This window comes from Embiotoca jacksoni, unplaced genomic scaffold, assembly GCF_022577435.1.
Source record: "Embiotoca jacksoni isolate LCO1_2020_lvr unplaced genomic scaffold, fEmbJac1.0.p SCAF_12, whole genome shotgun sequence".
NCBI lineage: Eukaryota > Metazoa > Chordata > Actinopteri > Embiotocidae > Embiotoca > Embiotoca jacksoni.
In genome coordinates this window covers 17,580,927-17,829,139 of record NW_027185252.1, presented here as the reverse complement: position 1 = coordinate 17,829,139, position 248,213 = coordinate 17,580,927, and the positions used below count along the sequence as shown (strand labels likewise).

Below are 248,213 nucleotides of genomic sequence, written 5' to 3'. Positions count from 1 at the left end.
CAGATAAGAGGCCGAGCAGAGCTGTCTATTTTATCGGCGATCTGTCGCTGTGGAGGCAGGAGTCCATTTAGTCTTTTGGGGCTCTTTATCTCCGACGCTTTGAAGATGCGCCCTGATCCCGTTAGATAACAATTTGGAAGGAAAAAAAAAAAAAAAAAACGCCCGGGACGTCGCTTGCACACTGAGACTATTTCCTCAGCTCTGCCTCCATGAGCTCTGCCCCTGTCTGTCCCAGAGGAAGAGCTGCTCTGATTTATTTCACTCCTTTACTGGGAGGCCGTTCTGGATCAAATAAATCATGTATTGGGTGTAAGTGGATGAAGTCTTTACTCATATTTACAGTCCCGGAGAACCTGGATCGTCCTGGATATACCATATAAAATACTCAATTACATGCAAAAGTACTGCAAAAGAACACGAGTATTATTTAAACATTAAGTTTGGGTAGAATGGCCCCTGTCAGCATTGTGTGATAAGATTATCATTACGAGTAAACAGGCTGAAGTTTTTCATTTTATGTAAAGCACTGGTCAGAGACTCGGCTGCACTCACATTTCCCGGACCACAGCGCGGCCGTACCCGGCTTCGGGACCGTTCGGGCGGACAGAGACGTTGTGCAGAGCGGCGAGAAGAAAGGTGGAGGGATTGCAGTCTACGTGAACGAGAGGTGGTGCAATCCCGTCCATGTGCGTGTGTGAAGGACCGTTTCTGCAGCCCGGACATTGAACTTCTAGCCGTGGGGATGCGCCCTTATTATTTGCGGAGGGAGTTCCCCTCCGCCATCGTCATCGCTGTGTACGTTCCTCCCTCAGCTGACTCAGAGGCAGCAGTGGACACCATCCACGCCACTGTGTCCAAACTGCAGACTAAGCATACCGGTGCATTTTTGGCAGTTACTGGAGACTTTAACCAGTCTGGATAAAGTACTGCCAACTTTGCACCAGTATGTTAACTGCCTCACCCGGAACAATAAAAACCCTGTATGCTAATGCCATGGATGCATACAGTGCTACTGCCCTTCCCCCCTTTGGTAGGTATAATCGCAAATTGGTCCTGCTGACACCATGTTCCTCCGGTACAGAGGCAGCCTGTAACAACCAGGACACAGGAGGCTAAAGACGTCCTGCAGAACTGCTTTGAGCATATCCATATTACATGTACAAATTGCCACGAGGACCGTGGCCCTATAAAATCAAACCGTGGATGACAGCTGCTACAACACACATTTGGTGGATTTACAGTTCACCAAGCAGCCCTGCAAACATAATGAAATACTTTTCTGCGGACTGGCTGGCCCAGAGCTACGACAACACCGCCAGGACTGAGGAGCACGGAGCTGGCATGGATACTGCGCCGACCTACAGACCTCACATTCCCTGCATGGTGCAGCCGAGCCCGCCGACTTTTGCCAAAGGTTACCTGCAGCTAAAACCCAAACCTTCAAAGGCTGTTAAACACATGGAGCCAGAGGAGAGAGACACGCCATGGGACCGGAGCCTGTGCTCACCTTTGCATTCAGCAAGATGCGCGTCACCAAGTAAGTGGGCTACAACTCCCTAAACTTTAAACCATAGATTCAGTGCTGACAGAATCGCAGAAGCAGCGTTTGTAACAACACTTATCCTTCCTTTCTTTTCAGAAATCTGCAGATATTCCTCCAGATATGACACCGAAACGGCTTCGGACGAAGGCAGCGAGGTGGAGAAAGACGGATCGCAGCGCCGGACGCGCACAAAGTTCACCCCTGAGCAGATCAGCAAACTGGAAAAGATCTTCAACAAGAATAAATACCTGGACGCAGGAGAGAAAGTGAACATGGCGCAGAAGCTGACACTCACAGAAACTCAGGTGGGAAGCCGTTTCGGTAACATTGAATGAAGAAGACGTATCCAAATTACGGTACACTAACGTTATTATCGCCCTCTCAGGTGGGGACCTGGTTTCAGAACAGGAGGATGAAGCTGAAACGGGAGATGCCGGTGACGCTCTCCCCAGTTCAGTACCACACACATGGTCCGCACTGTGCCGCGACCGGCCGGACTTTTTACCCGCTGGCCATCTGTCATCTGATGAGCCATCACCCCTATTTCTACTAAAGAACTGTCACCTACAGACTTACGACTGAGTACAATCCAGAGTTGTTATATTTTAAGTGTTATTGTTGTTATATTTGAAATGTTATTGTTGTTATATTTGAAATGTTATTATGTTATTGTTATGATATTTTATATTAATGTTTACATAGAAGTCTATTTATCAATGAATAAAGTTTATTCTTTATACTGCAACGATGGACTCTGCATTGTTTTTTGGTTTACACCGATCATTCTTAATATACAGCTGATGATGTAATCTGTATTGGAGGATTAGTTGCACATGAATGGATCACCCTGCCTTTCAGAGGGTTGGAAAAAAAAGAATGATAAAGGTTCGTATCACTGTATGGATCTGCTGATTTGATTCTCTCAGAATATCAACATGAGCCACCCCCAACCTGGCTCCAGAGAGTCTGGGGTTTTGTATGGCCAACGGATCTGAGCTCTGATGTGAAGTCTGAAGCCTGAGGTCAAAAACCTGATTGTGATGACGTGGAGATAAAGAACAATTTTGACATTTCAATTCAAACAGACAACAAATGTTCTCAATTTCGAAATGAAGTCTGATTTAAAAACAACAGATTACCTGGTGTGTGAGCGGTTCCGAGGCAAATGTCTCAAATAGCTCAACAAAGATCAAACGGAACTTTCACACTTTCTGTGGATGTTTTCTGATCGCGGTCACCCCACCCGACCCCACAATAACAAAGGCCTCATCACCAGGCTGCTTGATGGGCAGACATCTGGGCGCTTTTGTTTGCGACTCCCATTCCTGAGAGCTTAGAAATATCTCCAGCATTACTGTCCGGATACTCCGTGATATCTTTTCACCACGGACCACACCTCTTAGACAGGCTCTTTAATTGGGCCACATTGTACACTTACAATACTTAGAGACGGATGTGTCCCTGAATCCATTTAAACAGATTATTCAGTCTGATATGCCAGGAAGCTGATTCTTAGACTCGGTGGCGCCGGAGCATCTCTGCCCCCACATGAACGTGTGAAAACCTACAACTCTGCCTCTATTAACCTCAATTACAACCACCAACAGGTTTCTATCGTTCCGTCGAGAGCCCTTTGCATATGCAAATATAGAAGTGTGCCCCTCCTATATAAGGGCCGGGAATCCCCCACGCGTAATCTCACACACACACAACTTCAGACCGCTGCTTGGGAGCATCATGGAAAACTTCTCTGTGGAGTGGCTTTCTACAAGTTATCATGAGATGACGCTGCAGAACAGGGAGGCTGTGTGAAGGACCGTTTCTGCAGCCCGGACATTGAACTTCTAGCCGTGGGGATGCGCCCTTATTATTTGCCGAGGGAGTTCTCCTCCGCCATCGTCATCGCTGTGTACGTTCCTCCATCAGCTGACGCAGAGGCAGCAGTGGACACCATCCACGCCACTGTGTCCAAACTGCAGACTAAGCATACCGGTGCATTTTTGGCAGTTACTGGAGACTTTAACCAGTCTGGATAAAGTACTGCCAACTTTGCACCAGTACGTTAACTGCTCCACCCGGAACAATAAAACCCTGGACCTACAGGATGCTAAAGCCATGGATGCATACAGTGCTACTGCCCTTCCCCCCTTCGTAGGTATGATCACAACCTGGTCCTGCTGACACCAAAGAATGTTCCTCTGGTGCAGAGGCAGCCTGTAACCACCAGGACTGAGGAGGTGGACACAGGAGGCTAAAGACGCCCAGTAGGACTGCTTTGAACATATGCAAATTGCAAGAGGGCCGTTCCCCTATAAAATCAAACCGTGGATGACAGCTGCTACAACACACATTTGGTGGATTTACAGTTCACCAAGCAGCCCTGCAAACATAATAAAATACTTTTCTATGGACTGGCTGGCCCAGAGCTACGACAACACCGCCAGGACTGAGGAGCACGGAGCTGGCATGGATACTGCGCCGACCTACAGACCTCACATTCCCTGCATGGTGCAGCCGAGCCCGCCGACTTTTGCCAAAGGTTACCTGCAGCTAAAACCCAAACCTTCAAAGGCTGTTAAACACATGGAGCCAGAGGAGAGAGACACGCCATGGGACCGGAGCCTGTGCTCACCTTTGCATTCAGCAAGATGCGCGTCACCAAGTAAGTGGGCTACAACTCCCTAAACTTTAAACCATAGATTCAGTGCTGACAGAATCGCAGAAGCAGCGTTTGTAACAACACTTATCCTTCTTTTCGTTTCAGAAATCTGCAGATATTCCTCCAGATATGACACCGAAACGGCTTCGGACGAAGGCAGCGAGGTGGAGAAAGACGGATCGCAGCGCCGTACGCGCACAAAGTTCACCCCTGAGCAGATCAGCAAACTGGAAAAGATCTTCAACGAGAATAAAGACCTGGACGCAGGAGAGAAAGTGAACATGGCGCAGAAGCTGACACTCACAGAAACTCAGGTGGGAAGCCGTTTCGGTAACATTGAATGAAGAAGACGTATCCAAATTACGGTACACTAACGTTATTATCGCCCTCTCAGGTGGGGACCTGGTTTCAGAACAGGAGGATGAAGCTGAAACGGGAGATGCCGGTGACGCTCTCCCCAGTTCAGTACCACACACATGGTCCGCACTGTGCCGCGACCGGCCGGACTTTTTACCCGCTGGCCATCTGTCATCTGATGAGCCATCACCCCTATTTCTACTAAAGAACTGTCACCTACAGACTTACGACTGAGTACAATCCAGAGTTGTTATATTTTAAGTGTTATTTTTATTATATTTGAAATGTTATTGTTATTATATTCGAAATGTTATTGTTATGATATTTTAAATAATATTGTTATGATATTTTAACTGTTATTATGATATTTTAAATGTTATTGTTATTATATTTTATATCAATATTTACAGAGACGTCTATTTATCAGTGAATAAAGTTTATTCTTTATACTGCAACGATGGACTCTGCATTGTTTTTTGGTTTACACAGATCATTCTTAATATACAGCTGATGATGCAATCTGTATTGCACATGAATGGATCACCCTGCCTTTCAGAGAGTTGGGAAAAAAAAAGAATGATAAAGGTTCGTATCACTGTATGGATCTGCTGATTTGATTCTCTCAGAATATCAACATGAGCCACCCCCAACCTGGCTCCAGAGAGTCTGGGGTTTTGTATGGCCAACGGATCTGAGCTCTGATGTGAAGTCTGAAGCCTGAGGTCAAAAACCTGATTGTGATGACGTGGAGATAAAGAACAATTTTGACATTTCAATTCAAACAGACAACAAATGTTCTCAATTTCGAAATGAAGTCTGATTTAAAAACAACAGATTACCTGGTGTGTGAGCGGTTCCGAGGCAAATGTCTCAAATAGCTCAACAAAGATCAAACGGAACTTTCACACTTTCTGTGGATGTTTTCTGATCGCGGTCACCCCACCCGACCCCACAATAACAAAGGCCTCATCACCAGGCTGCTTGATGGGCAGACATCTGGGCGCTTTTGTTTGCGACTCCCATTCCTGAGAGCTTAGAAATATCTCCAGCATTACTGTCCAGATACTCCGTGATATCTCTTCACCACGGACCACACCTCTTAGACAGGCTCTTTAATTGGGCCACATTGTACACTTACAATACTTAGAGACGGATGTGTCCCTGAATCCATTTAAACAGATTATTCAGTCTGATATGCCAGGAAGCTGATTCTTAGACTCGGTGGCGCCGGAGCATCTCTGCCCCCACATGAACGTGTGAAAACCTACAACTCTGCCTCTATTAACCTCAATTACAACCACCAACAGGTTTCTATCGTTCCGTTGAGAGCCCTTTGCATATGCAAATATAGAAGTGTCCCCCCCTCCTATATAAGGGCCGGGAAGCCCCCATGCGTAATCTCACACAAACAAATAAACACACACACACAACTTTAGAACGCTGCTTGGGAGCATCATGGCAAACTTCTCTGTGGAGTGGCTTTCTACAAGTTATCATGAGGTGACGCTGCAAAACAGGGAGGCTGCGATTCATTTTAAAGTCCATCAAAAAACGGATGAATTTATAAAGGAACCAGGAGGCCAGTACAGTCCGACCTCACCAAACGGTAAGTTCTCAGATAAACTTTCTCTCAAGAGATGAAATCGACAGGCTCTTTGTTTGCGTGTTGATTTTGACTGTTAATTTATTCATTTGCTTTATGTTTCCCTTCCAGGCAGTTCCGTCTGCACTTCTGAGTCTGAGAGCGAGGTAGATGATAGCGAGGGGGAGACGACGCAGCAACGGAGGATGAGGACAAAGTTCACCTCCGAGCAGATCGGCAAACTGGAAAATATCTTCCGCCAGCGCAGATACCTGAGGGCCCCGCAGAGGAGGAAAATAGCAAAGAAGCTGACCCTGTCTGAAACTCAAGTAGGTTTACATGTCTGCGTTCCTCAGGCCAGAAAGTGGCCTCATGTCCTTAGAAAGTTGCCTGATCATATAAAGCAACCTCAGTGGTGGGGCTCATCTCCAATTAAATCAATATAATTCCCATTTAAAATTACATTACATTTCATTTAGCTGACGCTTTTATCCAAAGCGCCTTACAACATACCGATGGTACACCACCGGAAGCAGTTTAGGGTTTAGTGTCTTGCTCAAAGACACTTAGGCACGTGGACAGGAGGAGCTGGGGAGGTGCATGTTTTGGATGTTGGGAGGAAGCCGGAGCACATGCAAACTCCGCGCAGAAAGGCCGAGGACCGGTTTCGAACTCTGAACCTTTTCGCTGTGAGGCGACAATGCTAACCACTGCACCACTGTTCCGGCGAAAATGTGTATTTGACGGATGTATTTAATCTCCCAGGTGAAAACGTGGTTCCAGAACCGGAGGATGAAGCTGAAACGGAATGCCTATGACCTGCTACCCGGGCTTCTGGCAGTACCGGCCGCTCTGCTGCCGCCAACGCTGATTCAGCACCCCTTCATGTGCGGACAGCTCCCAGCCAGCAGCGGCCTCTACCCGCAGCTGCAGCCCCTCCCCGCTGCTGTGCTCCACACCGCCCCCTGTCAGCTGACCTGGCACTGCCAGATCACCCAACCCGTCTATAATCTAGATAGGTTTGTCTTTTAGTGATTTCAAATTTGTTTGCATGTCTGTCACACTTAAATGTTTCAGATCATCAAACAAATTTAAATATTTGTCAAAAGATAACACACGTAAACACAATGCAGTTTTTAAATGAAGGTTTTTATTATTAAGGGAGAAAAAAAAAAAAAATCCAAACCTACATGGCCCTGTATCTCTATGTTGTCCTTTTAGGTTAGGTAGTTACTTTATTAATCCCCAAGGGGAAATCTTCTTTTTTTTTTTTCTTTTTTAATAAAAAAAACCCCCCCTTCTCTCTCTGCTCTCCCATCACCCCAACAGGTCGAGGCAGATTGCCGTCCACCTCTGAGCCTGGTTCTGTCGGAGGTTTCTTCCTGTTAAGAGGGAGTTGTTTTTTTCTCCCTTAAAGAGGAGTTTTTTTTTTTTCCCCTCCTAGCTTTATGTAGGAATTGTTGAATTGTTGGGTTTCTCTGTATATAATTGCACGGGTTCTCTCCGGGTGCTCCGGCTTCCTCCCAACATCCAAAAACATGCACCTCAGGTTAATTGGTGGTAGAAATTGCTCTTAGGTGTGAATGAGAGTGTGAATGGTCTTTTGTTTCCGTCAGTCTCCCTGTGGCCCTGGGAGGGAGGCTGTAGCCTAGTCTGTAGACTGGGTTGCACACTAATTGGAAGGTTGGTGGCTCAGTCCCCAGCTCCTCCTGTCCACATGCCAAAGCGTCCTTGAGCAAGACACTGAACCCTAAATTGCTCCCGATGGTGTACCATCGGTGTGTTGTCAGTCGCTTTGGATAAAAGCGTCAGCTAAATTAAATGAAATAAAATGTAATTTTGGTCGGCCGGCCGGCCACTCCTGGGAAGGTTTACCACTGTTCCATGTTTTCTCCATTTGTGGAGAAGGTCCTATTTAAGTGATTTCTTGATTGAGAACAGGTGTGGCACTAATCAGGCCTGGGTGTGGCCAGAGAAATTGAACTCAGGTGATGTAAAGTTTTGTTGTAAGGACTTTAATGTGTTAAGTGCCATAAAATAACCTATGTTGTGACTTGGTGCTATATAAATAAAGTTGAATTGAATTGGAATTCTGTGAAACCTATGTTGTGACTTGGTGCTATATAAATAAAGTTGAATTGAATTCTGTGAAACCACAGTTATGTTTTAACGGGAGGGTGCAAACACTTTTTCACATGTTGTTTTGTTTCTACCTTAATAATAAAAAAAAAAACTGCATTTGATGTTTACTTGTGTTATCTTTGATTAATATTTAAATTTGTTTGATGATCTGAGACATTTAAGTGTGACAGACATGTAAAAAAAAAAATTGAAATCAGGAAGGGGGCAAACACTTTTTCACACCACTGTATAGTATACTTGTTTTTAATATATCTGTAGCACTACACCTATCATTGTATGTATAATTAATGTAATGAAATGTAAATTTATTTTTGTACATTTTCTATGTTTTATAATAAATAAAACCGAATTAAAGACTTTAAAATAACTTAAAAAAATTATTGGACTTTCAACCAAAATAATGTGGATTATTGATGATATACTCATAGTATTATAGCTCATGTCAAATGCACTTTTGAAGAAGCATAACACTGAAAACTCCTTGAAACAAACAAACGTACAGTAAATATAGTTTTACAAATGAAAATACTGAAATTAAAAATGTGTCCAGATCTTGATTAATAGGCTAAATAGGAATGGGACTGAAACAAATTCATCATACAAAAGCTATGATGTTCATTTAGTTGTAAAAAGACACAATCGCAGTGAGAAAGAACTCTTAGCAAGTTCACGTGATCACATCAAAAACATCAAGTCTGCTGCCATCTGTTGTTGCATCGATGTTAACTGTAGCAAAAACAAAAACAAAAAAATGCCGCAGTCTAGTTCCTGGTTTCACTGTTGTTGCTTTTTAATCTTTCTCTTTTCGTCTCTCCCTGCTTCTTTTTCTTTGGAGGAACTTCCTGGTGGAGAAACGAGTGACCAGTTCCTTCACATTTTGGTCGCTTCAGAACGTCTATTGACACGTATCATACAAGGAAAGAAGCACCTGGTGATGATGCACCATAACAGACCCCGGCCTGCCTGCCTGCCTGTCTTCGGCTGCAGGCGAATATTTTCTCCTGGCGTCCGTTGGCATCACTCCAGTGCTCGTCCTCCGCTCTCTGTAGATTTGCATCTTCAAAGGAACATCAAAGCGGAGGTAACCTGCTCGATCATTGAGATCCATTGAGCTCTATTGTGCGACGATTGAACAATTCGCAATTACTTGAAAGACGCAGATGGACGGCGCCCTCGACTCTGCCCGAGGTGTCTATTGCCTCACTTTAAAATCATTAGGTGCCAGCGGCTTAACAGAGGACTGATGGGGACTGATGGGGTCACTCTCCAATTAGAATTTTCAATTCAAATTGCAGAAATCAATACCGGCTGGTGGACTGACTACAACCAATGCAGGTTGTCAAATGTGCTGTGTCATTTTATGTGGCAGATTTTATGCTCAGAAGCCACGAGATTCACATGATGTCTGGGGCTGTTCAGTAACTACTATAATGAGAGGAGCATTATTCATTAAAAGGCTCACTGGACCATATATCCATTTATGCAGCACCTGTATACAAACCTCCAGACACTGAGGGGCCTCGGTCTCCAGCATTAACCGGGATGGTTCCTGCTACTAATGGAGACATGAGCATCAATAAATGATCCATTGTGAGAGGCCACAGAATCTGTGAGTTGAATGACAATGAGTGTTTGACTGATACTTTTTGGCTCAGGTGAGTGTGTAGGTGAAGAGGTGCCACGAGTCTCGCTGAAGCTGTAGCTGCAGACAGACTGGAGTGGAGGCTGCTTCATGGCTGGAAAATAACTAAGACACAAGTAGTGTAATTTACATTTTGCTTTGACCCCAATTTGGAAGAAATAGCTCACTATTTTACCCAACTAAATGTATTTTACAGCTGTCTGCAGATTAAACTTGTACATTAAAACATAGGTTAATATGATACCGTACAATTATAAAGATAAAACCAGTGGCTCTCAAACTGTATGGCTTGTGACCCTTTAAATAAATGCTGTATCTGGTCGAGGCCCCTCGTTGAGTTTTTTTTATCAGTTTCACCAAAAGAGCAATTTCACCTTTAAACTGATCAGACGGTTTCATTTAAATAATAGATTCAGGGCAAAAGGAGGTAAAACCTATGATTATTATAGAGGTTAATACATTTGAAAATAAAAGCAGAACATTTCAAACATAATAAGTAACGCAAACGTTGTTTTTTTCTTTGTTTTCGTGTTAATCATCTCATGGCCCAAGATTTGGATCCCTTGGAGAAGTTTTAACTCCACTGAACTCCACAGCTACCAATGACTTTTCTTGTACAATGTTGTTTGTAAAAACGACAACACTCTTCTAAAGAGTAAAACAGTGTATTCCAACCTTTTTGGGTTGTGACCTCTTACAAAAGACAACAAACAAACAAAAGTGTTAACTAGGGGCCCCATGTCACGTTTCAGATGTTTATGAGCTCCATTTTTTTCTACCAAATTCTGACCTCCCATCTACATTTTTCAGAAGATTTCATCTATATAACTAAGTCTAAGGACCAGGGAGATCAAAGTATCCAACATTTCACCAAAAAGAAAAAAATGCAGACCAAAGTTATCTTACTTGGATTTTTTTTGTGCACTTTTTTATGCACTAAACTAAACTGCTACTCAAACACTAATGCATTAGCGACCTAATAAGGATCTATATGATAATGTACCAGTCACAGATGTCAGTACTTTCACATTTTTCTAATACTTTGTACGTTTACATAAGTAAGATTTTAAATAGATTTTAATATTTTGTAATTGTTGTACTGGCAGTTTTAAATTTTCTGAGTAGCTTTTCAACCGCTTCCTTTTTTGACATGTTAATTAAAAGAGAAATAGTAATTTATAAATAACAATGAGGATGTTTTTATTAAAGCAGCAATACTGAGGCAATTTCCTGGGCACTGTTGCCCATCAGAGTCGCCCAAAAAAATTGCCTAGTGTATCACCACTCTAAGTCTTTAAAAGTCTCTCTGGTATGAGTCAGCCTCTTCAGATTAAACACAAAAACGTCACGTTGAAAAACAGAATGTGTACATGTCAAATCCAGAATTTAATTTCACAATGTATTTATTAACAAAAAACAGCACCAAAGAGACATTTAAAATGAACAATAATGCATAAAAAAAAATGTAATATTACATCACTCATCCAGGCAAACGTTATCATGAATACATATAATGAAATTTGAGTTCTGGTATTTCCTAAAAAAAAAATCACATGAAAATCACCTGCGGCCAGTATGTCCAAATCTATGCCCTGCATGTCTTCCTCTGTCAGTCCAAGGCAGCCTGTAGCCCAGTGTGTGTGTGTGTGTGTGTGTGTGTGTGTGTGTGTGTGTGTGTGTGTGTATGCAGTTTGAGGTCAGCAGTCATGCGGGGAGGATGACGAAATGGCTGTCTGCCTGGTGGAATACCTCTGCAGCCCCATTTTCCCATGCCTTATGCCTCTTTAAAGTTACATCTCAAAGAAGTATATGCATAGGAAAAAGGAACAGCGAGTGTAACGAGCCCTGCTGCCCCGGCGCTGTCCGCTGGAGACCTGGAGGGCAGGGATGACAAAAGGCACAAAATTGCATGACTGCATGCACAACAGAAGAAATTACTCACATATTCTTTGGCAGTCTGACTGGGTGAGACTGCTTGACATCTAGAGACAGCAAGCTTTAGTTACTGACTTTAAAAAAAAAGAAGAATAAACCCATCTTTAAAACATGCAACGCTCAAGTTTAGCTTTTCTAGTTTCCAACATTTTGTTTGAATATTGAGCATAATGCACAACGCATGAAGAGGACTTACCTCCTAAGGGTCCAGATGAGTGTCTCCTGGCAAAGCACCTCCTGTGGGCCATTTATCTCTCCACAGGGACCTTGAAGATGTTTAACAAAGACAGAGTAGCTGTTGTCTGCTCACTCAGCACTTATCCTCCCTTCCTTGGTTTCAAGCCACACACCTGTGAAGATGCCTCCAGAGAGGAAAAAAAAAGAAAAGAAAAAAAAATTCTGTTTGCTACGCTGCAGTGATACACAGCTCGGATTCCTTTCCGCAATTCATTGTCTGTTGTGCCCAAATCCTTCTTGTTAACAGTGAACTTGTTACAGTTATTATCTCCTATCTGACACATGCTGCAGATGTCAGAGGCAGCGCACAGAAAGAAGGGAAACATTCAGGACGGCTTGTTCCTGCCCGTGGAAAAGTTTCTTATCTGTTCAGGGTTTTTTGTATTTTTTTGCTCCCTTTCCCTCGCCCAGAAGAGGCCCCCCCTCATGCTTTTTAGCACTCAAGGTCTCCAGACAAGGACTCTCAGGGTGTGCTGAAGTGAGACACTGACACACACATACTCTCAGGCTGTGTAGTGTGTAGCCGAGGGAGTGTTATGGCATGCCAAGGCCAGTGCAACCGGCTGAAGATGAAACTGCTCTTTTCCCGGAACCTCTGTGTTTGAGAGCAGCAGTCGTATATCACAGAGGTTTGGTAAAGCGAGATCTGTCTTAGATGAGCGAGCTGGCCCAGCGGAGGTCATCCTCACACCCCGATGTAGCAGTAAGAATCTTTGGCATAAAGCTGCTAATGAGCACTGCAATTTTTTTTTTTTTTTTTTTTTTTTTTTTATTAACATCTTTAGAGGCATCTTCTAGATCTGTGTGTCGAGGTTTGGCTGGCACCCACAGATGCATGTGTTACATCCCATTTTAACACGGCACGTGTTGGTCCAACTCGCTTTATGAGGAAGCTTATGTGCTTGATATACACAGGAATATTTTTTTTTTGTATTGTAACGTTAATTCCATTCACAGGAAGGTTTTTATCAAGTTTAAAGGGAAAATGGTATAAAAATATATTGTCAAAACCAAACATAAGGACATACCTTACAGAAAAAATATGAGTTTCCCATGTTTTTCACGTGATCAGTTGTATGACAGATGTTTACCACATGCTGCAACATACAATAACATGAGGAAAACATGTGAATCTACATGGGCTTCACACATTACACCATGAAAATGTTTCAAATGTTTCACGTGCACAACCACATGTGTATGTGGTCACATAGGTTTTTGCACATATGGAATTCATGTTTTTGTTGTAAGGGTACCATCATAAATCATATTCTGTTGATAAGAAATAAAATAGTAGCTGTATTTCAAAGTGTCCAAGTTGCTTTAACTTTCTATCTAAAGCACTAAAAAGAAGGCAAGACAAACCACTGCTGTGTTGTTCTGAGATTTATACATTGTGCTGAGACAGAGAAAAACACATTAACTGGTTTCATTGTCGCAAACTGCTGCAATGAAAGCTGCAAAATATATAGAGGGGTCTTGCAAAGCTGTTCATGAATGACACAATAGAAAATATTACATTAAATGATTGACTTAATTTGACTTGATTCATCTATTACCTGTGTTTACAGCAATAAAGATATGTTTCCTTGACAAGAGGACACGATGGTTTTACTTGTAGGGTGCAGACTTATTTCTACACTTAATATGTATTTTTGCTACATTAAAGCTCAGAAACCTTTTCCAGCCAGTCAGACGTAAGTCAAGTCTTCCAAATCACCACTTGGTGGCAGCAGTCTCAAACCGTGACTGGCAGAAGGTCAAACACTATTTGTATACGGTGCAATAGTACATATTTGTTTTAATGCACTCAGAATAACATTAAAGTAAAGTTTACAGCTGTATGACAAGACAATGAGTTACAGTGAAGTGAAGCCAAATGGCCATCTGAGCGATGCACTGAGTCCTGTGTACTCTTCTGGGGAGATAAACCCAAAACTATTTGATCAAGGTCTGATGAACAGTGGCATATTTGTGTGCTCACTGTGGAATGCAGAAGAGCCGGCGCTCTCTTATCAATATGTGCTTTACTTATACAGTAAATCTGAAGTTCAGGATCCTCTGTACTTTACTTGTTTGGACACATTTGTGCAAAACAAATGGCTTTAAAAAAAAAAAAAGAAGACAAGTGTACTCTAAAGCAGCAGTTCCGCCTACATCAACACGTCAGACTCATTTCCAATACGTCTCATGAGGACCTGCTTTTAATTGGGTACACTTTAACATGTAGCTTTTCAAATCCACTCTTCTTGGTTTGTTTATTTTATTTTTTTTGCAGAGTTTCATTTGAGCGAGGTAAATCTGCAGAGTTAAGCAGAAATGTCTCACTCTGCAGGAAAAAAGGGAACACAAGCTGCTTATTCATCTAAACACATCTGCCACAGAGCCAGGAGCGGGTTCAGTCAGCGCAACATTTCAGAGGCACAACTTGGTTTAAGAATGTGACACTTTGACAGGATGGGTGTGCGATATTTCCTGCAAACACCTGTAGTTGTTTTGGGGCTTAAATTGGCAATTTACAGGATGTGTCATATTCATTAGCAGCTAATGGAGGTCGGGTGCTCTCTGTAAACACAGATTTTGACTCCAGAATCTGCTCTGCAAATTTGTATGTTTGGAGGAAAGAATACAAATGATCTACTAATGCAAGTCAGTAAGTGAAGTGTTTTATTATCAGCTCTGCTTTAGTCAAATATCTCTAGTTAACAATTATTTGTAACGACTGTTTGATTGGTTACCATGGTCTTCAGAGGATGCAGCCTGTGGCCTGGAGTGAACACCAGCTTTTCCACCTTGAGATTGACATTTTAGTTTTTTTGTAAAATGTCTCAACTATTTAAACAGGGATAGTAAACTTGTCCCCCAGAAGATTTCTCCCGTTGGCTTTTGGTGAACCCTTGAATTTTGATCTAGCACCATCACTAGGTCAAAAACGAGCATCATCACTAGCAATCAGTTTCACAAAGATAAATTTGGACGAGAGCTTTACTCTGAAAAAAGGTGTGTAGTTCTGGATCACCTTAAGCAGGACAAATCTGCAATCAGTTCTGTTCTGGGTAAAATAGGCTTTTTTATCAGCAGATGTTGGCCTTCTGGAAGAATTCCACACTTATAGAGACATTTCACTTAGAAAAGGCAACGAAAAGTATAACAATAAAAAAATAAAGAAAAGTCCACCAGCATGACATCTTAGTGTAGACCTGTATCAGAGCAGGTCAATGTGCTCTCTAAAAACTCCCTTCTCATGCAGTTCATAGTATTATCGTCATGATGCCACTGGGAAGTTCTTAGTTTGCCTCTGGGTAGGCCATTTTCTTTTATATTAATACTCTTTATTTTTCAAAAAAATTGCGATGTAATTCGGCAAAGTCTGCATACATGCAGGAGGAGAAGATAGATAAGAAACAATGCATACATAACAAATACTGTACATTTATCTATTAAACAAATAAATCATACATATTTGTATTGGAAGAGGTCCCAGTACTACTTATCAATTTATATTTGAATATAATGAACAAAAGTTTTGCTTATACACCGCAGACCATTTGAAAATATCTTTGTGATTTCAGTTTATTAAATATTTAGTTTTTTGACCAAATATCTGCAAACAATTACATTCCCATCACCCTCAGCTGTACTGTAAGGGGCCTTGTTTTTGTGTTAAAATAATAACGTTAGTTACGTAATCTAAATAATATATCATAATATCTTTAGACATTCATAATCTGGGTGAATGATATCTTCATTAAATACATAACATTAAGTTCAAATAAGTCAATGTTAAATTTTGGTTTCACATCAAACACTAACAGCGATGTGGGTGAAAGTTCTGTTTGATCCCTCCATACCTCTATATAAACGCAATAAATGTAAATACAGTTTACTTTAACACTGTTCAACAGTAAGACCAGTGTTGTTATGTTCTGTTTAAGGATGGGTTGGAACTACACTCGTACATAGCTAGGCCTGTGCGAGCACTGCTGTTCCTGGAATGTTTTTTTGAGTCTGAAAATGTTGTTTCATTGCTGTGATTCTGTCTTTCTCTTCCTTCGCAGCCCCCAGCAGTTAGTGAGTTTTAACTTCCCCTCCCTCCGGTTCCCTCGTTGTGCCGCGCTTTGGTGCAAGATGCTGGAGGTGCAGTAAAACAGATGGAGACAGGGAGAGGTTCCCTGAGCCTCTATAGTGCGGGCCAATCTGCATCAGGCAGAGCGGGTGACAGAATAAGGCCACGGGGTGGTGAGACAAGCACCTCAACCGGGTCCTCTGGGGAGTCGGGCCACCACGACGCCACCTGGTTCCCAATAGGAGTCTCATGAGTTCAGGCATACATGGGCTAAAAGCCCCCCAACCCAGAGTCACATGGCTCTTTACATTTGTTCTGTAGGTGTGTCTATGTCTGAACAAGCTGGGGGGGAGCGAGCGGGGATCTGACTCGATCAGAATGGAAATACTACATCCCGACCAATGATGGCCGAACCAGAGTGCAGGACGGGCCTGTCGATCAAACTGACACGACCCCAAAAACACGGCTTTTTTTTAAAAGATTATTTAATAATTAATGACGGGATTATTTTCTGATGGACCGCCAGAAAACGAATAGGCAGGAGTGACTTTAGCGAGCGAAACCGAGATAACTCGTGGAAACATTTTATTGACTGAGAAGTTTATTGAATTAGTTGAATGGGAGTCTGTGGAGCCAAAAGCTTTTTGGAGCCAACCTCTAGTGACACTCGGTGGTATTGCAGCTTAAGGCACTTCTGCACCTGCCTCATTTATCAGAGACGGAAGCTACGTCCAATGTAGTCGATGCGTCTGATTGACGCTCTTTAAATGATGTCATCTCGTTGCGCCCTCTTTTTCATCTATGGTTTAATGCACATGAGTGGAGAATTAGCGCATCCATGGTACATTGTTTATTCTGAATATTGGTACCTTTCATTGTCGGTAATTTCTTTGAATATTTCAGTAGTTATTTATGTCATGCCTGCTCTGTGCATTTAAAAGTAAACAGAAACTTATTTTTGTATTTATCTGTTCCAATATTCAGCGCAAGAGCTTATAAGAGTGTCATAAAATGACCAAAAAGATCATTTAATTGTTAATCGCCATTATTTTAAGACAAATAATCTTCAACAAAGATTCCACCAGCCCTATACCTATTTTGGCGTACCACTTCTCCGCACCATGAACATTTTGAGGGAAAAATCTCCTTTTAATTTGAGTGAATGTCTGTGACAGTAAATGCTCTTTCTTTTCTCCCTGCGATGCACAGGAAAGTATAGAACAGTCAGACATGGGTAATGGAGGGCTCAGGCTTTCTCATCAATCTAATGCATGTGCTGATACATTCCAAGGCTGCAACCATCTTTTCTCCTTTTCTCTTGCTATTTGGTGTTCACCTGATCTGACACAGAGTTACTGACAAAGCGAGCAGCAGCGGCAGCAGGAGCTTTGGTTCCATGATTGCAAGCTTCTTTTCTTTTTCAGTAGAAATAGATATGCCGTTCATTCCCATTTATTCTGGAGACTTCACTTTTCAAGGCCAGACGCTAAAAATGTGTGAAATAATATACCATTAAAAGACTTGATAAGAAGTCAAATCTATGACAGACGGATAACTGATATGGGTTTTTCACGTCACCTCCGTGCTACCTTTAGTTCAGTGATTCCAATGAAATTATTAAAAAAAAAATCCGGTGAAATGATGACCCTTTTCTGTCCTTGTAACTCACACTTTCTCCGTCTGCTTCCCAGCCTCTTCCTGCCTTTCTCCCTCCCTCTCTCTGTCCCTGAGGGTGGCTCAATCAGACGACAACAGTGGCTGTCTGTCGTTGTCAAAAGACATTTCAATTTGGCGGCCCTCCCTGGAGTCCGGGCAAATTACCACTTCAAAAGGCTGCGAGTCCCCAGGTCGCTCCCAGTGGGACCAGCCCAGCACGCTCTACACCCCCCTCCGCCCCCCACACACACACCACCACCCACCCCCCGCGCGCTCTCCCTCGCCCGCCTGCTCAGCAATGCTGATGAGGGCCCGGTACCCCTTGAGTACGCTTGTCTCTTCATACTAAACAAAACTCTCTGCTGGAGAGTAGGAAGGATGCTTCATTATTCTTCTGAGTAGTCTAATGTCTTTAATTTGTGTTAGGTGGAAGGTGTTTGTTGGTTTTTGACCACTGGGAAAAGGAACATCAACTTTCTTTTTGTTTTGCAAAGCGGAGCAGTGACCACAACCACCGCTGTCCTGGGAGACATTGACTTTCAGAGCGGTCCTGTTGTCTCTCTGCCTCTGGATCCATCTCCCATCAAACTGAAATGACTGACTCTCGTCCTTGTAATGGACCATGGGTTGATCTGCTATTGCATTTAGCTGTTGAGTTTCCAGAAAGTCAACCTCACACTTGCTAACAACCACCGGTTAATGGGGATGCATATGCAGGTGTAAGGTGAGACGACAAGTGTCCCCAGATTGAAATCCCGAATACAGTTTCTGTGAATGCTGCTGTAGCGAAAAAATTTCCCCTTGTGGGATTAATAAAGTATCTATCTATCTATCTATCTATCTATCTATCTATCTATCTATCTATCTATCTATCTATCTATCTATCTATCTATCTATCTATCTATCTATCTATCTATCTATCTATCTATCTACCTACCTACCTACCTACCTACCTACCTACCTACCTACCTACCTACCTACCTACCTATCTATCTATCTATCTATCTATCTATCTATCTATCTATCTATCTATCTATCTATCTATCTATCTATCTATCTATCTATCTATCTTATACTTATGTCACCCATTGGTTTATGAAGTGACATTTTGAATCCTTGATTCTGGCATTTTGACCATCACCATTTTGCTGACCATATTTGGACAGCTTGGGGAGGAGTGAGAGGCGGATCTGACAGAGAACCTGAAGACACTTTGCCCCGCCCACCTATACAGGAAACCTGACTGCATTGAAATCATGTCAGTCAAACCAGCCACACCCCCAAACATACCTCTATTTGAGGCCCAATATCTAATTAAAAATGATCACCACGCCACTGGTCAGAAAGAGTGACTTTAGCTAATGACATAACAATGACTTGTACAGAAAATCCATTGACTTTGTATTTTATGAGAGAAGTCAAGTCTTTTTGAATAGAAGTCCATTGGAGCCTTTTGGAATTTATATCTGAGCCAGCCTCTAGGGGTCCTCAGCGGTATTGCACTCTACGGCACTTTAAGGAGCTTCCACATTGGCTTAACACTTCAGACAGTCCATTTTTATATACAGTCTATGGTGGGTCAGACTCACAAACAAACATTTGAAATTATTCAGGTGTTTTAGAAAGCTGCAGAAAGCTTTTTGACCCAACATATGCTTAGTACAACTTCTTGATTGCAAAGTTACCATGCGCAGCATGTAAATATATAAAAAATATAAATGTAAATATTAATGAGGGAAAACTAGAAGTATCCTTTAACCCCTTCTACTCTGGAGGTTCCTGGACCTGTATGGATCAAACTGTATATGTTATAAAACTACAACCAGAGCTATTATTCAACATTTTAGTGGTAACACATTTGTGTTTGAGGATTTTTGTGAATTGTGTCTCTCAAAGAGAAACCTGCAGGCCATATCACTCCCAGCATTAAATCCCTACCTGCTCTCTCATTGTGAGTCACCGTACGATAAAGACATTAGCTGAGACCTTAAAGTGTTACATAAAATATAACTGAATGAAGGTTTTAACAGCAGTACAAAGACCTGAACTTCCTGCTGATGAGACTCGTGTTAACCCAGATTTGAGTAATGCCTCTACCGTTCCACTCTGTATCTTTTTGTTTTGCCGGGTAAATGAATGATGACATCCCTTCTTTCAGCACACATGCAGCTTCTCTTGTACTATCGCAGGGACTGTAATAAGCCTGGCAGTGACTAAAGCAGACATTACAGAACTTGGCAGGGAGCTGACAGAAGTGAGGGCACACTATTGTCTGAGTTGACTGACACTCTCGGCGTTGCCATGCATCACCACCACTTTAATGTGGCATGCTGCTGTTGAACGGCTCTGTTTGGTTTGATCGGGGCTAATGGTGCACTAATATGGCAATTAAAGATCAAACGCTACTGAATTAAATATTTAGTGTTCACACATCGATCAACCGTGCCCCTCTGGGCCTTTGACGTGGCTGATGCACAGAGGTTTACAAGTCCTTTCCTGGGAAATCACTGCTTGGATTGTGTCTGAGGTCTTGAATGGGGCCTTCAAGGTGATGTACTTATAGGGGGACTGCGACGAAATATAAGATAACACAAAAAAAAGCAAAACTTTGACTAGTTGTTCATTAAGTTATTGGTGTAAAAAAAAAAATCATGCTTTCAAAATAAATGCATTAAAATGTGCTTCAAGTCAGGACCAGACTGACCCGCTGGAAGGCCTCGTGGTAAAATTAATCTGCGGGACCATATTGAGGAACAATAATGCCTTTGCAGCAAATTTGCAGCTGATGTAATTCCCACATGTAATTCTGGAAGGTGAGGCCCTCATGAGTTTGTGGCCTCTGGGCAGTTGCCCTCTTTCAGGAACTCTTTTTTTCCCCCAAAAAACACATCTACACCACAACACCAGAGTCATCCTTCAAACATAATGTAATATTGTGATATCTCACAGTCTTATTTCTCACTTGTCAGACATGTTGACAGCTTTCCTTTTCACCATACAACATACATTAACGTTGGTGCTCGCCAACATCAAAATATGATGGATGTACTGTATATTTGCTGAGCTTCAGAATTACATTTTCTCTTTTTGTGTTGTGTGTAACTCTATGTTTGACTGACAACTGCATTTGTACGAGCACTATTTTGAATGTCATTTTCCACTAATGTCAGGTTTGATTTGTGGTAATAATTTTTAACAGTCTGGCCTGACAAAGATCTGAAATTTTGCATATGTATATAAAATATTTGCAGTTATTTTATCATCAGACATTAAAACATACTGCGTTTAGATTTTTTCATGCACTTTTAATAGGATATGTTTTAAATAGGGAATGTTGTTAGTTGGAATAATTTAATTCACAACAATATGTTCTCAATTGAATTGAATGTTTCAAAACAATTTATATTGCAAATTAAGATTGCAAACTAACTGCAAAACTTCAAGTTAAATTTGGAAGGAGAAAAATTATTGTCTCATTTAGATCTATAAAGATGTCCACATTTGATAGACATAGCAGACATGTGAATGATGGAAACAGTGATAAGAGGTCAAAAGTTCAATCACGTCATTACTTAAACTGAGGCAGAAAAATTCCAACATTACTGCTGATGATCGCTGAATATCCCAACTTCAACATTACTTCTTTTGTGTCGTAATGATCTTATCTTCTCTCCATTCAAATCTTGTTTCAAGTCATTTTACATGCTGATATATAGCCCACTGTATACACACACACTCACACAAAAAAGTATTCCGTCTAATGCTCGATCTAACACCCTCCCCCCCCCCCCCCCCCCCCCCCCCCCCCCCTTCCAGTCTAGTGATATCAATGCTTAACAGCATCTAAATGTGCTCACTTTTGGTGTGCGTAAAGGTATGAACTGAGCCAGACACAAATAGTAGCACATGAGAACTGTTGCTAGAAATGGAAATGTGGCGCTCCGGCTCTGCCTCTCTCTATATCTAACCTAATGCGGCGCCGAGGCAGCAGAGGGGAGATGTGAGGGTCGTCAGAGTTTCTGACATTTCTCCTGCCTCGTCTGTCTCTCTCTCTCTCTCCCTCACTGACACTGTCTCACCGACAGTGAGCTGCCGTCTCTCTCTCTTTGTACACTGCACCCCGGTGGGACTGATGATCAGACGTGGGATGGGAAAGAAGGGCTGCGGCCTTGCGCCATGGGGGTTCTCGCCCCTCCTCCTCCTCCTCTCCCTCCCACCTCCTTCTCTAGTGATAAGAGTCGTATGAAAGACCTTCCTTTTCCACCGGTGGTGGGAATTCGGAGATAAGGTGGGCGGTGTGGCGGCTGCTGGGCCTTCTCCAGGGAACAGGGAGTTCTCAGACTCCTCTGATACTGCTGTACAGAGGGGATGAAGGTTGCAGGGTATTTGCATGTGTTCAATTGGGGTATTTGTGTTCGTCTTCTTCCACCCATTAATACGGGTGGCATTTTTTTTTTCATGCAACATTGTCACAGCATGTCAAAAAAGCAAAATGTAGCACCCGAAATAAAAGCCTCAAAAACCTAATATCTGATGAAGGTAAACCCAAACACAGGTCAGGATGACCCTTCTTGGAGCAAACTGCTTCGACCTTGACTTGCTGTCTCAGCTCTCAGTCTTTCTGGGAAAAGCACTGAAATCTACTGTGGAGGAAAAGAGAACTGCCCCTTCGCATACATTTTTCTCAAGTCATAGGAACAGTCAAAGTAATTACCCAAGTCAAAGTGAGTGATAAATCATTTTAAAAAAAGATTTGCCCTTGAATAACTGAGTGGCTGTTAGAGCTAAAAACGTTGGCAATCATCCCCTTTATGGTCTTATTAACAAAAATATAGACTCTGTCATGGGAGGCTGCTCATTAATCTGATCTCTTATCTCAAGAAAATTAAAGTTACAGAAGATAAAAGTTGGCACAATAACTCAAGAAGTGAAAGCACGCCGATATTTTCCACCTCTGTGCTCATGTCCCTTCTTTTCTCAGCCTCGGCTTGAAAATACCAGAACTCCACCAGTTTTGCCTCTATTTTCCAAGGTTGTTGCCTGTGTTAAGGGGAGGGTAATGAGCTGTCAATCAAATGACCAAGGTTTGATTCATGGGTAGCTTCCAGGGAGGACGGAGTTATTTCTCCAGTGAAACCTGAGCTGCGATGACAGCTGATGCTTGCAGAAAAAGAAACAAACAGGCAGATTTGCATCGCTGTAGTTATTTATTTATTTTTTTCTCGAGCTGCCATCACCTGTTCAGTTTGACAGAAAATGTGATTATCTCTACCCCTCGTGGTTTACGATAGGAAAAAGGTAGACAGCGTGCGTGTGTGCGTGCGTGTGTGTGTGTGTGTGTGTGTGTGTGTGTGTGTGTGTGTGTGTGTGTGTGTGTGTGTGTGTGTGTGTGTGTGTGCGTGCGTGCGTGCGTGTGCGTGTGTGTGTGCGTGTGTGTGCGGTTAGGTTGCAGCTCGAGTAAGGAGACTGTGGTCGTCTTTATACACTTCTCTGTTGGATACATCTTGTGTGTCCCTGGCACTTTCTCTCATTATTAGATACATCGCTTCCTGCTGGGGAGGCCAGGTGTTGCTGCGGCTGTCATACATACACCTCCAATCAAGGTGCCTCATGCACACGGACATGGACGCACAAACACCCCCACACACACATAAAGGTGGTTGTAGAAGAGGACAGATGTGATATATTTATCAGCTCATCACTGCGACACAGAGGAGGTGCGAGATTGTAGTCCAGAGGGGTGGAAGGAAAACTTCAGGACCCACTTCTCAGATAATAGCTGTCCAGTCTGTGTGAAATATCAAGATGATGAGGGCAGGTGTAAAGAGGCTGTTCACGTGTCCTCCACCAGCACTTCACAGAGAGCAGCACAAAGAAAAAAAATCCTCAACAACACGGTCTAATATTCCTTTCTTAACCAGAAAAGTGTGTGCTTATCCTCAGAAATATAAGAAACAGATGGGTTCAATTACATTAAATGTTTTAACACATTAATCCATTAAAGTGAGATTTCTTAATGGTGGAATGTAACTAGGTAGATTTACTCAAGTACTGGACAAATTTGAGGTACTTGTAGTTTACTTGAGTATTTCCATTTGATGCAACTTTATACTTCTACTCAGAGGCAAATCGTGTACTTTTTAGTCCACTACATTTGTCCGACAGTTACTTTTCAGATTAGTTTTTCATATCCTTCCTGTCCAGTAAAAGCCATGTATCTCCAAATGTGATGATTTTGAATGAGAGTTTTTCTAATAAATTGAGGGATTCCTTCGGTTCCTTTGTGGGATGAAGAATGTCCATACTTTTGAAGATAAATAAACAAATTGTATTGTAAAACCCACTTGGATTCGTGAAAACACATTGTTTTTTTGTGGTTGTTGACTTTTTAAAGATACGTGATTCTGACAGAAGAGAAACTATATAGACATATGATGATCTTATGGAATATGATGCATTACTGTAGATTAAATGAACCAACACAACATAAATAGTTAAAATAAGCACAACCTTATAGCAATAAAGTCTACAGAAATATTAATCCCAAAACATCACTTATCATAATAACAATAAAACACTGATATTGTGTACTTTTACGTTTCATACTCTGAGTCCATTTTGATGATAATACTTACATAATTTTACTTAAGAACATTTTTGAATGCAGTAATTTAAATCTTAGTATATTTACTGTGTGGCATTCGTTAAAATAGGTTAGTAGCACTATAATAATTTATAATCCACAGTACAACAGCAGTATAAAAGAGAACTTCTGGCTGTGCATAGTGTTACATTCATGTTGAGTGCATACTGTTGTTATCTGTTAACACAAACACTCAGGAACATCTCCACTGATGATGTTGTACATATGATGCAGAGTCTGTTGTTCTACCCTGAGCTGTGGAAGCCCCAGTCAGACTCCTCTGAATTAATCATCACCAACCTGAGTTTGAGGAGGTGCAGTCAGTATATTCCAAATATTGTTTGTCTGTAGCTGCAGTTAGTTTAGCTGTCAAAACCCTGCATGTTAAACCAAACAGGCATCATCAAAATCATATATATTATTCTGAATAACTTCAGTGTACTGGCTTTCCTAGATAGTAAAAGCACAGTCACGGCAACATTACTGGTTCTGTAATATTCTTAAATATGTAATAAATGTCAGTTTCTGTTACAAATTTACCTTTGTTACAAATAGAATTGAATACGTTTTACCATATGAATTAACAGCTTATTATCTACGAGCCACTCTTACAAAGCTACATCCTACATATGAGTGATCACAATATTTGTTGATATTTTCACAGATACTAGCAACACGCAATGATCAGCATACAGCAGCAGTTTGCTTCTCACAGTAGCTGCCTTTCATGCTCAGCTCGTTCAGAAAATAACAAATAATAAGTCAAACAGAGATCAAACATAAATCAAGTAAGAACTACAAGTGCCACAAGCAAACGATAAAAGTAACACAATGAAACCCAATTTAGCAAGTTGGGAGGGAGAGAGCCATTTTGGGATGAAACCGGTTTATATAGACTCCTCCACAGGTGGAAACAGTCCTTCCACGAAGTAGGAGGGGCCAAGGATTCAGACCAGAGGGAAGCATAAGGAAGACAAAACAACCAATACCATGTCTGTGTTGCCAATAACTTACTCCCCTTAGTACACTTACACATAATCACCGTAGCATTTTAATGTATCACCCGCCAACACATTTTCCAGCTTTACCGAGATGAGAACAAGTGTTTATGCCCTCTGTTTAATGCACACAATAAACATACTGATAGCTTTTACTCAACAGCAGTGTGGTGATATTTAGTGAAAAATAAACACTTTTGCAGCTTCCTCAAACGCTGCAGTTTAAAAATACCTCCAGTCGGCCGTCCCTCCCTTTCAGCTACGTAGCCATAATGGGGACCGTTTCACAATTCAATTTTGGACCGTTTTATGTACATCGTAAGGTGACTTATAATGCACTGCATGTTTCCATACATTGCAGTGTGAAAGCACTCAGAATAGTGAGTGTTAGTATGTAAGTACGCCATTTGCCGTATTTTTAACATGGCATTTACAAAAAATGAGAGGCCTCAATACGGAGCCTCGGAGCACCCCACATACTCGGAGGCTTGAGTTGAAGACTTAACTTCTTCCTGTAAGAGAAGAGATAAACCATTTTACATTAGGTTGTCTAAGTAAAGCCCATGGACACCATCTTTGTGCTCTCAAATCTAAGGCTGACACACGGATACGAAAACCATGAAAATGGCTTGTGTCATGCACATTTAGTTCAGATTATGATTGTTATTTGGTTGCTTTGTAAACAGATACACGAAAAGATACTCTTCACATTGTACTTCTATAGGTTGCATATCTCACAAAGTCGCCACTTGGCTTTTTCATGTAAAACCACATTTGCCACAATATCCCAGGTATTGACTAAATCAACCAGGGCTGAAATCTTAAAGATGTCAACTTTAAATACATTTTGGCTGCCTCAAGATAAAACCAGGATCATAAATAAATCTGCTGTAAGGATATTCAAATATTTCAATATCTACTTGTTCCTTCTTTGCCATATGAGTTGAAAGAGATATGGAGTTGTTTTATTGCCTCATAGATTCATATTTCACTAAAACCTAAGAAGAAAAAGTGTGTTGCATAAGCCTGACCCTCTGGGATGCTCTTCACTGAGGAGACATTGTAGATGAATTTGCATGATTTATAAATAGTGTAACAGCACTGGAAAAGTCTGGATCATAATAACCTGCTTGAAGAAAGAGAGCTTTGTCAGCGTCCAACCATTTATCCAAACCACTTCATTAGATGAGTTCAAATATCTCCAGTGGTCCCAGTAGAGAGAAATAGAAGAGCCGGTACCTCACTCTTTCCATCGGTGTAGCTCCCTGTGACATGATCAGTATTACACATTATACACTAAAGAAAGTGCATCATCTTATCTTCAGAACTGATTCTCTACCCGTCCTCATTAAATTCCTTTTCAAGTGGTTTTCCACCCAGATCGGGGATAATTCTTAATCTATTCAATTAATTCTAATTGTGGGCCGAAATCTGAGTTTGCAATTATAGGACATTAATTATCTCGTATTCATTAATAGATTGAATAGTACTGCTCCCTCATGCCAAAAAGCCTTTTTAATGTTAACATTTTGGAGTAAATCCGCTTCATGACCCTCGATTAATTGAAAAAAGGCAAAAGATGTGCGATATTGTCAGCTGGGGTCATCTTTAGAATGAGCCTTCAAGTGGGCACAACTAGATATACTTTTTTTTTTAATGAAAATAGCTTTTTGGCTTCAGAATGACTATTAAATGATGGATTTCTGATAAACTTACTCCTGTGAAATGCAGCTTGGTTATATTGTATGATAAAAAAAAATTTATTATATATATATATAAAAAAAAAAGCTACGCAAACAACAATCCTCAAGTCACAGATCTTGTTAAGTCTTGCCAAGAACTTGCAAGCACCTGAGTGGGAAAATATGTCATCCCAGGTTACACAAGTGTTGTTACAAAATCTGACCACCTGTGCCGTGTCTGGTGAAGCTCCGGGTCATCTGGTTAACTTTGCTAAGTATACGCTATATGTTTACAGCTCTTTTTACTGAGCAAACCTTTCCAGGTAACTCAGTGAGCTACTGTTGTAAATCAGATGCAGGATGGCAACTGAACTGCAGCTGAAACGTGGTTGAACGTTTCAGCTTGCTGCAGTGATGCAGAAGTGTACTCCACGGTCAGCCAGTACACCTTGACATCATGGTTACAGGTGCCGTAGGATGGCAGTAAAACACTGCTGTTCAGCCTTTAATGTTCACCAGAAATATTAGTATTAACACTGTCTAAAATGATCAAATACGATATGATTCAATAAATCTTTAGCCAGATTTAAGATACCAATGTCAACTAGTTGGTGACCACTTTGGTCCAGACTGAAATATCTCAACAAGTGGATGAATATTTTTGGAATTCCATCCAGTTATCATTCCAAAGACATCAAATGATGTTGTTTTGACACGGCCGTTGACGTCACAGAGATACACACAAGCTTGGCTACCTTATGTCTTATCCACTGTGATGAGGCCGTTCAAAGAAGGTCATGTGACGAGGACAAAGACGGGTTAAAAACTACGCAGGAGGGAGGTCGGGGTTGGTTGAATGGACCAAACCCAGGGTTGTATTTTCTGAACCCTACCCAGGCAGTCTTTGGCCCTAATCCTAACCAAGTCGATTTGTTACCTAAACCTAACCAAACAGTGACCGTGTCACAATAAACCCAGACCATGATCTTTTCCCACTCCTAACAATGTGGTTTTTGGTGCCTAATTTTAAGGCACTTGGTGCATCTAAACAGCCGTTTTGTCTAAATGGCCATGTTTGATGCCGTTGGATTTAGAATGTGTTACATATTCTGTTCACATTCATGATGACTTATAAATACTTTGGTAATCGCTTGACTTTTCCGCTAGTGCCACCATGAGGATGAAATTTGTGGTTCAGGATGAATAGTAATAACTCTGGTAATCACCATACTTCATCATGGCCAAAGATTCTTGACTAAATAGCTACAAAACTAGCTGTACTTTATGTGTTGATCTAAATATCATATGATGGCATGCTAACATAATAAACTCAGATAGTAAACATATTAAAGGTAAAAATATATTTCTTTGCTTTGTCATTGTATGCTAGCATGCTGACATTTGAAAAAGACCAAATTAAAAACAAATTGCATTGTCACAGGTATTAACACAATGCTATAAAAGCCACATTTACATGTACAGTTTAAAAGCTAAAGAAGTAAAAACAGAAAGGTCTCACTTGTTAAAGCTCTATAAACAACATTGCATGGGCACAGACGGCAGCCATCTTAAAAGATTCCAGTTTGCATTCTTGACAATTGGGTGTCGTGAGATTACATTCATCCGTGTCATAAAAAAAGGTCAGATCAAGAAATAAACTTGGCTTTAAAAGTTTGATCCTTAACAGCAATTGTTTATGGCCTGCTGGACTGAAACTGGGTCGGCATGAGATGATGCCTCAGACATCTAATCAGAACATCAAAGCAGAATAAGTTAGAGGCTCTCATTGAGGACAGGGCACATAGCAGTGGTGTGATAAACAAAAGTGCCTTGCCAGTGCCCTCTGTGCTCATAAAGAGGAGCAGCCTCCCTGTGCACATCCACAGGCCAGCAATTACAGCTGACTCTTCGCTGCTCCTCTTTTTCTGCTCTGTCGACAGACAGCCGAACTCTGAAAGGACCGAAGATGAAAGAACAGGCAGAGGACAGCTGGCAGAAGGAAACAGCAGCAGAGTTGGGATGAATTCACTTTTGTTTCGGTCACGCGGGACACACATTTTCTGCACAGTTCAAATATTGATGTTTTTTTTGGAGACAGAAATGTCCATCCTAGCCAACATATTAGTAAATAATTGAAAATTATTGCCACATTGTTAGAAATAAATGTTTGAAAGATTTCTTATGGGGCCGAAACCCGTTTACCTCTCACAGGCCGCTTGTATCTACTGACGGAAGAAGACAGATTTATCATTACTTGACAGATTTATGTCCAAGTTGCCCTTTCGGCTATCGGCCCTGTCCCTGAAAGTGTCTGTGGATGCCTCTGGTTGATTGACTTTAAAGTGCAGCATGCACAGCTTCATCATCCAAAGTGTATGTTTGTTTTAGATTATCTCCACAGCCATGCATTGTACAAACCTGCCACAGCTCGTCAATTCTGAGACACTTATAAACTCTTTTCTTGTAAGGACTGGAGAAGATTGGAGCGCAAGTGTGAAATTGTACGTTGCGACAACTGGGTTTGATGTCGAAATACACAGAAAGGAAAGTCATAATCTCGGACTCAGACTTCTTTCCCTTCAGAGAGCCGGGCTTTGCCTATAAATAATCCTTGCACTCATTCGCTGAGGCTGCTCGCTGCCTTGCAAGTGAAAACAGATGTGAAGAGAAACAATTCTTTACCCCCGCTCCTTCTTTGTTTCTCTTTAATTGACTTTTTAACAAGGCTGTGTTCAAGTTGACCAGCTACAAGCCTTCATTCCCAACTTCCACTCACACACATACACTCTTCTCATATTGGCTGAGGTGGGAAACTCATTAAAACTGTGTGTGTGTGTGTGTGTGTGTGTGTGTGTGTGTGTGTGTGTGTGTGTGTGTGTGTGTGTGTGTGTGCGCGCGCAAAATGCTCCCAATTTCTGAATCAACGAGCTATGTGCAAAGGAGCATAAATGAACAACACGTTTATATGCATGATAATGCTGACCCCTCGGTTTCCGTCAGGGAAGGTCAAACTGAATAATACATTCTGACTGAAATGAAAACGCCCTCTTGGGTGGATTTGGAGCAAATTATTTCAAGCCATTGTAGATAAATCCTAGTGAGAACCTGCACCAGGAACATAATTTGGAACAGTAATCAACCAAACACAGTCGGTGGTCGGAACAGTAAATGTGAAGGCTTTCACTTACTGAGTCTAGGCTGAATTGCTACTTCACTACAAGGACAGTACAAAATACTTAAAATAAAAATAACCCACTGACATTTAAGTGGCTCAGATTATTATCTGGAAAAATTTACCATGTTGATCATCTGAGGGCAGACAAAAGCAAATAACCCACACATGTACGGCAATATTAACATCTCTAATCGAGTTGTTTTTGACTGTGAGTTTTATTTTCTTAAAAAATAAATAAATAGTAGATCTGTTTCTAAAGCAAATTATTCAAGTTAATTTATGACCTTGGAACAGAAAAGTCAACAAAAGATGACAAGATTGTCGTAGAAGGTTATAGAACTCAAAATACAAATAGTTAAATATCAAAAAGGAAGAACTTAAAATTGTTTTAAATAGAGTGACAACGTTTAAACTCGACAGAAAATAACAGTCCCTCATGCTCGGGATAAGCTGCCGGCGTGGCGTTTGCGAAACATCTAGGTTTTCATTTCAGCGCCCATGTTAACAGGTTGGAGCAGCTCCACAGCCTCGCTGTCACATATCACACATGACGTCTCACAGCTAAAACAGACATTGAAAAGATTATATAATCATGTTTAAAACTAATATGAATTATAAAAGGTATAAAAGCTCTTTAAATTTAAGTACCCCTGAAATCCTACCAACATCAGCAAACCGCTCAACCTGGCTGCTCTGATGATGCCAAAGGAAATGAAAGGAAAAACATTGGAGTCCAGCTTTCTGTAGGTTACTCGCTCACTGCTGTTAAGAAGACACATTTATAATTTTTCACAGCGGGCAGAGAAGATTTCACACCAATCACCGACAGCAGAATTGAAGTTTCGGCAAACATCGTAAATGTGCACCACCCACAGAGGGATGATGGGAGTCTCTTCGCTGCTGAGGTTCCACTTTGTGGCATCACCTGATAAGTCGAGAGTAAGTATCCTGCCTCCTGCGGGTTTCATTAAGTGGCAATTTCAACATATTGCATTTGAATATTTGTTTGCTAAATTTGCATGTCATTCTGGATTTCTCTGATAATATTTTTACTTATTGCATCCTGAGTAAGCAGTGGATCAATTCCAAAAGTATCTGAAATACATTAATGTAAAACTTTCTGACCAGTCTGCACCTCTCTGTGCCGCACACACACACACACACACACACACACACACACACACACACACACACACACACACACACACACTGCTTAGATAGTGCTGATGGACTAAATATGGAATATTAGTGTTTCTAATAAGTCTGATGCCAATGTAAGAAATACAATTGTTTTCAATATGTGACGCTGAGAAGTTGTTTATTTGCTCTTAGCTTCACTAACTCTCCCTCCGTTTGGCTTGTTTACCTGTTTGAACTGCCATAAGGATGCTGGATTAGCCGCCACCCAAAGGAGTTGGTTGTTCACTTTATAGAGGACTTCAGGGGGACTGAGCTGATGTTATAGTTTCCTCTCAAGTCTGCGCTACCCCTTTGAACGCGCTTTATCTTCACATCTCTGTACTTGCCTGCAAATGGAGCAACGCACAGGGGCTGCTTTGAAATGAATTAGCAATAGGAAGGTGCCCGAGTCACTTGTGAAGCATACTTAATTTGTATAACATAAATTAATGTTCTAAAAATAACCACCTCATTCACCCTTTTGAGTGAGCTCGCTTGAAACAATGAAATGCAGACAGTGATGAGGGACGACATTGAAAAATGTCACCTTCCCCTCTGAAGTGCTGCAGCCAAGCAGCCACGAAAAAAGTCCAGAAAAAAAAGCGCTAAGCATCCAATGCTAGGTGGAATCCCAGCTGACGGAGTAACCAGGCAAAAAAAAAAAAAGACTGACAGACTTCAAGGGAACTCAGACAGACCTTCTCGCTTTGCTTGGGTCCCTCTTGCCCCTTTCTGCTGCGGCTGGAAATAGCTATTGTGTGACACTTGGCTCCTGTGGGCCCCTGCCGCTGTAAGTCAAGCAGTGAAATGAGATGCTTCCTGCCATGGCTGTGCACTGTTGTTGTTGTTTGGCTGTGCAGGAATCAAAGCAGGGACTCAGGGTTCCACTATACACCCAAAGGAGAGTAGATTTCATATTCCAGAGTGAAATGCCTTCTGGCACTGTTCCGCCAACCTTTGATATGAATAGACAAGAGCTGCTGGGGAGGACTGAGGGATAAAAGAGGCTGAGGGAGAAAAGTGACTGGAGCCTCCAGAACAGACACAAAGTCTATATGCTGTATCAGCACTCAGACATATGGAGGAATGGAGCAGTGAGTGTGAGGTGACACTAAAAAAGAAGGATCCATGTCTTGTCAGGTTAGCTAGAAAACACCACAAATATATTGTTTGTGGAGTTTGTTTATGCCTTTATGCCGTATATAGCTGCCGTTCACAATCTTTTTAGTTTGTGACCCCTTTTGAAGTTGTAAAGTGGGAGGACTTGCTGCTCCCTGGAGTGTCTTCTATTGGCTATATAATACTAATTTATAGTGGATTATTTAGCAATATTGTAGGTTTATGTTATGGCAACCAATTTTATTTATAAAAAAAAAGTCCTTCTGGCATGGTACTCATCTCTAGTTACTACAATTCCCATGATCCTTAGTTGTCATTGCTATGGAGAAGAAGCCGGGAACATTTCACGTCAATCCAAGGAATAGAGCTGCTCCAACTGTTGGTCATCCTTCCTTGAGAACGGAGAAAATGACATGTGAGGTTAATAATCAGAACCGCTTTCCCCATTTGGTTACTCTTTTGACCTTATGCTTACATTTTTCTTTCTTTGTTCCATTTCGTGTTTTGCCTTTTAGTTTCCAGTTCTTCTACATGGCTACCACAAATGCAAATAAACCTATACATGTAGAGAATCTAAGCTTTCGTTGTTGAGCAGTGTTAGCTAGCTAACCTTCCATTACCTTGAGAATAAATATTTTGTACTGACATTTTCCAACGCAGTAAAACTCGTAATACTCCCGTCAGTCCACTAAATAACACCAAGGTGTGAAAAGTAAGGTGCCTTAGGTTTGGGCTCCAAAACCACAAGGTAAGTTTTAGAAAAAGATCATGGTTTGCGTTAAAATACGTTACGTAAGTAGCTTACTTCTAAGAAATCCTCGTTAATTTTTGCTTTGTCACAGACACTAACAACGCTTTCCCAGGTGAAGGTCCGGTCTTTATCCTGCCACCCCGACGTTCTCCTTTGCGGACTTCAGCATTCTTTGTACTTCATCACATGACCTCTGTAGTTATTACACCTAGACGAGGCACTTAACATGGTATCCCTTAGTGGACATACAGGTGTATTGCACATTTTATGGGTGCATACCGTGTTGTTCAATATTTCTACAAAAAGGAATAGTGAAGAGTAAATACAAAAGTGTTCATAAGATATGCAGAACCCTTTAGGATCACCAGTAACAGATTATTTTTCATTGGAGGCTAAATACAATGACTATTCTGGATCTGAAGTACATTTGTCTGCTTGATTTAAAGTTTTCATGACCATGACACTGTGCTCCCTCAAAAAAACATAATGCACGAGTTCCCTGGTTCTGATTCTTGAGGTAGGAACTGATGGTAAAGGATCCCAGAATAAATATAACTGTGTTTAGTGTTTGCAGGAGCATTCACTCACACAGAGAGTGTGTTTTTTAACAATAAATGTGAAGGTCACAGTCAGAAAACTGGTTAAAAGGTATTAGTTAAGAGGAGCAGTGAAACACTGCACCAGTGAGTCTCTATTGACATCCTGTCTCCTGCAGAACAGCAAGAGGTCAACTATCAGAGCGCTGGAAGGATGATCAGCATGTGGAAGTTGTGCTTCCTTTTGACCCCTTTCACACATGCCTGCACTGAAAGTTTTTTACAATGAGCTCTGCATTGGTAGCCTTGAGCTCACATTAGTTTGTTTTTATATCCTTTTTTTTTCATCACCTCAAAGGATTAATCAGAGGCTTTTATAATGCAGCAGCAAATAAGCAGACATGTCTCTTTCTCCTCCCTTTGACCTGAATGCAGCAGCAGCCTTCCTCCCCCTTTAGTAAAGACTGCCATGGGAGCACATCAAACACATGCCCTCTGCACCTAAGGCAATGAAAAATAAATCAACAAACAAATGAATAAGTAATCACAAAGGGAAAAAAAACAACATAAGGAGCCTTTAAAATATGTGTACGAAACACACTTATCTGCACACTTCTTGTGTTTCTGAGCCTTTTGTGTTTTTGATAATCCAATGTGTATTTTGGGCAACATGTCGGAGTCCCTGATCTCATTAGATTTATGTTCATTGTTCTTTTTCTGATCGAGCGAGATGTAAAAAGGCTTCAGTGGCTTGGTTTTGTCGTAATTATTGTGTGCATCATTCCCCACAGGCCTTTTGCAGTTGAGCCAGCAATATAAAACAAAACAAAAAAAAAAACCTCATTGCTGCTGGTTGATGTCTTTTCTGGTAGAGTTGGATGAAGTGGTGATGTTTTTTTTTATCCTGCAAATGAGGCACTATGATGTTTTAGAAATAGCTTCACAGTGATGAGAGCTGTCAGGCGTCGTCCAGATGGTCACACCTGTGTGCACAGCTGTGTGGAATAGCTGTGAATTTAATAGAGAAATAAGCACAAAGTCACTCATTCAATTGGCAATAAGGTTATTTTTGAAATCCTATAAAAGGGCCGTATCATCATCAAAACAGTGAACCATTCAGTGTGTAATGAATTACTGCTAGACACTCTGCATATGCTGCAGTGTTCACCATTCAAAAAAAAAAGAAAAGAAAAATCGACTCCTGCATTTTATTGAGCCGCAGCCCAACTCACTGACCCATGCTGTTTGTGGCTTATGCATATCTGCTGAGCTATGTCAATCAACTCTTAATGTGCATTAGGTTCTGCTTCTAATGTTGACATGGAGGTCATTAATTCAAATCAAGGACACCTTTGTAATAGACTTGTATCAAGCAAATACAGTGGCTGTTAGTTTGCAAACAGCTTAGCAAGCAGCGAGCGTTCCTCCTGCTTTGATTCGATGCTAAGTGCTTCATCAATCACAATCCCAGACAGATCATTAGAGGCTTCTAGGATGACAAGACCAGCCAAAACATCTACAGCAGATTGCTCCCGACCACCCCTCAAACCTTTAATTACGCCAGAGGTTGGCAGTTATCAAAGACATGCCGTGATAAGTGACTCACTCAATAGTAGCCGTTACTTAAAGAAAGTTGTTAGTGTCAGGGTTTTAAATGACTTGCATTACAGCATGTCACAACCAAAGCAGCTTTTTTTTTTTTTTTTTTTTTTTTTTTTTTTTTTTTTTTTTTAATCATTGTACAGAAAAGGTGATACTCAACATAGTGCATTGGGCAGATCATTTGTATTTCATAACAAAGGATTTAACACAATTATTTTTTTAAGTGGTACACTTTGTAGCCAGATGTTGTCTTACCATGACATTCGGTACAAATATTACATTTTCCTTAGCGCCACCATCAGGTCAAAATTTCAACTGTATTTCGTGTTTAGTGCTGATAAGCAAATCTTTGCTTGCTATAAATAATATACTTAACACAGATGGGTATAATAGTGTCCATTTTAAGTACATAATTGGCATGTTAGCATAGTGACAATAGCTAGTATGTCTGGAACTAGTGTGCTGTAAGTCAAACAGTCCCTCCAGAGGATCAAGATCTCTCGGTCGCAATTATTAACACAAATTCAAGTAATCTCCGCAACATTTGCCAGAGCTTGCAGTTTTGCAACATTCACATGATTTTTCCGCTAAAATATACTCGATAGAAGCTTTGCTGAAAGTATTACGGCATAAAGTAGCCTCTCCACAAAAAAACCTCACGAACAAAAATAACTCCTCATTTGCAATCAGCTTAGCTCTTTTTTTTAGGAGCATATATACAGTAGGCCTATGTGCTGAAATAATATTACATTTCATTTTCATTAATATGAAGTAAACAGCATCCAAAGCTCTTATTTTGACTGCAGATGAAGCCTTTGTATTCTGTTATGAGTCACAGACTGCCTGTTCTGGTTAGAAGGTTAGAACTAAAATATTTCTGTGATGTGCAGCGTGCTTATTGTCAAAGAAAGTGAACATATTACTCTTTATCAGGTAGTTTCTAAAAATAATCTATGGTTTTTCCTCAATTTACAACTTTTTGTAATACCCACAATTCTATTGCAAAAAACTCTGTTATTTTTGAGAAAATCCACTGCGAAATCAAACATTTTTGATTGCAGCAATCACAAAAATACTCTACAACTCCCTGAGGGACAAGCAGAGCTGCTGCTGGCAGAGCTGGTAGCCTGCTTGTAGACTCTTTTTAGAGAATAACACAATAAGGAACCATCATTTCCACAGTAGTTTTGCTCTATATGCAGTAAGAGTAATACATAAATACATTTGGAATGGCAGTATTATTTGCCAACAAACCAAAACCAACACTGGATTATCCTCCAAAAAAGTCAGTGTGGGCACAGCTTAACATCCTGCATTTAAACGCTAATTCCTACACAACTCCAAAAAAGAGTCACGTCATTGCATTTGTTGTAATGACGTGAACTTAAGGGGATTTACTGATAAGAATATCCTTATCCTCGAACAACCTGTTGCTCAACTGCAGCTCCTCTGAGCCCAAGATTAGACCGTTGCAGATGCACTGTGCAGGTCCCAGCAAGCACACTCATCTCTGTCTCAAATAAATAAAGGCTGTAAATGGGAATTTGTTCAGCGTGTTCTCATATTGTAAGCAAACCTGCCCTTTTGTCCTTCCTGCCCACCTGCTTAATGGAAACAATGTGCTGCGCCAATGTAGCACCTTGGGAATGATGGGTAATGTGCGCGCTTATGTGTCTCTGTGCAAGGCTGATTGTGCCGCAGGATGGTTCGTTATCTTCCAGATGAGCGGCCGTGTGATACATACCAGAGCAGACAGGGTCGCAGGGTGACTGTCGCAGGCCCTTCACCTGTGTGTGCACCGACAGAGGGGATCCTAGAGAGAGCATGTCTAGACATGCAGGTCCCTCATGAGTTACTCTGGAGTCCAAGTGCCCCCTGGTGAGCAGAGGGGAGAAAAGTCCCTGAGAGATGAGTTCAGGGTAATTTCACTTTCCACTGACTTTGTCAACATTCAAAAATTGTCTACACACCCAATTTTCCAGTCTAATTATAATTCAAAATCCCAGATCACCCGTGAACCATACTACACAAATAAATATTCAGCATATTTCGATATAGCCCCCAGCTTTATCCCCCCCTCCCGTGTTCAGTTCAGGATATAGATCCAGTGTAGCATCAATGACTGTTTGCCTTGGGAGAGTTGTAGTGCTTATTCCAGCAGACAGAGGGGGGAGATCACATGAATATCATATCCCAGTGGAGCTGTAGCTTTGGCTGCTGTTTAAAGCCTAATCAATGAAAGAAACATGACCCATGTCTATCTGTTGTGCATAAGACGACAAGCTGTTTCTGGGAAAAACTGCATGCTGTGTATGATTCAGGAAAGAGATGGTATGTAGAAAGGCTATCTACGCAGATACGGTATCATTTGTGAAGGATTTACAGCACTGTTAGGCATATCATTTAATGACTACATTTAACACCTGGGCAAATTGTTGAACAGCGCAGCAGCAAAATGCAACAGAAGCTCCGTGGATTTGAGCTTGCTGACTATGGAGATTTGAGTGATTTAGCTGCAGGCACTGGCTACCTTCAATGTCCAAAGCTATTAGTGATTCCTGTACGACTAAAGCGCTGCTCCAGGGTACCCATTTCCTTGCATTAATGTCTACCTTCCACCACAGCAAATCAAAGGCTCATTTCAATGCCTCTGCCTACCTCAGTATACTCCCTAAATAACACAGGTTAGAGGGCTCAGGGGCTTTCGATGGCCTGAATGAAATGAAGACAGATACAAACATGCCGCTTCTCTTGTACATTTGAAAGCAGAACAATTTATTATCAAGAACAAGAATATCAAACAAGAGAGAGGGGGGAAAAAAAGTTCATCAGTTTCATAAATTTGTTTTCACTGCAGTTTGACCACTTAAACGCTTCCAGCACAGAGAATGACTTATTAAGCTTGGAGGTTCTTCCTTTTAATCTTATGCCTCTAGTTACAGTTTTTCATTATTTATTTTTTTGCCTTATCGTGTAAATATAGAACTGCTTTGCTGAAACCAGAGATCACAACAGTAGTTATAAAGAGGCTATTCAAAGGGCTTTTTAAATGTCTGTAAAGTGCTCTATACCCCTCTTTTTTGCCCACGTCACAGGCAAGGTACTGGCTCTGTTGAGTTCGGTTCAGAATCTGAGTTTCCTTATTGCCAGTCAAAAGTGCGCTTCACCAGCCTGAAGAAGGTTCGGTTGTGTTCCTGTAGGTAGGAGCGGAGCTGCTGGAGGACGGTGCTGTTAACGGCAGGATGAGGACGTCCCTTAGACTCGTGCAGACAGCGTTCCCGACCGTCACTCCGGATGCAGTAAAACCCCTTGGTCTGGTTGAAGTAGAAGTTAGAGGATACTATCCTGGGCGGCAAGTTGAGGAAGCGCTCCACCTTCTGAAGCTCCGGCAGGGGGTCGCGGATCAGAGCATCCCCGTCCACTATGTGTATCTGTTCCAAGGGGAAGTGGCGCAGCCAGTTACGCATGTGGATGTCGTACAGGCTCCTCTGAATGGCCTTGTACCGGATATTTAGGCCTCCGTTGCGCACTAGCAGGTTCTCGATGGCTTGCACCGGCTTGTGGTTCTCCAGCCGGTTGAAGTACACCTGGGTGTAGTCGGAGATGACCCGCTCGGCCGGGTCTCGCAAGATCAGAAGCAGCTTTATAGACGAGTTCATGGCACAGATGCGTTCCGGTGCGAGGGCCGAGGTGAAGTAACCCGGAGTTTTTTCTACTGTGATCTGGTGTGGGTAAGAGTAGGGCATCAGCTCACGGTACCACTCGAAGCCCTTGGCATAGTTCTCATCCCAGTCAAAGAAGTGCACCTCGGTGGCGGCAGCAGCAACCTCAGGGTGTATGTCCAGCATCTCCAGCAGCGCTCTCGTGCCTCCTTTGCGTACCCCGATAATGATACTATGTGGGGCTCGTTTGCTAGTTCCTGGCGGTGGAGAAGATGTCACATCTCCAGTGAAGTTGGCTGGTAGACCAGGATCAAAGTCCATGGGGTCCAGTGTTATGCCAAATCCTGCCTGGACAAGCTCAGGTGGGGCTGCATATGTCTGGAGAACCAGGAGAAAGGCTGATGCCAGCAAACAAGCCATGGTGATGGACTCAAGAGTGGAGACTGGCAAAGAGAGAGAAGCAAGATAGGAGACAGTGGTTTAGCTGCACACCAGATCTGTCTTTCTGAGCTCAGTGGTAACAAGAGCAGTGAGAAATGCAGTCTTTGTCTGCCATTGAATCTGAACTGGAGGAGGAGGAAAAATCATTGGCAGTCCACAGCACATCTGTAGGGGAGAACAAAGACAAAAAAAAAAAGAAAAGGCTTTTAGATTTCGGGCATATAAAGCAGAATGAATGTCTGTATTATACTGAAATGGCACTTTCCTCATTCCCCTGAAAAAGCAATCCTGCCATAAATACAATCCATGTCTGTTATAAGTGTATCATCTCAAAAGGATAATCTCAATTCATCTTTCTTTGAGTCTCTTTTCATCTCACCTCTTTCCATCTGCTTTCTCACTCTATAAAGTCACTTTCAATTGATACTGTAATTTTTCCAGCTGAAAAACATTTAGTCAGACAGCTCATCACACGTGTCTGAGGTATGCATGTGTGGCTGAAGGCCAGAAGACAAGTCCGAAGCGCTTTGTCTTCCTTTACCAGGTCAAAATCCACACCTGAATCGATACACTTCTCACACACACGCACACACGCGCACACACACACACACACACACACACACACACACACACACACACACACACACACACACACACACACACACACACACACACACACCACCTCCCCAGGGCAATCAAAATCAAGGTATCTGGAGACATCTAAGGAACAAATGTATTGCAGGAAATCAGATAAGTTCCCACTTCTAGGTGGCTTTGATTTCCTATACATGCCAAGAAAATCAATAGCAGAGCAATGGATTTCAGCAAACAACGAGGAGGAGGAGTTCGAGTGTTGAATTTGACTTATAACAGTGCAGAGGAGCCCTTCATTCAAAACAATGGGAAAATCCTAATCTGCTGCCTCATCTTTTTAAACTTTGAACATGTTGCTGTTAAATATTTAAATATTTGCCTTGTTTTTGTGCTTTCAATTGACACTGATCAAATGGTTTACCTTCACTTCATTTATTTCACAAGAAATTCCATATAAAAATGATCCATTACTCTGTAGCAAGCAGCCATGAGTTGAAATAGCAGAAGGAACATTTTCAAATGTCATGGACTTAATTTAAAAAGCAAGCAAGTCTTCAGATGCCCTCACGAGGAAAACCGGCCGAGAGAGCTGTTGCTTACACAGTGCTAGTCAAAACAACAGGGCCCGGCTATGCAAACATCCAGCTTCAACAGCAAAGGTCACGGGAAGGTAATCTAAACACATGCAGATACTCTCAGCCTGGGAACACACCGCCACAAACACGAGGATGCACACAGACGGACAGAGTGTTCACTACAACTTACTTAGTCACATCAAGACATTTCTGAAGTCCTCCCTCACTTTCTGCATCTACTGTAATTGCATCTGTTGGGGTTTAGAGTAGAAACAGTATATTGTTAAATGCATCTTTTCTTTGATAGCAGCAGGGAGGCTGCACATTTAAGCAGTTATTTTCTTAGCAGCCTTTTTATGTCCATATTTACCAATAATTATCAGAAAAAAAAAATACGGAAAGCACTCTATGTAACGAAGAGCTGAGGACGTCCATCTCAATTTGTGTTGGATGATGCCAAAATAACACTTTAAAAAACAGTTTTAGTCTAAAATGATCCACCATTATAATTAAAAAGAGACTGTTTTTTAAACACACTTTTTTTTATAAATTGATCTGAAAGTGTGATCTGTAGGAATTATCAAATTAAATAAAATGTGTTATTATTATAATTAAATTATAAGATAATCACTGATTAAATGAGCAGTGTGTAGGATTTAGGGGGCATGTATATTTCTTTATTTTGTTTTTAATGAGTACAATCACCAAACATAAGAATTGTTGTGTTGTGGTTACCTTACAATGAGCCCTTTATATCTTCATAGGGAGCGGATCCTCTTCCACAGAGTGCCCACGTTTCTACAGTAACGGACAAACCAAACATTGGCTCTAGAGAGGGCATTTCATATTTTATACGAGTTTCATCGCCACCACAGATTCTCTGACACACTTCAAAGGGGAGAACGAGGCTGGTTGTAATATTAAAACAGTTAAATCCAACACTGCTCCTTTAAATCTGTGCACTTTGGTTGTTTTAGTGACCAGCTGTAATTAATAATTCTCTTCTTGCAGAAATACATTTTAAATCACTTTGTCTTTTAAAGCAAATGTGAAGAGTCGAACTACCAATGTGCACAGATGCACTTCTGTGATGTCACTAGTGGCCTTTATCTCACCTTACAGAGTTTTTCAACCATATAAAGGCTATGACACATGCCCCCACTTCACACTACAATCTGTGCCTGGACTGTGGCACCAGGCCTGTGTGCTGAGCGCAGGAGAGCTGACCTGCCCTAGAGGGCCCGTGGTTGTGCAAGGAGGCACTTATGTGCTGTGACAGGCGCGCCTGCCTGTCAGCGTTTCGCTGGCAGAGAGCTGCCAAGTCCAATGCTAACAGCCAGGCAGCCAGACGAGCTTTCTGTCTCATCCAATTCCCCCCACTTCTCTCACAGCGCACCGCCACCTGGAAGGAGCCCTTGTTTCACATTCCGCTGGGCCTTATTGCGTTATTCAGCACTTGATGCATATCTTTCCAGCTCTTCATTCGGCACATGGGGGCCACGTCATCTGGCAGACCACTTAACCAGGAATATTTCCACTGAACACAGTGTGGCCAGTGGCACAGGGTGGCAGGGAGAAGATTAAAAAGAGCAGGATATACATATCACCTGTGTGTGGTTGCTCACTACTGATTCACAACAAGAGAGTCTATATTCAGATCTCTGCTCTGGGCACTTTTTTTTTGTATTTTTTTATTTGCTTATAGAGTTTGCATGTTCTACTTGTACTCATTTCCCTCTGGAGCCCTGGAGGTGCACCAGCTTAATCCTCCACAGGCAAACGCACCAAGGTGTGGTTAGGCCAGAAGTGGCGACGTGAAATTCAGCTGTGGTGAGATGCGGGTTGAAGTGGAAGTGCTACAGGGTGTACACGGCTTTATCAAACACGCACTGCAGTGCCGCATTTCCCCTCTTCTGTTGCTAACAATATTTTCACTATACAGTGATATAAACCAGATTGGAAACTAGTGATGCACTGATCCGTTGCGCTGAATAGATTTAGGCACCAACTCAAAGCACCAATTGGCCATGATGTAATCAATAGTTTTTTGCTTTGGGGGACACAGCAGCGCCAGGCTGAATGTTACATAAAAAAATACCCCAGTGAGGTATTTTAAATTTCAAGAGAAGACTAATGTTGGTTACTTATTAAAAGCAGATCGTGGTATCAGTGCATCCCTAATATGAACACTTAATACCGCTTCAGTTACAGTTAAGTCCCTCCCTGTCTTTTAAAATGGCTCGACTTTTTTAATTAGACTGGGAGTGAGGGGCGACCAGTTCGGGACAGGAAGTAGAGAAGACACTTTGACTGCATTAGTTTTACATGCATTAGCTCTGTGAGTGTCCTATCAGGCTGAAGATGTCTCCCTGCCCTGCATACTGGGATACTCTCCATCCCCTATTTGACCCTGATTATAAGTAAGTGGGTACAGAAGTTGAACTGAGTGCAGGCAGTGGCACGGTTGCTGAGATAACAAAATCAAACCTATACCGAATTCCCACTTGAACCCACGATACAGAGCCCCCCACACGCACACTTGCCGACTATTATCTCGGCTTCAAAACTCATCTGGCACCGGAGCAAAAGTGCTGCCTATACTGCCTGAGCACACAGCAGTGCTAACAGAGCTGCACTATTCATTATATCCCACTAAGGCTAAGAGGAGGGCTCCACAGGTTCCCGGTGCCACAGGAAGCCAGGTTCCCACAAATTAACCCAAACAGCTGCCTCTATACATCTTCAGAACAAACCCTCATTCATATGTAGCAGCCACCCCCCCCCCCCCCGCCATTAACTGTGGCGGGCAGCAGGTATTGTACAGGGCAGCTTTGTTATTTTTTTTTAATGGCTGCTCATTAGAGACGTTAGTACAAAATAATTTGTACGACGATAAAGCCTGATTACAAAGGGCGGCACTTACTGTTAAATGGATTCAAGTGAGCAAGTTATAAGGATAAATCATTGTTCCTATGCATTTTTTCTGGTGTGGTCACACATTTGAAATAATTCACGCAGCTGTGATAGAATACCGTTTTGTTTCCAGCACGGGCAAAGACCAAAAAAAAAAAAATACAATCTGAAGCAGACCTGAGCGTAGAAATCTCTTCTGATCTCCTGACTGTGTCTTTGCCTTGCTTCCATCTCAGCCTCTTGTATCTCTTTATCAGTGGCTCACAGCGTTGTTAGATGATCTCGTGCAAGATGCCTCTGACCCTTCCACCCCCCCTCAAAACAAAACATCACTTGGGACACAGAAAGGCACCTTCAGCCTGCTTTCTGTTGCACTTTCCCCTTTGCTCCTACCTTTTTTTCCCTCAGCCCTTCTCTGCAGCAGGCCCTCAAAAAAAACAGTACAATGTATTTCCCACCCACACACATCCAACTGTAACTCTGAAACCTCACTCCCACATACAAGACCGGTTTTGAATTATGGATGCATTTTGGTTCACAGTGGGATTCCTGGCTCACTTTATTAATTTCTGTTACAAGTTAAGACTTCAGCTGCTCACAGAGGAGAGAGATGATCTTTTTTTCCCCTTCTTAACCTTACCCTTATAGATACAGTGATATGTGTCATGCACAGAGACAGTACAGAAGCCAGCATAGTTATAAAAAGCTGCTCACATATTTAATTTCTGGGGGGGATATGAGGTATAATCCAGAACAGAACAAGTAAAAATCCCCAATTTTTGTCAACTATCCAAACGCTCTGCATAACAATGCAAAGGGATTTCAAGTGGACGCCTTGAGCACTGCTGAGCATTTCAATCTTCCCACAAAGCTAGCTTGATCATAATGTGAGGAATCATGTGTGCACGAGTTGTCCCAATCTATTTTCATTGTTGGTATATTACAGCCACTTATGGGGGTATATGTAGGTTGGAGGCTGTTGTAAGCTTGAGTCGCCACTCTCAGTAAGCAGGCGGGTCAGGGGAAGGCGGTCGGGGAATGAGCAATGCTCTCCCTCCGCTAGAAAACTACAACAGAGGTGGCCTTGACTGAGGTGTCCTCTGAACCCTCTGAAGGTGGAAGATTTTTTAGTATGAGACAACTGTCCTGACGAGTCGGGTGCTCTTTTGCCAACTTTACTTTATAGCGACAATATATTTCTCATCAATTTAGTGACTAAAAGAAAAAAAACAACTAGAGGAAAATTTGTCACCAACAAAACAATGTTGCAATGAGTGAGATCCAAGGTATTACAGCTCAAAATAATACTCAGTTGTCAGTTTATTAGGTACACCTGGCTAAAACAAATGCAGAGAGATGCTGAATCAACTTTGCGATGGTGTCGTTTGTAGAGGTATTGAACTGCATTGTATTACACAGAGAGCTGCAGTACCTGCCTTCATTGATATTAAATGGGGTAGACAAAATAATATAAACTCCTGTCAGTGTAATACAGTGAAACTCAGCAGCAAAGTACATGCTCCACAATTACCACACAGTTGAATTAACATCAAGCTTCATAAAAAAGGATTCATTGCAGGACCGTTATATTAGACTGGATTCTTTTTAACTAGGTGTACCTAATAAATTGGCAACTGCAATGCCACTGGAACCAGCATCACAGTAATACTCTCCTCTGGGGCCACCTGGTGGATATGTGTCTTGAGCCAATATCATTGAACTTGGGCGCTTCCTGGGTTCACCAGTGCATCACTGTTGGCAATAATGACATGACTGATAAAAACAGACACGGTTGGTGTCCTCCCATCAAATTACAACAATGCTCTGTTTTCCCTGGAAAGTATTAAACTTAATTCAATTGAAATTAACACTCAATGTTCTGAAATGGCCTGCACAAATATTGATACGTCTTAAGAGTGGTGATAAATAAGTGGATTATGTCGTCAGGTTTATAATCAGATATTCAGCCTATTAAAAGGAAGAAAAGTACTCATGAGGAAAAAGAGAAGAAAGATGTCTGAGGAGATGAGACAGAAAATAATTGCCAAGCATGGGTAAACATACAGGGCCATCTCCAAGCAGCTTGATGTCCCTGTGACCACGGCTGATAATATTTATAGGAACTTTAATGCCCATGAGACCGTAGCCAACCTCCTTGAAAAACGAATACTATTGCAAAGAGGACTAGTTCGAACGGTGGAGAGGGAACCAAGTAAAACTTCAAAACAGATACAAGCTAACCTCCAAGATCGAGTTTTCGGAATTAAAGTGAGAACACCCAGGACGACCACATGATTGAAGGAGAAACATAAGAAGCTTTGTACATCGGATTATGAGGGTGCTCTTTGGTTTATGTTTGCCTTTGCTACAGTCTCTCTTCAGGTCCGGGAACAAAGACCACGCTGTGCTCTAATTTGGTTTCCTGTTCTTACCCATGTAGGTGTTTTTAAGCCCTTTCTCTCTCATTTATCGCACAAATCCAAACTCATTTTCTGCTTCCTCTTATCCTTTTCTTTCATTACAGGAACCACAGGAGGCCGAGGGGGACCGAAACGTGGCCCTATCCCGACTCACTGACTACCTGGTCCATTGTGGATGAAGACAACTTGAATACCTAAATTCAATTCAGCTTCAAATTTCATTAGCAAAATGTATTATATGAAGAGATATTTGACTCTTTTTAGCGACATCAATGGCAGCAATGGAACTCTACATTGAACTGATAGGTCTGGTACGACGTGTTCGACGGATAATGGAGAATTTGAATAGACTTTCAACCTCGAGTCTCAGCAGTCTGAGAAAAGGCCAGAACTAGGACAGATCTAATATTGATACGGACACCTCAGCAGCGTTTCACATGTTGAAACTGACAACGAAGAAACGTTTCATTGTTTTGAGAAGAAATCAGACTGCTCAGATAGAAAGCGATATTTGGCTATTTCTGGAGCGTATGAGTAAGACAATGACCTAATCCACACCCACATGTCAGCACACGCATTCATTAACAAACTTGAACAGACTTGAAGAGGGTGTAATCTGTCATTGAGACACATATAGCCTCGGACACTAATTACAGTGTTTTAATTGTGATCTTTACGTCGAATTAAACTTCCTCGGTATAGTGATCTCTTCAGCTTGTGTTTTTTTTTCCCCTGCAGAGTGGTTCAGTGTGCAAAGCAGGCTCTTCCAATTACCAATCTTTCTGCCCACTGCCATCTGTGCATACGTAGAACATGAGCCATCCAACATGATGACGGCCTGTGCTACATAAATAAGTATATGTTTAGGCTCTATTGGCAGATTTCGAATGAAGATCTGTATGAACAAGCAACACCTCAAAGCATCTTGAAAATGCTCTTGGTTTTCCTGATCTCAGCAGAAATTACAGGAGTCAAACAATGCTGCAGAGCCACAAACTGTCATTTTGCCATGGCAACCGCCCCTCCAGTTACCCGGCCTAAAATGCACCATTGTTCAACTACCACGGGATTGCTTTCACAGCCTCCGTTACCCCGCTGCATACTCTGGCCCGGGCCTCTTCCAGCTTAGCTCTGACATTTGTCAATGCGCTGAGATGTATTTCAAGCATCAGCTGACATTGTCTGGATTCCCAGGAGGCATTTTCGCCGATAAAATAGGCTGACTTGCTATCACCCTTGGATGAGTGGAGGCAACCAATCCCAGGGACGCTGACTCACTCAGGAAAGTGTTCCGCGGTCCGTCAGAAACAACAACAGACTATGAGAAGGAATTCAATCAGAGAGTGGCCTGATGATCCTCATTCAGCCTGCCACTTCTGATAAAGCACCCATGCTTCCCACCACATCAAGATCGCCTCGCTGCAATAGCCTCTTCATCACCCACACTAAGATAAAACTAATTTTGCTCTACCAATTTGCTGCTACTGTAATTCTTATCATGCTTTTCCCATCACACCTTCCCCGGTTCTCACAATGAGTCTGATCTTCTCCGTGTACAGTAATTGCTCTGCGGTTCATAGCTGAGGGAAGGCACGTTTTTTTTGACTTAATCAAAACAAATGCACTGACTTTATTCGCCCTTTTTTGGGGTTTAAGTCTTTGGAATGCCGATGCTGTTCTCCAGTTTCGCAGGCATCCTGAAAACGGCAATATACACATGTATTATGGATGAATTACTCCATCAAATAAAAAGCAAGGCATCTTGTAATGAACTGTGAGGATACTCTTAATCTTTGATGAGGCCGATGTGATGAATAGTTAAGTGCAAAAACTATGCGAAGAGTTGCCGGGTGCTGACAAAGATATCACTGATGAAAAGTGCAGAGAAATGCACAATGTTTGGAGAATTTTACGATCTTGTACAGTTGTATATTAAATGGCATCAATCTAACAGCTCATAAACAGCATTAAGTAATACATCAAGCGTAATCCCACTTTAGCCTGGGCTGGAGTTATGCACAGAGCAAGCTGCACTCCATGGAGCAGCACGTAATACATGTTAACTAAGGTATATGCACACTAGGGGCGTGCTATTTTCTTCAAGGAGGTCAACTTATAACTTGTGTTTATTTCCCCAAACTACAGCTGGTGTGTGCAGTTCTCCAGGACTTGGAAAACCTTTCACGCTCTGGCACAGCAGCATCCTATTGGAAGGCACACGCCGCAGATCTGCCAGTGTTTTCCCGCCATCACAAATATGTATTCAGCACTGCAGAACTCGAGGTTTAGTATTTGGACCTTCTGTGATGTGCTGTTGGCTGCCAAGCGCTGAAGCGATTCAACGCCAGGCGGCAGTTAGAGAGCTGATAATAATGCATTCAACTTAAAAACGTTTTCCCACGGAGGAAGGGGGGTGGTCCTGGGTTTGTTCGCATCAGAGGTTGAAGCATTGTATAGTTAGATTTGTCAGTTCTGGTTCTGGTGCTTCCTGCTGCAACAGCAGGATATCACTGGCATACACAGCAAATAAACAAGAGGGAGCACTCTGCGTAGTCAGCCTGAGTACACGGTGTGCAGAAACAAAGAATGCCAGGGTAGAAATACCTCGAGCAGCCGCCGCATACCTCAAGTTTCTTTCTTGACAGTCAGAAAAGTGCGATCAAGTTGAAGAAAGTCAGGGAGCAGCAGTCGGTTGACCATCGGCGTACATGACTTGACTATGACATCAGCGCAAAGCCTTGGATTGGCTTCATTTGTTTGTGGCGTACGTGTGAATGACAAATCAGTGGAGCGTAACTGTGAGATATGCAGATGAGAAATGGAAAGAGCATCAGACTGACAGCGACAGCCGCGCATTTCTGGGATATCATTTAGCCACAGCCAATAACCTTGAACTTGAACTTTCACAGTATCGAGCTACCTCATCTGCATAAGTAATTCAAGTTGTCGCTTCACATGCCGGTCATCGATTGTAACATAATCAGAGGGATCAGACCGTGTGGGCCGAGGTGGCTCGGTCGTTTATCAGTGCTAAGTTTAAAACTCGCCAAGTCATTCTTTTAATGAACATGTCTGTTTCAGACAGACAACATTTCATTAAAGGAGAGGTTCATGATTTTCAAGTCTGTCCTCGGGCAATATGAACCCACATCAATATGCAGACAGGTTAACTTTCTGAAGCCCAATTCTAGTCTGTCTTCGGGGGACAAAATCCAGTCTTCTTTCTGTGTAAAAATGTATAATGTGAGTTAGACAAAATCAAGCAGATATCTTCCAAAGTTAAAGCCTTTTTAGAACAAAATATTCCTGCTTTTATCCCCCATCACTTACACGACATTGGGAATGCATTAGGATGGAATCTCTTAATATCTGGTATGAACAAAAGGAATGATTAAAGCAAGTTAAGCTAGCGAGTGACAAGTGTTTTTAGACAGGCTACAGTAATTGGGAAAGTATCATAATAGCACAAATAATTCATAGTGTAAATTTGAAAAAAAAAAAAAAATCCTGATTCAGGCAATACTTTGCTTTTGAATTAAAAACATTCGAGCCTTTTAGAATTAAATTCAACAAATGTATAAGGTTCCAACAAACCATCATCTTCTATATCAAATTGATCTGCCCGATTACTTTACACCAAAACTCTGAGAACCAAAGGAAACATGGACAAATTGTCTCATGTCCTAAACCAAAAAAATATTCAGTTTAAAAGAACAGACAATAAAAGGAAAACAAATCTTAATATTGGAGCACCACAAAAATAATTATCATAAAAACTGTTTCTGAATAATACTGTCAACCCCCTCTCATACAAGTCGACAAATTCAAACCTGTAAATGGTCAAAAGGACGACCAGTTGTAAACACACTGCTCAGCACGGTTTGTGACACTGGCACCTCGAAGGCAAATAAAATCAGTCGCCTCTGTGCTCAACTTTGAGCAGCATCCTTGTAATTTCCTACTTGCAGGGCAAACTAGATCGTAAGAGAAGTGTTTATCTATAATAACAATCTCCAGCTCCATTTCCTCGTGCCGGGAGTGCTTCAGAGGGCTGACTGGGCAGAGACGGGGGGAGGATTTAAAGCTTCGGCGCGCCACGCGGCTGTCCCACACTCTACCATTACATTGTTTACAGCGTTTGCATTCGCTCTGCCCCACACTATAGCCTATGTAGCGCCGGAGCTGCCTTTCGGCCTTACCTCGGTGCAGAATTTCTGCCTCTGCCTGAGAGCAGATGAAAATGCCGGTGCCAGCTGGGCTTCACATCCGCTTTCAAAGCGAGACTCCACAACCAGCAAAGCTCTGTTTACAGACATTTTCAAGGAAGGCTAACCACAAGTATTGGCACTCTCTGATACTTTATACTTTCTCCTCTTGTTCTGTCTGGCGAACATAACACTAGCAGCGGTTTGAATGCAATCCTGTCATACACTTCTTGTGTTCAGCCTCCATAGCCAGGTGGGATTTGCCATCAGTTTAAATCACTGGAGCATGCACAAACTGAGATGAGGTGTGGGTAAAAACTGAATTGAATTCAAGTGAAAAGCAAAACAAAAGCAGTTAGGTGACTCACATGTGAAGAAATGCACATGTCCATTTTAACAGCTCAAAAAAAAAAAAAAAAAAACCCTGTCTGCGACTTAATTACAATATCTGTGCATGTGCAATTCTGGCCTTGACAGAATCAGGTTAAGAAGATAGAGGGAATAAAACATCATGTCATTTGAGCAGGGAGACTTTCATAGTAGAGTCGAGCTTTGTCTCTGCGATGCTAAAACAGTAAGCTCATGTTCGAACTCTGGTAAAAGCTAATGAGCTAATAATTAGTCCTTCCTCCAAAGGAGCTCGAGCACTCTGTGTTTTATCATTTCAAAAATGACCATGGTGCATAGTGAAACGGGGCCCGGCCCAAACATTAATCAACTACAAGTAAGAGACAAGTCTTATCAGAACTACATAACAACTTATAGTACTTCTCACTGTCAGTTTCATCTGTGCCCTGTTGTTGCGCCATTCTTCATGAATAAGTCATCAGTCCCCCTCACTATTCCCCTTTGGCTTAATGCTCGTTCCGCCGCCTCCATGGCCCTGTAAAACCAACTGAAGTGTTTATGGGAGATAAGAGGCAAAGGAGGTCGCAGGCCCAATAACTTCTTTTATCACCCCACGTTCTGCAGCAAGGGCTGTTTTATGGGTAAATTTGCTAAAGACGAATTCTTAATTAGAGAAGTTTGTGGACCCAGCATCGGGGGCCTAATGGGGGAATAAAAGGAGTGAGAGAAAGGGCATCCTCAGGATTACCTATACGACTCGCTTTGTTGCTGTATCTTGTAGCAAAGATGGGAAAACAGCCTCGGTGGGTTCTCAAAGCAATATCAATGAAAAAGGTATTTTTAAAAATGTTTGGTTCGGTGTGAATGCTGTGTTTGTCTAGACAAGCCTGAGTCCTCTTGAAATTAGTTCAGCTTATTGATTTTCTTGGGGGGCTTATCTTTATTAAAGGAGTCTACCTTGTCAGTGGAATTACTGCCTCTGCCATTAAGGTGAGCTGATTCTATTTCCCATTATTGTAAATTCCTGCCCGAGAGACTTGAAATGGCTCAGGTTAATGGGAAATGCAATGTTTTGTCCTGACCTTAACTTATTAGTCAAAAAGTTTGACAAAAATAATATAAAACTTTTATCTCCTACTTTTTTAAAACCGGTGCCTCAGAGGGATGTCATGAATATTTTACCTTCATAATTTACCCCGATTCCTTTTAAATTGTGTCTACTTGAATTCCCCCAACACCAGCATCAAAATAATGATCTGTCCAAGTGTTGTTTTTTTTTTTACAATACGAACATACAACACATACATATTTGAAAAAGTAAGAGATAATTTGTGATTGCCCCGTGACTGTGTCTATGATTCTTTCAGACATTCTGTGCATTCCGATACTTGTACTATCAGCATCCAGGAAAAAAAGATTTATTATGTCCCAAAACATAGCATGTAAAATGCCAAACACATCCGGATGTCCAAGTGCATTCATTCGTATTTTGCAGTATGCAGGCCAGCATGGTACTCTGGCTGTTCTGATCTATGTATGCAACAAAACATACGTACGTTACATCGACTGATCTGCCGAGAGAGTTGGCGGCGCTCATGCTCTGCTGGGCTGCAATTCGCAAAAGGAAGAAGTAGAAGAGACATTAAAAAGAAAAGTAAAATGTCTCAAACCACATTCTTTTTCCTTTTAATTCAAATGTTGCGCTACTGATTGTGACAGATATGACCAAGAGGGTCAAAGTTCAATGCATTTTTATTTTATTTTTATTTTTTTTCTCGATGAAGTACATCCTAATTGTTTGTGTACTAAAGCAACAGTTCATACTTTGTACTTTTCACACCTAGATGAGGCAAAATGTGACACTGACACGGTATCCTCCAGTGGACTGATGGGTGTATTATATTAGCATGACAGCAAGCTGGATAACGAATGTTCTCTTGATCGTGCAAGAAGTCTGATCATGAATTGTGGATGTAACGAAATCAGCATGATGTAATCCATCTGGTCCCCACAGGCCTGGGCTGGATGAAGCCCTGCTAGTGTCATGTGCGAACGCTCTACTTTTTCATATTTACTACAACTCTACATATCTGCATGAGAGGATTATTTCCCTTTAGCTTCTATATGTCTTCTAAAATGTTTGCTCTGATATCATGAAGTGTCACCTTTGACAAATATGAAGAGGGCGGAATAAAAGGGAACTATAGCTCAAACTTTAATTAGCCAACTTGGCAGCCCTGTTTCACCAGACCAGACAATGAGTAGGATCCTGTGTTCCCAGTCGCCCCCATATTAGCTGAGAAAAAAGGAGAAAATGAAGTGCTCATTTTCCCAGTCTGGGTTACAGGGATCTTGTCCTTGATTGCGTAATTTTAAAACTCCATAATTATCTCAACTCCATGGCAACAATGAAGGTAGGGTAAATACATGTGAATATTTCCAGCAGACTCCTCACAGCTGAAGCAGGATGGGAGTGAAATTGCTTTGCTGCAGCAAAGAAAAATTGGGTGTGCTTTGTTGGTGATTAATCTAATTCGGCTTAAAAGCATGGGGAGAAGTGGTACGGGTTCTGAGGTTAGCCCCATAGAACCGACAACTAAATTTGGCAAACTGTGTAACATTCGTTGAGAAGTGTGATGCAATCCTCCTCCTTCTTTGCTCTCCAACTCTAGCTGTAAAGCCTAGATTAACCATCTTTCACTTCATTTAGATAGAGGATTGTTTTGGGGTTTGCCTGATTACATCTTTCTCGAGCACAGACCATGCTTCTATTGGTATTTAACAAAGATTAGCTTTAAATTGATGATTAACCTTTGTAATCCTGCACGCATTTTGAAAATGGCTTGCTTGTCTTTACCACAGCCACACAAAAGAGATGCCGCATTATCGCTCAGGGAAAATTGAGGCTCGGAAAGCAAATGAGGCAGTGTTATCTGCCTGGTGCTTGGCTGGATAATGAAGACAAATCTTCAGAATAGATCCATCTCATAATGAATCCCAACAGATGAATTCTTTTGACTTCTTAGCATGCATCTTTTAATAAAACTTCACTGTGCCCCTGACAAGCAATTGCAGCCCTTATCTTGCAAAGAAGCAGAATTTACTTGCAGGATTGAGTGGCTGCCGTTATTTAGACGGCTGTATTACATAGTAATCACACATTGAATGAGTCAATTCTCCATATTTAACTCCAACTGGGGAGGTAATGGTTTAATTTGCTGGCCAATGAGTTTTCCCAAGTGGAGTGCTCCTTGCATTAAATCACAGACCAATGCAACTACATCTGTTGCTCCAGAAAGCATCAGTGCACAGATACAGAGGAAACTTCTCAGAGCCACAGTACGAATCCTCTCTCTAGTGACTTCAACCATCTGAGGGATTTAAAAAAATGTAATAATAAAAGCTCACTTTCAATGGTCGGAAACACCTTTTTTGTACTTTAACATAAAGTGATTAAATGAGGATGTTACAGTATTCTTTGGAACCTTAAAACCTGACATCAAATGCCACTGTTAATCCTTACTGTACTCCAGAACTGTGGAGCAGAACAGCCCGCACATTGTAATCATGCTGCAGTTCACAGAGGGGGTATGATGTAAAGAGGAAGCCGTGTGATGGAAAGTCAGGCTGAAGGTGAGGGCCAAATTCTGTCCGGTTTTTATCGGGTCAAGCTAGCCTCGAGACATCCTGTGAAATGGGACCGTTTTTTTTGGTTTGTTTTTTATCAGACACTCACTCTTCAAACCAAAGAGAGCATCAGATATATATTGAAAAAAAAAAGTACAAAATAACCTTTAATAAATCCGCATTAACACATTTTAAAATCCTATAGAAGGATAAATACTATAAAACACAAATCTGTGTCAGCTCTCTGATGCTAAAATGTGAACGACTACGCAGCAAAATGCCTGCAGCATAAATATTTCCAATAATGGAATATGCATACGCACACAAAACAAACACATGTTTCACATACATGCCATTAAATATTTACCTGACACTAAAGCGAAGCACTGTAAATGGGTTAATTTAGAGTGGGTATGGATTTAAAATAACATGATTTGGAGGAGATGTATTTCAAGTTGAACATACTGGTAACAAAAATGAAAACTGAAGCTGTTTCGAGTGTCAGCGTTTTATTTTCTTAAATCCCGTTTATGTCATCCTTTAGGCTCGTTTTCCTTGATGATAAAAATAATCATCACTATCCTCTTAAATCCCAAATTATCCCCTCTCATACTTATTAACTGATCAAACAATAAACAATAATAAATACTGAACATCTGCTACACACATTGTGGATTTGTGGAAACAATAATTGATGTAATTACAAGATTAGAACGAGTGTACAAATGTGGTATCAAGTGAAATTAAAACATTAAAAAAAACTTGAAAAAGGATGTGGTTAAATGAAAATGTAGCTAATCTGAATGTCTCCAATATCTGAGAGAACTTCAAATTATCCATGCTGATTATATCTTTATATCCACAGATAATGATACTGCACTCTGTCACAGTCATTTCTGTTCAGTTTTACTAGTGTGTGTGGAATTTCAACAAGTTATTCACTCTCTAATTTACAGCTACAACTAGACAGAAGCAAAATGTTTTTCATCCTTTATTTTTTTTTTATATATCTGGCCTGGTGATTCAGATAATAAGACTTATTGCATTTCAAAATTCCAAGTGATCCATACATCAAGGTTGTATATTTTGGCCTCAGTTGTGGAACTGACTGAATTTAAAGATGTTTGTTCAGGGAATAAAAAATAAATAATAATAAAAAAAATGCCTATAGGGCTGAGGTGAAAAGAGAGGTTCGGAATCTACTACATTCAATTATAAAGCTAGAATTAGTTGTCCTGAAATGCATTACAGCATATTTGGGCTGCAGCAGTGGTCAATTCATCTACTGATTATTGATCACTGTTATTTCTTATTATTATTCACCTGTTAGTAGATAAACTATTATTTGATCATTTTATAATGAATTAGTTTATTTTTTAAGATACATGATAGTGAAAAAAAAATAGTGAAAAAAATGCCAACCACCAATGACATCAGAACCCCAAAATATATATTTTACTATCATGTGTGACAAATAAACAAAAATCATCACACCAGAAATGCTGGAATCAAAGAAGGTGATTTTTGTTTTGCTTGTAAAGCCATGTAAACTAATCAAGTAAAATAGCTGAATAGCTGTTGAGTAGTTTCAGGTGATCAACTCATCCTGTTCTTTTAGCTCTACATTACAGTATTATTATCGTGTGTCCAATTTTTTTGGTGGACAAAACACCTTCAAAATTAATTGTATTCTACTAGTTACTCACGACATAGTGTCAAGTATAGTAGCTTTGCATTGCATAATATTCTTGGACCAACAGTCCAAAGTCCCACAATATGCAATCAACCATCATATACAGGAAAAAAAAAGTCAAAAATTCTGATAATTAAAAAAATTGGAGAAACATTTGTTTGGCTGGAACATATTATTTAAATGATTAATTAATTAACTAAATGAATAAATCCTCACACATTGTTTCAAATATTCTTCACCTACAAATCTACACATGTAAATGAACTGGAAAATATATGAGAAACATACTTCCAATACAAATACATGCAGTTGTATCCTCAACAAAGATAATGGAGTTCAGTGAACACATCTCTGAAACACTATCAATATTATCAAAGGTATTATGACTGGATTGTCCGAGTTCAGAGTCTCTGGAAGGATTCACCATTTTTATTCTATTCAGGAAGGTGTCACAAAGGTGCAGGGAAGGGCTCATGAGCAGCAACATCCTCTTCATGGGAGGAGGCAACAATGTTTACGTGAAACGAGGTCACCAACAATAAGCCTACTAATGACATTACATGATTATTTATTTCCTAAATGCATTGTGTGCCACTGAATCCTTGCTTTTGAGTGCTGTCATAATGCTGACTATTTTTAGATCCAGACATACATATAGTTCTGCTACAATGCTTTGTGTCACCTCTCTGCCTTTAAGGCAAAAAAAGAAAAAAAAAAAAAAAAAGAAGAAAGAAAGAGAGGAAATCTAAGGCAGAGGAATGGCATATTTTACAGTTCAATTTCAAGTTTGAGATGAGCGGTATTCCCCTTGGAGGCAGGGCGAAGAGAGGTGCTCATCAGGGCATTCTGCCTCCCAAAAAGCAAGATGAACGGTGTCATTCAGCACCACGGACAGCTCCCTGCACAGCCTCAGGATATTGCTGCTAAACCCTTCGTCAGTAAGCACGAGGGCGACATCATTAATAGTGGTCGGACAACTTTGTGCCTCATCTTAATGCATTTGTGTGAGTCCAGTTAAATACTTACTGTTAACAGTATATTTACTTGTAAAATACTTTTTGGACCTTTTGGCAATCAGTTTACTCCTTCAACAATAGTTTAGCTCTGTCCAGCTTAACAAGGACTGAAGGCTTTTTGATCTGAGGACACGGCCAGTCATTATTTTCACCTTCTTTTGCGCCTAACTTGGAAATCAAAGAAGAGTTTGTCTGCGCTGCCTTTGTTAGGTATCTGACCTTCCCACAACAAAACCTAAATCAATGTGTCTTAGGATCAAATTTCATATTTAAACAAACCCAGATCGCCGCCTTTGGAACAAATGTCAAGTGTTGCTTGTGGCAGTTGCAAGAGTGCAAGTCAGGAGGACCAACCGATGCTTGACATTTTGTTCTCATGAGTATTCATCTGCTCCTTTAATATTATGTGCAGAGACCAGGAAACAGACAAAAGAGGGGAATGTCTTTAACTAAGTAAAGATAATTTAACAGACAGACTGCTACTTTTTTTTTCTAAATGGGGAACAAACAGTGATTTGACTCCTTTAAAAATGCAAAACATAAACCCACCTCGACATGAAGTCCCTCTTTAGCTCCCCTGATCACCTTAAAAATCACTAAATTAATGGCAAAATGCTGAGGTGCAGACAAATCATATCATTAAAATGTTAAATAGTCTGTTCTTGGGGCCCCCCTGACACATGCGGAACATATTTCACAAATAGAAAATCTCATAACACTATCTGTTACTTTCCCTTTTCACGGTCGCACAAAACCGCACACACCCACACAAAATAAATTGATACATATGGCGGAGCAGAGGCATCTGAATCAAAACAAATCTCAATTCACATGACGGGGTCGTGCTCTCCAAAGCAACAGATATACCATTAATCTGACAAATATGACAAGACATCGGTGTGATATAAATATATATATACACATGAAAATAAAAAGGGATGTATGACACACGAGCACCAATAATGAGGGACGGGCCTGGCATGTGTTCCTCCGATGCAGGCAGAGAACAAAGGTAATGAATAAATAACTTTGCCCATCATCAAGTGGAATGATACATCTACTACTTGGCGATGATGGCGGCGTCAGGCTTTTCTCGAACCTCTTGATGGAAAAAGTGACTCGTGAAATCTGTTCGCTACAAGGTGTCACTGCTCCTAGTCTGTCTTTTTATTTCAGGATGGTCGGAAGAAGCCCGTTGTCTGATTCTGACATCAGACCGTGCGCCTCCTTAACAAGGCTTTCCCAAAGGCAGGAGTTCAGACTCCGGCTTTTGATGAGGAGGACGCGGCTGCCGAGCGCCTGGCAAAAGACGGCTTCTGTGCTGCCTTTTCAACTAGATGCGGTCGGTGCAGGTGGTGGGTATCGGCCCCTCACATATGATGCGCATCATATGGACCGAGGTGACTCTTCGCGTTGTGGATCGCTGCCTGCCACGAACTCATGAATAATGGAATTCGGCACAAATATGCAAATCTGGGCATTAGCCTAGTTATGCCCTGTACTGTAAGTTACAGTGACTTATCTATTATGTATGAACCAAGGAGTGGAGTGAAGAGGTCCTAGCAGCCAGCTCCGCGGCCCTCGCTCAGTTGCTCACTTCCACATTATGAAAGAACACGAATAGCAGGAGAGGTAGCTCCAAAACAAAACGCTAGCTCTCTGCCGCTCCAAAGACTTGGGAGAATTAGAGCTTGCTTCCACGCTCAATTGCCAAGCTACTTAAAATAACAATGGCTTGCACAGGATTTGGAAGCCTGGAAGATACGTAGGGAATAAGCATGAAGTTGTTGCTAATCCTCTAATTTCCCCCCACAAGGCTGATATGAAATGCTAGTCTGATCAGTAATCAGTCCACGGGGGAGGCACACAGGGGATCCAGTCAACTCTACAGGCACACAAAAAAATCAGCCTCTGTACGACATTAACAACACAATGCTGGAAGAATGATTGTACTCGGGTGACCTAATCACAGCGGTTTAAATATCCAAAATCAAGAAGGCAGCAGAACAGAGAATCTGATCGGTCAAACGGCTCAGTTTAGAAACTGAGAGCGGCTGCGAACATGATGAATGAGTCCTGAGGCTCCGGGATGAAGAGAGCGATCATTAGCTCAGATCAAAGTCAATCAACAAGCACATGACAGCTGACAACTCCGATTAAACTGAGTGCACAGGAAATAATGATACCTGGTCCCTGTGAACGCAGTCACATGGGAACAAGGGGAAGCCACTCCTTCAAACTGACCCTTGGACTTTAACATTTATTAACTGATATTAACACTTTCCTCACTTTCACCAGCTTGTTGGTTTTTTTCGGGGGATTTCCTTTTGGCCAAACGTGACCATATTTGGATGACCGGTTGGAGCTGGAGAGAAGTGAGGGGTGGATTGGACCCAGCTGCACAATACACACCGACCTATCCCACTAACCTGACTGCACTCAAGGCATGTGAATCAAACAAGCTACGCCCCCAAACATACCTCTAAAAGGCCAGATGTATTATTAATTGTAGAATTATTTTCAGAAGAAAAATGTATTATTTCATGAGAGAAGTTTATGCTTTTTGAATGCGAGTCTACTGGAGCCAGAGGTTTTTTTGGAGCCAGCCCTTAGTGGTCTTCAGTGGTATTGCACCGGAGATTACGTCCATTTCTATTTACAGTCTATGGGTGAAAGTGTTGTGTTTAATCCGTCCAACCAACCACCCTCAACCTTCTCTCTACGTGGACATTTTCACTATTTAAAATGTCACCTGACTACCTCCTTTTTCGTTGTAATTACTATGGCCACTAGAGGTCACAACCAACGTAAATATGAGCAGCTTGCACGATCTACGTATATGTCTGTGTTTTTTGAGAGGATGGTTTGTGTCACAGTGCCGCGCTCTGTTTACATGTAACGGTAACAGTTTTGAAACTCGTTGATTATATGAAATGTTTTTCTGTGTACCAGTAATAGCATGAATGCTGCTCTTCCCAGACATGTATAAGACACAAACTGAAATTGAATTTCATGAATTAAATTTGAATTGTGAGAACTGAATGCAGAAGTACACAGGGGTGGGTCACGGATTTTATTTGAAGAAAAATAGAATAGTGCAGAGCGAATTTGGAATGGTAGTTTTGCTTGAAATTGCCATCCTTAGACCAAATACAGTTTCGGAGCAAATTAATTAAATTTCATAATTCAACACTTGGTTTCAAGTTTTTTGCAAATCAGTCTCATGTGATTCAAATTCTTTTTTTTTTTTTCAATACAATTGTAGATGAGTAATTTTAAATTCAAATGATTCCAATTCAGTTTAGAGTGACACCCATTTCTGCCCATAGGACAGCCTGCTGAGTGCATACTTCACTCTGAAAGTGGACGCCATCAACCTGGAGAGACTAGCTTGTTATTGTTAGCTCCGCTTGTTAACATAAGCTCTGATTCTCTCCGGACGATACTTTTTTCACTTTAGTTCAACACCTGCTAAGCATTAGCAGCTCCACCACACTCAATGATGTTTATCTTGCATAAGAAAGAAAGCTTGTTGGTAGCCTACCAGACTGTCAAAGCTCTGCAACAGAAAGCTCTGTAACCTCAGAAGAGAGCATGTAACGCCACAATTCAAAACACAAATGCAGTGGCCAACATGCAAATTCATTCGGTATGGTAGGGAGAGCTCAAATTACAGGTCGAACAGCAAACAACAGCCTCGAGCTGGTTACCTGCCTGGGTGACCAGTGACGTTACAAACTACTTTTAGTGTCTGCCAATACAGACATTGAACCAATCAAATTAAAGTACGTTACCATGCCTCAAATACAGAGGGTGCTACCACTACAGTAAAATAAATGTACATAAAAAGGTTTAATGTCTCGTTTTGAGCAATTACAGTTTTCACCACAAACAGCACTGACATACAGTTAATTATGTATTTTCATTTCAGTAGGACTTCCATACAGAATGCACGGCCTTGGGGGTGCATTGTGCACAATGTACAGCAGAAAATTATTTCATGACAGCTTTTCTTTTTATCTCTTGAGAGAAAATCAACCCCCACAACCATAGAAAAGAGGAAATCTCTGGACTTCATTTGCATTTTTAACAAATATCCCAGCTAAAAGTTTTCATCCTTTAATTCAGCAAACATAACCTCATCAAATATTAATCCCATTCTCTTGTTACGTTCTATCGCTCTTGATTAGGAAAACTTGAGGAAAAGAAGAGGCAATTTTGTTCGGTTGTTTTTCTCTTCCACCCCCCTCTTTGCTCAAGTGGAGCCAACTGGATAAACTCCATCATGCAAAAACCTAATAACAGGAAATTGTACACAAGGAGCTGCTTCTCTGCCCCATCTCCTCCTCCTCCTCCTTCATATTCCATCCATCCCACATGAAAGTCTCCCGTAACATACACTGACCCCGGTGTGTGTCCACTCATAAATCACAGAGACACCTCGAGCTTTCTCCGAGGGATTTAGAAATCATAACACCGCCCCAATCCACCATCGTCTTTAACCACCCAACTCGTAAACAGTTACTGTCGGGCTGATCTCATAGAGCGTCCAGCCCTGCTGTCTTCTCTCGCTGACCTCGCCTTTACTTTAGCATTCGGTTTCAGGACCGAGACAAAGCAAACAAAGTATCTGTTCCGGTTTAGCTGGAGACTCACAGTTGCCCCATTCATGTTGATTAGTCGTGTATGAAAATAATGAGGGTGACCCCTCTTTCAAGTTGCTCTTTTGCCCTTTGTTGTGTGTCTGTATCCCACTTTTCTGGCCAATTTATATTTCTCACTGAAGGAATGGCCTTTGAGTTATGAATTTCTGCATGTAACGCGTTGCATTTATAATTTTTTACCACTTTGAGTTTTTGATTGAAAGATGTGTCACTAATTAACTTTTAGCACAAATTCTTACAATATTTCCTGTTCTCTACATCCAAATTAAATAAATAAAAAAGGACCAAAAGCCTGCTGTAGGAAGATTAAAAAAAAAAAAAAAAAAAAAAAAGACTAATATACATATGCAGCACCTCTCCGTGTAATGAGCAGTCTAAACCTATAAAGTAGTTGTCAGAACATTAACACCCCCACACAGAGACTCTGCTGTGCAGCTCAGGCTGTAAAAGATTGTACTTATTTTAAAACAGAGACCAATTAAAGCCCACTTTTAGCCACGGGATAGGACGGAGCTGCAGCTGAAAAACAATACATTTCATTTCAGTTTCATCAGAGAACGTATTCCAGTCAAACACCGGCTTCATGCCTTGATAAATCCTGCAGCTACAAGCACAAGCTCACATAAGGCAACACCCACATGCTCATAATCAAAAGGTGAATTGCTCAGCCCGTGGCAATTTGCATCCTGTGACTGGTAATATGTGGCTGCTGGAATTTCACTTGGGTAGGGTCTGATGGCAGATAGACATGGCACTGAGGAGAAAACAATACTACATCAAGGGCTACATTTCAGCAGGAACAGGAGAATGGCAATTATCATTAGCAGTTCTTGTCTGTTTGAGTCTGTGACTTGAGCTCATGCTTCAACATCTGCATAGAGACTTTGGTTTGCACCTAGTCTCCAGCACTTAAGGCAGAACTTCTGTGAATGTGTGTTTTATCTATTTCTAATACACTAACTTTATGAAATGCAGACAAAACTTTTAATAGGAAGCTGATTTTATATGTCACAGCCCACAGGATATATACAGAAGAGTGTGCTCTTGGGACCTTGTAAAGCTAATTTATTGGATGTGGCATTTTAATTAGTTTGATCAATACTCTATTACAGACGATTTAAATGTGAACTGCAAGGAAAAAGACAAGGCATTTTTTTCACGAGTTAAATGATAATTCTCCAGAATGTCAGAGATTCAGCTCGCTGCCAGGCGACTTATTCTGTCTTAATAATTGATAAATTAGTCGCCCGTGAATTCAAAAGAATAAAACATCATTTTGTCAAACGCTGGAGCAGTGCTGCATAAAAAAATAAAAAAATAAATTAAAAAAAAAAAAAAGCACGTACGTGAGCCGCCGTGTCGCTCAGGAGCAATGTGTTTCACAAAGTGGAGGAACATCTTTAGAGGAAAATCTTTAGAGGAAAATCTTTAGAGGAAAATCTGGTTACCTCGCACGAGGGGGTTCAGTGAGGATCTCCGCGCGCCTCTGGGGTTCGGGTTGATCTCAGGAGCGGAGGATGAAGATGATGCTGAACCACGGAGCGCACTTTTGCACGCCGCCGGTCCACACAGAAGAAACGCGTCCGTCGCTCCTCTCGGCCACTCTCATCACTGATTCATTGGAAAGCAGACACCGGGAGGGAACGGAGTCCTTGTTTATTCAGAGTGGAAGAACTCGACTCCGGCTCCGGCTCCGGCTCACGCAGACGAGCCTGTGTAGAGAAACGCGGGCAGAGTTGTGGCCAAGCCGCTGCTTTTGCGTAGCAGGCAGGAGGGAGCGGGGAGGAGCCGTCTGCCGTCAGATGATCAGGGTAAGGTGCTCTCCTCTCTGACAACTCTGCAATCTTCAGCCTGAGCAGGGCAGCAGTTCAGACTTCAGCACAATAACCACATCTGATCATGTTCTTACAGCGGGAGATTCTACTTACGTTCATTTATCATCATCATATCCTGTTAGGTTAAATAGTGTTTGAACATGTGTTCTGCCAGGATATTTGTGGCCAGGTTTTTATGTTAATACAAAATCGTATGGGTGGTCATATATACTGCAGTAATCGTATTAAAGTCGCTGTGTACGAGACAATGATATTAAACTGTTAAAATATGATATGTGACTGCATATTATTACCATGGAGAAAAACGACATATAGCCACAGTAAACTCATTCCCATGTCTTTAATGCCAGCAGAAAAAAAGCCTGCCAAGGCCATCATAACACCAACAGTAAATACCACACCATTATAAGTTCCTATAGCAATATCACAGCATCAAAACAAACAATCAGAGGAGATTAAAGGGGCATTCAATTCTACATGGTGAGACAACCCTAGTGATGTCATCAGGGTAATCTCAGCTGGAGAGCAGACATTTTTAACAATAAGTCTAAAATGCAATCTGTACATGAGGTTTCTTTGAAAAGAAAGGCAATGTGATGTTTGACCCAAATCAAACATGTTTATAGCTACTCTGAAAGGCTCCTGTGGCAGAGTGAGAAGCCAGCTGCCATTGATCGTTTAAATGTTGAAATATAAGGGCACACATTTTCAGACAGTCTCTCCTGGAAGATGTTCGGTAGAAGACAAGTTTGTTCACATGGAAAGTGGCACAAATAGTTGTGTAACTCATGAAAAACAATAGTAGAGAGAGAAGTTCAAACACAGCATACTTCCTCGCTAAAGCACAGCTGGCCAGGGAGTGACTTAAGATGTTCTGAAAGTTACAAGAATGCTCGGACCAAACGGCAAACAGCAATGACATCACCCATTGATTTGTGAACTGCCGTTCTAAAGTCTTGAGTTCTGTATTGTGGCCGTCACCATCTTGCCATTTTTTAGACAGAAGTGACCATATTTGGACGAGCTGGGGGGGAGTGGAGGGGTGGATCGAACTCAGTCTGATTGGGAACCTGGAGAGGGGGGAGGGGGAGCTCACTAGCCCCTAGGTAACTCACTAGCCCCTAGGTATCTATCATTAAAGGACTTTCAAAATGAGTCATGGTGGACTTATGCTTCTCCAAGGATGGACATTAACATTTCCTCAGAGAGGAAGGTTGCAGAGACGAACAAAGGAGCTGAAGGACATATCTCCCCAAAATTCCAAATCTCAACAATGTTTCATGTAGAGTAAACTACAGTATCTGACAAGCAGATGACAGGCAATCAGGACAACTCAGCTGGTGTTCTGATGATGTCGCTTGAAAGCTGTTTAACACGTCACTCCAAAATCTCTTACTGTTCAAATGGTATGAGACTCGAGTCATTTTCAAACTTGTCAAAACATTCAGTGACCCCTTCTTCTCCTATGGGTATTGTCATTCAGAAAGCACTCCCATCACTATGAAATGTAGATGCCTAAATCAGTCACCAATGATACCGCACTTAGGAAACGTGCTGCAACCACGCAGGAATGGGTTGATCCAGGAGCAAATGTGATCAAATAGTTGCATCTAGATGCCCTTACTTATGCCAGGAAATGCTTCTAATTCTATTAAAACAGCAGCATTTTCCAGAAATGTATTCATGTTTTTCCTGTAATATGTCCTTTACAGCATGAGAAGAATACAGAACATTATAAAGGCGGTGGTTGGTGCTTTTCGTTTGCCCGTAACACATATCCCTACATGTTACGGATGTCTCAGATATTATTGATTTTGCTCGGTACCCGATGAACAAGAAACATTTAACTCCACCTTAAAGCGGCATGCGTCCAAAATTAACCCACACTCATTTACATAAATACACTGCCAAAGTGCAGTCCTTCTCTCTCCCTCTGTTTCTATCTGCACAAGTCTATAAACAGACTCATCATCTCACAGGTGGGAAATAATGTCTGAAAAAGACAAAGCTCTCTTACGAAGAAAGGGTCAGATATGCCTGGGAGCGACATGCGAATCCAAAATCCCCATTCATAATGGAAGCGTGTGTGTGTGTGTGTGTGTGTGTGTGTGTGTGTATGTGTGTGTGTGTGTGTGTGTGTGTGTGTGTGTGTGTGTGTGTGTGTGTGTGTGTGTGTGTGTGTGTGTGTGTCCAACATCCCCATTGACTCCGCTTCCTACTCCTACAGGAGGCTGTCTCGGAATCCTAGCTGTTGGAGCTGGATGCCTAAAATGAGAGCCAATGAGAGGGCAAGCGAAGGGCGCATTTATATTTCAGCAGCTGAGTCCACCTTGAGAGACAGGGAAAGACAGAGATCATATTTGATTGCTTAAAAATGTATGGTGTTTGTAGGACAAAAGATGGCAGCCGTATGTAGATTTTCTTTCGGAGAAATGGGGACGCTGAACAAGTCGAAGCCGAGTCAGCAGCAGCCAAGCTGACATAGGAATCTGACTCTGAATAAAAAAAAGCTAGTTTTAGCTTTAATTGAGCACAAAAGAGCACTTTCTCGTGATGGGGTAACAGTTTGGGGAGTGGAAACTAAAATTCTGTCCTTCTTATTAAAATATGGTGCTGTGCTAGATAAAAAAAAATTTAAAAAAAAGTTGGGGAAATGGGAAATATAGGACCCAAAGGGTTTCTGACCCTTCTTTGAGGAGTACTGCGATGTAAGAGATGGGAGTGGTTGCAGGCTGTACTTTGTGGTGCGCTGATGTATTTGATAATTTATCAGGCGCCTGCTCTCAGAGCAGCAGTGATAACCTACAGCCCACAGCTGGCAAGACACCTTGAGTCACGAGGTCTGGAGCATAAAAAGAACTTTCCATGCTGACTCAATGAGATTTTAGTCGATACAGGAAACATTTAAAACTCATATATTTAGTATTGTTAACTTTGCAAAGCAGAATCGCACATTGAATCTGCAGTGGAAACTATTATTTATTCAAAGGGGATTTTATAACTCACTGATATTTTAGCTGTTTTCCCACATTGGATCATTGTAAAATGGATTATGTGTGACACTGACCCCTACATGCATTAAATCATTCACCAGTGGCTCCTCATTTGAAAGTGTTTATCGTTGCTGGATGTTGTGTAATCAGTTGCAGAGTACTGCATTAGTGCTGTGCAGACCCCGTCCCATCCCAGCCTAGAAAAAAAAAACACAAAAAAAAGACTCCTGCTGATGAAATTTTCATTCAGCAGATGAAGCTGAGCGTAGTTTCATAATTCCCCTGCGAGTTGCATCAGCTTGTACTGATACCGTTCTATCAAGAGCCACTAAAAGCAGATTTGATGTCTTGATAGCCGAGGGAACCGGTTCTGTTTGAGGGCGATCATTCCCGAGGTATTCTGTGTGTTTGGATTACATGCATCGTTATTGAGATGTTGTTTGGAGCGGAAGTGGCACGTTCTCCTTCAGAGAATTTCATCGTCCCTTAACTGTCAATACGATGGTGCTTTGTGCCTGATGACCAACTTTGAAGAAATGCAGCAGGGACTCTGCTGCCATGTCTTTTGTGAATGCAGATATATCAACAAGGGTTGCTTTAAAAGAGTGTAATCGTGGGATGCATCTTTTAATGATACAGCAGTATCCCCACTGCTTCCTGATGTGTAGTATTTACTCGTAAAATCCTGCAGAATGATGTTTAAAATTGAATGCCGATTCAAAGCTGCAGAGATGCTTGTTTATATTTTGTTCAGGCAGTGATTTTGGTCAGTAATAAATTAGAGTTAACAGTGACTCTATTTGCCACATTTCTTTTTTCAGTGCTTTTCAAAAGTAGAAGACATCGTTTTATCGCCTCAAACATATTCAAATACGTTCACGGTGGAATCAAAACAAGGAAAGGTTTCTATTGCTCTTGATATTGTGCGTCTTGCCAAACTGGTGAGACTGTGACATATGCCTCATGTTTAATTAAACATTTGGAAATGAGAGGAGACTCTTGGTTGTCACTGAGCCAATCATATTTTCTGCTGCATTCAGGTCTATAGAAGCAGGACTGCTATTCGTCCACAGTATTTCCATGAAAGACGCTTAAACTCTTTAATCCCATTGCTGGGACATCTGATCCGAGCGACCTCCCATTACAGGATGTTTTGTCACAAATTTCATGGCATGAAAAGTATTTTATATTTCATGATAATTGAAGTTTTGAATGGTATTCCCCCCCTAACATGAGATTTCCATTAGGATGATGTATCCCTATTTAAAAATGTACCAACAGTCCAACAGTGTGCCAATGAAGTTGTTGTGCTTATTTGCTCCAAGCAAACACTGTTCCAACTGTACGGAAGTTAGATGTCACTAGCAAAGATGTCTCAGCATATTGTCAATATTACAAAAGGGGGGAAGGTATAGCTGATGCCAGAAAGTGTTCTGTTTTCAATCCTCCAGTTATTAATTCATTGGTATCCTCTTCTGAAAATAAGAAACACATTAACAAGTCCAGAACAACGGCGCCGGGTTAGTTTTAAGATGTTCGCAGCAGAGCAGCATTACTGAAATGTACGAAAACTCTCCTGGTTCTCTGTAGAAGTTAAACACAATTTACTCAGGTTTATAAAGGAAAGCAATTTCACCAGGAACACTTCATTAATTCTCTGACCAACTGCAATGTTCAGATTAAGAACGCAATCATCCCACATCTCTTAACTGCAATTCAGGACTTTCTCCCCAGAAATTTAATTTTAAAAAGGAATTCTGTTACTTCAGAACATCACAATGGAAAAAAAAACAGCCTCACACAATTACACAATAACCATGCAGCATCCACACCCTTTAAGAAATTACTGTTGTTTCCTGGTTTGTTGTGTGTAAAATGGCAAAACTTGTATATGTGCATATATATAAGCATTTATGGTGTATTTTTAGGTTTTGAACCCCAGGAGGACAAATACACACAGCAGCCATGTGTGTGTTTTTGCGCAAGACTACTCAGTATGATACCATAAATTCTTAATAACTCAGCAGGAACTCCAGTTTTTTCTGTAATATTCCTCTAGTTTCTTTGCTTTTTTCTTGTGTCTTTGTTCATTTATGAGGTCGAAACCTCCTTAGCAGCTCAGGTTCAAAGAGTTGTTGAATGCATCCTCACCTTGAAGCTGCATTCATAATGTTGGTCTCTTGGCAGCAGCAGATATATTATTACACTGTAAAGTTCATGTGGCTAACTGACAAAAATTCTAAAGATATGAAGCAAGATTAGTATTTATTTTAAGGCTGTTGTTGTCTCCACCTCTCTTCTCTTTCGTACAATATCTGTTTGCTAAGTTTGTCTGACCCTCAGCCTCCCCAGGACCTTTGCCAAGGCCAACATTTCATTCTCCTACATGCAAAGCTGCGGCTGTAACCACTCTGTACAATATGCCTGGATGTATTTCCAAAACTATTGATGTCAAAATATGCTTGTGCCTCCTCACATCTGTTAGCCATTTTATGTTTGGGCAAGTACAGTGTATCCCAGACTTGAACCAATCGATGTGGATTGAGATATGGGGTCATTGTATTCTAAAAATTCCCTAAATGTTGTCGCTATTGAACTTAACTACCCTCTACTGGATTTTAAGATAAATAGGATCTAGCATGCTAAGTGCTGCTAAGCTAATGCTAAGCACATGCTTTGTGTTATGTCGCAATTTTAATGAAAGTGAAAAATATTTGGAGAATCCGCTCTGTATTTTGGATCTGATTCAAAATTGAATGAGATCATCCTTGATTTATGCTACACCCTTCCACTATGAGTTGCATGAAAATTGGGGTAGGAGTTTTTCTGTAATCCCATTGAAATACAAACAAACAAACCGCATCGAAAACACAACCTCTTTGGCAAAGGTTCCTGATTCCTTGAGCAAATCGCCGATTGCCTCGACATACAAATGAACTAAAAAAATGAACCACTGCTAAAATATGTTTAATTATCAGTCTCAACCTTATAAAACCAGAACACATCAAAAGGTAGTATGTGGCCTATAATTTAAAACAATGGCTTTTACTTTGAAATGGGTACAGGAAGTTGCTGCATTCGATAATGACTTCATCAGTTACTCACCTCGCATTTGGCCAACCAATGGTGTAACTTTATCCCTCAGTCATAGTTACAGCGCCTCTTCAAGGCAGGAATGTTGGGCCATTATTCAGCCTCGCTGTTCTGTGTAAAAGGGCTGAAAACTGAACGGGGAGGCGTTGCAGTTCCACCATTAAACTGGCAGCCATGGTAGTCACCGAGCAACACCTGTGTAAAAGGAAGAGCATAGCGTGGGACTGGAAAGCCAGAAAAGCAGCATGCCATCTAAAAATCACACATGGGGGCGACTTTGTTTGGTTCAGTGTACATTTTGTTTTAATGTGTGCAGGGTTTCATTCACTCGCTCTCTCACTCAGGTGTTTGACCTTTTTCAAATGACTCGCCTCCACTGTGACTTCGGCGCTCGGCTCGGTTCGTACTACGACTTTCTACAAGGCAGAAGGTCAACGCTCCGGGTCAGCCATTGTGATCGGCCGCTACTGCTTACCGAGTACGAAGTGAACAACTCTGTGAGCGGGAAACGCCACCCGGCGTGAGGTGACTCAGTCGCCATGGTGACGCGGGAGGCCGCACCGCCAATTCCCGGCGCGGCGATGAAATGGGCGACTTTATTTGGCTGTCAAACAGGACCGAGAGGCGCGAGTTCCCACTCGACTGCTCGTTGACCTGCTGCCGCCGATTCAAAACGCAGAGGGCTCCGATTATCCTGCCAACAAAAGCCAAATCACGGAGGAGAGTCGAGTGTTGACCCGATACGTTTGAAGCCGGTGTTGCGCGTCTCGTTGGGGGAGCTAAAGGAGCGTTAAAACAAGATTAGAGCGTGTGAACTGACTCGAAATTAAAATAATATTATTGGGTTTGAAGTGTTTAGTACCACTTGAAAGAAAGGTTTGGGGGGGAAAACACTCAGCTGCAGGAGTCCACGCTTTGCACGTCACAGCAGCGTGAAGAAAACGGGTTTTATCTGAATTTAACCTTCGAAGTATAACATGTTAATTCGGGAGCTTTTAAGTTGCCGACAGGTTGGTTTAAGTGAACCGAGGCTAGCTGGCTCTGTTTTCGGCTTTAATGCTATGCTAAGCTAAGCTGATGAGCTACTCGTGGTGAGAGTGGTGAAAGTATAAACTGCGAAACGAACGTCAATTTCCCGAGTTGGTTTTGTTGTTTGAAAGGTCAAGCTTTGCAATTTTGACATGCCATTATAAACCGATGTTCAGGCTTTTGCTATAAATGGCCTAACAGACAAATCTCTGTTTTGGAAGAAGAAGAAGTGTCTGGTTTGAAATGATTCACTTTTTGTGTGACAGAAAGCATTTCCAAGCTGTCATCTCGTCTCTGCATCCGGCGCCCGTGAATCCGAGGATCAGCCGAGCTAATTTGGAGCAGGTGATGTGGGAAAGTTATAATTGTGCTTTTGTTCACACATTCACAGCTGACAATGCACCACCTGCCACTGTGTGAATCGTGGGCAGATAATATGCCGCCTGTACTTGCCATGCAGTTTTCACCCACAATCTGTGTTACACATTACATCTACCTCTGTTATAATTCAGAGATGCTTTGCAAATAGGCTCATCAGTGATTCAGAACATAATCCTCTCTGCTAGTGAAATATTCAAAGTCTTCAGAATAAGCATATTTCTGCGTTACTGCACATTTAAACATTATTAAATTACCACAGCTCCCGTTTAAGCGAGCTGTTTGACATGTGAAATTGGAGGTTTTACTGTGGAACTGATTCATTTCACTGCAATGTGAAATACGGCCCGGCTGCTGCAGTTCATTATGCTGCTCTCGGCCTGCAAACCTCTGGGAAGGCTTCACAGTCCATTTAGATCAGCCGTGAACTTCCCTCACAATGGCAGATGACCACACGTCTCGGAGTTTAACTAAATCTCACTGGCATACGGAGCCTCTCAACGTGAGCCGCAAAGTGTGATAGGTATTTTTAGACATGCTATTTGGAAGAAACTGAGGTGACTGGCTTTCCTGTCAATCTTTTTTGTTGTTGTTTAATCATGAAATTGAAATTGGCGAGGTCTACTACTTGAATCAAAGAGTGCTGCACGTTCCTGAACTTACTACCTATGTTGCCACTTGACAAAAGCAGCGCTGCCAAAAAACATTTTGTTTCTCTTCTGGAAAACATACATCCTTCAGCATATTTCTGTTTTAGACGGCTTCAAATCCTCTACACACCCTTAACGCCCTGAAAAAAAAAAAAAAACAGCCTTCATCAACAATAAAGAGGCTGACAGGGGTGTGATGTCGGCCCAGTGTGAGCAAATCCGACAGGGCTACACCAAACGTCTCCTTCCTGACTTATTAGCATCCTGAAAAGTAGGTCAATCAAAGGAGGAGGGGAGAGGCATGTTTAAAAAAAAAAAAAAAAAAAACAGTGTTGGGAATACGACTGCGAAAATAAAACTGAAATTACCAAAAAAATAAATAAATACATGTTTGTATTTCATGCTAATAATGACACTGATTTCAAAAATACTAGAATTGTTTTGTAGACTGTGTAACAATTTGATATGAAAACAAGTTGTCAGGGCATTTGAGAGCCATCTTTACACAAGTAATCGTTTCTCATTAGCACTATATCATCTTTGCTTTCAACTCACTGCGGTTTCTTAAATGCTAATTGCCAATTAATTAATGTAAGAGCCTTCCAGAAGATTCACTCCCTCCAGAGCCTATAATACTTTTCTTTGTTTTTTGCAGTTTTCCATTGTCGTTGCCAAGCGCTATGCAGGGCGGGGTGCATCCGTCTTCAAGTCAACCAGCCTTATTGCTCAAATCCATTTCACCACATGATTACATTTAACAGCTATTATTGCAATCAGGAAAAGTAAAAAAAAAAAAAAAAATCCCTTTGCACATGACAGCGTATATTTACAGAACGATTCCTATATCAGGATGAGCAAATTAATAATAAATGAGTCAAATTAAAAATAAATGAAATATGTGATAAGTTTACAGTATAAGAAAAGCAGAAGGAAGTGGGGAGTTTTTTTGGTTTTTTTTAAAAGGGAAGATCGTCATTAAAGAGAGCTAATACGGTACATCGTGTCATTTTGAGAATGATGACAGTGGTGTAGTTTTCGTTTGATTTGAAAGTTAGTTTGATGTTTGACACCCATAAATTTGTGCGGTATTAATAATGATGATGACGATGTCAGATGAGAAATGGCACAGATGAATAGGAAGTAGACAGGTAAGTGTATGTCAGGCCTAAATACAAGTACAAAAGACCTGGTGATTTAATTTAACGCACGGAACAGGGAATGAGACTATAGTGTCTGTGTGTGTGTGTGTGTGTGTGTGTGTGTGTGTGTGTGTGTCGGCATCCATTGTTTACATGGACTATAACTATTTTATGCAGAGCATCTAAATATTTAATGGCATGTAAAGGCGTTTTTGTGGATATGCTGTGTTTGCATATTTATTTGCTTTCAAGACTCAGCAAACAACTGTGTTAATGGCTCGCTGTGGATTAAATAAAGTTATGATTATGGGGAAGTATCGGCTTTTGCAAATGGACTACCCTACCTGTACATTTATCACTCATTTCACTGGGCCTATAATTCACTCTCTGGACTGTAATTTAAAAACACAATGCACAGCACATAATGCAAATGCTCACATACAGAGCAGAGGTCTTTGAGGGATTTGTGTTATTATATGCAGGCAACATTCTAATTATTCTGGCTGCTGGAAGGCCGGGATTGCCAGGAAAAAAGGCAAAACCAAGTCGTTTTGATAGCACAGCTACACTTTGCCCCAGGTAAACTTTCTTCTTCTTGTCTTTTGCAGTGGAATTGTTCTCATGGTGGAGCTGGAAGCTGTCCGCACTAACTTTGATCACTTCTATAATCGTGACTGTGAATCACCACATATGATAGCTTTGTCCCTCATTCAGCTCTGCCCTCATCCCTGGAAATAAAAGAAGCAGAAAAAGAGGTAGGGTAGAACTTTTAGGGGAAAATCTTTTTTTTTCTTTTTTTTCTCCACACTTAGCTTTTTCTCCGACAGATCTTTGAAGTTATTTGTATCCAAAGGCAAAGCAAAAGTATAGAGTGTGATAGCTTTTTATTCGCTGTAAGATTTATTTTTTGTTTTGTTTCTTTTCTCGACTTTTTTTTTTTAATGCAGCGCAGCATATTTTAGACACACTGATGGCGGCTGAGCCTAAGGGTGTCACAGCTTGTCAGCATGCAGAGCGTACTTGTGAGGGTCTCTAGGTTATAGTGGTGAAGATCAAAATAACGCATTAACAGAAAGTTGGCAGATTGCTGTAGGAATATGGCAAAGACTTATGATGGTCCTGCTGACAAACTCTTTTTGTTCTCTAAAGTCTAAAACTTGTAAATGTTCACTTATAGTTCACTGACAGTGGAGCCATACCAGCTGCAGTACACACCGTCCATATTATGCAAAAAAAGTAGGACTTCTGCTATAAGCTGGTAAGTTTGACAAGTCCATTAGTGTAAATATGATCATATATTCTGGGTATCCCTCAAATAGTAGTTGATATATTGCAGTTTGGGCCAAAGCGGTGCGCTGAGGACAAACCAACAACTGACCAGTTAGTTCTATTGCAAGGCGGAGTGGATTGGACTGGTTTGAACTTGCGTCCCACAGACGCTCAATGCGTTTGAGATTTGGGGGATTTGTAAACCAGCTCAACACATTTCACTTTCTGTTGTTTTCCTTAAACTATTCCTGAGCAATTTTTTGAAGTGTTGAAGATTGTTATATCCTGCTGAAAGAGGCCACTGCCATCAGGGAATGTCATTCAGTTTATAATCTATTGTATTCCAAGTAAGACTACTAAAGTAACTCGTATGTAGTTTGTCAAACAATCACACTGTATCTGGATGGTGTTCTGTGATGATGGAGTGGATATTGTAAAAAGGTTAAAGGGTTTTCTTAATCTATGCTTGATAACCTGCAGTATTTTGAATATGTAGATCCAGTGGGAGCAACTTGGCAAGACATCAGAGGTCATTTTCAATAGACTCCTCATCTGTGTGTCAGCTTTGAACTGTTGAGTGAGTCATTCTTGTACTGCAGAGACAGGCAGCCAATAAGTCTACTGTTCAGATGGATAGATGAAGTATTAGACTGAATGTACACGTCAGTTTACTTTAAGGTTTTGAAACAATTTATTTTGCATTTTGCTTTGAAAGGTTTGCACTGCACAATCACAATGAAAACATCAGGATTTTTTAATAAATGGTTTCATAATTATCTTGACATGTTTTGGTTACAATGTCAAATCCGAATCCAGTTTTAGTGAGTTTAGCTGTATCGAAGCGAGATGAATGATCCGCACGCTATGCCATAATTGAACCCATCCTGTGTTAATTACTTCAGAGATGCCTTTATACCATGCAAGCCATTCAACATAGGTTCTTTCCAGCGGTTTGATCAGCTATTTTCCCAATCTAAGAAAAAAAAAACAATAGCGAACCAACAAATATAAAAACCCATTTTTTACATCTGTCTAAACACCTTGCAACAGAAAGAAAAAAAAAAGAATATCCCACATATACAAAAACATAATAATAGACAAACCAGATAGGATTCTACATGGAAAGTGTAGCTGAATACAATAGTGGATGATGACGCCTGAAAAAACATGCAACCCAGTATCATGCCAAAGCATGTATTACACTCGTCAGTCCTCTACAGCGTACTTTGTCGATGTGTCTCGCCTATAGGCTTGACAAAACTTGTCGTTAGGTTTAGGGGAAAAAACAACAACTACGTCCCTACTCTGACTTCTTTTGTCCATCGTCAAAGAACCTCCTTGTTCTACCCTGGTTATATGCACATGTACTTTTCGCATCAAGGCGAGGATAACACAACACTGACACAGTATCCTGCAGTGGACTTATGCGTGTATTACATGCTTCCGCACGATACTGGGCTGAAACGTGTTCTAAACATCACATTTGGGTTGAGAGTCAATTACGGACAGAATTTGATTGGAACGTAAAAGTGACAACTCGTGTCTTTTAAAAAAAAAAAATTCAAATAAATGCTAGAGAAACCATGGTACAATACTGATACTCAAATACAGATTTTTGGAAAAATGGCAAAGTGGAACTTGAGATATTTCTGAAAACACACAATCCCCTGGAACCTCTTACTGAAGATATCACCTAAACACATGTTTACCACAGATTACAGTTACACAGTGTCCTGCATATTTCTTTAGTGGTTTCAAGAAAAAGAATCACTGTTATTTGGATGAAAACTAACCCTCCCACGTTTGTTCACTGGTTACAGAGTCAAATATGTTTACATGATGGAAGACATGAGTGGACCCATCGACAACTAAAAATGCCTGTCAATGTGTCAATGTCAGTAAAGTTCATAGAAAAAACAGTTTTCATAAAAGAAGGATGAGACTTTAGTTTTCATGGGGCTCAGTGGGGTTTTCGGTGCTCTTACTTTTACTGCATTTTCTGAACATGTTTTTTTTTGTGTAGGTCTTATCAGCCCTGAGAGCGGAGAGGAGATCATTCTTGGATGGCTTCTAGAGGATACTGCAGGATGTGTGTTAAATATGTCAGCTTGTGATAGACACAGTCTCCCAGCCCTTCATCTTACAACCAAGCAGGGATTACTGAAAAAGCCTCCACAGAACTGATCTACTGATGGGACTGTTAGCAGGTAGAAAGTCACAGAGCTCAATTAAAAGCAGAGACTTTACTCGCTCCTGATCTTCATCAGTCTTTAATTTAGTGGACCAGCCTGTTTGAGTTCTTCACATTAAAACTGCACTGCACACTGAGGCTACATTAACATGTACCTAATATAAAACCACAGAAGCAGCGCAGCTCTGCTGTCAGACAATAAAACCTGCATGTCGGGCTTTGATTGCTTAATTTTCTATACCTACACATGCATATATATATATATATATATATATATATATATATATACACATACATATGCTGTGAGATGGCCTCTCTTCATATCCAGGGTGAAAAAAATACTGAAGTTCATGTGCATTTTTTGAATCAAGAGAGCATGGTTCATGTGAAAAATGTCACTGAAGGCGAAGCAAAATGAGGAGACATGAAATTACTTCAAAGTGACACAAAAGATCCCAAAAAGAGACACAAAAAAATGAAAATAAAACTAAAAAAATGGACTGCAAAAACAAACGAAACAAACTAAAAAGGCACCTAAACAAACTGTATGCCAAACAAACAAAATGCCAACAAAGAGATGCTGAATGACTACAATGATATGCAAAAGTGACCCAAAAGAGACAAAACACAGCTGCAAAGACACAAAATAACTGCAGAGACACAAACAACTACAACAAGATGCCAAACAGCTACACAGGAACAGGAAATGCTTAAAAGGACTAGAAACAAATGTAAAGTGGCCAAAAATTGATGCGAAACAATTACAAAGAAAAAGACGCAAATCCAAAGTCACAACCAACCGGAGATGGAAAAAATACGAAAAAGAACAAATACTACGAAATAGAGTGTCAAATACTGCCATTTTGTTATAGCCATTGGAGTCGTAAAAATACATAAGGTACCTTACATCTGCACCATGATGAGACAGGTCAAAAAAGGTCTTGTGACAAAGTACAAAGGAGCTAAGTCCCATAGTGAACCCAAGGACACTCATTCAGTAGACCGAAGTTTGAGTTCATGGTAAGGCAGAAGCTAACGTAGACTCCTTTTAAGTAACCCAAAGCCTGATCTTTTGCTGAACATAACCACAACATGTTTGGTGGCTAAATTTAAGGAACACGTCTCCTTATGAGTTTCATGTGAGACACAAACAGCTTTGATAAAGCATCAGTATTTGATGCCTTGAGAATGAGAATGTGTTTAAAAGGCTCAAAAAACTACAAACAACATGGCTGCAATTTGTAGGTCTTTTAGTCTGGAAGAGTTGTTTCCATAAACAATAAGGGGAGTTGAGGTCTTTTTACATGTTTGTGCCTTGGAGCCCATTTTTTGGTGGTGGTACGATCAGTGACCGTATACTCATCCATGCAACTGAAGCAAACTTCAGAGAATCACTGAATAAATTCATATTTGCTTTATATTCTAATATATTTGCACACTAATTAAACCACTAACTCCCAAGTTGGCAGACACCATATTCAGTGCAGCTTTTTTTATGTTAATTTCTTGTCACACGTGATTAAACCATTAAGTCTGTATACGACGTACATTTTTTAAGAAGCCATCTGGAACTGTGTGGCTTTTATTTTTACTTGATTTCAACTGCAACTTTAGAAAGCTTTGTACGTGTTAGTCATTCACAGTTGTGTAACATCTGTAGGGCCACACAGCTTTGTAAGGGTTGTCAGGTGCGCTGACATTCAAGCAACTGGCTTGATTCTAAAGAGGAAAAGAAGCACAGAGCTGGATACAAAACGTGGAAACGTGCTTATAACAATTGAAGTATTGCAGCTCATAAAGTTCCAGTCATTGTTTTTCACTACTTGTGAAATGGTGTTAGGGAAAGCATACATGGGCTGTGGTAAATCAGGTTGAAAGGAGGACTGGATTCTTGCAGTTGGTTTGTGCCTGCTTAGTCATGTGGATCTCGTTTCCCCTGAAACTGACTCCCACAGATTATAATCCACTTCATTGGAGGGTGATTGTTCCCTCAACTACAAAACAAATCAAAACAACAATCTGAAGTGCCACTCCGGTTGTATAACTACAACAACTACTAAGTGCTGTTGTCTACACGAAACCATCTGTGTGTTCAATACTAAAATCAGGCTCAAAAAGATGCTTTTCTGCTCCTTAGCAGTCTATCCTTTTGTGATGATACAGTTCTTCACACAACATACATTCCTATTCCGTTTTTTAAAAATGTATTATTATTATCAGTACTTGGCTATGTCAGAGTTTAAAAAAGATCATAAAGTTCAAATAAAAAAAATTAAAAAATCATGTTCAACTTCCCTGGGCTTACCAATTCAATAATTAATGGGGAAGTTAAAACAGAAACACTGTAATAAAGGGTACAGAATATAATTAGTTCCTGTTTCATTCATTTTTAGCTGTTATAATTTTTTTTTTATTAAAAACCTGTGTGGGTTGTCATTCACTCTGCAAAGGAGAAGTTGGGCTATTCAATTTTTTTTCTTTTTATGTTTAGGTGTTATTATGGTGCAAGTGTCAAATAAAGTGAAGACTTTATTATTAACAATATTATTGTTGTTGTTGCTTCCTTTTCATAAAAATACCTCTAATACAGAAACATGAAGCATAAGGAAAAACATCAAAGAGGATGCAGCAATAAATGTCGGGAGGATGGAAACATGTTTCAAGCTCAGGCCCCAGGGGGGATGGAAAAGTATCCTATGAATATGAAAAGAAGAAGAAAAAGAGAGAACGTGGCAAAGCAATGACGAGGACCAGATGGCATAGACATATTGTATAAAATGCTACAGTATAGTCCCATTATTTGCAATATTTTAAATAATGTTAGTGAGAATCTGCCATAGGAGGAGGTTGATAATGAAACAATAACAGAACAAAAAGTTGAAGGAAAGAGACAAAAGAGAACAAGACAGAAGTTCCTTTTTCAGTCTGTCGGGCATTTTTGTTCCCAACATCAAAAATCTATTCATCTTCAGCCTGAAGCAGAACATAACATAGTTAGCATCAACTCGCAGTGGTGGTGGAGGTGGTGGGGCTACGATCAATGTATGTTGCAGAAATTTAAGTCTGAATCGCTCATAGGTCAATGTTCTAGGAGGTAGTTAAGAATCACTTGTAAATTGATTAAAGTTCATTTTTAATCCTTATGATTTCAGCCTGTGACAGTGGTGAATATATTGGATTTCCTGTGACTGTTTCCACAATAAAAGCCACTTAATTTGCATGCTTTTAATGCAAAGTAGTGGCAGTAATATTCAGTTTGAATTAACGGTAACACAGATTGCAGACATATATATATATCGTTGAATCTCTTATGTGTATGAAAACAATCTGGATCCTGTAAGGTAATGGCAGACATCTGATATACAGTAGAAATGTAATTTAAAAAATTTAAGTACATTGAAATATATATTTATTTACTTTTATTTGACAGTGTAAAAGCTCATGTGTGTGTCCCTTTAAAAAATTCGGGTTATTAGACTCGGGTTTCTAAAGAGAAATTCAAGCAAATACTGCTGATCACTGCATATTGTCCGAGGTACTCTGAAACAAGATGCTAATTTAAAAAAAAAAAACACACTGAAACGCTTGTGCACGCTGACCAAAAACAATTTGATGCTGCTCATGCAAACACCCACACAGTCCAATTCAAATTAACAGGTGCCAATAACCCTTCGGGCTATCTGCGGGGGCTTCAGAGTCCACCTGTGCAGAGCAGCTAGGTTGTGAACTCTACGTGACACCGACGTGTGAATGCGCCTCGGTAGCCAAACCTGAATAATTTGTGGGCTGCCAGCTCAACCAGGCTAAATGGTCTCCTAGCCCTTCAGAGATGCACTCTGCTCTGCAATCTCAACTGGTCCACATTTCATGTGTCTGGGGGCCATCCCTGTGAGAGAAAAACAAGGTCATGAATGGGGGGCTGCAGTGCACATTTTTCAAATATTTATGCGTTTAATAAATTATACACCACTCTATGGATGTTTTCCGAATCATTCAGTTTGACTGACGTGTACATATAGTCTGTACAGTTTTAAATTATTTCTTTTAATATTGTAGGTGTTACAGACATGGACCGAAAGGAATATATTTGTCTTTTACCGCCATGGAAAGAAAGATATAGGACGAGTACTATTAACTGTATAGACTGTGCTTTATTTGTAAACAATCCCTCTTATCATCATTCAGCATTATACATCAAATGATACACCTGTGCAAAACCTTGTCTTCACATATTGTATTTAGTAAAATACAGTAACCATAACATCCAACCATAGAGACGACTGCACATGCAAGAAAAGTCAGAAAAGTACGATGAGAAAGAGAATGGTTTGAGATAGAAATCAAAGACAAATGTCAGCAAGCAACGGAGGTAAAATCGGTGCAGTAGATGGGTGTATATCATTAACCTGGATCTCTAGTTTCAAACCAATTTATTAGCTCCCCCTTAACTCCGCCAAACATGTCCTTAACTTCCATCCAAAACTTATCGAAAGTTGTTTAATTGCCACAACTTTAAGCAGAGTGAATTGAGAGGACTGTTAGCATTCTTTTGGAGTTGCAAATTTAAACACAATCTCACTCTCCTTTTTGGCTCTGTTTTGTTCTCCACCAACTCCTAGTCAGGATATTCAAATATTCATTACAATATAAAAAGATCAATACGCAACTATCATCCTTCCTTATTTCCCGTTTTTAGCGGCGCTTGTTGTAATGCATTAGTAGTGTCAGAAGGTGGCGGTAATGCACCTAAAAGCTGTCTACCAGCCTCCATTAAACAACATAAGGAGAAGAAGAACACGTTACTACCAAGCTCTGGAGCTTTGCAGGTGAAACTGTGAGATTACACCACAATGTGAACATGAGAAACATGCAAAGATGACTACAGATGTCAAAAAGGTCTGTGCAGAACTCCTTTGAAACATAAATGATTTAGTGCAAACTCTGCAGGTATAGCAGGCAGACAGGTCTACCACATCTATGTAGTCATTAGAGTAAAACACAGAGCAGATGGTGAATCCACTGATCAATAATCAACGGCCAGACAAAGTGAGTTTGATGTTGGACGTTCAGCACAAACAACAGCCCTAATCTCAAAGAGATCTAAAGAGATGCTGCTCATCAGATTTGTCCCAGGCGATGGTTTTAGAAGTTGGATGGCAGTTTTTGAGCTCGAGTTTACAGCGCAACTGAGTCTCTCCTTCTCTTTACATACGTGTTCATGCAATTTGCAGGGGACAGGATTAATAGTGGAATAAGAGTCGATTAGTTCCAAGCAATTATCAGATAGTATCTTTGCTTAAAATGCCCATCCATAACTCCGAGGGGAAATATCTTTTTTTTTTTTTTTTTTTTTTTTTTTTTTTTTTAGCTGTTAAACGCTCCCCTGCAGTATGGTGCTGCATGAGCAGGTGTTTTTTATTTATTTATTTTTTTTTATTTTTATTTTTTATTGGTTGTTTGTTTGTAGGAAAAAGCTACTTGATGTGGCTAAAACAACAATGATAAGGGCTGAAACCAAAGTTACAGTCTGAAAGGTGCTAAAAGCTCCTTTATTTGAAGGCACGTGCAAAATTAGGTGATAATTTCTTCTCGGTTTGGACATACAAGCAACACCTTTCATGTTACACACATTGTTTTGATCTATTGTTGATACACAAATATTAATCAATGTATCTTTAAAATGTCGTTGTTAGAGGAAGGTGAAATGGTGCATTAAAGTCCCGATATGTTGAGGTGAGTTGATTCGACATGCAGCCATTCTGAGTACACTGAAACCTGAATTTTAGAGTTCATGTACATGTGCAATGTTTTAGGCCAATAAAGTGAATCTCAATTATACACGCATTACGTTATCGCAGTAATCCTATGAGACAATAACAGAGCAAAGAGAGCAGTTTACAGTTCCATTAGGGAGCTGTGGACACAAAATTATTGATGCATAAAATGAATCATTGTCAGATGATTTAGGTGCCCAATGAGATATTACTCCACAGTAGATTATAATCAGAGTCAAGTTCATCTGTGCTGAGTATACATCACAAAGACGTAAGGTGCTTTTATGCTTTGTGAATTGTAGCGTGTTCGTTTGTGAGGGCTTTCTACCGATCCATGCTCGACCAAGTGGGAACAATGGGGATATCAATTAAAAGAGGGGCACACCCACCTGTCTGGGTGCCTGATCAGCCGGGGCCATCTGCAGGCTTACGCAGTCGCACACATAGATCTTCAAATGAGCCAAAGCTTCGGGGGATATGCTGGATTCACAGCCCATTTAGCCCAATATTAACATAAATCATTTCGGGGATAAACACCTCTACTCGCCAGAGCTGCTCTGGAGCTCTATGGTTTTTCACTTTACTACTTCCATATGGTTAGTCCATTTTTTTTTTCCTTATTAATGATGCTTTTTGTAATTATAAGGAACATTTTCAGTTTGTTATTTTTTCACGAGCAACAAGGGATCTGAAAGCTATAGTTCCTCCACAAGGTTCATGTAAAATGTATTATCCAGTAGAATCCTGTCTTTCTCTACTTTGAGGAGTGAACTACTTTATAAACCGAAGCAGTACTTTTTCCACTCAATCTCATGTCATTTAAGGCAACATAGAATATTCCAGATCCCTTTGGCACACACACACAGTTGTAACTGGAGCTTGAACACCAGTTTAATTGGCCTGAACATTGCAATCATAATTCACTATGAATGCATTTGGCAAAAAAAAAAAGAGACATTTCTCATTTATTTAAGAAAACAGACTCCTCATGCTGATAACATCCAGAGGCCCCAATTAACCAGACCTAACACATTGTATGAGCTCAAGGAATGCTATAGATACATTTTACAAACATGTTATGCAAATTATTTAGTTTTCATTTCAATGATCAGAAAATGATTTTCACAAAGTCAACCCATTTTTTCCACAGAAGTCCTTAAGGTGTCATTGGCTTTAGTCACTCCTTCTTATTAGTTTTCTGGACATCTATCTGAAAATAATTCAATCATTAATGCTCCCCCCACTGTTCAAACACAAAAGTTGCATGTGTATGCGTTACGATCACCTGTGTGTTATATAAACATGAAACAAAACCAACAAAAACTGCATTATGGCTCTGTCAGGCATTTAAAAGCGGCATATTTGGGGACATGCCTCTTTGATTGACAGGTCTACGGTGCAGTCAGTCCCACCCATCGCTTCTTTATAGCTCTTCCAAATATGGACACTTCTGGCTCAAAAATAACAAGATGGTGATGACCAAAATATTGAACTGGGAGTTTCAGACTGTTCGTTCATAAACCAATGGATAACATGACAGTGTGTTCAGGCTTGACTTTAAACCTTTGCATTTTTACGCAAGTTTTGACTGCTATCATTACAATATTTATTAAAAAATGCACTGTCTGCCATAAAAAATAATAATCACCAAACATTTGGTAAACAAAGCTTATAGTAAAGCTATAGTGGCTTAGGTGCTGTGAAAAAACACTTGGGAGTTGCACAAGCGAAATGATATTAAGGAAAACCTCGTATTATAAAATGTAAAAAAAAACCTTAAAAGTGTGTTTATGATCTCCTCTTTGTGGGAGTTTTTTCTTTCTTTCTCCAGATCCTCCCACATCTAATGAGCTCAGATCTGTCCAACTTGATATGACAGTGGATCTAAAGTCTCTGAAAGACACGGCGGGCATAACTTTTCTGAATTTGGTTATCATTCAGACATTCGTTAATGTTCCTTTTACAGACATTTCAGGACTACATTGTGATATTTGGTAGCTTGTGTGCGAGAGGGAGCAGAAAGAAGAACTATTTTGGTTCTCTCTCGGGCTGCATCACTGACTGGTCTTAAAACAGGAAATAAAAAGGAAAAGACACTTCTCGGTGGTTTCCCTGAGCAGCCTGTGGGATGTTGAAGTTTTCAGCTAATGTTTCCATAGTGCAACAGTTCATTGTGTACTCATGTTAGATTTCTTTGGAAAAGTTAAGAGTCTCTGGTATAAACCATTTCAAGATACAATCATCACAGCAGGTGCAGTAAAACAGCATTGTCAGACCAACACCAAACAAAAAAACCAATTACATTATTGACTTAACTCACCAATAAAGCCTTGTGGTCCAGCACAGATCCAAAAAAAAGTCAGACAAAAATAGTCTGGTTAAGTCCGCAAAGGTCCACTAAATCCAATCAAGGAAAGTATTTAGTCCAAAACACATTATTACACACATCATCCGCTGTTGCATTGAAATGTCCCGGCAGGAATTCCTAAGTTTCCACAGTCAAAACTAGAGTCAGCAGTAAATAATGGCTTCACGCCAGCTTTCAAACAGTGTCTGCACACTGTACACTGCTTGATTGGCACCTCACTTGAGCCAATAGGAGCTTCTATATCTTGTCGCCAGCCTAAGATAGCCCACCAGTGCCTGTGTTGAACGGATGTGAATGCCTCACTTCTATTCCAGCAAATCAGAGGTGACATGATTGCTGATTGGCGCTTTGTATTGCCAATGAGGTTCTTAATACGACTTCAGTGGGCGGGTTTATAACACAAATAAAGAGTATCACTCCAAAAGAGAAATCCCTGCCAGTATATAGGGAGATATAGGTTATCATTTCGGGTTGTGAGAGTTTTATCATTGAAACTATGTCTGAAAGGTATGATGCTAATCTGTATTTTTGTAAATAGATTGATGTGTTCTCTTTTTAATATATGGCATTTTCCACCAAATATCTTCAAATGGTGTTTTTTTGTAAACACCTGGACATACCTTCAGAAAAAAAACGTGCAAAATATAATTTTTTGTGGCATTATTATCAGATTTGAATCTGGTCTGGGTCAGACTTCATGCTGTGGTCCCATTGTTTTTTTTTCTGCATAATAAGTCCCAGCTATAGTCATCTACAGGCAATTGTTTGTTAAAAAAAGAAGAAGTTCAAGCTGAAATAAAAACCCTCTAATTCAGTGTGTTCAATCTTGTATAGCTCGATGCCAGTATCACCTACTGTGGTTCTGTTAGGGATACAACTTCTTCACATTACCTTTAAAAAAAGACCAAACTTGTGCATGTACTACAAACTGTTCAAGAGCAGATTTCAGTTTACTTCAGGTTTGCCTTAATGAGGCGTTTTAGATGGATTTTACTGGAGTGTTAAGGGTTAACGTTATTAGTGACACACTGCCTGTATGAGTCACCATTGTCAATAAAAGAAATATCCGTTATCATATTGAGTTCAAATGAAATTGATTTATTGTTATCAATCAAACTGATGTCAATGTTTTATTGCAAAACACATTTAGAGAGTATATAGGCTTTTTTAGAGGGAGTCAGTGTTATCAACAACAGGCGAGATTTAAGTTGTCATAATTATCGCCTTTAAAACACCCTCTGTGGAGCACGCATATTGTTAAAGTCTCAGAGCTTTTCAATGTTGTGGGTCAAACACTCTCATTGTCCAACATAATACAGCTCATTCTGCTCATCACAAGCATATTTCCTCACATTTTCCTTTGGACCCAGCACCTGGCCCTCAATCGCTCTGTGCATCTGCTGGTCCTGCTCCAATACACAGAAGGCTTCAATGCATAAACACTCGTCTTATTGCTGCACTAATCCAATCCTGCAGCTAATTTATTCATATTCTCCATTTCTCCCTGGCCTGGCTTTGAAAAATGAGAAGAGGGGAAGACAGAAAAGGCTTCTTTTTTTTTTCTTTTTGAAGGTCCTCCATTAAAAATGAATAGTCCTCTGGTTCGATGAAAGGATGGCTGGGATTGGGATCATCTCCCAGATGCAGACGGGCAGAGTGAAGCCATAATGGGTCCAAGTTAAATATCTTCTCCTCTCCTTTTCTTTCTATTTCAGGCATTTGTGGATAAGAGCATGTGCACTCTGCAAACCCTCGCCGGTTAAAGGTTTAAAAATGTAGTTGCTTAGTGATGACTGAGGCTGAGATGTAACAGAGAAGACTACAGCAGCTTGATTTTTTTTTTTCTTTGTGCCTCTTCTGATGGTAAAAATGTCCCACAGCCAAGTTAACTTAACGTCAGTCAGTTTAAAACTAAACAGTCTAAAACAGTTTTTCATTTCTGTACTGCCAGCGACACACCAGTAGATCAGTGAGCGAGAATTGTCACAACATTGTGCTTTGATTAATTGTTTTGTTGTACAAGTCAGATAAAAGAGTTTACACTCCTCCCAAACAGAGTTTTATCTCTGGGGTAGAGGAGGAAATGCTGATTACAGTCAAAAGAATAACCACACACTAAAACCCAACCTGAGTGAGTCAGTTTTATTTGTGCAATGTGTCGATTTGGCTGTGGGACTCTGGCGATGTCTCACCTGGAGAAGATCAGCGCTGAGTTCAAGTAGTGCAATACTAAAGTTTTCCAAAGCAGGAGGAGTTTAAAGTAACAACTAACTTGCTTCAAGCAGATTTTCATCACTAAATTTATTTTCCTGTGCTCTGGTTGACCTTTGCCTGGTGTAATCTGAGCTGAGACCTACAGCAGACTGAGACGTAGCACAAGTTACGGATACTGAGTGTGAAAGATTCTGTATTTTCTTCTTTAAATCTAAATCTATCTTTAAATTAAAATTTCCATCTCAAATCAGATTTGCATGGTCAAGAGAAACCCGTGACTATTACTGAAACAATTCATGTTATGTTTTCTGATCTGATCACGTCTACGATGTTAGTTTGGTTAATTAAGGGCAAGTAGAACCACTTAAGGAAGCATAAGGATGGTGATATCAACAAATTGTCTGTGTTTGATGATTGTTTTTCAGTAAAATAATGCTATGTAAATTAGTAACTTTTATCACCTCATTAAATGTATTGCAGCCACAGCTGTCTGGGTTTTGTCTTTAATCCTGTTCCTCAAAAGCATTTGATATCATTAAATCTACTTAAGAAACACACTTACTGTCTGGATGAAGCACTAATTTGGGCTCTCTTTTTAGGAAAACTCACTGTTATTGCAGATAGTGCTGAGTTTTATCATCGATAACGGTGTACCACAAGGATCTATTCTTGCTCCATTACTGTTTATATGAGATGTGAATAATTTGATGATTGATGATGATTTCCCAAGTCAGTACTTTGTTCATTCCAATGCAGATGATGCAATTTATTATGTTCCCTGTTCCACTCCAGCTCAAGCTCTTGACTATTCATTCACCTTATACACTTTCCAGATATCTCTTTGTAACCATAGACTTGTCAGTACACATTAAACCAGGAGCATACAAATTTAGCATCTCAAAATCAGGCTTATACCACCTTTGATTAAAAAAAGAGCAGTCATTATCTACACGGCCCCTTGTAAGAAAACCTGAAATACATCATATTTAAAGTCTTGAAATCCTATTTTCTTCATCAGATTTCTATTTTATTTTCTCTATCAGCTTCTTCCTTTGAGCAAAAGGAAACTTTATGTTTATCTCTGTGTTCCTCTGTGGTTTGCAACATTTAGCTCCATGTGAAACAAAATCAGATGATGCTTTTGTAGATAAACTATTGTCAGTCAAAAGTAATCCAACTAAACCGCACCCCCACTAACAAAATAGATTAGATGAGGTTCACAACGCTCTTATAAATATTATGTAGGGTTTCTTTCAAAACTATATCTTTTCTGATTATTTAGTCATGAAGGCATCAATGTCTAGTGCTTTATGTACATAAATCCCTCCAGTATTATTATGAATTCATAAGTGCGCTGTAGACCATGACCATGTGTGATCACAAAAGCAGACACACACGCACACAGCATATAAATACACATAATGACAATGACATGCTGCTGAAGCTGTAGCTGTGAATAATTCATATATTTTGAAGATTTAATGATGTGTGCATCGTAGTGGATGGAGTATTCCTGGTCAGTCAAGGTCCCGAGCCTTGCCTGCATAAGAACTGCAGCAGAATGCCAAACAAGATTGGCAGACTGGGAATACTAGTGTTTTGATGTGTGTTAGTGTGTGTAGGGAGTGGTCCTAATATCACAGGCCGAAGGATGCAAGCAAAATGCAACTTTAATCCCGACGTTGTTTATCTTTCCTCCTTTCAGAAGTGCAAAATTTCTATAAGATGTAGAAAGCCTCAGCAATAATTACACTCGATTTCAGTCGATGCGCAGAGGATATAGCTCTCAGTACATCTTAAAAACAATCTTCAGCACCCTCAGAGAAGGCTGTTTACATCAAAGAGGCCTCAGTAAATCCTCGCTGAGACTAATTTCCTACAGGTTAAACTTGTGTTTGTCCTTGACAAGCTTAATAAAGATGGGCACAAAGATAAATCTCAGAGAAGTAAACCGTGTCAGTGTGGTTTAGATAATAGGTGATTTTTGTAATCTATTTATCTTAAGCTCTCATGCAGGGAAACATACAATGCAGCAGCAAAGTATGCATTAAATGCCTGTTCGCTGTGTTACAAAGGCAGCAGTAAGTAGGGAAGGAGAGGGTTGAAGCCACTGTGCCTGTAACTGGATTTACACTGCATTTGCATGAGCCTTTTCCACACTACATTAGGCAGAAAGTGGAGATAGGCCTAATAATGTGAGCCCCCTCTTTTACTACAGTGATGAGCTAATTTCAGCCATTACCCTTGAGAAATCTTTTTTATTACCTTAAGGGAGAGTTTGCTGAGCAGGCATGCTCTTTTTCACGTTCAATGTTCTGCCACAGGATTCGAACACTCACTCTTGGCAACTAACCAGTGAAAGCACAATGGCACTGTGGTAACTAACAGAGGGGAGGGATGAATATTTTCTTATGATTTTAAAATGATAAGCTTATTATTTTTCTCCCATGACGATTTTAAACACAGAACTACAAATATTACAACTTGGTCTATTGTAAAATTCATTATTTTTAGATTTAGCAGAACAATTTCAACCACACATTGAGTTCATGTTTGATTTTGAAACATATTCTTACAAGTTTTAAAATGTCAGAAGACTGACCATCTTTCTGGCATGCTGCCTTTTGATGAGTTATATCAGGGCATCTTCTACACATAATGCTTCAACTATTGATTCCCTTTCTGCACTTTAAGTCTTACTGCAACAGCACAAAAAAATACATTGTTAAAAAAACCTATTTGAAAAATAGCTTTAAGGCACTTTTTAAACGGTCTATTTTCAGTTTCTGTTGACTCAGTGACTGAAGAAAAGGGCTAAAGCCAAAAGTAGACACAGTTAATGCCATGATCATAATATTTGTGTGGTCAATGAGTCAATGAGGTTTTGAGAAACTTCTTTTGTTTCAGGACACAAGCACACACATGCTAAACAACAAGTTCCTGAATTCCTGTGGGTGGTTTTCTTGGGGAAATGGGAAATGGAAGTCCTAACTTACAAAGCTCTGTTTTATTGCAAAGAGATGATAGTATCAGATCATCCTAACAGTGCACTCCGCTTTCAGAGAGCCAGTCTGCTTGTGGTTCCCAGAGTTTACAAAAGTAGACACAGGAGAGGGTCAAGTCTCCAGACCCCTCTCCTGTGGAACCAGCTGCCTGCTTCAGTTCGGGAGGCAGACAACCTCCCTACGTTTAGGGTTAGACTTCAAACTTTTAGATCTGACAAAACTTAGAAGTTAGAACTGGCTCAGGTGACCTTTAGCCAACTCTTAGTTATGTTGCTATAGGCCTTGGTTGCCAGGAGACCTCCCATGATGCACTGAGCTCCTCTCCTCTCTCGCTTTCTCTCCCATAGTTGTGTTGTCCCCTTGTGCAGTTCTCCTCGCTCGTGTAGTTTTGGTCTCTTTTTTTTTTTCAGGTATCTCTAGCTCTGGAGCGGCATGTCTCTGGTCTGTGATTACTGGCCGCACCAGCAGTTTATTGTGTTAGATTACTATGCTATTCTTCTCCCACTGCTCTCACCTAACCCAAAACAGTCAAGTGAAATGGCTGCCCACCTCTGTGCCGGGTTCTGTCTGAGGTTTCTTCCTGTCAAAAGAAAGTTTTTCTGTCCTATTGTCAGGTGTTTTCCTTTCCTGTTAAAGGGGACTTATTTTATCCCAACTGTAGCTAAAATGAACATTGTTGAATTCTTGGGTTTCTTTCAATAATGTTGTAAGGGTCTGATAGAAGAACTTTACTATGTTGCCTTGAAATAACTTCTTTAAATTAAATTAAATTGAATTGGATTTGATGAGATTTTATGATAAATATAGAGAACTGGAATTCAACCTAGTTACAATGACGACTAACACAGATAGAAGTGGATTTTTATGAGTCAGTAATTCAGCCTGTGAGGCTTATTGGTTCCAAAAAAATTCCAGAAATAATGATTGGCTGCTGTATACACATTTGCCCCAAGACAAGTGCTGAGCAGTAAGTAACCTAGAAATGAACCTGATTAGTGATATTCAGTTCAAATTAAAAGTTTGCTGAGACAAATTATATGGCAACCCCAACAACACGTGAGCGGTAGCATTATTTACCAGTTCACTGTTCACTTATGTTGGTCACATTCTTCTGCAGATGTGATTTATGTTCTCACTGGTCTTAAACTGTTCTGTCTTCATCAGGCGAGTCAACATGGAGTTGAACCTGAATGGAATAAAACTCAAATCACTGCTTGATTAGTGAAATCAGTTCTCATAACCAACTGTGCTCTTCATGAAATTGACAGATTAAACTAATCTTAACAGTTGATTGAGGGGAATGGGGAGTAATGAGACCCAGAGATGTACTTATCTTTATTCACTGTGTGCAACGTTAACACTAATGTTTAATAATTGTATCATTATATACCATCTGTTATTGCTAATGGAAATCAAGCGGGTTTATTTAAATTCAAAGTTGAAATCACTCCCACTATAACTAACTACCTTGTAATTCCCCAAAAGCCTTCACTTGACACAGCTCTATTCGGACAGGATTAGTTTCGCAAGTAGAGGTGGGGTGATGTAATCATTACCAGAGCATGTCTGCAATTTCAGTCCTGTCTGAATCTGCCACGGCAGTAATTTTTATAGACTGCTCATGCCCACACCGGTAAAATTTCTGTCCGCTTTAACCTGCTTTATGATTTCCTGTGAAAATAACCCAAGGAAATATGAGTCCGGTTCAACATGACATCCCTGAGATTGTTGCCAAATATTGGGTCATTTCCATTGGGAGAGCACTCCTTCTGAATGGTAGTGGACCATCTGCTCAGACTGCAATTGGCAGCAGGGTTCAGGCAAAAGAGGGAGATGACCCAAAGTCTCAACTCTGGTCTGGCTGTGACTTTTCTCTGATTGTCTTTCTGTGCAAATTGGACATTTGCTAGCTTAGCAGCTATTGTCCCGCAAACCATGAACAGATTTTAGGCTTGTAATATCTTTAAACAGTTGACAGAATTGCATATCTGAAGTCGTATGTGCTCAGTGGTGTTTGCAGTTGTGCAATAAAGCACATAAAAGTGGAATTGAATAGTCCTGAGGCCTGTTATTTTTTTTTTCCTATTTCTGCTTTTCATGTACCCATTTTGACGAGGAAGTCAACTCTGAAGAAATAGAATTACTTGAGGGACTTTAATGACTCTAGACAGCAATTTGATCAAGATTAAGTCAAAGCAAGCAGGGGACTTATAATAGGTTTAAAGCTATTTAATCTCACAATGCTCTGCTGCACTGTGTACTGGATGTTCAATAAACAGATATGCTTGTTACTGAGAGTACCATTACTTTCCATCTTCTCACCTTAATATGAAGTGTCACCGAGAGGCCCAGAAGAGGCCTGACAAATGGCTATGGACAGCTTAATGCCTGTCAAATTGAGAGCCAAATATGTAATTATTCCACTTAAGTAGCATACTGCTGTTGAATTAAAATCATAACAGACAATGACTGTTGGAGAGGCCTTCCCGTCACACATTAATATCAGATAAATACGTGTGAGACAGTCCTGAAGAGGCTGTTGTGCTGTTCATTAGTATTTCTTCTGGGAGGTTGTGTGTCTGCAGCAATGAAATTACAATTTATTATTTTTATTTTAGGCAATAGAACAGGTTCACTTTGTGATTAGGTTTATCAAAAATCTATTAAGGTGCCAGCAGGAATTCATGTTTATGATAAGGTTTCCATCTTTTGTGTGGACCTCTTCATCATTGGGAACATTTTCCTTTATCCAGTGAGCAATTTTATATTTTCTTGTTTTGTACACGTGACTTACTAATGATGCAGGAAGCACAATAATAAGCTTGTAATAAATAATGTTGTGTACATCTATCTTAATATAATTCAGATTGTTTCCTGTAGGTTAGTTTGGGGAAAAAAATAAAATTCATCGCTAAACGTGCAAAGCGTGTAATACACCCGTCAGTCCACTAGATGATACTGTGTCAGTGTCATGGTTAGCCTCACCTGGACATGAAATTAATGTGGCTTGCATTTAAGGCACCCAAAAATTCTTGGTTAGGTTTCAGAAAAGCTCATGGCTAACTGGGTTATAACTCTTTGTACTTCTTCACGTGACCTCCCTCACATGGTCACCTTCATCAGCACAACAGAAAACATGAAAATTACTTTTGTCAGTCATTTCAAAAAGGGCTTAAATTGTCAGAGTTTCTCATTTGTTGGAAAAATCCTACTCAACATATCAGTTTCTAAAAAAGACCAACAATCCCACATGATTTGTGATAATATCTTTCCTGGGACAGGGGACAGTGTGTTCTTGCAAAGGCAGCTTTATCCTAATATTTTTTGAATTGCAATGCTTTGTTGACATTTAAAATTAACTTCCCCATTAATGTTATTGTGGTTGTTTGGATCTTGCTAACTTTGCACTCTCCCCCTCCGCTGTAGATATTTGAGGAAATGACGAGTCGAGCAAGACAATGTTGATTGTAGCAAAAAAACACGAGCTCCCTGCAGCTTTCCAAAAGACCTGATTTTTACATGAATCAATTTAAACATTTGTTTTTAAGTCTGATGGAAAATAAACACATAATTTAGCTGCTGACTGTATTGGGGCTCTCCATCCAGGGACACCTTACCTCTGACATAACCCCCCCTCTACATTCATATGTGTATGCTTTAAATATGTTCAGCGTAACACCGGGATGACGGGGACTGGACTGGATCTAATGCAGGACTCATGGCATACAGTAACAGTTCAGGCTCTCTACTCAACGTTGTACATAGTACAAAACAGAGTAACGGTAATACGCAGGGATGAGGCAGAGACAAATTCCCCAAAAATGGGCCATGGTCAAGAACAGGGTTGACAAGAAATCAGGGAGAGGTGCAAAAGGGGCCAGAGGAGAAGCACGAGTCAAAAACACAGATCAAGATCAAACCGGGAAAGCTCAAGAGAACACTGGGAAACTGCTGGAGAATAATGACCGTCACATAGAGCACAATGGACAACAACGAACTAGCACAGACAGAAACACACCGAGTGTTGCTGCGTTCAAATGGGGTTGTACTTACCGTGTATATCAGAAGAGTCCATGTAAATGGCCCTCTCGTGGTATTCACAACGTCGGAACTCAAAATTTTCTATAGGCTTTGAGTTCACGGATTGTAACATGTTTGCTGACGTTGAAATGGCAAATGCCAAGGAAGTTCATTTTTTGTTAGATGCTAGACGTAGCTAATATATTGTAATTTTAGTCATGTACAGTTTGTGGTCATTACTTAGATAATAGCCTACGTCTGAGGAAAATGTTGATCTTCCCAAAGGTCTCATCTTTTCTCTTTGTGCCTTTGCATTTCCTGCATTATTTTATCAGCCGGTTAATTTGCTAAATTGTTAGCCTTTGCGGCTTCTAGACGCTGTCCACGTTGCTGTTACCTAGCAGCGGGAAGACAATTAAACACAGGTGGAAACAATCAGGCGGGAGGTAGATAATCACACACGAGGGCAGGAAGTCAAGACATCTGATATGACAAGAGAGTGGGACATGGAAATAAAACAGTAAATTAAGTAAATTAAAACAGAAAACATGACTTAGAGTCAGGTGCAGGTTGTGGCATATAGTCATAGTGGAGCTAAAATGTATTTTATGTGTTTCTTAAATTCTGAATTTGCCAAATTATGTGAGGCAGATTTTGCCCTTCTGATGATGCTTTCTAAATAACAACATTTTTGAAAAATAATTCTCTCTGGGTCTAAATTTCAGTTTACGAAAGAAACATGTTGGTTGAGTGTGTTACTGATCTGGACGTTGGTTAGAGTTTGAATGGGATGTACCTGATAAGGAAGCTATTTTTTAGAAATGTGAGTAAATCCCCTAAGCAGGAGACTAAGACAGTCTCTTGTACATTTCAGTGATACTAGTGTGGACATAATTAACACTAATCTGGTGGTCTTGTTCTGGAAGTCCTTTAAGGTCCCTCTTATGAGCAGCTGTCCACATTACTGAACAACACTGGTGAAGCATTTTCTGGCAGAAGCTATGCTTTGTCTCATTGTCTTAATGATGCTACCAACATGATGAGAGCATAAAAAATAGCGGTCCAGCTCAATTCCCAGTAACTTGATCTGATTATAGTTTTGAGTCCTTCACAGCAGGATGCAGCTGGGTACTCATAGCTAACCGGTGCCTCCTCTCCAGCAGTAATTACATCTCTCTCAAAACTCACCAGACAAAACAAAATAACAGTACAACTGTAAGACATGGTAGCAGTATGAGATGACTACATGATGTCCTTTTCTTGGAGCTTTTCGCAGAAGATGCTGTACTCTACGTGTGAATGTATTTTGCACGGGAAAACCTTTATTCTTTGGTTATTTTCTAGATTAGTTTTAGAGGTGTCTGCAAATCATCTGACAGTCCAAATTGTATTGTTGGCACACCGCTGAGCCAGAGGCGTTCTCCACATATGAAAGCTGTCCAGTCATGTTTACATGACAAAGTCAGAGACAGTTTTGGATCATGCCTGAGTTTCCACATTATGAGTGTTGCAGTTTGATTTAGAAACTGAGATGAGCCTCTTGTGTTTTCATCAGCTGACATTTGGCTCAGAAATAAAGTCATTTTCTGTCATTTCTTATTTACAGTGGTTTGAATATAAAAAATTAAATGCACGGGTGGAATGGAGGTTTAGGATGGCAAGCAAATGCAACTCATGGGTTGGCTGTGTGCAGAGGACAGAACACCTTGCTGCATGTCAACAGGACGAGACAAAACATGATCATATCAGCAGATTAATTAAATTGAACTCCATTCTCTACTGAGCATTACAACTCAAAAACTCAATCATAGTTATCCTGAGATATTAGGATAAAAAAAGGGTCATTTCATACTGTTATCCTGTCTTGTGTTTTAGGGGTTTTATAGGGGAGGTAGATGGTTATTAGATCCAGTTTATGAAGTGACACTTGTGTTATTAAACTCTCCAGGTAATATAAGAGCTTATTTATCCACAGCGGCATGCTCTACAGGAGGACCGGAGGTGTGGTGGGTATTAGGGATAAATATTTCACATTCTGGGTTTACACTGCTTATTGAGGATTATGAGTTTGAGAGACCAAACACTCCATGTGCAGGGTCTTGTCATCCCCCACCCGCCTGATCCACCTATCCATCATTTCCCCTGCCAATCCATCAGTGGTTCCAACCCCTCTATAAATGCAAGCGTGTAAAAACACCCCTGAAATTCCTGCGACATTTTCACTCTATAGGAAGTGGTCTATTTTCAAAATGTGTCACTGCAGGGGAGTGGGTGTGCACGGATAAGCCAGCGAGGGTGGCGGCGGATTGATTAATACGCGAGGAGCAGAAATTTGTCATTCATTAGCACAGACGCTACAGCAGAATTAACTGGATACATGGAATCCCAAAGGAATCAGACTGCAGCAGCTCAAATGATGTAAATTGATTTTCACACTGTTGAAAATAAATCTTGAGTGTTTGAACCCCGTAAGTTGCAGGCGCAATTCATCTGTGCCACTTATGTTGCCGCCAAGTTACAGATATGATTATCTCTGCTGCTTAGATTGCCAATACAATCTTTTCTCAGTTCAGGTACGGTATACGTGATGAGAATTTAACTATTACAGGCTTCCAGGAAAGAAATTCATTTTTACACCTGTTCTCTTATTTTAAAGGTGTTCCAGTATGTTTGTTTTCTTGTATATTGCAAGTAAACCTATATTTTCACTTCTTGGAGTCTAAAATATATAATTAACATATTATCTCTACATTCAAGCAGTTATTTCTATTCCATATTTGCAGCCAGAATGCAGAGTAAAAATTCTTTATAACTCACAAACTGCCAAAAATTTACCTAAGTGGCCCATTGGGGTCAGAGGTCATATTCATTTGTGAATATTTAAACTACTCAGTTTGAGAGAACTCAACAGAGAAATATTGTGTCATAATTACTTTGGCATTTCTGGCCTCATTTTAATTTTATGGGGCATTTTGTGAACCTGCCCTCGCTGCCCATTAACGTCTGACCTCGGTCATCACTCATGTTATATCATTAATTTTCCAATATTTCAAAGACAGTTATCAAGCAGCCAGCAGGATAACCTTTTAAAGAGTCAGAACAACATATCTGAAAATTTCTCATCAGGATTTTTATAAGCATCAGTTGCAACGAGACAGGCTTAAAGCTGTTATATATATATTAGAATTGCAATTATGTCACTATCATTCAATTTTGATATTTAGATACCATTTTGAAGTGTTCCACTCATTCATCATCAAATAATCCATTCTTTCATCTAATGCAGTGATTTTTGAGGCACCCTGTCATCTCAGAAGCTGTGATTTTAAGATTACCGGTCAGTCAATGTTGGTCATCATCCCAGGAAAAACAGTTTTAGCTCAACAAGCCCTTTGGTAATTTGCCAAATCATTGAATCTACGATCACCTAAAATATATCTAAATCAACCAGAAAAACGAGACCTGTCCTTCTGACTAAACTCAATCCCAAATCCATTGATTTCCAACCTACTAGCATGCATCTATAGTGATTAGTCATCTTGCATCAATAATCACTCCATAGTGTATCTTATGACATGCCTATAAACACCTATGACTATGTATAATCTCAAACCCTAAAGAATGAGGAAGTCTGGCTGGTTTCAGCATCTTACACTTTTCCTGGTAAAGACACTGATTAGGAGAAGTTTAAGAGAGAAGAAATGTCTTTCTACTATTTAGATCACAACTTGCGTTAGCTGTAGAAGTTGGAGGAGTAGAACGGAATTGCAGAGAATAATTGCAAGGGTATCGGAAAAGCTGAATGCACATATATTAGTGAATATATGGAAATAAAAGCAGTTTTGCTTTGTGGGATTGTCCTTTGATAACAAGATAATTAATCATTTTTAAATGAATGAATTCAAATAGTGAAAAGTTATGAATGTCAATCCCAGTAAAGTGTCCCAGTATAAGAACACTAACAAGTTCCAAAATAAAGCTTTGAAATTGATGAAACTTCAGTAGAACTGGCAGAAAAGTCTCTGCATCTTTTATTTTATTGGCCTGATATGATGGACTTGATGCAAGCTACTCAACAAATCTTTAGTCTGCGATCATTTTTTGATGACACTGTTTGAGTTTTATAGCATAATGCCCAAGTAGCATGAGACCGATCCAGTTTCCTGTTAGATTTGTTCAAGGGGCACGGCTATGATTTGTGAAAAGATATTTGCAGAAATGTGTGATATATATATAACATATAATCCAATACCTGATATTACTATAAACCATGTATATTTTACACACAGGAGTCATCAAAATACAAATAAAAAAGTATGTGTGCTGTGCTCCATATTCTGCAGCTATCAAATGTCCAAATGTAGCTGTATCCAGATGTGGACACACAGGATGACTGAAGATGATGCTGCATCTCAGTCCCACAGCAAAGAGGACAATGATGTCATCAGCTCGCATTAAGTGACTGTAGACTGATGGATACTATTAATCTAGTGGACTGATTTCTTCATTCTTTCCTTCATTCATTTGTTGTCATCCAGTGGCATGCTTACCTCTGAGTGTCTCTCCAATGGTGGAATCAGCAGAAGAAGGCAGCACCTGTCGCCTGCGTCCTTACTGATGAAGAGACACATAATGGTGCTCCAGCTGCTGGAGGTTCATTTGACGGAGCTTCAGCCACTGAAAGCTCACCTGCTGTTCAAATAAATGAGTCTGATGGAGTCTCAGGGTTATGAGTCACTGAAGTCCATCAATCAAACCTCTTCAAGAACCTGACACCTACATAAAGTGGATTTTGACTTTTAATGCAGAGTCCACATTTTAAGAGTGTGTCGAGGAGATTGATTAATTAATAGTCGCTGTGGAATCGGAAACACCGGAGACCGCTGACAGTTACTGTAATGACAACAGTGACAAACATTGCTGTCATGTCATTGGACCTCATTTTACAAAACCTGTCCCCCATCTTTGTGCTTTGCTGTTACAACACTGTAATCAAGCCTATCTGTAAAGAAGAGTGGTTGGCGAATACAACACAGGTTCAGGAAAATAAAGCCCTGATTGCAGATCTGAGATTGCAGAGGCTAAACTGTACACAAGAAGGTTTTAAGACCTTGAAATTATTATTTTCCGGCAGCTTTTGTCATTCATACTGGTTCTTGACATTAACACATGGAAAACACTTGATGAGCAAAGTATCACAAAATAAATAGTTTAAGATTATGTTAAATGTTTGACACATATGTTGACAGTGATATAGCGATTAAGATAAAAAAAACATCATGTTTAGAAATAAATTTGATGCCATTAAAAATATCTAAAGAATCCGCTGATCAAACTGCAAAATTAATCTATTTATTTATTCGTATCAGCATTCAGTACACCTCATACAGTTTATACATTTTATACACCTTTTGTCATCAACAGTTTTCACTGAGAAATATAGATGTTAAACATTTTATAAACCATCCCTTGTATAATAGGATTAGAAGCGGGGCAGCTGTGGTACAGGTGGTAGAGCAGGTTGTCCACTGATCACAAGCTGTGTCCTCGGGCAAGAACATAGACTGTATATGAAAGTGGACGTGGTGTCAGGGTCTGAAAGTGATGCCATTGTCGAAGTGCCTTAAACTGCAATACCACTGAGGGTTGCCTCTAAAAGGCCTGTGGCTCCGTAGATTCCCTTTCAACTTGTCTCATGAAAAACAAAGTCAATACATTTTTTCCACACATCATAAAGGTGGCATTCCTTAAAGTCACTTCTTCCTATTAGTTTTCTGGTCATCCATCTGAAAATAATCCTATAATGAATTCAATATTAGGACTCAAATAGGGCAGTATATTTGGGGGCATGTCTGTTTGAATGACAGACCTGTGGTCCAGTCAGGTTTCTGCTGCAGGAGGACGGCCTGGAGTCCTCAGAGATCAAGTCAGATCCGCTGCTCGCTCTTTCCCAGCTTGACCAAATATGGTCACTTCCAGCTCCAGAATGGCAAGATTGCCACGTCTAAAACATCGAACTCGAGGTTTTAGAACGACAGTTCAAAACCAACTGGATGAAGTCAGGGTTGGTTGCTGCTTGGGCAAGACACCGAACACCAAATAGTTCCCGCTGGTGAGGCCAGCACCTGTTCAGTGCTACTGGTGTGTGAGTGTGTGTGAATGGAAGACAGAGAGTGCGTGCTTTAGATAAACGCACTATATATAGTAAATGCAATTCATTTAGAAACTTAGGATCGACATATCAGATTAGAATAAAATAATAAAGTTGCCAAACACATGCAGGTAAAAGCAACAGCACCTCAAACTTGAGTAAACATACTTTGTTACTCTCAATCTGTTTACAACTGATAAAAGGGGCAAACAGAAGTTGAACAGACTGCGAAGAAAGACCCCTTTTCTCCGCAGGATGCAGTCATAAGAAAAAGGGCCATGTTTCATTGGCTGTGGGTATTGACTGGGTCGGCCTGTTTTCAAACATGATCAATAGCAATGTATGTTGTCTGCTCTCCGTCTCTCTTAATAATGAGCCTCGAATGCAGCCAAATTCTCATCTTGTTTGGCTTTCAAAAAATAACAAGGTTGTTAGTTCCAAAGGTTACATTGATTAATATCCCCTCTCGCCCATCGATGGATGAGTAATTCTTGGTAATGGAACATGCTTTGCTCGAAGGATCGATCGGGTGTTCATGGAAGTGGTGAAAAACTATCAGGCCGATATCAGAGAAATGAAATAGAGGACTTTCACGAGGGTAGCAACGAGCGCTTCACTGGAGTAGAAACAGGGTGGAGAAAAAAATAAACAAAACTCATGCATTAACAGTTTCTATTTTCTGCAAAACCTGCAGGAAATCTACACCTCCCATAGAGCTGGATGTGCAAAAATCTCCTCTGTGGGCAGCTTGCTTCCAGCCCACATCCTGCTTGTGGACAGATTTATAATGAGTCATTTGATTTGTAGCCAGAAGTGATTATACATATGGCAGATAATGCACGCTGTGCCTTCAGATAGACCCTCCACCACACATCAAATTCACCCGAACGAGGCACATCTCGATGCATTTAAAAAAAAAAAAAAAAAATTGCACTTTTTGTGTTGTTTCTACGAAAAAAAAAAAAAATTCCTGGCATCCTTCTCGAGGTGAGGGTGAGATGCCATCCTGATCATCTCCTCCCCACCTGCTCCTCCCACTCGTCGCCGTTCCTGCCTATCTCTGTGACTGAGGCAGACACAGGCAGAGGGCCAGATGGTGCGTGTTACACTTGTTTTGCTGTCTTGCGGCTGTTATTTATACGCCACAAAGGCAGCATGCAGCGGTGTCCCCTTGACGGAAGCTTTTGTTTTTCGGAGCTTGAAGAGGAGACAGGAGAGGGAGAGAGGAAGGTAGGCGAGGAGCGAGCCGGAGACAAAAACAAATGTCCCTATTAGATTATCACCTCAGCCCCTGTGGAAGAACTCTCCTACTGCTCTGCTGGTGTGAGCGTGTGCCCCCCCGCCCTGACAGGAACAGAAAACAGTGGCCTGATATCTCAATATCACTGGTATTAGCCCGGGAAAGAGGCCATGGATCATTTTAATGCCACACCGTGTACAGGAAGCCCCGAGTAGCAGATCGATGATACATGTCCCCTGGCCACCCATGACACCAACCAGACACACACACACACACACACACACACACACACACACACACACACACACACACACACACACACACACACACACACACACACACACACACACACACACTCGCACACCTCCCCTACCCTCTCAATAAACGGAGAAAAAGCAATATCTCTCTTGAAGGCAGAGGAATATGATTAAAGCTCCTGCACTGCCGTTATCATCCCATGAGCTGTTAACAGCGAGCCAAACGAAGCAAAGTGAATTACCTCCAGCTGTCACCGTGTCGTCTGCAGGCCCACAGTCGAGGGCCTGTAATGTTCAAAGCATTGTTGACGCTTATAATGACGGATAGAAGTCAGAGAAAGCGCATTGTTAAAGAGAGCATGCTATTGTGGTGAAAAGTTAGAGGTTACAGAGAAAACATGAAGAGAAGCTTTCATTGTCACCGCCTATAGAGTGAGCGAGTGGCCTTCATTTTGCCTTTTAGTTGTTAATCCTGGTAAGCTTTTAATTTGCGGCATCTGCCGGAACAACTTCAAAATACAACAGAATGGAAGCAATTGAATTTAATTAATTAAAGAAAACTGTATTTCTGTTTAAAAAAAAAAACACTCGTGCTGATAGAATTAGTGCCGTGGAAATGCATATTATGCTGAATTTTAATGCTACTCTCCCCCAGTGTTTTTTTTTTGTTTTTTGTTTTTTCTGCTGTGCCTTTGATAACAACCAGCCTTTATTTGTTCATGCTGGCTGGATTTCATTTAAATATCAGCTTTTGGAATTATGAATAATAAGAATTAGCTGCAGTGTGTGAATCTATATTTGTATAGATTCACACACTGCAGCTAATTCTTATTATATATAATATTCATGTGTGTCCTATAACATTAAATCATGTGAAATTCTGTTTGGAAATGTGTTCATCCCTTTGAAGTTAAAGCCTCTTAGAAATTCTAATAAAAATCAATCATCCACATCATAAAATAATTACTATATACATATTATATATTAATAATACAGGTCTTTGTTTTTTTTGCTGAGTGTCCTAAAGTTTTTGTTTTTTAAAACTTTTATATGTGAACAGCATTTCATTACTTTAAACTACATCTAAAAGGAGAAGATTTATAGTATATCTCAAGCTGATTGTAAAAACGGCACATAACGCATTCAATTCAAGGTAGGTAATGTTTTGATGAGAATTAAATGTTTACTTTTTCAAACATATAAAAAAGTTTCCATGTACGTATATTTTCACCCAGTTTATGACCCAGTTTGATTGAACTATAACCCGACAAGGCAATGGCAAGGCAAGTATTACAAATATATTTAATTACTAATAAATTCAGAGTGCTAGAAATATCAAATAGATAAAAAGCAAGAATGTGTTTCAGGAACACACAAAAATTAAAAACAGACAGAAACTGGTGATTCTAAGTTTTAAATGTGGAAACACTTGTGGTGAATCGTAGGTCGAGAGTTTGTTCCGATAGGACCAAAGTAGCTAAAAGGTACAACAGAATATTAGGGCCACGTTAAGGAAACAAATAATAAGACAAGCCTTTTTTTTAATGGAAATGTTGGGAAGAGAATATATATCAAATTTAATTTGCCCAGGATTGGTCGCAAATTCAACCACAGAACAGACTTTTTGATGCAAAAAATAAGTCTCAGAGAACCCTTATCCTTATCTGTAGGTAACTCATGTAGCTGTTAGTGTCAAAGTGCATACATTTGCAATCAAATTCCCTCTTCTGTCTCCTCTTCAAACAAAAAAGAAAAACAGGCATTTTTGATAACTCATTGATGTTCATTGTCTTTGCTTTGAGAGAAAGAGTTGCTCCTGCCTCTTGCCTCCTGTGGTGTGTTAAACTCCATATGGCTGAGAAAGGCAGCAACATACGCAGAAACATTTAGTGATTCCCAACATGCCATTTACTTTGGTAATCCTGTCTTGAGTGCACTTAATGTTTTGGGGTGGAAACACTGCAGAGAGAAACACTGTCATTAGAAAATGTCCTCTCTGTCCTCTTGAAAAGCTAAGGAGTTTGCAATCCTTCAAAGATACCATCAAAGCTCACCATCAAGCAAAATATCATCTGTTCTGGCTGCTGCACTAATCAGAAGCAGCAATGAGATGAGAGGAGACTCAGACAAGAAGAAAGAAATGAGGAAGGAGAAGAGTAAGTAAGTAGGAGACTGATTGGAGGCGGCTGTCTGATCTCTGTCGGTCTCCCTGCTTGATTGCACTCTCGTCAGCGTGCCTTGGATTTGCTTTTTGGAAATTGATGGACAATATAATGGTTTACTCTGTGATCCATACTGAATGTTGGAGATGGCACAGCGAGAGACGTTTAGTCAAACATCAGGAAACACTGGCATTAAAAGCAGTGTGTAAGTAGAGGCCGACGCAACGGCTGCGAGCTCCCATGCGGCTGGAAAGGCAGCATGTTGATAAATTAAGTCACATAAATTAGGACAGGGACTCATTTTGTGCCAGACTGACAATTAAAGATGCCTTGGGATTCACCCAGTGATAACATCCTTCTCCTCCTTTACATCCATTAAACAGGCAGCAATCAGCGAGATTGACACAATGAGTGCTTATGAAAAAAGGAGATCTCATAACATGTCTGCTTGAACTAATGTACAATAATCTAGTTTTCTAAGTCTCTGGAACTTTCACAGTATCTTCTCTTATATCCCCAGAGTTGCATAAAAAGATTGATACTACTCTTATGCCAAAGGGCCTGTATCCACCAAATATTTTTTTTCCAGAGCACAGTGTATTTTTTAAATGGTTGTTAATGGGAGAGGTGCGTTTTTTCAAATGGCAACAGCATGGCAAGGCGCTGAGTTTAGATAGATAGATAGATAGATAGATAGATAGATAGATAGATAGATAGATAGATAGATAGATAGATAGATAGATAGATAGATAGATAGATAGATAGATAGATAGATAGATAGATAGATAGATAGATAGATAGATAGATAGATAGATAGATAGATAGATAGATAGATAGATAGATAGATTATTAATCCCTCAGAGGGAAATTTTGTGGTTGTTTTTTGCGCTAAGGGCTGGACATTCTGCGATTTTTTTTTTTTTGCCAGTCGCAGAGAGTAGAAAACACTACACTACACTTGGGTAAAACACTACACTTTTTACCCAACCATACATTCACAGTTTAGGAGGGTTGGGGCAAATGCAACAAAGCACTAAGTTAATATCTTATTCACCTCTGCACACATCTCAGACAAATGGAGAGATGTCCCTCCATGCTGATGGCCTCTCGGTAATTTGTGTCTTTCCTCAAAATCAAAGGTCTAATTTTCTGGTGCATCACTTCAAACTGTGTCCTGTTCATAGAAAACTACGGCTTGAACCGGGCTCAGTCCAACTTCAGCTCTTGAACCAAACGATGTTTCCTCACTCACAACATCTCATGAACCCACATAGGTCGGCGGGTCCGTCCTCTCTCCCTACGAGCTTCAGTCTTCCATTCATCCAGAGCAACTCTGTGCTGACATCTTGACACTCAGTATTTGTTGATAACACAAACTTTCTGCAAAATGAGGTACTTTCAAATCATCGATCAATCATTCTTTGGATATTCGGTATCATAGCAACCAAGGCGTGTCTGCTGAAAAAACACTGCATTTTAAAAGTGCTCACAAGTGCTCCCATCTGGGTGTTTTCAGCTGGAAAAAAATGCTTTGGTAGATACACGGCCTAAGACCACTTTTTAAAGCTCAGTAATTAACACATTATAAAATATATTGTTTGTTTAATACCTGGAAAGGTTTCCTGGAGTCTTTCTGATTTTGTTGAAAACATGCTACCTTTGAACAAAACCACGAGCCTGTCTCACAAAAGTGATTCAAGAGCACTTCTTACGCTGATCGCAAATGATGCAAACAATCTGCTTCAAGAATTATCGTCACTTGCAGTTTGCAGATAAATGTTCAGTTCTGCAGTCCTCTCCTGCTCATATACATGGCTTGTAAGGAAAGCGATTCTTTTGATTCATTAAAAGTGCTAAAATTAACATGTAAAGAAATATGAAACTGCACAGTCAGAATCTGGTTCACTTAGCTTTGCAAGAAGCCTGGAAATACGAGATAACAGTGAGCCTTTGCCCTGTTTCACTAAAGTTGCAGCACACATCTTGTGACCTTCAGTATTAGATTTAATGGACAATTATGAAAGGAGCTTCCAAATTCTCATTTAACTCTCAGAATAATCCAAAATGTTGAACTACAAATAAAGACAAAGTTAGTGTGGCTCAACTGACCATTGATTCGTCCACCTGATCTCAGTTAGCTGTGGCAGACATAAAATAGACTTCAAAACAGCATCTGGAATCAAATTCAGCATGCATGTATGAGGGTGCAAGATTGGTAAGAAAATGATACCAATCAGCTTCTCTTCTTAGCAGTTGATTGCTCATATATATATATCCCCCCACACTGAGAGCCTTTCAACAATCTTTTCAATTTCCACTAAACTACAAAACAAATTCTTATTGTGAGTACATCAGTGCCTTCCAAAATGTGTATGGCAGTTGCAGAAATTAATTTTTATGGCATGTTTCAGAAGTGGTTAAAATAAACCAATGCTGACTGTTGGAGGGGATGAGAACAGTGGTTTTGAACACCTTAGACATCAAAACACCCTCTCCAACCTGAGGCTTTGGACTGTTATTACAATGCTACTTCCACCTTTTGCCTCTCATAAACAACAAAGTTGCTGAAGAAATCTTGTAAGCGGACCTTGACTTGAGAATTGTTGTTCAAACTATTGATGTTTTTCCAAAATCAAGAATTAACCTGAAATGTAGAAATATGTTTTATTAAAGGGGACCTCCGCCAGTTTTACACATCAAAGTATGTCTCCTGCTGTTGGGGTACTTCATGTGGGGGAAAAAAAGTCGTATAAAGCCTTTTGAAATTCCAGAGGGAGCTGCATGAAGTCTGATAAATATCCTCAAGCCATGCCACTTGAGTCAGTGTCGGTTGGGTTGGGAGACACATTTTAAAATGGAAAAGATCAGGGGGTGAGGAGTCAGAAAGAAGAGAGCTTACCAGAGATCGGCAGCCCGGTCCTCATCTCTGCTCAAGGCTAGAAGGCCCGAGGCTACATGAGTCGCTAATAGCCCAACACACCCAGATCTTTGACCAAACTGTCTGTAGTCATGTGGGTAACATAGGCTTCAGGTTTTGACAAGGAAGAGGAGAGAGAGGAATACAAAAAATATACTATGTACTATTGCTTTTCTGGTGAGGATAGTGTCAGTCTTTAATTTACTCTGTGGAGAAACGATGGGAGTTTATCATGATCAATATGCAATTTTAAGCTCACGTCAAATGAAAATGATGCAATTCCAAACTGTGGAAATGAAACAGGGTTTTATATGAATTGTAAAAATCAAAGCTGTTTGCCAGTTTGTAATGCACCACATTTCCCACCTACTCTCCGTCCATGGAGCAAAATGTAAAATGAACTACAGAGAGGATGCCAATCATCTTGACAATGATCTCGGTTTACAATAATTACCCTAAAAATCATGATTCACTAAAGTTAAAGTTGTTTCTACACCACCGCCCTTAACAACAAAGACATTTAAGAAGAAAATAGTAAAGTCAGCTGTGGTACTTTTTCACCTTTGTGAAAAGTGTGTTCTTATCCGAAAAGGCCTTTACCATAAGACGAGCTGTCGCACAAAGCTTCCTGTTTTCATTTTTTGCTCAATCTAGCAGGAAGGCATGTGGCTCGGCCCTTGAGGGTGGCCAGACGAAGGTGTTTATTCAGCATGAAATGAGGTGAAGCCTAAAAATACACGGGGGTCAGTGAGGGGTGCGGGGCGGGGTTAAACGGTTGGCCCTCCATTCAAAGAGCTCCAGAATGAAGAGTGCCGCCTCATTAGCAGCCTCATATGGAAGCAGGTCCATCTGGAATAGCAAGGGGAGCAACTGGAGAGACTGGGAGAGAGAGAGAGGTCAGAAATAGCTAAAAGATGAACAGTCACAGGGCACACACACAAAAGCACAGACAAGAAGACAAAGAGTTGGATAAAAAGAAGCACAAACACTCACAGAAACAATGTAAAAGTCAGACGGATTACGTACAAATACACACGTCTCGATTCATGAACAGTGATGGACTATATTTCAAGTTCCACCTCCACATCCTGAAAATGTTAATTATGATCACCTCTGTTCAATCAATAACAATATACAAGCTGTGTGACATTACAAGACGAGCAATACCATTTAGGTGGAGTGGTCTTTAGGATGCTGCCGGGGTGTCTGCCAACTGTGAGCAGGTAGACTTTGTTTAATCTTTTAAATTGTTGATCAGGAGCCTGAGTAGATTCCCATATTTTTCAGTGCTTGTGCATAATTTGATACAGCGTGGTGAGTGAGTCTTCTCACAAAAGACAGCTTGTGCTGGACTCAAGATGATTGTTTACACAGATATACTTCAGTTCAATTTGTATGAGAGCATGTATATTTCAAATCCCCACAGGATAATGCAGAAAGTATGAATAGTGTATATGCAGTGTGTGTATATATGCTTTAGACACGTTTGTCTCCGAGTGGTCATGCTTGCATTGTGTTTCTCCAGCAGTTGAATATTGCACTTCAGTGATTTGGGCTACCCATAGGGGACTGATTTTTGTAAAAGGACTAGTCAAATCTGAAGCAGCAGAGGCTGAGATACTTATACTTTTACTTCTAAGTAAGCATTAAGCTTAAAAAAATCCTGGATTCTACTTTTCTATTAATGTGTTTACGAGGTGCAATCTAAAATTTTGAGATTGCTCTTGTTCTGCATGAACAGAGCACAGCACGATGTTGTGCATGGAACAGTGGAAAGCCATAACTTCCATGATTATGTATTCCGAGTTACTTTGTTGATCATCATCATCACCTGTGTTACACACGTTTCTGTGACCACTGTGCATTTGCGATTTAACCATGGGCACAAATTTTGTGTCAAACTTGGGAAATCGGCTGCCGAGACCCTTGAAATGCTTCAGAAAGTCTACGGTACTGAAGCAATGACGAGGTGCTTTGAGTGGCATTTATGTTTCAAGAGGGGCAGAATTAGCCTGGTGTTCTTTGACATTTGCGGATTTGTGCACCATGAATTCATCCCCCAGGGTTAGACTGTCAACACCGAGTTCTACTGTGGAAAAACATCAAGTGCAAACAACCTGAACTGTGGCACAAGGGCACTTGGGTTCTGTAACGTGACAATGTACTGTCCACAGCTTGTTAAAAATGTGCGAGTTTCTCACCTGCAATAACACAATCGTCTCTCCTCCTACTCACCGGATTTATCTCCCTGCGACTTATTTCTGTTCCCCAAAACATTTGCCACAAAACTTGATGTGCACTTTCTGCTGAAGTTTCAGGTCCATGGTAACATTGCAAATGAGCACATACTGGGGGTCACAAAAATGTTCCTGATAAAGTGACATAACATAAAAATTCCTACTCACAAAAGTTATTACTTTTCCCTACTGTGTGCACACTATTGTGCTGTTTGTGGGCAAAAAGAAGCATCTGAGAACTTTTTGATTGCACCTCCTATATTATCTTTAAAGGCCCTCATTAACAGCTTGGAACAAAGGCTTGCTAAAATACATTTATGGTCTCCAGGCACAAAACCACCCTTCATTATTGAACACATGGAAATATTTGTAGCAACAGGGTGAGGGTTAACAGTGAGGTTACAGGAACTACAATTTAATAGAACACAACATCTCTACTGGAAACACTGACTCTGCTTCTGAAGTTTTTTTTAATTCTATTGTGGATATATTATAGACAGTTATAGTGTTTTTGTTTGGGGGAATATGATGTGAATGTGTTAATTAGTTTTATCAAACTCGGATGGTGCCCTTAGTAAAAGACAGGGACAGAAGCAAACCTGCACATATTTAGAACCAAATATTTCTACAGCACAGACAAAAACACAGAGCATACAGTATACTATATAAAGAGACAAAGTGACACATGGACAGAGTTATGTATGCATGCACAAACACATGCAACCTCAAACAAACATTAAAACAGACTTTCAGTCACTGTCAGGGAAGCTGTGCACACACAGTCTCATACAAAGACAAACAGATCCGATTCTCTCACCCCTGCCTGTTTGCCACAAAGTAGAAAGTGCAGGAAGGAATGGAGCGCGGTGACATGTTGCAGCAGATGGCTCATCTTCTCTTCCTCATCCTCCTCCTCTCTTCCTCCTATTCCCTACCACCTGTGGATGAGGACACACACTGTCCAAAACCGTCCACGCTCCCCCGAAATCAAGGATGTAGGTCATTTATCATGAAAGGAGCAGGTCACCTCAAATTAAAGTTTGTTGTGAGAGGGCATGATGAATCTAATCTGGTAGATGGAGTGAGTCTGAAAGTCACTCTGGCATCAATGGGTGTTTGTCTTTGCCAGCAAATTGTCCCATAGATCCATTTCAAACATCACACATTAAATTTGAGATTTAATTTGTTTTATCAAGGCAAATTAAAATGGCAATTTTTTTTTCAGAATCTCCAGATCTAACTTGTCTTTTTAAATGCTACCTTGGTATTCACTCATTACTGACTTGTTTATCACAATGAGAATCTTTCTTAGAAGGCTTTATGTCTATTTACTGCAGACGTCTGAGTGCTCTTCCCTTCTTCTTTTGTTTTAGTGCTGGCCGCGGCCATGCATCGGCTTCACTCCTCTCCGGCTGAGTTGACGTTGTGACAGGCCTTGAGAGGCAAGGATACGCAGTGTCCTTATTCTGTCACCTTCCCCCATTGGCTTTGACTGGCCCCAACACTTGCATTCAAGCCCCTACAGCACAGCCAATAAATCACTGTCTTCTGATACAATACAAGAGAAAGTTTGCTGAAGGAGCTCGGCGCAGACATTATCAGTGTTTGGTCCCCATCTATTTTGGTCCTCTCCTTTTCAGTTGCTGGTTGTGTGACATGAAAGGATAGATATGCCAGTGGCTCAAACTGGGATGAAAACGGATGTTCTTTGCTGCATTAACGGTTTGGATATTAATCAAACCGATCCTGATCTTCTTTTTTAGTCATTTCAGTCACAGATGCTCGCTCTCACCTCTGAGGAACATGTCAAATGATTATTCACATTACAAACACACTCACTCATTGTTCATCACAACCTTTTGTCACGTGACTTTGAGAGGAAAGTGGCAGTTCATATTCTATCTCCAGACCGTCTCTGGGGAAGCTTTATGGCTGATGCATGTTCCCCCGGGTACATGTGTCCTCCTCAAAGAGTCACCCATTAATCTTTGAGCACTCCCTATCAATGCAAGCTGTCCCCATATAATCAGCTCTCTCACTCAGTGACAAATTGACAGAGCTATAGAATGACCTTAAGTCAGTTTACATAGTGATGTATCCATGGACGAATTATGAGACATGAACGAGCAAAGGAATCTCCTTCAAAGAGGCAAAACACACAGACTGAAAAACAGGCAAAAGTTGCATCAGTTTGTAGTTATTGTTTGTGTCTTTGAGGCCAGTTTCTCCTGAGTCTTTGGTCTCATTTTTCAGCATTGTCGAGCGTCAGGCAATAAAATAAATACCCTTTTTGCATCAGATTGGAGGATGGTGATTGGCTGAATTTTAGACATTTATCATGGTTGATCATTTAATTCTTTTAAATGGTTTTAAGAACCAGGTTGGCATCAAGGGCACTGGTCTTAAGTGGTCTATGTAACATGTGGGTCTTTCTAGTTAATGTTGGGAGACCCTCTTCCTCTACTGCCCCAATTACTTATGGAGTTCCTCAAGGATCAACTGCAGGGCCCAATTTCTTTGCTTTGTATCTCCTCCTTTTTGGCTTCTTTTCTGCTCTATCTTCCGCAGGGGAAATGTCTTCCTACACTGTTACGCTGATGACGCGCAAATATACCTGCACTGAATCCAGGGTATTGCATTTCTTTCACAACCATCCTTTTTTTAATTTTTTTTATTTCACTTTATTAATCCCCGAGGGGAAATTTCTTTGCTACAGCAGGGGGGCTCTCAGGGGGGAGCTGCTGCAACAGGCTGCCACTGGCGCGGCGCCAGGTAACCTGACCTGAGATGCATGTTTTTGGATGATGGGAGGAAGCCGGAGAACCCGGAGAGAACCCACACAAGCACAGGGAGAACATGCAAACTCCGCACAGAAAGGCCCAGGACCGGATTCGAACCCGGAACCTTTTTGCTGTGAGGCGACAATGCTAACCACTGCACCACCGTGCCGCCCTTAATTTCTTCCAGGAAGTGAAATGCTAGATGGCAAAAATGGTAGTTAAATGACAATAAGACAGAAGTGATTGTTTTAGGCCCCCCAACACCTCTGAAACAAAAGAGTATAGCTCAGGCGATTGGCATCATGCCCATGCCATGACAATTTCTTTAATCTTTTACTCTCCACTGATATTCGAAGAGAGGTTGCTATTTTTTGCTGAGGAACATTGCTAAACTGAAATTGATTCTCCCTTTTAATAATATAAAGACAATCACCTTATCAATCTCTTTAGGGGTGGATTACTGTAAATCTCTTACAGTAAGAGAAAGCATCACACCAGTACTAGCATAAATGCACTGGTCACCTGCCAAAAACCAGGATGGAATCCAAGATTCTTTTACTCTTTATTAATGCTGTGGTTGGCACCTGTGTAAATTTTAGAACTGCTCTGCCTTAGATACGCAGGATGTGGTCTTTGCAATTACTTTGTTAAAGTCTCTTTCTAAACCCTTTTCTAACCCCGTTGGGCCCCAAGCCTGTGAAGGTTTTGTGTCTTTTTTATGGAAGCATAAAAAACTGTTTTGATGGCAAATTTCTCGCACTGCAATTGAATACAAGTTTCTCAGTTTTCTTGCTTTTGCTCATTGACTTGAGAAATTTGCTTGTGTCACAAAAAGTTTTGGTTGCGAGTTGAGTTAGACGTATTGGGCAGGGCCTACGCTACTGGAGGAGACATAAAAAAGACACAAAAATGACCTTCACACAAGCCTGTGTCCGACAGGTCCATTCAATAATCTGTCTATGAGGTTAAAAAGTACGGACTGAGGCTACAATGCTCAAATGAGTGAAACCTGACTGGCACATGCCATCAAGATGTCAATATAAAGCTGCTGTGTGATGATGGATCTGCCCGAGTTAAAAGAATGGGTGTCAGATGGCGATGACTGAAGGCTTTTGGCACTCAAATGCCACTGAGAGAAAACTGGGGAATGGAAAAGATTGCATAGGTAGAAATGAACACTGATTGGATAGCAAAAGACATTTTTGTCAGCAAATTGGGCACTTTTATGCAAATTCTTGCATCCAATTTTTCATTTATTCACACATCTGTCATCTTAGTCAGACCTCAGACATCAACCATGCAAAAAAAAGGGCAGTGTCTGCCAGACAGCAAGGAGCCAAAGGGGATGATTTGCATAGAAAATGGCCACATGTGATTGGCTCAAAGTGATGAATAAACAAATTAGTCAGATCTGAGGGCATGAAGTTGGACCTCTGCAAAACAGTCTCTCCCTGTAAAGCAGAAATTTGGACACAATAAGTTAATTTAATTTCTTAAGTAATTTTTCCCACCAAATGTTAAGTCTGCGCAACAACAACAACAAGCACTGAAGAGCACTGCTTGGTTACTTTGTGGCCTTGTCAGTTTGTTAATTGTAAAAATACAACTTAATAGTTTCCTGTAGTTAATTAAATGAAGCTTCAACTACTCTAAATCATTCTAAAACCTCCACATGTATGTATTTTATCAACTCATGACACATACTCATGTGATGGCCAGATATTTCCCTATGAAGTGAAAACCTGCGGCTCACCTGCCTGATCTCATTCTGCGGTGTTCCAGCAGCAGCTGCCAGGATGTTCCTGATAAAATGATGCATGACATTCACAAACAAACTGGACAAGCTAGACAAGCTGTCGCTAATTTACCATGCAAATAATGTCCATGTTATAATAAGCCATAAAACAATAACTCCAGTCATGATCTGCACATGGAGGCAGGGATCAGGAGTTACTTTAAAATCATTGATGCTACACACAACAGTACATCGGTGTCAAAGATGATATTGCTATTTTGATGACAGAATTCATATGAGTGAACCTGAGTGACCAAAACAATACATGTTATTATACAGAAATGAGCAAAGATCACAAATTATCACACACTTTTTTTATTTCAAATTCGAATATACACTGCAGTGCATCCAAATAATGTCCATTTCAGGTATTTGTGCTTTGGGTATTTTCATTTTATGCAACTTAAACCACATTTCAAAAGCAAATGTATTACTTTGTACATGTATCTGAAATTACCTAGGGTTAAGCCCATTACAGTTTTATACACTAAACATTCATCCACTATCCATATCCTCTTTAACCTGAACAGGGTCACAAATGCTGGAGCTTGTCCCAGCTAAGTGAAGTGGAGATACACCCCAGACATGTGGCCAGTCCATCACAGAGCCATCATAGAAGGACTTGCAATCATTCACACTCCCATTCACTTCTACAGCCAATTTAAAATAAATGTAATTAACCTCGCATGCATGTCTTTGGACTGTGGGAAGAAGCCGGAGCACCCATGATTCCACTGTGTCACAGTTACACGAGTAAACTGTTTATTTTTTTAGGTGCCGTATCTATATAATTAATACTATTGGATGCAGCTCTGTTACCTTGAGCCCAACAATGAGGGGAAACCTGCTATAAAGCTTTGTAAAGCAAAGTGGAGCTGCAGATTGATGTCATAGTTCTTTGTGGGTTTATCACTAAGTACAAACCTGTAAGATTTTCACATTCTTTTAACATTGTCATTTGATACATTCTTGTTATAACATATTCATTATAGCTTCTTTAAGTAGATGTATTTGATTAATAATCCTTCTGTAGTTTTACTTAATTAACATGACTTAAGTCTCTGAATACATCTTCCTTTAATGTCACGAATTCATGTCACAACTTGCAATGTTTTGCAGCTCAACAATGCGTAGTGCAGCTTGGTGGTCATCATCAAGTCAAGTGGGATACTTGACCTGATGATGACCATGTATTTGTATCTATATCTCTGCACCAAACACATAAACTCTGCACTGACCTTAACAGCAACAAGATGTCAATAAACTGCTAAGATTTTTAGGGACAATTCAGCAGCCATTTTACCCAAACCCAAATCTTCATCACAAAAAGTACAAATCTATCTGTGTAAAGTCCATCCATATGTGTTCCAAGTTCATTTCCACCATTATAATGGGTAATAATCAGAGTTCACTGAGGTCAAGTGTTGTATTGTTGGGCACTCATAGCTACAGGATCTTTACCCAGATAAAGTAACAAACAACAGACAGTCTCACTCAATAATCAGTGACAACATACAAATGTATTGCTCACTGGGGAATGAACTGGAGTACTGAGGAGAAGATAGAGTTACCCAGCTGTGCTTCAATCTTTCAGCTTTCTGCAAACACTTTAAAGCTTTCCAAGACCAAAAAAACAATGTGTGAATTTTTAGATTGAGTGCTACAGCCTTTTAATCCCTTTGCACTCGTGAATATTTAATGTGAAGATAGAAAGAGATCCCATTTGCACTTTAAAAAACAATTACAAAAAGAGAGCAGGACAAATGTAAATTCATTGAGGTCAGTTTGATTTGATTTTACTCTGGAGAGAGCTTTTAGTTTTTGTTAAAAAAGAAATCCTGTATTAAAGTGAAAATATTCGATAACCCAGAGAACAGGGTGCTGGCGCATGTTCCATTTGGTTAACGCCGCAACTCAGAATCTTTAAAGTTTGTTTTGTGTCAGTAAGAGAAAAAAGAGGCCCGGGTCGAGTCCTCAAAGTGCCGGACTGTTCTACTTAAAGATCTTTAAATAGGGTGATTCACTAGAATGCCTGGCTCTCATCGGTCTCTGCTCTGGTTGAGGCACCGTGGGATAAACCGCGGGCTGAGCATCATGGGAAAGTGGGTTGTTGTGTGGACAGCGGGGGGGCAGGTCGTGTCATCACTGGAGGAGCAAATCAGACTTACCCATTTTACCCGCAGGGATCTTTGATGTTTTTTCATTAGTGGATCAGTGTCCTGAAAAATAAGGACACAAATCTCGATAAACAACCATCATACATAAAACAGAAGCAAAGTCAAAGCAACTGGAGGCAGAGTGGCTTCGAATGCCAAAATCCGTCCATGTGGTTAGTGGACTCATTTACCTTACGTCAAGATTCTTGATGATTCCCCGGTGGAGCTGATTGCCTCTAATTTCAGCCGAGCTTCTGGGGGAGGGGATTCATTGTGGAACAAAGCGGACACTGTGACTCTTTGGATTGGGGAACGCCAGCTAAATGATCTCCAGTGGACGCAGGCTTAAATGGAGGCTAAATGGCGACACGGAACGCTCCTCTATCTGAAGCTCATTACCCGCCTCTCAATACCCAGAGGCCTGGCTCAACGTCACGCTGAGCACTTTCCTGCCAGGAGGAGGGTGATTACAACATTTTGCTCGACACAAAGCGCCCTCCCTCCTCACTTTTCTCGTCGCTTCCTGTCTTCTCCCTCGCCCTCCCTGTCTCTCAGTGGTCACCCCCCTTCACCGCTGCGTTTCTTTCAGACTCCTGCGCTTTCGCAGGCACCCCAGGCAAATCGCACTCTGACTGATTCGTCTTTTTGTCCTGCCTATGATTACAACACTTAGAGACAGCCGAGACCTGAATGGTATGGGAGAATATTTATTCGCTTGCAGACAATAGTGAATAAGCAGAATTATGAATCATGCATCAGCATGTGATCCAGACACAGACGACAACAACAATATTGGCAACAGCTACGCAAAAGTGTATGGAAATAAAAAGCTGTTTGAAAGTGAATCACAGGAGGACCGGAGAACAGCAAGCAGATGGGATAAGTACTGATGTACGCGCAGGGTATCATCCAGCCAGAGTGGAGTGGAGGCCTACGCATTTCTCTGCCAAGGCTCGATGTACTCGAGACCCAGATGGGCAAAGATGTCCTTTTCAGTCGTGGCTGCCAGGAACTCTTTCTGGAGAGAGGACAAGCAAACAGAGAATTAGTGACTTGTGCAGAATTTGCTTCTGTGACACCAGTGCAGATCCACAGATTCGAAAACTTCAGGCTTCACTGTTCCGGAGGATGTTTGTACGCATGTATTTGGACTCTTATCTCTATAGCAAGCTGTCAATTTTAATTTAAGATTTTATTCCTCTGGATTGTGCCCAGGCTCAGACATGCTGTGACTGCGCAGATTTAAATTTGACCGTCCAACCTCCCATCCAACCCATAAACACTCTAACCTTGCTCAAAGTGTTTGCTCTCTTCAGCAGATGAGTATTTTCCCTGACAAATCACGACAGGGCTATTAACTGCTGGCCGTCTACCAGCGCCATGTGATGGGTTATGTCTCCACAGGAGCGGTGACGAGGCCTGACTCACCTTGGGAGCGAGACAGCCCGGAGAGAGAGGCGAGCCGCGGTTCAGACACGTCCTGCCTTCAAGTGCTAAACCGGACCTGACACGTTGCGAAGAGATGGCAGAAAAATCAAGAGCGTGTCAGCTCCCACTGCCAGCTAAAGGCAGAAATAACTGAGAGCAACTAGTAGGCAGCCAGGAGTTGGGGGAAAAACACTATAAGGCATGTCTGCCTCTATACTGGCTTGTTATTTATAATGTAAATGACAGGTTAGCCGAGCGGCGGAGAGGTTTGGGTGCACACTGCATGAAGCTCTGTTCATATCACACCTCTTTAAACCGCCTTCAAGATAAATTTGGGTTCAAGTTAAAAGTCTAGTTTATACAGCTTGTAGTTTTGGTCACCATTTCTGTCATTTATGGTGACAAAGTAACTGAGATCTATGAATGTGGTGACATTGTTGCAACAAAGTCCGACAAGGAAGGAAACAAGCCAACATATTAACCAGATCATTTTAACCACTACAGAGGCACAGCAACCCTTTCCTGCACATTGCATAGTACTGCAATAAATCAAGCTGTATAATCCTTAACTTGACGTGATGGCTGAGTAAGGCTGAGGAAGAGGTGTAGATTATCTTCAGTTGGCTGAGTGTTTTTCAAGTACACTAGTGCTGAATAAACAAAAAGCCTCACAGAGGGAGGCTGATGTGAATGGGAGAAGTGTTTTGTTAATGCCGGGTCACTTAGGACATTTTAAGAAATGAAGTTCTGGACCCACGTCCCAACTAAGGTTCATGTTTTTGTTACTTTATATAGGTTTGTTAGTGTTGCTTTTAAATTGCAATTTTGCGGGCACACAAAACGACTTTGCTGAGATACCTACATCCTGTCATCATCACGTATGTGCCCGCGTCTCCCTGTACTTGACATTGATTGGTTAGTAAACAGGCGTGTATCTGTCTATGACATATTGTTAATTTGGACTGTAGCCTTTTCTGTTTGAATGAAGAAAAACGAATCAACTAACTCACTTTGTTGCCACTATCTTATTGTCTCCCAATGTACAAGCATCAACTTCCTATAATTTGTCCAAAAGTCTGAACCATCCTTAAAGTGTTTTTACATTGCAAATAAACTGATATATTGTTCAGTTTGATCCGGACTAAGACCAACTCTTTTGGTCAAATTTTGATTCTTTGGTCTGGACTTTGGTCCGGGGTACCATCAAAACAAAACTGAAAAGTTTGAATGGTTCAGACCAAGCATGGTAGATGTGAGAGCACCCTTCTTCCTCAATATTTACTTTGCACTGATATTAAAATTCAACCAGTGAATTGTGCGTGATCCTCGGTTTTAGAGCCATAACAGTTGTGCCATCAGACAATGAGTCCTTAAATTAAACTGGCATTACTGTCAATGGATTTCTAATCCACTGCTCTGTACCAGACATCGTCTGCTTTTCAGAGAAATACTCTGCATGTTCATCCCACTGAGTAAACCCTCACAACGACCCACAAGTCGACTTTTGACATATTGTTCTCTCAGTGAAACTCATCAAGTACTGGAAAAGAATCAGATTCATCACTGCCCAGACCAGGAAACTTCGAGGTTTTTTTTAGTTTTTTTTTAAGAAATGAAGAGCAATGCATTTTTCTCATTGAAGTCTTTATAATATTAAGTCAGCTGAACATGTCAGCTAGTTATAGGATGGTAGGGTGAACATTTCTTCAAATGTTGCTGTTAGCATCTAGTTTGATAAACTGTTCCTCTTGAAAGCCACCAGACTTTGCTTTGGTATAGCAGATGCTGGTAGTTGTGGATCCTCACTGTTCATTTCTTTAGATTTTTTTTTCTCTGCTGGCAGCATCTTGTGATTTGGTGTTTTGAGAAATTGCTCCATGTCTGTGTAGTCTAACTGTAAATCAGAGTTCATCTCACGGGTCAATGTTTTTATCGAGTCCTCTATAAGTGGTGCCAATATTTAAGTATTTTTTTTTTGTGTTCATTCCAAAGAAAAACTAAAAAAAGAATATTTTCTGTGCTTTTCTTTAACAATAACTTACTTAAGCAGCCTTCCCATTGTATCCCTTCCACCTTTGGCCCATATATGACAAAGAGTTGAGCCAAGGAGTGAATGGACAAAAGGAGATGTCGATGTGTCCTTGTACTTAAAACACCTCCGTCTGAAGTGGAGATGGAGGTTAAGTATAACTGAAACGAGCATAAAGTAGCTTATGAGAGGGGGAAAAAAAGTCAGTTTCACAGCTGAATATTATTAAAACTACCAATACAATACTTTTAATTCCTAAGAAAACATCTAAACACAATAACTATTGGGTGAGAGAGGTACAATGAGTACTTTTTTAAATGATTTTTATTGTGATGGAAATCTGATTTATATCAGAACATCTAAAAGGATTCTGTGTGTTGGTCTGTGATATCCGTGTGAACACAAAGATTGGCGGTTTTGATATAAACTGCATGTGTCAGTGAGGTTCAGAGGCTAAAACCTGTATTGTCTTCTGACTACTGATGTTCCTTGCCCTGTTGGACTCGATATTGCCGTGCTTTGTGGATTAAAGAATGGTCAAAACAAACAAAAAAAGATACAAGACACAGCTGTAATAATCAATCACATGCTCACGAATATCTGAGGGGAGTTTTCTCTGTTGCTCTCATTTCTTTCCTGCACAAAACGAATCATTTAATTCAGCGCTGTACAGAGAAATATCATCTCTCGCTCGCAAAGAATAGTGTGTTGTTGGTGAGACAGTATTATGTTTGAGTGAAACCATCCTGAGGCTCATTTAGTGGTTCACCGCTGCCTGTATTTTCACCGTTCTCATAACCCTGAGCCCATTTATTGCTCTAACCACTGAAAACACATGAAATGCGGACGCATATAGCTGCAGTTTATGATGTGGTGACCTATACTGTATTAAACATACAGGTGATAAAAAAAATAAAATAAAATAAAAAAAAATAAAAAACTGGAGGCAGGGGGTGTAGGAGGAAGGAAGGAGAGTGCTAGACAAAGCTGATGTGATTTGGAGGAAATCCATATTTCTAACAGCACATGGTTGCCGCTCATTGTGCAGAGGAAACTCACGACAACTCAGGAGATCCAACTAAAGGAGGAAACACAGGGCACAGATGAGATTCTCAGCATTACCAATTTAGCCATTGTCCTGGATCAGAGCGAAAGCCCTCTGTCCGCAGCACTGTCCACTTTCCTCAATCCTTACATGCCCTCAGGGAGACGCTGCTTTATTTACTTACCGCAACACAGCTCTGTGAGAGATAAATCCACAAACCTTATGTACCTCTGAGTTCTCCCCTTTAGGCATACACAGGAAACACTCCACTGGAAAATGGCAAAAGCGGATTTTATTTTAGTGCTTTTCGGTGTATCAAAAGAAGCTCAGAGATAGAGAACAGAGAGGCGTTTAATTAAAAAGAGAGGTTATCTGTCTGAGACACGCGTGTTGTCAGTGACTGGCAAGTCATCAGCAGCACAAAGCCAGAATGGCCGCGGTGTGTGTTACAGCGAGCCAGTGTCCTTGACTTAATAAGGCTCTAATCAGCTACATGTTTTTCTGTCCGCCACGTAATGACATCCCTCGTGGACGGGAACACATATCAGTTCCCGCAAAAACATCTGCCCCTTCTCTGCTGCCCGTCATCCTCTCTCTGCCACCCGGCCCATCGCTTGATGGATGAAGCTGATGGACATGGCTGCCTGCCCAACTCTGGCGTGACTCAACTGACACATCAAAGAGACAGAGAGAGAGAGAGAGAGAGAGAGAGAGAGAGAAAGAGAGAGAGAGAGAGAGAGATATGAGGAGAGAGAGATAAAACCTGGAGAGCTCTTCAGCACTACTCTGCCAGCAAGCATTTGAAGGACAGAAAGGAGGAAGCTCAATACCGGCCCAAATAAGCAAAACAGTCTCACCAATGAAAATGAAAGAGACATTAAACCATATTGGCCTGAGGACTGAAATTGTACACCATAAAACATTGCGCTCAAATTTGGTAAAATTCTACTGATTTTATGTCATCTTAATTCAAATGCTTACGCTGGAAATATTTTAAGTTGTTAGCTTAAAACCATTTGCATTGCCATTTAAGAAAATAGAATCACTTCTGATTTAAGATCTTGGAGGGAATTAATGAGATGAATTGAATAAAAGTTCTGCTGAGCTTAGCTGAAACGTGCACAGAAAATTTGCAAATTTCATCATCTGCGTAAAGGGGTTAAAACTCTCAGCAAAGTCTTCTTTCTCCTGTAGTTACAGAAAACGTTCAATGATGCACACGTGCCTCAGTCATGGCTGCGATGCAGAAGATGCTGTAAATATTGTTTCACTTTGACACAATGCAGTGGAACTGGATATCAGGCCAAAGCGTGTAATACACCCAACAGTCCACTACAGGGTACCATGTCAGTGTCACGTTTTGCCTCACATTCGTGTGTAAAGTAACATGCCTTAGATTTAGGCACCAAAAAACAAGAGGTTAGGTTGAGGAAAACTTAACATTGGGTTTAACATTACATACATGCTTAAGTTAAATACATTACGTTATGTACAAAACTCACAAACATTTCTTCAAAGAAATTCACATTGACTTTTGCTTGCATGGATTCAAAAACCGGTCGTCCAGGTGAAAGTCCTTTTTGTTCTGTTCAACCACTCCCGACCTCTCTGTAGGTCAGGTTCCCTCTCTTTTCCCTGTGTTTTTTCCCTCTCTGTGTTTCCCTGCTCGTTGTCCTTTGTCCTCCTGTTTGTCCTTATTTGGTCTTTGTCCTGTCTGTCTGTGTGGACTTGGCTAGGGTGTCACCTTCTGCAGGCTCCTCCCTGGCTCACTCCCCTGGATGGCTGGTGCAGCTGATCATCATTCAACTAATCACCCAGTGTAGTATATCAACCCTGGCTCTCCACACCATCTTGTCAGATCATTCAGTCTGCTACGCGGTACTACGACTCAGACCACCTTGCTCGACGAAAGTAAGTCTTTGTTACATGAACTCGGTCCTAATTCCTGTCTGTCTGAGTCGTCTTCAGTTGGTGACCTGCCAGCCATCCTACGGGAGTCTGCCTTCCCGCTCCGGAGGATTTCCTGCCTGCCTACCTGTCTAAACCTGCCGACTCCTACGGCTGCCTGAAGCTGAGCCCGCAGCTCCTCACTCACCTGGGTACCTACCTTCACCCGCTAGCCTCCAAGGGCTTCAGCACTCACCTGAAACCCGCCGCTCCAGCATGCCGAGACTGCACTCACCTCATCGATAAAAGCGATAAACTGCTGAATGTTAGTGATGGAAGCAGCAGAATTTCAAGCTCAGTGTTTGAATTTGTATTTCCTCATTGCACCTTGGGAGGTGTTGATTTCTGTTTTTGGTTTTTAAGCACACGTTGACCTTTTATCGACAAACACAGCTGCTCATCTTTGCTAACTCTCGTTTGTTGCTAATACACGAGTTGTATTTCCATGCAGAGCTTCATCAAAGCAGCCAGCAGCCAGTCACTTGGCATTGTCCATGAAGAGGATGAATGGGATTGGAAATGAAGTAATAAACGATAAATGTTGTAACTCTGCGTGTATCTATCAAGCTCAGGAGATGTCACACATCCTTATCCGAAAGAACTATCTGGATGAACTATTCTTATTTTACTAATTCATCACACTAGTGTTGAGGATCATAACTGTCCAATTCCCCTCAACTTTACGAGGCATTTTGGCCCCTCTGAGCTAATTGTTTCAGTTTTACAGCCTGCCAAAATGTACTGCTGTGGTTTCGTCTTACTACTGTCATCGACTTAATTTAGTACCGCAGCAAGCAGCTTCTAGACAATAACTGTGTGCAACATCGAACATCTAAAAGACAAAGTTAAGGCCGAGCTGGCGAACACAGAGGGGCTTTAGCAGCCAAAGAAAGGAAAAACAAATTGCCCAGAAGGTGGTGGGAAAACAGGGTTAAAAGGAGAGGTAGTGTTGGACTCGCCTTCACCAGGTGGCCAGAAATATAACTCAATGAATGCTAATGTTGTTGCATGTTAGCTGAATGTGTAAACAGGCAACGGCTTGTAAAGCATAACAGCTTTTTGAGGCAATAATATGTCAGTGTTTTACAGCTTGTTGTGCTGCTCCCAGCTGGCCAAAAATCAATTGATGCAGGCATAAACTGTTTTCTACTGTAGTGCAGGTCCTGATGGTCAAACCCAAAGGCTAAGGTCAACCACGGATGGCTGTTCGACTTTTATATTTACTTGAATTTTGTGTGATATCCACTTCTGCTATATTTTATTTCAGTGTTGGCTTGGCAATGTTAACTGTGAAAGAGCTTCAACCATAGGTAAATATATATGTGAAAAATTCATTTCCACGCTGCAAAGTCTTCGACAGAGCTATCTTTAGAAAGGCAGCGAGACCAAAAAAAAAGCAGAAGTCGGCTGAGAGAAGCGAGCTAAAGGTCACCCAAGATAAGCATGCAAACAAAACCTGAAATCTATGCAAATTAACTTATATAAGCTCTCTAGTAGAGAAAATGTATCTGAACAAACACTTCACTGAGAGTGCTATCATCTCATTTTCAGTGTTGACTGTCTGCTTGGCCGCAGAAGCAACAACCGAGCATTAAGAACCAGAGTGTGGAGGTCAGTCTGAATGACAGACGCACATAAAGCTTTCAAAAGCATAACGTTCACTGTGTTGTATTTTCATGGCTCCAATGGTAAAAAGTGAAGTATTTTATGTTGAGGACAGCCACTTTTATATCAAGATTAAAAAGTACACCTCCATCAGAGAGGGCGCTCGAAGGCAGAAAGCAATGTTATGTTTTGTTCTTTTTTTTCACGTAAATTAAAGGTTATCACATCAGCTGGTGTTCTCAGTCTACTTTTTTTTATTTCTTCCTACTGACAGTTAGAAATAGATTACTTTATTGCCAAGAGATCACAAAAAAAAAAATCCTTTGATTGCCTCTAAGTTAATTTGTCTTTATTGCAGCACACGGGAAAGGGCTGACAGGGACAGAAAAAGTGGGAAGTCGATTATGCCCCTGCGTCTTCCTCCTGCAACGATCTGCCGCACACCCACACTTCCCCCGCGCTCTGGTCTACAAGAGCTTGGTTCACAGGACAGCCTGAGCAACCAGAGAGGGCACAGACACCTCACTAATCACACCAGCAATTAGCGCAAGCATCATAAAGCACCGCTGCCTATAAAACAGCTATTGAGTTTAGTGTTATCGTCATTACCTATCCTTCCCCGGCTAGCTAATCAGCCCATGCACTGGGCAGAGAGGCAGACGGGTAGAAAATAATGAATTCCTAATCAGAAACAATGGGATCCTCACTCGATGTCCCTGGTGTTATGGCTCTCTGCTCCCGTGGAGGAGTAAACATTTGCAAATCAAAGTTATCTAGTTGATTAGGTTGCCCAAAGGCAATGAACAGACACATCAAAGAGTCTGATAGAAGTGTAATAAAAGCTCCATGTTTCTCTGCGTCCTGATAATGTTGCCGTAGTTTGACACCTCGAAATACATATTTCCATTAAAATACAGTATATTGTCATTGAGTAAAGGAGCTGGAATGCAGCAAGAGACGCATCTCTACTGATGGTACCGACTCTACTCCACTCTGCTCTACTCGACTTCCTTGTTTTTGGTATCAAGTACTTTTCTAGATTTCATTGTCCACGGCAGGTAGTACCTCCTCAGGGCAGCAGTGTTACTATTGCAACTCTGAATTAAAACTGCTGTGACGTCATTTTCAAAATCACCTCAACAAAATTGCCTTTCATATCTACAACAGAACATTCCACAGGCAAATAGAGCGAATAGAGTTCAGAGCTGGCTTTGTGTCACTCCTTAGGACTTTAGTTGTGTGGGCACATCTCCTTGGGGCGAGTGCTTGTGTGAAGATTGTGGTCTGCAGTATTTTCAAGTCATTTTTTGGTTATCGTCTCAGCTTGCTAGGAACCCTGACGGAGGCTAAACTAAAAAAAAAAAATAGCAGTGATAACATCCACAGACAATGGAAAAACCCCAAAAGTATATACGTTGAGCTGAGCCAGTACTTTCAGTGGAGGAGCCCCGGAGGACAATTTATGACAATTTTTCAGTATGTTACACTGTAGGACATTCGCTTCTTGCTCACCATAAGTCATTTGTTAGCACATTAAAAGTTGAGACATTGTAATTTAGGAATTATTATAACTTCAGCTGTTAAAAACAACCTTCAAATCTTCTCAAGTATGTAGAGAAACTCCACATGAACAACGCTAATGAATGTATAAACGTACTATGTAATCATGTTGCACATTTTAAGATGAATAAGGGCTTCTCCACTCTGAGGACTGGCTATGTGGTCATTTGCAGCTTTATTCCTCTCATAACGTTTAAGTATTTTCCACTTCGACTGCATGACTTCACCCAGCTGATTGAAAACTGCAGGAAAAATGGCAAAGAATTGCATGCTTTTGTAACCATTTTCTTTGGCATGCAGGGGAAATGTCACTGAATGCATTTGTAATGTGATTACAGGTGTACTGTTTACTGAGATAATTAAAACATTGGCATTTTTGACCAGACCAGTTGAACCCGAAAAACACAATCAACATTTTGTAGTACAGAGAAGAAAAAAAAAAAAAATCATGTTTTTTCATACAGATAGATTCAATGATGATATATTGATCAAAAATGAAAGAATATGTAACTTTTAAAAAATCATAACACGCTGGTTAAGGTAAGGATATCCCAATAGCACACTATAAAGTAACTAAGTATATTTACTTAAGTACTGTAGTTAAGACCTATTTTGAGGTTCTTGTACTGTACATGAGTATTTCCATTTGATGCTATACTTTGTACAGATTTGTAAAGATTTTCAAAATGAAACTGCAAATTTTAAAGTGGCCTTTTATTGTGAACAGCTTCTCAAAAATCATGCTGTTTATTCAGCATCTTAATGTGCCACATCAAGAGTTAGGTGGATGGATCAGCTTGGCAAAGGTGAAGTGCTCACTGACACGGATTTTAAGTAATTTGTGAACAGCTAAGGCACTGCCTTCTCTCCGTAATGAAATCTGGTCCAGACCCAAATACAGAAATTCAAAAGATATTCAGAGGAGGCGCATACATTTTTTATGACCTAATCAGAGATACCAATATACCTAAATTAGATGGGCTCAAATTGGCATGAAAGAGAAATTGGGTAAAATATTGATAAACAACAATGGAATGAAATCATATTGGGCTGGCACAACTCAGCACAAGAGGTCCAGACACAATTCACCAACAATAAGATACTCAATCGATGTTATTGGACCCCAAGCAGAATGTCTAGGCTCAAACTGAGAGATGATGACCTACAGTATGTTGGCGCTGTCATAAAGAAATTGAAACCATGGTACACATGTTAGACGACTGCAACATGGTCCAAGATCTATGGAGGAAAATCATATCTCTTATGAACAGAATTATTAGCCTGTGCTTGATTCAAACCCCTGCTATATGTATGTTGGGTATGATCCCTTAAAATGTTCAAATAAGTTCTCATTTTAAACTGTGGTGTAAACTAGCTTTGTTAAAACGGATGCAGAATTATTGTGAAACAGTGGAAATCTGACACACCTTCGTCATTTGAGCATTGGATTGGACTAATGCTAAATGTAGCAGGTTATGAATGAGTTATATTCAGATGCTCAGGACGAGGGGACCCATTTTTTTTAAAACGTGAAGGCCATTCCTGGACCATATTAAGTCAGAAGCTATGACCTGATCACATACCACATCCATTATGTAGTACAAACACCATGATAAATGGAATAAATGGATATTTTTAGTTTTTTCTGTTTATATACTTAATTTTTTTTTCAAATACCATGTACCATGGGAAATTGTTTATAAAAAATATAAATAAAAAAAAAAAAAGTAATTTGTGAACAAAATCTAAGATACATTTTATGTTCACATAAGACAAAGATCTTTTACCTCAACTTGCAAAAAATGGGAGAGAAAACTAAAGTGGAACGTTTATATTTTTGTTGAGTGGAGTTAAGTATACTTCAACAACACTGTTGGCTGTGTTTATAGGTATAATAGAGATAAAGTATGTTTAAACACATCCAGCAGTGATGTTAGGTGTTTCCTCTTTCAACAAGAGAAAGCAGTGAAATACTGTTTTACAGCATGATGCTATGTTAATATACTTACTAAGACTATGCAACTGATTTAGGGATATGTTTGTACTGACTAAACTATATTTTATTTTGTCAGTATTACTTTCTGCCCTTGACTTTTCTTTCTGACGCAGTATTTGACTGTCTGGTTTGTGCCACTGTTTGCCCTCTTCTTTATACACTGAAAATGTCATGAACTTACTTTGTTATTGGATCGCAAATCCATTTGCTAAAGCAATGAATTTAGATGACAATGGCATTTTTATCAAGAGCAGTTAAAACCAACAAACCCAATCCACAATTCTAAACAGTGTGTATGTCAAAGAGTTGCCAAATCCACCATTACTAGTTTTTTTTTCCCAAACTCCACAATACAAACGAATGTTTTCCACAGCCACGCAAAGTTCTCTGTAATCTGCCGAGCCTGTAACTGTAATTCCACTCTTCCTCATATGGACCCAAACAGAACACTCTTCTAATGATAACAATAAATTAACTTTCTCTGCTCCACTGAAGCCCATAAATAATTAATTGGTTTGTTGAAGAGTGGCTAGTTTTGCATGACCAATTTGCTTCCTGCTCCAGACAATGTGATCAGATGATGCTGCCTCAGCACTCCTCTTATTCTGCTTAATGAAAATGGCACATTGGCAAAATATGAGCTTTGTTTGGGAATTTTCACAACACATTTCCATACTGATGAGCCAGGACCTTCTGAATCATTTCATCGGTCACACCATCATCATCACTGCACTTCACTTTTACACCTATGTGACAAGGTTGGTATTTCCAGTGATTCCAGTGATTGTAGTCTGGAAACTGTCTTCACATTAAAGTTTTCTCAGCCACCCCAAACAGCAGACCAATCAGAGGCCAGTAGGAATGACTAAATGTGATAACCTTGAGGTCAAGCGTTTGTTTCAAAATGTAGGTCCAACAATGGCAACGGTGGTAGAACTCAAAGAAGAGATACCAACAGTCTTAGCAACTCTAACAAATATCAAGGAATTGAGGCCATAGCCTGAACAATGCTCCTTCTATCCTTAAATTGACTTTGCATAGTCTGTAGTGGTCACTTACCGACATCACGTTGCACTCTGCTTGCATTGATAAAGGTTCTCTGCTGTTTACATCGCACAGCATACATTATATAAGGGTCAATGGCGATTGGTTAAAGACAATAGTTTTAATTTTCCAATAGATTTAAATTAATTAGAGGTTTAAGCTCATTAGGGTGCAATGACTGGAAACAATCCTCAGTGGAGCGTGGCCAGACTATCTATCTGTTCACGCAGCGATGTTGGGTCTGGTAATAACAGGCCAGTAAATTCTGGGAAGTGTGTAGGTCTGTTGTTTGACAGGTAATATAAGTAAACAATACGACAGCAAACCTCAGTGAAACTAAACATGATTTTAAGATTTTGTATTTTGTATTTCTTCTATTCTTATTTTTGATTCTATAGCCTCCCCTTGTGCAGCAATACACAATACTCCTGTAGGTCCCATTCTGTAAGCTTTTGAAGCACCATCAGTGATAAGCGCTGCATCTCCTCCACAGCATCGAAGACCTTCAGCTTTAAATTTATTTTATAGGAAAAAGAAAAAGAGAGGTAAGCCAAATCAACGTGCATTTACTAATTGGCAGCGAACAAACAGTTTATATCTACAGACTGTATTTAAAAAATTAAAAAGCCTCTGCGATGTCAATTATGGCTTTCCTGAGATGCTGAAACGGGCTGATTGCTGAAACCAGTGCCTAGAACCTGTATGGTTCTGACTGACACTTGAAGGCAACAATCGAACTGAGATGTTACCCACTTGTCACTCAAATTCACCCCGCCTTTATCTATCCGTAAATAATTCAAACAGGTGACTTATACAAACATGCCCTGCCTCCAACAGTTGTCATGAAAGGAGAAATCTGTTTTTTAGTTCAAAACTGCTTTTCGGAGCAGGCTGTAAACATGTTTATTTATGCTGTAAAGTTGGGCATTTTTACATCTATAGGGGTCTATGGGGATTGACTTGCTTTTGGAGCCAGCTTCATGTGGCCCTCCAAAGAACTGCAGTTTTTGGTCCTTCCGCTATGGCCTATTTTTTAGTCCCGGAGGTTGCTGCTTGTGCAGGTCATGTGCTCTCTGCTCGAGTTTCAGGTCCATGGTGAAAAAGGAAATGTGCACACACAGCTTAGAATATTTTCTCATAAAAGTTATTGCTTCCCCCTACACCATGTGTATTACTGTGCTGTTCTCCATTCGTGTAAAACAGGAAGAGTCTTATAATTTTCTGATTGCACCTTTTATGTTGTTTTATCATAAGCTACTGTTAGCTCAGTTTAATTACCAAACAGAACTTTCACATCCAGCCTCTAATGGTTGAAAAACACATGAATGTTTTCTAATGAAAAACTTGGGTTTTGAAACTGAAAAAACAAATCAAAGAGAGGTGAGTGGTGACTTTAATCAACTGGAATATCTGCGCAGTTTAATTCTGCACTGTACTGTATGTGGTGAGAGTACAACACATAAATTAGGCATAAGAGCACTCTGGGATCTACCGAGAGGGGGAGGGGTGGGGCGGGGGGTAAGTGCATTTTTGCCAGATGCACAGAGCTGTATTTTCTTGATAGCACTTGTTTTGTTGTTTAGTGACTGAAAGTGATGGTTAATGTACGATTGGGAAGTCAGAGTTGTGCTCTATTGTGTGCCAGTAATAATTGAGCGGGGCAGGGTGATTTTGATGTCAGGTTCTTACAAAGACTTGGAGAGTTTCATGGAAAAGAAAGCCATGACTTTTGGTTATTTTGGTGGTTTTACCGAGCAGAGATCCTACAACGTAAAAATAGATAACACTTCTCATTCTACAGTGTTTTATTATTGCTCGCTGCGTTTTTCATGATCATCATCCAGACAGAACTGCCACTATGTGTCATGACGCCCACAGTTAATAACCTGACAAATACTTCATGCTTCTTCTGTATCATCCAATAGTTTCCTACATTGAACAATGGCTCTCTTGGGATCCATGAAGATGTTGCTGAATCTGCCATCTCCTCCGACACCACTTTGCGTCAAAGCACCATGTACAATATGTTCTAGAGTCCCATTGGGAGAGGTTTTTATTGCAGAGAATGCTCTGAACTGTTCTTCCTATCACAATATTATCCAGAGTGCAATTGCTCAAAGCAGACGATTTTAAAAGCAACTACAATTGTAAGCAATTACAAAGGGGTCCAAGTACCCCTACGCAACTCAAACCAGAAGCCATATCGACCCCAAGCGTCTACCCACAAATCAGACCTGATGCTACACCCACCCAAGGGAAGCACCCCAGGGTCTTTTGAAACTCCAACTCCACGAAACAGTGCAAAAAGGCCAAGAGCATCTTCTGGTATTTTAACCAGTTGATTAATACATGGTGCCATGATGGGCTGAGTCTAGAAAGAACCTGGAGCCAAAGCTCTTTAGGGAACTCCAGGGATGTGTATATTCACCCGAAATTGTTTATAGACTCTCAAACTTATACTTGATGTTTAAAATCTTATTCAATTTGGGGGATTGTCTGGGGGAAGCTACAGTCTTTTATCCAATGTCAAATGTCACTCCTGGTCAAATTCAAAAAATTTTCAGAGAATCTTTTGACACCGATTTTGTTACTCTGAGTGAAACAAGCACAGACTACTTCAAAAAAAGGGGGTTTTGCATATATTGTAATTTTTAATCTAGTGAAAGTGGGCGTATAATTAATAAGCAGATGCAGCTCAATAAAATGAACACGAGCATATATCATACTTGAGAGGGATGTGTGCAGTTAATAAGTTATTTGACAAAAGCAATTTGTATTTACTATATCGTCCCCTTCTCTGTGCCACCATGTGGCCGATTTGCATCATATTTGATATTCAGGTTCTGAAACATACATGGTATTAGAATAGCAAAAATGGTGAAATTTCATAAAGGCTATATATATTTTTTTTTTTTTTTTTTAAATATGTATTTAGAGAGGTGTATGTCACACCAAAGGTTTTTATGCTGAATCATAAACTCAACTTTAAAAGTGTGTTCGATCCCATTCAATGTAAAGTTCATCTTGAAAAAAATAGTTTCTTTCCAAAAATTTCAATTTCTTTTTTATTTTACCACCATCGTTGATGCTTGGACCCCAAATAAAAGGAAGTGATCTTATTCGTCATGACACATGTGAAAGCCTGTGTTTCTTCTAATCACACCCTGCTTCCAATAAGTGTTATTGTTGCCAGAATGTGATGAAAAGAAAACCATCAGTTGTTACATCCTGTGTGACTGTATCATTACAAAAATAGAGCCCTGGATGAAGTGCAGCTTCTTCTATTTGCTTTGTCCTCCCATGTATCATCCAAACAAACCACAACTGTTGGTTCTGCAAACAGAAAATGCATCACCTCTGTGCAGTAGTGCTCTGCTCAATAAACAGCGCTTGGAATTGCTCCTAACCTTTTATGAACCGGGTAAAGGCTAAATCATTCCTACACGACAACAACTGAAGACAGGGTGGCTAGACAGACATTTTTATGTGAAATGTTTACATTGTTTTAAAACCTAGGCCATTTCACAGTGTGCTATTGGTCTCAGCCAAATTATATGAGTGTATGTGGTTTACAATACTTTGCCCCAACAATGCCGAACATGCTTACAACTAGAGGGAAGGATTACAATTCACTTTCCTGATTTAAATCTTTTGATCCAGTCCAGTTCAAAATGTTCTCGTCATTCACTATTGGTCACTTTTTTTACAGCTCTTTCACAATTCAATGCCCTTTGTTAGTTTTGAGTTTGCTGATCTGGGAATTTGCTTGGATCAAAATCTCAACGTCAAGCATCACATTAAGAATCAAACCAAGAAGCTCAAGTTTACACCGTGTTTCTTATGTAGAATTAGTCATTGTTCTGTCCTTCATCTCATAATCATCTAGTCGTAGGTCTCAGCTAGACTATGGTGGTACCATTTACAGAATTGCTTTTTCTTCTACTCGGCACTTACTTGACCGACTTTATCATGCTGCTTTGAGATATATATTAAACTCACACTACAGGACTCATCACTGCACATTTTAGATGATGTTCAAGATGGTCTTCACTTGTTATGTGCAGGCTGAAGCACTGGTATTTGTAATTATACGAAGCTATTCCAGGCAGATTACCCATGTAAGTATGCTCGAGGTTCATAATTGCTCAAAATACCAACAATATGAGATCCAACAATAGTCTCGGCTCAAAGGTATCATCTGTGCAGACAGAGACTGGAAAAAGGAGTCTATTTTAATAAAGCCCTTGGTCTTGCAATGACCTCCAGGCTAGACTCACTCGAGCCTCTCTCATTTCTCTAACAGGTTTAAACAACAGCAGTTTTTACTGAAGCAATGTTACACTTGAGGTTGGATTTTCATGTCATTATTCGGACGACAGTGATGCGGTCAGTAAGCATTATACAAGTTACCATCTAAATAAAATATGTAATCAAAATGTATTCATATTGTGGGGCAATTCACTCTCAAAATAAGTGCTCTCCGTTTCCATGGCAATACATAGGGTATAATTAACAACCGGAAAACAATCAGTCGCATCAGTAGAAGCGCATGTAATGTATGCAATGTTTACCGCTCCAGGAAGTAGGCCGACCCTTAGTAATGACCTAGCAACAGAGATGAGATTTAGTCCGTTTTATTGCGTTCTAGAAATTGTTTCTCAAACTGAATAAATACAGCACATAGAAACACAACACTGCTTAGCTCACTCTATCTTGTTGTAAGTAAGATATCCACTGAAAAAAAATATCGATGGATTTTGAACATTTTAGCGCAGTGCCATGTGTTAAAACATAACCGGATGCAAAATGTTCTTGCAACAATGTGTCATTCATTTGGTTACACATTCTCTGTGTACATTTAACGTCTTCTATGATGTGTGGACATTAGTTATTACACTGTACTACGTGTAATGTCTTGTTTTGTATTTTATTGTATATATATAATTAACGTGCACTTGACGTGTAACTCTACAGCCTTCAGGGCCAGGTCACCACTGGAAAAGAGATTTCATCTCAACTGTTTTTACCTGGTAAAATAAAGGTAAAATAGATCAAGTACATCGGTACACAAATGCCTCAGCACTCATCATCCCCATCTTTGACTGACCCTTCTGTCAGATGCTTAAGGGGTCAGCTAAATCAGATTTATCAGACATTGAAGGTTAACCAGAAAAATAAGACCAACCAGTTGGTCTTCATCCCTGAAGCCTTTCCTCTACTGGTTGAAAACACTGTATGAAGCATAGATCTAATATTTATATGGCTTGGCCTAGTTTGTTTGCAAGTGAGGAATCATTGCTGCTTCTTGGGGCTGACGGGGGAAAAACATCACATCTGCAGTTCCCACCAAAAGTAGTGGCTGGAAATGTCTCTTGCTTCTCCACAGCAACAGGCGTTTCTTGGTGTACCAGGATGAGGTGAAGACATCACACTCAAAGTGTAAATGCTTCATTTAAATCATTTTCTAATGTTTCTACCTCATTCACATTATTGTAGAAACTCTTTGCTGTTCCAGTTTGCTCATGCTGTAGGGATAGTTCATGGTCACATTTTACAATTGTACATTATTTTTGTAACAAGCTCGCATCCCATTTGTCCTCTTGTTCATTGCAAAATCAGCAGAAGCTTTCAGCCAATGGCTATGCTCACAAAGGTCAACACAGTTTAGGTCAAAGTAAGTTAGCTACAACTATGCATGCACTGTCTATAATGTTAATAGCTCAGCAGCCACCTGGTGTTATTGCTTCTGTGACGGTTTGCAGAAAGTTAGTAATCACATTGTAATTGACGATAGTACTTATGAACTGTTGAGGCGTAAGAATAGTGATTGAGTTTGGCCAATTTTGTGTTAAAACTCTGTTCACACATGTATTACAAACAATAACATGTCTCCCTACTTTTCCAGGTATTCAACAGTGAATCCATTTGTGCTTTTTAGAGGGCAAGAAGAGCCTGAGCCACCCCAAGGACTATTCAGTCGAGTGTCTCTGTAAATAAATCATGGGGCAAACTGAAACGGGAGCCCCGGATGGATGGGTGCCTGTGCCACCGCAAGGGCCGTGTCAATTAATGTTACATGACAAGCAGACACGGCCCAACACCGAGCCTTCCTGAAACCCTCTGCCATTCACTTTCATCAATAATGGAGGAAGATCTGTCTCCTGAGTGAGCTGGTTAAGCCCAATGTTCACCGCCCCTCCACCATCAGCATCCCCATTATGTTCCCTTGTTTGTCCTCTCCTTCCAATCCCCCAAGTTCACAGAACCAACTCATTTCTTCTCTTTACAGTGTTGCAGAGAAATAGATTGCAGTATTGGAGGGATAATAGCCTGCTATTGAATTATATTTTTTAAGTGATGCAAAACACAGGCTCAATAGAATCTATAAATACTTCCCATCCCTTTTTTCACCCATTACGCGCTGCTAACACTGTGTGGGTGGATGGGAGGCTGGAGGAGTGGAGGAAGAGGTGCAGTGGTGAGGTGGTGGTGGTGAAAAGGGTGACAGGGGGAAAGAGAGTGGTAAAATTCAAGTACAGTTAGTGAATGGATAATATTCATGCAATTATCCTGAATGTGTTTCTCTTACTTTTGAAATTCCCTTTCCTCTAAAAGTGTCCATCATTCTTCTTCAACCCCCTAACTCCCTTTAATTTCAATCTATTTTTCAACAGTTCCACATTCCCTCCTCTATCATTACCCCCCTTCTGTCAGGCAATAGCTGTCAATATGATTTATCATTGATGCTAACTGATGTAGTTGTCCCACTGTGAAGGCTGATTAGATGACCATCCTGCTGATATCGCCTTGTTGGGGGACTACAGTCTGCGGGAATGGCGACAACGCCATCCTGTCTCTTTCCTTCTCTTCACGTGTCGTTCTTTCACTTGTTTTACTGTCATTGTTGTTTGCCTTCCCTTTAGCACATTCCCACATTGAATGTTGTGGCATGAAATGCCAGCCTCTTAAAGCTCCACTCGGCAACTATTGAAAATACACTTGTACTGTCAACATGAATCTAAAAAAATGCAGCTCATTTTTAAAAAATGTGTTCTATTCCCTGAGATGCTGTAGATTTGCCCTATCTGCCCCAGAAAAACTGCAGTGTTACAGACATAAACAAAATCTTCTCTGTTGACAGAAAGTGATGAATTGATACACAAGAATGGAGCAAAAACTGACAAACAGCAGTGAGAAGCCATCCATTCACAGAAAATAGAAGTCAGCACTGTATGTTGCTTGTTTTATTCTTTGCTATCATTTGAAGAGTCATAAGCTGTGGTGTTCAGTGGTTACTTCTTACATGAAAGTCTAACTGCATCAGTTTGAAACATGAACTGTTGACAAAAATGGACATAGCCTCTGGGTATGAAAATTGCAGCCAATTTGAAAGTACTTTAAAGTGCAACACCGCTGCAGGCCACTAGGGGCTGGCTCCAAAAACCTCAAGAACCAATAGACTCCCATTCAGAAAGCATCAACTCCTTTCATGAAATACAAAGTCAATACAATTTATCTACAAGTCATTATACTGTCATTTGCTAAATTCACTCCTTCTAAAAACAATTACATAATTAATTAGATATTAGGCCTCAAAGACGGGGATGTATGAGGTGGATATTTATTAATTTGGACAGAAATATCACAACAGCTATTTGCCTCTTTAAAATATATATTCTTTTAAATGGGAATCCTGATATCTCGTGCCTTCATTTCTAATATTCCTAATACTTATTTGTCCCATGATTTCATTCATGTAGAAATCTAATGATATTTCCATCAGCTTCAGTTATGTTTTGTGTCTAGTACAAACAAGCTAATGTGAGCTTGCTATACTAAGCTGAAGAAATAGGTAATTATTTGACCTGCTAAATGTCAGCATATTAGCATTGTGAGGGTGAACATGTTAGAATGCTAACATTTACATTTAGCTTAAAGCTTTGCTGTGTCTAAGCGTCAGACCAATGAGCCACTAGCTTTTCAACTGAGTCTTGTTGCATCTATCTGCTCTCTGTATGTTATGTGTTACGGCTATGTGTGTGAACAGCATGATTCTTAATCACAGTTTCAATCAAATGTCCAATTTTACTCCTAAAATGATAACAAAATACATACGAAACACTGTGCAACAATATCATCAGTCATAAATCGGTATGAAGGCAGTAAAGATGAAATCACAACCTGGTGGACTATTTCACCTGGCTCTGCAACACCAGGCTGAATCTGTCACTGCGCACCATTATTACAGTAGCCCTCCCACTTCACACTCCCCAATCATTCCCATTAAAGTCCCTTAATTGTTTCTCTGACCTCTATGTGGAACAAAAGATCCAATCACATGGCAACTGTTTCCTGAAATGAATGGCCATATTTGCATTGTTCACCTGTCATTGGGGTGTCATTACTTGGGTGGCTGGAACGAACAGGTGTTTTGTTCAAGGGAAAGGGGTACAAAAGAAGGTTTCTCACAATGACTATAGCACCACAGACAACTGATTTTAGTTTTCCAGCTCCTCCAAGCACAGCTAAATCCCAACAATTCAAGAAACTCAGCATTTATACATTCTACATATGGCCTTCTAAAAAAAAAAACAAGCAAAAGTCAAATACATTGCCAGAATCTCATCCTGCATTGAGCTTAGTGTAACATTTTCACCCAAAAAGTCCCCAAAGCATGACAAAGGATTGGTCAGAAAATATTTTGAAATAGACGTCCCTGCAGAAAACACCTTCTTATTACACTAAGTGTATGCTGCCGCCGTATAATCCAACCTGGATCCATGCTGATTTACCTGTCTGCAATCATTCCCCTCAGCTTCTGTCTTACTGTCAGAGCCTTTCAAGACCAACTCGGGGACATACCAGAGAAAACATCCAAACTGGCATGATAAAAGCAAATCCCTGAAATGAAAAATTCCTTGAACCCTTCTTTGACTGGCAGAGAGGAAAAAATAGTAACGCTTGCCGAGCTTTTATGGCAAACCAGCAACTCCAGTCTTTGTAATGCTGAGTGGCAGTTCTGTTAGAGGAGAAAGGGGTTTTTAGTCAGAATAAATGCAGGTAGACAGTCGGACCTGTTGCGTGGCCATGGCATTCATGTGGACAGAGGATCGACAGAAACATTCTGGCCTCAAAGAGGTGATCCTAATTACAGTGTCGGAATACATCCTGGAGCCCAACGAGTATCAATCAAAGATAAGAAGTCCAAAGTGCTGCAATAAATGATCACAGTAAGGAGTTTCTGATGTGTTAAAGGATTCTATGGCAACAAATGAGAGTCTCTCTTTTACCAACTACTGCTAAAGTGCCTCTGAACAAAGCACTCATTTAGCAAGTACACAAATGCCGTGGATCTTGGATCAGATTATATTATCCTGATAATTAATGATCTGATGGTATTTGCTGTTAATTGTAGTATGTCTGAATTGATTAGGTTCTGTTTTGGATGTTTACTGTTTAAGGCAGATGAAGAGTTGAGAAACATGGTACCATTAAGGCAAGGCAGGTTTATTTACATAGCACCATTCAGACACAAGGCCATACAAAGTGCTTTGTACAATACAGCAAAAGTAAGCCACTCAAATGTTCAAATTGCATTTAAGATACAATCTGAACTATAAACATGTTTTATTTACCAAGGAAATGAGAAGTTTGTTTAACACTGACTAACCCATAATAAAAAGGAAATATTCTCTTAGTTGTAACTTTCACGTTTGATTGTACCATAATCAGAAATCAGAAATACTTTATTAATCCCCACAGGGAAATTGTAAGGCTACACTCACTCATGTCTCGTCTGCTCCAGGACAGAAAAAACAGAAGAATTTAAGAAGAAACAAGATAATAAACATACTAAATATACAGTCAATAGTGTATATAATACCATATGGTATGGTAAGTGTTTTTGTCATGGTGACGTGGTTGAAGTCTCCAGAGATTATGATGAGAGCGTTCGGGTATTTGGTCGGTAGTCTGGCTGTTACGCTGTGATGTCACGTGCCGACGTTGGGTTAGCAAAGGGGGGAATGTAAACAGCCACAACAATAACATGCGGTATTTCCCTGTGTAAGTAGTATGGAAACCCTCGGCAGTTCAATATTCGGGGAGACTCGTTCTTTAATTATAACACGACCTGGGATTACACCACCCGCTGTTGACTGGAACGGCAAGCCCTCCTCCTTTCCGTACACCGCTCTCGGTGCAATCTCTGTCGGCCCGAATTGTCAGAAAGCCGCTGATGGAAACATTTTGGCCTGGGATGTCCAGGTGCAACCATGTCTCAGTAAAGCACATGATGCTGATCTCACGAAACGCCGGTCGTCTCCTTTCCAGCGCTGTCAGCTTGTCAGTTTTGTGAGCTAGCGACCTCATGTTTCCCATGATACAGGAGGGTAGATATGGCTTGTATCTCCTTCTCCTTATTTCCGTCTGTGCCTCTGCCTTTGGCTGTTTTGTCTCCTTTCCTTTCCCCCATTTTCCCCTCACCTTCCTCCAGAGCTCCTCTGGGATCTGGTGGGTTGACTCCACAGTAGCCGGTGGGAGTGCTATCAGATGATCGCGACTGTAAACGATGACTACAGGCTTTCATAGTAGTACCCGACCTGCAGGATACTCAAGGAAGAGTGATCCAACCACCAGAAAAATGATTACAACTCCTCTATACTGCATGGTTATAGAGGGACACAAACTTAGAAAACCTCTCCCATTGATTGTCAAGACTGCAGAGCAAGAAAGGAGAAAATATTTTCAAAAGGTTCCAGTAAGCGAGAGCAACGGCAGCAAACGGACGTCACGGTTGGCGCCTGCGCAATCAACATGATGAGTAAAGTAAAGAAGCCAGTCTATTCACCTGGTCATTTTTTGATATGTGGACTCAGTGACCAGAAAAAAAGAAACCCCTGTTCAGAACCACTTTTGACCACATCTGGCCCTGACATACTATATATTGCTATGTATCATGGCAGTGGCTCAAGGGACCTGCCCCATTGTCTAAATGTATTTTACAGACATGAGACTTAAAGGCTGGTCTGCTACTTCCTACAGATGCTTCTTTCAAGTTCATCCCGAGTTGTGCAATTGCGCTGACAACAGCGGACTGTGGTGGCCAGGACAAACTGGTTGTTATATCCCACAAATGTACCGTGATGTTATCTCACTTCCAATGACCTGACTCCCCACATCCATCTATCGTGTTTATCTTCCACAGGCACACAAAACAAAAACAAAAAACCCACAGAAGCAGCATTTTGAGATTGCCACTTTGGAAAACCAATGCAACTCAGAAATACCTATCTAACACATACAATCCGGTCTTTATCTGCAAGATAATGATTGGAAATCAAAATTTAGTTATGCATCTAATACACGATAAAGAATCTGCAGCCATGCTGTACGATGCTGTATTCAGAGATAGCAGTGCTTGGAGCTAAATGCCAACATGCTCACAATGACGATAATATTCTGCAGCTGTTTAGCATGCTCCATGTTTACCGTGTCAACCATCTCAGCTTAGCATGTCAACATGTCAACAGTGTAACATTTACTCAATAAGACTTGACTACATTGCAGCAGATGCTGATGGGAATGTTTTTTTTTTTACGTATTTGGTCATAAATCCAACCACAGGATAAGATAAGATATTGATGTGAAGATAGAGCTACATGAAAAATCAGAGCATCAGTGTTAGTAGCAGTTATCATGAGGGGGACATGACTGAACAACAAATGTCCACCACATGGTTGCACTAGAGGAAAAATCAGGGCATCATCAGCATACATGAAAACGTATCCAGTTGAACCTTGTTTCTGTACTTCCGCTGTCAGAATAGAGGAAGTTGCAGATGATAATTTTTGTGATTTTCCAAACTCCATCCAGTAGGGTTTACCAATTATCAGTTCTGTGGCCCGTTTTTACTAAATTAATTTTCAAGCACAAATAGTATCAGCGTCATTTCAGAAATTGCAAAGAATTTCACAAACGCTTGCAAATTTGAGATTGAATATATTTGTCACACATAGGTCACAAGTTGGTATTTGTTGTAATTTCACACAAGTGCCACACTTGATGAGTCTTCTTATACTTTTTTTTATAGCATCTCAAAAATGACATTAGACTATTTGTGACCAATTGGAGTGGGGCTAAATAGTTTTTCCTTTAGATGTCGTCAAACACCATCTAACCCCAATATCAAGAACAGTAAATGTCTCATGAAATGGCAAAGTTGTTGAAGCAGTTCAAAAGAAATGTGACAGCACAAAGACAATGACCAGATTTGAAAAACAATAACATTTTCCAAACAGTAAAAACCTTATGACCATGCTTCCAGTTTCTGTTGAAATACTGAAAGCTTCAGCTCTCCACACCTGTACAGCCTTTCTGTCAATTACGTGCATTTCTGTCTTCACTTTCCTTGTGAAAATTATGACAGCAGGAATTTTACTGCTGGCCTAGCTCCATACTTGTCTTGAGTTTGTCACCACACATTGCAAGAATGCATGTGTTTGCAACATTCAAGATGGTCCAATTTTCCAAATCCTATTTCCAAATCCGAATGAATCTTGTAATCTGTCATTTCCTGTCCTTATCTCACCAGTGGTGGGAGCTTCTCTTGGACCGTGAGACAAGGTTTTATGAGAGAAATCTGGAGCGGAGGGCCTGTAAATATGAGATATGTTGAGATTCTTTAAATCCTGCAGTCTGATCCCAGCTTAAGAAGCAATTCCTCATCCAGCTCTGCTCCAAGATGTCTTCATGCAGTATATTGCTCTATTTTTATAACTGCTCAATTTTTCCTGGACAGTGTCGTCACATCAAAGAGCAATGTTTTTGTACGTTTCTCGTTGGCTCCAGGGATGATAATCAGCCATTTTACGTGACCAGTAGTTGAGGGTATGTTATTACCAATGATAATAAGATGACGTTTGTACCTGCAGTGATGACATTGATACCCACGGTGATGACATTTCTATCTGCAGTGATAATGTTTGCACCTACAGTGATAACTATTCTACCCACAGTGAGGATGTTTCCAGCAATAATGATTACATTCCCAAGATTTCCGACGAAGATTCTTCTGGCTTCGTGCTGGCGACAGCTGTAGTTGGAGCCGTCATGTTTAAGGGTTGTTTATGTGTTTGTTTTGTTATCAAATTTGGCACAAATGTTTAATTGGACTCCAGAATGAACTGTTTAATTTTGGTGGTCAAAGGTCAATGTGATGTCACGTCGTTCCCATTCTTATGAAAACAGTATCTCAAAATTCCTTCAAATTTGGTACAAACATTGACTTGGATTTGTAGATGAAGTGTTAAGATTCTGGTGGCCACTGGTCAAGGTCACTGTGACCTCATGTCTGTCCCATTCTCATGATCACAATAACGTTCTGTGTCTGACAAATGTTCACCTGTTTGTTAAAAATGCAAAAAGCAGACACCATTTGTCTGACATGAGTATCAAATATTGTTGCATTCAGTGAATTCATTATGAATGGTTCAACCTAGACATAATTTACACTTACTATAAAAAATAATGCGCCTCTAATTGGATGTGTGCTGGTTCCTGCTCCCTTCTCTTCCTCCAGCCTATCCCTTTTTTGTTTAATTTGTTTTACAAATTTTATTTAAAGTTTATTTTGCAGTAGATATGTTTATTCTGCCATGGTGATTGAAACTCATTTATTGAACCATGCTACGAAAAACTACTTGGTATGGCTGTTTCAAACCAAAATCCAGGCTGAATGCAAAAAACTTCTAAGAATTGGTCGTGGCCATGATCATTAATTTTTCTGAGTTAAAAACATCTCAATACAAATAACTGCATATAGTAAGATACAATTGATTTATGAAGTGTTCAGACCCTATTGCATTCTTCACGTTTCATTTTGTTACAGATTTAATATTAAATTGATAAAATTGGCATTTATTTACATCAGTGAAAATGTGATAACCTGTTCTGACAGTGAGAATGAGTTTAGACTTTTTAGCAAATATATAAAATATGAACAATCTAAAATTCAGACCCCTGATTCAATATTTTGTAGATAGTAGTACCTTTGGCATCAGTCACAGCTTGGCTAAGTCTCCGTAAACTCTACACACCTGGATTAGGGCAGTTTATCCCATTCTTGCTGGCAAACCCTATCAAATTGCGTCAGATTGGACAGGATATGTGTGAACATTTTCAGGTCACTCCACACATGTTCTGTGGGGTTTAAGTCTAGACTTTGGCTAGGCCACTCGAAGACAGCCAGAGGCTTCTCCAGGGCCACTCTATTTTCTTGGCCGTTTGCTTTGGTTTACTGTTGTGCTGAAAGTTGATCCGTTGCTCCAGTCTCAGGTTGCTGCACTCTGGAGCATTTTTTTCTCTTCAAGGACCTCTCTTTGTATTTGGCTGCATTTATTATTCTCTCAGTTCTCAACAGTTTCCCCGTCCCTGCCAACGAGAAGCAACCCGACAACACCATTCTTTTCCATTGAGAAGACATTAGCCAGGTGACAAGCAGTTTCTTATGTTTAATGGACATGGTGCTTGGAATACTGCTGAGATAGTTCAGCTTTTATCTCATCAGACCAGAGAATCTTTTCCCGCATGTTCTCAGAGTCCTTTAAATCTGTTTGGAAAAACTTCAAGCAGGCTGCCATGCCTTTTACTCAGAGTTGCTTGAGTCTTGCTGCTCTGCCATAAAAACCAGACGGATGAAATGCATGATAAAACCACAGTTTTATCGTGAGTGTGTACAGAGATCCTCGGACTTTGTGGCTCGTTTAATTTTTCCAATTACAAAAACCACACCACAACCATTCCAATGAAACACCAAAAAACAAAAAACAAACCAACACAAAACAACTGACACATTGAGGAATCAATTGAATCATATACACGTCAGCCTGAATAATACCCAAACTGTCTGTAGCTAATTCCAAGGTCAGAAATAAAGTTCGTACATCCTTTGGCCTTCATCGTGAGGTCGATGAAGGCCAAAGAGTAAAAGTTAAGAGACATCCCAGTACAGTACACAGCCGTGCTCTGACATCGTCCACAATGCTCAATTACCCGGTTAACAATTGTCCTTCTTAATATGTTCGATGAAAGGTCCCCAGATCCTAAAAAAAACTCGGGGTTGACATTAAACAAAGTACAATGAATTTCTTCAAGGTACAAACAAGAAACCATGTCTTTTAGCCATCTCTTAAAATAAGGTGACAGGGCTGATTTCCACTATCTAAGAATTCCATGGCTCAGTTTTTGTCCAGAAATGCTCTCTGAATTTTGGGTCCTTGTATACACAGGTGTGTGCCTTTCTAAAATATGTCCAAGCAATTCAATTTACCACAGGTGGACTCTGATCGAGTTCAAGACACATCTCAAGGATTATCAGAACAAACAGCATGCATCTCAACACAATATTTTCGAAAGTTTTTAGAATCATTTCTATGGTTTGTAATTTTGTGTTTTTTTTACAATGAACAGAATTATTACAATTATATGTAGATGTTTATATTTCAGCCTCCATTGATTGTTATGAACATTTATCACATGTTTACATCCTGTCTATAAATGCAGGTAAGGTTAAAGTGATTCAGTGTGGCTTCATACCTCCCAGCCCCATCACCACTAAAGGTAACATACAAGCCTCAACAAATTCCCATCACATACTTTATACTCAGTCATACATTTTCCTTGCTGGTACAGATTTTGTTACAAGCTGTAAATGACGTTGCAACTAAAGCTGCATCTCACATGTATTTGATCTTTATGTCTCATCTTTATAATCCATACTGCTCTCAGTTCTTGGAAAATGTATGTGGCTGAATAAGAGTTAAAAGCAAAACAGAGCATAATCCAATACTGAGTGCTGAATCACCCACTAACAAACCATACTCAGACCGTCCACAGGGTAAAGGAGGGAGGAAAAGAAAGAAAAATACAACTTTAAATCAATTTGTGTTCCTGAATGTAGAACACCTAGTATAGCAATTACCAGAGTAATGTTCCTGGAATACTCCACTTCCGCGGCAATAACAAACAGTGACAATAATTCAACCTGTAATCCACTTAGTGTGCTTAATGAAATGCTACATAGTGTTTGTGCCCATGTAAGACAAAAGGAAAAGATAAACTTTCCTTCTGGTTTTAACTTCCCAACACTCAGCCCTCCTTAGCTTTATTCTATATGAATATTATGGACACAGCAGAACTGCATGACTTATTTTAGCAACTTGATGGCTGCTCTCTTTGCAGTTGGGAGCGTTAAATGGAGGCAATGCAAATGAATAATCGCAGGATTTTTATTGGTTATTATGAGGTGTATTACATTGTTTGCTGATAGAAATAGAAACCAATTGCAAAGAGGCATTAAATTGCTGAATGCTTTTGATTTGGTACTGGTTCATATTTGTCCTCTTATAATCACAGGCAGAGGGGTTGGTGGTTCAGTCAGTGTGAAACTGCAGGCTACTTGTAATGTATTTTGGAGAATGGTACCACAACAGTATGTTCTCCTATACTCTGAGAAAGGTGTCCCTAGGTGTACAAATGAATGTGTAGTTAAGCAGTAGCACCTCAAGCACCAGCAGCACCAAATACAATAAACTAGGGTTGAAAGCTAATAGCCACATACTAAGTACTGAATGAAGTGTATCAACTTCTGACCTTGGAAAAAAAAAAACATCAATGTATTCATCCAGCTCCACCAGGTCTATTCATCTACCCCTGGTAATTAAAATTCATAAGAACAGACATGCCACCAAGGTCAAGAAGAAACATTTTCAAATGCGAACGATAAGGGAACAACCCACCTCCCCATACATACTCCACACATGGCTCCCTTTATAAACGGCAAATTTCCCAGCTCCCCCCACCACCACCACCACCACCACCACACTTGTCTGTCTCACGGCGTGCTCAGATATGTGTGTGTATTACACTGTGTGACGCCCTGAGGGTCCCCGTGCCACCATCCGCTAAATTAAACCGCTTCGCCTCCTTTCTCTACTCGCAGAGCAGGGGCCTCCCTTTCCTTCCAGGCGTCTCCCCGTCCTCAGTGCAAATACCGCCTGTGAGCGCCTGCCATCCAGCCGGCCGGGGGAGCGTTCAAAACCACCACTCCCCAAAGCCCAATGCAATTGCCCTGTTATTGTCCACTCATCCACTGCTCAGAGGGGGGAGGAGGCTGCGGGGGGTCGAAAGAGCTGTGAGCACTCTACATCCAAGATATTGTAATTTGACAGTGAGCTTCGTATTAAATTCATCTATCACCCCTGCTGGACAGACAGAAAAAGGAGCACGCTGTGGATAACAGGCCTAGCTTTAATTTGTCATCACTTTTAAATTGAACATTTTATGCCTGTCGAAGAAAATTGGGAGAGCAATCTGCAGAATGATTTTCATTTGGTTAAGTATTTTTTTTTAAGGATTCTGCTGCTGTTTGTGTTGAACAAAAGCTGCACTTTTAATTTTTTTTTTTTTTTTTTAAACACAGCCCTGCATGAATCTAATATTGGTACAACTAAAACATCCTTTTGAATTTTTTATGTTTCCTTCAGGTCTTTAAGAATGAATGATTTACTGAGGGTCAGCAGTGAACATTGTATTTGCAATTATAAGAACATCACTGCTGCACAAAAAGTATTTGTGGACTTTCTTAAAGCATGTGGATTGTTTTTTGTGATTGCAACATTTTCATATTCTAATAGAATTAGTTTTTGTTGTAAGTAAATTAGGCAAAGCTAGTGAGAATTAATATTAATGAGTATGTGCAGCTTTCTGCCCACAAAACAACAAAAGAGAAAAAAAAAACAGGTTTTAAACTTGTAATGGAAAAACCGAGGGCAGAGATTAATTTTCATTTTTGTATTTAATAACATTTGAGGTTGTTAAATTAAAATAAATATTTTTTTCTTTGGTCCAGGCTTGTATTTAACAATTTGCTATAAGTGGCATTTTGGACTAAAGTGAGAGATAAATGTAAAGATGGTCATCAGGACTGCAGGCAACAGGAATAACAGAGATTGATTTGTGTTTTATTATTGTCTGCATTTAATTATGAAAAAGTATGTCCAAAAGAAGATTATCATGTTCTTTTTATTTTCATTTCGGTCATGGTTTCATCCATAGGTGTGTGTGTGTGTATATAACAGAGTAAACTTGATCTCTGACTGTCTCTGTCTGTTCCTTTATTTACACTTGACCGTAAGTTGTTGGTGTCTGTCTTATATATATGTGTATAGTTCCTCATGTTAAAATGATTACAATTTGGCCCTGTGATTGACTGCTGACCTGTCCAGGTTGCACCCCGCATTTGCCGATAGTCAGCTCCCCCCCATGATGCTGTTCTGATGAAGCAGGTATAGATAGATAGATATAGATAAGTACAGTATGATTTTCCACGTGCACAACGTTTTCGTTTTGGTCCACTCTGGGTTAGGTGAGACCTCCACTGGAGTGTGGTGTGGAGCCGCTGGGTGTTGGGTAGAAAGAGAAAATGAATGGTCCTTTCATATCAGTATCTGTGCTTCAGGACCAAAGCCAGGACATCTATGCTCGCAGCCTTTTGATCGGATCCTCATTAATCACACTCCAACACATGACATAGAGTAATTACCCTCTGAGAACGACACATACAGATACACACTCGCTCACACTCACAGTATAAGGCACGCTCCATGCACACAGTATGTGAAAGTATGCATAAATAAGCAGAACAAACGACAATGAATTAGATTTACATGAACATATTTTTAACAGGTGTACTTTGTTTTGGAGCCTGGGAACACCTGAGCTGCACCACTGCGCAGTCACACGCGTGCGCGCGCACACACACACACACACACACACACACACACACACACACACACACACACACACACAGTGAGTTTCAAGGGTAGAACCTGCCACACATAGATGGGTGTGTTTTTTCTAGGTGTTGGGCAGGGTCATGGATCCCTCCTGCCCAGGGAGGGAGTCAGTCTGTCTAGGCATGATGAAATCCTCCACCTGTCCTCATTCATCAAGCCCACTACACATATTAATTATCACAAACCTTCAGACTTACAGCAGAGGACACACACACACACACACACACGCACACACACAGGCCGACCAGTACCTCGGACTTACACTTCAGTTAAAAGTCAACAGTGGTGGTCAGGCACTGATGCTGGTTGTAAGTGCCTGTGGCAGTACAAGTCAGCAGAGTATTTTCAGAGGACAACTAGATGTCAGTTGTTGCTACCAGGGTGTCCCAAGCCAAACTTGGCAGTGGCGGTGCAGTCATATCGATCACACCAGGGTGCACAAGATTTCCCATGTTGAATTTTGGTGTTTTGTCCATTTCAGTTCACGTCAACCAATAATGAGAAAACCCAACTGAGATGGCAGCTTCTTTTCGGAAAAATAGCCCTTTTCCACAGTGGGTGCACCTCTGAGGAAACCACAGGACCCAGAATGTGGAAATATATTTGAAATGTTGCCGTAGTAAAAGCACAGGTGTGAATATTAACATTAATAGCAGCTGAATTCCATTCAGGTGCCTCAGTTTCACTGAAGTGTCCTGGTGTTACTCTTGCGGGTTCACTGCTACACTGTGATGCCTTACTCAGACACTTGAATGGAACAGTCACTATTAGCATTACTACTAACACCTTCATATTTCCTACTGCAACAAGTCAAAATGTCTCAGGTAAAAAAAATAAATAAATAAATAAAATAAAAAAAAAATCTGTTTTTGTACGCCATTCATTCAAACAGTAAGCAAACAAAGAGCAGGGAAAGAGGGCTACAACGAATATCAAAGACTTCCACTGTGAATTAAAAACTGTTAAAGCAGCTATTTAAATTATTTGTATAATTACGTATCAAATGTCAATGGGAAAAGCACGTAGTGATGAACCCATGGAGAATTATTACTTAAATCTGTGGGGTTACCCCTGGTGAGCCTCATAATGAACTTTACTGTAAACTTTACTGTATTTGGTCAGTTTTACTGGTCTCATAGTTTTGTTCTCAGCTGCAGCACACAGCTGTTTTAAATGTCAAAGCTCTAAAAACACACTTTAGACTACCTGCTTGGAAGCAAATAGCCAGCAGACAATGTTTATTATTGGCTGGTAAACATAGTCGAACATTAAGAGTTAGATATAACCCTAAATAGGTGGAGGAGAACAAAACCAGAGCAAAAAGAGAGTGAATATCGGACTTTTATTTACCAACTGGACGCAAACATGGCTTTAATATGGAGGGAATGTCCTGCCCAAATCTAACAAACATAGTGTGGTTTGCAAATAATAAACACCATGAACAAACTAAAGCATTTTGTATGTCAAATACAAAATACACCTGTCAAACAAATAGACCTGTTTTTAAAAAGAATAATGCTTCAGCAAAGAAATACAGCATGTCTTATTACGCTAAGTACAACAAAATATATCACACAAATACAAAAAACATCAGCGCTTTTGGAACAGTCTTTCTGTTTTCTCATTGACATCCAGAGTAATTTGCCCTCCACAACAGCAGGTGGTACTATTATGATTTAAACTTTGTGGTGTTCTACCTGCCCAGACTCATAACAAATCCTGGCTGCTAAATCAACACTGGGCAGCATCCCAACTTTTAAGTTTCTCTCCTGACTATGACATGTCATAGTAAGTACACATTTTTGGCCAGTTAGGCTTGTCGGTGTGAATTTCAAACATCTAACACTCACTTGGTCTAAATGGAGAGGAATGAAAAACACCTGCATCCACGTTGGAGCTTTATTTCTGGAGATGCATGAATCAAATAGTTTTGCGCATATTTAGGCCACTTTGTGTCGACAGTTTGAATTTAAGACATAATTATTATTATGACTTAAGCTTAAAAATAATTTCCATCCAGTCATTACACTCATACACACTTGAATAAAACTGAGGGGGCAATAAAGCATACTTTATTTGATCAATTTTAACTTGGCTGAGTGACACTCATTCACCGGTCTGTATTTGAAACTTCTTAGATCACTTTTCTATAACGTTCAGAAATGCTGCGCCTAAAAACTCATTACTCAGGACCAGGAAAGAGTTTGCCCTCGGAAATGTTCAAACAAAGTGAATCGAGGATGCTACTTCTCAGTCTAATAACTCTAAATGTTCAAGAATTAAAGATTTTGGATTATTCATCATAATTGATCAACCCGCCAAAGGATATTTTATCGTTTTCGATCCCCACTTTGCCTGAAAAATCATTGCAATGTCTCTGATAGTGTCCATTGTCCGGCAGGAAAGCAAAACACCTTTAAACCGATAGCGCCACCTGCTGTTGTGGAGGGCAAAATATCAGGATATTTGTGAGAAAAACAATGGAAAGATTGTACTGAAAGCCACATGCTATTTTGTCTGCGTAGGATATTTTTGTACTTGTAAGTTGCTATTTTTGTTTCTGATGCATGATTTATTAGAAATATGTTGTGTATTTGTTTGACAGGAATGTTTGTATTTACAAAACACAATACATTAGTTTATTAATAATGTTTTGTATTTGCAAACCACATTGTTACATTTGTAAAACATATGTCTGTCATACGGAAATGAACTCTATACTTTAATAAATTATAATGTTGCTTCGTGTCTGCTGGGTGTGAACATTTACTTACAAGTGCTCCATATTACCTTAAGAGGTGATATTTAGTGTTCACATTGTAAATTTGCTTCTCGTTTATTAGTTTAGTTTAATTGCTAAAAGAAAAATGACCAACATGATTTTCCTGAGCCCAAGGAAACATCATTAAATTGCTTTCTTTGTCTGACCAATAATCCAACACTTCAGGCCATCACTTCTCTGAAGGTGGAACCGAAGAGTATTTGACATATTTTCTTTTAATGTTCAGTCTTTCTCCACCTCAGCACTGGATGTCACAATGAGTTATACTAAACCACAAATAACAACATAACAACTCTATCATTGTGTGTGAAAACTGTCTCTTAAACACACACCTTAACAGTTCTTGAGACCCTGGAAGAAGGAAACACCAATTTAGCTTCGTCTTGGGACTCTTTTATTTCCTCGGATTGGTAGAGACGGCACAAAGGTTTGGAAATCTGGCATCTTTCCAGTTCAGAGGATTTGGTAGCCAGATAAATAAAAAAAAAACACGGATGGAGGGAAATAGTGGGGGTGAAAAAATATACTGTGGTTTAACATTCTGATGTCTCTGTGTTTTCTTTGAAGAAGCAAGGGACATGCTCCTCGGTCCGTATTCTCATCACAGGTCATAGCTTTGTTTGTTGTTTCATGTGAGGCTTTATGAGTACGAGGCGCTCCAGCTGTCCATCACCTTATACCCATAAAGCTATAGAGGGGCTACTTTCTGTAATTTCTTAGGATTATGTTTCCACTATAGACACTCATTGCTTTTTCTTGACCTGTGCTCAAATGACATAATGTGCACCAGTGCAAATTAAACTGAATCACAGTAAATGCTTCAAACTGGAAACATGTTTGGTGTATAAATCAGTGTTTCTGTGTGACAGTTGTGAAGCCCCGTCCCACAGAGCTTTGAGGATTACCCCTGAGCCTGTTCTTAATTGGTAGATCATTAGCTTGAGTATAGCCCTCTAATCTTTTTTTAAGCATTTTATAATAAGACGGAGACCGGTTTGTGTCCGTTGAGTCCCACTGAAGCCCGCAAGATTAAAGTCCTCTAAATGACCGCCTTTGGTCCTTAGCTGAGATGTCTCCCCTTTAATCAGACATCAGTCCCCATCGCTCCCCTGTTTCTCTGACACCGGTCACACCAGCAGAGCTCTCAAAAACTACTGGCCAATTAGAAAGAACACGAAGAAGATGAAAGCGCCATTATCGTGCTGTCCTCGGCCATACGGCGGAACCAATTAAGGGTGGCGAGCGTAGGAAAGTGTGTGTGTGTGGGGGGGGGGGGGGGCACTCTACCTTTCCTGCGAAGGCGAACAAAGGGAAAAGTCAGCTCTGTGTGAGGGCGGCGACAGGACAGACACCAGGAACAGTTAATTGATCTTCATTACGTTAATTACGGCTGTGATGTGGAGCGCGGAATGAAAAAGGGGTCACTCTGCTGCGCAGTTCTGTCTGTATGTGCCCCGTTAAGCTTTCTGCTGACCTTCAAACTGAAGCCTGAAAAGTGATGCCGCTGCTTTCCAGAGCGCGCGCGCGTGTGTGTGTGTGTGTGTGTGTGTGTGTGTGTGTGTGTGTGTGCATAAATAGTTCAGATTGTTTCGGTGCACTTTTAAATCCTCAACAGGCTGATGGCTTCCTGCTGTAAATCTCCTCTTGCGTTGCATTTCTTCGCCCCTCTCACTTCCTAGATTGTCGTTTTCATTCATTCATACCTTCTGATCAAACTCCTGCAAATGCGTGCAAAGTTTCTGCAAGAATGACTGTGTGCTTGTGCGTGACCCCCCCCCCCCCCCCCCCCCCCCCCCCCTGTCCGCTGTAGGGCACGGATGGCTGCACTGTCAGCAGGCCTGGCTCTGCCCTTGCATTTGAATAAACACCATCTGAGTTGGCTGCTTGTGTATAATATCTGTCAGGAAGCTGCCACCCAGTGATCTCGGGGCCTCTGACCTCTGTCCCCGGGGGAGCCGCTGACGGGACATCGCGGTGACAGTATGTCTTCCCTGACGATCCGCACACTGATACGCCACATACCCTTGTCCCGCTCCACTCACAACTCACGGGGCTCCACTGTCCGCCCTGTGCATTGGAAATGAGCCAGGGCTGCCTTACAGGATGCAGCGAACAGGCACAAGGATCGGGTAAACGGGAGCTCCGAAGACCCCTGTCACGAAGATTGATGGTTGCCTGGATTTGTTGTTGTCGTCCTGTCAGTATTATAAACTTTTCCCTGCTGAATAATTGAGTCCTTCGGCTGAAGAGTCGTGTCAGTCCTTTTTTTTTTTAAGTTTGCACTGAGGCTCTTGTGCTTTCAGGAGTGGCTCTCAAAGTCTGATAGCTGTAAATCAGAGAGACTTTTAGTTAAAAGAAAGCTGCATTTCAAGCCGATATACAACACACAAACGAGTTCGGCTTCACTGATCAACACATTTCATACAAACCTCAGTTTGTTTGCACAGCACTTAACCAAATCCTAATTATCATGCACGGGTGTTGCCTTCTGCACAGAAAACATAACATGACTGTGCTGTCTGCCACCTCTTCCTCACAGCTTGTCACACCGGTTGTCAGAGCTGATTTTCACGTGTGGGGAAATGATTTCTCTGTTTAAAAATATCTCCTGTTGTCAGGATCCCTGTGTGTTAACCTTTTGGTGCCCCCATCTCCTCTCATGATGTGTTCTGTTATTCCCGTTTGTTGTTGTTTGCCATGTGCGTTGTGTTTTGGTCTGTCCTCCTCTGCCCGCCTCCAGACACCTCCCATGGCCACCTGATCAACCTGCACAGCTGCGGACAATCCAGCTGATCACCACCTGCCAGTATATCAGCCCTGGGTTGTCTGCTACGTCTACTCGCCTGCAACATGTCAGCGTACCTGCAGTCTACCTGACCTGTCCCCCTGTCCCCCTGTCCCCCTGTCCCCCTGTCTTGTCCCGTCCCGTCCCGTGCCGCCCCCTTGTCTTGCCTTGGACTTACTTGATGCCCTGCGGAGATCCACGGAGATCCCACCGTCGACTCTCACCTGCTGTCACCCCACGGAGGTCACCAGTCAGCTGTGGCCTGTAAGTCCTGCTTCAATCCACGGAGATTGTCACTGACGTCGAGCCTGCTGCTCCCGCCTCTGGTTCTTCCACGTCTGTCTCATGGCTGCTCCACCAGTGTTTTCGGACTACCCTGCCCCTCCCAGAGTCCCGTCTCTGGTTCATCCTCGTGAAAATAAAGTCTGTTCTGTACCTGAACTCGATTCTGTGTCTGCATTTGGGTTCTATCCTGCTGCACCTCATAACACATGTGCCAAGACGGAAGGTCTGACTTTGTCCCAAGTTAAGAATAACAGCCCGTCCTGACATCACACTATTACTGCCACTGCAGGAGCTTTTCTTCCTCCTCCTGAGGCAAATTAAGCCCAACAAAGGAAAAGTGTTCCTAAACAAATCCTAATTAGCTCCAGCATCAAGCGAAGAGTTAATTGTTTATTAAATGTGTTTTCTCTTTCCTATGAAGCTTTCCACTCCTGCAAAGGTATCATGTGGTTTATTTAATTTGGAAATGTGTAAATGAACCCAAAGCTCCCCCGTGCAATTACCCTTACGTTAACAAGCTTTCGTATGCCGAAACGCCGAGATGTGTTTTGCTCGCTCAACTTGCTTTGATTAACTCCTAATTTGTGTGTGTGTAAGAGAGAGAGGGAGCAGTGTCCGGGCCATGCCAAACCCCGCCCACCTCCCACCGTCCTGATCTTTTCGCCCCCGTATCAACTATCTGCTCAGTCAGAGACGAAACATATCGCACTGAATAATGTGAGAGACGGTTTTCTTTCCTGTGGCATTCCGACGCGCTGGTCCTAATCCTTCCAATTACCTTTGAGGAGCAGTGTTAGAATTCATTTACTATCCACATTTTCCAGCACACACTCTCAGGGGGTAACGCTGCAGCAAACCCCAGCAGATAAACACTCCAGCTGGATTCTGTCTCACTTCTTCTCATATCCTCCTTCTATGTTTATGTATGTATATATGTATGGTATTTTTTTATGGCATATTTTAGGGTGTCCACCAGCAGTAGCTTCCAGCAGAAAGCATTTTGCTTGTGCCATCAGTGAGATTCGGGAGTTCTGAATCACCGGCTGTGAGTGTGATTTGTTGTGTTGATTCAAATAGGTCTGGGGTGGAGAGCTCCGCGAGCAGGATTAAAAATGGGGGGAGCAGGGAAACTCCACAGACTGTTACGACTTGCAAGATGCCATTTAAGTGATAGACGAGGTAGCTAGCTGAGCATCAGTACCGAGACATCACCACTACACCACTGAGCAACTTCTTACTTTACATTGTCGCAACTGAAATCCTTACTTGTGTTTATTTAAGTGGTTAGTTATTGGCGAACAGCTATGACCCTCAGGACACAGAGTGGAGTGGCCGAACTGAAGACTGTTTTCATTATGTTTCAGTTTTTACCAGAGAGAAGGACGTCTGACTCCTACTTATTGTGTGACTTCATATCACAAAGATTAATCATAACTCTGCGCATGCTGGGAAGTGGGCGGCCGTGGGTCAGATGGTAAAGAGGGTTTCCCACTAAGTGTAGGTTCAATGCCCGGTTCCTCCTGTCCACATGCCATAGTGTCGTCGGGCAAGACACTTGACACCAAGCAGCTCCCAATGGCAGGTGAGCATCTTGTATGGAAGACAACCACATCAGGGTATCTTCAGGGACGCAAAATCTATGACTTTAAAACTATTTTGTAAGTTTAAGACTTCATTTTTTGCCAAATGTACAACACTCATAACTGGAAGCCACTTCATAAAACACCTTCAAGACTTTTGCGGCTACAGAATTATGGACACATTAAGGTCTCCCAAAAAAAAAAAAACATTACATTTTTAAAAACTTAAAACATAAATTTAATATAAAATGTTAAAAGTTAAGCATACATCTCAGTTGACCTTTGAAAGACAGGACTAAGGGCTTATTAGTCATTTTTAAGGACAAGTAAGGCCTTGATTTTGCATGAATGGATTTAAGACTTTGTAATGACCCATGGAATTAACAAGAGGCATTTTCAAGGACAATAAGGTGTTACAACCCAAAACTTACATACTTACACCTGCAGCTGCCTTGTATGTCAGTGCTCCCTTAAGAGCCTCCTGTATAGCTATGTGGCTATATTTATTAAAACCAGCAACAAAGTAATGGTTACAATCCGCTGTATAAATCATGATAAACTGACTCCAGCTTGTCTACATAGTAAGAGTTTCAGTTTACATCAGAGTACTCTCAGACATCTCGCGGTTGCCTGTGACAGTTTAACCAAGGCAGCACAACACCACATACACTGGATTATGCAGCCAGTTCAATTGAAACCAAAAGTGGGCCCCGTCCCCACAAACTGGTCAATGGTTTGCCCCAAATGGTGTTAATTCACACTGACAGGAAACTTCTCACATCTTCAATTGTTAAATTATATCTGTAAGAGTTATAAAAGAAAGCAGTGCTTCTCTCATTCAACAATCCTTGTGAAAGTGCAACATAAAGATTAAACCACATTGCAACAAAAGCATGAATTCAACTCAACCATAGTCACTAACCTCTGCAAAGAAGAAAAAACTATTTTTACCATCTTTCAAGCCTCCAGCAGATTCGTCCTTGACACTAAAAAATACATTTTGTAGCTTCAAACAATCAGAATGACAAATTCCTTTTTTCGCATCTATACAAACTTTCATAAAAAGCCATTTGATTTGGGTTGAGGTACTCGACCACAGAGCTGAGCTCATGTCGCCATGCTTTGAACCAACACAACTAAAATAAATATGCTGAGAATTAAATGATTTAATGATGTTGTGTGTCTAAAGTAACACATTACCTTGGTTTTGTCATACAAGGCGTGATTGTCCAATAGCATCCGCCGCTCCTTTTGAGCAAACCTCCTTAGGTCTCTCTCAAACTGCTGTAAAAGAAAGAATCAATGGTCTGAAATCAAATATCTGCTTCTGTTTGTCTCATTTATGCGACTGAAAGGAAATATTGAAGCCTGAATGCAATCTTCTCTTCCTGGAGGACTCCTAATCCTTTTTATATCATTTGCGAGATTGTCTTTGGATCTCTGACTTTAAGGATATTTTATTTCCATCATGTCAAAGTACAGCATGTCTCCTCAAAACCTTTTTCTAAATTAAATCCCTGTTGGGCAAATCAAAGAGTACCTTGACCTTCACCTAACCACATAAATGAGAAATAAAATACAGGAACTACTGGGATATTTTTCTTTTTTTCGACCCACAGCTTCTTCCTGCAGCTACCTCCCTGTCATCCACTCTGTATAATCCTTCGTACCCTGGAGCCGGTCCAGCCGAGCAGAGCATAGGCGTAACGATCCATAGGCGGCGACACCAAGTCCACGCGTACGGCCCTCCAGCCCCGGCTGTCCCCTGCAGCACTGTTGAGACCGCCCTCCACTTGGCTGCCTTCCAGACGCAGGATCAGGAAGCACTTTGCAAAGTGGTCCATGGCCTCAAACCTGTGGGTGGGCAGCTTGGACATATCAAAGATGGAGGCCTGGTACTCACAGTAGAGGAGAAGGCCCTGGTGAAGAGAAATAAGAAGTGTTTTAACACAGATATCTGTAAAACTTATAAAGTTGTGTTTACTTGGTTTTATAAATGCAGATCTTAGTCTTTAGCAAATCCTTGTCCAACATACACTAAAGACACAAAAATATTGATGAACCTTTACTGTTTGTAACACTTACAGCGTTAAATCGAAAGATTAGGTAAAAGTCATGCCGCTGAAATGATGAGAATTTGTTTTTGAATGGGTTTTGTACAGTGGCCCTGAGGTGCAAAACACAACACCAAAAAGAAAAAACAAACACAAACATGAGCAGCCCTGAAGTGCAAAATACAAATACAAAAAGAGAAAAAAACACAACAACGTTAAGGAGCGGCCCTGAAATGCAAATTGCAGCCCAAAAATCACGGCAATTCGCGTTTCCGAGGGGCAGAACGTCACTGCCCGAGACCGAAGAAAGGCACACCAGGTCAGGCGCACAACCATGTGGGTTTTCATTCACTGTGCTGTGTAACCGTGAATTCACCTACGGTCGGGCTGTCACCCCCAAGCTCTAGATCTACGATCTGAGGCGTCTGAGGAAGTTGTGTGTGCGATGGCACTTGGGTTCTCCGATGCGCCGGCTCACAGCGCAATGATAACACACAAGTTTCTCTCCCACAATCGTAGCTCGCCCCCACCAATTCTCACTGGATAAGACTCCCTGCTGCTTCTCTCTGTTCCCCAAAATCTTTTCACAAACTTTGATGTGCGCTCAGCGCTTACGTTTCCGGTGCATAAAACATCACCGACGCATTTGGATTACTTCTCACAAAAAGTGTGGAACTCAAGAACTGATGATGGTGATGATCACGCGACCAAATCTGAACCAGTTACTCATCAGGGTGACGCCTTTCTCCTGCGCCGTGCAGCGACGAGCAGCAGTCGGAAATGATTCGTCCCCCTCGTGACTATGAATGTGATGCCATGCATATGCCTGGTTAATGTCCTGCAGCATGGAGTTTTATCTGATGTGATATGTGATCGTGCTCACTAATGAATCCAACGTGTCAAAATCAATACAAGTTTTAGCCTTTTCGGTGACTGAATTTCTGTTACTGATTGGTCCGACTGGCTATGGTGGTTCGGCTAACGTTAACTCCATTAACTACGGCCAGCTTTAATATTTGCTTCCGGCACATCTATCGGTGGTAAAGGAGTGGCATACCACTCGGGATCGGGACATAGCAGTGATATACCGCTGAAGTGATTGTTATACTGATGCAACAGACGTTTTCAAATCTCAGTGCCTGAAATTTTCCGGAAACGGAGCTAACGTTGACAGACCAGCTGATGATGCTATTTTCTGTAAGTTTTTTTCTTTTGTTGGAGTGTTTTTTTCTTTTTGTATTTGCGCTTTTCATTTCAGGACTGTAAGTTTTTGTCGTGGTGTTTTTTTTTCTTTTTGTATTCGGAATTTGCACTTCAGGACCGTATGTTTTTGTTGTTGTAGTTTTAATTTTTTTGTATATGTGTGTTTTGCACTACTCGTTGCATTTTATTTTTGTTGTTGTGTTTTGCACCTCAGCGCCTCCGTAGTCTTGGCAAGAGACATGAAGGAAGACAGCCAGTCTATCTTTCTCAGGCAAGCACCCAGGGGCCCTGACAGCTGAAACCCGGTCACCTTTCATCTTTGGCCCAGACTTCAGAGCATTGAAAAAGAGGAGCCATCTGAAGAGCAGAGCCCGCAGACTGTCTCTTAAAAACACAGATTTATTCTGAAATGATGGATTCCACATCTGGAGTAACATGGTTCCTGACCAGAGTCATGCCTCGTCAGCATTACAGTAATTAAAACACGTTGATATAAAAGCCTCCATAATCTTGTTCCACTGACTGGCAGGATGGACTTAATCCTCATAAAGCTTAAAAATACTCAGTTACTGTAAATACTGCTCAAGGTTTTAATTTGGATCAAAAAACAGAATAACAGTAAAATGTTTCAATTTATGACATGATGTTATTTGTTAATAGATCAGCGAATTTACTTTTTCCAGCCAATTAAAAACTTTGTTGTTCATGCAGATAAGCTGTAGAGAATTTGAGGACATTCAGTCTTGCATATCTGTGCCAAAAAGTGGATTCATTTTTAATCAATATATTTCAATAAACTGAAATATTTGGCTGAATATTGTCAGTATGGCAACGATTTTCAATCAGGCAGACAGAAAAAAACTGATTTAACTTCACATTTTTGGATCATTCGAGACCAAATGCTGTACTTCAATGCAACATTCCCATTGCAGAACGCCACCTTAATTCTGGAATCGTCAGAAGTTAATCAGTTAGTCAATCTCTACATTGAAGTGGCTCTGTCACAAACCTGACTGCAATTCTTACAAAATGCTATTGCTATCCATGTGCACTGCGACTTGCTTTAGAACGAAATTCTTCATAATCTCTGAGATAAAAGGCGGCTTAGACACAGGGCTGCAGCTATTGAAAGCGGTTCAGTCAAGGTTATGTTTCTTCAAACGAGGCTGGATATTTGGCATCTTAAAAAAAGCGAACAGAGGAGTGAGCGGAAAGTTCTGGAGATATTGTCTCATGCACTGGTGGCTCTCTGGAAATCTTTTTAATTGATTTTCTTGTATGAATGGTGAAGAATAGAGATGAAGACTCTGCACCCAATTGGTTATATTAGTTAGCTGTTAGTGGTGATCTGAGTGGTGATTTCTGTGTTCACAGAAATATCAACAATTGGATGGATTACCATAAAATTTGGTGCAAAGATTCTCCAGAGGATGAATCCTAGTGACTTTGGGGATCTCCTGACTTTCCCTAACATGCTGAACTAAGATGGTGAACATGACACCTGCTAAAAAAAAAAAAACACCATGCTAACATTGTTATTTAGAGCATGTTAGCACACTAATGTTAACCTCTTGCTTCAAACGCCGCTGGGCCAAGTACAGTCTGACAGCTGCTAGCATGACTACAGATCACTGGCAGGCAAATGGCCAAATGTGGCCCTTTGACAACAGTACTTGGCCCTGCAGTTAGCCTTTTAAAGTTTAAATTAAAAGGTTAGTCTACATTTCCATACATCGTCAGTGGGTAGCAATTTAAACACAAGGCTCACGTAAATCACAAATAGCATGCCATCAAATAATCGTCATGCATTTCAGACATGCAAAGGTGGCAGGAAAATGGGATGCTGATAAATGAATTGTCATTGCCTTCACAGCTGTTTAAGCACTCTTTACGTCTTTTGCATTTTCATACAATGTATTTTTTTAAACTCCTTATTGCACGATCACAAAGTAAGTGATTTTGAAATTTAAAAAAACTGGCTTTGAATTGTTAAGGTAAATCATGTTGATATTTGTAAAATGAATGCTTCAATTAAATCTGTTCAGTGATTTGTTGAGCAAAATCTGGATTGGTTAATTAAAGCTTTAAAAACAATTGCAAGTGTTGCCTGACTGAGAGCAGAGGTAGCTTTTGTAGGGCTTTGGATGCCAGTGAAAGGACACAGACTGCAGTGTGAACATGTGTACAGACTTATCATCAGTCTGATTTGAGCCTGGAGTGGTGGAAAACAAAAAATGCCACGGCTAAGTGTAAGATCCAATAGAGAAATGAGCCTTCAGTCAGCCATAGTAGATGGCTGAAGCCCATTCCCTGGTAAATGGTTCCACTCCTTAGATAATGGAAATCTCTGCCAAGTAAGATGTCAGCGTGTTGAGGAGAGAGAAAGAGAGAGGGTCACTGATGAGAAACAAAGCTATAAGAGTAGAGAAGAGTGAAATGGAGTGAGTGGAGGAGAGTTAGAGAATAAAGCGTTCAACCTGAAAGAGAAAGTGAGAAATAGGTGGCTGAGTTGATAGTGGGAAAGCGAGAAAGAGGGAGAGAGAGGGAGGAAAAAGACAGATAGCCCATGAATTGATTTCCTCGGAGCCTCGCCCTGGCTGATTATGCTCCTCTCTGGATGCAGGAGTGTTAAAGCGATTAAGATTACAAATTGTCAATTTAATTCCAGCACCCGGCGTAATTGTTGGGATACTACTCTCCTCTCAATGCCTATAAATCTGCTTCACTCTCCTTAAAGAGCAATAATTGGGGGAGCGAGCGGCCGCTCTGCCTGTCCAACTGATGACTGAGGTTAATCACGAAACATTAAATACCTCGTCAGCATTGCCCCGAATAAACAGTCTTGCTCCACCATAGAGCGGCGCAAGTTATCAGACGAGGACAGCGTTTCCCAGAGGCCACTGAGAAAGGGACCGTTGAAAAAATCTGAGGTGGTGACTGATCTCAAGAAAAAATAAATCGCCAGGCTCCCTCCTCACTTTTCCTCCTCTAATTATCTCCAGGAGTTGACCCGCGTGTTGTGCAACTGCAGGCAAAAATTCTTGATGTCACCCTCCGCTGCACCCCTGGACCGCTCTCTGCAATTACAGATAACCATTCACCTTCCAATAATAGGCAGGGATAGGGATTCTTAAAAGTTCCCTTTTGCGTTCGGTAATAGCTTAGCTGAAGGCAGTGGCAGTTGCCACTTAGATAATGAGGCCAGAAAGACAGCATAAAAGCACTTAAATACTGACTAATCTGAAATTAAAATCCCCCTGAGCCACACTTTAGATGTGTTGTGGGAGAAGGTCTGCAGCCCATCTGATACACGACGCCTCAAAAGTAGGTCACTTCTTATTCAGGCGAAATATTTCAGCCCCTCCTGGATGTGGATTTTCTTTCAGCCTTGAATAATTTTGATGCGTTCAGAGAAAAGTATTAATGAATTATGGTGACACTTGCTCACACCATCAAGTACCTGAATGTGGCTGCCCTTCGTTGGGTGAGGTTTGCAGCCCTCCTGCCTACACAGATGCAGTACAGTACGGCGGCGCCGCGTTCTCCTCACCTCTCTCTTTCTCTGACACACAACTCGCAAATCCGCCATAAAAAAAACAGGATGTCATGAAGTTCCCCGTCTCAGCATCGCCAGGGGCTGTTTAGCCCAATAGCGCTCTGTAATCATCTCCTACGCAGTAGGTAATGTCAGCGAGCATCTGAGAGTAAGCTTATTCCACCAGAACTGTTTACAGAGGGAATTACAGAGGAGGACAGCGGGTAGATAATCTTTCCCCCAAAGCTTTGCCTCTGAGCACAGTGGAAAAAAAAAAAAAGTCAAGAGAACATGATTTTTGAAATTGTGATTTGAAGGCTGTTTTTTTTTCTTTCTATTTGATTATTTACTCGGGGTCTTTTCTTGAGAGAGCGGGATGAATGGTCGCAGCACCCACCTACGTCCAGGGGACAAAGCATTGGGTTGTACAGACTCTCTGATCTCATCTCGCTTTCTCTCTCGCTCACAAAAAAAGAGACTTCAGAACCTGCCTTCAAGTCGCAGATTAGCACGTGTTAGCCGGGACTCTTTGAAAACGGCGCTTTGACTTTGATTCACCAGCTTCGCCCGGATGAAAGGAGCTGATTGCTGAAATTAAAGCGCGTCTGTTTGTGTGTCCTCTCGTGTGTCCGTCAAAGTGGCCATCGCCGCTCAGATTTGTATTTAGGCTTCAAAGTGACTAAACTCTATGTGACTGCGCAATAACCTCCGCTGTATACGGGCAGCTCCGTCTGGATCACTTATTGAACCGGAGGGGGAAACGCCGCGATCCCTAAACACGTTGACTCGGGGCGAGTGCGAGGCAATAAAGCCCGAGCTGAACGGCATTGTAATGACAGCAAAGCATACGGAGCCTCAGAAAAGCAGTGCTTGTACAGTATTTAGAGACAGAGATGATAGATGGAGGGAGGATGCAACGTCGGCCCTCTCTGTCTCTCCGTTGCTATTACCAGGGCCAAGCTGAAGATCATCTGTCTGCCACGAAAGCTGGTGGCTGACCTTGCCTCTGCCCCCAAGTTATGCTCTCAGAATATCAGCAGTAGTGTGTGTGTGTGTGTGTGTGTGTGTGTGTGTGTGTGTGTGTGTGTGTGTGTGTGTGTGTGTGTGCGTGCGTGCGTGCGCGTGTGTGTGTGTCTGTCTGTTGGGGGAGGAGGAGGGAAAAAAATGATGAACCCCTTTTTACAAGGACGTTTTCTAGATAGATGTATTTTTAACTCCCTGCAGGCTGAGGAGGGGTGCTGGATGGATGGTGGTGGTAGTTGAAGGGGGTGGGGGGGGGGTCCAGGGGCTGCCTACGATATTAGGCCTGAGTGAAGACACGTCAGGGCCCCCAGGGGCTCGATTGCAGATGACAAGGTTACATGACTTAGAGTCAACCTCTGCTACCTCCACTTAATCACCATCTCTTGTGTCCTCGTCCCTGCAGATCCCCCCTCCCCCCCCATGCCACACTTCTCCGTCCCCGAGAAGAAAAGCTTCCGGTCGTATCGCTCCGTCCCTTCTTAGGCTCCTAAAGCCTTCTTTAACACCTGCCCTTACACTCATCTAAATAACTGTGACATCCATCCTGCCCCGCACATTCGTACGTAACTGTACTTTCACACCATCACCTCGCTCCCTCTACCTATAGCGAGAGCGGATGTGGCTGCAAGTGGTGAGAGCTCGGCGTGATAAGGTGCAGTAAGTAGGAGGTAATTATCCTCAGGATGGACCTCTGAAGGAGTGCGGCCGTGTGGAGGTGTGGATGGATGAGGGGGAAGGGGATGGAGGGATGTATTTTTAAACCCAGCGATGACAAAAGGAAAAAAGCTCGACGAGACTGCGCGGTCCTGCTCTTCATCAAGCACTTTTCTCCTCCCATGACCCTCTCCGACTATGTATTTATCTGGGGAGGAAGACAGCGTTCACACAAAAAAAGCCCTTCAACATCCTGTCCTTCATTTTTTTTCTTCATACACTGTACATTTGTATGTAAGTGATACTCTCCATAATGTGTTTTCATTGGCCTTTTGGAGATCAAGTTCATCTGAAGCATGTGTTATCATGTTCAGTGGAAAAGTATCCACCTGCATTATATTAATAGGGACTTTTTTTAAAGCAGCTCTGAAGGCAGACATTATGACTGGTGCAGTTTCCTCTTAGTGTTTTCATGGACAGTGTTTCCTCGCTGAGGGGGAGCAGGCAAAATACCTGCAATAATTTGGATTCAGCTAAATCCGGCTGCTCAACCCTCGTAGCCTCAAACGGTCCTATAATTAAATGGATTTATTCATTTTAACTTGTCTAACACAGATGATAACATTGTTTACTGCATTGCCTTTAAAAATTCACTGGATACGGAATCATTGTTGATGTTATTTTTTTCTGTCGGCAATTTAAAATGTTTGCTGTGGAAATATTTTCAGCTAATTTAAAGTATAATATAAACATTATTATTTTGACAGAAGAAAAGGAAAACAGCAAACACGGCATTCAAATCCAACACTGGTAGTTTAGGCAAAATTCAACTTTCATTTTTTACTTTTTTAATGAGTTTAGTGAACTAAGGCTTTGTTTCATTTTCTTTAAAAAAATATTTAGGTCAGACTGTTATTTGCAAGATCAGATTTGGTGTGTCCCAACATCACCAACTTATCTACATGGGTTGCTGTGGAAACGACATAGGCATAGCTGGTGGAAGCAAAGTGCCAGCAGACAATTTATTTTCGGCGTCTGTTCGCGGACTGTTGTTTTTTTTTGTCTTACATAGTGCAAAAATCTCACTTCTCTGATAGCGCTCTGCTAGTCTGGTGTCACCAGACCCAAATTCACGGTGTGAATGTATGAGTCTGTTTACTCTCCAATCGTTTGCAGTCGTTGCCTCTTACCGGGCACAGACCTCAGGTTCATTTTGAAATTAGTGGAGCAGCTTTAACGAATCGATATGCGCCAAAACCATCTGAAACTCTTTCACTGCTGCAACTACATTTTGAAAAAAAAAAAGCTTGACCTCATCTTCATGGCACTTAACCACTGACACTGGTTGCTGATTGGTCCGCACTTCAGAGTGGCTGAGCAATCGTTAATGCAAAAAGGGTGTCCAGGTGATTGTAATCACATTTGAAACCACCTCTGAATGTGATTTGGATCAGCTTTCATGTGGTTTTTATGCTGTCCAGACATTCCAACATATATCCGAATACAATATGGAAATGTCAAAAATCAGATTTGGGCTGGCAGTCTGAACAAAGCATTAACGATTCTGTCAATCAGGTTTTAATGAAAACATACATAGTTCCTTTTGTTGAAAGTTTCCTCAAAGCTGTAAAGACTATACATCCAATCATCCAAACATTTGCATACCTGAACTTGCAGTCACAGGATTGCTTGCTTTTGTCATTTCCTGCCCTCAGGGGACACATCTCTCCATGCACACAATTGAACTCTAATTTGCCCTTTCGTTTAAATGCAAAATATCAAAGCTGAAGGGGGTAGTTATATATTTATGTATGAACATGACACAGTTGAGATTAAGACCTCGGTTTAAAATAATTCAATAAACGTGTTTACATGCATTAAGTTGAAATTGGACACCCTTGCGGTGCGGTGATATCTGTCCCATTACTCTGATATTAGCAGCAAATAATTGTTCAAACCACAATGTGTGTGTAAACAAAGGCTGCTATTATCATTGTCTCTCTGCACTTTATCTCTCGCTCACACATTTTCTCGCTCTTCTCACTTTCTACTCGCTTTCTCGCTGCTTTAATCATCCGCTATAGCCGTCTGTCTCTCTGCCTCGCTCCCAAATTCATTCTGTCCTTCCTCTCCCCTCTCACCCACTTCTCTTTTTTGGGGCCCATTTTCCATTAAAGGATTCATTTTCTATTAAAAGGTGTCCAGTGCTACCCATGGTCCCTGAAAGCCCTCCTAAAAGTTTTTAATGTAGCCTGCAAAATTCTGCTATTTTTCTTTTTACTGGATTTACTCACCTTTTCCAATCTTTTTCCATTGCAGACGGCTAAAATTGTCAGAACCAAGAATACGTCCCTCACTTAAGTTTTACCCGCTGTAAGTTTTCAAGGACACACACAGTAATGACTGATGGAAAATTGACCAACTCCATTAAATGTCTTATTATCAAAACATACTTTTGGATTCATGAGGTTTTTATCTATATCTAAATAGTGCTATCAATTCCAAATCCCATAATACACAATAGTTGCCAGGAAATTATTATTAGGATGGAAAACAGACAGACGCAGTCATTTTCTCTTTCATATTTGTAATTTCATTCACAATGGAAAATCCCAGTAACACAGCACTGCATGCAAAACTGTTATTATCGGTTTATCGGGCAGGCTAACAGGCCAGATGAGGAAATCAAACGTCATATTTGTATGTACCGTTTAATAGCTAAGAGCTTGTCTGTGTTTCAATTAAGATTAAAGAAACTCCCTGGATGGCAAAGACTTCAGTAATGTGTAAACTGGTTGCTAGGAAACATTGTATTCTCCACCAGAGCAAAGATTTGTGGTGAAACCCATTTGAATCTAATGATGTGTTAAAGTCTACGACAACATTATTATATTATTATAACTAGGTTCAGTGTGATCTTGTGAAGAGCTGGTTCAACCGACTCCTCTGTAACTCTACTGTCCTTTTCAGCGGTTGCAGTCTGTAGGTATGTCACACAGGGCCACTGTACTATCTTTAAGACAGAAGATAGTACAGTGGCCCTGAGAGCTTGACGCACTGCACCATGAGAGAACATATGTAAATTGACAAAACACAAGAAAACTCAGAAAATATATTTTCCAACATGACAATGAGGCGCAGCATTAAGAAAAAAAAACAACAACAATGCTGCAAATATAGAAAATACAACAAAATAATTTAAAAACAGCTGTCAGTAGCACAGACCACAGTGGAAATGTTTTCTGAGGGGCACTAAAAAAGGGATGGCCATGGCTGGGACATACTTTCTGTTGCAACGGTAATTTAACCTGGTGTCCCAGACCTAAATATATTGCTTGAATATGTGGGTCTGTGTACGGTCCATTAAATATCGTTCCCAGTCGTTGCACCCTAGTGTGCCTACACATCAGGTTTATTTTGAGACTATTGGAGCAGCCTTTAACCAATCAACAGTGACCACCATGTACTGTTGGGGACTATAATCCCATACAAGGGCTGGGTAAATGCATTGAACAAATCAACAACTGGATTTGCCAGAATTTTCTTCAATTAAACTAAGATAAAACAGAAATAAATGTTTTTGATGCCATGGGAGAACAATTGAAAGTCAGCGCTCAGCTTCAATCACTGATGTTGAAAACCACAAACCAAGCCAGAAATCTAGGTGTAGTCATGGACTCAGTCCTCAATCTGAACAGCCATATTAAGACATAATTACAAAATCAGCCGACTATCACCTGAATAATATATCAAGGATTAGGGGATTTATGTCTCAACAGGATTTGGAAAAACTTGTCCATGCATTTATCTTCAGGAGACTCGACTACTGTAACGGTGTGTTTACAGGTGTCTCTAAAAAGTCCATCAGACAGCTGCAGCTGATTCAGAACGCAGCAGCTCGAGTCCTCACTAAGACCAAGAAACTGGATCACATCCCTCCAGTTCTGAGGTCTTTACAGTGATTTCCTGTCGAGCAAAGAATTGACTTTAAAACCCTGCTGTTGGTTTAAAGCACTCAATGGTTTAGGGCCAAAATACATTTCTGATCTGCTGCTACCTTATGAACAATCCCGACCCCTCAGGTTGTCTGGGACTGTTCTCCTTCCTGTTCCCAGAGTCAGAACTAAATGTGGAGACGCAGCGTTCAGTTTTTATGCTCCACATATCTGGAACAAACTTAATAATAATATTAGACACACTTAATTTACTTGTTAACAATTAAATAATAATGTTCATCCTTTACAAGTATCCACTTGGAGGATACCACCACTGTACAAGTTCTGCTGCAAGGACTTTACTGTGTTAAATGCCCTGAAATAATCTGTGTTGTGATTTAGTGCTACATAAATAAAAAGAGGAATTTAAAAAATGAATAAAAAATGTAACAGATCACTTGGCATACTGAGCCATTAATAATCTGGGAAATCTTGCTTTAATCTCAAAATATTAGCAGTGATTGATGAATCATGCCATTACAATGTTAAAACAAACAAACAGAAGACTTACAAGTTAGCTCATTTTCCAACACCACTGATGAAAAGTGGATCTGAGTAGCTTTGTTAGTCACCATGGCAACCACACCCCTACATCACCTCTTAGTGCCCCTCTGCAAACATTTCCTTCATAGTCTCTGCTGTCTGCAGTGTCTTTCTGTATTTGGTTGTTTCCAATATTTACAGCTTTTTTTTTTCTGAATGCTGCACCTGCGTTGTGACGTTAGTAAAAAATATTCTCTTGATTTTCATATGTCTTCTTGTGTTGCAGTGCGTTGAGCTCCCTCAGCCACCGTAGGACAGGATATAAGTTAGCTTTAATTAAAAAGTGATTGATTATGCATGCAGGATATGGAAACACAGCTGGCCAGATGGACCCCAGAGTTTTAGTTTCATGAAACTCTAAACCAGTTTCAATAATTTAACTTCAAATGTAAAGCAGTCTTAAACTCCTACTTATTGTAATGTGATGCCTGTGCACTCAAAAAAAATACAGATTTCCAACTGGATATTATGCAGTGCTCAGTTTAGTCTATTATTTCTGTCAACAAAATTAGGCTTTTCTATTTACTTGAGCTTAGAATACATTATTCAAAAGTTGTTTTTCTGAAATATATTCAAATCCAGTGATATGGATTGAAATGAATACTTCCTGTTAATTGTATAAACTGTATGGCTCAACACACTCAATGCTCTCCTTTAGTGCCAAAAACAGCAAACAACATACTTACTTGTTGTTTCAGTCTCTCAATACTGTTGGTGAGAAGTTGCTCCTCCTTCCCCAGCACGGGTGTGGTCACGATAAAGTCCACGTCATGACCGAACTCCTTCCCCCTGGACATGAAGACAAAGGCTGCTTACACACTCATTGTACCCTGGAAATAGTGAAATTAATTATCTTTAACTGATGAAGAGGGAAGGTGGCAGACGGAGCTATTAAAAGCACAAGCCAAGCTAATCGCACTGACTTTTTTCATTATTAAAAAAAAAAAGTAATTTGTCCTCAGTTGTTAAGTGTAAAAGCTTCTCTTTTTTTGTTGCCTCAGCTGTCATAGCTTTCACTTTTATGAGAATCATCATTTTCTACTTGGATCAGTGTCATAAAGCAGACCCATATGGAGCCTGACTGGGCTTACACAAAGCATTTTCTCCGTCAGCACAACTGTGAGCAAGGGGTGTTTCAGCACTGAGTGATTATCAAGTGATTATCTGGCAGGAACAGATACAAGAAAGGGCCGTGCAGAGAACCGCTGCATGGGCCCTAGATATGTACACTAAAGGCATATCAAAGCTTGTGTCTGGCATCAACCCACTCAATCAGCTCCACTTTTTAAATAACTGATGGCTCTGTTTTTAAAGATGCAGTTTACATCAAATTAACTTCTATTTATTCAGCTGGTTCTTCCACACACGGTGATATCACTTGATTTATAAATTCAGGGTTAAGATAAGTTTATTACAATTAGTCATTTCTATTCTCGTGATGTTGAACAAAAAGTGTTGTGTCAGGCTATCATGAACCATTTGTTTATCAAGATCTTGTATTGTCAAATCATCATTCACGCTGTGTGAATTTGTCCCCCTCCGGCAATACTGGGAGGCTGAGTTTCTGTCCACTTGCGCCATCTCACTGAACACTCTTACTGTGTAAATTAATCTGTCTCATTTTGTTTTGGGATAAATGTTGCACATTTCACTTTTATTTAGATTCCTCTGATTATAATCTGCTCTTTGAAAGACACTTGGTTAAAACCATATAGACTGTATATGGGTCTTAAAAATGTGGCGATGTGGAAGTGCCTTAAATTGCAATACCAACGAGTGCCACTAGAGGTCTGCTAAAAAAAAAAAAAAAAAAACGCTCTATAATCTCTCCTTCAACTAGTCTCATACAATTCTCAGTCAATAACATTTCTCCACAAGTTATTTAGGTTTTGCTCGCTCAAGTCACTTCTCCTTATTAGTTTTCTGGCGGTCCATCTGAAAATAATCCTTTCATTAATTAAAAAAAATAAACTTCAAAAAGCTGTGTTTTTGGTGGCGTGTCTGTTTGATTGACAGGTCTGTGGTGCAGTCAGGTTACGGCTATCAGTGGGATATATAAAAAAAAAAAAAAAAAATTCTAAAATAATTCTTTAGTAATGAAAAACAACCAATAAGAACAATGATAAAGAACCAGAACAATAAGAACAATAAGAGTATGGACAAGATAAAAACAAATAATGCCTTATCCACATTCATCACTACAGCTGGCTGCTGGATAAAGACTGACAATGGGAGGATGAAAAAAAAGTCACAGCTCAAATCCTTTCACTATCAGCCTTGTTTTACCAGTATTTTGTCATTCCTGGCACGTAGTAAATTTTTTAAACAAATATTGACATGACCAAAGTGCCCACTAATCACTGTACCTAACCCCTGCAGAAACCTGGGGAAACCCCTATGACGGTGATGGTGTCTGTGATGGACTGACCACCTGTCCGAGGTGTTGGCCAGCCTTCCACTCGGCGCACACTGACGCAGGCTGCAGGATGACTCAGAACAGCGGTCAGATGGAACGATGGACAGAAGCAATGGGCTCCTGTGACAATAGTGACCCATTAAAACAGCCTCATATGGCACACAGAGTAAACACAAACCAGCAGCGCTGAAGTTGGCGGCCGCCTCAGCTCGGGCCTACGCTGGAGCCACCTGCCAAAAGGACAGGCATCCTTTCAAAACTGATCATTACCTAGCAGCCTCCCCCCCCCCCCCCCCCCCCCCACACACACACACACACACCCTTTAAAAAAAAAAAAAAGTAGGCGAAAGTCCTACAGAAATAAGCACCAGTGTCATGGCTGACAACAAAGTGAAATGACAATGAATGTTGGGGGCGATACGGCTCCACAGAAGCCTGTGCAGCCGCGAGGCTCTGCGTTTGATGTCTCCCCGCTGCTGCTAACAAACGAGTGACGACAGCAAGAGCGAGCCATATTAAAGTGGTGGAAAGAGGCTGTGAATGGCTTGTGGGAAAGCTTCAAAGGTCACTGTGGCTAATTCAGGGAGCAAGGAAATATTGGAAAACAGCCATTAGAGCTCCACAAGGCATGATAATGTTAATGGTTAGCGTTAGTGGCAGAGAGCGTGTACCCCTGTGGCATCAGCTGAATGAGTGCCCGGCTTGCAGGTTCACTCGGCAGATGCTGCTTCAGTCACAGTCACTTCATTTTGCATTGTGTCTGTATATAATTTATCCTCTCTCTAAAATAACACGTGAGAGACGTGAGAAAACTCTTTTTTACACTCTTGTTTATTCTCGGCGGTATCTATGTCTTCTTTAACGAGTCGACTGGTAGTACACAGCTATTTGAGAATGCATCACAGATTTCCATCTGCTGAATGAGCAACTTTCCCTCCGAACTTCCCAACACTCTTAATTGGCAAAGCTGAGATTCCACAACACTTTCAGCTTGTACAGTGGACTTAAGTTGTTAAGTGAATCTCACTGCTCGCCTCTGCTGCGCTGGCAAAACTCACTCGAGTGCACTGCATAAATGTGTGCCATGAATAGCAACAAAAAAAAAGCGGGAGAGATCATCAGCATAAATTCAGTTTAGCTCCAATCAGAGCTTAAAAAAACAACCTGATGTTATCGAAGCTCAACTATTTGTGTGTGTGTGTGTGTGTGTGTGTGTGTGTGAGTGTGTGTGTGTGTGTGTGTGTGAGGTCGGGCTATCGTGGGAATTGTTGGTTATTTGAGGAGAAGACAGCGTGGCATTACACTTTATAAGCTCCTTCCCTCACTGTGCATTAGTATGTGTCAGGTCAGTGCAGATGCGTCCTGTAATTCAACCCCAGTCAGCGGAAAACCCGACAACAACACATCGGGCACATTCTCTCCAGCGAAGAGGTTGTTTTTTCTTCTTCTTCTTCTCCTCCTCTGCCTCTAATGGTGCACCTTCAGACACGCTGTTTGTATTCAGCATTAAGACCCCACTTCTGCACAGCGGGAGACACGGCTGTGAAGATTCAGCTTTAAAAAAACATAAGCTTTGATGGGCCTTTAACGCGCCGCGCACTGTAACAGACATCTTTCTGTAAATGACTGTGCAACACAGAGCAGAACTGCAGATCTATAAAACACCTGGAGCCTGATTTACTAAGATCTCAAATAAAGGCTCCTAAATTGCGTGTTCCTTCCAAAAGTTAGCACGTGTTTTTTATTGCACCCGTTTTGTAGGTGATTTACTAAGAGTAACTGCGTCATTGAAATCAGGTGCAAATCCATCCACCCATCCATCATCTTCCGCTTATCTGGGATCGGGTCACGGTGGCAGCGGGCCAAGCAAACTGATCCAGACTTCCCCCTCCCCTGCAACATTTTCCAGCTCATCCTGGGGGATCCCGAGGCGTTACCAGGCCAGCTGGGAGATATAATCCCTCCAGCGTGTTCTGGGTCTTCCCCGGGGTCTCCTGCCAGTTGGGCGTGCCCAGAAAACCTCCAGTGGGAGGTGCCCAGGAGGATCCTGATCAGATGCCGAACCACCTCAGCTGACTCCTTTCGACGCGAAGGAGTAGCGCCTCAACTCCAAGAGCTGGTCCGCTGGTCCACGACGGAATCCGTACTGCTCCTCTTGACAGCGATCAGCAGGTCCAGATCTGTCTGTGATGAGCAGGTGACTTGGTTTCATTCAGTTCAGTTCATCAGCGAGTGCTCGAGTACCTCATGAAGCTACCTGTGAATTCTGCAGGACACATTCAGCACCTGTGACAGTACACCTGAATAACGGGACTGGGTGGGGTATCCAAGCAGCGATACGCTGGGACGACCCAGAGGCAGGAAAATGCTGAGTCGTAAGAAGTTTTGACATTGCTAGTATTTTGTGGCTCCTCCTTGTTGCTGGCTGTCAATCATCATTCGGTTCATTCAATAACTCAGAATGTCATCGCTGGAAAGACGATATGTCTGAATCATTTTTCCCTCTGTCATCTCAAAAGTGTTTCCACAGGTGTAAAACCCTGTCCTCAACGTATTCTTTGGTTTCCCTGCGTCTCCTTCTCACCACAATAAGAGCAGCCGTCTCTCCTGATTTGCGGATCTGATTAATACGTTCCTTTCAGTCGTACTAAAATACACACGCGATCATTTCTCCTATATTTACTTTCAGGTTTAGTAAAGATCGTTGCAGGTGCTAAATTGTTCCATTTCCATGTTCCTTCAGTATTTTTTACCTTCGAGCAGAAACACCCAATATTACATATGCATGCAGGCAAACACGCAAAATGGACAACGTGTGTTAAATTGCACATTTGAAAGATGCAATCCTCACTGCACGTCGTTGGTAAATCTGCTTGGATATTTTTTTTGCGGGTGGTTTGGAGTTTGCATGTGATTTTACACACACAGACCTTTAGTGAATCAGGTCCCTGGTGTGAAGTTTGGCCACTTTATTTTTTTATTGCGTGAGGGAAAACGATGAATTATTAAGCATCTCTTCACAAAGCCTATGAAATATACATGATTATTTACAAATTTGCGTGGACGACAAGGCGACATGAATGAATAATGCAGATGTGGGAAGTGTTGCTGCTGCAGGAAATCTTTCACAGAACGCTGTCATCTGCAGGAAGTTGAGCAGCACTTTAAAAGTAGTCGTTCAGGAAAAAAAGGAAAGCTTCGTTTGTGCATTGTGACTCATCGTTTCACCTATCAGCCTTCCTATCGAAAAAGTCTTGCAAACACAGAGGTAAAGAATCGTGAAGATACGACATGCAGTAAAGGTGTGTGGACTACACTCTGTGATTAGATGGCTTGTTTTGCTCCTTCCTCCTGCAAGCTGATAATGGAGTCGGTTTTAAGAAATCATGTCACCCGATAAGAAATACTTATCTCAGCTGTTGTTCATGGGAAACAATGCAATCGGACCCCCCCCCTCCCCTCCCTCTACCCCCCCCCCCCTTCCCTCCCCTTCCCCCCATCAGTGTCACGTTGAGTCATATTCCACACAATCTGATGTTAAATGAGATCCACAGCAGGGACTTGCCGGCTTCACACCGCAAATAAATACAACACTGCGCTGACACGGCTTGAGCCTCTCACAGTGGTGGTAGGAGCCGTATTTTCAAGTCTAATCTATTTTTAATTCCCCCCCCCCCCTCTCCCCCTCCTCCCCCTCTCCAACAAAACCGCTCCAAGACTTGTCACCCCGCCTTCCACAGCTGTCCTTTAAATAAGGCTAATGTCAGTGGCATCAACAAATCCTCGCCATGCTGCTTCTCTCTGAAGTGCATGACAGCTGGAGTTTACTGGAGCACACCAGGTTTTGTTTTTTGTTTTTTTGGTGAAATTTATGGGAGCCCAGTTATCTCTTTGTGTATCTTCTCCAGAGATTAAAGATACGCCGGAGACGAAAATATCTGTTTTAAGAGGTATATAGTGCAACTGTATTTCCATTTTTGACAGGGGCGATCGGCTGGAAGGATGAAGCTAATAAGAAACTCAACATCACGCTGGAAATTATAGGTAATTAAATCGAGCTTTGACAGGACTTTAGAGGGGAACATTTTCAAATATGTCACACTGAAGAGAATAAGTGGATTATTAGTGGTGCCGCTGGCATCTTAGAGAGCATATGAACTCTTATGGAGGAACGGGTCTTATATGGCCTCCCGCTGTGTTTAAATCATGTCTGGAGAATATGCTTTTCAACCAGATAAAGGTAAATTACTTACTTACCGGCTGATAATGTTCAAGTCATCATTTCTTAATTACAGCTCGGCGTGATTCCAATTAGGTCTCATGTAATATTCCCACTGAATATGAGACGAAGTGAATGTGTGCTTCATCTCTGTGAGTTTGTGGCCATAAAAGCACTCTCAAAGGCCACTTTATACTTTGCAGCAGACTCCTGGCCCCATAAATCTCGAGCTGTTCCTCCCCGTCATCCTTGATGTTAACTGTCCATGATGCTCTAATCAGTTCCCTGCTCTCTCCAACCACATTTTCCCCTTGAGGACCAGTTATTTACATAATCAGATATCACTCCAGCTGCCATTTATCCTTCTGAAGATTACAGATATTGAATTTTTTTCTTCTGCTGTTTGACCATCTTTACTCAGGAAAGCTGTGAACCTGGAACCACAGAGACAAATTAAATACACTGCACTCCTGGCATGAAAGTGAGGCTGTATAACTTTTTGAGGTGACAATTAACACAATTTTCCTCTTAAACATAAAGTTGAAGTTGTATTAGGAGCAGTGGCAACCACCAGGGATGTAACCCATTGGTTTGTGAACTGACATTCTGAAGCCTCTTGTGTGGAGCCAGAAGTGACCATATTTGGATAATTGGGGAGGAGGGAGCGGTGGATCGGACTCAATCTCCACGGACACTAGGCCCGCCCTCCTGTAGTGGAAAGCTGACTATACCACAAGCCTGTCAACAGACACGCCACCAAACATACCGCTATTTGAGGCCTATTATCTAATTAATGATGAGATTATTTTCAAATGGACCACCAGAAAAACTAATAAGAAGGAGAGACTTTAATGAATGACATTTTTTTGAATTGTGAAAAAAAAAATGCATTGGCTTTGTATTTTATAAGAGAAGTTGAATGGGAGTCTATGTAGCCACAGCCTTTGTGGAGCCAAGTCCTAGTGGTCCTCGGTGGTATTGCCGTTTAAGGCACTTCCACACTAGCCTCATTTTACAGACCCGGAGGCTACCTCCACTTTTGTATGCAGTCTATAGTCACAGTGCACGGCACAGAGGAAATGCTCACAGCTGAAGTGTTGCTGGTGGTTAAACTACAGTTGAGTGTTATGGCCACAATAAGTGGAAATGTCAAGAATAAAGTCTACATTTCAAGATTCAAGTTGACTTTTGAGAAGAACTCATTGCATCTGTCTATTTCAGTTTGCATGAATGCAACTACCTCTTCACAATTTGTCTGACTTCCCCTTCCTAGATGTTTGTCCTTATCTCTGCATCCTGAGTCATACTGTTGGCTTCTGTTGTGTCTTTTTTTGGAGTTGTGACAAAAGATCAGTTATAGAAAAACAAAAATCTATTCAACACTAAAATGTTTATGTCGTGTGAAACCGTGAAAACTTTATGACCCTTTTTGCTTGTGCTATTGTTTAAGAAGCTTAGCATTTTAGCAGGAGATATGTTGTGCTGTGGGATTATCTCACAATTGTTTCACACAATGGTCCCTGTTTAGAAAGTTACTCAGTCTCATTTTAAAGTTAATGTATGGTAAGTATGTACCAAACACGCAGGAATATGTTAGAATATACTGAATACAGAGAAGGGAATGTTTTAAAAGGTTTTCAGAGAAAAAGGAAAACTGTGGAAAAATGTAATGTTTGTCGCCCAGGCACTATTAAAGACCATCAGTGAAGCTGTGGCAGCTCTGTCACCCCTGTTGAGAGGCAAGCAAGCGCCTGTCCTTACTGCCAGACTGCTTTTGAATTATTTACCTCACACGCCACTGGTTATAGCTGGATTTTTACAACACCACAGAGCGGAGTGCTCCACGCTTACTCAGGCACAAAGCGCTGCACATAAAAAAAAAAAAAGAACGGCACAAAGAGGTGGCAACAGGGGGAGGCACCGGCTGTGAGCAAATAGTTGCACTCAGCAGGTAGCTTTACAAGAGCACTCATCACACACTCTGAGACTGACAGTAATGCATTTGAGTGTCTTAATGTAAATTAAAAACTTGATTGGCCTACGCTTTACAGTTTTTTCTTTTACGATCAAGAACAAAAGGATGAGATGGGGATAATCTGCAGCGTTAAATGTCACAATAGTCCATTTTATCTAATAATTCTTCAAAAACTGCAGGATGCATCTACCCACACACTCACACTGTGACTTATCTGCTCTGACAGCAGTTAGCAATAAAGACTAGTCACAAGGGAATAAAAAAAAACCTCTTGAGACTTTTCTATTGTCCTTGTGTTTCCCTGTACATAACCAAAATGAATTAAATCGTAGCGGGGACAAAAAAAAAATAAAAAATAGAAAGTGGACTGCTATTTCATCTGCAAAAGCAACACTGAAAGGAGGAGACAAGTCTTGTACCTGCGAAAGCCACCTGTCAGTGCGAGTATGGCGTCCGGTGTGATCGCATGGACAGCTTCGTCAATAATGTTCCCCAGGGCATGAGCCTCCGCTTTACTGACAGCCCTGGAGATGTCTCCATAATGCAGAAAACCTGCAGGGAAAAGACCACGTGGTTATTAGCCTGGGAGCCAGCCATCAATCATAGCCATTTGCTCTGGGGAAGTGGAGAGTCAGGGTGAATTAAAAGTAAAGGTAAAAATGTGATGTGCTTTGCCGGCTGATGGAAGGCGACTCGCGGTGTACGCCTGCACAAGAGGATTAGAGTCACCGTAGAAACTGCGCTTAATTATAAATGATGGATTGATGGGTATCTCATTGATTTTCATGCATCTCACTTTGTATTTTCTCCTCTCTATGTGGTACATGAAAAGCATTCATTCTCTTTTCTTTTCCTTCGACGAACAGAGCTGCACCGCCAATTAATTACAAAAACCTTTAATGATATTTTTGTCTGTACTGCAGGCATAATTCATGTTTCTGCTCTTTTAAGATTTACAGAATACAGTGGCGAGATCAGGGTGTCAAAACGTTGCATTATTTCTCTGCACGAAGTGGAGATTGCGGTGTTCCCAGTGATGGATTATGACCCGTTTGATGAAGATGTCTGTCAGCATAATACTCGGGTGGAGTTTTAAACAGAATGGGAACCTGCGAGTGGTTCAATTTACTGTTTTGAATTACCACCTCATGCAGTGCTACTGTAGTCCATGTGCATCCAGCAAACTCCTGAGCAGCAGACAAATGAAAAGATGCATATCAGTGTTTCATTTAAAAACGAATGCAGTTCGTGGGATCTCTGTCACTGAGTCCAATCGAAGCTGTTGTTATCTGCGTGCCTGGTTGTTCCTATCTTGCTGTATTTCTGTTCATTCAGCTTGTATCAGATTGGATTATTGCATCACCTTTGAGAATATAGTCGCTGCCGATGTTTGCTCTAAACTGGAACTTTGTTTAAACTGCATTTCCTCCAGTTTATTTGCATTATTTTGAAGCCATAGAGTCATGGGTCTATGTATGACAACAGCAGTCTAGCAGCAGGTCCATCACTTTTAATCCAGAGTGAAACACTCAACATGTGTCATTTTATTCATGCATGGTTTCCACAGGATGAAGCTCACTGAGTCTTCCTGTAGCACATTTGTGGTGTGTTGATGGATCGCCATGCAGTCTGGTGCCAACATTTAGTACTGTATTTTTTAAATTTGTTGATGCCCTCCCTTTTAAACAAGTCATCATTTTATATTTTACACTTTGGTTTATGACCAAATACCTTCAAAATTAATGACATTCTCGTTGACTTCAGCTGACCTAATCTCCCACCGTTCTGACTGTGACATCCATCAAGTCTTTTTGATCATTTTATGGTCATAAAGTCCTCTGACAAAGTAAACAATAAATACAAGGTTAATGACAGCAGCTGTATAGTTGAGATTCATAGCATCGTGGAGATCAGATGGATCTCTGGACATAACAAAGGTTTAAGCTGTGGATAAAGTGAAATAGGTCCTCAAACCTCGAAATGCTAGCATGCTAACAGGCTAAAATTGTCACAAAGTCAACATAAGTTTTCATAATTGACAGGGAGCAAGGTCATTGGACAAAGAAATTGGTATTCCCCAGCAGGCCTTCTTCATTTGTAACTTTTGAGAATAAAACAACCAAATTAAGTCATCCTCAATGATGGGTAGCTATTTTTTCTACCTACATGTTATAAACCTACTTTTCTTTTTTCAATAAAATACATGTTTTATTACTAATAGAGTTTTTTGCATGTTAATAAAGTAAAAAAAAAAAAGATACTTAAAATAGTCTATGACTCAAAACCAAAAGTGACAAGGTTGGAAGCAGCTGCACAATTTCTGATGAAGTCATGGTTACTCTAAAGACCAAGTATAATAGATCAGGTGTGAGAGGGCTCGGTTCAGAGTTTAAACGTTGCATTGCAACATTGCAACAATTCCACTATTGATAGTTGTGCCATTGTGAAATATTGTTGGGAAGTTTTTAGTTGAATATCAAAGTGTTGGACAAATGGAAAAGGGGGTGGGAATTGCTTGTACCAAATTTCATGGCAACACAATAAGTCAGGGCCAAACACTGACCAAGTAGTATTGCCATTCACTGAAACATGTTTCAGATAGGGCTAAAAACATTGATTTTATTACCTCACCACAACTGCTGAAGATAAAATCCTGCTACAGATCAAACATTTTTTTTTTTCTGCTTTAATCTATTAACCAGTTTGTTTTTCTTCACATTGAGCAGTGCAGCCTCTCAGAGCCACTATTACATTACATTTCATTTAGCTGACACTTTTATCCAAAGCGACTTACAATAAGTGCATTTCAACCATGAGGGTACAAAACCCAGAACAACAAGAATCAAGAAAATACAATTTCTTCAAGAAAGCCAAACTACAAAGTGCCATCAGTAAGTGTCATTTTAAACTACTAAAGTTCTGCTGTTCAAGGTAAAGTCGGAAGAGGAGTGTTTTTAGTTTGCGGCGGAAGATGTACAGAGTTTCTGCTGTCCTAATGTCGGTGGGGAGCTCATTCCACCATTTAGGAGCCAGGACAGCAAACAGTCGTGATTTAGTAGAGTGTTTAGCTCAGTGAGGGAGAAACAAGCCGATTGGTAGAAGCAGAGCGGAGGGAGTTGGCTGGGATGTAAGGTTGGACCATGTCCTGGATGTAGACCGGACCCAATCGAGCTATTGTGGCTCTTTGCTGTTCAAATTTTTTTAGCAGCTAATTAATTTGCTCTTGTTCTGGAAACCATCCAAGAAAATGTGCATCCAAACTCTGTAATTGAACCAAATAACAATATTCCAAAAGCAATAGAGAATGAGACCCCGCAGAAACATGAACCAAAATCCTCCACAAACACGTCAAACAAATCATAACTCTCCCACTGTTATTTAGCGACCTCTCATGGCCTTTGCTTTGACGGCCCACTCTGCCCCGGCTTGATTGATGAGAACTCGTATGAATTCTGCAGCGAGCAGTCACTATTCATTGATTATTTTTTTTTAAAGAACATCCCTGCTGCCTTTTCCATTGTTTTTTTTGTTTTTTTTTCATATCTCATTTCACTTTAGAGAAAATATATTACAGCTACTCTGCTCCATAAGGAGCCTCCTTTGGGATTAAAAAGGATAAAAAAGTCCCAAATGACACGCCGGCCCCCCTGGAGAAATTCCGCCTATGAGTCTCTCTTAGAAGCAAACTGGAGGAGGAGATTTTCTATAATAATTTGTGAAGTGACAGAGTGAAGACTGTGACATGTTGATGTACCACTTTGTTGCATCCGGTTTAGACGAATGCTGGGATCTGCCAGAATGTGGCTGAATGAGCGCAGCCCTCTGCGGTACCACTTCTCCGCCGTCTTCGGTCCAACCCCAAACACACTCGTGAACAGCTGGCAGGAAACGAGGTAAGGACGTAATCAAGGAGACAAGCTCTGAAAATGACAGGCTCTTCTCAGAAGAGGTTAGCATTCACAGTTTCGAGGAGCTCTGTGTCCTTACAGAGAGGGCAAACGCAAAGCTATTTCACAGCATTTAAAAAGCAAGAAAGCCTATTTTCTCAAAGTTTTTTCATCCACTGACCTTTAGTGTTTGATACCTTTCATCAGAGAGTATTTTCTCGACTGCAAATGAACGGCCACATTGAATGATCTCCTGCAACACATAAAAGTAGCTGATGTTATTAAGAGAAGCGACGTCTGCATCGGCATGTTTTCCCCTCCTTTCTGTTCAACTATTAACAAGTCGCCCCCGAATTTGAAACCCATTTTGAAAAAACATTTCCAGGTGTCCTCATTTCCATTTCTTTTCTTTTCAAGAAATAACAACCTTAGTGCTGTGAAACTTTGGGATTAATGCCGGTTTTATGGCATGCATAAAAAAAAATCCCTGGGTAATGTTTTCCCTCGCTTCTTTTGTTTGCTCTGAAACAACTTTGCTCGGCGTCTAATTGTCTGCCGCTCTCTGCAGAGCACCAGCTAATTTGCTGGTCACATTTTAAATGTCTTCATTATGTGAGGGCGTAAAATTCAGGTGGTAGTTAACTGGTTAGTATCAGCTGCTCTCAGGGGAGAGTGTGAAAGTGTTCCTCTGTATTTGTGCTTTACAATAAGAATGTGCGTGCATTTAAAAGGCTGTGTATGAAGGAATGACAGCGGTATCAATGAACCAGTGGACCACAGATCCACAGTGTGAGTACAGTGCAGTTTTGAAGCAGCCTTCACTGCTCAATGATGCATCCACGCGTCCACCTCTGCTTTTCAAGCCTCCAGCTAAGGCCAACCTCAAACACAAGGATAATGCTCCAACACACTCCCTGCTCTGGGAAAGACACACTTCTTCTTTTCTCTCTCTCTCTCTCTCACACACACACACACACACACACACACACACACACACATGCAGAAAACACATACTGACTATTCATCCCCAACTCTGCCTCAGTGCTCCCAGACTTTCATGTCAGTAGGTTCATATCTTTCCCCCACTTTGGATGCTCAGTCAGCAGTGAGCGGTTCAGCCGCAGCTGACAGAGTGTCACTCCGATGTTCACAGGCACATCAAACATTTTGTTTTTACTCTGTTTGGTTTCACTTTGTTTTGCGTGTCATGTCATTTTCTTGTTTTGAGCGTCGATCTGTTCAAAAGCGACAACCTAGCGAAAGAAAAACTCGCCGCCAGGCGTGCGTCTGCATTGTGGAAGAACAACAAGCGGGAGAGGTCATTCTCTGGCAGTCTAATTTGGTCTCCGTGGGACATTTATGTTATTTTGTTTCATGAATCTGCCTCGGCGCTGACAGATTTGACAGATTTGGAAAGTTGCACTCGAGACCCGCTGTGTGTATGTTAGGTTTAACGTGTCAGGGAGTTGGATTGCAGAGCTCACCTTGTTATCCTACAGGGACTCGCCGTTTTCTCCAAGCAAACATTTTTCACCACTTTCCCTGACAGCCTGCCATGATTTCTGCCCTGAGCTCCACTGTAGGTGAGGGAATGAAGTGACCCAAAAGGACTTTTATTTTTTTACTCAAAGACAAAATAAATTTGTCTGATGTCTGACGTATAGAGAAACTTTTGCTTGAGTGTCTGTCAACCTGAAATTTAAAAAGTACTTTTCATATATTCTCAAAAGATTAAACTCAACATTGAATTTCTTTTAACCTTCAATGCCAGACAGCAAATGGGTTCTGCAAGATGAAATCCCACTTTGGCCTCTCCTTGAGAGAGATGGTTACTGATTTAGCTACATTGTTGTTGAGCAAAATTTAAAGGAATATGCCACCAAAAAATAATTTGATGGTGTGAAATACTTTGTAAACAACACCTCCTTAAAGCTCTGCGGTCCCACTGGAACAACTTTATCAAAAGGAGAATGCTGGTGTTATTTTAGGTTCTTGCTGTCAACAAGTACAATGTGTTTGTCCATCTCTTAATCTGTTCTGACTTTGAAACCTTCATTTTAAAAACAAAGCTCACTAATTTCAGCTGCACACAAGAAACTCAAACAGCAGGAAACAGAATATTTGTTCAGAACCGTTAATAAACATTTGGTGATTTTAGTAACTCGGCCCACATCGATCAGCCCTGGAATCCGAGGTCCCCTGTTGTGTAGTGCTTTTCAAGGTTGAGGATGGTATCATATTCACTTTAATCTTTATGAGCCTGGTGTGATTTGAGTGCATTTTCTTTTCCATCTTTCCTTACTAACTTGTGGTACATGTGCATTATGTTTGATTCACTTCATAACTTTAAATTTACGCAGCAGCTCAACCAACATTTTCAACAAATATTAGTTTTTTGTATAATGCAGGGCCGAAGCCCACCTCGATGTATTGCTGAGGTTTTTTTTTTTTAAAGGTGTGGGGGCCACAGTAATGTTGTGCATAATGGACACTGTACACCCCCTTTTTTCATGTATTATTTTTATTGTGTTGGTTTATTATTGTGTTCATGCACACCCTGTTGTACGATCACTTGCAATAGCAACTGTAATATTTTAGTAGGTTGATTTATGGTTAAGGATTTATTCTAAATCGATGTACTCATGGATGTACCTTTGTGTGTCTCAGTGTGCAACAAAGGTATATGAGACTACAAAATTTCAATTATGATTTTACGATTCAATCAGAAAACAAACAGTCTGCAATAGTCAGTAACATAAAATAAGATAAGATTGACTTTATTAATCCCACAGTGGGGAAATTCATCCCATCACAACTATCTTCATGTGCTCTGTTCCTGTCTCTCTTGTAACTACCTAGCAAGAACTTCCTGCTCTTATTATCAACATAGGCGGGGAAACAGTTGGATGAAGTCACTGTAGTAAATAGTAATTCATAGTAAACATTTAAGTGTTTCTGCAATCCTTCACAAAACTGAAAAAAACAGACAAATAGTGAAACGTCTTTTTAACTGAAGTGGCATAAACTAATGTGACAGAGCCACCAACATACAAAAAAAATGAAAGCAAAATTTGCTCTCAAATGCACTCGCTGTGGTAACTTAGTGGAATAGCTTAGTTGTCATATCAGTAAATAGCGTATGTACATGTCTTTTATTCACCGATAAACTACCATTGCAAAGTGGTCAGTGTTACTGCCTTATATGAGAGTTGATGAGAGAGACCTGGAAGTTGCATGTTGGAAGATGTAATCAATCACAGTAAACATTGCATCATTATTTGTTTGCAAAATAATTTTAAAGTGTAGCTGGTTTGAAAGTTTGAGAGTTGGCTTCTGAAAACTTTCACGAGCTTTGATGTCAGAAAATCAAACCCAGATGATAAAAGATGAACAGTCGTGGAATGATGACAACAATTTAGGATTTAATTTCATTAAAAAGTCCGCAGTCCTTTCCATTTACTACGGCTGCATAAATTAAATTCTGTTGCTTCGTGACAGCACCGCTCGCAAAATATAAAACAGATGTATTGACTGTCAGCTGGATTCTGAATTGAGTAAACTTTGTCTGCATGCAGAACATGGGCCTTACCTCCATGATAGCCTTGGTGTGTTCCCCCAGGCAGGGCAGGTCCTTGGTGGCCCCCAGACACTGCACCGCCGAGGGCAGACTCTTCAGGACAGATGCAGCTCTCTTGAAGGCCAGGCATGGGCCCTCGATCTCGTTGAATTCATAGTTCTCCACCAGCACTTCAAACGCATCCTACAGGGGGACGGAGGCGAGGACAGGTGAAGGCAGATGGAAGAATAATGTAGGAGAACATGAAAAAATGCATTATTCCACCTGTAAGATGGAGTAAATAAGCATTACAAGGTAGAGTTGTTGCATAAATCATCCACTTAAACAAGAGAAAAAGGAAAAGAGAGGCAGAACAAAAATGTGTCAGGTGTGCATTCACATGTGAGAAGCACTGACCCGTACAGGAAACCGGACAGGAGCACCTTCCATTTCCTTCCTCCGTCCCTCTATCCCTCCTCTCTGCCTCTGTTGCCCTCCCTGTCACTGTCCCTGTTCAGTAGCACCTGCTGCATGTTGCTTCTCTTCTGGATGACCAGACAGGAACATTAGAGGCTGGCGAACACCAGACAGGAACCTGTCATTTTCCACTTGTTCACAACAGGCTTCCCAGGGGACAGCCATTGACTTTAGCTTTACAAAGGCAACATGTTTGCTTCAATAGGCTCCAGCCAGGATCCCAGAATGAAGACTGGATGTAGTTGAAAGCATAGAGAGAGCGCTAACAGAAGCTGATGATTTAAAGCTGCTGTAATCAATGTTCCAATATCAAACATTGATCAAATTACCATATATGAAGGAGTATTTTAGTGTTTTTCAGCTTATTGTTTTGTTATTTTGGCTTACAAACCTGACCCTCAGCATTGTTTTTTAAACCATTTCAGCAAAAAGCTCTTAAAACCTGAAGAGACATATATTCATTTCAGGAGCTGGGACCAAAACAGAGCTAAAAGCAAAGTGAACACAAATTCCATAAATGCTCATATCTTTTCACAGGAGACATTTTGACACATCACAAAAGAAAATGCCCATGTATGAATAATAAAATCAGTGATGGGTTTTGTGAAACTGACAGGATAATAATCAGCTATTTTGACTGGTTTATTTTTTAAGAAAAAAAGTTGTGATTGATGATTGTCTGATCTACTGTACTTCTTTTCTACTATAGTAAAGTCAACATGTTTAGGTTTTGGTCTCCTCGAGATTTAATTCATTGCTTAATAAATGGCCACATGGTGGTACTACCCTCACCAAATCAGCACGCCTCCAATAATGTTTTGTCTTTCTTTTGTTTCCAGTCATTCATTCACAAAAAAATTTGTTATAATTTGTTAAATTTTTTCATGGTAAGAAAATGACAAACATTCAAAATGTATGCGTTTTATTTTCATCATATTGCAAGAGAATAAAGTGAGAAAAAAATACTTCATGAAACAACTTGAGTGCCACACTTTCTAAAACGAGAGTATATTGGCACTCAGCAGAACATTTGGCACCATGTTCAGGTGGACTGCTTCACAGTCTGTGCTGCTGCTGGAGTGATGAGCTACTGTGGCAGAACCAAAGGGAGGAAAACATGTCACCACAGGGGGGTTGGATCATCATCATTATGGCCATCCATTAGCTAAACAAGTAATACTCTCATGTAGGCTACAACAAAACATTCCAAATGTGTCTGAGATGGAGCAGGTTGGTGCTGTGAGGAATAAAGAGCAGTGGGGTTGTGACTATAGTAGAATTACCATCATTTCTAATAGGCAGCATTTTCCTGAAAAAATAAGTGGTTTGTTTTTTTTATGAAAGAAAGAAGGTAGAATTCTCCGAAATAAAGTGTTACGTAGTTCTTTCCATTTCTTTCTATTTAGCCAGCAGCCAGCTTCAAAATGATCAAAACAGACATTAACAAAAAAAAAGGAAAAACTACACTGCAGTAGAAGTTTATCTACTAAAGAGTAGCATATCAAATATGTCATGGAAAAGTGATTTTATTATTATATTTCAATAATTTATAGAAGCACATAACACGAAATATTGACATGTTGCGTCATGAAAAGTGTTCTTGTAAAAAACTCAAAGTCTGTTGCGTTGTGCTTTTAAATGCCAGAAATTTCATAACTGCATTGTCTTTTTATCATCATATTTTACAAATTGTTCATGTCCTATTTTACTATGTATTTTAAAATGATGTCCTTTTCCTCAGCACGCCTCCAATGATGTCTTATATTTTTTTCAAACTTTTATCATTTCCTTCAAAGAACAAATTGTGCTTCTGTCATTTGGTTTTTAATAGAAAACCCATTACAGTAGACCAAAGCCTTCCACCTTCTGTCTGTCTTGTTCATTAATGTTGTGTATTGATAAGGAGCATAATGTCTGTTAAGTGTACTTCTGTATGACAACAGTAATGATAAGCAGTGACTGAAACAACACACGAAACTGCCTCATGTACAAAATGTTTAATACAGTACGACACAGCCTTAGACAGTATATGGATCTGAAAAGTGAAGCCAATGAGGAAGTTCCTAAAAGTTCAATACCACTGAGGGCCACTGGGAGCTGGAAACAATAAACTCCCTTTCAGAAAGCATTAACTTCTCTCATGAAATACAGTGAATAGATTTTTGCAACAAGTCATTATGATATCATTTGCTAAATTAACTCTTTCTGATGAGTGTTCGGTGGACCTTATGAAAATAATTCCATAATTAATTAGATATTAGGTATGTCTGGGGGGGTGCCTGGTTTAATTGACGTGTCTGAGGTGCATTCAGGTTTCCAGTATAGGTGGGCGGGCGTAGTGTCCTTGTGTTCTCAGTAAGATCCAACCCTCGCTTACCCACTGAGTAAGTTGAATGAATTGACGTCCATTGTGAATGAAACTGAAATGGTTGAATAAATTTGTCCACTGGAGTCTGAAACTCATACACTGACTATCTTGTCAGTTCCACACACCAGGCCAGTGAGGTGGGAGCAATTGTTGGAAATCATGACATTTAGCCACCATCAACTAAAACATTAGAGGATTAGAGATACTGTTCAACCATCCAAAAAGAGCTTAAATATATGACTGGACTGGTCACACAACTTCTAAGAAATCAAATGGCTCTTTTAGTCCTCGGGTTTGATTGACTTATAGATAATTTTGGTAAACTGACAGCCATTTTTCACCACGTACAATTTGACTTGTTATAGTAGCAAAAAGCTCGAGTTTTTAAAAAACATTAACAATATTATTGTTGCACTCAAGTGTCCCAGTAAACCATGACCGCGTGACAGTGAGCCAACATGCACAACACCAGGCTGGCTGCACTGGCCAGAGAAGGGTTCACTTACAGTTCTCAGGCATGACGCCAACTGTATATTTGTATCTGTGTTTCTACAGGCCGGTGCATTTGGCTGTGATCACTGTCAAAAATGCTTTATAGTAGAGTGAAGAACTGCACGCCCACTACAAGCGACCCTCACATTACATTCATTTAATTCAACATCAATAAGTGATTAATGGAGCTGTAAGAAGACCAGCCACAGAGTGGTCTTCGCTACGAGCCCTACGAGCTCAAAATGAGTCTAATGGTTCCTAACATTTGGGTCAGCACTGTATATTATGCTAACGCTTGTGTGTTGCTGCTCTGCCATTTATGTAGTGCTTAAATCAGTAGTGTTTAAAGAGAGTACAAAGATACAAACTGATATCAGTTTAATACCATTCTGCCAGTGCCTAAAGGACAAATACTGAAAGCCACTAAAAGGACAAAACAAATTTTCAATCCAGGACCTGAACTTAAAGCAGTTCGGTGTTACCGAAGCTCCGGATAGACTCCGACACACACACATACCTTCGTTCATTTTCCTCCAGCCGATCTGCTACCTGAGGTCACTGCACCACCCGCAGTCCTGTGCAGACATGCAGCCTCAGGTCAGTGAGCAGCAGACTGTAGTCCAGCTCACCCAGGAGACGCACTGACCCGTTTACTGCAGCACATGGGAAGGGACCGACCCTTTACACCACACAAACAAACTCTCTCACACACACACAGCTGGGCTCTCCTCACAGTATGCGACAAATAGGAAAAGCAAGCTTGTTGCTGGAAAGGTGAAAGGGCACTCTTGTGTTTAGTGAGCCGGATGTGTTACGAGCAGTTTGCATAGATGTGCTGGGACTAATGCACCGAAGCTAGCAGAACCTCAGTCACAACAATAACAACAACAGTTGTTAAACTTCGGCTTATCCAAAATATAAAAAGACTAGGTTTAAAAAGACCTAGTGTTTGTCTGGATCATGTATGAAACGCTAGAAGGCTTTTCATTTCATTAGGCTGGAAAAGCTGCAGCAGTAATGAAGTCAATGTACCAGACTGTAATGAAGAAGAGCAGTAAGGCAAGGCTCACTATTTACCGGTCAGTCCACATCCCTACTCCGATCAATAGCGATGAATTCTGGGTAATGACCGAAGGAAAAAAATTGCGAGGCAGCTTCGGATCCTCCGGGACAAGGAGGATGTTGCAGGGAACGGGGATGCTTTCTCCTTTCACAATAATCCAAATTGGACCAAGCGGTTAAGAAGATAAGATGAGCTTTTCATTTGAAACGGATACAGGAAGTGGTCATCCAGCATTTGGCCGACCTATCGCGTAACTTTGAGCACTCACTCAGCAACAGACGTTCACCTTTCCAGGGCCCTGCTGGTGCAGTCCAGCCAAAAAGACAATCCATACAACAACATAAAGTGTAGATTCTTAATGGGAACAATGAACTCTATCAAATGAAGCAGGTACATGAAAGAAAGACAACATTTATCTGCTTAACGTATGTTGTACATTTGGAGTCATCTTCTTTTTTAACCTGCATAAAGGCAACGTTTGAAAAATCTCTGTACTGAAATCATGAAGATTAAAATTCTTACCTTGTTTTTAACATTTTAAATTATAGAGGGCTTAGATTACTATTAATCATGTGAAATAAAGGATTATCTTGTTTTATCTTATCTTAAAAGGGTGACTTAGATTGACAAACCCACAGACATACTAAGTATATGGAAATTGTTGGCTTTTTTGACATTACTAAACATGCAAATATTCATGCCTACAGATAAAGGTGATATACTCAAACAAAAAACAGATAAAATTAACATTTTGTGGTCATTTTTTTAAATCTTCCAAAAATAAAAACACATCAATCAAACGTAAAATGTAAGTTCACATTCAACACACCTTCAGATCCATCAAAGTGGAATCAGGGGTTCTAGATTAGGTGCCAATTATTAGAACCTCCTCGGGCAGCAACACATGGAACCTGTCACATCTAAACCTCCAGCAATCTATAGGGTCTGATAATCTCTCTGCTAATGAAGTGTGTGGTATCATATCAAGATCAAAAGAGCTCTTTATAGCCTTCCAGAAAAAAAAATCCAAGGTAAGAAAAACCATCTACAAGTGGTGCAGATTCCAATCGGCTTTAACAGGCAGCAGGACACACAAGAAAACCCTCAAGCATCTTGAAGAGTGGTCAAGCCTACGTCAGAGACTGTTGGACACTCAAGAAAAACACCTGCAAGAAGTTATTTCCACTAATGGGGGCAACATAGATTCTGATGCTAGAGGTGTACTTAAGGACTCTCTCACGCACACACACACACACACTTATACACACCCTGTGCACAAGGCTGTCAACTGTCATGTAGTCGTAGCAGCTGTGTGCAGTCAGCGCTGCAGGCTCCAAAATCCACCCTGCATATGCGTTCATCTAATTAATGAGGAGTTAAAACTTAGTGCGCAGGGACGTTGATATAGCACGCCGATTTACCCCCCACCACCAGATATCATGGACATGCCTGCGAGTCATGTTCGCACAGCAACCCGCCTCACTGCATGCGCAAAAAGAAACCATGAAAGGAGGTCAGAGGACCCACTGAGAAGAGTTTTACAACGATTAACATCTAGGAGATGAATTTGATCCATCTCATCTCTAATGAATAAGTAGTGGCCATAATTCTAAATCATCCCTCTTTCTCAAGTTTTAACTTTGATGAAGGATAAAAGTTTCACGAGTCTTTTATGAACACCATCAATAATACATTTTCCAAAACAATTAAAAGTAAAAATTCACCTTTTTATGCAGATGTCCACTCAGTGTTGGTGGTAAATGTAGTCACCTGAAGCGATGCATTCTTCAGTGTGTGCTTCATTGACAGAGAAAGCTGAGTTTTTCTGAGCAGTGCCTGAACTGTCTGAACTGAACTTTCTGTATCATAAGTTGTGCAGTTGGGTCTAGTCTACACTAACCCGGTGTTACAAACAGGTGACAAAAATATTAAGTGGTCATCTACCCTCTCAGCCCTGCTGGTTTTAGTTGCCTTTTCCAGTTTATAGTCATTATCCTTTCAACCGTGAGTTAAGGAGAAAACTTTCACGCGTAGTAATGAACCAACAGGTTCTGTCAGTCGGCAAGAGCGACAGCATCCAACAAAAACTGCCCACATTGAAATGCATGGCAGCAGGATGATTCTGCTTCTGTTTGCTCTTTGACCGGATGGTCCCCGCAACACATCTCCTCTCTGGTGCATTTCTTCAGCCGTATACTCAAAAAAAGACAGCTGGAAATCCAAGTCAGCCAAAACATTGTAAAATGAATCCTTGTCCATAACCTCCTCTGCACTCATACGTTGGGATATTATTTTCTATGTTGGAAACATATCGAGTTGCAGTACAAGTAGAGAGACCAAAGTTTTGTTTTGCTGCAGCATGTAGCGCACCCACTAGCAACTCAGACAGCTCGAGGTCTGAATCTCGCCACCATCCTATTCAAAGCAGGACACTTGTGCAGCCATACGCCGCTCCCTTCACTTCTGCCACATTGGGAACGCTCCTTGGGAACACGTTAAGCACCATCTGCGATTCACACTGGATCTCCTCCACAATGTCAAAACCGCAACCCTTCAGCTTGAACCTGATTTTGGGGAACAGAAGGAAGTTGCAGGGAGCCAAATCTGGAAAGTAGAGGGAAACTTGGACGTTATCACACGTTGTCATGTTGGAGAACACAATTGCCATTGGACAACAGATCAGATCGTTTGCACTGACTGTTTCCACTCAGATGTATCTGAATCGGTCCAAGTCTGTGTTGACGATTTGTGGAGCACAAACCCGCAAATGTCAAAGAAAACCACCGTCATGTTCTTGGTTGCTGACCTTCTTTGGTCTTGAACAGTGAAGTTCTGCCCCTCTCAAAACACGTCGCCCAGCTGATTGCTTCATTGTCGTTGAGGTCTCGATTGCGGATTCCTTGAGTTTGACACAAAATTTGATGTGCACTCGCTACTCAAGTTCCAGGTCCAAATCACAAATGCGCACGTACAAGTGCTCACAAAAACATGTGTAACTAAGGTGCTGATCTTGATCAAGTGACATAACTTGGCATACTTATTCGCAAAAGTTACTGCTTCTGCCTGCTTCATGCTTATTCCTGTGCTGCGCTTCGTTCAGACGAAACAGAAATGGTTTCTGAACCTTTGATTGCACCTTGTGAACCAGGTGCTCCAACCTTTCTGAGAGCTGCTTTGACAAAATGAATTTATTCACATAGTTGAGCTCCACCAAACCAGCTGAATGAGTTTCTTTTACGTTAACAAGAAAAAAATGATACAAAACACACACACACACACACACACACACACACGCACACACACACACACACACACATACTCAAACAGAAGCTCACAAGCTACCCAGAGCCCAGAGCTACTGGTTAGGGAACCCTGTTGTAAACCATCACAGTGATTGCACATCCACTTAAAAAGTGGCAAATTTTATTTTTCAACCAAATACCAACAAAACTCAACTGCTTAATCCTTTTCTGATCTTTATAGCTTTTGTTTGTTGACTCTTTAGGTTTTGAACTCCACCAAGTGAATGAGGAAAATCAATTTGATGCATTGAAGGTTCATTACTTCCATACGGCCTCCGCCCGTCTCTTCATCCGTGGTATTTTTGTTTTCAATACATTGGAGGTCTTGTGCTGCAGGGAAACAAATTCTGGATGTTTTACAACTTCCTCTCTGTACCGCTTTACCCTACTTACTCTTTTCTTCCCGTCCACTCAATAGTCTTGTCAATGTGCTTGCTTGTACGTATCTGAGTGTATGTACAGTATATTTGTGTTGCATGTGTGTTGCTATCAAAGAAAAGGTATTTGAGGCTGTACGTCAATCAGCCAAGACACAAATGTCAATTTTCGTGTCGGTGTACGTCAGGCTTACGGTGGAATTATGACAGCAGAAGACTCGAGGCAAAGCAGATTTTTTTTTTTTTTTTTTTTTTTTTAAGAAGAGAGAGGGTATAAGCTCGACTTGTGTGTGTTAATACGATGTGGATTTCCCACTCACAGCGAGAGCAAGACAGCAAGACACAAAAAGAGTGAGCGAGAGCACAGCAAGAATGGGGGTGCATGGGGGTGAGACATAACAAAAGGGCAGGTAGAAGTGTTTTGGGAGTGAAAGAGACGGAAGCAGAGACGGTGAGGGATAAAGAGGGAGCGGCAATGAATAAATCAATAGTGCACGGCTGTGGAATGAAGGGCCGATTGCTGCCAGGGTGTGATTGACACCTCGCTGGGGTGCTGTTGCTGAGATGATGCTCATCCTCGCTTCCTGATACCGGCACCACCTACTTCCTCTTCCTTCACCGCCGCGTCCTGCTGCCCCGAATCCTCCTCTCCACCCCTCCTTACTGGAATCATTGCCTGGTTTTCCTCAGACTTTGTCTCTCCACACGTACAGCTGTACGAACAAACCGTGTCATCTAAAGCCGGAAGGTGTTGAATATTTACTCAACTTCATTGTATCTTTGTAAAATAAATTGGTTTGGTGGATCAACTGTGAAATCTGGTCAATTTTATGCATTTATTTTATGGGTATCACTAAAACAAGCCAGGCTTTTCATTTGATGTCGTGTGTTTATACAAATATGAAGACAAATCCAGACGTTGTGAAGTCCCACTGTGGCCTCAGTGGGCCTCATTATCTCTTGCAGTAGTTAAAGGGATAGTTTGACTGTTTGGTAAATTCACACATTGACCTTCTTGCTGAAAATTAGATAAAAATCTCTCACTATAGCTCAAATTTGTGATTGGGCGTTTCTTTCACTGATCCGAAAGTGAAACATGTTGCTGGACTTTGCCATCCATATTCTGTTAGAAAGTTTTAAGGTCCTTTATCTAAAATCATGTTACTCCATCTGGTGGCATTCATTATATGTATTATGCAAAGCAGCTAAAGTACTATGAAGATCAAATATTTGTGAATAAAACTGCCATCTTGGAGTTTAGCTTTTGTGAGTCATGAGTTGGATTGGTAGGGCATTTCGTTTTTTTGTTTGAGACAAGCTCATACGGTTTTGGTTGCTAGGTGACAGTAGCACTGGCACACAGCACTGCATGTACCAAAAACATACAGGGCCACTGCTCTGTGCTTAACCAGAAGAGGAGCCTAAAAGAAGACACAAACTAATATAGCAAGATGTTGTCTCAACAGTTAGCTGTATATAATTTTGTATATTTATTAACAATCTGTGGCATTAAAACTTCCTTTTGTAAGAAAAGTTGTAAAAGGTTTGAGTTAAAAATTCTCCCCACCTTCTCCTCTGAGACCACTCATCACTGCAGGGCTGCCAGCTGACATCGAACTTGCTAATGAGTGAGAATGAACTTTTCAAGCACGTTATTGACAACATCCATGAAGACGCAGCAGTAATCCATATCTGGCCGCCTTCCAGCAATGTGACACTGGATGGCAAAGCCCCCGAAACCAAATAAATGCCAGTAGAATCGCAGTACAAACTGTGTTCCCACTATCCCTTAATTCTCAATGACAAAATACTTAACATCTATCAGTTCAGATTTGCCTTTTGAAGATCAATGAAATAAGGAGATAATTAGGAAACTCTTCAGTTTGCCACCACACGTACTGTATACCAACAAAAAAACAAGCAAGAAATGAAATATGTAGAAACATAGAGATGCACAAATACACATTTTCGAGTCTCTCTGTCCCCTCCAAAGCCTTTTCATTAGATGCATCATTACTGTCCCTCGCGTTCAAGCAGACATCGAGACAGATCAAGCATTGCTTTACTATTGTGGATCAATAGCTTGCCCCTCATTAGCACTGCTACACTACAGTATCATATCCTGTCTGCTGGTTGACTGCTTCTTATTTCCAAACAGGGACTCTGTTTGCAGTCAAAGGGCAAGACAAGACATTTCTTTTATTTCTGTCTGTATTGTAATTGCATTTTGTCTGCCTCAGTGAAGTGTTTTACCTGCTGTTTCCTAAAGTCCACGGCTAGAACAACCTTTCACTCTGCCCTGAAAAGGCTCCTTTGATGTGGCTTTATGTGGAGATAATGAGTTAATCATGGGGATAAGGAAATTGAGTGGGATTGCTAATTATGGAGTTAATGCCGTGGAAAGAAACGGGGGATGAAGAATTGAACAGCAGCCCTCCCCAGGTGAGCCATGTGTGGGTGTGCTCATCTGTATCTGCCCGTCCATGTCCACGTGTACACGTGTCTGTGCATGTGTGTGTGCATGTGTGTGTGAGAGTTTTAACACACACAGGCGAGCTGGCCATGGTGGATATCTGTACACGTATGTGCATCTATTATGTACATTTGCCATCACTGGGAAGTAAAGAGTCATTATGAAACAGATGCCTCACAGGCCCTCGGTAAGCTGTGCTTAATAGGTCTTACAGGAACTCATCAGCGGGTCTCCACACTCCCACACAAACACACGCACAGACACACACTTGCCAATCAGTTCACAGTAATATCGCACATCTCAGACCACCACTTTCATATTCAGGGCCAACTATAGCACCAAGACACTGCTTCTGAGACAGATTAGAAGAAGCTAAATGGAAACGAGTGATGATGTGTTTTTGCATGTAGTCCCTTTTTCTTCTGTATGTAATGTTGTGAATGTCCCTTTAGGTCACAGCAGGGCAATTCAATTTAGAAGTAATTGCTATTTCCATTATGGATTAATCCTGGCAATTATCGTATGATTAATTATTTTTTTAGATTAACTGTTGACTCCATAAAATGCTGGAAAAATGTCAATCAGTTAACCAGAGCCGCAAATGACATTTTTTAGTTGCTTGTTTTTTAAGTCAGAAACAAAAGATATTCAATTTATAACAATAAAAAGACATGGGTAACAAAGCTTTACATTTATGGAACTGAAAACAGCTTCAGTTTGAGAATGAAAAAGGCTCTACATGATTAATGTTTTCTTCCTGTTTTCTGACCTGTTTGTTACTCTGCACCTGCAGCTAAATTGCCATTATCGGTGCAACATCACTTTCCCTTTCTTTCACGCTCATCAACACCTCAGTCAATTATCCTCGCTGCCATTCTGTGGAGGGGAAGAACCTGAGCGGCCCCTTTCCTGAGCCGCCCACTTTCCCCACCCCTCCCTCCCACTCTGCCCACCAGATGGCCGAGGGACAGATCCATCATTGCTTGCGAGGAGTGTCACGTCCACCGGCCATCTTGGCGGAGCGCACGGCGCCTCCGGGCGTGTCCATGGCAGGGATCGTGGACGTGTCAGCTGTTGCGCCTCGGCCGTGCCGCAGCTGCAGATGCTACTCATTTGCAGGTTAATGTATTTCAGGGAGAGTTGTGTCAGAGCGCCGGTGAGTGAAGCAAGCCAAGCCATCCAATTAGAGCAGAACAGATTAGGTGGGGAGCTTTTTACACTGCAAAGTGAGAGCGACAGCCTCTGGTGGCCAAACATGTGAAAGTGCAGCTGTGTCCAGAGCAAGGTGAGAGCAGCGGCTTCTTACTGTGAAAATCTTGTTGTTGTTTTCTGGGGTTGTCCGTCTCTGGCAGGCGTATTGAGAGACTGTGGACACAGTGGGCGTAGTTCCTTCTGTCACTGTGGGCAAGGTATCCTGCATGCAAAAATACCCACAGACTCGTGAACACATGCATACACCATCATATACTGTCTTCATTTCTGAGCCCAAATTGTTGACAGGCTAAACGTGTAAATGTGTGTAAGGCTATTCCCGATGAGCACAGAGCCAAGAGTTCAAATTGAATTACATAAAAATGGAGCCATTTGCCTTGGAGAAGTTATTTTTATGACTGTGTCTCCAGGGCAACAGGCTAATGACACTCATCTCACAGTCTGGTGGCATCCAAATCCATTACGCTACCTAACCCGTGGCATTACAAATCTGCTTGCCATCATCCAATTTGCCTCCTGTAAATTGCCTTTTCATTCGACGAAGAAATGGTTCCCCATTTGTAATATATGTGTCAAAAGGATTACCAATGTAATATTAATATTCTTGCAGACAATTAAACACCACAAAAGGGAACATTGTGTCCATAAAATTACCCATGGATTGGGCGGGAGAATGATACGGACGGGAGATGAGGATGAGGAGGAGGAAGATGGGGAGATTGTCACCAGTCGGTGTTGACTACCTGATGCTGCAGGAGGAACAGGGGTGTCTCAAAAAGATAATGAAAAGAGCCGGTACCTCTCACACTGCTGGGCTGAATCAATCAGTAAGGGATTCCAAAAATGTTCATCATTTATTCTCTGCCAGGAGCCTTTCCTGTCCTCACAAAAAAAAAAAAGTGAATAACTTTGAATATATTTCACGGCACAATTTTTCTGCCAATCAAAAGTAAAACTGCCTTAGAAACTCCCCGACTGCGTTCCTTCTAAATACAACAGGGGTTCTCCATCACTTTTCCACCTCAGCAGCAGTTTGTTTAATCCAATATGGGATTGCGGGTCCGTGGAGACAAACGTCTGTGCATCAGCATGCAGAGGTTGGTTTTCCCCATCTGGGCTCAGTTATTATACAGGCCTATAACTGTGTGCAAGTCAAAGCTCTCTGACTGATCTCAGAGGCAGCAGTATCCCCTCCTGGCCTTCTCTCCTGTGTCCTCTCCACCTTTTCTGTATGGTTTAGATGTAACTAAAATAATGTGTGCAGTCTACGCACTCCGGGGCTTCATTTCCACACCGTCTGCTGAGATGAAAAGGTACAGTAAGCACTGCGGTACCCCGCCCACTCGTGCACTCTGAACCGGTTCCTCTTTCCACGTTGAAGCCTGTCATGCAGGCGGAGGAGTGTTCTCAGGTGGGTTAAAAGAAATCCTCTCGGGCCACTGAGGTCAGGAAGGTTCCACTTCTTAAGGGAAGCTGCTTGCCTCTGCACCTACCTACTAACCCACTTCCTCAGACACCTGTCTCCTAAGAGTGAAAGCAATTCACAAACCAGATGCAAGCTCTGACTCTCTGGCAATCATTTCCATTTTCATTCCCTACATCTTATCACATCGCCATTTAGACAGGCTACACCGCTTCTCTGCACGTCAGGAAAGTAATGGAAAATATTACATTTCAATGGGTTTAATACTTTAAGTTCCTCCCTGACTTGCCGTAGAATATTTATGACAGTAAAACACGCTGCACCTCAGACTACCATAAAGAGCCGCAGGCAAATGTGCCCAAGAAGTAGCCTGTTTGGGGAATATTTTATCTCTACATGGGAGCTCCTTAAATGGATTTATCACTCATAAAAAACAATCTACTGGAAGCGCTGCGCGCATAAATGCCACCGCGTATTACCTCGTTTGCCTCCGAGAGGAGCCGCATTGCAAAACAAGCAGAGAAGTGGGGCCAAGCGGTTACCTGGGGAGACGGGTCAATAAATGTCAGCATGGCATCATTAGCCTCGTCTCCGAATGATGTTAGACGTGCGAAACCCATGTGCCACACTTAGGCTGCCCATGTGGAAGCAAGACAAAAGCATTTTTAGAAAAGGAGGGATTTCACGTGCACTTTCTTCGTGACTGAAAACGTAGATGGCAACCTGGCTTGTGTTTTTCTCTTCTCTACTGCAGAATGAAAAAAGGAGACAACATATTTCTTTACTTTGGATCTATATATGCTGCCAAGCTCTCATAGTGCCATTCACAGGGGAAAATATGTGCACGTCTGTTCGCATGTGTATGTGTCTCTGTTAGTGGGCTGCTCTGAGCCCTGACATCCAGCTGATGGGTTCATTTGACACTCCCACGCAATATGGAGGATGTTTCTCTTGCTATCAGCGAGGTGAAATGTGGTAATACGAGCAGACACGGAGAGAGAGTTGGATGTGTCCTCTTTTAAGAGCCCCTTGACTTCATAGATTTGCAGGAGGAAGAAGAAGCCTATATACCCAGATTGAAAATATATATGTACTTTTCTTTCATAAAGAATTATTACAAGTTTATGATTCCTCAAATTATAATTTCCTGTTGGGTTTGTAGTGCCATCTAGTGCTAACCCAATATCTATCTGGATCTTTCTGCTTAGTTAGTGACACACACACACACAAACCTGAATGAGGTGTCTGGTCTCCACAGCAACAGGTCTCCCCTCTCTCATGCTGTCAGTGAACCATCTGATGTCCAACACATGCATCATGGGTAGATCCTTCAGGCCGCATGTCTTTAGCCACGTCCAAAGAGATGAAGCCTGGCAGTCCTCTGATACCACGTGAGTGACCGCCTCGCTGTGGATGGAGAGAAAAAAGAGCTGTCAGAAAACTCAAAACATCAGTTTATGGTTGTATTTAGGTATGTCAACAACCAAGGAGAAGAGTGAACATCACTTTAAGGAAAGCTTAATTTCACTTAACCGAATCTGAAACAAAAATGTTGGTCTGAAGTCTCGCAAGAGATGACTTGTTGCAGGACAGCAACGGTGGAAACGTAAGTAAGAGTTGGAGAGCGGAAGCCTGTTGTGTTAATCACATACACTTTGATTTTTTTTTTTTTTTTATCATTTAATGAGTATTGAAAACCATGACCCATTCCTAATATGGACACACTGAAGTGGTGGCTGGTTGTCCAACCAATGGATGCTAACAGTGCACACACTGCGCCATGCAGGCCAGTCTGCAGGGAGTATTTTGACCATTGACTATAGATATAAAGAGAGATATAGACATAAAAGTGGACGTAGCTTCTGGCTCTGAAAAATTAGGCCGATGCGGAAGTGCCTTAAACTGCAATCCACCGGGTGCAGCTAGATGTTGACTCCAAAAAGCCTGCCAACGTTTTACATTGCAGCCTGTTTTGTGGATGTCGACTGAAGTGTAGTCACTTTAACCAAAAATAATGGGAAAATAGTGTCCAGGTTGATGAACTTAAAACATGCTTAAGAGCTCCGCAAAGCTGAGAATTGCAGAGTATAAGCGATCCTTTTCACATGTAACCAAGACAAATATATATAAATAAATATACTAATTTGGATTGTTACCACTTTGAATACCCCAAAAACTTGGTTCCAAACCTTAACTACTTCTCTTTGGTGATAAATATTCCTTATAAGCAACAATCAACATGTTTTGATAAAAATTAACTTTATGTATTATTTATTCATTCAGCTGATTTTCTTCATCAGGACAGTGTGAGTGTGTTTTCATCAAATTTGAGAGATCCATAAACACAGCCTCAACACAGCCACCTAAGGTTTGATTAAAAAGATGCTAACTTCTGATTGGTGCCTGAAAACATGTGACATCACCTTTCTCCAATCAAGACCCGCCCACTCATGTAAATCTCTTATGTTAACCAACCAAAACTGTTCAACTTGATTTTAAAAATGACCCTTTTGGGGCCTTTAAGTAATAAAATGTCTCTTAATGTAAAATAAGCAGACAAAAACATAAATACAGTTAATGGATTAGTAGAATTCCATGACTGATTGTTTGACTGAAATATTTCCTTCGCTGCTCAATTTAACACAAAGAACTTTCCTGTCTTGGTCTCAGCAGCATTTTAGAGAGTGCATGGGTGCAAGTGAAGCTTTTGAAATGCAGCTCAGATCTCAGCATCACAGTCTGACTTGTGCTGTTTGGGGATCCACACTGGGTAAACAACAATCACCACCAACTCTCAGTGCCTCCCTCCACTGTTTGATAGCTGAACTCATTCAACCAGTGCCTCCTTCGTTTCCACTGAGACTTTCTCAACAGATTTTTTTTATCACATCACGGCCTCCTCGTCTCCGCTTCCTGCCACGGCATCTAAGTACCGTACCCAATCAGGGCGCCCAGCCATGCATAATTACCCTCAGCATGCTCCTCCTCTTCCTCTGTTGGCGTGGGTAAAGCAGTGGAAAGACCCCTTAAGGGAGGTCCCAGCAGAGCTCAGGCTGAAGCCTAATTGGCCAAATCACTGGCGAAACTAATCCTCTATCTGCTCAACATGCTGTCTAGCTGTCTGGCCACTGATGGTCTATGTTAAAACAAAATCCTCCCCATTACAAAGACATGGACAAAGAGCTGCTCAAACAGACACAATTGAGGTGTCTAAAGGACACAACTTTACCTCCAAGAGCTTAGATTTACTTTCTGTGAACAGTGATAGCTCTTAGTGGTTTTCTATTATTTCTATATTTCTGCAGAAATGTGACCTAAAATATCATCATATTTGAACAAAAGTCCTAAAAACATTGATAACGAGAACCCAATTAAAAGAATGAGAGCCAAATATTATCTGTTGTTATTTGTTTGGAAAATTATCCCATATTACCTATCTGTGAGTGGTAAAAGTATGTGAGCCTTTGCTTTCAGTATCTGGTGTGACCCAGGTTGTGCAGCAATAACTTAAACTGAACGTTTCTGCTAACTGCTGATCAGTCCTGAACATCAGCTTGGAGAAATTTTAGCCCATTCATTTGTACAGAAAAGTTTAAACTCTGACATGTTGGTTGGTTTCCTCACATGATCTGCTCACTTCAGGTCCCTGCACGACACTTCTAGTAGACTGAGGACAGGACTTTGACTGGGCCACTCCAAAATATTAACTTTATTCTTCTTTAACCTTTCTTCGTCAGAACAGCTTGTGTGCTTTGGATTGTTGTCTGACTGCATGACCCACTTTCTCTTGAGTTTCAGTTCACTGACAGATTTTCTACCATGATACTACCACCACCAAGCTTCAGAGATGGGATAAGGTTGTTGTGCTGGAATGCAGTTTTCCTAAAATAACACTCTTCATTTAAAACAAAGAGTTCCCATTTTTGGTTTTGGTGTTTTGGTTCCATATGTCCATAAAACATGTCTTTAGAAGCCTTGTCCACATGATTTTTGCAGACAGGCAACAATGTTTGTTTTGGAGAGCAGTGACTTTCTCCTTGCCACCCTGCAATGCAAACCACTGTTGTTCAGTGTTGTCCTGATGGTGTACTCATGGTCATTAATATTTCCCAATATGAAAGAAGCCTTCAATTCCTTAAAAGTTACCCTGAGCTATTTTGTGACCTCACGCACTCTTTCACGCCATGTTCTTGGAGTGATCTTTGCTGGTCGATCACTCTTGGGGAGTGAGTTTCGTCCATCTGTACACAATCCATCTGTGATTTGGTGAAGCCCAAAATCTCGAGTGATGGTTTTGTATCATTTTACAGCCTGATGAGAATCAACAATCTTTTGTGAGCTCTTCAGAAATCTCCTCTGTTTGTGGCATGATACACTGCCACATGCATGTATTGTAAAGGTCAAACTTTGATAGATCCCTGTTATTAAAATTTTAAACATCCTAGAAGCTCACATACTTTTGCCACTCACAGATATGTAATATTAGAAAATTTCCCTTAATGAATAAATTACCAAGTATGATATTTTGGCCTCATTTGTTATATTATCTACTTCTAGGACTTGTGTGAAAACCTGTTCACAAACTTTCAAGCACCACTGTAGGTTGATTGTCCTTTAAAAACACGAGGGGTTGAATTGCAATGTTGCTACAAGATTAAAGATAATAGTAAAAAAAAAATTTAAAAAAAAACACTCTATCCTCGAGCCATGTTTACCTAAATATAATCTATTCATAAAATGTGGGATCCTTATCTTAATGTGTAGCTGCATCGCATGCAAAACAACAGATTGGCATGCAAATGAGTGAGGAAGTCAGCCCAGCACCAGATTGTACTTCCCAGAATCAGTGGGACTCTGAGCTCAGACACAAGGACAGGCTAAAGTCAATGGGCTTTGATACGGAGAATTCTCTCGAGTCGTTTGTCTGCCCTGTTACTGTCAGTTGCTACCCTCCTTTTTCTTCCAAAAGTCAAAACCAACAGGCTGATCAAAGGGAGAGTATGTCCAGAACAGATTTTTTTCACCACGCTGAGGTTTCATCTGTTTCCCTCTTACAGCTGCTCCTTCCTCATCACAGAGATACACATGGCTGTTGTAAGTAGTAAAATTTTAGTTTTGATAATAAATGAATGAATATGGAAATTGACTTAAAATACTATTATATTCAGTCAAGAAGAGCAGCTTCCACAATCTGTCAACATGTCATATCACAAACATGAAAAAATAACCAATGGGTTTGCTGTTAAACACTCCTCAAAACAGCAAGTGTGTAGTCAATGCATGGCAGTCACACTTTGGTTTTCTGTGTATGTTGAAGCAGCTTGAATGGGGGTGATGTAAAAGAAATACGGCACATAAAAAGTGTGGATGTTTTTTGTTTTTTTTTTCAAACTGTCCAAAACAAAAACTACAAGAGCACAAGTGTATGACATGTATTGAACTGTTGCAGTTTTCCACTCTCACATAACCTGCAAGACATTGTCCTTTCTAACTAGAGTACAGGCAACACTAGCAGCCTATAGCTTCAGAGTTCTGCACCATTTGATACTGCATTATTCTGTGTGGATACACTGTGTTAAAAATAAATGTGATAAATAAATCGCAATAAGCACAGTATATTGGTAAGCTCTCAGAAAACAAGGAAGGAAATAACAACCATGCCTTTTCTTATCAAACTTATAACTTGCCAGCTCTACAGTAAATCACAGATTTTAATATCATTAATTGGTACGTATGCTGCATGGCTGGAACCTGTTCACTTTAGCTCTAGTCTCTTAGGACAATACCAAAGACGAAGAACAAACAAATGTTGCAAGCTAACGACAGCTGATGAAATGCGCCCAGGACAATTGTTTCATTGGTCGACATAATCAACTGTCTCCAGGTCGAACACTTTTCTTCAACTGTCTAAAATCAAAGGTCCATTGTTTTGAAAAATGCTAAGGATTAATAATATCTCCAGGTAGCTATTCCACTCACCACTTTATAGTGTGTATAAAAGCCACATCTATTTTTTTCCATAGAAAATATTATGTGGCTCATTTCATAGATATAGACATGAAACTCCTGGTTCAATCATTAACTGTGTTACCAAAGATCTGGTTCTGTGATGAACATAAAACTCACAGGGGAGACGCTGATTATGTCTTCGAAGGTGCATTTCAGCAAGAAACATCCAGTTATCAGTCTTTCACTTCTGTCACCTGAGCTAACAGCTGCTTCTGTTGCTGTCTGCAATGTTAATTACTTGTTAACAACCACAACAACAAAGGGTCTTGAATCCCCGACCACTCCGGCTAGTGTCTGAGCTCAGGAATATTGTTGTATGGAGACCTGTCAGCCAAACTGATGGACACACCACAATTTCTCAGAAACAAAGTTAACCAAAAATAATTAGAACTGGTGGCCATAACATAAAGCATGTCTGTGTTATTACCATTCGTGAAACAGCATTTGATGCAGATCATCAGTCAACCAGGACAAACATGTCGATATTTGGATCCACGGTCATGCATCAGACTTGAAATTTAGACATGGGGAGACGTGTGTGTGTGTGTGTGTGTGTGTGTGTGTGTGTGTGTGTGTGTGTGTGTGTGTGTGTGTGTGTGTGTGTGTGTGAACACATTCCTTTATGCACTGGGGAAATGCGCACAGCGTATCTGACCATATGCTCAAGGCAGTCTGCCTATAACTTGTGTAAGACTAGATACGGGAGGTGTTGCTATCAAACTGCAGCTGATATCAGTTTTGTCAGCTTGCAGAATTAATGTCAGTTTGAGGCAGGCACGCTCTACTTCCTGTCGTTGGTTTCAAACAATTGTATCAAGCCAAGTGTAACCGTAGGAGCGCTCAAGCTGTGTTTCTGGGAATGCTGCCATGGCCAAGCTGGCGCACGGCTGGCAGGCACACTAAGACACGCATTAAACACACACATTTTTTTTTACACTACACTGTTTTTACATTGACTGCATACTGAACATAGCACTTAAATCATATGCTTAACTTCAACCACTTTTTAACCTCAAGGTAACATGAATTTGAAGAACGGCCCACACAGTGAATGAAAGTGAAGCAACGGAAGACACACACATACACACATAGACACACACACACACACACACACACACACACACACACACACACACATACACGCTCACAGGAAAAGCTCAAACTCTGAGCCCCACCTGCCCAGCCTCAAAAACTTTTTTTCTTTTTTCTTTTTTTTAAATGGGAGGTTGCATCAACAGTGTCCCTGCATGGCCCCACAGGAGCCTGACTGAGGCATTGCTGGTGTCAAGCAGAGGACTTCTGCTGCGCTCACAGTTTGGGATTTAAAGATACTTTCAACGCAGAAAAAATGAAGCCGTACTGCTGCCATAATTACCACACAATAGATGATTCACCGTCGTAAGCTCACAACACAGCTCTTCCTTATTGTGACTTAACGAAAAACTTTCGCCAAACTCGTTAAAAAAGTTTGCCTTTCCTCTAATGTTTGTTGTTTTCTCGCTGCGGCTGGTTTAACCAATTTCTTCCCCGCCTTTAAACATATTAAATGTAGGACCTGTGACTTATGGCTCCAAAAGGAAATCCTCTAAGGTGAAGCAGAGGCAGTATCGATGCCCTCACCCTTCGTAGTTAACTATTCACGAGACAATAGTGGCTCTCTAATTAGCTAATTGGAAGATAACTTCGAAAAAAGTTAAATGGGTGGAAGTGTGTGAAAAAAAATGGCACAGCGTAACACTGAATATCTCACTCAAGAACTCCCCAATAGTGTCTTTGCATCTTTTTTATTCTAGCCTGATCAGTCGTTTCTGATCAAAGTCTAGGTTTTACTTAAATCCAAAATTCTGTGCACAGATTTTCATTACATAATTTTTTAACTGCTTCTCCAGACTATAAATAAATGTTTATTTCAGGATCACAACAGTACAACCACACCGAATCAGGCCTTTAATGACTATTTTGAACTTCCGTTTCGCTACGGTTACAAAAAAGCCCTTGAATACTAACCACAAGGTCAAGCCATCCTGTCTGGTATTAGAAACTACTCCTGCATCCCCCCCGACGACCTTCATTCCTGCGTGTCTTCAGCTCCCCATTCAGAAAAGCTTTTAGCCCTGTGAACGACAAAAAGTCAAGTTTTTTTCCTAACCTGAGGACGTCTTCCACAATAAAGCCCTTCGACCTGGCCAGCTCGGTCAGAAAGCTTCTCCTGCTGCTGCCCATTTTCCTCTCCACGAGGTACAGTCTGACATCCTCGAACTTCACCTCCGCACGCCTGGTAACGCTGGCCTCCGCTGGCCTCGACCTCTTCCTCGCACGAGGCACAATAGGTGCGTGAAACATCTCTTTTGAGAGGAACTGTCTGCACCTCTAGGAATTCCTGCTTTGTGTGATTTTTTTTTTTTGACGCTGTGGTCATGTGCAACTCAACTTCGATCCAGAGAAAAAAAAATTGTTTTTTATTTCACACTTGTAGCTTTCTCTCTCTTTTTTTTTTCATTTCCCCAGCAGTGGGACAGGGTGTCGGTTGGAGCAGAGCTGGTAAGAGTCGACAGACAGGAAAAGCCTCTGGCAACAGGTGTCGAGGATTTGGTGTTTACCAAAAAACACCTGCCGAGATAGAACTATTGAGGAGGTGAGAAAAAAAAGATAACAAAAACACACTGTTGGCGTAGTTTTATTCACTTCCAGCAAAAGTTGATCAGCAAACACGTGTTTGGAGGAAGTAAACAGTGGCTTTTTAAAAAGCTACAGAAAGTTTTCAGGGAGTTGTGACTGCACTCTCTTGGCTGGAGTGAAGCCCCACTCCTGGGAGATGCCTGAATTCTGGTCACCTCGCAAACCTCTCACAGCTGTCCTGCCATGTCCGGTTCATCTCGCCGCTCACCGTCTCATTATGTCCGAAGCAAGTCTGTACCATCTGCTCTCCCACTTTAATTAGCTCAGTGACTAAAAAATGTGAGCCTTTGTGGGCATTTCCCCCGAGAGCCCACAAGCTCTCACACGGCCTCTCCACACGTACAGGTACAGTATATGCAAGCCGTTGATGATTAGGAGCATTTATCTGGGGAATATAGCTGCGTATGCAATGGTCAGGAACGCACACTGGAAATAGATTTAATCTGCTGAACTCATCTATTCCTTTAATAATTACAACACAAGCCACTGCCTCCTGTTGTTTTGAGTCCTCTGTTGCAGCGGTCAACAATGCGAAAGAAAAGGTTTAAATGCGCCTTTGCTGTAATTATCTACAATAATGCATCTGCTTCAGCAGACCAAACAGGAATGATTTGTTTATTTAGGCGAAGGGGAGAAGATCATTAGAGGCCTCGGTTCTACATCTAATTACCATAGCCTCTGTTCACTTCATCACTTTAATAAGCACACCTTGCTTCTGTCTGCTAGACAGAAATTATTACACAGCTCTCATTAGCATGGAGTTCTGAGGGTTAACGGGTGTCACAGGGCAGACGCGACTAATTGTTTGACTATTTACACCCCCTCCCTTAGCCCTCTCCTCCTCCCCCAATCACTCAGCTGTAGATGAGGGTGCTGGCCCCCATCCAAACTGGAGACCAAAGAAATTCTAACATTGCTAAGACAAATGGCTCTAACACTGCCAGCAGCAATCAATGCAAGTGCAATGAATCCAATTTAACATCTAACTTCCTTCAGTAGCTCTGTCGGTGCACAATAAAATCTAATAATTACAATTAGCACACATATTCAGATTAGTTTAGAAAGGGCAGAAAATAAAATGTTTTAAAAGTCTTTTTAACTTATTGCTTTGTTATAATATCTTGTGACATTACAGCCGCTCATGTTCCCAGGTTGTGGTGAAAACAATGTCAGTAAGTTGTGAACTGATAAGAAATATGATCTAAGACAACAATGGTCACATCCCAAAATGATATATATGAGACTCTTCTTTATACCTAAAGTTAATTTTGCTGACAATACTTCTTTTTGAATGCTGGAAAATATAAACTAAAATGTAAACATGCAAACAAAATTCCCAGATATTCCATGACTTGGCCCAAAAGAATATCAAATTCCCTAACTTTCCCTGTCTGGAGAAGAGTTTTTAAAATTTCCTGATGTTCCCTGTAATTCCCTGAGCAGTGGGAAAGCTGTGAGGGGTGTTGTGTTGGTTGTAATCTGCAACCTCACCACAAGATACAACTAAATAATACACACTGCTCCTTTAAGACATTCCATAACTTACCCTAACAGGGTATAAACCACAGTTGCCGTGGTGAAAGTCCTGTTTGATCCATCCAGCTGCCCCCAAACTGCTTTCTTACAGACTTTGTCACTCTTTATACTACTACACCTGAATATTTCCACTGGAGGTTACACCCTGCAGGTTCAGTAGGCGCCTACTAGCCCTTGCATTTGGGACGCGTATTATGATAACCACTTATTCAATAGTGAGAAACAATTTCTGGCTCTAACAATTACCTAATACTGAAACGATTACCTAAAAGTCACTAAAATGCTGCATAAAGGTGACGGCAGTTGTAGAGATAGCTGATTTTCTGATGCTCTGTCAATGTAAACAGACCCCTCTTCAAAGTAATTAGGTTACGTAGTATTTTACCTGCATTCATATAAAATATTGATTGGAGCGGCTTTTAAGCCTCTTAAGAAGAAGAAATTAAAAAGCAAAATGAGACAGGCCAAAAAGTGTCTTATTCTCAGATTTTATCTCGATAGACAGAATATTTACAATGAAACACCACGATGACATCAACACCTGAACGCTCCCAGCAGTCAGCATTGGTTTGAGAACGTAGGCTCCCATAAGGTGCCACGTTTAGTATGCTTTCTACGTTTTAAAATCAACAGCCAACAGAGCATAGAAAAATAAATAAAGAAGAACAACACAGCCTGGAGGTAAGTCTTATTATCCAGTTTTCTTGCTGAAGAGCTACTGTTTTGTATCTTCAATATTTCAGACTGAGAATGCTTCCGAACAAAGTAAAAGGTTGTATAACAGAAATACCCCACTAACAAACCAAAGTGATATGAAGAGAAGTAATGGTCTCCTTTTGTTTATTGGATGTACTTTTTTGATTTGCATGTGTTAAGGAAGTGTGCGGCTGTGTTTATAGGTTTTCAGTTACTTTTAAGAATGATCAAACACTACTTTTAAACACTATTAACACAATGAACATAAAGATCTTTAAAGCATAAAGGAAAATCATAAATGCATACTGTACATACGGTAGACAATAAAGATTACACTGAATGGTGTCTTGAACTTTTACAAAGTCAAGGCTGAAGGTTGTGATGGTGGAAATATGCTTATTAGCTTTATTGCCAAGAGTTAGATTGATAACACTCTCATACCTGCACATTAAATAGGGTGCTGCAACCAGGTGATTAACTTATTATCTCTTACACGCACTACTTTATCTTCCAACTTTGTGTTTGTGTTGAAGCAATGAGATACAGTGTGAGCTTTAAATGTGCTTGTAGACACATTTTTTAACTCTGAAGTATTAATGCTAAGCTAAGTCAGGAGTTCCATTTGAAAGCAGCACAAGTCACAAGTTGTCTGCCCTTACTAACATTGATACACTCATCTATCTATCTATCTATCTATCTATCTATCTATCTATCTATCTATCTATCTATCTATCTATCTATCTATCTATCTATCTATCTATCTATCTATCTATCTATCTATCTATCTATCTATCTATCTACCATATTGCTACATGTCCTTCATTTGAGAGAGTGCAGCTGTTAGCAATCTTTCCCCTTGCTTTCCATTGGAATCTGCATAGTCTCGCAACTTAAATAAGGTTCCACCTTGAAATAAAAATAAATGTGTGGTAAATTACACACTTTGTCTGACGGTAAATGAAGCATGGCTGTGCTTGGAGGTGAAAATCAAATCCCACTATTATGACACATTTGTTTCTCAAAGTTTTAATATAGAATGACTTTGAGGAAGTCCCTGCTTCCCTTTTGTCGATGGCGCAACGCAATCTCCGGTACAATTTAAACATTTTGAGAAAATACCGCCAATTGCCACATTACTTATGGATGAAGCCGAGGGAGACGGATAATGTGTGTTGGTTTTAATGAGGTGACCTCCCCGTGTGTACTTCTCCCTGCTGAAGCTGTGCTGGTGTGCTGGAGCTGTCGTGCATGACGGGTCAGTCTATTACTATACTTCCAAAAGCACACTCCTGCTCAGAGGTTCCCTGTTGAGACAGAAATGAACCTGCCGTCCAGAGAGGAATGCGAGGGGTGGGACCATGCCCAAGTAGCCTTCTTTCTGAGCAAGGTGAGTGCAAGAAACATGGGAGAAGAAATACAACACTATCAGAAAACCAGTGGATAGCAAGGAGGCATGCTGACCTATTTTCTCCATCACTTCACAGTTCAGTAGTTCATTCTGGGAGTCACATGTAATCTGTACACATACTGTATATACAGCTCAAACAAGTATTAAAATCAGATCAGGTGATTGGATAACAACTATTTCCAGAATTAAATGCACTTAATCAGTGTGATAAAATGTACACAGACAACTAAATCAATATGTTTCCTGTCCTTAGAATGAAATGCAAGAATGTGCTGCTACTGTAAACAGACTGAAAATTAATGGACGCAGACTTCTGGTAAGTTTTGCTTAACATTTTTCAAATTTTTACCTGAATTCTGCAGAAATTACTTTTGCAGTTATGTAATCTACTTATCCGTTCAGAATCATATTAGGGTAGTGTGGTTGTTTGTGGTTTGTTATTCTAATTACATCAAAATGGACAAATCCTCCCAAGCAATTATTGTTATTGTGATTATGGTATTAAAAAACAGCACAATAATTACACTTCCTAGAGCTGTTTGTGCCAGTTTGACAACAACAAAAAAACTGGTGAACTCAGTTTACAATTTTAACATTTTCCTCCTTCATTTAATGTCTGCAGTCTGTGTTTGCACTTTTGTTTAAATAATAACTGAATCTTAACCCTTTAAAATTCGCATTACCATGATTTTGAAGTTGTATTGCAGCAATGCAAATTTCCAAAGTTGAAACAGCAGAGAGTTTACAGGATATGAAACATGACTAGTTAAACTCGATCGCTTGCATTACATCCCACACTTCCTCAGTGTGGCCTCCCTGATATGGAAGTCAGTAAATATGTTGCAAGTTCTGCTTTGATGTCACTTTCATTGCTTTAGTCTCCGTCACCTACATTGTGTGTACAATCTCTGAGGCCTTCCGATGTTTCTGAGAAGCACACAGGCACAGTGAGAGCAGCTGGAAACTGTCTGTGTCTCTGTTTGGGAGTGTGTAAGAGCCGTGAAAAGAGTCTCATGGCTGATGAAGCTGTGATTTCCACTTATTTAAGTAAGAATCTTTAAATCTGCTTCAGTCATGAGGGGGAGCACTGTTTAAAGAGGATTTTATGCAGCAAATAACTGAAGTGTGGATTTATAACTTTCTAATATTTAGTGTTTTGAGGATCTTAATAATACTTCAGTTAAACCTCCTGCATACTGTAGAAGCGTTCATTTATGTGCACCCTTTTAGCAGCCTCTTTTACAATAAACTCTTCTTGTCTCGCTGTAAATGAGCCCAACAATCTCTCCTATTCATTATTAACTGACCGTGAGCTGATTCCACTTTAGGTGGGATATTGCATCACTGAAATAGCTCCCCTGTATCTCACCGGCTTATCTCCCCCAAAATCTACTCGTTGTGGATTTTTATCAGTCAAAATGATGAATGTTTCAGAGCTGAGGCTTTGATGTGCAAGTTTCCAGCACAGCTCTGAAAAATGCATATACATACAGTATGTGTATTGATCCTACAGCTACAGATCCAGGCAGTACACCAGAGCTCTATTAAGCCCGCGTAAACCCATGCTTGTATTGAGTGGCTGCACAGCCTTTCAGCTTAACTAGCTTCAAGGCTGCAGAGTCTGACAAACATTCCCAGTCATATTTTCGCAGCTCACATTTCGAGCTGTGTGGACTTTAGTTTGATTTTTATCCGTGCTAGTAGCGCGGCTCGATGGAAGGCAAGGCATTTTGACCCAAACTCACATCTCTGAATAACTTTTGGATGGATTCCCATTTGGATGAAATTTGCTGCAACTGTTCTCAGAGGATGAATCATGCTGACCTTTATGATCCCCTAACTTTTCCTCAAGTGCCACAATGAGGTTAATATTTGTGGCTCAGACTCAAATACCTCAACAACTACAGGATGCATTGCCATGAAATTTGCTACAGATATTCAGTGTCCTCAGAGGATGAATCATACTCGCTTTTATGACTCCCTAAATTGTCCTCTAGGGCCACAAGAAGGTTAAAATTTGTAGCTAAGACTGAAATATCTGAACAACCTTTGGATGTTTTGCCCTGACATTTGCAACAGATATTCAGTGTACTCAGAGGATGATTATCCTCTAACTGTTCTTCAAATGCTGCAACAAGGTTAACGTTTGTGGCTCAGACTAAAATATCTCAACAACTTTTAGATGCCGTGCTATGAAATTTGCTGCAGATATTCAGTGTCCTCAGAGGATGAATCATACTAACTTTGTGATACCCTAACTTTTCTTCAAGTGCAACAAGGAGGTTAACATTTGTAGTTCAGATTGAAATATGTCTAAAGCTATTGGAGGAATTGCTCTGAAAACTGCTGTCGATATTCAAGGTCCCCAGAGGTGATCCCCTGACTGTTGGTTCTGTCCCACCAGCAGATGGTCATTTTTAGCTATTAAGTGGCATATCTCAACATCTACAGAATGATTTGCAAACATTTTGCACTGACATTCCCAGATGATACATGCCAATGACTTTGAGGATCCCCTTCCTTTTTCTCTAAAAAAAATGTTCAGCTCATATTTTCAAATTGATCAGTAATTTGTACAACCAGGGACTTACAAAACTAATAATATAACCATCCCCAGCTTCAGCTGTACTTTATGTTTCGTGCTAATTAGAAAATGTTAGCATAATAACAGCCTGAACTTGGTTTGTGAGCATGGTAAAAAATTAAACCTACAAACAATGAGCATGTTAGCTTTGTCCCTGTGGGAATGTTAGCATCCTGATGTTAGCATCTAGCTCAAAGCGCCACTGTTCTCGAGCACAGGCTGACAAAACTGTTGACGTTGCTGTTCTGTTGTGACAATATATGTTTGCTGGTGGATTATGTGATCTGCACACCGTAAAACGAGAGCCCTCAATGTATGAGTAATGTAAGTGCGATTTATCTCTTTGTCCTTGAGTCCTTGTACCTTGTTTTTCCCCATGTGTGTTAGACAGGGCATTGTTAATATTTAATCTGCATCCTCAGAGATCCATGTTTTGACATCTTTAGCCCAAAAAGTAATTACTACAAAGTCATTTATCAGTCCAGAATTATCTTTTGATACCGTGGGTTTCAGTAGGTGGTGCTCTTTACTCGTCATGTGAGTTGCTGCTCATTGTAATTATCCAGTTCCTCTTCTATTTTTTACAAATGACCTGAAATTGCCTGTGGCAAGAGAAATGCCACTTCCTCTATTGTACAACAGCCACTGTTTTAATTATTTAGAATAGGTTGAATCACCATTGAAAAAATTTCCCCTCGGGGATTAATAAAGTAACTACCTAACCTAACCTAACCTAACCATTGTGTATCAAAGCAGACTGAAACATAACCGATATTTACATTAATTTGTTTTACTTTTATTCTATTTTCTGAAGGGGGCTAATTTGTCGTTGGTCAGCCGAAATCATATTTGAAGACATGTATGTAGTGGAAACAGTGTTTTGTGACATCACAATTAGCTGGAAGCCAAACAGGGTCCAGTATGCAACTCAGACAAGTATGGGGATAATCTTCACTGACTGGACTTTTCACTGAAGTAGGAGACATCTTAATTCTATAAAACATTATTCAAAAGCGACCATTTCCATCCGTCTTAAAATATGTCTGAAATGGATCGTTACATGTATGTCTCTGCACCAAAACCATTGAGGCACATTCCAGTGAATGTATTATATATTTTTCCTGAAACCTATGCATTGTTGGCTGGAGCAGCTGTGTGCCTTCATTGCTGCTCAGTGTGCCAAAACAAATGCAGCAAAAGAGGAAAAAGGAACATGTAGTTGTGTTTGAGCTCAGCATGTGTCTGAGGGCAGAGAGGGTCTGTACTGTGGGCTCTGAATGTCATCCAGCAAGAGCGCTGCTGCTGAGCATTGCCTTTGGCTTGCTTTGCATATTCATGTGATGTTTATACAGTAGATGGAGCAAAGGTCATGAAATCCTCAAGTAAATAGGCACGAGTAAGCAGGCAGCGCAGATCTAAACTGCTATTCATAAGACAACATCAGCCTCTGCCTTGAATGCATCTTCTTCACATTACACCTCCGATAGCTCTTCACCATTTAAAAAAAGACAATTTAATTCTGTCTGAGCGGCGGACGGCTCTACACTACAGTACGGATGGGAATGACAGTCAGCCAGCGCGGCGTAGATAAAGGTAATCTCCATCTTTTTGATGTCACATTCGCTCACACAAGGAGACAGGTTAAAAGAGATATGTAGCAGATCAAAAGAACTGTCAGTCTCCATCTCAGTGTGTGGCGGCTGTGTGAGGAAGTCACTTTCAGCTTCTTCCTATTACATCAACAGTACAAACAAAGGCCCGTCACAGAGGACAGCCTCTGCACACGTCTAAGGCTGTATATATAACATGATTACTTTGTTGTTGGTATCAAACATCTACAGAGGCATATGGACATACAAATTATATGAGCTGCATGAGGAAGGTTTTATTAAAACAAGACGAGCTATACTTTAAAAGAAAGACCAAATATTTCTGACAGAGATGAGGTCTTAATACAGTCACCTTGTAATGGATAAAAGAGGAAACAGACAAAAGTATCAGAGACAAAATGAAGAAAAACATCTCAACCCAGATATAGCTTGTCACGCCAAACATTCGGTGTAGATTTGTGAACATGTAGAAAGTCTCTAGCCTAATGACAGTCATGAGACCTGCTGCAGGTGCCGTAAAAGAACCAAAGGTAATTTTGTGGCCATGTAGCTGGGAAGCTGTTCTCTGTATCGTGAAATGAAACTCATTTCAACTCAAATGTTCTCATGTCTCCAACACTCCTACCCAAAAACCTGTAGATGTATAGATACCATGGCTATGTGTTGAATATTTATATGACAATTGAATCTTTTCAATTGTTCAAGTTAGGGCTCAACTTGGATATGTTGAAGGTGTAGTAACAAAAAAGTTTGAAATCTATGTCACAGCCCAAATGTGTTGTTAGCCACACTAGCGGCATAGTTTTAGGGAAGTCAATGTTGGTAGGTTAGAAATATCTCAACAACTATGGGGTGGATTGCCATAAATTTGGTACAAACTTTTGTGTTCTGCAGAGAAACAATTGCGCTATCTTTGGTGAACCCGAGGTTTACTCTAGTTCTATCTGTTGCTTTTTTAGTGAAACCACTGAGGTTTGGTACAAACGTTCATGTTAACCAAAGGATGAATCCTAATGACTTCAATGCAATCACACTTTACTATTGACTATTGAGGGTCCTCCGTATAAGAAGCAGTGAATTAGTGGACATGTGGGTGAATTCAGACACAGCATTAGTCTGTTCATGCTTAAACGAAATGGTACCAATGTTAAAAATATTAAAATCCTGCACATGATGTCTTCAAGTCTATCAAGGACCGATAAAGCATTCTGTATTTAGCACACACATTACATTACAGTTAACATATGTTACATATGTTACATATGTTAACTGGACTATATGTAAGTTGCGAAAGCACGTGAGGCAGTTAGATGTGATCGAGTGTGGTTTTACATTTACTGAGGGCTCTACATCTATTGTGCAGGGGAGAGACTGCAGCTTGTAGAGCTGTTGTGTCTCATTTGAACAAGCACAGACACTCCTATAAATAATTCAAAGTGGGAGCAGTGCCTGAGTATCCACTGGGGCGGACTATTTGATATTTTATTCGGTGTCAAAAGGCTAAGTCAGATTTTATACAGATGCTTTTTTTTTTCTCTCCTGTAAGACGGTGTGATGATCAAGTGTGTATATGTGAGGGTAAGGTTCAGCTCTTTGAAGGAGGTAAAGCCTTTCATATAAAGTGATCTCACTATCTGATTTACAAATGATTAAATCACATGCTCTGCTTAAAGGGCTTCCGCTATGCTGTGGGCTTATTGGTAATGCATCCTTTTTTGTTGCACCAAATTCCCACACTAAAGGTAGTGTGAGCTGTATTACTAACCCCTCCCTGTGGCATTACTCATATAAATCATTAACAGTTTTGAAAAACTACTATTTAATCAACAGTTAGCATCTTAACATTGCATCATTACACCTGTTTCACAGGAGACTCTGCACATAAAAGCGGCAGCCATACATTATTCATATGGAAATGATGTTCGACCTATACCTCATGCTCTTATGACAAGCTTCTCTCTGTTTGTTCATTTGACATCTTACAAACTAAAACGTACAATTTTCCAAACTTTCCCAAACATTTGCTGTCATGGATCTTCATTACAATACTGCAAATTTAAAGCAGAAGAGAGACAGAGCATGTAACGACCTGGAGCGATGAATTATGAATGAAGAGGGGAATACATAATTTAGCAGGATTTGTTGCATATTTTATGGTAATCATTTCCCTTTCGTTTACGTATCACAATTGCCTTACTGCAACACAGACATTAAAATGCAACCAAAAAAAATGTTTAAAATGACAACACAGAGGGTAGCCTTTTTTTAAACGTTTGATGATTTAGAAAATTGTGTAACGTGGATGGTGGTGTTGTGTTTTTGCTTGGAGAAGCAAGCTTAGCCTGAAGTTTGGCAGCTTTTCTTCAAATACGGAAACCAGGCAAAAACATAGAAAACATGTTTTTTTAAATTTCTGCTTTATTTTTCAGAGACTCAATGTCCTTTGTGCGGTTGGTTAAGGAATTGTATTTGTAAATCGCTTACTGGATTAAATGAGCAACAAGATGTCTAAGATTTGATTTGATACACCTAATTTTTAGCATCATATTATCAGTGAGCCTCGAAGCAAGACAGCAACACCCTGCTTCTCCATGGAGATGCGGCGGTATCTCGCCAACAATGCTCCGACCGGAGCACTCCTTTGTGTTTCTGTAATATACATGGATGTAATGTTTGTGACCATTTCTGACCCCGCAGCTCCCATGATGTCCTTTGACTTAGTTTAGAAATACAACTACTGGGCTGCTGAACAGGCCCTCAGTGAGATGCTGCCATCCTCTGTTTGCTAAGTGGTAGTGCATTCCCATCACTTCTGCTCCGATGCATGTAATATATCAAAGGTGACATCCTTGCCGTTGCAGCTATAAGGAATCAGAGTCATCAGTGAACTCAGTTGTCCTTCACCCCACCTCCCCTCCCTCCCTCCCTCCCTCCATCCATCCATCCTTTCAATTGTGTTTACAGTTGATTTCTCTGATGGGTTTTTTCAGAACCTGTCCGCCTGGGACATGAGCAAGTTTAGTCTCATCCACCAGCCGTAAGTAACACCTTGATTCTTCTGTCATCCCAGCCGTCGATCAGACCCTCCTCTCTTCACATCCTGTCTCCCTCCATCAATTCTTTGCTTCTCTTATTTTCTATCATTTGAGTTGAACATTTCAGAAACAGAAAAGTTATCCACAAAATCTAAAACTCCTTTTAGTATCATTTATCATCATCTTCATACATATATTGATCATAACAAAGCAGTGGATTCCAAATGATAAGAGGTGAAATCACTACATCGACTTGAAATAATAAAATCTCTAAATTCACTTGAAAATAAGAAAAAGTGCAGAAATAAAATTACAATATGTATATTATATGTCTGTGTGTGTTTACAAGTGTGTGCATACATGCAGCTGGTTTGTACTTGTATAAACATGCAGCTGGATTTGTGTATTTGTGCAGATGTATGAGGAGTGTTTTGCCTGACTGCACCTGCACATTCATCTGCATGTGTCTTTCTTGTTTGTGAGGCATGTTCCTGTTCACGTATTCCCATGTGTATGCGTGTGTGTGAGCCGCACATAAACACTACGAACTTGGAATTACTCAAACAGGCAAAGTTTTTGTAGTGTATTGGTATCACTTTTATATTTGATATTTTATATGAATGTATTATAACAAAATAGATTATCATCGGAAAAGCAGAAAAACAGGAGCCTGTAATAAACCCATGGATGCCACGTCATGTTTTGCCTCGCCTACAAGTAAAAAGTACAGACATGTATGACATGTATGACCCGGGTCAAAGAAGGAGATCATGTGACAAAGTACAAAGACAGAAAGACTCCAAAAAGGAAGGAGGTCAGGACTCTCACCCTTTTGAGGCCTAATATCTAATTAATGATGAGATTATTTCAGATGGACCACCAGAACACTGATCAGAAGGAGTGACTTTACCAAATGACACCATTACGACTTTTTTGACTTTGTATTTCATAATAGAAGTTGAATGGGTGTCTATGGAGCCAGAACCTTTTTGGAGCCGACCCCAAGCAGCCCTCAGTGGTTTTACAGTACAAGGTACTTTGCATTGGGCTCACTTTACAGACCCGAAAGCTAAATCCACTTTAATATACAGTTTTTGGCCTAGACGAAGCAGCAAAAGGTGACACTTATACAGTATACTCTTGGACTGGCGGGTGTGTGACATGCTTTGGTGTGATGCTGTGTTGTGATTACACTGATTTTATTTATTTAATAAAAAAGGTTTTAAGTTTAATAGTTCCATTTAGTCTTAATTGATTGGCACTTAGGGTGAATGTTGGCAAGTTGTAGGTGATTTGTATATTTGGCAACTACAAATGTTAATGTAAAAACCTGCCAGTCCTGAGCTTCCTTACTTTCCTCTTATTTTCTGTTTACTTGTGGTTGATCATACACATGTTGAAGCAGGAAGTTACATGATTTCTATAGCATGGAGAGTACTGACAGGTCCTCTCAGTATGCAGTGGTGTTCACTGTCGACATAATTCAGTGTAAAAAGTCAATGCTACACACAACAATGGGCGGCACGGTGGTGCAGTGGTTAGCACTGTCACCTCACAGCAAAAAGGTTCTGGGTTCGAATCCGGTCCTGGGCCTTTCTGTGCGGAGTTTGCATGTTCTCCCTGTGCTTGCGTGGGTTCTCTCTGGGTTCTCCGGCTTCCTCCCATCATCCAAAAACATGCACCTCAGGTCAGGTTACCTGGCGCCGCGCTAGTGGCAGCCTGCTGCAGCAGCTCACCCCTGCTGTAGTGAAGAAATTTCCCCTCGGGGATTAATAAAGTGTATAAAATCAAAAAAAAAAAAAAAAAAAACCTACAGAAACTGCTATACAGCACCCATGTTCTGCTATTTCTCATAGCCAGGAATAAAACCAGCTTTTTTGCAAGTCCTTTAGTCTGGTCAGTGGTGTTCTCACCACACAGCTTCCTCATTTCCCCTCTTCCACTGTGTTCAAATGTAAAGCAGACATTTAAACGCTTAGCAAAAAAAAAAAATCCTCGTGGTTAAATCAGACACGTACAGCTGCTCATCTGCTTATCTTCCTGCTCATCCAACAGAAAATGCCTCCAACTCATTTTTTTACCATGACTCATTATGACCCATTATTTTAAAGCTAAAAACAACCATCTATTAAATGCACTGACAATAAACTTACATCCACAAAGAGGTAATACTTAAAATACTTGACTTTTGTGTGAAAGGGGTGTCCATCAACAGAAAAAAATGCTAATATCTCTGAGAAAATAAGCTTTTAAAACAGAGGTGCAGTTTTTTGCAGATGATAAAATGCTATGAAACCAAAGTCGGTGGAGACATTTCTGAGTTTAATAGTGGCAAGGGGCAGTTGGTGATCAAAAATGTTGAAGGCCACCTCTATAAATATTACCTGTGTATGGAGGGGCGGTACTTAAGAAAGTTGAGAGATACAGTATAATGCAAGAGGTTCACAGAAAGTGTGGTCGCTGAACAAAGGGAGTGGAAAAGAGAAGTGATTTTTCTGCCAGGGCCAGCAAAAACAAACTCCCTCCCCTCTATAACAAAGACGTATGTCTCATTTACTATTCTGCATACAAAATGGCAGTACAGAGTTAATGCGTGAGAGGAATGAGGCCCCAACATGCAAACTCTTGGATTAAACATGAATATGGATACATTGAGTAAACTGGCTGCTCCTGCCACTGCAAAGATCCGGTAAGAAGTTGAGTTTTATTTCAACTTGTGAACCCATACAGCTAATAATTTTTATTATCTACTTAAGAGTGAGTATATTTGGTACAGTGCACAAAAACTAAACCGCATTTCTTTTATTTGATCCTGTATGATGTCAGTAAAAGCACTGTATTGTAAGTTTTTTTTTCACAAGCAAGAAAACAGGTGAAACTTTGGCAAAAAAAAATTATTTCATTATTTGCATTGAAGATGAATAACCAGACAGTTGCTTTGTATATACATACAAATTCGATATAAACCCAGTCTGAAAAGTGGTGATATAGAAAATTCAAGAGGATATGAAGAGTAACAGATGGGAATACAAGAGTGTTTTTTCAAAATCCATTTCAAAGCTGAAAAATAACCCAAACTAGATGTCTAAAAACTGTGATTTAGCTTGTAATACTTTTTCGACATGTGTTTTCCAGGCAGCTTCAGAAGATTGTTCAAGACATCCGGAAAAATGATGGCAGTTTACTCAATAAACTAAGAAGGTTGGTCAGATTTTTACTATTACATGCCAATATTAAGGTTTAAAAAAAAACCTGTGTAAATATGCAGTAAAAGTATAAATATATGTGTTATGTTATTTTCAAGAAGGATAGTGAGAAGTCTACTGATCTAAAAATTCTCCATGTGGTTTGTGTATATGCATCAGTGCCAATTCCTCTTTCACAACCGTTGGAAAAAGCGAGAGACACACAACCCAAAAATAACCAAAACAGATGGCTGTTCTCTCACTTTCCTTTCCTGACATGAGTCCCCTGAAGACACTTAAGGATAGGTACTAACACGTGTTACGCAAGCCATTTATGCTTATCCTATCTGGCAAATGTGCACATCAGTATGCTAACTGCGCCTGTTTAAATATAATCCGCACAGGTGGCTGCTGTGCTACAGGCAAATGACGTGGTTTTTTCACCAGACAAAGGCTGTGTCTCAATTTACTTACTTACGTACATACACTTGCTTTTCTGAGTGTGAAGGTGGGTTCACACTGACTAGTGTGACAACATGCATGAACTGAGTATCCGGATGTAGGGCTGGATGGCGTTCAGAAATCTTCGATACCAGTACCAATAGCTTGACTTCAATACCAGGTCCATTTTTCAATGCTGTATACTACCAAACCAATTTAGTGGATGCCATAAAAGTATCAAAGTTTGGTACCCTGCCCTACCTGGATGGTGTACTCATAAGAGTCAAGAAATAGAGACCATGTCCATACAAAAGTGTTGATACTGCTGTTGGATAGAAACCACTTGTAATGTTTATTGTGAGTGTGATACAGAGGGCACAAAAACGGGTTAATATTTAGGTGGAATAACCAAACAAAGCTAGCAGATATGCTGGCGGGCGATGCATTCAAATGTCAAGGTCTTTTCCAGTGCAAAACAGCAGTGTGTGATTAGAGACAACACTGCCCTCTCAAAATTCACACACTACCCAAGTGTACTATCAGAAGTACATGAATTGAGACAAAAGCAAAAACATCCGTGGCCAAATAATTCCACTTTGATTAAATTTAAGTTCATGTCTTAATAATCACGTCTATCATTGCCTGCTGATGATGTCAATGTCTCTCTATGTATAACAGACTGAAAGGCAAACCACTTCCTAACGTACCTGCAAGAGACTACAGAGGTAAGAAGAGAGTCGGTTCCAGGTTAAAATGGGATGAATTTCTCTGACACAAATGTCATAAATGTACATTGAAAGAGTTATCGGTCTCTGTAATCACTCCAGCTGTCCATACCAATTCACACTTTGTGGTGATGGAATCTTGCATGTCTTCTAAATGGACAAATTTACAAATAAAAAAAAACATGGCAGTTGAACATCCTTTCACCTTTTTCCACATGCTCGTTTGAGAAAAACTCTGCGCTTAATCATCTGACACATCTGTGCAAATTGCATCATAAAAACGTTGATAAAGTCACTTGGCGAGAGATTACTCAATAGTGCAACAGGTGAAGAGACACGCTTCACTGGTACCACAACGGAGATGCTCACTGAAAGCCAAGGCTTTGTTTTAAAATGAGGAAATAGGCTCTGACATCTGCTCAGTTTAATTTATTACTTCAGGTAAAGGTAGTACTTCAGGACAGTTTGTTTTAATAAGCTGTGTTTAATAAAATCAAAATTTTGAATGTTGTTTATTTTTCCCTCTTTGTGTTTACAGATGACAACCGAGAAAGCAACGATCAACTGTCTGAATCCGATTATGTAAGTTGGGAAAACTGTAAACTGTAATTCAAGCAGTTGTTTTTGTCCAAGATATTCTTTTGAAACATTAAAAGTACATTATTTTCAGGACGATGACATGTATGAGGACCCACGTGATGACGATAGCTACGAGCCGCCTCCCACCCACAGAGTCTTCACCACAACTCCTTCCTTCCCAAGAGGGGAATATCTCGGTCAGTGCTATCTTTTAACTTTTTTGTTTAACTAAAACTTGCCTTTTTTCCATGACAAGTATATCCGATTCTTTTTTCTTTCTTTTTTTTTTTTTGTTCTTCATTGCAGTCATCTCTTCCCTCTAATTTATTCATTGAGATAAACACACTGTTGAGCCAAAGCTACAATACACAAGGGGTTTCAGAACTGTGCTTCATGCAAATGCTAATGTCCTGTTTCTGTTTCTGCTTCTCCTTTCCAGACAGCTGTCGTAACCGACCCAGCCGCCCACCCAGGAAGCCCACCCGCCCGGATAAACCCTCCAAACAACTGCCCCCAGAACCGACCCTCCTGGGGAGTGATGAAGTAAAGGAACTTTGATTCCTCACCTTATTTAAAGTGTTGGGACTAGGTGATATGGACCAAAAATTATATCCCGATATTTTCAGGCTTAATAGCGAGACACAGTAAGGTAGTTTAAGTACCTTGGGGTCTTGTTCACCATTGAGGGTGGGAAGGAGCTGGAGATTGATGGGCCGATCAGTGCAGCACCAGCAGTAAAGCAGATGTTGTACTGGACGGTTTTGGTGAAAAGGGAGCTGAGCTCCCATGTGAGCCAAACCAGCAAAGCTTCATTGGACTGTTAACTGTATATAAAAGTGGACGTAGCTTCAGGGTCTGAAAAATGAGGCCGATGCGGGAGTGGCTTAGCCTGCAATACCACCAATGCCACTAGAGGTTGGCTCCAAAAGTCCTCCGGCTCCATAGACTCCCATTCAACTAGTCTCATAAAATTCTGTCAATAAAATTTCTCCACAAGTTATCTTGGTTTTTCAAGCTAAAGACGCTCCTTCTCATTCATTTTCTGGCTGTCCATCTGAAAATAATCCCGTCATTAAATAGAAAATAAGCTTCAAAAAGATGTGTTTTTGGGGGTGTGTCTGTTTGATTGACATGCCTGTGGTGCAGTCAGGTTAAGGCTATTGGTGGGCAGGACGTAATATCGCCGGGTTTCCTGTCAGATAAATCAGATCCCCCTCTCGCCCCCCCCAGTGTTTCCAAATATGGTCATTTCCGGCTCTAAAACGTTCAGGACTAGCAAAATTGCGCCTGCCAAAATCCAAACTCAAGGCTTCATGACAACTGTTCTCAAACCAACAGATGACGTCACTGAAGGTTTTTTTTTTGCTTTGGACACATACTGTAACTGGTTATGCAGTGCATATACCATATAAAGTAGAAATACTGCCCAGCCCTATCGTGTCTATTGGTAACCTTCCACTGAGTGAGGTAATGTTGTCTTTGCTGTTTTGTAGGAAGACTACATAAATCCAGATGCTGCAGATGAAGACAACTACGTAGAACCTGAAGAGAATCCACCTGCCAGTAAGACACATCAGGGGAGAAACACTTGAGCATTTTATTTAACATCATGTCAAATCAAATCATAGATATCGATACCACTGCTACCACAACTAAAAGTGTAAAATGCAACTAATGAACAAATGCCAATAATGCTTTCCATGACTCTCCTCAGATCCGATGATGCGCACCAGTAACAGAACTGGGAGGGAGCGTCCCATGTTGCCCTCACATTTAACAGAGCGTCCCCCCAGTCCTGGTGGGTACAACACAAGTTCACAAGTGGTCAACGCAACTACTTTACAATCAAACCACACGTTAAACACATAATCCAGGTTTGACAATGCTCATGCTTTTGTGTGAGACACCTGCTTGTTTGGAGAGTATTTGTCAAACTCTCCAAACAAATCTAACCCCAAATAAGAAAAACCTCAAAGTCACCCTCTATGAAAAAAAAGTTATGTAGTTTTAAACAGACTTTCTCTGCACTCATGACCAAGTCTTAACATCACATTTCAGCACCAACGTTGGTCCTTCATTGGCGCACACACATACCTTTTCAAAAATCCCAGAACACCTGTCATGTATGTTGAGTTTTGCCTCAATTACTTTGCTCTATGTCACATTCCTTCTGGTTACCATTACTACTAATATAGACTGAAATGTCTATGAAATACAACTTTATTGTGATAAGCACAGAATCTCTAACAGATCTGATTAATGAGATTCTCCAGTCATGAATATAATCAAGGTTTTGACAAATCTTAGGCAGAACCTAAAGTTTGTTGCTTCCTGTTTCTTGTTTGTTGGAGTCTTTGCTCTGAGTTTATTAAACATCTGCAGCTTCAGACAGCAGCAGGATCTTTATGAGCACATTTTCACACCAAAGAACAACAGAACTTAACATAATTACCTACTTATAAAGAATTATCCCTGAGATGGAGACAGGGTCAGTCAGGATCTAATGACAAACGATAGAGCCGCCACACAGAGTCACAGTTTATCAGCGACAGTTAAATCATTTGTTACCCAGCGGCCACCATCAAGTTGAGTAGTGAGCTCCATCACAGCTGTCAGGATGGTTTTATTTTTCTGTTAGTGAAAGTCTAATCTGTTTACCTATTTCTTCTGTCACGTCAGGTGTTATATTACGGCGATTTTTCCATTCACATAGCAGGGTCTTTGCAGCGGTCACATTATAGTACGTTGATGCCATCTCGTAACTTTTTTACATAATTTGACCTTTCTAATCATTAATGTAACAACCAACACACATCAGATTGCCTAAGAACAATGAAAAAACATTTGACTGTACCATGAGTGTATGTTGTTAGATAAATGAAGATTGCACATGGATAGAAGTTTTCATTTTTAGGAAGTCATAAATAAACAAATATTTTGTCATTAATTATCATTGTTTTTTGGGGGGTATTATTGCATAATAGGACTTTAAGTCAACTTTTTTCTATTTTACTCTAACGGATCAGTTCACCCCAAATTACTAGCAAATTCAAATACCCTGAATTTTTGGTGTTATTTATTAGCAATAACTTCCTATCTATCCATCATGACAGTTAGTTTCATACTTTCATGGTAATCCATCTGATTTCCTTAAGTGTGGAATAAAGTGGTGGACTTACCAACAGTACCCTCCTCAAAGCCATGCAGGACTAAGACAGGGGGAAAGAGGAGGCCTCCATTCTGTTTGTTGTAACAGCTTATAGGCAAATGCACAGACACATAAGAATAAGAGAAAGCCACGCCACAGTATGTTGAAGACTCGTAAAAACAACACAATCCAGCACCAAAGAGATTGTTGTGGTTCTACTTCATGTCTAATTTCTCTTCTGGGTATTTTTCAGACTTTTATGAAGTCCCTGACAAAGAGGTAGGCTGTTCATATAACACCAATTACAGCTTTTTTTGTAAGATACATTTTTATATGGAATCGAACATTGGTTGTATTTTATGTCATCTTTACAGGCGAGCTCTTCAACTCCTTCAGCAAGCAGGTCAGTTTGAGATTTTCTTGACTGAGGTTCATTTAAGTAGCTGGATCCATATACATCATCTGTGGTGGACTGTAGGTAGTGTTACATGTTGATAACTTTGAGATAGTTATATTGCAGTTTTTGGTCCACTAGATTTACCTGACAGTCACTTGAGACTTTGACTTGATATTGCAATCATACAGTACAACATATACATTTTATAAAATACAACATGGTTAAACTCTAAACTATCATTTCTCAACCTATTTGGACATTTTAAAATGTCTTAATTAATTGCCTAATGAATTTAATGATTTAAATTACTCTTTTAAGCCCCAAAGTGGTGAAACTGTTTAAATGTCTAAATCTGGAAAATGTATCCAAGTGTATGATGATGCTACTTTATTTAAATGTGATTTTTGAAAACATTACTTTATTTGTACATTCTTCTACTGGTACTTTTACTTGAGTAAAGGATCTGAAAACTTCCTCCACCAGTCTCCAGTATAAAATAAGAGTATTTCAGAAATAATTGAAGACAATCTGAAACCAATCATCCATTTCCTTGCATCTTTCTTGCAGACTGTGTCCCATCCCCACAACACAGTCCCATTCTTTAACCCCGAAACCCAGCCCCAGGTAGGGCCATCAATGTTCAATAATAGTTACATCAGCATTTACAAAAAATAATTATATTTAGAGTGCAACTCTCTCAGCCTGTCGTAAGACAATTTTTTTATAGCTTTTGTATTGCTTGTCTGCTTTTTCAGGTTGAACGCGAGACGATCACCCATTCCTGTAAGTAATGATAAATGTGCAAGACTTCTTTTCAAATCTGGGTTTTGCTGCGATTCAACAAACACTGCACATTTAAAGCGACGCTGACTTGTGTTGGTTTTGTGATTTTGCAGGTTCAGGAGCCCACAGGTGACGACGAATATGAAATCTGTGATCCAGAAGACAGTGAGTATCAAATCAAAAAACTACTCTGAACAATGTGTTCAGAAGGATCACAATCATGAATTACTCCCGCATGGTGCGCCATCTAGAGGCTAGCGAGGCAACATGGGGCTGTTAATCAAAGCTGACAACATACTAGGTCTTAACACGCACTTACTGTATAACTGCACTGTGTGTGTGTGTGTGTGTGTGTCCCTCTAGGCTCCACTGACACACCTGCAGAGGGTCCTCCTCCACGTCTACCCAGGCCTTTACCCAAAGAGTAAGCAGCTTTTAATATTTTCAAATTTCTAGACAATTAAGATTTAAATTTAAAGAAAAGAATAACTGAGTGTCTGATCCTTTCATCATTTTTCTCAGAAAGTCCCCAAAACCACCTCTCGGGCTGGTAGGAGTGGTTTTTAATTAAAAATTATGTACACAAAGCCAAAATACAGCACTTTATTGTCTTACTGTATTTAACTGACTCACATTTCATTTAAAAAAAAATGTACGTCTGAACATTTATTTTTGTGTTGCCGAAAACCATTAAACATGACTTCTATTGCAGAGGCCTGATTTAAAACCAAGGGAATTTGAAAGTAAGTGTTTAACTGAACTCACATTTTGAGCCATCTCAGATTGAGCATTTAATAAACAGGACAATCAGCCGATTAGTGCCGTCTACTTCTATAAATGAAGTTTTACCCCAAAACACGATTAAATCACACATTTCCTTTGCTCTGGATTCCTCTGTTATCCGATGATGATTTAATTACAAACATACATATGCTGCACGTACAGAGGAGTGCTTACTGATGCACATTAATCAGTTAAATTGAAATAGAAGTCATCATTTACAGATTTTCCAGTTAAAAGGGAACATTAAAAGTGTAGTGTTAGCCCTGAATTAGTTTAAAGACTTATTTATATTTTTCTTTGGAGGATGTTGTCTTCACTTTGTGACTAAACAGCAAACAGGCTAATTTCAGTATGTCTATATTTTCAAAAGGCCGAACGCTACCAGCTGTTCATGCAAACCCGAAACCTCCTCCGAAAGCTTTCACACTGGACTTGAAACGACCAAAGTAAGAAGTGCAACGTACAGTTTTACACTGTGCATCTTTATTTATGCTGCATATGAACATTTCTAGAGCTGCTCAGATGAGGAAAATTGCCTTTAATCCCAGCTTTGTCTTGTGTATTTACTGTGCACTCTTGTGTTTTCTGGCAGAATTCCTCTTCCACAGTTTACCTCCCCCAGTAAGTGCGGCTCCTTCTTGTGTTTCAAAGCCGGTTAACAGCCATTTCACAGCGGTTTTGTACTTTTAACATGAAGTGAGACAAATGATCATGTTTGTCATCCCAGAACCAGCTGAGAGAGGAAGTGTTTCTGCTGAAAATGGATCAACAGACCCAGATCAGGTGTGCTTTGACAAAATAATACTGTAAAGATGAATAAATAAATAAACTTTTGTGACAAGAGTAACGGTTTGAAATAAGTCTGACCTCCACTCTTCTTCAGCTTGCAGGCGTCTATAAGAAACGCTGGTATGCCACCGCATGTGACCGCAGGACGGCTGACGAGGCCTTGTTTCGCTCGAATAAAGTGAGAATCTTTGTTGCGTCACCAACTTAATGAACACCTCCTCAAACTGAGCAGCATTTGGATTATTTCCCATAAAACCCTGCTGGGTGTGACTGTGAGCATTTTCTGTTTTAGGACGGCGCGTTCATGGTGAGGAAGAGCTCTGGTCAGGATGTGCATCAGCCCTATACTTTAGTGGTGTTTTACAAGTGCAGAGTGTACAACATCCCGATCCGCTTCATACCGAGCACTCAGCAGTACGCTCTGGGAAGAGAGAAGAGAGGAGAGGAGGTACAGCGGGGCACTCTTATTTGTCTCATTTTCATTGTTTATAAAGGGGGCTGTGATTGCTTTTGTCCAATGTATCTAAACCAGGGTGGGGTAACATCCTGGCCATCCTTAATTAGATAGAGTAAACAAACGGAGACATATTGGACAATTGAATTGAAACATGAAATGCATAGTTCTGAATTATGTTCAACTATATTACTACATTGCTTTACAAAACGCTCTTTGCCATCCCAAAATGGAGCCATTTGATCCCCAGTAAGCCATGACAGCGTGACTGTAGCTGGACACGCATGAAATGAGTCATTTTGCATCATTACTGACAGCTGTACGAAGACGTGATGCATTGCATTGTGGGATTGTTAGAGGACTGCAGTGAACATGTCATGGACCATGATACTAGGTATTTGAGGGCTCTATAAATTATAGGTCATAACATTCACATTTGAACACCAAATAATGTGGCAAACAGTAAATAAGTCGCACTGTAGTGTGACAAACGATACAGTTAAATATATGATATACTTTAGTAAATAGTATGTGACATCAGGCACAGAAAGCGAGCCAGCATACGTAATACTCGGACAGTAAAGCTGAGGCAAGTAAATGTAATTTATTCGACATTATTTGTGTTACTCACACCTCTACTTTCAATAGACAGATGGATGGATGGATGGATGGATGTGGATGGATAGATATATTTTATTGATCCTGCAAGGAGACATTTTTTTGTTACAGCAGCATAGAAGATACTGCAAAAGCAATACAAATTCCAGAATAAAAATAGAGGCAGTAAAGGTATAAGTATGTAAAAAAAAAAATTAAAAAAAAATCTATGGCAAGCCAGAATTGCCACAAATCACCTAGTGCCATATGCCTACGTAAACAACACACCTCTGAATGTAAGCTTTCACACAGATACTCCATGGACAGGACCTGCACATAAGCAGCAATTAACAAACACACAAGAGTGTACATAGCATCAGACATTAAATTTATATTAGACCAAACGGGGAAAAAATGTGCACTCACCGTTACGATACCTTCATAAAACGATACGTCTGGTCGTCTGCTGCTGTGGTCGACTGCGAAGGCATCAATGGCTCTCGGTCTGACAGTGTTTTCAGCCAACACTGCTGATTCTCGGTTCAAAAACTGCTCGCATATGAATCCGTTCATCTTTAGTTAAAACTTTTCTGCAGATATTTTTAAGAAGCATCGTCCTGGGACCTCTCTGGGAAGTTTATAATCGCAGGCTCCTTTCTCATGTCCGTCCTCGGCTTTATTGGTGCTGGTCAGTGACTTCTATCATTGCGTCACCAACTTAATGAACACCTATTAACATCACCTGTATGAGCGCTGCAGGATTCACAGTCACTTTTGTTTCAGATTTAAATCCAGAACGGTCGTTATGACACAACCGCGGTGCTAATGCTAAATTACCAATTTACTGACAGACAAAAAAAACTTGCTCACAGGAAGTGGGTTAGGTCAAAGGTGAAGCACCCTCAAGCTGCTCCCTGGCGCCGCCTCTGGTGACATGTGACAGGTGCAAAAGGCCTATTTCCAATTTTTAGAAAAAGGCTGATATCCGTCCAACCCTGTGGTCCTACCCGAGTTCTCCCTTAATTATGCCAGATTTAGGCAGTGAAATACCGAACACAGCTTGAACTTTAAATAAGATATTTAAAAAAAAGTGTTCTCCCATTTAATTGCTTGCAACTGGGTTATACAATCAGGAAGTGGACTGCTTTATTAATTAAATTTGCACAAATCTTTAAAGGCAGAAAATGATGATGAATATGATTGTATAATTGCAAATTTGTTTTAAGCAACAACGTCACCTGTTTTCATCAGTTTGTTTTTTTTCTTCACGCTAGCGATGCGTTCTTCTTTTTTTTATATATATATATTCAGTACTTCAGCAGCGTCTCCCACATCATTGAGAACCACCAGAAGAATCCCCTGGTGCTGATTGACACTCAGAGCAACTCCAAGGACGCCACCAAGTTGTGCTACCCTGTGAAGCCCTAGATGACCTCACTGACGGCGGACAGTGGAGTGGTTGGAGCGGTACACCGCAGTGCTCTGTGTGTACTGTCAGACCACTCTTTACAGGAGCCACTGGGCCTGTTGCTCTGTCACTTAGCATCCAAGTCGCTCAACTGCGGTTTAATACGGGTCCAACTAACACCTGAAGTTTCAGGGGTTTCAAACGCAGCTGTGTGCTAATCCAGACCTGACCGCTGTGTCTAACGCAGGTGTGGAAGAGAACCTCATCAACATGGGAGCAGGCGTGTCTGAGGGCTTCCCAGCATGCACCGAGGCAACAAATTAGCAGTGTTATCATTATCTTGTCTATGCTGTTCACATTATTTATCAACATGAGCAAATAATTACATCATAAGTGTTGCTGTGTGTACGATTATTGAGGTTGTCATCCTGAAAAGTGATGTTTGACACAATGCAACACTGATAAGGAAAAATAGTTCCTCTCGTGATACAAATTGAGGGGTTTTTTTCTGAGAGCTTTATCTTGACACAACACGTGTCCCCGCTTGTGATAATTACTGAGTTAATGTTGTAAATATTTCAGTCACATCATGTTCAGACATTTTCTACTTTGTTTTATTTCTGCCTACTGTAGTATGAGTACTGTCAAATATATAGAATTAGCTTACGTTAAACTGTGGTGATCAATAACCCTGTTTCTTGCATCAAAAATGAAATAAGGGAGATGTGACACCTTTAATTATACAATTTTATAACTTTGCTATGATTTTTTTTTTTGTGTTGCCTTCAAAAATATGGCTAAATATTTGCCATTTTTGGGATTCCTAAAATGATTTGTTGTGCATTTGTTCATCTGCAGTAGAAGTTTAGGTGTTTTCTAGCAGACACAGCAGCCAGATTCAAACTGAATCACAGGTGTGTTTTAACCTCCTCAGGACACAGCAGCGGGGATTTAAGGGATCATGTGACCCAGACAGCACAGGTTCAACAAAAAAAAAGGGGAAACCCCGCCCATCCTCCTGAGAACAGTGAAATAGTCCCTCCGAAAGCACCTGTAGTGCCAGAGCAATAGACCCGTCATGTGGTGCTTTTCTCCTCCTTCACCGTTGACCCGCATGCGGTCCTGTCAGCAGGACTGGAAGCCGGACACGTCTGCACTGCTGGCAATGCAGAGCTGAAACAGCACCGACTCCAGAAGAATTTTTAACTTGTGTTTTATTCAATGTTTTTTTTAGGTTTTTTTTAATGCTCAGTCAGTAAACAGTGTATTGAAATTAATGCAAAGGAATGAAACAGTGTTGCTTTAGCAGAAAGAAGCAGGTAGACAAAAGTTTATGACAGCGTCTTTGGGGAGCGAAAAAACAAAGTTGTATATTTTGTTTTAATAAAAGTCTTTTCTTGCCTTTTAGAGCTCCGCTCATATCTTCAGTCTCCACAAAATGTCACCAGGAAGTGACACACACTTTCAATTATTCTCTGTTCAACAAGTAATGCTATCATACTGGTGCACATTTTGTTGCATATGGATAATTCCCAGGCACTTGGTGAAACTTCTCAGGTCATATTTTACAGTACCTCCAGTGGGACTATGTACATTTACAAAACTTTTTTCTGAATTAAAAATAATTATTGACACTCATTGAAACAGGAATTTGTGCACAATTTAGGTACGTTTAACCAATGGTCCTTCACACACACGCACACACACACACACACACACACAGACAAATGTTGAGCCACAGTAGGACACTGGTTGAGATTGTCATCGGCTTCGGCCTGATAAGGTGAGGTAACGGGAAATATAAACCCTCCTTTCATAGTGCAATTAAAAGATAACATTATCATTTCAAGTCAAATAAGAGGAAAAAGCAAACACGTGATCAAATCATCTAAACCTCTTTAAGTTGAAAAAAAAAAATCTATATTTGTTAAGAAATGATTTCATCAGCGTGTCATCGACATCACAAAACACAGGATTACTTTTTCAAATTAATCGTGTCTTCAGGGATATCAGCTCCCACTGCATGAAAATATATCTCTTCCAGATAATAATATATTTGAACATAATTTGGAGTTTATACAAAAAGAAAATTTACACATCTTCTAATGGCAGAAAAAGCATAAAGAAAGCATATAAAGGCTAAACCTAAGAGTCATAAATAAATGTTGAATAAAACAGCTTATTGTCTTTTCTTTTTTTCTTTTTTTCTTAAACACACAGTTTTGGTATATCTGAGTAACTCGTGGGTCTCTGCGTCCCATTCCAGAAACATAAATATGACAGCTACCACACTGTTTTGCCTACCCGTACATAAACTGATCCATTAAACAGATGGTATGGCAAATATACACATTACAGTGTTCTATAAAAGATTCCATACGACAGTGTACTTGAATCACCTTAAATAAAGCTATTGTGTAGACAAAATACAAACAATACAAACGAGTAAATTATGAACGCCACTTCCACTTGTGGCTTTACAAACAATCTACAAAGACTTCGTATCAAGATACTCAAACTGGGAGAGACAACAGGTAAATGCTCAGATTCCCCTGAGAATGTGAACCCTCGCACAATGCTTTCATTCTCCTCAAAAACAACCAATCATAATTAAGACTTTAAAAAAAAAAAAACAGTTTCCATTATTGTTTTGATGTATTGCAAAGTTACTTTTTCTCCAGAATATCTGTTTTTCATCCAGTGTGTGCGACAATTACGAGTTTTCACAGTTTGGCATTTTCCACTCCATCAGATGCCGCTGCCGATGGACCATCCAGAGGTCCCGACGCGTGAACATCCTCCCGCAGAACCAGCAGCGAAACTTCCTCGCGGTGTCCCTGCCGGGAGACACCGCACCCACTACTTCGTACTTTTTCCTGCTCAACCTACGAAGTTTCAACTTCAAACTGAACCTCTCCTGCACGGAGTTGTCGCCGCGCCACGCGGCTTCAGTTTGGGCATTCGTTGGGTCGTTCGTCTCGGGGACGTCGCCGCTCGAAGCCGACAGAGCATTCAGAGTCCTGCGTGACAGGACGACCTTCTGCACCTCTCCTCTGTACCTGTTGACGACCTCCATGATCCGGGCCACCTCGGGGATGTCGGCGTCTGGGTGATTTAGCACCACGACAGGCTGGTCTCCCGCTGGACGCTTCACCAGCTGAGAGGAATTTATGGCTACTAGCTTCAGGGTCCTCTCCAGGTGCTTTGGGGCGGGCTGCCACCGGTGGCTGGAGGCGGCTGAGGGCTCCTGTTGGATGGCTTTGTCGGCAGGGAAACGGATGCTGCCGAGGGGTTCAGCGGGAACTTCTCCAGCTCTCATCCCTTCGACACGGCGCTCACTCCGCTCTACTGAGAGAGCAAGGCGGGGATCTTCCACGATTATCTCACCTGTAAGATAAAAAGGTGAAATACACCCAAAACTTCCAAACACTTTGCTCTTGAAGCTCAAATCAATGTCAAGAAACTGCCATTGTGTGTTAAATCTGTCGTCACTGAGTCTATGCAGAAAGTATAATTTGCCGTCTTACCCTGTGGTGTAATGACAGGTTGGGGAACAGGGAGAGACGTGCTGCTATGAAGAGTCACTCCATCAGCGGCTGAACTCTTCTTATCCTCTGACACATTGCAGTCGGTGCCGCTGTGAGATGTTTGTAGCTCTACGTTTTCGGGGAACATCCCTGCTTCAGTCGCTGATGCATCCCTCGGATCCGCCTGCCTCGTCCTGCCAGCTGATGTGCTCTTGTCAACTTCACTTTCCAAGAACTGCGGTGACTTCTTTGCGTCAACCTGCATTTCCTGATGCGTCGGCGTCGAGCCTTTGAGCACGGCCGGCATGTTTCCGGTCGTATTTTTAGATCCCACTGGCTTCGCGACGCAACTGGAGGCGAGTTCCTCGCCTGGCTTTGATTGTAGAATTGAACTAATGGCTTCAGATGGGTCATTAAGATCAGTCTTGGAACCTTTGGTCCATTTCTTCTGGTGTGCTTCTGTTGGCTGCACATTTTGGAGAATCTGTACCGTCTCCTCCGTCGCTGCGTGAGGAGTTGGCTGTCCATCATGGCCGTCTATCGAACCACCTGCTGATGGAGACACGGAGCTTTGCGACACCCACTGCTTCTCCTTCACGGGATTCTTCTTCAACACTATCTTTAAGGGCTGTCCTGGCGATCTTTTACCTTTCCTGTTAAATCTGCTTCTTCTTCTCCGCCGTCGATTTTGTTTCTTATTTTTTGGTAGGGCTTTATGAATAGATGTCTCTTCACACTCATTTGTCAACTTCAGATCACTGGGAATACAAATCCCGTTGTCATGCACAGGCCCCTCCAGTTTTTTACTACTTTCCTCTATTACCTGACCAGTCTTTAATTCCTGATTCTCTCTGTTTTCCTGCATCCGAGTGCACTCAGATTCATTCTTGCCTGACACTGAGACGTCATTATGTAGTTTGTTTTCAGCCTGTGGACAAGGTGCGCGGTCGTTCAAATTCGATTGGCTTTCGTTTTGGTCGAGAGCACACTGAGCATCCCCAGCAGTGCTTTCAGAGGAGACAGTTTCCTTTTCTGATGATGCCATCATTTTCAACCTTTTGGCATATGTAGCACCGTTCTGAGCAACAGTTATCTTGTTCTTGACTGTCAGGACAGTCAGATCCGACGAGTTCGTCATGATGCCATTCTCCGACTTGGGGTGAAGATTCATATCTTGAGGGACATTTGACAAAACGGTTTTAAGAGCCTTGGTCCATTTTTGGTCACCGGTTTCCCCGGCGACAGATTTCATCAGAAACTGTTGAGTTTCCTCTAGAGTTGTTTGTGGATCTGACAGATGGCAGTATTTATCCAGGAATTCTCTCCCTGGCAGAGACAAGCAGTCCTGAGTCAGCCAGCACATTTCCCTGACTGCACTTCTTGTTAATCTGGCCTTCGTTTTGGGAATCGTGTCATTTGGCTTCTTTGCTATGGAATGAACCTCCTTCTTCTTCTTCTTCCTCTGGTTACCATTCTGGCAAACGTGGACAGCTTTAATGTGCTTAGTGATCAACCATTTCTGAGATGCCTCATAGCCACAGTGCTGACAACGTAAAGTCTGAGTGGTCGACAATTGATTCTTGTCCTTTGTGTGCAGCGATACATCAACATCATCAGCTCCTTCCAGGTCCAAATTATGTACAAACATGTGCTCTAAAAATACTCGAACATCACCTGTGGAGAATTTCTGGCACATTTCACATGAATATTTGCCATTTGGGCAGTGACACATAGTCAAGTGTGCGCTGAATTCAGGCCACGTGCGTTGAACGTTGTCATTACAAATGCTGCAACTAGAAAAAGTGTCCTTGTGGCTTAATAGATGAACCTGAAGGTAGGAGAAGTCGTGTGTACTAAAGGTACACTTGTGACAGGAGAAAACTGGTGGACTCTCTCTGTGTTTTTCCTCAAAGTGTCTGGCTAAGTCTTTGGGAACATATTCCGAGTTGTCCTTGCACTGAGTGCACGCGAACCTGAGTGTACTTCCGCTGTCATTTGTCCTGCGCTGGCTTTCTTGTGCATCTCGAGGGGGCGTCTTTGATGAAGGCCACACTGTGCTCCGCTCCCGCTCCTCTGCTGTTGTCTTTGGTCCTCGCTTATCTTCGGTTTGCATAGCTGGGGGCTGAACGGCAGTCTTCCTGAGGTGGAGCCGTTTGTTCCAATCTCTATTCTTCTTGTCGACTCGCCGGCCCTTATCTCCTGCAGAGGTAGCTGCACACACATCCACAGAATCCATGGGTTGTCAGGTTCCTGAAAGAGCAGAAAAACACATGGCATAAACAAAAAACGAAAAATGAAAAACAAAGCGTGCCTCCTCACAAATACTTTTGTTGTGCTTTGATAAGACCCAGCATGTTCTTTGTGCTGAAAATGCTGTTTCATTATTTCACAGTAAGCCCATAGAAAAGGAGCTGCATTCACTGTCCTGGTCTGCATGCTATTTAACTCCAAGTCAACCTGTTGCTGGTTCAAAAAGCCTCTCTGTGGATGAGAATGAATCCCACTCAGATCAGGAATAAAACACCTCCACCAGTTTCGTATCAGCCACCGGGTGCAGGAAAACTGCACTTCAGCTCACCTGTTCGGTTTGTGAACGTCATGTCTCGCATTAAAACACAATTAAATGCGATACGGTGGGCGGTGCAATTAAAAAAAAAAAAAAAAAAAAAAAACTTCACCAAAACCAAAACAAATGCACTAAAAGCCGAAGAGACCGAGCTGGCACTTTCTAGTGGCAGATCCGTGGGGGGATCGTACGGCCATTGTGCAGTCTGACTTGACCACAACAAAGTGATCAAGGCTGGCTTCGTGACGAGCAACAATCGCTTTGGGATTTAAGTTTCGCTAAACTATCACGGCGACCACGCGTTGCAACCTCTTTGCTCTCGCGTCAAAAGGCGCCGTGTTATTTAGTAACTGGGCTGACTATGAAAACTGATGCACCTTTTGTGTGATTTGAACTAACGTGACGCACAAGAGCTTCCAAAGACGAAATAACTTGAGGAACACAAAGCGTGGCAGCAAAGTTGCACCCCATCCGTTTGGTACAAAACACCGCATCGAGTTATTACCGCAGATAAACCCGCCGGTTGACGTAAATGAATAATAAAGCTGGGGTTGTTCGTGTAGTTGTATCGGGTTTTTTTTTTTTACCTTTTCTTTTGTGGTGAGCTTGACAGCTCAGCGAGTGGCAGCCATGATGGTTCCATCCGGGGATTACAGCCTCTCTGAGCTCCTTTAGCCTTTAGCCTGTCCCGGGCCTGCAGCTACACACCGACGCCGAGCGGCTCTCCGTGCGCTCGGGTGCCTTTTATGTGGACTATTCACTTTTTTTTTTATTTTTTAACGTAACACAAAACAACCCCCAAAACAGTAGAGTAAAAAAAAAATTAAAAAAAAACATTTTAGGCAAACAAGAATAGGAACTCTTTCCTAAATGAAGTGTGTTTGCATCAAATGAACATGAAGTGGTGAGGGTGGATCACCTCCGTCACATTTACTGCTTCATGACCAAATTTATAAATGTCACGGTCAACTGACACCTTTACACAAAATATATCCGAATAAAGGCTGCCGGAAAAAGTAGTTTTTTGCACCCCCCAGCACTGTATCTGACCCAGGTACTATGAGTATAGAGTATAATGTTTATTTATTAAAACATGCTCTAATAACATGGACTTTGGTGGGTACAGGCTCCTGTGTATGACGTCTGATGAATGTCTCGTATAGTGACGGATATCTCATACAGATACAGACAAATAATAGTCTAAGTAAAGAAATAGTCTAATATTTGAATTTTGCAAAATTTAAATGTCTATAAACCGAAATAGGCTAATCTGTACTTTTCACATTTTATTTTATATCTAAAATAAAAAATAATCTATTCGGCATAAAGTGGGATTTCAAATGTTACTTTGCAGTCAGCCATTTTCAAACTGATCTCTGAAGCCCTGATTTGTTTTCTGTGCATATTTAATTCAAAATAAAAACAACAGCATAAGCATAAACAGCATTTTAATGTTTTAGGAACATGTTAAGGCATATGTTACATTTTAGGCAGAACATAAAAATGTAAATGTCACACTTAGTGATTCTGTTCTGCCTTAAAACAGGAAACATTCATTCAATATATATTTTTACACAGAATAAAGTGTCTTGCCCTTTGAGCCAGACTATCCTCTCTGAGCTCTGCTGCCTCCTCATGCTGCGCCTCAGTCTCTCCATCCTCCTGCTCCTCTCTCTTGGAGAAACACGGTCCTGGTAATTCTTATATCATTTATATACATTTTATTTATCATTTATTTTATTAGTTTCATGTAGTTCATTCACCATGGCAAATAAAAAATAAAAAATCAATACACCTGCATAAGTGACTTTTAGGAACTGATAAGGGTGTTGACTGAGACAGGAAGTGAAGTTAACTATAACTATATTAGTTATAGTTAACTATACCTGTGGTTCTGTGTTGAACCCAGGCTCAACCGGTACCAGGGGTAAAATGTATTGTATGTTTGTGTTGGCGTAGTGACACATGCGGTAGATATAGGTTTTCAAGTAATCCACTGTGTGCGTTCAGGGTGCCCTCTGACACCCTTCATACCATTTGTAAATTAATCAGATCATCCTGTTGTTCACTGAAACATTTTACAGACAAAGCACTTCCTTAATCTCCTTCTCTTGTCATTATTCCAGGCAGGGACAGATTACAGAACTCATTTTAAAGCCCATTATCCTGCAAAAGAAGTAAAACTCTAGGTTACCTGTGCTCTGCCTAAGAGAAGCTGAGTGCATGTACTTTGTGTGTGTCCAGCACTCAACACATAGTGAAGGGCTGCTCTTCAAGAACATACTTCTGTGTAAAAATAGCCCACTTGGCCTGAGTTTGGTAAATATGACACCCTTTATTGCATCAAGACTGCAGATTAACACACACACACTGACCTGTAATGAGACTGTTTTACAGGAATGTGTGAAAACATATTTATTTACTTAAGTAACTTTAACATATAGCTTCATAAAGTTGAAGTTAAACACGTATTTTATGACTTTTTAAGTGTTGGACCAAATTACCCTTTGTACTGCTTGCATTACCCTACACATTAACCATTAGAGCTTAATCATGAACTGCGTCAGAAATAACCACAAATCTGTTATCTAGTTTGTGATTAAATCTCATGTGGATGAGTCTATGGGCAGAGGGTCCTTTGTGCTGCCAACAAAACTAAGATAAGGTCAAGATGAGCTTTTCTGTTACCAATGAATATCTCATACAACAAAAAGAATCAGATTTAGAAACCAGCTGAGTCATTCAAGAGATTTGGCGTGAGCAGAATATTTTAGAAGTAAACAAACCTAAAAAGCTGCATGATGCTGGTCCAGTGGAGGGTCAATAACATAACGATTGTTTACAACCTCTGCTTTGGTATTTCTGTCCAATGACTCTGAGAAAGAGTCAGCAGTGTGTTATTCACACTCCCAAGCAGGTCAAAAGGCTGCCAGCTGCTCCTCCAACCAGGAACTGCATGACACAGGGGGGAAGAGAAGCACTGAAAGGCCGGCCACCGCTTCCCTCCACCCGGGACGCCATTTGTTTCCTGTGGGAGACAGTTCTAGTCCATTAAGAACGGAACGACCCGCCACCTCAACAGTGTCGACAACAGAGCTGTTAGCATTACCAATCCTCTTAAGGCTCACCCCCTGCATACAGCCACACTCTCTGGACTGCTCTTTTTCTTGTTTGATCACAGCATGGAAGCACTGTGATGCCTGTTTTAGTCCAATTTATATTGACTTTGCACCACTTTTTCAGACACTACAAAGAAATGCAAATTATATGAAGTTATGTACATTTAAATGGCTGTTAAGTTATATCTTCCATTATTTATGCCAGTCCTTTACAGGAGGAGCATTGTGACTGCTCCATTGTTCCCAGATAAGGACTGATTATGTGCATAATGGCTCCATAAATACAGATGAGTCCACACCATTTTTATGCTTTAATCACTTGATAAAACTCATTTTATCTTGGTTCCTATTGGCTTAATTTCTGCCGGAATGCACTTAGCTGTAAAGCAATGCATCAGTTTTTTTTTTTAAATGATACATATAAATAAACAATTTTGCTCTGCCTTCTCACCATAATTACTTTTTTTTTTCTGTTAACCTGCTGCAGTGAATTACATGAAAGTCCCTCTGCTCTTGAAGTACGGGGAACACTGATGTTGCTTTTGACCTATCTGGGTCAAATTTAATGGCGCCGCGCTGCTGGGGCAAACTGACCCATTTTGGATTTGTGCTGAAAAATATAAATGACCCATGGAAATATTTTTTCAGCATAAAAACTAACAGGCAGGGCTTCTCAGGGGAAGAAATACATATATAGATCAAATATAAACCAAGTACACAAAGATGTTTGTATTGTTTTAGATTTTAGGATGCGGGTCAGACTGACCCTGGGGGACAGGAAAAGGAAATAAGACACAATTACAGTTCATAGTTTCTTCACAGGTGTGCACCCAGACACACTTCCATCCCTACACTCATTCTGCTCCTTTCTCAGATTTGCATCATACATTTAAGGCACCACAGTAATGGATTTGCTCACATTTTCAGTCGATAAACCAGAGAATTAGGATGCTCAGAGTGACTCGTTGATAGATGATTGTCATACAAAAAAAACAGAGAAAAACAGTTTTAAACAAATAGGGTTATCTGTTCTCCTTATTTTATTTTACCCCTAAATGCGACCTTGCTTGAGTCAATACTGAAGTAAAATTAAACAGGAATAAAAGCAGTTTATCAGATCTTAATGAAAAATGTAAAATCCCCAGCTTGTTTTAGATCACATTGACCTGGCTAATATCTGGATTACCAAAGAGTAAACAAGCTGAGGGTCTTTTTCTTTTTGCATTATTGTACCTGCAAATATGCAACACTGTTGTAAAAACGCTTTTTATCCATAAGTGATAAATCCTGTGGTGCAATGAATTAGGAAAAAGGGTTTTTTATTTTATGCAAAATGCAAAGACTTTTGTTTCAAGATATATTGCTTGTTTGGAAATCTGACAATATGTACAGTAATGTCTATATTCAATCAGAGCTTCCAGTGTGCAAAGTAAATGAAAGGTTACCAGTGAAGGTTACCAGGAAAGTGTTTCCTTTTGATTGTTTTAGCTGCCAATTTAATTACAAACGTCAATGGAATTACAATATGGAGTCATATCTGGCTCTAAAAATCTGGATATTAACAAATTATAGACTAGAATTCCCTTTTATCGGCTATTGGCTGAATTAGGAAAGTAGCCAGGCTGCGCAGTGATTGGATGTTGACCGTTTTTATACTTATTTGTAATTGGCTGCGTCCTGTGCACGACCAGTCCTGAGAATAGTGATGCTTTCAGGTGTTTATCCAAAACTACTCTTACACTTTGGTGGTTTCCTCTGGGAGACAGCAGAAATTTGGATGTAAATATTTTTGGGTAAAAACTGCATTCCATCAAAAGTCAATTTTTAGATTTTAACAATGACATGCGAATGACGACTTTTCTTCTTTAGGAGAAAGGACAAAATTAAAACATGACAACATGTGCTAAGTCAATAGCTAAAATGTAGTTTACTAACGTTATTTTGTGCTTTTCACCCGCTAAACCTCAATTATCCGTTTTCTCGGCTTCCTTTCAGTTGGTTATCCGAAATGAAGTTGGTGTGTCCGGCAGCACTTGAACGCACCAGCGGTGTTTGCTGAACTCGTGCTGCTGAGCTGGAGGCTGACTACAACAATGAGTGCGAGCAAAGCATGTTCGGCTGTTTGAATTGAAGTTTACTTCAGTGAAACTGCCCGCAAAATCCCCTACATGTGCTCATTGGGTGAGTCTCCACTTTTAAAGTGTCATCAGGAACTTTTATTTAAAGTTTCCTGATTAGAGGAACACAATGACCGAAGGGCGACAGATCACGGTGCTCCACTCGGCTGTTGCGAGTTTGAAAGTGTCATTGTCTGTCACAAATTGAGTTCCCCCACTTCATGTGCGCAGCATCTTCAGCACCAACTGGATTGATATCCTTTCCCATGTGTTCTCTTTCCGAGGTTTCCAAAGCACTGTGCTAAATGGAGCTAGAGGACCAATGGTGGAAGGGACAACTTGCTGCAGATATGTACCAGGCGCTGCGATACAAAGTGAGTGTGGTGGGTGCTGAAATACAGTGGGTACGGAAAGTATTCAGACCCCTTTAAAATTTTTCACTCTTTGTTTCATTGCAGCCATTTGCTAAAATCAAAAAAGTTCATTTTATTTCTCATTAATGTACACTCAGCACCCCATCTTGACAGAAAAAAAACAGAAATGTAGAAATTTGTGCAAATTTATTAAAAAAGAAAAGCTGAAATATCACATGGTCATAAGTATTCAGACCCTTTGCTGTGACACTCATATTTAACTCACATGCTGTCCATTTCTTCTGATCCTCCTTGAGATGGTTCTACTCCTTCATTGGAGTCCAACTGTGTTTAATTAAACTGATTGGACTTGATTAGGAAAGGCACACACCTGTCTATATAAGACCTTATAGCTCACAGTGCATGTCAGAGCAAATGAGGATCATGAGGTCGAAGGAACTGTCCAAGGAGCTCAGAGACAGAATTGTGGCAAGGCACAGATCTGGCCAAGGTTACAACATAATTTCTGCAGCACTCAAGGTTCCTAAGAGCACAGTGGCCTCCATAATCCTTAAATGGAAGAAGTTTGGGACGACCAGAACTCTTCCTAGACCTGGCCGTCCAGCCAAACTGAGCAATCGTGGGAGAAGAGCCTTGGTGAGAGAGGTAAAGAAGAACCCAAAGATCACTGTGGCTGAGCTCCAGAGATGCAGTAGGGAGATGGGAGAAAGCTCCACAAAGTCAACTATCACTGCAGCCCTCCACCAGTCGGGGCTTTATGGCAGAGTGGCCCGACGGAAGCCTCTCCTCAGTGCAAGACATATGAAAGCCCGCATAGAGTTTGCCAAAAAACACATGAAGGACTCCCAGACTATGAGAAATAAGATTCTCTGGTCTGATGAGACCAAGATTGAACTTTTTGGTGTTAATTCTAAGCGGTATGTGTGGAGAAAACCAGTCACTGCTCATCACCTGCCCAATACAATCCCAACAGTGAAACATGGTGGTGGCAGCATCATGCTATGGGGGTGTTTTTCAGCTGCAGGGACAGGACGACCGGTTGCAATTGAAGGAAAGATGAATGCGGCCAAGTACAGAGATATCCTGGAAGAAAACCTCTTCCAGAGTGCTCTGGACCTCAGACTGGGCCGAAGGTTCACCTTCCAACAAGACAATGACCCTAAGCACACAGCTAAAATAACAAAGGAATGGCTTCGGAACAACTCTGTGACCATTCTTGACTGGCCCAGCCAGAGCCCTGACCTAAACCCAATTGAGCATCTCTGGAGAGACCTGAAAATGGCTGTCCACCAACGTTCACCATCCAACCTGACGGAACTGGAGAGGATCTGCAAGGAAGAATGGCAGAGGATCCCCAAATCCAGGTGTGAAAAGCTTGTTGCATCATTCCCAAGAAGACTCATGGCTGTACTAGCTCAAAAGGGTGCTTCTACTCAATACTGAGCAAAGGGTCTGAATACTTATGACCATGTGATATTTCAGTTTTTCTTTTTTAATAAATTTGCACAAATTTCTACATTTCTGTTTTTTTCTGTCAAGATGGGGTGCTTAGTGTACATTAATGAGAAATAAAATGAACTTTTTTGATTTTAGCAAATGGCTGCAATGAAACAAAGAGTGAAAAATTTAAAGGGGTCTGAATACTTTTCGTACCCACTGTAAATCAAAAAGTGCAAGCATGGAAAAAGTTAGTTTGAAATGTCATTCTTCAGTTTGAGCTATAGGTGTCGTAGCATGTCATATTTCTATGCTGATACAAATTAAGCGGTTTAAATGATGATAATTTTAAATATATGCAAATGTTTTTGATCCCTTATTTTTTCCCCCCATTTATAATTTTTTAAAATAATTTTTCCACTAAATATCATGAAAGACATTTTACAATTTAAAAATTACTTCTTCCAGGTTCTGAATTATTTCAAGCACATTTTGGTGTTGGGGATCTTGCGTGTTTGTGCAAATTCTGTTTATTCATAGTACGAAAAAAGAATGAAGTGACAATGAAAGACGTGTTCCTGAGATCTCAAATGAGACGTGTTGTCTAACAGGAGCTGAAGCTGCCCTCCTACAAAGGTCAGTCCCCTCAGCTCAACCTGAGACGCTACTTTGCGGACCTCATCGCCATCGTCAGCAACCGCTTCAGGCTGTGTCCTGCAGCCAGACACCTGGCCGTCTACCTGCTCGACCTCTTCATGGACCGCTATGACGTCACGGTTCAGCAGCTTCACATGGTCTCGCTCTCCTGTCTTCTTTTGGCCAGTAAGTGTGCAGCTGTAATCCAACTTTTGGGCTAGTTAGTCTCTTGCATTGGTGTCACAGATCCAATTCCTCTTTGCTGTAGGTAAATTTGAGGAGAGGGAAGACCGTGTACCAAAGCTGGAGACCCTGAACAGCCTGGCCTGCATGAGCTCCATGAACCTGGTCCTGACTAAGCAGGGTTTACTGCACATGGAGCTGCTCCTGCTGGAGACCTTCCAGTGGAACCTCTACCTCCCGACAGCTGCTCATTTCATTGAATACTACCTGTCTATCGCTGTCCATGAGGGTGATCTGCATGATGGCTGGCCCATGACCTGCCTGGAGAAGACGAAAATATACTTGGCCAAGTATGCTGATTACTTCCTGGAGGTTTCCTTGCAAGGTACGTTGTATTTGGACTGTTAACTCTTACAGGTGTCTCTCAGTATGTGATCAGAAGAGCCTGAGAGTAAAAAGTGGGAGAAAATGCGTACTCCGAATCAAAAACATGTGGCAGATGTGCAAATAGTTCACAATAGGCTCACTTCTATGTCTCCATGCACACTGCAAGTTTTAGGATTGCTCGACAAGCTGCTTAACACTAACAACCTTTTCATTTTATTTAATGCATTTTTATTTCGCATACCTGCGTCAGAGGTTCCCAAACTTTTCACACCATGTGCCAAACCAATTTTCCTGAGTACCACCTCCTGTTGCAGATATGCATTTTTCATAAATTAACATTCACCGATTTAACTACGCAATACGTCCCTGGAAAGCTAAATAGCAACATAAGGCTGCTGTTCCAAATCAAAGAATATGCCTGCATTTATTAATCAGAGCTCCAAATAATTTGTTACAAATCAGCAGGAGGAGGTGCAGAAACAGCTGTTTCTCTGCAGCGACCTCAGAGCCAGTTAAAAATTCCACTAATTCTGCTGCTAAAAATCAATGTCTGAGTCCAAATCCAACTGCACTGCGCTAACGTTCGCCTCGCGCCATGTCAAACATCATGTCATGTCGCTCTATGTGACTAAACACTGGCAAATTATTTTCCTAAAGCAATTTTTTTTTACATCCATGTAATGTGTTCTGTATATAGCTGTTGTTTGCAATAAAATGAAATTAAAGGCCAATTTTTTGGGACTTTGGCCAGTTGGAGGCTCATGAGTACCACTAGGTGGAGCCTCGTGCGTTTTTCTGTCTGTGCATCTTCTTTAAGTATTTATATTGATCTACAATTTAATAGATTTAAAGCTAATTTAACCATGTCAAATCACATTTTTCATAAGTCACATGCTGAGTTGCTGCTACTCTGCTCGTTAGCTTTAGCAGGAGTGAGGGTGTAGTCTTCTATCAAAATGGATTCAGCTACAAGCTCATGTAGGTCAGTGGGATAAGCAACTGTAAAACTAAGATGTTGGTTCATCTAAATTGACATTTTCAATAACAGATAGGCTAGTGGGAAGAATAAATTTGATTTTAGTCTGTTGAATAGCTACTTAAAAAAATATGCTGTCTTTACCCCCCAAAAAGTTGTATTAATATTTATGCTAACTGCTGGGTCTGTGGTTTTCTTTGTCCTTTTCTTCAGATCATGTGTTTTTGTGTTTTGCACCCTCACTGGTGGCTGCTGCGTGTGCGTCCGCCTCTCGCCTCATCCTCCACCTGTCCCCGACATGGCCACCGCGGCTGCAGCGCCTCACAGGCTACACGTGGGACAACCTAGTCCCATGTGCCGAGAAACTACTCATGTGTGTATCAAGCTGTCACTCAGATGATGCCATCTTGCATACGTGCTCATAACAGCTCGTATAAATGACTCCAATCGCTCGGAGCAGTTAAATCGAGCAATTTATTTCAATGACAGTGATTCAGATACTGACAACTTACGATGACACATGTTTCACAAGGACAATCGGATCTCAAACACAGTACACTGGACAGTAGCCTATACGTTGCACACCACACGTCAGTGTTCATCTTATAGCAGTGACTCATCTCATTAAACAACAGTGCAACTCTTTGTCCTTTTTTTCCCTCCAGTGCACATGACAGTGATGTCAAAGAAGCCAGCAAGCAAAAGTGCCAGCAGCAGCAGCAGCAGGGCCAGACAGTGTACCCCAGTTCTGGCCAGACAGTCACTGTGTCACAGTACCTGCAGAGGCCAAGCGTGGAGTATCCCCAGCAGGCCCCCCAGCCGGGCCTGGCCCCGAACCACAGACCCTCCTCCTACCTCAGCTGCTCCACCGCCAGCCTGCAGGCTGCGAACGGCCCCCAGCACGGCAACACCCAAGCCATCAGCGCCTCTCTGGACCCAAAGACGAACATTCCCAACAGGGCATACCAAGTCAGCATGCACTACCCCTGCGCTGCGCCGTGCTTTGACAGATGATGGTTTTCAATATTTAGTCATTCTTGGGGAGGAAGGGATAAGATATGGTGATCTGATTCTCTTGAACATAACAGAATACACTGAAGGAAACGTTTTTAATTTGAAGAGACTTGATGAGATTGGTGCAGCACTTTGAACCATAAGGTGTACGCAATGTGCAATATGCCTACTCTGCTGTAATTTTCAGTGTAGAGCCTGCATGAGGACTTTTTTTTTTTCTTTTTTTTTTTTTCCCCCAAGATGTTTGAGGTATCAGGTATGAGTGTTGTTGTGAGGTGTTTATAGCGGCACAGTTTGCACCTCTTTATCACCAATGTTGCTGCATAATTTAGCTACAGACCTGAAGTCTTGTATTTAATTAAGCCAAAGTATAAAATGCACAAACACATTGTGCTTGTAGCCATTTTGAGTATTACTATGCTAAGTTAAAAGAGCAGTAACATAGAGATTTATGTCGATTTATGGTTGAGAAAAGAGTTTGTGTTTTGTTTTGTTTTTTCCAATATTTTGTTTTTGTTTATTGGATGAAAGTCGTTAGTAAAAAATTGAAAGGATATACTCCTCTGCACATCAAAATGTACAGTATTTTGCAGAGAATTTTTTTTTCCTGTACACAGAGGATTTTGGTCGGTGCTGTCCACTTCTACGATGATAGTTTTAAATAAAATACAAACCTGTACATTAAACTGTGGTTCTAGCCCAGTGGATTTGTTTGACATGCAATATAATTGTGCCTACAATTCGTTATTTAAAATTCTGTCATATAATTGCTATTTCACAACTTGGGGCCATCAATTCCTTTTTTTGAGAGCATTGCATGTGTTGCAGTTACCAAACTTCATCTTTTCACTGTCTCGATCATCCAATGACACAGAGGTTGTTCACATTATGCGTCCTGGTGATCGGATCACAAGGGGACAGTCTAGTACGTATGTCAGCTAACACCTGCCATCATCATGCATCTCCACAAGCGTCTTGAGTGCCCACTTGTGTTCAGATCTCACTTCCTTGCGCTGTATGCAAATGCACAGTGTAAACATGACAGGTTAGTGAGAGACATTTTTGACTACCACAACTTACTCACCATGCAGAGAGTGAATCCAGAACCAAAATAGACTTCATCATATTTTGGATTTGTTGTCATTTGAGCAATTAACAAACCACTATGTAGTATCAGTCTAAAGTTAGGACACACCTCGTCCATCAAGTTTATTTATTTATTACATTTTTTTTACAATTTTCTAAATTGTCGTGCAATACTGAAGATATCAAAGCTATAAAAAGAAAACATGTTAATTTCTCCTAATCTCTTGTCATCTTTCCACTGTTGGCTGCCTAATAGAGGTGAAACAACCACAATGATGCATCCTGGGTGACAAGTGAAAAGGAAAGACGGTAAGCTTTAAATTAAATCCTTTGCATTTATTGTTTCTGGTCCTTGATTTTAATTTGTCACAGTTGAAATCACTTGTTGTAAATCCTCTCAGTAAAACATGGCAAACACTAATGCAACCAATGAGGAGCTACTATTTCAGACGTGTCACCCTCCTTCTCCACGACACTTTCTGTGGCTGACTGAACTTTTTGTGCTGCTTTTATTGGACACTGAATCCCACCTGTAATACATTCACCAGTTTATAACCTTAAATACCGTTTACCATAGACATCCTTTGCAATATAATAATACAGTTTAGGTGAGGCGACAAGGCAATCTACCGTCTGCAGAGGGCAGTATGGGCCACATTTCTGTTGAGGCTTGCCATCTCAGCTTTCCCATCTCATGTATTTCTGTTTGTGATATAAACATATTTTTACCACCTGAAGAGTGGACTGATACATTGTTAACTTTTCAGCCATCTCTGTATTAAAATTATTGCGTTATGCAGCTTTTTAATCTGAAGATATTACCTCTTAAAACTCACTAAAATAAGCCTCTGTTCTTAAGGGAAAAACAGTTGCACAGAAAATACATTTTGTAAGTCATTTCTGTAGTTTTATCACAATCAGAATTATGTTTTAAGCCTTTGAAGGTAAGATGAATAAGACAGAACATTTTGGAAGCAATATGCAAAATGTTTACTCTGGTATGTTGACATTGTTGACCACATGCCCTCATTCTCCTGGACATCAGCGGAGGCGGATATCTTTAGAATGAGAGACACAAAACCACACTCTTCTCATGTGCATAAACTGTAATTTGCTTTCCATCCGCTTTAGCATTTTGTTTATTCACCTTTGAGCCTGCTATTCTTTAAAGGAAGCCAAAAGGGACCTTACGGGACCCTAATTAAAGAGAGTTCCTGTTAGAAAACAATGCGGTCAAGCCTGACGGAAACAACACTATCAAGTAAACTTCTATAATGCACTCCTGATTCCTGCATGTCATGATGTGGCAGACCGTCTAAAATAGCGTTTTCGATCTGGTTGTATACTGCAGAAGGCTTCCTTTGGAGGAGGAAGAGGACTGATGAACCTGGTGATGAGGAATTTTCTTGCGCTTTAATTATTTACTGCTCCCCCTCCCAATCT

The 248,213-nt window shown here is 40.8% G+C and overlaps 5 protein-coding genes across 9 annotated transcripts; 3 read left to right on the top strand and 2 right to left on the bottom strand.

Annotated features, from left to right (window-relative positions):
- The first annotated feature begins 1,266 nt into the window (after positions 1 to 1,266).
- On the top strand, positions 1,267 to 2,116 carry LOC138195068 (homeobox protein vent1-like). Its single transcript, XM_069144129.1, has 3 exons — positions 1,267 to 1,537; positions 1,640 to 1,848; positions 1,929 to 2,116. Exons 1-3 carry the CDS (start codon positions 1,267 to 1,269, stop codon positions 2,094 to 2,096), a joined length of 648 nt encoding a protein of 215 aa, XP_069000230.1. The 3' UTR covers positions 2,097 to 2,116.
- A 36,112-nt stretch (positions 2,117 to 38,228) lies between these two features.
- hs3st1l1 (heparan sulfate (glucosamine) 3-O-sulfotransferase 1-like1) lies at positions 38,229 to 63,423 on the bottom strand. Of its 4 annotated transcripts, none has more exons than XM_069145244.1 (4): positions 63,111 to 63,423; positions 41,512 to 41,574; positions 40,967 to 41,027; positions 38,229 to 39,772 (listed from the first exon to the last, which is right to left on the bottom strand). In XM_069145244.1, the coding sequence occupies exon 4, from the start codon at positions 39,584 to 39,586 to the stop codon at positions 38,645 to 38,647; it is 942 nt and encodes a 313-aa protein (XP_069001345.1). In that variant the 5' UTR covers positions 39,587 to 39,772; positions 40,967 to 41,027; positions 41,512 to 41,574; positions 63,111 to 63,423; the 3' UTR covers positions 38,229 to 38,644. The 4 variants fall into 4 exon arrangements, with proteins under 4 accessions (XP_069001345.1, XP_069001346.1, XP_069001348.1 ...); XM_069145245.1 differs by having other exon boundaries at positions 41,517 to 41,574; XM_069145247.1 differs by lacking the exons at positions 40,967 to 41,027; positions 41,512 to 41,574 and adding an exon at positions 52,219 to 52,270.
- A 52,823-nt stretch (positions 63,424 to 116,246) lies between these two features.
- Positions 116,247 to 204,858, bottom strand: dntt (deoxynucleotidyltransferase, terminal). Its single transcript, XM_069145241.1, has 11 exons — positions 204,661 to 204,858; positions 197,735 to 197,909; positions 195,174 to 195,281; positions 183,349 to 183,519; positions 179,941 to 180,012; positions 179,627 to 179,750; positions 176,292 to 176,424; positions 167,949 to 168,051; positions 155,926 to 156,174; positions 155,456 to 155,539; positions 116,247 to 116,333 (listed from the first exon to the last, which is right to left on the bottom strand). Exons 1-11 carry the CDS (start codon positions 204,852 to 204,854, stop codon positions 116,247 to 116,249), a joined length of 1,500 nt encoding a protein of 499 aa, XP_069001342.1. The 5' UTR covers positions 204,855 to 204,858.
- blnk (B cell linker) lies at positions 194,941 to 230,755 on the top strand. Of its 2 annotated transcripts, XM_069145239.1 has the most exons (26): positions 194,941 to 195,152; positions 205,020 to 205,146; positions 208,643 to 208,809; positions 209,084 to 209,146; positions 216,015 to 216,061; positions 219,195 to 219,260; positions 220,364 to 220,410; positions 220,949 to 220,992; positions 221,081 to 221,186; positions 221,429 to 221,532; positions 222,483 to 222,552; positions 222,704 to 222,787; positions 224,391 to 224,416; positions 224,512 to 224,540; positions 225,102 to 225,158; positions 225,290 to 225,317; positions 225,431 to 225,482; positions 225,681 to 225,741; positions 225,840 to 225,867; positions 226,030 to 226,060; positions 226,471 to 226,546; positions 226,693 to 226,721; positions 226,828 to 226,883; positions 226,984 to 227,067; positions 227,182 to 227,337; positions 229,252 to 230,755. In XM_069145239.1, exons 3-26 carry the CDS (start codon positions 208,741 to 208,743, stop codon positions 229,366 to 229,368), a joined length of 1,530 nt encoding a protein of 509 aa, XP_069001340.1. In that variant the 5' UTR covers positions 194,941 to 195,152; positions 205,020 to 205,146; positions 208,643 to 208,740; the 3' UTR covers positions 229,369 to 230,755. The 2 variants fall into 2 exon arrangements, with proteins under 2 accessions (XP_069001340.1, XP_069001341.1); XM_069145240.1 differs by lacking the exons at positions 194,941 to 195,152; positions 205,020 to 205,146; positions 208,643 to 208,809; positions 209,084 to 209,146; positions 216,015 to 216,061 and adding an exon at positions 218,292 to 218,748.
- A 6,508-nt stretch (positions 230,756 to 237,263) lies between these two features.
- Positions 237,264 to 246,356, top strand: ccnj (cyclin J). The gene is made up of 7 exons (XM_069145242.1): positions 237,264 to 238,539; positions 240,556 to 240,741; positions 240,962 to 241,051; positions 243,100 to 243,310; positions 243,393 to 243,692; positions 244,884 to 245,043; positions 245,336 to 246,356. Exons 3-7 carry the CDS (start codon positions 240,983 to 240,985, stop codon positions 245,682 to 245,684), a joined length of 1,089 nt encoding a protein of 362 aa, XP_069001343.1. The 5' UTR covers positions 237,264 to 238,539; positions 240,556 to 240,741; positions 240,962 to 240,982; the 3' UTR covers positions 245,685 to 246,356.
- Positions 246,357 to 248,213: the final 1,857 nt, after the last annotated feature.

Coding starts and splice junctions, on each gene's coding strand:
- hs3st1l1 (XM_069145247.1), bottom strand. CDS start 39,586: ATGGCTTGTTTGCTGGCATCAGCCTTTCTCCTGGTTCTCCAGACATAT.
- ccnj (XM_069145242.1), top strand. CDS start 240,983: ATGGAGCTAGAGGACCAATGGTGGAAGGGACAACTTGCTGCAGATATG. Junction 241,052..243,099: donor ACCAGGCGCTGCGATACAAA/GTGAGTGTGGTG, acceptor GTTGTCTAACAG/GAGCTGAAGCTGCCCTCCTA. Junction 243,693..244,883: donor CCTGGAGGTTTCCTTGCAAG/GTACGTTGTATT, acceptor CCTTTTCTTCAG/ATCATGTGTTTTTGTGTTTT.
- blnk (XM_069145239.1), top strand. CDS start 208,741: ATGAACCTGCCGTCCAGAGAGGAATGCGAGGGGTGGGACCATGCCCAA. Junction 220,411..220,948: donor ACCTGCAAGAGACTACAGAG/GTAAGAAGAGAG, acceptor TTGTGTTTACAG/ATGACAACCGAGAAAGCAAC. Junction 227,338..229,251: donor GAGAGAAGAGAGGAGAGGAG/GTACAGCGGGGC, acceptor ATATATATTCAG/TACTTCAGCAGCGTCTCCCA.
- dntt (XM_069145241.1), bottom strand. CDS start 204,854: ATGTTTCACGCACCTATTGTGCCTCGTGCGAGGAAGAGGTCGAGGCCA. Junction 197,910..204,660: donor ATTGTGGAAGACGTCCTCAG/GTTAGGAAAAAA, acceptor CTCCATCCACAG/CGAGGCGGTCACTCACGTGG. Junction 156,175..167,948: donor TTGAGAGACTGAAACAACAA/GTAAGTATGTTG, acceptor TCTCTTCACCAG/GGCCTTCTCCTCTACTGTGA.
- LOC138195068 (XM_069144129.1), top strand. CDS start 1,267: ATGAAATACTTTTCTGCGGACTGGCTGGCCCAGAGCTACGACAACACC. Junction 1,538..1,639: donor AGCAAGATGCGCGTCACCAA/GTAAGTGGGCTA, acceptor CTTTCTTTTCAG/AAATCTGCAGATATTCCTCC. Junction 1,849..1,928: donor TGACACTCACAGAAACTCAG/GTGGGAAGCCGT, acceptor TCGCCCTCTCAG/GTGGGGACCTGGTTTCAGAA.